At 40.3% G+C, this 202,861-nt stretch overlaps 5 protein-coding genes and 1 long non-coding RNA gene across 15 annotated transcripts; 3 read left to right on the top strand and 3 right to left on the bottom strand.

The window, feature by feature from the left end:
- Window positions 1–10,701: 10,701 nt before the first annotated feature.
- On the bottom strand, window positions 10,702–55,077 carry abcb7 (ATP-binding cassette, sub-family B (MDR/TAP), member 7). The gene is made up of 16 exons (XM_058063047.1): window positions 54,463–55,077; window positions 51,806–51,889; window positions 51,651–51,728; window positions 48,211–48,330; window positions 41,160–41,292; window positions 36,443–36,711; window positions 35,748–35,836; window positions 32,230–32,317; window positions 25,460–25,634; window positions 24,110–24,267; window positions 21,034–21,197; window positions 20,772–20,901; window positions 19,463–19,634; window positions 18,600–18,703; window positions 16,837–16,944; window positions 10,702–12,299 (listed from the first exon to the last, which is right to left on the bottom strand). Exons 1-16 carry the CDS (start codon window positions 54,610–54,612, stop codon window positions 12,081–12,083), a joined length of 2,241 nt encoding a protein of 746 aa, XP_057919030.1. The 5' UTR covers window positions 54,613–55,077; the 3' UTR covers window positions 10,702–12,080.
- uprt (uracil phosphoribosyltransferase (FUR1) homolog (S. cerevisiae)) lies at window positions 54,635–63,633 on the top strand. The gene is made up of 8 exons (XM_058063052.1): window positions 54,635–54,853; window positions 54,961–55,207; window positions 56,247–56,289; window positions 56,376–56,445; window positions 56,553–56,615; window positions 58,105–58,266; window positions 58,746–58,844; window positions 60,899–63,633. Exons 2-8 carry the CDS (start codon window positions 54,972–54,974, stop codon window positions 61,003–61,005), a joined length of 780 nt encoding a protein of 259 aa, XP_057919035.1. The 5' UTR covers window positions 54,635–54,853; window positions 54,961–54,971; the 3' UTR covers window positions 61,006–63,633.
- Window positions 63,634–65,629: 1,996 nt separating this feature from the next.
- Window positions 65,630–137,509, bottom strand: zdhhc15b (zinc finger DHHC-type palmitoyltransferase 15b). 3 transcript variants are annotated; one of them, XM_058063050.1, is made up of 12 exons: window positions 137,148–137,509; window positions 101,699–101,829; window positions 73,487–73,513; window positions 73,313–73,407; window positions 72,661–72,781; window positions 72,316–72,385; window positions 70,374–70,406; window positions 70,182–70,302; window positions 69,966–70,098; window positions 69,773–69,899; window positions 69,435–69,550; window positions 65,630–66,740 (listed from the first exon to the last, which is right to left on the bottom strand). In XM_058063050.1, exons 4-12 carry the CDS (start codon window positions 73,370–73,372, stop codon window positions 66,697–66,699), a joined length of 825 nt encoding a protein of 274 aa, XP_057919033.1. In that variant the 5' UTR covers window positions 73,373–73,407; window positions 73,487–73,513; window positions 101,699–101,829; window positions 137,148–137,509; the 3' UTR covers window positions 65,630–66,696. The 3 variants fall into 3 exon arrangements, with proteins under 3 accessions (XP_057919033.1, XP_057919032.1, XP_057919031.1); XM_058063049.1 differs by lacking the exon at window positions 137,148–137,509 and adding an exon at window positions 124,637–124,651; XM_058063048.1 differs by lacking the exons at window positions 101,699–101,829; window positions 137,148–137,509 and adding an exon at window positions 73,857–74,018.
- On the top strand, window positions 74,599–75,827 carry LOC131110204 (uncharacterized). Its single transcript, XR_009120859.1, has 2 exons — window positions 74,599–74,631; window positions 75,280–75,827. It is a non-coding gene; the product is annotated as an uncharacterized LOC131110204 (long non-coding RNA).
- Window positions 137,510–138,125: 616 nt separating the features above from the next.
- Window positions 138,126–151,337, top strand: fgf16 (fibroblast growth factor 16). 4 transcript variants are annotated; one of them, XM_058063842.1, is made up of 3 exons: window positions 138,126–138,804; window positions 141,452–141,555; window positions 150,107–151,337. In XM_058063842.1, exons 1-3 carry the CDS (start codon window positions 138,498–138,500, stop codon window positions 150,350–150,352), a joined length of 657 nt encoding a protein of 218 aa, XP_057919825.1. In that variant the 5' UTR covers window positions 138,126–138,497; the 3' UTR covers window positions 150,353–151,337. The 4 variants fall into 4 exon arrangements, 1 of the variants encoding a protein (XP_057919825.1); XR_009120919.1 differs by lacking the exons at window positions 138,126–138,804; window positions 141,452–141,555 and adding an exon at window positions 148,663–148,865 and having other exon boundaries at window positions 150,107–150,719; window positions 151,146–151,330; XR_009120917.1 differs by lacking the exons at window positions 138,126–138,804; window positions 141,452–141,555 and adding an exon at window positions 148,654–148,865.
- Window positions 151,338–154,861: 3,524 nt separating this feature from the next.
- Window positions 154,862–200,323, bottom strand: atrx (ATRX chromatin remodeler). 5 transcript variants are annotated; one of them, XM_058063181.1, is made up of 35 exons: window positions 200,111–200,323; window positions 199,034–199,095; window positions 198,097–198,146; window positions 197,869–197,984; window positions 197,695–197,775; window positions 196,717–196,826; window positions 196,552–196,619; window positions 195,634–196,472; window positions 194,557–195,510; window positions 194,414–194,483; window positions 191,498–191,634; window positions 191,246–191,416; window positions 191,062–191,179; window positions 190,897–190,996; window positions 190,422–190,595; window positions 188,543–188,684; window positions 187,029–187,138; window positions 185,938–186,084; window positions 185,676–185,853; window positions 185,344–185,481; window positions 185,097–185,272; window positions 184,905–185,022; window positions 179,921–180,051; window positions 179,661–179,755; window positions 179,398–179,537; window positions 177,385–177,538; window positions 177,131–177,231; window positions 176,132–176,240; window positions 175,866–176,043; window positions 174,154–174,345; window positions 163,933–164,082; window positions 162,361–162,471; window positions 159,154–159,249; window positions 158,917–159,045; window positions 154,862–156,296 (listed from the first exon to the last, which is right to left on the bottom strand). In XM_058063181.1, exons 2-35 carry the CDS (start codon window positions 199,088–199,090, stop codon window positions 156,078–156,080), a joined length of 5,859 nt encoding a protein of 1,952 aa, XP_057919164.1. In that variant the 5' UTR covers window positions 199,091–199,095; window positions 200,111–200,323; the 3' UTR covers window positions 154,862–156,077. The 5 variants fall into 5 exon arrangements, with proteins under 5 accessions (XP_057919164.1, XP_057919160.1, XP_057919162.1 ...); XM_058063177.1 differs by having other exon boundaries at window positions 194,557–196,472; XM_058063179.1 differs by having other exon boundaries at window positions 154,863–156,296; window positions 177,385–177,535; window positions 194,557–196,472.
- Window positions 200,324–202,861: the final 2,538 nt, after the last annotated feature.

Raw genomic sequence — 202,861 nt, 5'->3', positions numbered from 1 at the left:
CTGAAAAAGTTTGTATATTTTTCTGTTTTTAATAAATGCGTTTTTTTTTTGTTTTTTTTTGAAAACCTGATGCGGCCCAGCCTTGCCCAGACCCTAGCTCCAGTGGCCCCCAGGTAAATTGAGTTTGAGACCCCTGCTGTAGATTGTACTATTTGTACTAATATTAATCTCTGTAAGCGTAGCCATATTCTCCTTCTCTTATCCTTCCCAACATTCATTTCCAGTGGAGTCACGGCTGAGCTGGAGTCTACATTTGGTTAGAACTCAGAATCATATGAAAACTGTGAGGTTATATGTTGTTTACAAACGTACTTGGACCCAGGAGGTATTTGGGGGTAAAAACACCGAAAGATGGTAGTATTTTTGTTTACTTGTTATTTACCCACCGAGACATTTATGTCTTCATTTCACTCTACCTTAACACTTTCCTTTTTGTTGACACACCGCCAACAGAAAAGTATCGGGACACATAAAACGGTAACCGAAAAGGACAGAAGTGACGTTCCTCGGAGTAGTTTAGCACGACTACGTACATACGTAGTTTGATACGATGTAAAAATGTACGCTTGAACATGAGTTTTGTTTAAAGTGCTCGTAAAAGTTGGGAAAACAAATAACAAAATGAAAGTACTCAGTATTTTTGTCATAGTACTGTGCCCCACCCCGCTTTTACTCATGTTTTAACCGTGTATTAATGAATGAATGTTGTATTTTTATGTATCTTTTACTCCATTCCTCTGTAAAGTGTCTGAGTATTTTTAAAAGCGCTATACAAATAAAATGTACTATTATTATTATTATTATTATTATTATTGATAAATAAACAGCTATGAGCTTTATTATTATTATTATTATTACTATTATCATTTTAAGAGCCATAAAAAAAATCCCAGTAAATGGTGTTTTATTGAATAAGGTTCGCAGTAGCCCGACACAATTTGTTATCGTATCTAAAAGTATAAATACACTCAGCCCAGACATCTTCAGTTGCCATCATCCTTGCAAATGTGTTTTAATGCTCCAAGTAAGCAATTTATTATTCTAAACGATTGATTTCCTGTCTGGATGGAGACATGCGGAGCTGTAATGGCCTCCAATGACGCGCACACGCCGCCACATCACTATTTTCCGTGCACTTCATCTCTTTGACAAATATTAAATGAAATATAAAAAACATACACCGATGCCCCCTCTTGATTGAACTCGTTCCTTTGTCTATGCATGGATGTTAGCGTATGCAATTTATTTTTTATCGCCTATTTCTTATCTAGCATACTTTTGGAAAAGATGCAAAACATTTTCTTATTTGTAATATTTCTTCAAGACAATCTAAATTAACAGTGCAATTGAAATGGCTAAGCTAAAAGAACACATTCTAACAACATATTCCATAACTGGCACCATAAACTACAGGTAGAGATGCAAAACATATATGAAATATGTAATATTTCTTCAAGACAATCTAAAATAGCTGGATATTTGATAAAAATTAACAGTGCAATTGAAATGGCTAACTAAAAAAAATGCATTCTAACAACATATTTCATAACTGGCACCATAAACCGCAGGTAGAGTCCATGGAAAAGATGCAAAACATATATGAAATATGTAATATTTCTTCAAGACAATCTAAAATAGCTGCATATTTGATAGAAATTAACAGTGCAATTAAAATGGCTAAGCTAAAAAAAAAATGCATTCTAACAACATATTCCATAACTGGCACCATAAACCGCAGGTAGAGTCCATGGAAAAGATGCAAAACATGTATGAAATATGAAATATTTCTTCAAGACAAACCAAAAAAAACGGATATTTGATAGAAATTAACAGTACAATTAAAATGGCTAAGCTAAAAGAACGCATTCTAACAACATATTCCATAACTGGCACCATAAACCACAGATAGAGTCCATGGAAAAGATGCAAAACATATATGAAATATATGATATTTCTTCAAGACAAACCAGAAAAATGGATATTTGATAGAAATTAACAGTGCAATTGAAATGGCTAACTAAAAAAATGCATTCTAACAACATATTTCATAACTGGCACCATAAACCACAGATAGAGTCCATGGAAAAGATGCAAAACATATATGAAATATATGATATTTCTTCAAGACAAACCAGAAAAATGGATATTTGATAGAAATTAACAGTGCAATTAAAATGGCTAAGCTAAAAAAACGCATTCTAACAACATATTCCATAACTGGCACCATAAACCGCAGGTAGAGAGTCCATGCAAACTCCAGTTTATCAACTATTATAAATATGCAGAGCGTCCGTGGCTCCAAAATAAAGATTCCCGGAGTGGAAATAATGACACATTGTCTGTATTTCTGAGCAACAACATCACTAACAAGCTGTCCTAATGCTAACGCCCACACAGCTGTCTCACCACGTCACCCTACAGGCCCAAAAAATTCTTCTCACACCACTGCCAACTTTCAGACATTGTTCCACCTTAATTGTTCCTTACTATATAAATAGAATGATAGAAAAACTGCCAAATGAAACTGATAGCACTTTTTGTTGTTGTTCCAGTCAACACCAAGGCATTATGGGACGTGGTTCAGTCTATGTCATGGTATATGTAAAATATACAATATATATTTGATATTCAATACAGGATGCTGCTATGAAGCAAATGGGTGGAAATAAATGGCATAAATCTTGCAGTGCTGCTTTGTGTGAGTCCTCTTCCTGCTTGATAGACAAACAGTTTAATATGCATGCTTGTACACATGCCAATTATTTTTCACTGGTTGGGGGACCATTATGATTGAATTCTGCCTAGCAACAACAAGAAAAAAATCAATCCAAGGGCCCCATAATTGCCAGTATTTGTGTAATGGTAAGTCTGCCCTATACGTACTTCATGATATCCCAGTGGGACAAAAAGGAGCTCCAAACTAACAGCATTGGTTATTTGACATAAACAATATGTTGCTGTGCTCTGGGTTAAATTCCACTCTTGGCCATTTCTGTGTGGAGTTTGCATGTTCTCCCCGTGTATGCCTGTTTTTTTTGTCCGGGTACTCCAGTTTCTTCCCACATTCCAAAAACATGCTAGGTTAATTAGCGACTCCAAATTGTCCATAGGTATGAATGTGAGTGTGAATGGTTGTTTGTCTATATGTGCCCTGTGATTGGCTGGCCACCAGTCCAGGATTCCCAGTATTTGTCTAATGGTAAGTCTGCCCTATACGTACGCCATGATATCCCAGTGGGACAAAAAGGAGCTCCAAACTAACAGCATTGCTTATTTGTTTTAGAAACAATATGTCGCTGTGCTCTGGGTTCAATTCCACCCTCGGCCATCTCTGTGTGGAGTTTGCATGTTCTCCCCGTGCATGCGTGGGTTTTTGTCCGGGTACTCCGGTTTCCTCCCACATTCCAAAAACATGCTATGATGAAGTGGGCGGCACAGTCGAGTGGTTAGCATGCAGACCTCACAGTTTGCATGTTCTCCCCGTGCATGCGTGGGTTTTCTCCGGGTACTCCGGTTTCCTCCCACATTCCAAAAACATGCTAGGTTAATTGGCGACTCCAAATTGTCCATAGGTATGAATGTGAGTGTGAATGGTTGTTTGTCTATATGTGCCCTGTGATTGGCTGGCGACCAGTCCAGGGTGTACCCCACCTCTCGCCCGAAGACAGCTGGGATAGGTTCCAGCACCCCCCACGATCCTTGTGAGGAAAAGCGGTAGAAAATGAATGAATGAATGAATGTTGCTGTGCTAAAGAGTGACATTTGGAGTCCGAAGACGAGAAGAGAGGCTAGCTAGTGTGTAAACAAAGACGCAAGGAAAGATGATCAGCAATAGGTTTGGGTGATCGAACACGCTGGCATCAGTTGGTGTAAGCCTGTGTCAAGCTGTCAAACTGAGGCCATTGAAGTTTTACAGACTGGGTTTGATTCTCACGAGACAAAGTGTATGCAGGGTTTGTCGCCGCAGGGCCATCGGTTTTTGGAAGCGGCTTTAAAAAAACAAATTAATCAGCATATGCCAATCGCGTGTTTTTTTTCCTGTAAATCAGTGATGGCCAATCGATCGTATAGAGCTCTTTCTTTATATCGCGATCAGCAAATAACCCGCACTGCTCACAGGATCCTACAGGACCCCTCCCACGCACTACACCCCATGTTTGAGTGGGTCGTCCATCAGGTCGTAGACAAAGATGCCCACGCTGTAGAACACAAAGAAAGAGGGCTACCTTTGTCTCCACAGCAGCCCAGCTTCTGAACTTGGACCCCTCCCTGTCCACATTTTGCACAATTTCCATTTACTGTTTTACTGTCCTGTTTTACTTTTTTCTTTAATATTTAATGACTATTTATTCTTCTAGGTATGTGTGTGTTCAGTCGTGTCTGCTGTCTTCGTGTCCTTTAAATTGATAAGTATCAATAAATACATAATAATATAAATAATAATAATAATAATATAAAATATAAATAATAAATAAATAATAATAAATAATATAAAATAAAATATCAATTATATCAATAAAGTGTTTTGAATTTGAATTTAATAGAATTTAGTCCCTAATAATAAATAATAATATAAAATATAAATAATAAATAAATAATAATATAAAATAAAATATCAATAAATAATAATCTAAAATAAATATTAATAAATAATAATATAAAATCAAATATCAATAAATAATCAATAAATAAAGTGTTTTGAATTTGAATTTAATTGAATTTAGTACCTAATAATAAATAATAATATAAAATCAAATATCAATAAATAATAATATAAATCAAATATCAATAAATAATAAATAATATAAAATCAAATATCAATAAATAGTGTTTTGAATTTGAATTTAATTGAATTTAGTCCCTAATGATAAATAATAATATAAAATATAAATAATAATAAATAAATAATAATGTAAAATAAAATATCAATAAATAATAATGTAAAATAAAATATCAATAAATAATCAATAAATAAAGTGTTTTGAATTTGAATTTAATTGAATTTAGTACCTAATAATAAATAATATAAAATAAAATATCAATAAATAATAATATAAAACAAAATATCAATAAATAATAATAAATAATATAAAATATCAATAAATAAAGTGTTTTGAATTTGAATTTAATTGAATTTAGTCCCTAATAATAAATAATATAAAATATAAATAATAATAAATAAATAATAATATAAAATAACAAATCAATAAATAATAATATAAAATAAAATATAAATAAATAATAATAAATAATAATATAAAATAAAATATCAATAAATAAAGTGTTTTGAATTTGAATTTAATTGAATTTAGTCCCTAGTTTTGAACATTTGCATGAATTTGACTAGTTAGACTAGTTAAAACTAATGGTGTACTTACCATAAGCTGTGATGTATGAGAATTTTAGACATATTGTACTGAGCAGCCAGGACAGAGCTTTGCTGTTACTGCAGGGACATCACAAAAAAAGACAAAGAAAAAGCAAAAAAGGGGAGCACATGAGTAGAGGAGTGTAGCTTTGCTTGTATGGTAAAATTTTAGTTAGGCGAAAGGAAACTCGATGGCGACGGTGATGAAGCCAAATTGTGGTGTTAAGAAGTTGAGCATAAAATGCTAAGCTATGCCAACCTGACGATGATCGTGTCTGACAGTCGCTGTGAAACGTCCTATAAGTTATGTAGAAATACAGCACAACTGCTAAGTTGTGATTAAAAGACGCCTGGGCTTAAATAGAATCTGACACACAGTAGCGATGCTAATGATGTCATCGAGGCCCAAACCCCGGAGCTGCTCCGTAGACGGTGAATAATGGAGAGACTCCTGTGGGAAAAACCACAGCATCCGCTGTGATGTGATGATTCTTACGCGGTAGAGCTGCACGACATTGAGACTTCACGTGTGAATCATCACTTCTAGTGTAGCCTTTACGTAATCATTTTGAAAACAACACCCTCTCCTGTTAGTAAAGTCACATGGGAGTGGTGGGACTATTTTTAAGGCTGACATTAATCATTATTATTATTATTATTATTAATCAATGGAATCAATTACCATCCTTGATTGCCGAAACAGCAATAATTTACTTTTTTATTTTTATTTAGCTTTTTAACTTTAAATTGGGGGGCTGCACGGCGCACGAGTGGTTAGCACGCAGACCTCACAGCTAGGAGACCAGGGTTCAACTCCACCCTCGGCCATCTCTGTGTTTTCTCCAGGTACTCCGGTTTCCTCCCACATTCCAAAAACATGCTAGGTTAATTGGCGACTCCAAATTGTCCATAGGTATGAATGTGAGTGTGAATGGTTGTTTGTCTATATGTGCCCTGTGATTGGCTGGCCACCAGTCCAGGGTGTACTCTGCCTCTCGCTTGAAGACAGCTGGGATAGGCTCCAGCATACCAGCGACCCTCGTGAGGATAAGCGGTAGAAAATGAATGAATATGAATATTTACATGAACCAGCTCATATTTGACATGGAGGAACATTAAAGACACACAAGCAGAGGGAGAAAACACATTTTATTATCTACATAATCCTGTGTTGCACTCACTTTTAAGCTTAAGTTAACCGAACCGTGTTAGAGTTCACTCGCAAACGGACCATCTCTAACACACCGGAGCCAAATGCCTCATGTATGAGGATCCACTGTTCTTATTGTTATTCCTCTATAAAGAAAATGCGAGTGTGTCTATATGATCAAGTAGATTGAAATTTAAAGTAGACTGATATATCTTTAGATCAGGGGTCTCAAACTCAATTTACCTGGGGGCCACTGGAGCTCGGGTCTGGGTGAGACTGGGCCGCATCAGGTTTTCCCAAAAAAAACGCATTTATTAAAAACAAAAAAATTTACCAAACTTTGCTTTGGTTCCAATTTTCTACAATAAAAGCTCTGATAAAATATTCCACTGTTCTCAAATATCGTACTTTTTATTTTTCTACACAAAATAAGATGAAAAATAAATAAATCAAGAATAAAGAAAATCAATCAATCAATCAGTAATAAATAAATAAATATAATAATAATAATAATCATAATAAAACAGCAAATAATAAAAACTTAAGAAACCACATATAGTTGGTGGGTAGACAAATTATTTTTTTCAGATTAAAATGAACAAAGCATTATTAGAGCCCTGTAGACATGACAAAACACGACTATAGTCACATTTATACTCTTTTTATTTACAACATATTGCGCAACTGCAGGGTCTTGAGACACATGCTAACTCGCAAACTAGAGAGCTAGCAACCTAAACGGTAGCCTTCAAGTTATTTCCTTCAAACTTAAATAGCCAAAAACTTACCACTTCCACACGGATAGGGAGGATAACTCTTAACAGTTATTTAACCTTTAACATGAACATTAATCAAACGTAATAATTTTTTTGTGGGTACATGATACCATACAGCATCCATATCAAACTTGCGCGGGCCACACTAACATTAAACTTTCATATCAAGGCAGGGGCCTCAAACTAGTGCCGCGTGTTTGAGACCCCTGCTTTAGATGATGCCGTAAAGGCGTGACCTGCATCATCAACGATCCCGTCACTATCGCTACACCCGTATTTGACTTTAAGAGGCTCATCCCTGCATGTGCATCGGCGTGTGAATATTCATTCTCATCTGACCAGGAGCACCAATATCCTGCGTGCAGATTACGCACATAAATTTACACTCCCACACAAAAACGGTGGAAATAACTACATCTTCTGTGAGGCACTGATGCATATTTATCACGGCTGAGACGGCCTTGGCCACAGAGTAGTTGCACTGAAGAGGGGAGGGACGGGTGTGAGGAGTACAGGATCACCTCCACTTAGATGCAGAGAGAATAGTTTGGCAACAGGTGGCGGGCGGGGTCGCACATGTTTATCACCTCTAAATAGGTTTTTACGGGAGACGGGATGCAGCTCTTTGGGTATGTTTACACATCAAATCCATCCACGACTCATCACTCCGGACAACAGCGAGATGATTAGCGCTGTATTGACAGAAAGATGGGATCAAGGGTGGTGGATATCATCCCGTCTGCATTTGGAAATCTCTCCTCCGGCAGAAGGTCACGGTGATGAGGCCTTGTTATTTGGCCGTCTTGCAGAAAGCTGCATGCTAAACAGAGCTGGCTCCCTCATTACCTTCACACCGAACGCAGACAAAGAGCTCACAATGAGAAGCAAGGCTCCATTAAACAACAGGTCCTCCAACATAACCAGAAAGCCGGCGCCACCCCTAACAACGTCAATACCTCAGCGTGTCGTGTCCTTCAATGAATCAAACCAAAAAAAAAAAAAAAAACCTGAGTGGATCATAGTGAATAATTAGCCAGTAACCTTTTAGGGGCAGCCACTGTTGGGAGTCGCTAATGAAGTGTCTCATAATCTCTTCCTGGGTCGATTAGAAGGATGTCATTAACATCAGCTCATACGCTTGGACATCACACGCATAAAAGGAGAGCCATCCAGGCATCATCCAGTTGGATTCCTTTTAAAGGGAGAATCAAATCAAAGCGGACTTTCATCCGTCACACAACGTCCTCATCACGATCAGGTTGACATTTTACTTGAATGCGACTTTTTATTACTTTCAATTATTGAAGATCCACTGATACTTTGTCCACTAGACAATCCACATCAAGATTACAGCAGCCTCGCCTTTTGGTGCCAAACATCAGATCCAATCAATCAATAATTAATTTTAAATCACTTTTGGTGCATTTCACCATACAAACATTCATTTTCTACCGCTTTTCCTCACGAGGGTCGCTGGTATGCTGGAGCCTATCCCAGCTGTCTTCGGGCGAAAGGCGGGGTACCACCCTGGATTTGTCGCCGGCCAATCACAGGGCACATATAGACAAACAACCATTCACACTCACATTCATACCTAGGGACAATTTGGAGTCGCTAATTAACCTAGCATGTTTTTGGAATGTGGGAGGAAACCGGAATACCCGGAGAAAATCCACCCATGCACGGGGAGAACATGCAAACTCCACACAAAGATGGCCAAGGGTGGAATTTAACCCAGAGCACAGCGACATTCATTCATTTTCTACCGCTTTTTCCTCACGAGGGTCGCTGGTATGCTGGAGCCTATCCCAGCTGTCTTCGGGCGAGAGGCGGGGTACACCCTGGACTGGTGGCCAGCCAATCACAGGGCACATAGAGACAAACAACCATTCACACTCACATTCATACCTAGGGACAATTTGGAGTCGCTAATTAACCTAGCATGTTTTTGGAATGTGGGAGGAAACCGGAATACCCGGAGAAAACCCACGCATGAACAGGGAGAACATGCAAACTCCACACAGAGATGGCCGAGGGTGGAATTGAACCCAGAGCACAGCGACATATTGTTTCTAAAACAAATAAGCAATGATGTTAGTTTGGAGCTCCTTTTTGTCCCACTGGGATATCATGGGGTACATATAGGGCAGACTTACCATTAGACAAATACTGATTTTTTTGAACATGCAAACGCCACACAGAGATGGCCGAGGGTGGAATTGAACCCAGAGCACAGCGACATTCATTCATTTTCTACCGCTTTTTCCTCACAAGGGTCGCTGGTATGCTGGAGCCTATCCCAGCTGTCTTCGGGCGAGAGGCGGGGTACACCCTGGACTGGTGGCCAGCCAATCACAGGGCACATATAGACAAACAACCATTCACACTCACATTCATACCTATGGACAATTTGGAGTCGCTAATTAACCTAGCATGTTTTTTGGAATGTGGGAGGAAACCGGAATACCAGGAGAAAACCCACGCATGAACAGGGAGAACATACAAACTCCACACAGAGATGGCCGAGGGTGGAATTTAACCCAGAGCACAGCGACATATTGTTTTGAAAACAAATAAGCAATGTTGTTAGTTTGGAGCTCCTTTTTGTCCCACTGGGATATCATTGGGTACGCATAGGGCAGACTTACCATTAGAAAATTGATTAATTTTTTGATTTTTTGAACATGCAAACGCCACACAGAGATGGCAGAGGGTGGAATCGAACTTGGGTCTCCTAGCTGTGAGGCCTTCATCATAACCACTCGTCCACCGTGCAGCCCCATGCGGAAACGGAAACAAAATTCCACAATATCACTGGGTAGAAAGGATGTCATACATAAAAGTTGACATTCTCCTCCGACTTCCAATCAATATTTGCAATAAAAATGACTGTTGTCATTATTATTTTATTATTATTGCTCCTGGTGAAGGAAGCCAACAAGATAAATGCATAAAAACACACTTCAGGTTTAAGCCCCAAATATGCCTCACACACTTTAAAGCACATTTGAAATGATAAAAAGTGATGGGTACTCACCAATAATGAACGATAATGAATGATGATCGACGAACAGATGGAAGCCTTTAGCCTGGTCGTCCGGAGACCCGATTGCAGCCACTCTTCCAACTGTGTCCAGTTCCCATGAGAGTGGGATGGCACTGGGTCATCTATATAAGTCACACTGCTTACATGTTGTAAGTAAAAGCATTAAAATGTGTTACTATCAAAGCTATCAAGGCTACCGTAGCAACACACATGGTGCCACTTGGCGCTACCTGTTCGGTAGCAGTTGGCATTGTGACTTTGCTCCAAATTCCCACGTGGTACCCATAAAAAAAAAAATACAGGAAATGCATTTGCTTTGTAATCAAATATAAGCGTCAGCGAAAGGCTAATTATTCACCGTGGGGGTGAAAATCCAGACATGCAGGGCACCTTCATGTGCGCATTACCACAACATTATGGCCGGAAACATTAGAGAAATATAATGAACAGAAACACTCACACGGTATGTCCACTCATATGCATGGATTGCAGCACCGCAATTTTGTTATTTTCGATGCAACAAATAATATTGAAAGGCATATTTATTGGGTTAGCGGTGTGTTCGAATATTTAAATAGTTACCATTTTGTACAGTTGTTGCCACTTGCTGGACTGGAGGAGGAGGAACATATCTTAGAATAAGATTGCTAGCAAAACATCGATCACATCGATCAATTAGTTTCAGTAATAACTTGATCTATTCTACGGTATATAACATTTGACTTTTTATTCATAGTCACAATACAAACAAGGATTCAAACATATTGTGCATATCACTACACAGTCCTCTAAAAAGGAGGCCACACGTGTCACACATGACATACGTCACCTTCAGTGGCGCCTGATCACATGACGTAATTAGTAGTTACAATAACAGACAACTCTCATCACAATGGCTGCTTTCGAGGCCAAACGATACGATCAGAAAGCCGCTCCTTACTGTGGTGAAAACCATTCATGATTTATTAGACGTTTCTGCAGTGTTATTTTTACACCAAATCGTCAGTGACGTTGTTCCAAATTCACCCAAGTGGGGCTGTTGGAGGGGGGGGGGTTACGTGTCTGACTCCAGATAGTCACCTGAAGTCGTGTTATAAAAGCATAATAAGCCCAATTTATCATTTCAATCAAAGCTTCTGACATTTGAAGTGGAACTGTGCTCAAACACTGGGAATTCACCTCAGTGAGTCGACATTTGCAATACTAACTCATTAATATATACTCTTTTATTAAAAGTAAAATTAATTTAGTAAATAATCTTTAAAAAAAAGCTGTACAAAAGTGTATGAGAATGAAGGCATATGCACGTCATTACTCTCCTCTGTTTCCAGTGTGAAGAAGGATGTCAATAAACCCGATGTCCAAAGTGAAGACGGGGAAGGGAGAGCAACCATGTTGTCTAGCAGATGTCTAGCGTGCACGTATGTGATATACAAGGTCTCTTATTTTTGGCTTCAGCTGAGGAAACAGACATATAGAAGCTTTGGACGCCAGCCAGCGCTTAGCACACCCTGTATGTTCCAGCTCCTCCTCGACTGGCAGTAGACTTTAATTCAGATAAGAAGGGGGAAAAAACAGGAGGAGGAAACCTAGCCATGCCGGTGGGGGCTTGGCTGGCGTGGTTGAAGGGGGCGCATCCCCCACTTTCGTTCCCTCAAATACCTCACAGATCGAGGGGGACTCCAGCTTGGGCCATCTGTGTCTGGATGAAGACGAGATTTTTAGAGGTAGCGGCTCCTCTCAGCAGGAGCAGTTCCCACAGCCCTTCACGCTGTTGAGGATCTCCTCCTGTAGTTTCTTCCTTTCCTCCTCCTTCTGGGAGAGGCGCTCGGGCGGCGGCTGGGTCAAGTTCTTGCTGCTGTTCAGGATTTTACTGTTCTGGGTGTTCCACAGGTCGGCGTACAAGCTGCCCGGGGTGTTGAGGAGCATTTCGTGGTTGCCTCGCTCTTTCACTTTACCCTAAACAAAATGGAACCCACGTTTGCAGGAGGAAAAAAAAATGGCTGCATACACACATGATGATGCTGCAATGAACAGTCTTCATAATAAATCTCTTCATGACCACCAACACTGACCACACTCTCTCCCCCCTCTAGGATCCCTAACGCCTCCTGAACAACTGTTGCATTTCTCGCACAAAAACACTGACTCACAAACTACACACCACAAACACACATGCCTCCCACACAGTCCAACACAAACCAAGGAGGCGCCCCTCCCACCCCCACAACACAGTCCCCCCACGAGCATGCAGAGGTGTTGGTATTATCTTTAGTGCACCCGAGATGAGCGTGTGACCGCTGGTGCACTTTTTTTTTTTTTTTAATGAGCACCCCCCCCCCCCCCCCAGTAGTCCCTTGCCGACAACACCACCAAACGCCGTGGCGACAGCACACGCTAAATATGGCTCCTCGCCATGACCCTCTGATCTGCGCCATCTGACTCTGGAAAACACGGAAGCGCACATGCTAACTCGGCGCGGTTCAAAAGAGCCTCTTATTTCATCGCCGCTCCGCAGCGCTGATGGAAAAATGTCACTTGGCTGCCGATGTGTCGCACTTTTAAGGCCACGAGTGATTTTCAAGGACAACCTTTAACATACTGAAGCATTTTACTCCTCACCTGGGCTTTGTCTGTTATTACGTACCAGTCACAGCATGACCACGACACACACTTTAGGTGTGTGTGTTGGTAAGTGAGTGAGAGAGTAAACAATATACTGCCATTTCTAGACTGTAGAGAGTACCGTACAGGTACAAAAAAGATATGTACCACGTTGTAATAAGGTATATTTAGTACACAAACTTTTGATTAAATGAATGTTTTTTTTCCAAATAGTGCTATAGGTAATGTATATTCCTCCTGGGAACTAAAACCACTCAAGTCGTCTTCTTCAGCATCACAACTGAACATTTTTTTTTCATCACACACTTTGTCAGCCTCCCTCTTTCTGTCAATGTCACTCTCTGAGTCAAAATCTAGTACTCCTCTAATACATTTCTAAGTGATTACAGTTGGAAATAAATAGATACTTTAGGTGTGTGTGTGGGTGAGTGAGAGAGTAAACAATATACTGTCATTTCTAGACCGTACAGGTACAAAAAAGATCTAAATCCACAGGTGTCCACGTTGTAATAAGGTATATTTAGTACATAAACTTTTGATTAAATAAATGTTTTTTTTCCAAATAGTGCTATAGGTAATGTATATTCCTCCTGGGAACTAAAACCACTAAAGTAGTCTTCTTCTGCATCACAACTGAACATTTTTTTTTCATCACACACTTTGTCAGTCTCCCTCTTTCTGTCAATGTCACTCTCTGAGTCACTTCAGTCTGTAAGGAAATTAGCCATATAGCTTGAGGTATCTTCATCATCATGTAGTAGTTCCTGTTTTGAAACCTACTGGTGATAGCGTAGAGAAGCTTAAGATGTGTCTGCTGCATAAGACATAGCTTCCACTTCACTCGTCCATGTCACTACTGACTGATACTGCGCTCTAAGCATCCTGGGAAATGTAGTTTTTAGCCATAGTTTAGCCGCACCACTGCCCAAGCCGCACGGTTCAAAGCGTGGGGGAAATACTGTATATTAGAAATTTAAAAACAAAACCTAGTACTCCTCTAATACATTTCTAAGTGATTACAGTTGGAAATAAATAGCCTGCAATGTGGTTTAACAAACATATTGACATAAATATTCATAGCGAACTGTTGTCAAAGGTTTGGCCCCAACTTCTGGTTGCTGCATAAGACATAGCTTCCACTTCACTCGTTCACGTCACTACTGACTGATACGGCACTCTAAGCATCCTGGGGAATGTAGTTTTTAGCCATAATTTAGCCGCACCACTGTCCAAGCCGCAGGGTTCAAAGCGTGGGGAAAATATATTGGAAATTTCCGGATATTGTATCTTATTCTTTCTTTATCGGGCTGCAAAGAAGGTCTCGTCCATCCATATTTAAGTTGGGCAAACTGGCTGCAATGCATTTTCAACTGTTTCTTTGTTGACATATGCAGTTTTTTAACCAATGTTTGAGATGCTTATTGCTGTTGTAATTAAGGATCGACCGATATATCGGGCCGATATTTGCGTTTTTTCCTTGTATCGGTATCGGCCGATACACGCGTGGTTCGCCGATGTATTTTTCCACCGCATCATTTACAGTCAGGGCAGCTTTGTGTTGCCCCAGCGGCAGAGGACCCCGCAACACACGTAGTCGGGGTACCCCGCCCACACTGTTGAATCGCATCAAGAGCGCGTTTTCACAAGTAATAGAGTTAGCTTGCTTTTAACACTTTACGAAGCCCATCAGCGTCACGCTGCGGAAGAAAAGTCATCACATCGATGCTAGATCAATTTAAACTACGACGGAAATGTTTTGCACATGGTTGAATATTTATTCCTTTTAAAGTTGCTAATGCTGTTTAAATGTGTGTTTAAGAAAGCTGAATCCGACTGTGTTCAGTGTTTACATTTCAATAAATATTTGTTTAAACATGAGACATGGAATTTTTGTTATCATGGTCATTTTTTTTCATGTAAATTGTCTCGGGCTGATACTGGCACGCGGGGGCATGATACTGAGCCTGATACCAGACAAACCATGTGATGATCTTATTATCACATACTATTTAATCATGAGCTTATTATCACATAATATTTAATCATGAGCTTATTATCACCTACTATTTAATCAAAGTTTTCCGACTTGTATTTGCATTTTTAGTTTTTTGGATCATTTCAAGAGTGTCCTCCTCATTAATGGTGATAAAACGTTCCATTTCTAATATTCTGTTTGCTATTTTCCCTATTTGTCTTTCGCCGGGAGTGTCAACCGCTGACATGTTGACAGAGCACAGACGGCAGCAAAACAAACGCTGTGTGTTCACGCTCGTGCACTGTTCTCTGATTGGTTGTTTCACGATACCAGAGCAGCGCACTCTGAGTGGACAGCTACGGGGGCTGATACTGGACATGGTTAAACTCTATATTTTATCAGTATCACTGCCCTGGGCTTTGACATTATCATTTCGGCCTTTTCCCGTATCATTCATGGGCGGTTTCTAGGGTACAGGGCCAATTAATACTGTAGTATGTGATAATGCTGTTTATCACATTTGATAATGCTGTTTATCACATACTACAGTATTAATTGGCCCTGTGATAATGCTGTTTTTCAAATGTGATAATGCTGTTTATCACATACTACAGTATTAATTGGCCCTGTACCACAGAAACCGCCCATGAATGATACGGGAAAAGGCCGAAATGATACTGCCCAGGGGCAGTGATACTGATAAAATATGGAGTTTAACCATGTCAGTATCAGCCCCCATCGCTGTCCACTCAGAGCGCGCTGCTCTGGTATCGTGCCCGTGAAACAACCAATCAGAGAACAGCGTACGAGTGCTTAGTGCCTAGTGCTTCTCCAGTCACCAAAAAACCCAAACTTGATTAATGGAACTTTAATTGTCAGACATTGATAAGATAAGACTGTTGATAAAATATTATTGTTGAAATATTTTTGCGATTATTGTGTTTACACTGTTTAGATATAATACATGTAATAAACTGAACATTTTCTGGAAACAAAATGGTCTTTTTATTAAATAGTACGCGATAATAAGCTCATGATTAAATAGTATGTGATAATAGGATCATCACATGGTTTGTCTGGTATCAGGCCAGGTATCATGCCCCCAAGTGTCAGTATCAGCCCGAGACCGAAGGTCGAAAAAATATTCCTAGTGCTTCTCCAGTTACAAAAAAACCCCAAACTTGATTAATGGAACTATAATTGTCAGACATTGATAAGATAAGACTGTTGATAAAATATTATTGTTGAAATATTTTTGCTATTGTTACATTTTTGCTATTGAAATATTTTTGCTATTGCTACACTGTTTAGATATAATACATGTAATAAACTGAAAATTTTCGGGAAACAAAATGGTCTTTTGATTAAATAGTACGTGATAATAAGATCATCACATGGTTTGTCTGGTATCAGGCCCAGTATCATGCCCCCGCGTGGCAGTATCAGCCCGAGACCGAAGGGGCATGATACCTGGCCTGATACCAGACAAACCATGTGATAACCTATAAGTATCGGCCACAAATACCAAGCAAAATCGGCCATCGGCTAAGGGTGATGGAAAAAAAATCGGTATCGGAATCGGCCCCAAAAAAAACCATATCGGTCGATCCCTGGTTGTAATGCAAAATGTGCCAGCAGTGGACATAAATATATATCCGATGTGTCCCAGTGGAATGCAAGAAAGCACCAAAACAACATTTGCTGGCAGACATAAACAGAAGGTCATTTGAGTGCAAGCCAATCGTGCTAGATCACCTAATTGGACCGCTGATTAATACAGAGCATGTTTGACCTCGCATTGTAAACCCTCGTAAAGTTGGATTTGTTTGGTTTTGGCTTCTAGTGTGATGTGTTGATCGTAAAAGGAATAAAGCGAAAATTTAAAAAAAATTGTACCTCACTCAGCACTATAATCTCGTCTGCGTCAACGACAGTGGAAAGCCTGTGGGCGATGAATACCGACGTCCTTTCCTTCACCATCTCCTTCATCGAGCTCAGGATGTTCTAGAAACCCGCAAGAACAAACAACAGCATGATTTTTTTAAAGGCTTGCAGAGAACATCGACAAAAAAGTTGGCAATAATGGAGGACTTTCAGGTATCAGATGACTGACAGGATAAAAATGAAATTCAAGGTGTGGTTTGACAGACAATAGAAGTCAACATCCACCTTCATATGCCGCTCACTGCAATGTTTACATATGTTAATTTAGAAACACACATCAACAGGAAATCTTAATTAACGTCGTCTACGCTGCCGCTCTCTCTCTGTAGTTCAGGGACGGTGTGCTGAACTTTCTCATTAAATGTAACATTTACAAAGACAGGGGGGACTAAGGGGGGGGGTGGGCGTTAAGCTGAGCTGGAGCTTAACAGGCAGCAGGTGACAAGAGGGAAGTATGCGCAGTGGTGTGTGAATGAAAGGGGGTGCAAGTCAAAAGTACGACAGGATGGAGTGGAATCGCCGCACGACCCTTTAGGACAGGGGTCTCAAACTCAATTTACTTGGGGGCCACTGGAGCTAGGGTCTGGGCGAGAGTGGGCCGCATCAGGTTTTCCAAAAAAAAAAACAAAAAAAACGCATTTATTAAAAACAGAAAAATGAATAAACTTTGCTTTGGTTTCGATTTTCTACAAGAAAAGCTCTGATAAAAAATTCCACTGTTCTCAAATATCTTACTTTTTATTTTTCTACACAAAATAAGATGAAAAATAAATAAACAAATCAAGAATAAAGAAAATCACTCAGTAATAAATAAATAAATATAATAATAATAATAATAATAAAACGGCAAATAATAAAAACCTAAGAAACCACATATAGTTGGTGGTTAGACAAAAATTATTTTTTTCAGATTAAAATGAACAAAGCATTATTAGAGCCCTGTAGACATGACAAAACACGACTATTGTCACATTTATACTCTTTTGATTTACAACATATTGCGCAACTGCAGGGTCTTGAGACACATGCTAACTCGCAAACCAGAGAGCTAGCAACCTAAACGGTAGCCTTCAAGTTATTTCCTTTAAACTTAAAAACCCAAAAACTTACCACTTCCACACGGATAGGGAGGATAACTATAAGAGTTATTTAACCTTTAACATGAACATTAATCAAACGTAATAATTTTTTCTGGGTACATGATACCATACAGCATCCATATCAAACCTGCGCGGGCCGCACTAACATTAAACTTTCATATCAAGGCGGGGGCCTCAAACTATTGTCCTGCGGGCCACATTTGGCCCGCGGGCCGCGTGTTTGAGACCCCTGATTTACAACATGTTGCGCAACTGCAGGGTCTTGAGACACATGCTAACTTGCAAACTAGAGAGCTAGCGACCTAAACGGTAGCCTTCAAGTTATTTCCTTTAAACTTAAAAACCCCAAAACTTACCACTTCCACACGGATAGGGAGGATAACTATTAACAGTTATTTAACATGAACATTAATCAAACGTAATAATTTTTTCTGGGTACATGATACCATACAGCATCCATATCAAACTTGCGCGGGCCGCACTAACATTAAATTTTCATACCAAGGCAGGGGCCTCAAACTAGCGTCCTGCGTCCTACATTTGGCGTGTTTGAGACCCCTGCTTTAGCAGGTGACTGAGCGGGTGTTTTGTTCCGTTAAATGTGCGTGCCTGCACCTCTTCCGTGATGGAGTCCAGAGATGACGTGGCCTCGTCGTACAGGAGAATGGGCGGATTCTTCAGTATTGCACGGGCGATAGCGACACGCTGCTTCTCCCCGCCTGAAAGGAAACAATGGACAGTCACAAAACAAAGCCAAACAGACCTCTGCAGGATGGTATGAAATTAGGAGTGAAAGGTCCCTCTCCCTGCCCTCATCAGATAATCACCTCAAGTGGAGAGAAAACGCAGCACAGTAAGAATTCTGCATGACGGGCACAAGGGGACTTTTATTTAATTGTGAAGAAAAATCAGCAGGGGACTCAGTCTGACTCAGTCTTTGTTACATACAGGCTGTGTGTGGCCTTTTTAAACGCAAGCGGCTTTTAGCAGACATAAATCAGTGCCAGCAGGTTGAAGCCACCACTTTTACATGACAACAGCTCATTGTTAACTTGACGTACAAATATTAACCTAACAAATATGACGCACACGATAAGAACAAAGTTTTTGTTCCCTAATATTACACTTGCGGTGACTTGACTTCAACTTTGAATTGTGAGAAATATTGACAAATCCGTTGAGGACGGATTTATGGTATTTCTGATTTTCTTCTTCACCTTCTCATGTGCACTTTTAAAAACAAAATCTAGTACTCCTCTAATACATTTCTAAGTGATTACAGTTGGAAATAAATAGCCTGCAATGTGGTTTAACAAACATATTGACATAAATATTCATAGTGAACTGTTGTCAAAGGTTTGGCCCCAACTTCTGGTTGCCATATCCTTAGATATGCGTTTTTTTGTTTTTTTTAGCAAAGATGAAAATGTAATTAGATGTTTCTAAGGCGATGGTGCAGTTATCATACTGTAGCAAACCTGACAGCTTGAGGCCTCGCTCCCCAACTTGGGTGTCATAGCCATGTGGCATCCTGAGTATGGCGTCATGGATGCCTGCAAGACGAGCCACTTGGTAAACATCCTCCGGTGTAGCGTTGATGTTCCCATACTGCAGGTTGTAGAAAATGGTGTTGTGGAACAGAACGGCATCCTGACAACATAGGAGGGGGGTTATAATTTAAAAAAAAGGCTTCAGAGAATATTTTCATTGCTGCAGAGACGGGAACAGAGCGCCGTGGATACAAAGACAAAAGGTAGGAGGGAGAAAGAGTAGTATGCGATGACAAAAACACCGTACCATCTGTTCAGATTACCCTGCGAGCTCATTGCAGGGAAAAAGAAGAACTGGAATTCAGATTATTTCTCATGCTGTTGTTGATTACTAACGCTATTGCAGGGGTCTCAAACTCAATTTATTTGGGGGCCACTGGAGCTTGGGTCTGGGCGAGACTGGGCCCCATCAGGTTTTCCAAAAAAAAACCAAAACAAAAAACATGCATTTATTAAAAATGAATAAACTTTGCTTTGGTTCAGATTTTCTACAAGAAAAGCTCTGAAAAAACACTCCACTGTTCTCAAATATCTGACTTTTTATTTTTCTACACAAAATTAGATGAAAAATAAATAAACAAATCAAGAATAAAGAAAATCAATCAATCAGTAATAAATAAATAAATATAATAACAATAAAACAGCAAATAATAAAAACTTAAGAAACCACATATAGTTGGTGGGTAGACAAATTATTTTTTTTCAGATTAAAATGAACAAAGCATTATCTAATAATGCTACTAATAATATACTCTTTTTATTTACAACATATTGCGCAACTGCAGGGCCTTGAGACACATGCTAACTCGCAAACTAGAGAGCTAGCGACCTAAGCCTTCAAGTTATTTCCTTTAAACTTAAATAGCCAAAAACTTACCACTTCCACACGGATAGGGAGGATAACTATTAACAGTTATTTAACCTTTAACATGAACATGAACATGAATCAAACGTAATAATTTTTTCTGGGTACATGATACCATACAGCATCCATATCAAACTTGTGCGGGCCACACTAACATTAAACTTTCAAATCAAGGCGGGGGCCTCAAACTAGTGTCCTGCGGGTCACATTTGGCCCGCGGGCCGCGTGTTTGAGACCCTTGCGCTATTGTGTGAATAGTTAATACACGCAAAAGAATGTATATGTATGTATGTATATATATATATATATATATATATATATATATATATATATATATATATCTTGACTGTAATGTACTGGTGCATCACAGACCTGAGGCACGACCCCCAAAGCCTTCCGCAAGCTCTCAAGGCTGACATCTCGGATGTTCTGCCCCGCGATATAGATGTTCCCCCGCTGAGGCTCATAGAAGCGAAACAAGAGCCGCACAACAGTGCTCTTCCTGAAAGCAGAGACGGGACAAATCATCATCAGCACTGTGTGTGCCGCCAGACAACGTTGCACCCCCACTGATGACAGCGAGTGATAAGACTGTCAGCAGACAGTCTGTATTTCTGCTAAAAACCTGACCTACCCGGACCCGCTGCCACCGACGATGGCTACCTTCTTCCCAGCAGGCACCTCAAAGGTCACACCATTCAGGACTTTCTGGCCTTCCAAGTACTCAAAATATACATCTTCAAAGCGAATTGTGGCCTCCTGTGGCGTGATGGTTAAAGGCGGGGCCAGATCCTTCTCCTGAAGAAATACAATTGATCAAATTGACTGATGCAATGGAAAGAGACGGGAGACAAATAAAACCAGCAACCGTTACAAAAAGTCTGGCAAGATGCAACCCAAATCCAACACCTTGTACATTCAGATAATGATGAAGAAAAAAAAAAAAACACAGAAGAAAATTTTAGTAGTCCTTCAAAAGGAATCATCACTCCTCATGATGACTGGCAGATCAATACGCATGAAAATCTTCGGTACACAACAAGCTGAGGTCTCAGCATAGTGCTGAGATAAAGCCAAGGTCAGTAGCCAATAAAGCACTTTCCTTACACAAAGGCTGAAAGCCTGTTCAGTACAATTTAATAGCAACATAAGCTGTGTAGCCAAGGCAGAAAGTAGCATTCTCAGCCTAGACTTAACCTTCCTCTTGTGTTAGCTTTCTGGTATCATGTCTTATGTTAACGGGTCGGTTTTGACCCATGTATTAAATCAGCTATAAAATACACTAAAAACAATAACCATCAAATTTGCTTCTCATGTCTTGGTTACCTTCTTAGGCTTCCTCATACATGAAAATAATGGTTTTAATACTTTTGGTGTGGGCATGTAGGCTTTTTTTGTCACTATACCCCTCTATTTCAATTTCCAAAAATGGTCAAATGAACCTCAAAAGAATCATATTCATAAATTGAAGGTTCTTTTGTTACCTGGCTATTACTGAGGGCTATAGAACATATCTCTTAAATCAATTATTCATTCATTTTTTTACTGCTTTTTCCTCATGAGGGTCACGGGGGATGCTGGAGCCTATCCCAACTGTCTTCAGGCGAGAGGCAGGGTACACACCGGACTGGTCGCCAGGCAAACACAGGGCACATATAGACAAACAACCATTCACACTCACATTCATACCTATGGACAATTTGGAGTCGCCAATTAACCTAGCATGTTTTTGGAATGTGGGAGGAAACCGGAGTACCCGGAGAAAACCCATGCATGCACGGGGAGAACATGCAAACTCGAGGGTGGAATTGAAACCTGCTGTGAGGTCTCCGCACTAACCACTTGACCGCCGTGCCGCCCCTTAAATCAATTAATTTATTTATTTTCTCATTTTAGTATGAATCACTAAAGAAACATCTATGGTGTTGGGGTGAATTTTGACCCATATATATTAATGTGAAGAAAAGGTAGAAAAAGTGATTGTTTTCAGCAACAGAACTTTAGTATAAAGTGAAATGAAAAAGCAGAACAGGTCCAGATCTTGGTTCACTGTACTTCTTGCCATTCTTTCCATGATCCAAATTGTAAATGTGAAATCAGCCATCAGTCAAATGAGTGAATTCACCTCACATGTCTGGACCTTGTTTTTCTGCTGGTATACTGGAAAAGCGGTCAAAATGAGAATCCCCTGAAGCTTACATGATGAGAAGAGGAGCTGGTTGTCATTGTGTTGGCTAATTGTACACTTATGATTTCAGTTGGGGCTCAAAATATTGCTTTATAGTCATATTATTATAACCGGGTCCAAACCCACCCTAACAGTTGTAGAAATCCTCCCCCTGAGGACTCTAAGTGGGTTTCGAATAGAGGATAAGAGAATCTTAAAGAACCAAATTATAGAATGAGAACCAGATTATTTATTCCTGACAACAATACCTAATACAGACGTCTGGGCTTATCTGCAGTCCCTGTATGCCTACAAGTAAGCGGGTCTTATTACGGCGCAGCTGCAAAAAGCACCCTTCCTTTCCCTGCCCGGTCTTTTATACACTCAGGGCTGGAGTCCTGAGGCTGGAGTCCTGGACCAATCAGCTTTCGAGACTGCCCTTGCTATTTGTGAGACTATGTGTTTGCTTTTATGTTTAGCTAGCAAAATTGAGCAAATACCTTCACAATACAGTGGTCATAATTTCAACCAGACCATTTTAAAATGTAGTAATAATTGTTTTTTTGGTTTTATTTTGTTGAAATAGAGTTTCCTGACAAAGTCAAAAAGCCTTAATGCAATAAACAAATGTTATGTGATTATTTTTATGCATTAAAATGTAAAACGGGTCGGTGCCGACCCTAACACAAGAGGAGGGGCAGGACCGTGTTGGTATGGTGGCTAGATTGTGAAAACAAGAATGACGGCACAATCAACCTCTGCCAATTAATACAAATAACTCCCAGTCCATTAATACAATAATACAAAGAGATAAATTCACCCCTCCAAAATGGAGAAAAGCCCAAATCATTTATTTTGTGGTGGGGTAAATCATTTTAAGTACATAATGCAAATGTTTCAAAGAATGCGTAATGCGTTCAGTCAATAATGGCCTGCTGGGCTGCACCATTCCCTGGAGAATCACAATTGAGAGCAGTATTACTGATGAGTGAAAAATAACAAGTGACAATCATTTTGCAGCTGTAATTACAGGCCGGACACCACAATAGCATTCAGGCCATCAGGCAGCAGGCACACATTTGCACTTAAGTGGACTCCAGCACGAGCTGTACGGGCTTGTACGCTTGTTTTGTAAAAAATAACAGACAGCCTTTTACAAGGGGAGGGTCTGCTCTAGTCGAACCAAATCTTGACTGTTTCTTTTGCAAGCACAAAAAAAGGTTTTCAGTGTCCATACCTATTTCAAGGTCAAATTGAAGCGCTTTTGCAGAATTGTCTAAGAAGTGTCAAGATGACTGAAAATAGACACAGGAGTCACCCAGGAGTATCATTTACTTTATCACTTCAGAAGGCACCGTTTCACGGGTAATCGTTATGTTCCTCTTGTCCTTCAGAAATCATTATGTTGTATGTATGGTTGTGTATTCAGTGAGCTTTTTGTACAGGCGGAATACGCATCAGCACAACAACTGGGAGCACACAAAACATTCTCCAGAATGAACACCATAAAAATGAAGAATTGTACGACATTCTAACAAGTTACCTTGATCTTTGTGTCGATGCTGAGTAACGTGAAAAGCGTGTTCATGTCTATAAGAGCCTGCCGGGTCTCTCTGTACACGGTCCCCAGGAAGTTCAGAGGAAGGGAGAGCTGGAAGAGCAGGCCGTTCACCATCACCAGATCCCCCACCGTCATTGTACCTACAAAACAGTAGCAGTATATGTGATGCTTGTAATTTACCCTCTCAAAACAAATAACATTATCGGTTTTCGCTATTCATTAGTCCATACTACCCAAACATGTTAACACAAAAAACACTTAATATAGAACAATTGTAATTTTACATGCAGAGAACAATTCAACTGCATACAACCGGTATCAGTTTTAGAGCCCTCTGGACATAAAATAACACCCCCATAATCACTTTTACAGGCATATAAAAAATATATAATTCAAGAGAACAATTTTAATTTTACATGCAGAGAACAATTCAAAACCCATATACAGTAATCCCTCATTTATCACAATTAACTGGTTGCAAACCAGACAGTGAATGTTCCGAAATTGAATTTTTACACTGAATATTTTCCCAGTTACAACCTACAAAAAACTGCATACAACCTGTATCGGTTTTAACATGATTAGAGCCCTCTGGACATAAAATAACACCCCATAATCACTTTTACAGGCATATATAGAATATATAATTCAAGAGAACAATTTTAATTTTACATGCAGAGAACAATTCAAAACCCATATACAGTAATCCCTCATTTATCACAATTAACTGGTTGTAAACCAGACAGTGAATGTCCCGAAAGTGAATTTCCACTGAATATTTTCCCAGGTAGAAAAAACTGCACACAACCTCTATCGGTTTTAGCATGATTAGAGCCCTCTGGACATAAAATAACACCCCCATAATCAATTCTGCAGGCATATATAGAATATATATTTCAAGAGAACAATTGTAATTTTACATGCAGAGAACAATTCAAAACCCATATACAGTAATCCCTCATTTATCACAATTAACTTAACAATTAACACTTTTTTTCATAGGTTGGCTGTTCCTGCGACTTATACTGCAGTGCGACTTATAAATGAAAAAAAATGTTTATGTTACATAAACACTGGACATTGTTTATTTTTTGTGTATCTGAATAACTATTGTGTTAGCATATCTAACACCTATTCAGCCTGTTTTCTATTATTTTATTAATGTTAGAACTCGCCTTCCAAGAGGACGTAATGTCTGTTTTGGTCAAGTAGTTTGTAGAATAAATTACCCGCAAAAAATGCGACTTATACTCCGGTGCGACTTATAGTCCAGAAAATACGGTAATCTAAACAACGCAAACAAACCAAGACAACCAGTGTGTTTTTACCCACCTGCTGCAATGCCCTTGCTGGCCAGCAACATGATGCCGGTGAGACCCACACTGAAGATGGCGCTCTGGCCGAAGTTGAGCATTGCCAGCGTGGACGTGGTTTTTAACGACGATGACTCGTATGTTTTCAGGTAGCCATCATAACGTTCTGCTTCATACTTCTCATTGTTGAAATACTGAGACAGGAAACACAAAGAGATATGGAGATAAGACTGACCTGTAGACAGCCAAGGGATTTATTATGAAGCCAACGTGTAAGTTGAGGGAGAACTAGAGAGAAAAGAAAATGTGATTCTGGTACGAGGTTAAGGAACCACGGAGTGCGGTCAGGCATACGGACATTTTAGTGCAGCCCACATCAAGGCTGCGTTTGTTCTCAGTGACCGCTCTGAGTGTAGTCTGGATCTCTGTTGGCCTCCAAAGCACTTTTTCATGTCTGTATTTTCATCCTTACCACTGAAATGAAAATTAGGGAGGTAATAGAACTAAATCCGTAGAGTGCTGAAGACCAAGAGCTTTTAGAGAAGGGTAGAAAAAAAAAACAAAATCCACATTCCATCTTCAGATTGAGTAAGAAACACATATTCGGATATCAGGGCTCGACAATAACGATGTACCGATGGCCCGGGGAAAGTTAAAACAACATTCAGGCAAGTAAATCCAATCAGTGATATTCCCATCGGGCAAGTGCACTTTGGCATTCCATACTGCCAAGAGTTTTTTTTAAGCGGTTCTTGTTGGGTGTTGGTAAAACACAGACTGCGTAATTCCGGTGGTAATTTGCAAACCAATTCTTGCAAATCTTGAAATGGACCAATCAGAATCATTTATTTAGACCGCGGTTCGCAGTCCACAGTCCGCGTTTTTCTTGTTCGCGATCAACCAATCAGCGATGGTTTGACTAGGAAAACATCTATCATGGCGTCCCTGCCAACATGATCTAATTCTTCAACAACTTGTGAAGGAAAACACCAAAAAGTGATGAAACAGTGCCTCCTAAACAAGTATTTTATTAGCGGCAGCAAATCAAATGATGGCACAGGTGAGTGAATCACATTGCTGTGACAATTTGAAGTGGTCACAATGAAACACCACCGATTAGATCCAATACCAAGTGCTGATTTTGCACAAGCTACAAAATCTAGCGCTTCCATTTCTCTGTGTATTTTTCTCACCTTTGCTTCACAAATTATTGTTTGACCATTGAGCATTTTCTTTCTGGATTAAAAACACTTTACTAGTACACAAATGTGTCTATTCAATAATGTTTCATTGTGGTGCACAACTTATAAAAGGCAAAGTGCCTAGAAGTCTCTTGACAATCCAGATTTCCATGCAACGTCATGATCTATGTAGGAAAACAACCACAAGAAATGATAATCATTTCATCTTTATTTGAGATTCTCATGTGATGCCACAAAAATTAGATGATATCATTATGGCAAGTTCGGGCAAGTAGTTATCACCTTAAGGATTCCCCATGGGCAAGTCATTTTGGTTTTTAATGTAGAGCAGGGGTCTCAAACATGCGGCCCGCGGGCCAAATGTGACCCGCAGGACAATAGTTTGAGGCCCCTGCCTTGATATGAAAGTTTAATGTTAGTGCGGCCCACGCAAGTTTGATATGGATGCTGTATGGTATCATGTACCCAGAAAAAATTATTACGTTTGATTCATGTTCATGTTAAAGGTTAAATAACTGTTAATAGTTATCCTACCTATCCGTGTGGAAGTGGTAAGTTTTTGGCTATTTAAGTTAAAAGGAAATAACTTGAAGGCTACCGTTTAGGTCGCTAGCTCTCTAGTTTGCGAGTTAGCATGTGTCTCAAGACTCTGCAGTTGTGCAATATGTTGTAAATAAAAAGAGTATAAATGTGACTATAGTCGTGTTTTGTCATGTCTACAGGGCTTTAATAATGCTTTGTGAAAAAATCTGAAAAAAATAATTTGTCTACCCACCAACTATATGTGTCTATTCAATAATGTTTCATTGTGGTGCACAACTTATAAAAGGCAAAGTGCCTAGAAGTCTCTTGACAATCCAGATTTCCATGCAACGTCATGATCTATGTAGGAGAACAACCACAAGAAATGATAATCATTTCATCTTTATTTGAGATTCTCATGTGATGCCACAAAAATTAGATGATATCATTACGGCAGTCTTTTCATTTTACAAGTTCGGGCAAGTAGTTCTCACCTTAAGGATTCCCCATGGGCAAGTCATTTTTGTTTTTAATGTAGAGCCCTGGATATTCTTCATGTCAACCTCTGGATTTACATCTACGGCAGCTTAACGCCTACTAACGCTGATCCTTTCAAATGATGATCCAGCAGTACTAATTTCGACATACAGTACAGCTACCACTTCAATCTGTTAACAGCGCACTGCTTAAATGCGGCAAATAAAACTATAACCACAACAAGCTTCCTCCTCCAACCCCGGTGCCAATTACCCACGAACTAGCAAACATTGCTGTTTGTTTAGTTGCACTATTGTTTTTTCTGCTCTGCCAAAGTGGGCGATCTGCTAGCTACCAGCTGTGCAGCAACGTACGCACCATAGATTGGCATTCAGGGAAAAAAAGCAAGGCATACGAGTGAGGGGGTTGTATATAAAGAAGGGTATATAACACATGAACAACATGCAGAAGCAGCGCAAGAAAACCATGTTCAGGTTTCTCATCCGGCTCTTTGTGAAAGTGGAACGGATTTCTGAGTGGGCGGGGATCTAATTACATATGCACTCACAGCTCAGAGTGATGCTAAATTTGGTCACGTTGACATAGATGACACAAAATAACACGGAACAAAATGTAAGAGGGAAAGAGTACGCAAAGTAACAGCAAAGGAAATAACATGAATACCAAAAATATATCTGGAGCAATGAACAAAAAGCCTCTGGAGCCTGCTCACGTGGTATTTTGTTTGTGTGTGCGTGTACAATGATGGATGTGGGGAAGCAGAACAGAACAAGGCAAAGATACAGGGTATCCAACACAGAGAAAAGTTTAACGATATGAGAAATTATATGATTATGGAGCACTAAAACGATGACTAAATCAATACGTAGCTATTAAGATTTTTTTTTTTTTTAATTTTGCAATTTTTTCCACCCAGGGTTTTGGTCCCCATTTATTCAACATTTCATATAGCCCAGCCATCACCAAATGGCAGACCTCAGTTCCCGATACGGACCCAATGCTGTCCCTTTACAAACCCGTGACCAATTAAAGTGAATGGGAAATATAATAATAACATATAATCATGCTCAAGGACCAATCGCAGGGGCAGATTGCGGGTGGAATGATTCCGTTAATTACAGTTATGTGACGGCAAACACCGGTGAAATTGCATGTTTACTTGCCGAGAAGTGAATGAGAGAACAATGGCTTGCTTAAAAAGTCTGAAAAGTTGAAAAAAAAAACTTTTTCCACAATCCAGTACTAAAAATCGCTGGGTTTCATATGGAACTCTGGAATTGTACAGACTGAACTCAAAACTAAAAACCAGGGAAATGCACCAACATGGAGAGCAGTGGGCATACAAGCGTATTCAAGAGTCAAATTGCATGCTAAGTATGACAAAATCAGTTATGTCAGCAGGTCTGCACCCCCCCCCTCGAGGGACCCCATTATTTAAGAAGCACTGCTCAAAGGTAAACAGAAAGTGGAATTGTGTGACAAATTTGGCTATAACGGGTGGCATGGCGGTCGAGTGGTTAGCGCGCAGACCTCACAGCTAGGTGACCAGGGTTCAATTCCACCCTCGGCCATCTCTGTGTGGAGTTTGCATGTTCTCCCCGTGCATGCGTGGGTTTTCCCCGGGTACTCCGGTTTCCTCCCACATTCTAAAAACATGCTAGGTTAATTGGGAACTGGGTATGAATGTGAGTGTGAATGGTTGTTTGTCTATATGTGCCCTGTGATTGGCTGGCCACCAGTCCAGGGTGTACCCCGCCTCTCGCCCGAAGACAGCTGGGATAGGCTCCAGCACCCCCGCGACCCTCGTGAGGAAAAGCGGTAGAAAATGAATGAATGAATTTGACTATAACATCATTCTGCCAAGAAAATTATGTTGTATTGAAACAATAGCGTGATTTCATTTTCATATAAGCTAGTCTGTTTGATGCAATTTCAGACAGCAAAATGAGGTTCGGACCTTAGCAGTGAAAAAACTGCATAAACCGACCTTACTCAATTAGCTACTGTACCACAGAAAGTAAAAGCATTACTTTCAACAGCTAGCGAGGGAAGTGGTTTTCTTTTAAATTCATTAATGCATTTAAAAAGAAGGGGGCAAGGGTTTTGTAGGACTTTCACCATCAGTGTTGTTCTGCTCCCGCTGCGAGCCCAGCAGGGAGATGACAGGTTCTCAATAAATTATCCAGTTGAGCTCGACTTCAGAGCCTTTACTTTGCACTTAAGCGCTATAAAACTCAACATAAAGAAATAAAGCATGTCAATTATGCCTTACATAAGATAAAGAACTTTTCTCTGTGACATTCAAACATAAATGAAAGATATTCACACAAATGTAAAAGCTTGAGGCTAAATTACATTGAAAATCCCATATACGTGCCAGGAAATAGCATTAGTAATTTACATGGTGATTTCCAACACCACCAAATATGACAACCAATTAGATATTTTAATGTACATTCCAGCTAAACAGAGGATTAATAATTAGCATGGCATACTTTCCGGTAATCATTTTCTATGGCTGAACAAGAGACAATGTACATTAGCAAACTGCATGTGGCTGCAGGTACTTCCTGACTACAGCAATACCCCGAGGATAAACCGAGTATAAAGGCATACTTGCAAATGACTCATAATCTCATTTTTTTCATCTTTTTCCTGATTACGTAATATACAACATTTTAAGGACCTTAAACATAAACTGGCCACCTTAACATAAGGTGGCCAGAAATATTTCAGTATTGAACAAAGCAAAATTTGTTCTCAATCAGAAATCACTCCACACTCTTTATTGCTCTCTGGTTCTACCATATCTTACTTATTGTGTGGAAATATGGGCTAATAACTATAAAAGCAATCTTCACTCGCTAAATGTACTGCAAAAAAGGTCAGTAAGGATAATTCATAATGCCGCCTACAGAGAACATACTAACTCCTTATTTCTAAAATCACAAATACTTCAACTTGCTGATATAGTTCATCTTCAAACAGCTAAAATAATGCATAAGGCTAAAAATAACTGATTACCTAAAAATGTCATCCAATACTTCTCAACAAGAGAGGAGAAATATGATCTCAGGGAAGAACTACATTTGAAACACTTATATGCTAGGACTACGTTAAAAAGCCATAGCATTTCAGTATGCGGAATCAAACTATGGAATGGATTGAGTAAGGACCTCAAACAATGCACAACGATGAGCCAATTCAAGAAACAATACAAGCAGTTGATGTTTGCTAAATACAAGGATGAAGAGTCTTGAACCAGTCATGATGTGCTATATATATCACTATATTGACACTTACTATGGTACCCATTATGTTATTGTATGGTCATATCACCTTGTACTTCGGTACGAGGTACATTATTAAAAAAAAAAAAAAAACTTAAAATGCATTATGGAAAGCAGGAAGTGAACAAATGTAACGGTTACTGATTGTAAAAGTACCATATGGAGGGGTAGGATTTAATAAGCTTTTGGACATGTGGAACTGTGAACTGATTATGGGATGCACTCAATTGTAATCTGATGCATGTTCAAATGAAATAAAACCATTACCATTACCATAAATCCCATAATAAGTCATACATTTTTTTAAAAGGAATAGAGTAACCAATTTTGAATGTTACCATGTTAAGTCTATAAAAATGCACACACCCCTGTGATGCATTTGCACTATGTCACTGTTTTGAGCAAAATTAGTTCATAGAGTTGGAAATTGTTTGAAATTGTTGCAAGTCAGCTGATTTTTATTAATGTATTTGGTTAATCAGTTGATTGTATGCAGAAGGATGGCGCCAGCAACTTATGCAGTGGCTTGTACAAATACATTATTGAATATTAAGAGGTTCTCAATAGTATTTCAGTTGGGTAGGTAGCCTAGGTGGGGCATCCATCCATTTTCTATACCGCTTATCCTCATTAGAGTTGCAGGGGTTAAGCTGGAGCCTATCCGAGCTGACTTCAGGCGAGACGCTCATGCATGAGCATGATAGAAAATGAAAAAGTGATCATAATTTTGCCTTTTATCTTCCATGTGATCGTTTTAAATAATGAAAAAAAATCTTACACCAGAGGCTTTTAACAAAACATTTACAAGCTGTGTTTAGACACTGTTGGTGGAATATCATTATATGATCATTTTAATCACTGCCCAATTATATACAGAGATGATAATAGATGATATTGACTTGCTGGCCAGCACTCACTCAAGTCAATCAATATTTCTGCTTTAAGGCCAATTACAGGAAAAATGTGTGAAGAGACTCGAGTGATCTGGAGCAAACTACTCCTTGATGGCTTTGCATAGCAATTAGATAAGTGTGACCTGACCGTACCACTAAAACGCTTGCATGTGTTTATATTCAGTATAAGCAATGTTCCAGTCAAATGAAGTTAAACATACAATGGCTAATCACACCTACATAGTATAACAAAAAATCTGCTGTTCCCAAGTGAATAAAAGAAAAAAAATAAAGAAAGATGAAGGAAATGAGGAGCTGAAAATAGTCTTAAAAAAATAGTCTTAAAGTCCAGGTGTGTGCACGTATTCGTGTAAGAAATCTCACCTTAACGGTCTCGTAGTTAAGGAGCGAGTCAATGGCTGCGTTGCCTGCTTCGTTGTCTGCTTTGTTCATTTCTATGCGGAAACGGGTCCTGTGTGAAGAAACAAGCAACATGATCACTTCTGTCCACTGTCCCAACCAAATACACAGAAAAAAGGAAAGCAATAAGGAACCGTGGAAACCATAAGCTTAATTATTTGCTAAAAATATAATACTAAAGAAAAAACAGCCTACATCTCTTTACTCTTTGTTACAGGCGACAGAGCAAACTATTTGTAATTGTACATTATTTGGCCAAAATTCACACCAATTTGTATGCAGTATGTAATTGTGAAAAATACAGACATACATATCTGCTAAGACAGTGATTTTCAACCACTAGTGTACCTTGAGAAACCGTCAGGTGTGCCGTGAGGAATTATCCAATATCACTTTTTATAGTTAACATTGATTAATCATCATTTGCAAATATTATGTCAATATCCACGTATACATGGACCCAAATATTCCAATTGCATTTGGTTTATTTGCTCAAACGGAAAGAATTGAAGAGGGATGGAATATTCCTTTCCCCAATCCAATTCGGGTATCTTGTACCCGCTCAAACGGAAAGTTGTCAGGGTGTGTTCTTCTTTGTGGTGTTTTTCTTCTGTTGTTTATTGGCGGTTGGCAAGCAGCTTTCGTGTGCATTAGCGCCATCTGTGAAACAGAATCTAAACCCTTCTATACGCCATTCACAAGTGCAGTTTTATTAAAAAAGAAAATATATATCTATATAAAACATGTGTTTAACATGTTTAAACATGAGTTTAATTATAAAATATTAGCAAGATTGAATTTGATCTTTTCCTGTTTAAATTTATCCCGGGTGCGTTCTTTCTGCGCATGCTCAGATATGACGTAACACGCAGATCCAGACGTTCTTCAGTTTTAAAAATGGAGGCGAGCAATCGGCATTGGACTAAGCAAAGTTTGTTTTTGATTTAAACTAAATTTCAAGACTGGACAGATGAATAACTGGCAATACGGAGTTATTCCAACAAATGAAAGAAAAACTCGAGGAAGTCGGTATCACGTGATGTTGGTGTTTACGTTTTACTGGGCATGCCCTATTGACTATTTTGTTTGATTTTCACTGTGCATGTAGACAAGAGATTGGAATATTCCTTTCTATGGATACCATTGTTTTCCGAAAGGTCATTCGGAAAGAGAAAAACTGGTCATGTAGAAACGTGGCTACTGTGGAGTGTCTGTGGTGTAAAGACTGGCAGAGCAATGTAATATTGGTCCGTGTGGCAACACCTACCTTGTTCCTCCGATAGACTTATTGATGCACGTGTGAGGTCATGGTGACATTTTGTAACATTTTTGGTTAGTGGTGTGCCACAAGATTTTTTCAATGTAAAAAAAAACGTGCCGTGGCTCAAAAAAGGTTGAAAAACACTGTGCTAAGAGACCACCTCAAATTTGCCTGAATTCTTGCATCTTTCTTTGCATGTATGACAGACTTTCCATTCCAGTTGCCTACTGAATCACAATGCAAACACATGGTCACAAGCCATCAAACAAAGCAGAGTGTTCTTGTGCCAGGAATGGCATCAAGTCACCAAACAGCAGTGTGAAAGACTGGCGGAGCGAGAGCCAAGACGCATGAAAGCTGCGATTCAAAAAAATCAGTGTTAGTCCACCAAACATTGCTTTCAACTTTAAAATTTGATTTTTACATATTATAATAATGGCGGCATGGCGGACTAGTGGTTAGCGCGCATACGTCACAGCTAGGAGACCAGAGTTCAATTCCATCCTCGGCCATCTCTGTGTGGAGTTTGCATGTTCTCCCCGTGCATGCGTGGGTTTTCTCCGGGTACTCCGGTTTCCTCCCACATTCCAAAAGCATGCTAGGTTAATTAGCGACTCCAAATTGTCCATAGGTATGAATGTGAGTGTGAGTGGTTGTTTGTCTATATGTGCCCTGTGATTGGCTGGCGACCAGTCCAGGGTGTACCCCGCCTCTCGCCTGAAGACAGCACCCCCGCGACCCTCGTGAGGAAAAAGCGGTAGAAAATGAATGAATGAATGAATATTATAATAATAACATTAAAAACAAAAAATGCTTAGGTTTATGTAGCCAATATACGGTGAGCTACTAAAAAGCAACTTGCAAGGCACAAATGCCTGCCGGGTTGGACCCAAAAAGGGGGAGCACATCACCCCAATTCTGGCCTCCCTACATTGGTTGCCTGTTTGCTTTAGGATTGATTTTCAGATTTTATTGTTTGTTTTTAAGGCGTTGAATGGGCTGGCCCCCCAAATACATCTCGGACCTCATCCAAATTTACTCTCCAGCGCGGTCACTGAGGTCCGAGGGCCAGCTCCAACTTGTGGTGACTAAGACTAGACTTAAGACCAGGGGGGACCGAGCCTTTTCTGTGGTTGGCCCCCCCAGACTATGGAACTCTCTCACCGATCGTCACGAAACTTGGTGAATACGTCTATCATGACAGGACGCAGCAAAAAGTCTCAAGAACCCATATTGCAAAACCAACAGGAAGTCGGCCATTTTTGATGGCGTCGGCCATTTTCGGGCCAGAAGTAGGCGGCACAAGTACCTTCCGCACGGTCCGATTGTCGCAAAAAATTTTTTAATGGAGGTTTGGGGCGTCAGACGTTACGTGACCGCATACCCGCCTCCTGGTAAAAAATTGTAAGTCCCGTAACTCCCTTACGACTTATTCGATCACCCCTTTTTTTGTACGACGTGTCCGCGCGCGAGCGTACCCCTGACTTGCACGTACCCCCCGAGCGCGTCAGGGTGCTCGAGCCCGCTCATCACTGCTTGCAGTTTTAATTGTAATTGGTTTTATTTTTTTTATACTTTTATTGTTTTGTTTCTTGTTTTTAATATTTTAATATCTATTTTACTATTTTATTTCTTAAATGATCTTTTAGTTTTGGATTATTACTTTTTATTTTTACTAGTCTGTGCAGCACTTTGGAAACTTTAATATTATACTTATAAAATGTGCTATGGGCGACACGGCGGTCGGGTGGTTAGCGCGCAGACCTCACAGCTAGGAGACCAGGGTTCAATTCCACCCTCGGCCATCTCTGTGTGGAGTTTGCATGTTCTCCCCGTGCATGCGTGGGTTTTCTCCGGGTACTCCGGTTTCCTCCCACATTCCAAAAACATGCTAGGTTAATTGGCGACTCCAAATTGTCTATAGGTATGAATGTGAGTGTGAATGGTTGTTTGTCTATATGTGCCCTGTGATTGGCTGGCGACCAGTCCAGGGTGTACCCCGCCTCTCGCCCGAAGACAGCTGGGATAGGCTCCAGCACCCCCTGCGACCCTCGTGAGGAAAAAGCGGTAGAAAATGAATGAATGAATGAAAATGCGCTATATAAATAAAGTGGATTGGATTGGACACCTCTCCTGTAAACAGTATTAGATCTGTGTTAATTGAGAAAGAACATTAGCTATTTATATCAGCATATTGTAATACAGGTGTGCTCATTATTACCTCCACTGTGTCATAAGAATGGTGAAAAGGGTGTAAGTGGATAATGTACCCAAGGCCACCGCCGTGAATGCTCCACCACACTTGTAGAACTGCAGAGGATGACAAAAAAAAAAAAAAACAGGTAAAGGAAAATGCATTTGACGTACCGTGACTTAACAGCACTAAGAAAGAAAGCACGCTCCAACGCTGGGAGTCACAAGTGAGAGTGCACAGTTAGTGACCGTTCCGCTATGAAATGGAGTGTTACAAATGGAGGGGAAACTACAAGACCTAATCGTGCTAATGCTTTAGCTATTTGGGCAATGGAGTCTGTCCTCATTACAGCCAAGCTGACATTATGGTCCAGAGTGGAATAATAAGGCAAAGCTATAGATGAGCCTGAGTCTTTTTAGTGGTGCCAATATAGGGAGGCATACTCTACAGGAGAACATTAAGCCGCCACAAAAGCTTTGGGATTCATCATCGTTGCTAATGGGCTCCGGGTTGCCACCCAAAGAACACGGGGATTCATCTAATGAAAATGAGACAATATCCTGAAATTAATTTCCTGACAATCTGCTGCAAAGTGTGTCAAGGTGATGAAAGGTGCGTGCTACTGAAATATTAACAAGAACTCACAAAGCAAGAATATAAAGAGCTTTTTTTTCCTCTCCATGACAAACAACCATGAAGATAGATCTCAAAACAGAATTTACCAGAATGGCGCTAACGAGGCCCATCTCAAAGACAGTGGGACCCAGATTGAAGATGAGGGCACTGAGGACAAAGGAGATGCCTCGGGTGCCACGGTCGATGGCCTTGGACAATGCTCCTGTCTGGCGGCTGAGATGGAAGCCCAGATCCAGATTGTGCAAATGGAGGAAGACGTTCTTGGCGATGCGTCGGATGGAGCTCTGGGCCACCTTGCCAAATACCATGTTTCGAAGCTCATTGAAGAGGGCGGCACAGGCCCGCGAACATCCATCTGGGGTAGCAGAGGACACAGGCGGTTAAACACAGTGACTGTGAAAAGCGCCAGGAGGTTCAAACTGCAGGACTGAGTGTTATGAAAAGAAACTACACAGATTTACGATAAGGCGACAATTTTATTCAAGAGGAGACTGAGGGCGCCAAGAAAATAGACCAATGTAGAAATTTGGAGACTGGAGTATAATATTGCAGCAGGGACCCCGCTCCCCCTCCCCCATTAAGAACATAGCAAACACCCGCTGCGTATCAAGAGCCCGTCGGATCTATTCTGCCCCCCCACACCCCCCCAGCATGGACTGTTTTCTCGCCTGGCGCTGTAGAACAACCAGGTTTAGAGACAGCTACTTCCCCCTGGAAATCAGACTGCTCAATGCCAAATAAGCCCGTCTACCTGCCCACACGCACAACCAAAACTTTAAATTATTGTTCATTCATTCATTCATTCATTTTCTACCGCTTTTTCCTCACGAGGGTCGCGGGGGTTGCTGGAGCCTACCCCGGCGGGGTACACCCTGGACTGGAGGCCAGCCAATCACAGGGCACATATAGACAAACAACCATTCACACTCACATTCATACCTATGGACAATTTGGAGTGGCCAATTAACCTAGCATGTTTTTTGGAATGTGGGAGGAAACCGGAGTACCCGGAGAAAACCCACACAAGCACGGTGAGAACATGTAAACTCCACACAGAGATGCCCGAATGTGGAATTGAACTGGGGTCTCCTAGCTGTGAGACCACTCGTCCACCGTGCAGCCAACTAAAGAACTTTCATTCATTCATTTTCTACTGCTTATCCTCACGAGGGTCGTGGGGGGTGCTGGAGCCTATCCCAGCTGTCTTTAAGTGAGAGACACCCTGGACAGGTCACCAGCCAATCACAGGGCACATATAGACAAACAACCATTCACACTCACATTCATACCTATGGACAATTTGGAGTCGCCAATTAACCTAGCATGTTTTTGGAATGTGGGAGGAAACCGGAGTACCCGGAGAAAACCCACGCATGCACGGGGAGAACATGCAAATTCCACACAGGAATTGAACCCTGGTCTCCTAGCTGTGAGGTCTGAACACTAACCATTCGACCGCCGTGCCGTCCTAAATTATTGTTATTTATTCTAAATTATTTGTAGAAATTACTGTTTACGCTGTACATTGTTGTTCATATTTGATGTAATCTATTTATTCTCCACATTTATTATTTATTATTTATTATTTATTATTTATTATTTATTATTTATTATTTATTATTTATTATTTATTATTTATTATTTATTATTTATTATTTATTATTTATTATTACACAGGAGCCAGGCAATGACATTTCGTTGGCAATTTCACTGCTGTGTTATTGTGCAATGACAATAAAGAAAGTCTATATCCAACTCCAAAGTAGTGTTCATTTTTATCATTTCTGTCCTGGTATTCTCAAACATAACATCACATGGTATCAACATGGCACAGTTGGAACGCTGACTTGCATCGTCTGTGCCGTTACGTCCTTGCACTGTGGGTACTGTAACAAATTCAGAAGCTTCAGTAGGTCATTCCCACACACACACACACACACACACAGCAAAAAAAATAATAATAATAAATCACCATGACTGTCACAAATTAATATTAGTCTAGCACCTGGCCTTCTTGTGGCAATTTCACCGATTTGTGTGAACACAAAAGGTTGTCGTATGAGACCCGGAGTCGGGTAGTAATTGCTCAGTCTGCCGGTCTTCATGGAGCAGTAATGTGGCGTTAAATAGGAATGCTCATCAAATGAACAATGTGTCCACATCTGACAAGGTAGGATGAGCACTTGGGCACCTTTTCAGCCAAATTACACACCATGCCAAAGACACCGTCCCAGGGCATTTCAGAGAGGGTGCAAAAAAAAATAAAAAATTCCAATTCCATTCGTAGAGAGCATCCCGTGCATTTTTCCTTGTCATCCTAATTCATCCTGCCTGAAATCCTGCTCATGCGCTCCAATTATTCACCGAGCACTACGGAGAGAGATCTAAGTGGACTCATTAAAATAAGTGGCTACAGGGGGTATCCAAGCTGATCTCATTCTAACGCAGAGACACTTGCAGTAGGTGTCGGGTCGCTATTTATGCTTTTCATCAGCCCTGCAGGGGAAAAAAAAATAGTCTAATCAGGAGAGGACTTCAAGGTAGAGCTCTACCTCACTCACCTCTGACTCCTCTTTTATGCACAGGGTCTCCTTGGACAAAAGAAATGAGGTGTACAAACAGGGAGCGGGAGAAAGAAACAACCCTGGCCTCTGTCAGAAACCAGTTTCAAAAGACAGAACAAAATGTCACTGACACCGCTTTGGAACTATAGATGAAGAAATGTTTACCTTGACAGTATACGGTTGCTGCGGGGAAAATAAACACTTTCAATGCATACAATGCTGATCACAATTTTAAGAGTAGTTGAAAAATTACACCTAGTCTTCGGCAGCAAAATCTGGTTCTTGGGACATGGAATGTCAGACGGTGGAAGGAATACTTTGAGGTCCTTCCCAATCCCACCACTGACATACCTTCCATAGAGCAGTGATTTTTGTGCCGCGGCACACAAGTGTGCCGTGAGAAATCGTCAGGTGTGCCGTGAGGAATTATTAATTCATTCATTTTCTACCGCTTTTCCTCACGAGGGTCGCGGGGGTGCTGGAGCCTATCCCAGCTGTCTTCGGGCGAGAGGCAGGGTACACCCTGGACTGGTCGCCAGTCAATCACAGGGCACATATAGACAAACAACCATTCACACTCACATTCATACCTACTACATTCATACCCTTGGAGTTGCCAATTAACCCTTTTTGGAATGTGGGAGGAAACCAGAGTACCCGGAGAAAACCCACGCATGGGGAGAACATGCAAACTCCACACAGAGATGGCCGAGGGTGGAATTTAACCCTGGTCTCCTAGCTGTGAGGTCTGCGCGCTAACCACACAACCACCGTGCTGCCTGGTCACAGAACAGGAGTTCAGTGCCAGTTGAGGTGACTAAGGCATCTAGCCCAGATGCCTCCCTAGTGAGGTGTTCCGGGCATGCTCAGCCCGGGAAAAGGCTCTAGGACAGGGGTCTAAAACATGCGGCCCGCGGCCCAAATGTGGCCCGCAGGACACTAGTTTGAGGCCCCCGCCTTGATATGAAAGTTTAATGTTAGTGCGGCCCGCGCAAGTTTGATATGGATGCTGTATGGTATCATGTACCCAGAAAAAATTATTACGTTTGATTAATGTTCATGTTAAAGGTTAAATAACTGTTAATAGTTATCCTCCCTATCCGTGTGGAAGTGGTAAGTTTTTGGCCATTGAAGTTTAAAGGAAATAACTTGAAGGCTATCATTTAGGTCGCTAGCTCTCTAGTTTGCGAGTTAGCATGTGTCTCAAGACCCTGCAGTTGCGCAATATGTTGTAAATAAAAAGAGTATAAATGTGACTATAGTCGTGTTTTGTCATGTCTACAGGGCTCTAATAATGCTTTGTTCATTTTAATCTGAAAAAAATAATTTGTCTACCCACCAACTATATGTGGTTTCTTAAGTTTTGATTATTTGCCATTTTATTATTATTATTATTATTATTATATTTATTTATTACTGATTGATTGATTTTCTTTATTCTTGATTTGTTTATTTATTTTTCCATCTTATTTTGTGTAGAAAAATAAAAAGTAAGATATTTGAGAACAGTGGAATGTTTTATCAGAGCTTTTCTTTTAGAAAATTGGAACCAAAGCGAAGTTAAATTTTTTTGTTTTTAATTAATGTGTTTTTTTTGTTTTGTTTTTTTTTTTTGGAAAACCTGATGCGGCCCAGTCTCACCCAGACCCGAGCTCCAGTGGCCCCCCAAGTAAATTGAGTTTGAAACCCCTGCCCTAGGACACACAAGACATAGGAAACCTTGGAGAGTTTATGTCTCACAGCTGGCCTGGGAACACCTTGGTGTCCTCCCGGTGGAGCTGGAGGAGGTGGCCGGGAACCAGGAGGTCTTGACTGAGACTGCCGCCCCCGCGACCCGGACCCAGATAAGCAGAAGAGAATGGAATGGAACCTTTTTTTTTTTTGCCTTTGCCATCATGAGATCATGACAATGTGAATATGAAAATGACACTGAATCCACATTTACTGCTGTGGTCTTAAAAGATTTGATCTGCTGATAAGCAGCCTATTTCACTTTAATATACAACAGTGCAAAAATGAAAATAAAAAATGTTCAACTGGTGTTGAAATTTTGATCAGGAGTGTATGCGCGGGACTGAAAAGATGTTCTCAATTATAGAACATGTAATGTAAATAAAATGAGGAGAAAGCAGCACGGTATTGATGCGTGTCTAGAAAGGTCAGCCTGGAGATAATAGGCAGTCCCACAGTCCCCTCTGATGAGCACGGCACCTGCTAGTGAAACAAGTCTGAAACTCACAGCCAATCAGCACGGCCGTTGCCATGGTAGCCACAGTGCTTGGCGCATCGTTCAGGTTCAGCATGTGTCCCGACATCTGGTTAAGCTCGTCCACTGCATACTTAAACATGAAGGGCACCGTCACATTGGTGATCTGGGAAGGCAGAGGGAGGGAGGAGGAAAAAAGGAAATAGTTACAAAGAAAAACAACAACAACCTCAGTATAGTCTGGCAACAGGATTGTAGTCTTGGGTAGTGCATATTTCCTTGGTTGATTACCGAGGAAATGAATGATGAGTTTTTCTGTCAATGTTCTGAACTCCTGTTTCAATGGCAATGTTTTACTGAGCTGACGTCATGCTGTTCTACTTTAGTTGAGAATGCAGGGCTTGACAATAACAAAGTTAAAACAAAATTCAGGCAAGTAAATCCAATCAGTGATATTAGCAACAACGCTCCCTGACTTACACAAAATAAACACAGTTAGGACACTAATAATTTGCAAAGAGCTTTGCTGGCTTACAGCCACGCCCATTTAAGGAAGTCTGCCCCTCTGTGACATCACAGAAGGGGCAGTTTTACCACGCCTTTTGCAAACCTGGTTTAACACAAGAATACAACATTCTAACTACATTTATAGGTCAGAAAAGTGGGAAAAGCACAATAGGGTCCCTTTAACATTATTAGAGCCCCGTAGACATGAAATAACAACCCAATTGTCACATTTACACTCCTATTATTCTTTGATTACATCCCATTACGCAGGTTATGGGATCTCTGCAGGGACATAAATGATTGCATGACTTTCAAAATGATGGGGAAGTTTATAGAGTTCAGTAGTTGAATTGAAAACGTTTTACACAGGACGAAATAAGAATTTGTTGAATCATTTTGATGATTATAGCTCACATCCCCAATTCAGTATCTTTCTATCTCTAATTACAGGGCTCGACAATAACGATGTACCGATGGCCCAGGGCAAGTTAAAACAAAATAGTTATCCTCCCTATCCGTGTGGAAGTGGTAAGTTTTTGGCTATTTAAGTTTAAAGGAAATAACTTGAAGGCTACCGTTTAGGTCGCTAGCTCTCTAGTTTGTGAGTTAGCATGTGTCTCAAGACCCTGCAGTTGCGCAATATGTTGTAAATAAAAAAAGTATAAATGTGACTATAGTCGTGTTTTGTCATGTCTACAGGGCTCTAATAATTCTTTGTTAATTTTAATCTGCAAAAATTATTTGTCTACCCACCAACTATATGTGGTTTCTTGAGTTTTTATTATTTGCAGTTTTATTATTATTATATTTATTTATTACTGATTGATTGATTTTCTTTATTCTTGATTTGTTTATTTATTTTCCATCTTATTTTGTGCAGAAAAATAAAAATTAAGATATTTGAGAACAGTGGAATGTTTTATCAGAGCTTTTATTGTAGAAAATCGGAACCAAAGCACTGAAAAAGTTATATATACAGTATATTTTTCTGTTTTTAATAAATGCGGTTTGTTTGTTTTTTTGGAAAACCTGATACGGCCCAGCCTTGCCCAGACCCACCTCCAGTGGCCCCCAGGTAAATTGAGTTTGAGACCCCTGATGTAGAGCCCTGGAATGAATGAAAAGTTGGTTGCAGCCATGTGGTGCACTTTTTCCCGTAACTGATTCAAAATGAAATTCATCGAGTATCTATTTTAACAAAATCAAATTCTCAATAACCAATCTGCACATTGTCACTGTAGACCCAGACGAAGGACCCTCCCCCGGCCCCTCCACTCCAAGAAGTTAACTTTGTTTTATTTTCAAATATGTACATGTTGGCTGCCTGTGCTTGCATGTGGATTCTTTGTGACTTGTTCTGTGGCTGCTGCTGTGCTAATGGAAGCGAACTGGGTATTAGGGCTAATTAAAAGCACAGGGGCAGCTGTGAGAGTCAACATAGGCACTTTGCAACACATTAGGGCAGCCAGAGAACACAGGAGAAACGCAGCACAGCACTTTGCTTTCCATCTAATTTATTGGAATTTAGTCAAATGCTGCATGATATTCTGTCATTTTGCATCAGTAAAGGGAATTTATAGACCGATAGATACTTTATTGATTCATATTTCCTGCAGCTCTGCAAAAATGTCATAATTTAAAAAAACTCATACTAATTTCATGATGATGTTCCATGAAGTGCCAGATGTAGGTAAAATTGTCATAATGACAATCTGTAGCCGCCGATATGTTATTGTAGCTAAGTATTCCATTTATTGTTATTCAGCTAATTGGACACACACATAAATTATGGTTCCATTTAAAGTAGACAAACTGGAGGCACAGGAAGAGAACAATCAATAAAAGGTTGGATGGAACTTTGGCTGTGGCCTCTTTAACACACACACACACACGACACACACAAGAGGAAACCATGCTGAGGGGACAAATCTATTTGGCAGCTGTGACTAAGTGATTGTTTTACAGGATGTAAATTAGTAGACATCAGTAGAAAATACATCATGCACTCACAATTACTTTCATTTAGACTTGCACAGGTCCTTACACCCACAATTACTTTCATTTGGCATGGTTATGGAAATGTCTTTTGGTATGTTTGCTGTACAATTACAGGTACAGTCGTCTGTCACTACATCCTGGTTAGAGCATCGTACCCTCGGTTTTTCAGAAATTTGTTAATTAATCATTAATAATCACAGTTTCCTGGTTGGCGACAGCCTGGTAAGCAACTATCCATCCATGCATTTTCTATGCCGCTTATCCTCACTAGGGCTGCGGGGGTATGCTGGAGCCTATCCCAGCTGACTTCGGGCAAGAGGCGGGGTACACCCTGGACTGGTCGCCAGCCAATCACAGGACACATGTAGACAAACAACCATTCACACTCACATTCATACCTATGGACAATTTGGCCAATTCGCCAATTAACCTAGCATGTTTTTGGAAAATATATATATATTGATATGGATGCTGTATGGTATCATGTACCCCGAAAAAATTATTACGTTTGATTAATGTTCATGTTAAAGGTTAAATAACTGCTAATAGTTATCCTCATTATCCGTGTGGAAGTGGTAAGTTTTTGGCTATTTAAGTTTAAAGGAAATAACTTGAAGGCTACTGTTTCGGTCGCTAGCTCTCTAGTTTGCGAGTTAGCATGTGTCTCAAGACCCTGCAGTTGCGCAATATGTTGTAAATAAAAAGAGTATAAATGTGACTATAGTCACTCTACAGGGCTCTAATAATGCTTTGTTCATTTCAATCTGAAAAAAATAATTTGTCTACCCACCAACTATATGTGGTTTCTTAAGTTTTTATTATTTGCCGTTTTATTATTATATTTATTTATTTATTACTGATTGATTGATTTTCTTTATTCTTGATTTGTTTATTTATTTTTCATCTTATTTTGTGCAGAAAAATAAAAAGTAAGATATTTGAGAACAGTGGAATGTTTTATCAGAGCTTTTATTGTAGAAAATCAAAATCAAAGCAAAGTTTATTCATTTTTCTGTTTTTAATAAATGCGTTTTTTTGGTTTTTTTTTGAAAACCTGATGCGGCCCAGTCTCACCCAGACCCTAGCTCCAGTGGCCCTCAAGTAAATTGAGTTTGAGACCCCTGGTTTAGATTCTGTTCCCCAGATGGCGCTAATGCACATCAAAAGCTGCTTGCCAACCACCAATAAACGACAGAAGAAGACGACGACGACGAAGAACGCAACCTGACAACTTTCCGTTTGAACGGGTACAATTCGGATTGGCACTTTTCTTTCGGAATGAGGTGTATACAAAGGTTAAATTCTTTCCGTAGGGCAGCACGGCGGTCTAGTGGTTAGCGCGCAGACCTCACAGCTAGGAGACCAGGGTTCAATTCCACCCTCGGCCATCTCTGTGTGGAGTTTGCATGTTCTCCCCGTGCATGCGTGGGTTTTCTCCGGGTACTCCGGTTTCCTCCCACATTCCAAAAACATGCTAGGTTAATTGGCGACTCCAAATTGTCCATAGGTATGAATGTGAGTGTGAATGGTTGTTTGTCTATATGTGCCCTGTGATTGGCTGGCGACCAGTCCAGGGTGTATCCCGCCTCTCGCCCAAAGACAGCTGGGATAGGCTCCAGCACCCCCCGCGACCCTCGTGAGGAAAAAGCGGTAGAAAATGAATGAATGAATTCTTTCCGTTTGAGCAAATAAACCGAATGCAATTGGAATATTTGGGTCCATGTATACGTGGCTAATGTTTCTTCTTTCCACGGTACTTTGATGAATTGATTTGTAACATTTCTATATAAAAAATAAAATAAAAACAACAAACCCTCCATGAAAACGAAAGCAAAAATGAAACAACACATGATAGCAATAACTGCAATGCTGTATGAGCCACAATCAAAACACAAACATTTTTCCCAAAGTACAGTACTTTCAAAACCATACTGCAATTACAAGAAGAAATTACACTGCCGGAAACAAACCACGCAATTTCTGTGTATGTGTACACAGAAAAGACTGAAAAGACTTTCTGGGTACTTTCTGCTGCTGAGCTCTCCAAGAACCTGCCTGTCTAAGATAGCACTTTAGATCAAACCTTAGATTTGTAACGGCAAGGCTTTTATTTCTAAAAAGCAGCCTTTTACTGTAATGACCTGTGGTGAGGGATTTTAGACGACCGCTACACCTTTCAGCATCGTCTCCTTTACTGATTACAACCTTTCACCCGGACTTCAATATTACAAAATAGTCCAATCGCTCAGGAAGATCGCGCTTTGAGAGCGGGGAGATATTAAAAGTGTTCAACAGAGAGAAACGACGACTCTGTAACGGCTGCAATGAATTATTTCTAAAGCCAGAAATTAGTTCAGCTAGCCTCAAAAGAAGCATGGACTTTATAGAGTACATCCGTTTTATAACTGCAAATCCACATTTTGTAACTGTACACAAAACGCAAGGCCACTGCGGCGTGGAAGAATGCATCGAGATTTCAGTTTTGTTTATCGGTTTCCAATGCAGCGCGAGTCCCTGGGACTCACAAGTGGTGATTTGAGGGGGACACTAGGAAATTCAATGGAATTCTTCTCTCTATTTCTTATGTTCTTTTTCTTAAACAGGCAGGTTGAAGTCTTTCCATTGTGGTGCGGTATGATTACACTTAAGGGGTATACTCATTTGTGTTCAAAATGGATCTGAAATTAAATAAATTAAATGTGACAATGTTACAGATTCAATGGAAGAATGTACAAAAATGTTGAGGTCTAGGCTGATCAGTAGTACTGGAAGTAGAAAATACAGCTCCAACCGTCTGTCGACGAGCAATAGCGTTTATGTTTTTCTTTCTCCATCCGAGGAGAACAAAATGGGGACCATCCAAAGTATTTAGCATCACCGCTGTTGTGCTGAAGGAGCAGTAAAAAAGTTGCTATATATTGCTTCATGCTGCTGTTCTTGTCTTGATTATAAAGGACAAACATAACAAGCAGCATTTAGCTCTGTTAACTCTGCTGCACCATTAGCTATGAGCTAACTAGCTAGGTAAGTAAATACTGTGCATACAAACAGGCTGTTATCATTGGCTGGTCAGTGTTGGTCATTGGGTTCTATGTTGTTACCGCATGCTTGCCTGTCACTTGGAGTTGCATTACAAAATGGTACAGAATAAGCCGTTATGTGTTTATTTTATTTACATTTCAGGTTGGATTTTATTTTGACAACCTCAGTCAAGGACCTCAGCTGTGATGCATTCACGGTCTTACAGAAAATCAGATTTTTTTTTTTAATCTCGACAAAAAGTATATTATATATATATATATATATATATTAGGGTGCATCAAAAAACACAATTATTGAATTTTGATATGGCTGTGTACTAAAAGTGTTCCAATATATGTAGAAGCAACACATATAAAATATTTTTCCAATACATGATTATTTAGGGGTGCCACCATACATCTGTTTTTGTGGAATAAAGTGGTGAACAGTTCAATGGTCGCCATGGAGATTTGAGGTCAGCAAAAACTGCAGCTCAAGAACTCTGAGGTGATCTTTATGTGTTTTTTGGTATTTATACTCCTATGACATATTACTAGCAAATTTGTGGTTTTGTCTTTGTAATTTGAATGATTTGTAGTCATATTTATAGGTATTTAGTGCTCATTGCCTCTACTGTAGCTAACATTAGCTAGCTACAGTTTGCTAATGGCAGTTGGCTAATAGCTGAGCAAGCATAACATCAACAACAGTAATATAGAGTAGACAGTATTGCTTATGCCTCATATTTATTGAGAGTGGTACTGTAGTCCTACATAATCTGATATACACTTGTCCATTTATTATTTTAGGCACTGTGCAGCACAACCCACCAGCTCTCCTAAGATGCTGCCCTCTGGTCTTTGGTCTGGGCCCCCTTTGATAACCCTATAGAAAATGATGCTGTATAGAAGTTCATTGTATTCAACATTTCCAGGTCAATGTTTTGGCAATTAGACTAGAAATTGCACATTTTCCGAAATTTTACAAAAGTTTGTGTAAGGTGGCACCCCTAAATCTCAATGGATTTCCTCAAAACTTTGCAAAAGACATTTTTATGTTCATTAGAAAAAAATGGAATGCCAGCCAAATTGATATTATGAATTAAAAATTTCCCATTCAAATTTGATGCACCCTAATATATATATTTTATTTTCCCCAATCGGGCGAAGGAAGCCATAACAAAGAGGTTGAAGAGTTAGCTGTGGGTTGCCAAGTCCTGTCCCTCACACTCACCAATATTATAACGTTTAAGAAACACTATGACTTTCTACAGCCTGTGTAAGGCTAAGGAGTATTTAAAAGTATTTATTTACAGTAAACCAAAATTTAATGATTTTATTATTTTTCTTGATATCTTCTTAGTTAAATTTGTAAAAAAAAATTCAGTGCCTCACCAGCCATGAACGTCACAGGGTAATTTTTTGGGGGGGGTGGGGAGATACTGGATAGTGAATTTACTTCGTCCTTTCATATTTTTATTTGTGCGACTATCTGAATGTGAATATAAGTAGCCACAGTATAACATAAAGAACAACAATCGTCTTGAATAGGCTTGTACCTTGGCTGCTGCCAGCAGGCCCACAGAAATGGCAACACGGGCCCGTAGGTCAGGTCTGTCCTTTGGCCACACATAGGACAGCATGGCAGACAGGATCTTGGTGGAGTTCACCTCTTTCAGCTGTGCAGAACAAATAACAGGAATATTCTCTCATCAGTTTGAGAACAAACACATAACCTAACCCGTAATCAACATGTAATGCGCATGCATGAAAATGAATTAAAATTATGAATCCTAATATACAGTATTTTAATAAAAATTTTAAAAACGGATTATACTAATTGGGATCCCTAAGGGGGGGATTCAATTTGCACTCTGCTGTATAAATTTGTGTTGCATAAGTGCAGGGAGGCAGGAAAAAGAGAACGTCGTTTTAACTAACTATTGCTTTCTGGCTGCAGGAGTCGGGTAGAAAACCAAACACTCGAACAATAAGCTGCAACTCAAGAAATGATCTTATGTTACCTCCATTTTATCATATAGTGGTTCGTATATTAGTGATAAGGTGTTTTTGGGGGGGAGGTTTTTATTGGTACAAGTGCACATATACAATCATTTGTTAACATTTTTCCACAATTATTTATATTTATTTTATATTTATATAATTAGAGCATTAGAAATGTGTTTGCCAAAAAAATATGTTCCAAGTTTCTGTTCATGTTAAAAGCCAAAAATGGATTATTCATTCATTTTTCCACCACTTATCCTGACGAGGGTCACTGGGGTGCTGGAGCCTATCCCAGCTGTCTTCGGGCGAGAGGCGGGGTACACCCTGGACTGGTGGCCAGCCAATCACAGGGCACATATAGACAAACAACCATTCACACTCACATTCATACCTATGGACAATTTGGAGTCGCTAATTAACCTAGCATGTTTTTTGGAATGTGGGAGGAAGGTGGAGTACCCGGAGAATTGAACTCACGTCTCTCCTGCGTGCTAACCACTCGTCCGTCGTGCAGCCAACAATGGACTAATTCATAGAAAATATCTAATGTCCACGCAAGGTCCCTTGGGGGGGGGGGGTCTCAGAGAATCACCAGGCAGACATGGCAATCCGGCCTGACACTACAAGTCCCAGGAGACACCCGGGCTGTCATCCCAGCTGAGAGTGGGAGTCCACTGCTGCCAACATGTCTATTTACCAACACTCCAGCACACAGCTGCCACAGGGACTCTCTGCAGGCCAAAGTTGATGCAGTAATTCCTTTAATCCGTTCAATATGGAGGCTCCGTGGTACAGCCCTGCTGTATGGCAGCAAATTACACCGACCTTGTAGTCAACACCTGCCTTTGATCAAATTCAATTAAGTAATATTTAACAGTGTGAAGAGAGGATTAACATTTATACAGCAGTTGTAAAGTTGACCCGCACGGTGGCTTGGGTAATGGCTTTTTCAAGAGTGTAGAAATGTTGTCCAATATGAAAACAATTTCACCAAAATCTAGTCAATAAATTCCAGAATCATCATTTCTAAGGAAACATCCCAAATATCATATATCATCAACAAACACGCACCATACGTCCTATCAGTCAGACCAGTGATTCTTAACCATAGGGCCGCGGCCCAAACTTGGACCTCAAGCGCCACCTATAGGGCCGCAATAAAACATTGAGTTTTGCACCAGTGGGCCGTGAGGGCCGTGGGACTGCGTAGTACAGGGGTCTCAAACTCAATTTACTTGGGGGCCACTGGAGCTAGGGTCTGGGTGAGACTGGGCCGCATCAGGTTTTCCAAAAAAAAAAAAAAACGCATTTATTAAAAACAAAAAAAATTTAAAAACGTTGCTTTGGTTCCAATTTTCCAAGAAAAGCTCTGATAAAACATTCTACTGTTCTCAAATATCTTACTTTTTATTTTTCTACACAAAAGATGAAAAATATAAACAAATCAAGAATAAAGATAGTTGGTGGGTAGACAAATTATTTTTTTCAGATTAAAATGAACAAAGCATTATTAGAGCCCTGTAGACATGACAAAACACGACTATAGTCACATTTATACTCTTTTTATTTACAACATATTGCGCAACTGCGAACTCGCGAACTAGAGATCTAGCGACCTAAACGGTAGCCTTCAAGGTATTTCCTTTAAACTTAAATAGCCAAAAACTTACCACTTCCACACGGATAGGGAGGATAACTATTAACAGTTATTTAACCTTTAACATGAACATTAATCAAACATGATACCATACAGCATCCATATCAAACTTGCGCGGGCCGCACTAACATTAAACTTTCATATCAGTGCGGGGGCCTCAAACTAGTGCGCGTGTTTGAGACCCCTGGCGTAGTAGGTTATCAACTGAAGACACCAGAGATAGGCTAGCCGCTATGCTACTGTATGTTATCCATGAGACGCTTAGTAACAGTGCAGCTTCCGACCAGATGGTGGCGGTAATGTGTCAGTCAGTTCTTTAACAAGCTGACGGAAGATCAGAAGAAGACATTCAACTACACCAAGCAATGGAGAGGTTTTTAAAACGAAAAAAATTGAGGACAAAAGTGGTGCCAGTCCCCCCACAAAATTAGTACAATCCTGACTTCATCAAGTAAGGCTTTGTAAATGGAGGAAGCGAGACAGAGCCTTGTAAAGTGTTGCATTGTTTCTTGCTTAATTTGTTCCATTATTAGCAAAAGTAAATAATAAATAAATAAATAATAAATAAATAAATAATAAATAAATAATAAATAAATAATAAATAAATAATAAATAAATAATAAATAAATAATAAATAATAAATAATAAATAATAAATAATAAATAATAAATAATAAATAATAAATAATAAATAATAAATAATAAATAATAAATAATAAATAATAATCTTTGTGATGATCACATTTTAACATGTCATGTTATCATTTGCCTGCACGGCGGACGCGTTGTTGTTGTGCGCAAGTCACACAGCTAGGAGACCCGAGTTCAATTCCACCCTCACCCATCTCTGTGAAGTTTGCATGTTATCCCCGTGCATGCGTGGGTTTTCTCCTTCCAAAAACATGCTAGGTTAATTGGCGACTCCAAATTGTCCATAGGTATGAATGTGAGTGTGAATGGTTGTTTGTCTATATGTGCCCTGTGATTGGCTGGCCACCAGTCCCGGGTGTACCCTGCCTCTCACCCGAAGACAGGTGGGATAGGCTCCAGCACCCCCGCAACCCTCATGAGGATAAGTGGTAGAAAATGAATCACTGAAAACTTTATTCAGGTTTTAGCTTGTTAAACTGTGTGGATTTGATTTATTAGTGAAAACAAATTAATGAGATCAATTAAATATATACAGTGTTAATAATTAACGGGCCCCCGGGCCACTCTGCACTGAAAAAATCGGGCCTTGACGTCAAAAAGGTTAAGAACCCCTGAGTCAGATTGAATTATTTATATAAATTGATATTTATATATTTATATTATTTTTATAAAAGTGTGTTCTCACCACATTTTTGGGATCTGCGCTGAGCCCTGCTCCTGCATTGCCGTGCCAGCATGTTCGTTTGTCGGCAACCTGCAAATGCTGTGAAACATCTACAATTACAACGTGTGCAAATCAAGGCATGGAATCTTCTAGAAAAGCTTCAGATCTCAACTTACTTTTGCTGCCTCCAAAATGCGTCGATAGCTTTCACTTGTGTTTGTATTCCACGTGCTTGCTTGCGAGTGTGGAGGCGTATTCAGCTGAAAAACACGTTGCGTCAAAATCGTAAATGTACAACTCGCCGTTTCACTGCATCGCTCATTAACTTTAAGATTTCCTTTATAAATCACTGTTGGGACCAGCCATGTCAGTTAAATGCATCATATAGCAGAAGAACACAGTGATAGATGAGAAGTGAACTGAAGTTTATCGGATTTACATAAAGTGTGCAATAATTATTTTTTAAAAAGCAGGCAGGTGCATAAATTTGGGCAAATACATATAAATTTACATATAAAATGTTGAAGGAAATGGAAAAAAGAACATAGAAGGTTACTGCATTGAAGATGTGATTCTTGATGTGACAGCAAGACACCACCTTCTTGTTTTGACATGAGTTATTTCTTGAATTCTATAGTGTTTCTCACCTCAATACCACAAAATGGAGCCAAAGAAATTTTCCAGTGTGTGTTTACACTTTTGAGTGTCTGGAACGGATTAATTGGATTCATGTTATTTTCTATAGAAATGTTTGCTTTGGTTAGAGTTAGTTTTGGTTTGTGTCGGACCTTGTGGAACAGATAAATGCCGTTAACCAAGGCACCACTGTATCGATATTTTGATATGAGAATCGATTTTAGAGCTTGAAAAGTTGGTAAACGCATGCAAATACATATAAAACATTGAAGGAAATGGAAAAAAGAACATGGAACGTTACTTCATTTAAGATGTGATTCTTGATGTGACAGCAAGACACAACCTTCTTGTTTTCACATGAGTTATTTCTTGATTTCTATAGTGTTTCTCACCTCAATACTACAAAATGGAGACAAATAAATTTTCCAGTGTGTGTTTACACTTTTGGGTGTCTGGAACGGATTCATTGGATTCATGTTATTTTCTATAGAAATGTTTGCTTTGGTTAGAGTTAGTTTTGGTTAGTGTCGGACCTTGTGGAACAGATAAATGCTGTTAACCAAGGCATCACTGTATCAATATTTTGATATGAGTAAACGCATGCAAATGCATATAAAATGTTGAAGGAAATGGAAAAAAGAACATGGAAGGTTACTACATTGAAGATGTGACAGCAAGACACCACACAGACACCACCTTCTTGTTTTGACATGAGTTATTTCTTGGATTCTGTAGTGTTTCTCACCTCAATACCACAAAATGGAGCCAAATAAATTTTCCAGTGTCATGGATTAATGTTATTTTCTATAGAAATGTTTGCTTTGGTTAGAGTTACTTTTGGTTAGTGTCGGACCTTGTGGAACAGATACATGCTGTTAACCAAGACACAACTGTATCGATATTTTGATATGAGAATCAATTTTAGATAATCAATAATAAAGACGTATTATATAATCAAACAACGTATTTATACGTCTTTACAGAGGAGGCAAAAATAGGTGATGATATAACTCTCCACTACTAAAGCCATAAAAATGGCCACCACGCGGCAGAAGTCCATTTGAGAAGAGCTTGGCGGGGATCATGTTATCACACATGACAGGAAGGAGGGAAGCGAGACAGCGAGAAGGAGGGACATTTGAGTTGTCACAAAAGTGAAAAATATTTGTGTCAAAGTGAAATGTATACTTTTGCAAAAAGTTGTTTTTTTTCAGTTTTTTTTTGTTGGGAACTGATATTTTCTGGAAAGTTACCTATGTTCAACTGCTGATTCTAAAAACTAAAAATAAGGTAGAAACTTTCCTCAGATGAAAGACAGGAGTTGCAGCTTTCTTTTGGTAGGTTCCATGTTTCCATGTTTATATAGCCATAGAATACAATATTCTGTGTGCCTTGAAGGATCAGTCAAAATTGTCTAAAATGGGCGTTACTGAAGGGGATGGATTTTGAAAAATGGCTTGGATTAAATATGAGTTAATACCAGAAAGTTTTTTTTGACAAATGTTCTTTATGTGTGCAGCAATTCAGAAGTAAATCTTCAACATGGTGAGTCCTATTTTTTCCACATCTCTTTTGTGTCTATGCATTACAATACAAAAGCGCAAAAACAAAACTAAAAGTTAATGATTCTGGAGCTTCTTTTAGAAGTCCCATCATATCAAAACTTAACTGAAATAATCTTGTTTCACTTTTACTTGAGTGACTACAATAGAGTGGTCTGGTTGACCTTTGACTCTAAGCAGAAAGCAGAAAAACGTCAATGCACTGGGTGGGACAAACAAGTTTATCTAACGTTTACTGACCCTCTACGTGCCTCTTCAACACGTGATTGTGGCAGGCTACATGCTACATGTTACATGTTAGGTCCAAAAATACATACATAATATGTATGCTGAAAATCCTTTCGTCATACAACTGTTACATAATCATGAAACTAATGTATAGGTAGTGTCAACAATTATGTAAATATGAGGCTAGTTAAAATAAGTGACACACAGAAAGTCCTGTTAGCTTATCTATATGCACACAGACATTGCATGATTACGACAGAAAGCACATTTAACAGGAGGACATATTTAGAGTAGTTGATGAAATTTAAGCAGAAGAGTGAAGTTGAGAACTTTTATTCCCAGCTCTGTCCTTGTGTTATGACTGTCACCCTCCTAAAAAAAAGCACCGTGTCCTCTCTGTAACTTACCGGGTAAAAACTTTGTCGCGTATGCTTCGTCACGTTCTCGCCGTGGCTTTTACTCCAAATGTGATAAGAGCATGTCCTTTGAAGAAGAAGTGCCAGCTTTTGTCTTTGGAAATTAAATCCGCATTTTAGCGGCACCAACATAGGCGCCATGTTGAAAGTAAAGAGGAGGCGGGCTCGTGCGCACGCCGGCTACGTAATATCCGGTTCGGTCAACGCTACTGTCACCGTCAAAGCTAGCTAAACGAGCGTTAATGCTACACATCGTGATTTTAAGCCGAATTGGCTCTAGTTTGACATTTAAACGGTTCTGTGTGTAGGTTAAAGGTTTGTTTATGTTCCAGTTGGATTAAGTGGGGGACTGTTCTTTTAAAGACAGGAGTCACAGCTAAAGGTAAAACACGTTGCCTGGCTGCTCTTTGTTAAACGGCAGATTAACGTGTACGTGAAGTAGGTCGCCAGTTTGGCCACTTTGAAAAGAAAACTGCTGCCTACCACCAGTTATACTCAGGATGCCATGCCACAATCAACAAATGAACAGTGTCAACACCGGCCAAGAGCACCCCATGAAGCAGGTCCGCTTTGCTACCAACAGCAACAGCAATGTGGCTGCAGTGCTATCCACTCCTGAGCCAAGTGACGCTAACAGCAGCAGGCAGCCTGTAAACCAAGACCCACCGGGACCGCAACTCAAACTGCTTCCTCTCAATGACCAGATCCGAGAATTGCAGACAATTATTAGAGACAAGTGAGTCACTGTTTTGTTTTTGCATATCACAGTGCCCCCCTTCACATATATAGCCACTTAAAAAAAAAATCAAAAATATTTAGCAAAATGAAAACTCATTCTAAGCCCCACAAAAATTCTATTGTCTTTGTATTAAATAATTAGCTTATATAATAATTGTCCATACATAGACTATACTGCTTGTACCCCAAATGTGCTGGAAACTATGTAAGAAGGATTTGGGCTGGTCACCTGTCAATCAATCACAGGACACATAGACAAACAACCATTCACATTCATACCTATGGAGGCAGGGAATACAAACCTGCCAACATGTAAGAATTTGTTGTACTCGGCATGAAATTAGACTGCTATATATGATTGTATGCTTCACTGTGCTCTTATTTTGTTGCGTTTCACTGTACTTCAGTTGCAAGTACAGATAAATATATATTATCAATTAGTAAATAGTATTTCAAATAAGGGGGCACGAAATACAGTTTTACAATCAGTTGTAAAACGATCTGGCAGCTAGCCGTCCCCCTCATTGATGAGCTTTAAGACGCTTGTAGCACTCAAGACCGAGTGGATGTTTTGATCACAAAAATTGAACACAAATTGAGCACAAAATAACCCACCATGGAGCCAAAGAAAAGTTCCAAGTAGCAGAATGGATTGGGTTAGCGTCGGACGCCAATCAGGGTTTCACCGTACTGTAAAAATGTGCGGCTGTTAACCAAAAGTACCTCCAACTGTTGATGAAATACTTAAAAACATACATTTGAAAACGCAATACAGTGGTACGTCCCGGTTTTAATGATTCTTGTGCCGAAAAAAACATGTCGGTTGATATGGCAGCCATTTTGAGAGGTCGGGTCCGCCTACCCCACAAATCATTATCATAGGAAAGCCCAGGATGTTCTCTCCACGGCACTACAGGCTTTATTCTATGTGGTAGAATACTCCAAAGCATAACCTCAGAAGAAATACTCATTAGAATAATAAAAACACTGCATGTCAAATTGATAACCAATGGATGTGTATTGGTATGTTTTTAAAGGTCTACCAGCAGAGGGGATTTTGTGTTTTGCGCTGACCGACTGGTAGGATCATGCCACAATATCCAACATATTTTGTTTATATGCGTTTTTTTTTCAAAGTAAATTAACTTCCTTTGTTGTCCTCGCAGATCAGACTGGTCGTGGAAGAGGGCTTGAATCAGCTGCCCTACTCCGAGTGCACTGTGACCACACCCACAGGTCAGAATCTCTTCCCAAGAAATGACGTGAGCGGACGCAGACGGCAAATATCTTCTCAGATAAAGCCCATTGGATTGGGCCGCTCTTGTGCTATGTGTTGCTTTCAGGGTACAAGTACGAAGGAGTTAAGTTTGAGAGGGGCAACTGCGGCGTCAGCATCATGAGGAGCGGTAAGGCAAACAACATAACACAAATAAAGTGACTACGCCCCTTTTAAAATAGCAGCATGTTAAGTTGTGTGTGCATTTCATAATAATGGAATATATAAATATATTGGCCTGCAGCATATTTAGGAATAAAATGAAAGGAGGAGATTTAGGGCCACGTTAAAAAGAACACAAACACGCTACAAGCAGCATATTAGCCAGAATATACAGCATTATTTATTTTCCTGAAAAAGACGACACATCCGTCTAATCTAGGGTATAGTGATGTTTAGATGCAAGCCAACAGGTGGCGCCAAACATCTCCCCAGAGCTTTTCTTCCTGTCACTCGTACACACCATTGAGTCTCAATTTCAGTCAGTGAGGCAGAGTCAGGTAACATTGTAACATCAGCATTAGCTTTGCGCTTCAAAGTACTATCATGAAAATTTCATGAAAATATGCAAATATTAACTTCAGTGGCTACTTTTTGGATACACCCTGCAGTTACATAATGTATGTCCCATGTAGGGTTGAGGACCATGTGGTGTCCCCAGGGGCGTCACTAGGTTCTGAGGACAGGGGGGGCTTAGCCCCCTGGAGATCCACAGGATATGAATGAATGGAGTAGACATTTTTTAAAAATCCAAAAACTGTCCAGTGGACAGTGATCAATTATATAATAATCATTATTATATTATTAATTAGCCTATTATTACTATGATCATTATTATTCTTCTGATTAGTCGTAGTAGTAAGCTAGTATTAGCCTGCTTATTAGCCTGCTTTTGCCCTATTATATAAAATTTGTCATTGTTTTGTAAAAAAAAAAAATCAATAAAAAATATCAAATTTTTTAGGGTGCTTAAGAGCATTTTAGGGGGGCTGAGGCACCCTAAAATACGCCTAATGACGCCACTGGTTGTCCCATGTTTTTTACCACAGGGGAGGTCATGGAGCAGGGTCTGCGGGACTGCTGCCGCTCCATACGCATCGGCAAAATCCTCATCCTCAATTTGTCAGAGATTTTTTTGTAAAAAAAAAAAACCAAAAAAAAATCAATAAAAACTGACAAATTATTTAGGGGGTCTTAAGAACATTTTAGGGGCAAAAGGCCCCCTAAAATATCAGAATTGATATTTGATAATTGATAATATCAGAGATTTGTCAGAGATTTTTTTTTGTAAAAAACAAACAAAAAAATGAATAAAAAATATCAAATTATTTAGGGGGGCTTAAGAACATTTTAGGGGGTCCGAAGCCCCCTAAAATACGCCTAATGACGCCACTGGTTGTCCCATTTTTTCTGCCGCTCCATACTCATTGGCAAAATCCTCAACCTAATCCTCAATTTGTCAGAGATTTTTTTTGTAATTTTTTTTTTTTTGTGAAAAAAAAATAAATAAAAAATATAAAACAAAATTTAGGGGGGGGCTTAAGAACATTTTAGGGGGACTGAAGCCCACTAAAATACGCCTAATGACGCCACTGGTTGTCCCATGTTTTTTACCACAGGGGAGGCCATGGAGCAGGGTCTGCGGGACTGCTGCCGCTCTATACGCATCGGCAAAATCCTCATCCAAAGCGACGAGGAGACCCAGAAAGCCAAGGTCTACTACGCCAAGTTCCCTCCAGATATTTACAGAAGAAAAGTGCTGCTCATGTATCCCATTCTCAGTGAGTGTCAGAGCCCGGCACTTAAATCTTCCATTAGCAGCAGCACATACATGTTGTGAGATTAGCACTTGGGCACATATGCACAAACATTTTCATGCATGCAGTCATTCTCCATCGGATTGACCTTCACCGAGTCAAGATTTCCATGTCATTCAGGCACACTCGCGCTGTTCTGATAATTATAGCACTCAGAGGAAATTATACACTGCCTAGGAGATGGCCACCAAGCTGCAGAACAGCATAATGAGGGCCAGAAAAATGGCATGGTTACATTTCCCTACCCTTAGTGAGAAAAAAATATATGCTACCGAACAAGTCAGGTTGGAGGTTTATTTTAATGTAGCCTATTAAGTGTCCAGGTCACAACCGGGGACCTTTTTGGAGATGATAACATCAGTTATGCTGCTGCAGACACTAAACTATGATGTTTTTTTTTTATGTTTTGCATGATTTATTGATCCTATTCATTCCTTCTGTAGGTACAGGGAACACCGTGATTGAAGCGGTGAGGGTGCTGATTGAGCATGGAGTACAGCCCAGACATATTATCCTCCTCAGCCTCTTCTCCACACCTCACGGTACATCTGCACAGCTGCATGAGCTCATTTTCCATTTGCTTTGTGTTTACACAACAAATCAAACAAGTCTCCAATCTCGTCCTGCCCTTCGCCTCCCGATGCGGTGTTGCTTTTTATTCGACTGGTAACGACGTTGCGCGGCAGATGGGTAGTTCTATACGGCACGGATTGGAAATGATTCAAAAACGTGTCTCAGTTGTGTCGCTGAACATTTATTAGGTCAGTCTCCAAGCCACAAACAATCAAGATTCTTTTGGGATGTTCTGAGCTCCTGTTTCTATACCAGTGTCACTGAGCAATAATAATGGCTAGAGACAATTCTAGCCATTGGCTAATTCAACACTGCAACTGCCATGGAGGTGTCTGGGCCAGATGCCTGTCAGTCACTCCACAAGGTTCCTAACTATACCTTAGGATTTTTTTCTTAGAACAAGTAGTCCTAAAAAAAAAATAAAGGCGTACTCTCCTCCCTCTCAGTCGTCCCACAATGCAATGCAGACTTGATTTTGGATGGTGTCCAACTACTGACTTAATAAGAGACAAAAGGACACCAGGGAGAGGCCACTCCTGTTGGTATTGTTGTACACTTGAATCCACTCTTAGTTTTATCAACTGTCCAGGCAGACTTTTAATTGACGGGGGCCCTTATTAACAGTGCTTGGCATGTGTTTTTGTTAAATGGACTGCAAAACATATTCATGTTTTCATTAGTACACATCACATTTGACTTGCTTAAATGTGTCACAAATACACATATTATAATTATAATATTATAATAACACATATTGTACCCCTTTTCCACATGAAAAACATTTTAGCATCCCAGATGGACAGAATTCACTTGCTCCTGAGAGGGATTTTTTATTTTTGGACCAGTGACAAAGTATTTACTTGTCAGGTATTTCAATGTATTGCTCTCTGGTTGTACCCTATCTTACTTATTGTGTGGAAATATGGGGTAATAACTATAAAAGCAATCTTCACTCGCTAAATGTACTGCTAAAAAGGTCAGTAAGAATAATTCATAATGGTTTCCTTAGAATTTTTTCTTACGACAACTAGTCATATAAGAAAAATCCTAACTTCCATTAGGATTTTTTGGTTTCCTTAGGATTTTTTCTTTGGACAACTAGTCATATAAGAAAAATCCTAAAAAAAACAAAAAAAATCCTAATTTCCTTGGGATTTTTTGGTTTCCTTAGGATTTTTCTTATATGACTAGTTGTCCTAAGAAAAAATCCTAATTTCCATTAGGATTTTTTGGTTTCCTTAGGATTTTTCTTATATGAGTAGGTGTCCGAAGAAAAAATCATAAGGAAATTAGGATTTTTTTGGTTTCCTTGGGATTTTTTTTATATGGGTAGTTGACCTAAGAAAAAATCCTAAGGAAACCAAAAAATCCTAATTTCCTTAGGATTTTTTCTTAGGAAAAAATGAAAAAATGACTAGTTTTAGGATTTTTTCTTAGGAAAAAATCCTAAGGAAATTAGGATTTTTTGGTTTCCTTAGGATTTTTCTTATATGGGTAGTTGACCTAAGAAAAAATCCAAATTTCCTTAGGATTTTTCTTATATGACTAGTTGTTCTAGGAAGAAATCCTAAGGAAACCAAAAAATTATAATTTCCTTGGGATTTTTTCTTAGGACAACTAGTCATATAAGAAAAATCCTAAAGAAATTCACTTAGAAGAATCTTCTAAATATGAGTTCACATTCATATTAGCCAATATAGTAGATATAATAGGGAGAATAAGTTATTTTAAAGACATGAATAAAACAGGCGCTTGCATGTGTCGCAATTCATGTGTTCCCTGGAGGAGTTGAGTGATTGGCGGACAGGAAGTGATGTCAAGGGATTAGGTGTTGAGTTTTGGCTTTGCATGGGTGATGGTCGCAACAATAGCCTATGTTGTTTTTTCCATTTTCTATACCGCTTATCCTCATTATGGCCGAGGGGGTATGCTGGAGCCTATCCCAACATCCTGGTGGTTTACCAAGAATGAACGTGATGAGTGAATACTACAAATGAAAGTAACATACTTGCTTCTCTTTCAGGGGCCAAATCGATAATCAAGGAGTTCCCAGACATCACCATATTGGCAACAGAGGTTCACCCAGTGGCTCCAACACATTTTGGACAGAGGTATTTTGGGACCGACTGAAGGCAGGACAACCTGAGGAACATGATCTTGAACACGAATTGTTGTTTTGACTATATTTTTGTCTGCTTTAATTTAAAAAAAATTCTCATGTTCTTGTTGTGCCAAATACTCTCTCCAAAAAAAAGGAAACTATTTATTCTGTTGATTTGTATTTTTCTTCTGCTGTGAATGGAATCAAACGATATTGAGCCATATCAGGATCATTTTTATTTTAGCGCGTTACAAGTGAGGATTTATATCTGTTACCAGACAGAACACCAAATGGAAAGTATTGACTGACGCAGGGAAACGCCACAATCACATACATACAGTATGCCAAAGACCCTTTTCACCTGGACCACGTGTGGTGTTAGACACCCAGTTTTCTCATACATACATACATACATACATACATACATACATACATACATACATACATACACGCATGAGCAGAATCTACAGATACCGCCTGCAGCAGTTAAGTCTGTACAGCTGTACATTTTAGCAATAAATAAACAACATAAAAGAGTCATCATGTTTCTACATGCAGTCAATCCTCACCTTAGACGCGGACAACATAGATCATTAGAAATGACAGGAGTGTGTGTGTGTGTGTGTGTGTGTGTGTGTGTGTGTGTGTGTGTGATACGGTCCAGCAAGGTAGAAAAACACAATGAGGTCAAAAGTGTCAAAACCAGCCTGCATACAGGCTCATTGTCAACAAATGGATACAAAACATGGATACAAAACATCGTCACATTTTCACTCCGTGCTCTCTTTTGGAAAACATGTGAAACAACCGTTTCACTTGTCATGGATGCACATAAAAATATCACCACGATGCTCATTCTGACCTTTTCTTTTCAATGTTAAAAATCACTAGATGACCACACACGATCTACATTAATTATACAGTGCTATGAAAAAGTTTGGGCATCGTTGGTCATTTAAGATTTCCCTTTATAAATCACTGGTTGTTTGGGTCAGCAATTTCAGTTCAATATATCATATAGCAGACAAACACACCGATGGATGAGATGTGAAATTAGCTTTATAGGATATACAGAAAGTGTGCAATAATTATTTAAACAAAAGTAGGCAGGTGTATAAATTTGGGCACCCTTGTTTTATTGATTTGAATACCTTCAAACACTAATTACCCCACCCTTGACCTGCATACACCTGTGAAGCCAATCATGAATCAATTGCAAGTCTCCGAAGAGTAGCAGCATGGTAGCCTCAGAACAATGAAAACACAATGACCTGAAAGCAAAGATTGTTCAACATCATGGTCTAGGGGAAGGATACAAAACGCTAGACCAGAGATTTCAGCTGTCAGGTTCCACTCTGAGGAACATAGTAAGGAAATGGAAGACCACAGGCACAGTCCTAGTTAAGGCCCGGAGTGGTAGGACAAGAAAAATCTCATAAGTAGGGTGAAGAATGGTGAGGACGGTTGGGGTGCCCAAATGTGTATAAAAAAGATAGTCTGCCCCCCCGTTAATCAATGCAGCCCGCGAGTCAAAATGTTTGCCCACCCCTGATTTAGAGGCTGTTATTTCTGCAAAAGGAGGATCTACTAAAATTGATGTCATTTTTTGATTGGGGGTGCCCAAATTTGTATAAAATATATAGTCTTGCCCCCCCCCCGTTAATCAATGCAGCCCGTGAGTAAAAATGTTTGCCCACCCCTGATTTAGAGGCAGTTATTTGTGCAAAAGGAGGATCTACTAAAATTTATGTCAAGTTTTTGGTTGGGGTGCCCACATTTATATAAAATATATAGTCTGCCCCCCCCCCGTTAATCAATGCAGCCCGCGAGTCAAAATGTTTGCCCAACCCTGATTTAGAGGCTGTTATTTCTGCAAAAGGAGGATCTACTAAAATTGATGTAATTTTTTGGTTGGGGTGCCCAAATTTGTATAAAATATATAGCCAACCCCCCCCCGTTAATCAATGCAGATCGCGAGTCAAAATGTTTGCCCACCCCTGATTTAAAGGCTGTTATTTCTGCAAAAGGAGGATCTACTAAAATTGATGTCATTTTTTTGGTTGGGGTGCCCAAATTTATGCACCTGCCTACTTTCAAGTAATTATTGCACACTTTCGGTATTTCCTCTGAATTTCATTGTTTGTCTGCTGTGTGATATATTGAACTGAAATTGCTGATCCAAACAACCAATGATTTATAAAAGAAAATCTTAAATGATCAAGGGTGCTTGTATATGTCCAGGGGCGTTTATTTACCTGACCATAGAGTATAGCAGACTTTTCTTAAAAGTAGGAATATATTCATAAAAGCGGAGCAGGTTCACAAATTGTTGTGTGTAACAATGGGAATGGAACGTACACCTGCCTCATACCAGCAAACGTTTCTATGGTGTTGTGCTTGACTCTTGGTGGCTATCAATAATCAATAATGCAGTACCAGTGGAAGCTCCTCTTTGTCACTTTTAGGATTGAGTGGCAATGATGTAAACTCTGGTGTAAGTTCAAGTTTAAAGTTTGCACTTGCTGCACAACTTCTAAGACCATGCTGATATGTGTTTGTTTTTGCTGTGTTTTATTCATTACAGTCAGATTTGTTTCTCCAGGGTCCATTTGTCTAAAATAAATAAATAAATAAAGCCCCATTTTTGTACAAATCAAGACCTATAGCTTGCTGTGCTTCTTTGGGAAAGTAACGTCTGTTTCTTGTTGTTATTGTTGGAATCACTGTCGAGGTATATTTATGCAACTATGCTAGGCTGATCTGCTGTGGAAACTTAAGGTACTTAAAATTTAAGGTACTTAAACTACAGTGGAACCTCAATTTTCCATTTTTTAAACAAAACTTTTAGCATCTATTCTCGTACAATATTGCACATGAACATGTTGTATTTTATACTTTGGCACGTACAATCTTGTAGTATTAATCAAGATTTAGAATAGAATATTTTCAAAGTTAGAGCAATGAAAACCTGTTTAGAGCCCTGTACACATGAAATAACACCCCTATAGTCACCTTTATACTATTATTCTTTCTTTACAGTACATTACTAAACTGTAATACGCAGGCTATGGGATAACTGTGAGGACATAAGAGGCGGCGGCCACCGCTCATAGCATATAGAAAGCTACCATGCTAACTGGTAGCATCCAATTTATCTGTTCTAAACTCAAAGTGTTTCAGAGTGGGGACGAAGGACAAAGAAGCCAAAAATGTACCACTTCCACACGGAATGGGAGGATAACTTTTTTTCACTCTATTATGTCATAGCTAACGCTATGCAGTGTTAAGGTAATGTAATGTAAGGCAATGTCTCATCAGTGTAACACCGGAATAATACATACGACGGTTCTTAGAATTTATTTTGACTAATAATATAATCCTCATAATTATAATAATAATTCTCGGATCCTCAACTGCACAAACAAATCAGTCCCGTCATCTTATTAATACTCTGTCACCCATCTATGACATCATCAGCAGTCGACTCTGTAGTTAACACCACAAGTTTCTGCTTAATTGAATATGGCTGCAAAATAACCCACCATGGGGGCAAACAACATTGCCTGCACTTTGATGAAGAAGCTGAGAAACATGATGGAATTCAACAAATGACTTGTAGCATAGTACCAAGATGATGTCAGTATTGATCACCCCCCCCCGGTTGCTCGTCAGCCTTCAGTAAAGGTAACAGTAATGTTAAATGTCCATTTAGCCCTTCCGTTCATTACTTATATGTAATTTCCATTGTTTTGTATATATAAAACTATAATTATTCTCTATAAAATGTGCTTTGTATGAATATTTTGAGGTTTCGGGGATGGATTTACGTTGGTTTTCTATTGGGAAAAGTCAATCAGTTTTAGACAGACCCTTGAGAACAAATGAATAATGAAAAGAGAGGTACCACTGCACATGGTTGCATCACCTTTACCTGGGGAGTGAATACAAAGGGATTGCTACGAGTCAAACACCTGAAAGGAGTACTGGTAGTCAAGAGGGGTATGACGCACAGAATCTACAGTGATTCGCCAAAAATATACTGCAAACACATCGAATCAACAGGGTTACTGGGATGAATTTTCATCGGGTCGCTTACAGTACGTATGAAACCCAACCTGATGTCAGTTTTGTGCATCGCCATTTTTGGACAGTGTGTCATAAAGACGATAAAAAAAAAATACAAAATGGTAGAAGTTGTATTTCAAGTCAAGACGAGTCAAAATGTTTGCCCACCCCTGATTTAGAGGCTGTTGTTTCTGCAAAAGGAGGATCTACTAAGATTGATGTCATTTTTTGTTTGGGGTGCCCAAATTTGTATAAAATATATAGTCTGCCCCCCGCCCCCGTTAATCAATGCAGACAGCGAGTCAAAATGTTTGCCCACCCCTGATTTAGAGGCTGTTATTTCTGCAAAAGTAGGATCTACTAAAAATGATGTAATTTTTTTGGTTGGGGTGCCCAAATTTCTATAAAATATATAGTCCCCTCACCCACCCCCCCGTTAATCAATGCAGACCACCAGTCAAAATGTTTGCCCACCCCTGATTTAGAGGCTGTTATTTCTGCAAAAGGAGGATCCACTAAAATTGATGTCATTTTTTTTGGTTGGGGTGCCCAAATTTGTATAAATATATAGTCGCCCCCCGCCCCCCCCCCCCGTTATTCAATGCAGACCACGAGTCAAAATGTTTGCCCACCCCTGATTTAGTAGAGGCTGTTATTTCTGCAAAAGGAGGATCTACTAAAATTGATGTCATTTTTTGGTTGGGGTGCCCAAATTTGTATAAAATATATAGTCTGCCCCCACTAAAATTGATGTCATTTTTTTGGTTGGGGTGCCGAAATTTCTATAAAATATATGGTCTGCCTCCCCCCCTGTTAATCAATGCAGACCGTGAGTCAAAATGTTTGCCCACCCCTGATTTAGTAGAGGCTGTTTTTTCTGCAAAAGGAGGATCTACTAAAATTGATGTCATTTTTTTGGTTGGGGTGCCCAAATTTGTATAAAATGAGGATAAATAAAAATAAACAAAAGGAGGATCTACTAAAGATACTGTTTGTCACCATTTTTGAGCATAAAGCATTTATAGTATGATGATTGACATATTAATGTGATTCTTTTAATATGTAAATTGGATATAATATAGCTTTTGGTACCTTTTTCAGGAGACTGACCCATATATGTATTATGATATGATTCTTAATGTGACCTCTTATGCTTATTGTCATTATTTTTGAAAATGATTTCGATTCTTCCCCATTACCAGCCTGAAACAATGATTCATAATAAAGCTATGAAAGCATATGAAGGAGCATTGTGTCTCTATGAAATAAACAGCTAGTAGGAAATGTAGTAGAAAGCATGGTGCTGGACGCATACATTCAAAAACAACGTATATGTAAGGCGGAGGTTAAGTCGGGTAAATAAGACAAGACTTAGCGTGCAGTCAAAGCCACGAAGCATCATCCTGAAGCTAAGTGAGCCGTGAGGTGCAACGCAGGACACGTTGGAGCAACACTTGCCCCCAAAAGGATATGTACACAGGGTCCAAGGATCACCATGGTGGGATGACGGGACAAAGATGGCCGTCCACCATGGCTTTGTCTTTGGAAGAAGAAAAGACCATCCACACGTCATCCTTAGGTGTGGTCCATGTCAGAGTTGGAGGAGAACATCCCTCCTTCAAATGTGCACCAATGACGGTTCTCATATAAACGTTCTATCCTTCCATCTCTATGGTAACGGAGGGGTCTGGATCCTCAACTGAAATTGGAGAAAGAGAATATGAATCAGGTGGTCGAGTGGTTAGCGCGCAGACCTCACAGCTAGGAGACCAGGGTTCAATTCCACCCTCGGGCATCTCTGTGTGGAGTTTGCATGTTCTCCCGTGCATGCATGGGTACTCTGGTTTCCTCCCACATTCCAAAAAAAACATGCTAGGTTAATTAGCGACTCCAAATTGTCCATAGGTATGAATGTGAGTGTGAATAGTTGTTTGTCTATATGTGCCCTGTGATTGGCTGGCCACCAGTCCAGGGTGTACCCCGCCTCTCGCCCGAAGACAGCTGGGATAGGCTCCAGCACCCCCGCGACCCTTGTGAGGAAAAGCGGTAGAAAATGAATGAATGAATGAATATAAATCAGCCATTGGTTTTTGTTGGTTCACAAGTGTCCACCAGAGGGCAGTGTTGGTGAAAGGATGTTGCATGTCCACACAGCCAGACCAAATCATTGCAATTGATGCCATAGAAAGACATTACATTAGGAAATAACACTAAGGCTATGGGAAAAAATCATATTTAAAAGCAACAAAAATTATTTATAGTAGTACAGTTATTTCAAAATTGTTAACGCATGGGAGGACATCATGTGTCAGTGTCAACTCATGAGATCATGTCGTCATCATATCTGTGCTTCGGGGGTTGCCGAAAGGTCATCCGCAATTGTAGAGGTCACAATGATGACATATGAGCAAGTAAAACATGGTTTTACAAGCACCAAATGTATTCAATTAAACTATTTTAAAGAAATGTGATAGTTGCGGATGAACCTGGGGTTTGCTGGTGCTGCGTCAGGCTGATAGAGTTGATTTTTTAACCCTGACTACCACATGTGTTAAGGACTACTACCAGGCAGTGTCATTTTTTTGAGTTGATTTCATGGGTGTTCAGGGACCTGCACTGACACACCCCCGGAGTTGGTGAGTAACTGTTTTTTTTTTTTGTATTACCCGCCGTATGTGGCTCACAAAAGAAGCTCTTGTTGCATCCGGTTTTTGCTCAGTTTGTTGATAAAAACTACTTAGCGTTAGCTAACCACCTTTCTGTTCATCATTCACCGTTCCTGAAAATGTTTATTGATCTTCAGTCTGTGTCTGCTTGTCGAAAACGGTAAGGAAAGAAACAATTCCAAGTGGCGCCAACACGGTTATGCAAAAAAGCTTTATTTAAAAAAAAAAAAAAAATTCAAGTCAGGGTTAGATAGACTTTATCATACAATGTTTTTTATATTTCTGTCGCAAAAAATGACTGTGTTTAACTGTGTTTAACTGTGAAACAGCCGAGACAGGGGCGCTACGAGTGGTTAGCGGGTCATTATTTTTGAAAATTATTTATTCTTTAATAAATGAATAAAATAAAATATTTATTATCTATTATTTATTCTTCCCCGCTACCAGCCTAAAACAATGATTCATAATAAAGCTATGAAAGCATATGAAGGAGCGTTGTGTCTCTATGAAATAAACAGCTAGAAAATATGAAAAATCCACACAGAGATGGCCGAGGGTGGAATTGAACAGCTGACCATATTTTCATAGAGCATACAAAACCTGTTAGGGACCTTCTACATAGTTTTTTTTTTTAACGTTATTAGAGCTCTCCAGACAGAGAATAACACCCCTATAGTCACCTTTACACTCATATTAGCCAATATAGTAGATATTTTCAGAGAAAATAAGCCATTTAAGACATAAATAAGATTGATGCTGGTGTGTGTTTCAATAAATGTGTCTATACCAGGGGTCTCAAACTCAATTTACTTGGGGGCCACTGGAGCTAGGGTCTGGGTGAGACTAGGCCGCATCAGGTTTTCCAAAAAAAAAAAAAAAAGCATTTATTAAAAACAGAAAAATATACAAACTTTTTCAGTGCTTTGGTTCCGATTTTCGACAATAAAAGCTCTGATAAAACATTCCACTGTTCTCAAATATCTTAATTTTTATTTTTCTGCACAAAATAAGATGAAAAATAAATAAACAAATCAAGAATAAAGAAAATCAATCAATCAGTAATAAATAAATATAATAATAATAATAAAACGGCAAATAATAAAAACTTAAGAAACCACATATAGTTGGTGGGTAGACAAATTATTTTTTTCAGATTAAAATGAACAAAGCATTATTAGAGCCCTGTAGACATGACAAAACACGACTATAGTCACATTTATACTCTTTTTATTTACAACATATTGCGCAACTGCAGGGTCTTGAGACACATGCTAACTCTCAAACTTGAGAGCTAGCGACCTAAACGGTAGCCTTCAAGTTATTTCTTAAACTTAAATAGCCAAAAACTTACCACTTCCACACGACTAGGGAGGATAACTATTAACAGTTATTTAACCTTTAACATGAACATTAATCAAACGTAATAATTTTTTCTGGGTACATGATACCATACAGCATCCATATCAAACTTGCGCGGGCCGCACTAACATTAAACTTTCATATCAAGGCGGGGGCCTCAAACTAGTGTCCTGCGGGCCACATTTGGCCCGCGGGCCGCGTGTTTGAGACCCCTGGTCTATACTAAATATTGACACTATGTTGACTAGGAGGTGTGTTCACTTGTGTTGCCAGGTATTTACACATGGACATAATGTCAGTGGATGATTTTTGAATGACATTTGACATTTGAATGGTGTACTCTTTCGAAATGAGAACAAGTGACTCACCCCAGCTTCCTTCTTCTGAGACGTCATCTGACTCCTCCCACATCTCCTCGTTGGCTAGTAAGGGGTTCTGACACTCTCCTCGATTCCGCAACGGGAAGTAATGGCCGTTTCCTTGGCTGAAAAGATGACAGAAGCTTGTTTAAGAAGCCGTGGTACATGTCTCACAGGATCTTCATTGATTAGTCGGGATGTCGCAAGGTTTTTTTCAAGCGAGATTTCTCATTCGGAAAACATAAATAAATAAAATAAGTCAAAATTAATAAACACTGCTTTCTTGATTTGATTCATCTGGCATGTGAGTTCACATTCGGTGAATCATGTCTCCACATTCAACTCACCCCGTGAAAACAGGAAGGAACCATAATCTCCTGTCTTTTCCGAATACTTGCTGCAGATTTTTGCGTACTCCAACATTAAAGCCATTCCGGTCCGGTCCGTTGACAAAAACTGGTGCGGAGAAGGCCTCTGGAAAAGGCGAGTTGAATGTTACACACATTTTCAGCATTGCGTCGGATTCCTTTTATGACAAACCTAAAGTGGATCTGTTTTTGGCCACCAACCAACAGTGGTAACCAAAGAGGAACATGAGACTGACAAAGAACATGAGCGCCACGAACATGAGGAAAAGGACGTGGAACTTCGCAGGCCCGTTTGGCAAGTCTCCCTGGGAAAGACAAGAAAGAGGAGAAACTGTTACACCGGGATCGCATCCATGCCATCGGCGCTCATCTTTTAAATGACACTTACCACCCAGAATTTGATGAAATACTGAAAGACAGTGGCTGTGATGAAGATGCAGTAAAGCATGGAATAGGAGAGGAAGAGCAGGAAATACTTGTAGTTGGAAAACCCAACGCAGTTATTCACCCTGAAAGAACATCACCATATGAGCTCAAAAAGCATTTGTGTGGTAAATGAAAGGAAAAAAAAAAAACTTACCAAGGGCAATGGTGGTCCATTTTCAAAACACACCTTTAGAACAGAAAGGCTTATTATTACATCATAGAAAATATACTTTTGTTATGGTTTTGTTTGCTTCACCCACCCATGACATGACATGAGTCAACCTTTATTCTCCGTGGGAAATAGAAAAAAATGGACTCATCCATTCCAGGGTCAAATGCTGTCCATTCATTTTCTATTCTGCTTATTCCCATTAGGGTTGCAGGGGTATGCTGGAGCCTATCCCAGCTGGCCTTTCAGCGAGAAGCTGTGTACACCCTGGACTGGTCGCCAGCCAATCACAGGGCACATATAGACAAAGTGCCTCTGATGCAGACTCAAACACTGTTAGTGACTGTGAGTGTTTGCAGATCACTTCATTAACTGAAATAACAAGCTTCAGATTAATCGACGAAAGTTTGGGTTGGTCACCTGTCCAGACACACACAAACTAAAAAGCACGTTTAAAAACTTCAACGTAGGGTTAACAAGAAGAAACTGAGCAGTGCCCAAACCACCAATTAGATCAAGTGGAAGTGGTAAGTTTTTGGCTATTTAAGTTTAAAGGAAATAACTTGAAGGCTACCGTTTAGGTCGCTAGCTCTCTAGTTTGTGAGTTAGCATGTGTCTCAAGACCCTGCAGTTGCGCAAGTTCGGGCAAGTAGTTCTCACCTTAAGGATTCCCCATGCAGGGCTCTACATTAAAGGTGAGAACTACTTGCCCCATGTAAAATGAAAAGACTGCCATAATGATATCATCTAATTTTTGTGGCATCACATGAGAATCTCAAATAAAGATGAAATGATTATCATTTCTTGTGGTTGTTTTCCTACATAGGTCATGACGTTGCATGGAAATCTGGATTGTCAAGAGACTTCTAGGCACTTTGCCTTTTATAAGTTGTGCACCACAATGAAACATTATTGAATAGACACATTTGTGTACTAGTAAAGTGTTTTTAATCAAGAAAAAATGCTCAATGGTCAAACAATAATTTGTGAAGCAAAGATGAGAAAAATACACAGAGAAATGGAAGCGCTAGATTTTGTAGCTTGTGCAAAATCAGCACTTGGTATTGGATCTAATCGGTGGTGTTTCATTGTGGTGGTGTTTCATTGTCACAGCAATGTGATTCACTCACCTGTGCCATCATTTGATTTGCTGCCGCTAATAAAATACTTGTTTAGGAGGCACTGTTTCATCACTTTTTGGTGTTTTCCTTCAGAAGTTGTTGAAGAATTAGACCATGTTGGCAGGGACGCCATGATAGATGTTTTCCTAGTCAAACCATCGCTGATTGGTTGATCGCGAACAAGAACGGGTGTGGGTAAAACACGGACTGTGGACTGCAGACCGCAGTCTAAATAAACGATTCTGATTGGTCCATTTCAAGATTTGCAAGGATTGGTTTGCAAATTACCACCGGAATTACGCAGTCCGTGTTTTACCAACACCCAACAAGAACCGCTTTTTGCACTTGCCCGACTGGAATATCACTGATTGGATTTACTTGCCTGAATTTTGTTTTAACTTGCCCCGGGGCATTGGTACATCGTTATTGTCGAGCCCTGCCATGGGCAAGTAATTTTTGTTTTTAATATAGAGCCCTGAAATGATTTGAATATTGTGTTGTTTCAATATTGTAGCCTACGTCTGGGCTTCCTAAGCGTTTCAATTGCCTCTGAATGGAACTTGTGAAATAATTCAACTATTTTTGCACAATGATAAGACGTCTCGTATCACTTTGGGGTATATTTTATGTCAGTTTTCTAACTCTATGGTCTTGGAGGGTATTGGAGTTTAGATGTTCCGCTGTATTCTGCCCTGGGGTGTCGACAGGACATCACCTTCTAATGATGGCCACAGCTGATATACATACTGTACCCTTGCCATGGCCAATCTCTAATTGAACATACTGCGGAGGAAAGGAGGACTTACGTTTCACAGACTGAGCAGTGGTGACAGCGGTCAGGCTTCAGCACCTGGCAGCGGTCACAGAACCGGATAGCTATAAAGACACAAGAGGAAGAGCGGCTGAGTGCAGGACATTCGAGCTGAGCGAGCTTCACTTAACTTCCTGCTTAGCTATCATCACTAATGAAAGAGAGACATTGCCTGATAAGCTCATACTTGTTGCTTTACCAAGGGGATGGACTACGGCTTATGGACGTGCCTCAGTGGTGAGGATCTCATTACATATGCAGCTTACCCTGTCTTATCATGTCATAACAATATTAATGTACCGTTCTTTTGCTAGGGTGGATTCTTGGGGTACCAAATTACCTCCGGATTGAGCTCGGGTGTAGATGGGCAGTTTCTTAGCAATCTCCACCAGGATTTGTTTCTGTGCATCCGGCCTCTCCTCCATCTCGTATCTTTGCTTGTCGGAGTAAGACAGCTGAAACTAGACCCACAAATACATCAGTTAGCCTAGCCATAGCATATTGTGAAATCCTATTCTTACGACTGTACGCACAGAGCTAGTGTGCTCATACAATGGGGATTTTAATGTGATCCCGGGGTAACAGTGTTCTGGGTCACACAGGAAGGGACATCCCACAGGATTATGCGGGAATGTAACAAAAAAAAACGGATGTAGTCACAGCGCTGAGGAAATACACTTCGAGTTTCATAGAAAGTAGTGTTCAATATCCTGCTGTAAAGGATGATAATGCTCAATAACAAGTGGATCAGAGCTTGTTGGGTATCATGGAGACAGGGATCTGATCATTCCCCAGCCTGGTAATGTGATTATGCAAATTAGATGAGTGAATTTACTCCCATCACAAACTTTGGATCATCCTCATGACTTTTCTTATTGTACTCCTCTGGTTGGCTGCATCAGGGGGTGAAAATTATCCTATTTTTTTAAGCTAAAGTCCTTCAAATGTTATTGCCTAACCGTCTGCAGACGTTGTTTTGAAGACAAATGTACCTTCTTGCATGGGGACGCTGGAGGTGTAAAGATGGACTTCCAGTAGGTCCAGGAAAACATCCCAAAGCACACATGGAACACCAGCAAATAAGCCACTGCAAACACAGCCATTAGGATTAACACTGATATACCACGGACACCTTTATTTAAAATATAAACGTGTGAATAACTCACCTTTTTCCAAAGTGTTGGACAGTGTGACTACAAAAGAAAGAAGAATAAAGCATATTTAAACAAGTTGTACGCGTTTTATTTGATACATGTACAAGCTAACAACACTAGCAAGAACAAGCATAACAATGAGCACCGTTTATCCATGTAGACAAAAGCACTTTAACACAGTGCCGCTTTACAAAAGGTAAATAATTATCATAGAAAACTGAATTAAAAAACAAACACTTCCGCATACTTTGCTAGTTCCTGCTGTGTAATTTAAATGTGGTAACACTGCTGTGCGGCAAACTGCGGTACATGTCCACGGATGTAGCAGTGGGGAAACAAGGCTTCAAAAACCACGATAAACATACATATTTGAGATACTTACATAGACATAATTGAAACACGTAAGCGTAGTAGGACCATAACACAACAGAGGTGATAATAAGCACAGGTATCCAGGAGAAAACCCTTTGGCAGCATCTCAAGCCTCTGGAGAGCGCCATACTCCATCGAAACGAGGCGCTTCTCTGTGCTCGATTAGCCTCCCTGGGCTTCCTGTTAACAGCGTCATCGGTGGGCCGATTCGCCACACTCTTGATAGGGAAGCTCAGAATGTACATTTATACTCATGTACTTTCACTGAACAGTTGGGCATGCGCATTCAGTCGTTTAGAGAAGGGAAATGTTATAGTGCTGAAATTTCACACCATAGCAGTTATCCCTCATTTTTGGCAGGTGTGCAAAAGTTTAATAAATTTATTTTGCTTTTAATCAAGTACAATAATTTAGGACTCTCTTCTCCTCTGCTTTATTTTCCATACAAGTGAAGTGGTATTTGGGGTTTAAAAAAAACCCGCTTTTGCAATTTGGCAGACTCACCAGCAGAGGCCGCTGTCAGATTGTTACTTAAACTAAAGGCTCTAAAAATATATATATATCGGTTTAATATGGAAGCCCGTCTCCGCCACTGAAAAAAAGTCCTAATTATGTAATAAAAAGTAGAAATTGAGAAATAAGAAAATCGAAATTATGACATTAAAAAGTAAAAAAATAATGGCATAAAAAGTAATAATTATGAAATGAAAAGTCGTAATTATGAGATACAAACTGCGCATGTGCCACAGGTGCCGCCTTCTTCAAAAATGGCGACACAATTGTGGGTGGGTAGTCTTTTGTAAATGTTCGTCGTTTGTTACATGTGTAATTAGTTTTTCCGCGTCGCATTCTTGTTCAGAATGTTACCCACCTTGCTTACAATAACAATTTTATGACTCATAATTATGACTTTTTATCTCATAATTTCGACTTTCTTATCTTAAATACGTCAAAAGAAGACAGATGTATACAGTGCATATTGTACATCTGATAGCTTGATGCTATCTTGTCCACTTTTGACCAGTTGAAACCCACTAAAACTACATTTATGTCCAGGGTAGATTAAAAAAAGGAAACAGTAACATTCCCAGTTAGGTGGTGTGGGGCATTTTCCTAAAGGTGCATTGTGAAAAGGTAAAAAAAAAAAACTAAAGATATTTTTAAGTTTTGACAGGAAGTCATGTTTTGTGTTGCAAAGTGCATCAAAAGGACTTATGGCGGCCATTTATGACCACAAACACATCAATTTGATGAATAAAAAATAGAACATAGTGAGCAGCGAGTTAAACAGATAATTCATGATGACATAATAAGAGACTACACAAAAGCAAGAAGTCTTTTCGTTTGTGGGTGTGACGATCATATTAGTAATTTCCCTCCATATCCCCAAGAGAGATGCTAATTTGTCCCTGTACTCTTTCTGTTTTCTGAAGATTTATGGAATATCGTCATTGTCTGACGTGGTACTCCATGGTCCTCCTTTCATGTCGTCCTGGGAGCGCAAAGATCTTGGAGAGTGGAACCATCCAGGCTGTTTTATGTAATCCAGTCTCCCCCACCTTGTAATGAAAGAGACCTCTGGGATAGGGGTGTGAGGTGAGCTGCACCCAGTCCTGACCTCCCCTCCTGCATCACAATCTAGGCCTACTGTGACACCAACACACACACACACACACACACACCCTTTCCCCTTTCAACATATCATCTGTCACTGGCTCTTCCTTGCATGGCGCAACAAGGCCCCTCCACCCCATTCCGGCCGTCTGCATTGCACTTCAAGCGGCCGTGCCGAAGCAAGGTGGTGACAGCTTCTCTCTCAGTGGCGGCAGAGAGAGGCCATCCATCCATCCATCCATCCATCCATCCCCTGGCACGGCAGAAAACCCCTCCGCTACAAAGCCATTGTGTCTACCCAAACAGTAACAGCCTTTTCATCAAAACATTTGCCCCCAAGTTCAAATAAAACATATCAGCAAGTTGAGGCAGACTCCTCCTCTCAGATGAAACTGTGCGATGGAGGTGCATTCCATGCCACCTCTGTGGGAGTCTACATAAACACACGGTAAAAAAAAGGAGACAGAAGAGCCTGTATGGGCAGAGTTCACGCAAAAAAGACTGCACTTTACAACATACCACCATGTGGGATCAGTACTTCCAATAGAAGCGGCTCCAGCTGCAGCTCGTGGTCACGCCTTGAGGATGAAGTGGCACTTAAAGTGTGTATTTTATTTCATTTTATATTTTATGCAAGTTCCTCTGCAGCCATGAAGACAATCGTGAAGCTGCTAAGTGACAGGGATGCTTGTTTACAGCAACTCTATTTACGTGGGGGCTGCTGGATGTAGAATAACTCGTCAATATGGCATGGCTGACTTACGGTGTCATAAAAGAAATAACTATAATCATCACACAGCAGCTTACATTGAGATACCAAACACACAACTGCTACTACTAGTGGATAATAAGAAATAACTATGTTAACTCTAAACACGGAACTCCAGTAACTTTTCACAAAACAAGTGTCCCAAAGCATTCTGAATATATCATGTAGGACTACCCAACATGCCTTGCGGGCATTTGGAAATAAAATTTTTTAGTTGTTGTTTATCACCGACTTTGTAGTAGTACCTGTAGATGGAGGTATAGCAGAAGAGGGAAGGTTGGCGCCCCCTCCACCCAGTCACTGTTGTAGTGTCATGGGGCAAAACTGTGGCCCGGGGGCACACTCTGGCCAGTCGTTGATTTATGGGATGTGTTAACTTGCTGTGGATGAGTTGTTTTTGTTTCGTTGCACTGTGAGCAAGTATGTTGTTTGATGACCACCTATTTATGGACAGCCCATTTGACAAATGTGGTTTGCCCACCCCTGAGTTAAATCGAAATTCTATGACATATATGGAGGGTTTTCCTAAAAAGTAACTCAATGAGTAACTACCGTAATTTTGTCCACCTTATAGTACCAATTAAGAAAGAGGTCTGCACTCTATTGTGGGCTCTTCTAGTTGTTTTGTGCACTTGGAGACCATGGTAATGGTAATGGTAATGGTAATGGTAATGGTAATGGTAATGGTAATGGTAATGGTAATGGTAATGATAATGGTTTTATTTCACTTGAACATGCATCAGATTACAATTGAGTGCATCCCATAATCAGTTCACAGTTCCACATGTCCAAAAAGAGTAGGAAGAAGCGAAGCTTATTAAATCCTACCCCTCCATCTGGTACTTTTACAATCAGTAACTGTTACATTTGTTCACTTCCTGCTTTCCATAATACAGTTTAAGTTTTTTTTAAGTTTTTATTTTATTTTAATTTTTTTTAGTAATGTACCGAAGTACGAGGTGATATGACCATCCAATGACATAATGGGTACCATAGCAAGTGTCAATATAGTGATATATATAGCACATCATGACTGGTTCAAGACTCTTCATCCTTGTATTTAGCAAACATCAACTGCTTGTATTGTTTCTTGAATTGGCTCATCGTTGTGCATTGTTTGAGGTCCTTACTCAATCCATTCCATAGTTTGATTCCACATACTGAAATGCTATGGCTTTTTAACGTAGTCCTAGCATACAAGTGTTTCAAATGTAGTTCTTCCCTGAATTTGAAACACTTATATGCTAGGACTACGTTAAAAAGCCATAGCATTTCAGTACCTGTGTCTGTGTGTTTTGCAGCGCCACAAAATGCAGCATTTGATTGTGATAGGATTTCCATTCCATTCCGCGCGTGCTTCAGTGTCTGGACGAGGAATTCATCATGTCTGCATTTGTTTGAAGTCAATATGAAGCACATATTGGAAAGTCTGCATTCGTATTGACGTTGGTGCACATCCAGGCCATCAAAACGCTCTGGGTTGCCCACATGACTTCATTCAGACAAAAGGTGAGTGTGCGTGAACATCAGACATGAGCGCAGCACTAATTAGAGGGTCAGAGCAACATGACTTCAAAGAACACGTCATTTGAAATTGAAGAGAAAAGCACATCATGCGCTTTGCAATGATACATTAAAGGTAATGTGTTTGTCTGTAAACCTGCGGGTATTATTTTGTATTGTCATACTCAAAAAGAATAATGCACGCTATTTTATACCCCGTATGCTCAGAGGAGACACAAACATGTATATACAGCAATGAGCGGCATGCCTCGGAGCGAGAAAAGGCCCAATATTTCTGCACATATTCACACTTAACAGCAAAACAAACAATGACAGGGTGGAGGAGGAATTGTAGACACCTCATCCAGCATGTGTGAAAATAAATCTACGCAAGGGCGGAGACCTGTGTGTCTTCAATAATCACCGTAATTGACATGACCATGCCACGTGCAGGACAGTAATTACACTGTCTAATAATAAAGACGCTTTATTACGAGTCACGCACTCGCTTTGGAAAACACAGCTTTTCGTTTGATTTGGTGTCAATTGGTCTTAGGCCGCATTCATTGTTTTATTCTGCTTTGCATTCATACCAGTATTGGCTAAACAGTAAAGAACATATGCAAGGAAGGATTTGATTGGGCAGTTTTTGTGGCATATTATGTGACGAAACAGGCTGCACGGTGACCGAGTGGTTAGCACGCAGACCTCACAGCTAGCAGACCTGAGTTCAATCCCAATCCAAATAACCAATAACTAACAAGTAACAAGTTTATGTGCCCTTTACTATTTAAAAATAGATTCCCGCTAATGATATTGTTCTGGTTGTTTAGAGGCTCCACCACAGCTAGGAGACCTGAGTTCAATTCCACCCTCGGCAATCTCTGTGTGGAGTTTGCATGTTCTCCCTGTGCATGTGTGGGTTTTCTCCGGGTACTCCGGTTTCCTCCCACATTCCAAAAACATGCTAGGTTAATTAGCGACTCCAAATTGTCCATAGGTATGAATGTGAATTTCAATGGTTGTTTGTCTGTATGTGCCCTGTGATTGGCTGTACCCCGCCTCTCGCCCGAAGACAGCTGTGATAGGCTCCAGCGACCCTCGGGAGGATAAGCGGTGGAAAATGAATGAATGAATGTGACGTAACACAATTATTCCAAACCGAAGTGCCACCTGCTGGCTATTTTTATATTCAGCAATATTTACCAGCTTAGACTTGAACCGTCTAAAATATACTCTTAAAGACTGCCGTTGTCACACAAACAAAGGGAAGAGAGCAGACAGACAGCACTTCCAAAACATAATTTAATTTTATTATTTATCATTAATAGGGAAAAACAACCAATTAGCTAAAAATGTCATCCAATACTTCTCTACAAGAGAGGAGAAATATGATCTCAGGGAAGAACTACATTTGAAACACTTATATGCTAGGACTACGTTAAAAAGCCATAGCATTTCAGTATGTGGAATCAAACTATGGAATGGATTGAGTAAGGACCTCAAACAATGCACAACGATGAGCCAATTCAAGAAACAATACAAGCAGTTGATGTTTGCTAAATACAAGGATGAAGAGTCTTGAACCAGTCATGATGTGCTATATATATCACTATATTGACACTTGCTATGGTACCCATTATGTCATTGGATGCTCATATCATTAAATAAAAAAAAACCCTAAACTGTATTATGGAAAGCAGGAACTGAACAAATGTAACACTTACTGATTGTAAAAGTACCAGATGGAGTGGTAGGATTTAATAAGCTTTGCTTCTTCCTACTCCTTTTGGACATGTGGAACTGTGAACTGATTATGGGATGCACTCAATTGTAATCTGATGCATGTTCAAATGAAATAAAACCATTACCATTAATTATTTCTGCATGATTTTGTTCTCATTTTAACACTGGTCGGTGTCTTTGTTCCATGTAGTCTAACTGAAAACGCACCAGAAAAGACCAATTTCCATAGTTAGAGCCTAGAAAATCTGCTGACGACCTTCCAAATACGTTTTTAAACATTATTGGGCATGAAATAATACACTAAAAATGCCTAAAATAGTAGCCACAATTAGATCAAATACGAGACAGCTAGGTAAAACATGTAAACAAAGATGCAAGATAAGTCAAACGACGTTTGATAAGGGAGTGATTAAGCATGCTGGCATTGATTGGCATAGCCTACATGTGTCGAGCTGTCAAACTGAGTACACAAGATTTGGGATTCTAGTTGAGATTCTCGGGGCAATACGAGACGAGTGATGGCAAGCGGCTTTGAAAGGCATTTATCATGGAGAAATGAGCCAATATTGGTGAATTGGGTATGATGGGTCCTGCAGCCAAACACATTGTGAGCCATTGATGTGCTGTATACATTTCTCTGTATACAGTACACAGTATTATATACTGCAACTGGTAATGAATATTGACTTTTGATGTACCCTACACATATCAGATTCATGCATCTATCCTTATCTTCATAAGGGTCACTCACGGGTATGCTGGAGTCTACCCCAGTTGATGTTTTTTTTTCTTTTCAAAGATGGATGCTAATCCTCAATAGGGCTATAATGGCTTGGTTTTTCGTTCCCTTTGTCAATGCAAAAGTCTGAGTGACCATTTTTCCCATTTCTGCATGGAAAGGTTCTGGCGTTATCCTTGCAGAGGACATTCCTGAGCAGGTACTTAAGGGATGTTTCCATTTCTCCAATTTGATCCACAGGGCCAAAAAGTCAAGACTGTGACTGTGAGAGTGGAATAAATCGAACACAGTGAGGGATGGATGCGCCATCAGATGGAGATGTTGGAGCAAAGAGAGCCACACATGGGGGTGAATTAAGGTACAGTACAAAGACTGCTGATGGAACTCACTTGCAAAAAGTTTCTATTTTATTTTATCCAAAGCCCACTGACAAAGTTTTTCATGCCCGAGGTTAGCAAAACAAACAGGGTGAAGATGTTTTGTTTCATTTCTGGACCTTGTAAGGAACACATTTCATACCCCCAAGAACCCAACACTTACATGTTTGCAGTGTAAACTGAAAGACTAGTAAATACTAGAAACAACCATTCATTCATTTTCTACCATGTATCCTCACAAGGGTCACAGGGGGTGCTAGAGGCTATCCCAGGTGGGATACACCCTGGATTGGTGGCCAGCCAATCACAGGGCACATATAGACAAACAACCATTCACACTCATATTCATACCTATGGACAATTTGGAGTCGCCAATTAATCTAGCATGTTTTTGGAATGTGGGAGGAAACCGGAGTACCCGGAGAAAACCCACACATGCACAGGGAGAACATGCAAACTCCACACAGAGATTGCCGAGGGTGGAATTGAACCCTGGTCTCCTAGCTGTGTGGCCTACGCGCTAACAATTCGACCGCCGTGCAGCCGAAATCACAACAACTCTTACTGTCTAAATAATATGTGAACAGTAGAGCTGCAACAATTAATCAAATTGATGATTAACTGATTGTACAATTAATTTACAACTTTTTTTTTAGTACCAGACGAATCGTTTTTTGATTTAAAAATGCTTTGACTTCTGAAAATACTAATGGTGGTTCATATTGATTTTGTCCTTCTTGGGCCTACCCGATTAAGTCGCCAATTAACCTAGCATGTTTTTGGAATGTGGGAGGAAACCGGAGAAAACCCACGCATGCACGGGGAGAACATGCAAACTCCACACAGAAATTACCGAGGGTGGAATTGAACTCAGGTCTCCTAGCTGTGACCACTCGTCCGCCGTGCAGCCTCGAAACAACCAGAACAATATAATTAGCGGGAATCTATGTTTAAATAGTAAAGGGCACATAGACTTGTGAGTTATTGGTTATTGGGATTGAACTCGGGTCTCCTAACTGTGAGGTCTGCGCGCTAACCACTCGTCTACCGTGCAGCCTGTTTCGTCACATAACATGCCACAAAAACTGCCCAATCAAATCCTTCCTTGCATATGTTCTTTACTGTTTAGCCAATAATTGCCAAAACGTTGACCTGGAAATGTTGAGTACAATGAACTTCTAGACAGCATCATTTTCTATAGGGTTATCAAAGGGGGCCCAGACCAAAGACCAAGCTGCGACTGCTAGTCTGAAAGGAACTAGTCGTTAAAATAATAAATGGACAAGTGTATATCAGATTATGTAGGACTACAGTACCACTCTCAATAAATATGAGGCATCAGCAATACTGTCTACTCCAGGGGTGTCAAACTCAATTTACTTGGTGGCCACTGGAGCTAGGGTCTGGGTGAGACTGGGCCGCATCAGGTTTAAAAAAAAAAAAAAAACGCATTTATTAAAAACAATTTTTTTTTTTAAACTTCGCTTTGGTTCCAATTTTCTACAAGAAAAGCTGTGATAAAACATTCCACTGTTCTCAAATATCTTACTTTTCATTTTTCTACACAAAATAAGATGAAAAATAAATAAACAAATCACGAATAAAGAAAATCACTCAATCAGTAATAAATAAATAAATATCATACTAATAATAATAAAACGGCAAATAATAAAAACTTAAGAAACCACATATAGTTGGTGGGTAGACAAATTATTTTTTTCAGATTAAAATGAACAAAGCATTATTAGAGCCCTGTAGACATGACAAAACACGACTATAGTCACATTTATACTCTTTTTATTTACAACATATTGCACAACTGCAGGGTCTTGAGACACATGCTAACTCGCAAACTAGAGAGCTAGCGACCTAAACGGTAGCCTTCAAGTTATTTCCTTTAAACTTAAATAGCCAAAAACTTACCACTTCCACACGGATAGGGAGGATAACTATTAACAGTTATTTAACCTTTAACATGAACATTAATCAAACGTAATATTTTTTCTGGGTACATGATACCATACAGCATCCATATCAAACTTGCGCGGGCCGCACTAACATTAAACTTTCATATCAAGGCGGGGGCCTCAAACTAGTGCCCTGCGGGCCACATTTGGCCTGCGGGCCGCGTGTTTGAGACCCCTGGTGTACTCTATATTACTGCTGTTGATGTTATGCTTGCTCAGCTATTAGCTAACTGTCATTAGCAAACTGTAGCTAGCTAATGTTAGCTACAGTAGAGGCAATGAACACTAAATACCTATAAATATGACTACAAATCATTCAAATGACTACAAATCATTCAAATTACAAAGACAAAACCGCAAATTTGCTAGTAATATGTCATAGGAGTATAAATACCAACAAAAACATAAAGATCACCTCAAGAGTTCTTGAGCTGCAGTCTTTGCTGACCTCAAATCTCCATGGCGACCATTGAACTGTTCACCACTTTATTCCACAAAAACAGATAGTAAAACAGACAGTATTGGAAAAATATTGTGTTTTTTCTACATATATTGGAACACTTTTAGTACCCAGCCATATCAAAATTCAATAATTGTGTTTTTTTGATGCACCCTAGTGTGCGTAGGAATGTTTTTCATCAAAACTTGCTTTTATCAGCAGGGGGAAAAGCAAGTTTCATTGAAGGTCTTTCCGCTGATGTATTTTCAAAACTCCATCTTTTCCACTGGCAGTGTCATGTAAAGCCTGGCTCTCGCTTACTCTTACAGTCGTGCTGCTGTCAGGAGCCACTCGCCAGACCGACAGCTGCTCGGAAAAAGATTGTCGAGGCTTCAAAGAGAGCACGCGAGTCCCAGTGTGACAGTAAAAAAACCTTATCCAGTCGTTCACGCGAACACCTCTACTGACCTCGTTGGCTTAGCCGGGCCAGAGACGACAATAAATCTGACAAGTGGGTTTGCTTCATTAGCGCTGATGCAAGTGCAAATGTGTGTTAATGTACGTAAATCATTAACAAACAAAGTTTTTTCTTGGATAGTCATGTAAGATGAATATAATGAACTACTGCTGTATCAGCCTGCTTCTGGCTGAGGATTCATCGTGCAACAGCTCCATCTGTGCAAAAACCCCTAAAAAATTTTTTTAAACCTGCACATGAATGCCGAGAATCCGCAGACAAAGATACAAATTGTGTACATGACTGTGTTTCCGTATCCCCGGCAACAAATTCAACCTGTCCACATGTCATCAGGTGGCTGATAATGGACTTGTCTTGCAGTGATGATGTCACTACATCTGTACAATGGAGAACCCGCGCATTAAAATGTGAGAGAGAGCTCTGTGTTGAGTTAAGGATTATGGGGGAAATTAAAGTGCCAGTGTCACCTCCAAATAGCTCCTCCATCTTTTAAAGTCACATAAAAAAGTTCAATCTATACACTTGGGCATCAGTGGGAGCTTTGTTGCATTGTATTTTCCATTCATAGTCAAAAGCCAAGAAAAATAGAGCAAAACCAGCAGTGCTACATCAAAGTCAGGACTGTAAAGAGAGGTGAAAGGAAGAGAACGCTGCAGAAATATGGGGGGGGGGCTCATTTCATACAGGCTCCTGCATACGGAGTCCCGATCCCTCAGCCCAGCAGGGCTCTGAGCTCTGAGCTTGGACACCAGCCGAAACGTTTAGCCGTCACCGCCATACAACCCATCACACCTTTCCCTGCTGTCCTGCTTCAGGACATGAATGCAAAAAAAAAAACAATTCCCGTTTGAGCATGTCTTTTCTACATTTTCTTTGCCGTTGCAAGGTCTGGGGAGGTGCCGCAGCTTGAGAGAAATAAAGAAAAACATTTTAAAAACCTGCAAAAACAAAATCAATTGATACTATTAAACTCAAATATGGTCACAAAAAATGAAAAGCAGTTTTTCCAGGAGTAGAGGAGGCCCCGACTGTATATTCTCTAAGGCAGGGGTCTCAAACACATGGCCCGTGGGCCAAATGTGGCATGCAGGACACTAGTTTGAGGCCCCCGCCTTGATATTAAAGTTTAATGTTAGTGCGGCCCGCGCAAGTTTGATATGGATGCTGTATGGTATCATGTACCCAGAAAAAATTATTACGTTTGATTAATGTTCTTGTTAAAGGTTAAATAACTGTTATTAGTTATCCTCCCTATCTGTGTGGAAGTGGTAAGTTTTTGGCTATTTAAGTTTAAAGGAAATAACTTGGAGGCTACCGTTTAGGTCGCTAGCTCTCTAGTTTGCGAGTTAGCATGTGTCTCAAGACCCTGCAGTTGTGCAATATGTTGTAAATAAAAAGAGTATAAATGTGACTATAGTCGTGTTTTGTCATGTCTACAGGGCTCTAATAATGCTTTGTTCATTTTAATCTGAAAAAAATAATTTGTCTACCCACCAACTATGTGTTTTTTTAAGTTTTTATTATTTGCCGTTTTATTATTATTATTATATTTATTTATTACTGATTGATTGATTTTCTTTATTCTTGATTTGTTTGAGAACAGTGGAATGTTTTATCAGAGCTTTTATTGTAGAAAATCAAAACCAAAGCAAAGTTTATTCATTTTTCTGTTTTTAATAAATGCGTTTTTTTTTTTTTTGAAAACCTGAGCCCAGTCTCGCCCAGACCCAAGCTCCAGTGGACCCCAAGTAAATTGAGTTTGAGACCCCTGTCTAAGGGGAGGCTCCCTGTGCCACAGTGTTAAAAGGTCTATTCCAGGGAATGGCAACAATAAAACCAACTTTGTCATGCTTGTTCATTCATTCATTCATTCATTCATTTGTGTTCAGGACTATTATCTCAAAATATTGCACTTATATCCTGACAATATACCATCAACATTATTATTCTGCTTAGTGTGGAGCAGTAAAAGCTACTGCAGTACTTTGGGGATAAAATTTGCAAACTGGCTAGACACAGCGACTAACTTTCCGCTGTGTCTAATACGCTAGGTATGTGCTTTCTTGTGCCAAATTCCTTAAAACAATAACAAAAGGCAAGACTCTAAATTGCCCATAGGTGAGAATGTGTGAGTGACAGTTTGATGGCACCCCGTGTACATTTGGGACTTAGTTGATTGTGAAATAACATTCAACGACAATATTGTTGTCATTCATGCAAAAAAAAACATGGTCATATATGATGCAGTCATTTTTTGACCATGAAAATTTGACTTTTTAATTTGACCAAACATGAGAAAAATCTCACGTCCTTCACTTCTTCTTGAGACTTTTAATGGTGTCATGAAAGAAAAAAAAACAGGCTTCACTACACGTCTTAAAATAACGATGTGCCAATTCGCAAGTTTTGCCAGGTTGAATCAAGTCCCAAGTCATAGGCTTGAAATTAGCTCGAGTCAGTTTCGCGACTGAAATCCACACCAATCCACACCTCTGCCAATTAGCCGTCAGTTAGCTACAGATGTGGGAGTTGGAAGTTTATCATGTGGTTCTTCTGTATGACGCAGCTGCTAAAGTATGACTTTGATGTTAAAGTCCACAATAGCAAGGCCTCTATAATTTCCACATTGTGAACGGAATTGTAGAATTAGCCAATCAAAACCGAATCGACTGTTAAAAGGGAAATTATGCAAATGTTCCACTCTTTGAAATGATTTGTGGACATGATAACCCACTTTCTAGATCTTCCAGATTCTGCACCTATTTCCTTGGATTTCCAAAACAGCCATCCACGGCCCACCTCTGGGTGCGCCCACTCCGTTGTGATTGGTCAGCTCGTACGGCTAACAGCTTGTACCTGGGCATACCCATATAAGGAAGTGCCAGTGTTAGCCAAAACTCAGACAGCTATGCTAAACTTCTTTCAGGGCTCACTTCCAAATATCCAAACCTCACTATCTGAAACTTTGGCATTATTTAACTCAATAATAAATATATGTTGATATTTTAAACTCATGTCCTGTATATTTTGTAGCTACTTTTGAGTGTTAAGTTGTGGTGATTTCAGTGATCGAATGATGACGTTGTGAGCTTTTGACAAGCTTGTTGTGAGTTCCCGTATAGCTTGTGATTGGCTCCTGGTAAAGAAAAGCTAATGACTTTCAAGCCACGCAATATTTTTAACGATTGGTAGCAGTTCTGAAGTATAGGAGATGTCACAAGATTAAAACATGGTCATGAATTAGCTGCACTGCTTTGTAAGTCGCAGGGTTTAAAGTTCAAGAAAAAAGTGGCTTTTACACCTAAAATTACAGTAGTTGAAAAACAGTATAATCATACACCTTCATCAAGAGATTGGGATATCCTTTCACAATAGCGCTAAATCAAAGTGAAATCAAATTTGTACTTAAAACAGAACTTTTCAGTCCAGTGTTTGAAAGTTCGTTTGACCCCTGGAACCAATTAGTTGTATTTCCATTATTCATCCATTATTGGTGTTCAGAGGGACCACTGCATTTGCATTCTACTGCACTTGTCAAATCCTCATCTGGGGACCACGTGCCACACTATATAATTGGAAGGAAGGAAGGAAGGAAGGAAGGGAGGGAGGGAGGGAGGAAGGAAGGAAGGAAGGAAGGAAGGAAGGAAGGAAGGAAGGAAGGAAGAAAGGGAGGGAGGAAGGAAGAAAGGGAGGGAGGAAGGAAGGACGAGAGCAAGGAAGGAAGGAAGGAAGGAAGGGAGGAAGGAAAGAAGGAAAGAAGGAAAGAAGGAAAGAAGGAAAGAAGGAAAGAAGGAAAGAAGGAAAGAAGGAAGTATGGAAGGAAGGAAAGAAGGTAGGACAAGAGGAAGGAAGGAAGGAATGAAAGGAGGAAAGGAGAAAAGGAAGGGAAGGAAGGAAGGAAGGAAGGAAGGAAGGAAGGAAGGAAGGAAGGAAGGGAGGGAGGGAGGGAGGGAGGGAGGGAGGGAGGGAGGGAGGAAGGAAGGAAGGAAGAAAGGGAGGGAGGAAGGAAGAAAGGGAGGGAGGAAGGAAGGACGAGAGCAAGGAAGGAAGGAAGGGAGGAAGGGAGGAAGGAAAGAAGGAAAGAAGGAAAGAAGGAAAGAAGGAAAGAAGGAAAGAAGGAAAGAAGGAAAGAAGGAAAGAAGGAAAGAAGGTAGGACAAGAGGAAGGAAGGAAGGAATGAAAGGAGGAAAGGAGAAAAGGAAGGGAAGGAAGGAAGGAAGGAAGGAAGGAGGGAAAGAAGGAAGGAAGGAAGGGAGGGAGGAAAGAAGGAAGGAAGGAAGGAAAGTAGGGAAGAGGAAAGGAACGACGGAAGGAAGGAAAGAAGGGAAGAGGAAAGGAAGGACTGAAGGAAGGGAGGGAGGAAAGAAGGAAGGAAAGAAGGGAAGAGGGAAGGGAGGAAGGGAGGAAAGAAGGGAGGAGGGAAGAGGGAAGAGGGAAGAGGGAAGGGAGGAAGGAAGGAAGGAAGGAAAGAAGGAAAGAAGGGAAGAGGAAAGGAAGGAAGGAAAGAAGGGAAGAGGAAAGGAAGGACGGAAGGAAGGAAGGAAGGAAGGAAGGGAGGAAAGAAGGAAGGAAGGAAGGAAGGAAGGAAGGATGGAAGGAAGGAAGGAAGGAAGGAAGGAAGGAAGGAAGGAAGGAAGGAAGGAAGGAAGGACGGAAGGAAGGAAGGAAGGAAGGAAGGAAGGAAGGAAGAAAGGAAGGATGGATGGATGGATGGACGGCCTTTCTTTATTGTCATTGCACAATAACACATGAATCATGTCATGAAGGAAGGAAGGATGGATGGATGGAAGGAAGGAAGGAAGGAAGGATGGATGGATGGAAGGAAGGATGGACTTTCTTTATTGTCATTGCACAATAACACATGAATCCTGCCAAAAGTGGTAAAAATGCCCAGATGTGTTCCGGGTTCTGGGACATGACCTTTGCTTAGTTAGCACTTTCAGGATACGTTCCGTTGAGTCACCCGGTCCACAGTATGCATACACTTCGTGTTCAGAGTCCCATACAAGCTGGAGCCTATCCCAGCTGATTTAAGTTAGGGTACACTCTGGGCTGATCACCTGTTAACCACAGAACCGACACCCACTCCCACATGCCCACCTATGTGCAACATATTGTCCTCGACTCACCTACCATGCATGTTTTTGACCGCGCAAAAACCCACACAAGCACAGCAAGTACCCAGCGGACAATTTCAACCTGTAAAACTTCCCAAATCTCTTCTCTCACGTCTGCATGACCGTTCTTGCAAACTTGACGTGTTGAGAACCAGTCTGATGCCTGTCAATAACTAAGTAGTCCGGCATCTGATTGCCATTCCTAACATCTGCCCTCCAACTTGTCTTGGGATGATGCAAACCTTTCTTCATGCTTCGTATTTCTGGTTAAATTGACTGTGTCCCCATTAGGTTTGCACTTGCAGTCGCGTGTTGTACCATCTGTTTCAACACCGACACAAGCAGATGCGCTAGCGTCTTTTAGCTGTGACAAGAGGTGAACTCTGCTGCACACTGTGATGTGAACTCTGTTGTCTGGTCACGCCGAGGACAGCTGAGGTCACAGCAGTGGCCAGATCCTAATCCCCATCCCTGTGAAGCACTCACGCCTGCCTCTAATAGGAAACAGACATTAATAGCAGATTCCTGTCTGTGATTAATCATATTAATTCCATTTTCCAACGTGGTGTTATTCTTCGTCTCTCCGTCAGTTTTGCCATGGACAATTAGCCTGATTGTTTTGCATTGGCATCAAGCTCAGAGTTCAGCAAGTCCGAGAAGAAGAAGAAGAAGAGGGAAGAAGGAAGCTGATGCCTCCTGTCACAACCTTTTCAGCCAAACAGGAAATAGTCACTACACAAAATGTCACCAGAAACTGTGCATGTATTGTTACCGAATGCATGAATGCAAATGGTTGAGGACGTTAAAATGGAAATATTGTCATTTAATAAGGAAATGTCAGTCACAAAGTAGTGTGAATGTCATTGGTGATAAAGAATCACCGCGCATCGGAGCCAGGAAACGAGTGTACAGTGGGCCTAAATTACAGGCCCTGCACTGTATGTTTTCCGGCTTCCTCCCACATTTCCAAAACCATGCATGTATGATTAACAGCAGATTCTAAATTGTCCATAGGTGTGAATGTGAGTGTGAATTGTCCCTAATAGGACAAGATGTGGAGCAAATTAATAGTAGGACTATTAGTATTATTGACAGTGAGGACTTTGTTAAAGGGGACATATTATGCTCATTTTTGGCCCTTTGTATTGAGTTGTGGACTCCTATAGAGCAGCTACACACAATAACTAGCACACAAGGATGAAGAGTCTTGAACCAGTCATGATGTGCTATATATATCACTATATTGACACTTACTATGGTACCCATTATGTCATTGTATGGTCATATCACCTTGTACTTCGGTACGAGGTACATTATTAAAAAAAACGAAAAAAAAACTTAAACTGTATTATGGAAAGCAGGAGGTGAACAAATGTAACAGTTACTGATTGTAAAAGTACCAGATGGAGGGGTAGGATTTAATAAGCTTTGCTTCTTCCTACTCCTTTTGGACATGTGGAACTGTGAACTGATTATGGGATGCACTCAATTGTAATCTGATGCATGTTCAAATTAAATAAAACCATTACCATTACCATTACAAAGCTTTCTAGTCCTTCCAGGATCTGCACCTATTTAGCTGTATTTCTTTGGATTTTGTGGTTCCCGCAAAAACGGCCTATTTTAACGTATTCCACATAGCTTCTAGGTATGCCCACTCCCCTGTGATTGGTAATACTCCCAAGCACCCCTGAAGACTTCTGACTTCCGTATTTGTAGAGTACAGGCAAACTGCAGTCCGTATAAGGAAGTCCAGATTGCATTGATGTCAGTAGAACTACAACTTTGAAAAAAACGTTGTGTAGAGGCATCCAAATATATAACATACTGTATATAACAACTTATACCGCTATGTAACAAGTTAAACCGTGCCAAACAGTGGGTGTAAGATAACTAGTTAAACCAGGGGTGGGCATATTTGTATATTATATTATATTATTAGTATATTATTATATATTATTATTATATATTTTTGACTTGTGGGCCGCATTGATTTAACAAAATTGTCCAGGGAGCCAGAACATATATTTAACACACACACACACACACTATTTTATGCTTATCATTTTCCTTGAATTATTTGTCTAATTTTATAAAATTTTATAAAAATTAAATTTTTACTAAATAAGACATCCGACTTGCAAGTCATGTTGCCAGTTTGTATGTTAAAAGTTGAAATACTGTTGAAAAAAAGCAACTAGCGGGCCAGATTCAAGCGCTTGGTGGGCCGCATGTGGCCCCCGGGCCGTAGTTTGCCCATCTCTGAGTTAAACAGTAGCCTACCAGAAAAGCCATTCATCGCCGTCTTCCTCCTCCTGGAAACTAAAACCTTTGAAGTCGTCTTGTCAAGCACCACAATTGATCAGCCTCATAATTCCTTCATCACACATTTTGTCAGTCTCTCTTTTGCTCTTTGCAAAATAGCCTTTTCATTCAGTCCAGCCTTTCCAAACTGGGTAGTGATAGCAGATGGTTGGCGATCACAGTCGTCCCAACAGAAGCTGTAGTAATTCTTCACGTTATCAAATATACTTAAAATGTGTCATGGATTTCTTAATATGATATTACTGCTTTCTGAAGCTGTACTAAAGATCATGGAAAATGTAGTTCATTCATTCATTCCGCTTTTCCTCACGAGGGTCGCAGGGGGTACTGGAGCCTATCCCAGCTGTCTTCGGGTGAGAGGCAGGGTACACCCTGGACTGGTCGCCAGCCAATCACAGGGCACATATAGACAAACAACCATTCACACTCACATTCATACCTATGGACAATTTGGAGTCACCAGTTAACCTAGCATGTTTTTGGAATGTGGGAAGAAACCGGAGTACCCGGAAAATGTAGTTTTTAGCCATAAATTGGCCAAATCAGTGTACAAATCGCAGGGTTCAAAGCATGAAAAAATATAGCGACTTATACTGGAAATTACAGAGAGGGATGTCATTTTTGTTACTAATAAAACAATACAAACAAGACAGAGAAATGTCATACCGGAGGTACTTGCAGTACATCCACTTCCTGAAGGCGTGTGACTGATGTGTCACTGGAGAACCCAGCCTAGTTTTGTTTTTTGTTTTTTTTTTTCAGAAAATCACATGCATTCTTTGGATTTTTATGCTATGCTGAATGAATAAATTAATTTGACTACCAAGATGTAGGCTTATATACTCAAACTCACCAGGAGATGAACAGACTTTTACAACAAAGTATCACAACTTTTCCTGGAGAAGGAAAAGCTGCATGTATTTCATAAATACAAATCCAGATTACAATTGAATGCATCCCATAATCAGTTCACAGTTCCACATGTCCAAAAGGAGTAGGAAGAAGCAAAGCTTATTAAATCCTACCCCTCCATCTGGTACTTTTACAATCAGTAACTGTTACATTTGTTCACTTCCTGCTTTCCATAATACAGTTTAAGGTTTTTGGTTTTTTTTTTATAATGCACCTCGTACCAAAGTACGAGGTGATATGACCATCCAATAACATAATGGGTACCATAGTAAGTGTCAATATAGTGATATATATAGCACATCATGACTGGTTCAAGACTCTTCATCCTTGTATTTAGCAAACATCAACTGCTTGTATTGTTTCTTGAATTGGCTCATCGTTGTGCATTGTTTGAGGTCCTTACTCAATCCATTCCATAGTTTGATTCCACATACTGAAATGCTATGGTTTTTTAACGTAGTCCTAGCATATAAGTGTTTCAAATGTAGTTCTTCCCTGAGATCATATTTCTCCTCTCTTGTAGAGGAGTATTGGATGACATTTTTAGCTAATTGGTTATTTTTAGCCTTATGCATTATTTTAGCTGTTTGAAGATGAACTATATCAGCAAGTTGAAGTATTTGTGATTTTAGAAATAAGGAGTTAGTATGTTCTCTGTAGGCGGCATTATGAATTATCCTTACTGACCTTTTTTGCAGTACATTTAGCGAGTGAAGATTGCTTTTATAGTTATTAGCCCATATTTCCACACAATAAGTAAGATATGGTAGAACCAGAGAGCAATAAAGAGTGTGGAATGATTTCTGATTGAGAACAAATTTTAGTTTGATCAATACTGAAATATTTCTGTGTATTTGTAATATGAGGTTTCCTGCTCATATTTTCATCTATTGTGATCCCCAGTTTAGTTTTTTTTTTTTTTTTATAACTCGGTCTAAGAAGTATCTTAGTTTTTAACCAAAATGAATTATTATTAACCTTAGCAACCTGTATTAACATAAACAAAATCATCCATGAACCTCACCACACGTCACTGGTAACAAGTGTAAGTGTTGAGGTATGTGCAACGTGTGATTTACCAGAAACAGGAGCCGGTGGGTGGGGGGGGGGGGGGGGGGTTTGGGCGTTTTGCATACCCGTCGTACGACGAAATGTGTGCGTCATCACGGTACCGTGGTTCTAAACACAAAAACTGAACAATCAAGTGTTTGTTGAACTCTATCAGCCCAAACATGCAAATAAGACTTTATCGATTGGACAATGACATTCCCGTCCACTCTATCTCCGCAGGGTGCCCCACCCTAACTCAATCCAGATGACCTCCATCATCATGTCATACTTGGAGGGGAAACCGGTCTTACATGACAGGAGTGGGTGGGAATTTCTATACTTCTGATAAAAATGGGAAGAGTAGGAAAAACATTTCTAAGGGGACACGGTGTTAAAGAGAAGGCATGAGGGCTTTTTCCACAGCTGTTTTGCACATTGGGCCCGAGTCAAGCAGCACGGCTGCTAATGGAGTGATAGGCAGAATGGAGACCTGCTCCTCTGAGAGCCATTTTATGCTTCTCAGGGTGTTGAAGAAGTGCATTAGCAGGACCGCACACACACACAGTTGCAGTTCATTTCTCACACAAACACAGAGACTCCGTCGAAGCTCATAAAGTCACAATACAACAATAATTCTCCTTTTAGTTCCACCATTACTCCAAATGTCTGGACCGACCGTGCATTTTAAAACTGGCGGGAGTTTTTTCTACGAAAATTGTCCAACGATGACAATGACGAGAACAGTAAAAGGCTGTAAATAGCTGACGGGAACGACTAACGACGCCTGCCAAGGAGGTTATGTGTTTTATCGCCATTTGTTTGTTATCCTTCCAAAGAACAAATGAGGCAATGTGTGGCTTTGTCTGTTTGTCTACAGCGACAACACCACAAAAACTGACAGCTACGATAAATACGATTTTGTTTCCTATTTTATATAATTAGATATAGATATTAGATATTAGAATACAATGCCTTTATTGTCACTATACACATGTACAATGAGATTGAGAGCAGCTCCTTTTCATGCAAACATGGAATAAAAAAGATAAATAACAGTATAGACAAAATATATTTTATCTATACTGTTATTTATCTATTTTTATCTATAGGTAAAAATAGATCAGAATTATGATGATATTTTATTTCTAATTATTCATCTTTTAATTATAAAATAGGTAAAACATAGATATATAATTAGAATTATGGTGATATTTTATTTCTAATTATTTATTTAGTTTTACCTATTTTAAATAACAGTATAGATAAAATAGGTAAAAATAGATTATTAGAATTATGGCAATATTATTTATCTATTTTTACCTCTAGGTAAAAATAAATTAATAATTTGAATTATGATATTATATTTCTAATTATTTATCTTTTAATTATAAAATATATTAAATCTATTAAAAAAATAGATGATTAGAATTGTGGTGATATTATTTATCTATTTTTACCTATTTTATCAAAATAACAAATTTCCCATTTTAAATAGCAGTATCGATAAAATAGATAAATAATTAGAAATAAAATTTTAAATAACAGTATAGATAAAATAAGTAGAAATAGATAAATAATTAAAATCATGGTGATATTTTATTTCTAATTATTTATCGATTTTTACCTATTTTAAATAACAGTATAGATAAAATTGGAAAAAATAGATGATTAGAATTGTGGTGATACTACCATACCATATTGCTTCAAATTAATCTGCTACTAGAAAACTCACCCAATTTTTACGTATTTTAGCAAAATAACAAATTACCTATTTTAAACAACAGTATAAATAAAATGGGTAAAAATAGATAAATAATTATAAATAAAAATTTAAATAACAGTATAGATAAAATAAGTAAAAATAGATAAATAATTAAAATCGTGGTGATATTTTATTTCTAATTATTTATCTATTTTAGAATTATGGTGACATTTTATTTCTAATTAGTCTGATGAGTCTAATTACCAATTTTACACTCCAGATTAAAATTTTAACACCAACAGAAAAATTGCAAGAATTTACATTTTGCACTGTTGGTTGTAAATCTGAGCTTCAAAGAAACGGGAGTGACGCCAGGCTCACACGAACTACGATACAGCTCTGGCCCAGAACCCAGATTGCTGCAAAGTGCCACTCACATTGACTTACGGTAGAAGCCACAGCGAGCACCTCTTCGGCTGTGGAAACCCACAGCTGGACCAGAGAGTCCTCCGCCATTTGTGGCGTCCGGAAAAGAAAAATTTCACCCCAAAACGGATTCTTTCCGTTGTGCCGTACGGCTGCTGTGGAGTGGATTCAATGTTATTTTCTGTCAGGTATTCACGCCGATATGATATCTTGATGGCAAAGGCAAAAAACGTGTGGTCGAATTGTTGAGCGGCATAAGCAAGGCGCCATCGTTGCTGAGGTTGGACGCAATAAGACTTCTTCAAAGATTGTGACGGTTATGGAACAAAAACGCCAAGCGGTAGACTCTCTCCACTTCCTGTATGTTACACATCCATCACATTTCAGCAATTTGACTTTACTGTTAGGATCCTAGGGTCCAATACCCTCCCAAAAACATCATCATGGAATATTAGCATGCAAGAAAAGTCATTACATCAAAGTTCATTTGCATGCGTGCGCTTCACGTGCACCGACTGCTTTCCTCGCCGTACATGAGAGTGATGAGGAATGTTTCTGCTGTTTGCTGCACGCCACAGGAATGAATATTTCCCTTCCCCGAGGCCAAGCCTTATTTCAGTGCGTATACCATCATGATTGCTTCGCATTTACACTCAACGGCCAAACACATGACCAAAACACATCCAAGTGATGTCATATGATGTCAGTTTGTCAGCAGCAAAGGTGGACAGAAAAATGAGAAGAGCAGTGAGATGGAAAGCTTAATCAACATCAAATAAAAGGGGACCTGGTACTGGCCCTCGGGGGCCCGCAACACTTTTGACATGTACTCCAGTACTTTTGGCAGGAATTAATTTTGAAGACTTTCTATGTCTCATGCTTGCAGTCCAACCGTGTTTAATTACTCAAAATCTTTATTTTCTCCTGAGTCTACTCTAAAAATAACTTTCACCTGAGAATCTAAAACTGTTTATAGGCTGCTTTGAACTTTAAAGTAGAGAATTTTACAACTAAGCTTTCCCAAAAGCGCTGGAAACCTCATATTAAACCTCAAACCTCATATTACAAATATACAACATAAGGTGGCCAGAAATATTTCAGTATTGAACAAAGCAAAATTTGTTCTCAATCAGAAATCACTCCACACTCTTTATTGCTCTCTGGTTCTACCATATCTTACTTATTGTGTGGAAATATGGGCTAATAACTATAAAAGCAATCTTCACTCACTAAATGTAGTGCAAAAAAGGTGAGTAAGGATAATTCATAATGCCGCCTACAGAGAACATACTAACTCCTTATTTCTAAAATCACAAATACTTAAACTTAATCTTCAAACAGCTAAAATAATGCATAAGGCTAAAAATAACCAATTAGCTAAAAATGTCATCCAATACTAGAGAGGAGAAATATGATCTCAGGGAAGAAGTACATTTGAAACACTTATATGCTAGGACTACGTTAAAAAGCCATAGCATTTCAGTATGTGGAATCAAACTATGGAATGGATTGAGTAAGGACCTCAAACAATGCACAACGATGAGCCAATTCAAGAAACAATACAAGCAGTTGATGTTTGCTAAATACAAGGATGAAGAGTCTTGAACCAGTCATGATGTGCTATATATATCACTATATTGACACTTACTATGGTACCCATTATGTCATTGGATGCTCATATCACCTTGTACTTCGGTATGTGACAAAAAATGTAAAGATTAAAAAAAAAATAAAAAATAAAAAAAAATGTAAAATTATTACATAAGTTTTTTTACAAATTTAAAAACCTTAAACTGTATTATGGAAAGCAGGAAGTGAACAAATGTAACAGTTACTGATTGTAAAAGTACCAGATGGAGGGGTAGGATTTAATAAGCTTTGCTTCTTCCTACTCCTTTTGGACATGTGGAACTGTGAACTGATTATGGGATGCACTCAATTGTAATCTGATGCATGTTCAAATGAAATAAAACCATTACCATTACCAAAATCTCAAAACATTCATTTTTTCCACTTTCAGCAGTCACAAAACTGAGTTCATCCATTCAGATACAGTTTGATTTGTTTTGACACTGGATGCACTTCCTGACCAAACCCAGGCTGGAAATCCAAATCGAAAATCAGGGGCGTGGTATCATTCATTCATTCATTTTCTACTGGAGCCTATCCCAGCTGTCTTCGGGCGAGAGGCGGGGTACACCCTGGACTGGTGGCCAGCCAATCACAGGGCACATACAGACAAACAACCATTCACACTCACATTCATACCTATGGACATTCTGATAATTATCGGCCCAATATCGGTTGATATTGGTATCAGATTGTTGCAAACTGCTGTAAAAAAATGCTGTATACAACACATATGTGTTTATTCCACCACATGACATATGTCATGTTACACATATCGGTATCAGAAATTAAGAGTTGGACAATATCCGCATATTGGTTTTCCGACATACTATCTACTTTAAAACCATTGTGATGATGAACCGGTGGAGGATCACAAGGTGTATCATAACATCCAGCAGCTAAAGCAGTGATGTCATCATGGAAGAGTGCAAGAGGATTCCAGTAGCAACCTGTGGAGCGCTGGTACATTCCATGCCCAAGAGGATTAAGGCAGTGCTAAATAACAATGACGCTCACACTAAATATTGACACTTTGGTCACAATTTGGACACGTGCACTGTGAGGTTGCCAGCTATTTAGACAATAGTGGCTGTGTGTTGAGTAATTTATATACTGTACAGTAGGGTGCATCAAATTTGAATGGGAAATTTTAAATTCATAACATCAATTTGGCTGGCATTCCATTTTTTTCTAATGAACATAAAAATGTCTTTTGCAAAGTTTTGAGGAAATCCATTGAGATTTAGGGATGCCACCTCACACATACTCTTTGTAAAATTTCGGAAAATGTGCAATTTTAATATACTATCTATAAATATACTATAAATTACTATACTAGTAATATAAAATAGAAGTGTATTGTAAGTGTATATGTAAGAAACAATAATGTAACATAGTATGCATGTCTGAAATAAATTAAGAAAGAAAGAAAATATCAGTTCTCAACAAAAAAAGGGAGAAAAACAGCTTTTTTTTCAAGCATAACTTTCACTTTGACACAAATGTAGCCATATATATTTAGCTAAAATATATAAACAAGTGGGCGGCACGGCGGTCGAGTGGTTAGTGCGCAAACCTCACTGCTAGGAGACCAGGGTTCAATTCCACCCTCGGCCATCTCTGTGTGGAGTTTGCATGTTCTCCCCGTGCATGCGTGGGTTTTCTCCGGGTACTCCGGTTTCCTCCCACATTCCAAAAACATGCTAGGTTAATTGGCGACTCCAAATTGTCCATAGGTATGAATGTGAGTGTGAATGGTTGTTTGTCTATATGTGCCCTGTGATTGGCTGGCGACCAGTCCAGGGTGTGCCCGGCCTTTCACCCGAAGACAGCTGGGATTGGCTCCAGCACCCCCGAAACCTCAGTGAGGAAAAAGCGGTAGAAAATGAATGAATGAATATAAACAACTGTGCCACAACAACAAAAAAATGGTTGTTTTACATGAAAATGAACTATTTACAACTTTCACATATGGAACGGAATTGTGTGTGATTGTATTAAAATTTCTCAGTGCTACAAGACTCTGTGCCTTTTGACGTGCCTTCAGACATTTTTTCTGGCTTAAAACTGCACCAAAAGTGCTCTCTTCTATTGTGGAGTTACATCATCAACCTAAGAAAAGCTCTGATCACCTACAGGTGAGCTTGGGTATGTCATCCTCCTTCTTGACAGTTACATTTATTTAGCAGAGTACAAAATATCTGGATTGATCACGATACAGGTTTCATTTGACTGTATAGTACCTGCAAGAGCCCTTAACCCTTAGATGCATGAGTGACTGGACCCTACACTCTTCCATAAGTGGGTCAAATATTACAAAGATATTTCAAGAAAACGACCTGACTGGGTCATTTTTGACCCACTTATGGAAGGTTGGGGTAGTAACACAAAAACTAAAATTTCTTAAAATGTATAAAAGGTAAGTTAAAAATTTGAATGGCATGATATCAAAAACATGTTTTTTGAGGAATACCTGGAATATGAAATTATGGAAAATTTTCATTACGAAGATATTTCAAGAAAACAACCTGACCGGGTCATTTTTGACCCACTTATGGAAGGTTGGGGTAGTAACACAAAAACTAAAATTTCTTAAAATGTATAAAAGTTAAGTTAAAAATGTGAATGGCATGATATCAAAAACATGTTTTTGAGGAATATCTGGAATATGAAATGATAAAAAAATTTAATTACGAAGATATTTCAAGAAAACAACCTGACCGGGTCATTTTTGACCCACTTATGCATCTAAGGGTTAAGGTGAATGAATGTTCTGAACAATAAACAGCCTTTTACAGTCATTGAAAATACTACTAGAGCAATGGCCTGGCAACTAAACAGTTCATAAAGTACTTAGTAAAAGCAAAAATAACATAGTCAGGGTCAGAAGATTCCCTTCCAATTCTCCTGTATAGAAAACCAAGGCTCCATTAGTTCACACCTTGTAGTGCAATGAAACACACTCATGCTCACTTTACAGGTTTTGGCCACAATGTCTCACCAGTCCATACTGACCAGTAAAAAACCAAAGAGCTCAGTGGAAAAATCAAAGCAGTCGGCTCGTGTGTGGAATCGTACATCAGAACGGGAGAGACAAAATCTCACCAAAGTGTTCGGAGAAATGAATCCATGGAAAAGACACATAATCCTCATTACAAAGGGGCTTGGCGATGCCTTTTATGACACATGTGGGCGCTTGAACAATTATATATTTGCTAATCTCATCAACTAGCTTGCAGGCAGCATTCTGGAAGCTTTAACCTTTGCAGCTCACATGGAATCTCTCGATCCAAACAGGAAAATGTCACGATTGAGTGCCTCCCAGTGTTCCCGTGTAAGGCGGAATACACTTCAACATGTTAACAGATACCACATTGTTTGCCTGTTTTGTGTTGACTCACACATTTCACTGCACTTATTAATGGAGGATTATTACTTCCGCTGCTATGGCTACGAAATATTTGAACCACCTCTTATAATGAGGATGACATATCAATGGTAGTTATATTTACATTGGTGGCTACCCAACAATGAAGAATGTATACAGATTGGAGGGATGGAAAGGAGAAGTATGTTCTCATGAGATTTTAATGCAATTTCATGCAAAAATGCAATTTTATTTTTTTAGTACCTCATCTGGGTGTTCTCAATGCGGAAAACCATCGGTTCTACTCCCTTGGGCAACCATAAATGTATTTATCTCTAAGGGAGAGTCCAGTCACCCTCATATAGAAAACTCATTTCGAGTTTTCGAAAGCCTTCCCTCACTTGTGAACCTTAAGACCAGGGGTCTCAAACTCAATTTACCTGGGGGCCACTGGAGCTAGGGTCTGGGCAAGGCTGGGCCGCATCAGGTTTTCCAAAAAAAAACAAAAAAAACGCATTTATTAAAAACAGAAAAATATACAAACTTGTTCAGTGCTTTGGTTTAAGAAACCACATATAATTGGTGGGTCGACAAATTATTTTTTTCAGATTAAAATGAACAAAGCATTATTAGAGCCCTGTAGACATGACAAAACACGACTATAGTCACATTTATACTTTTTTTATTTACAACATATTGCGCAACTGCAGGGTCTTGAGACACATGCTAACTCGCAAACTAGAGAGCTAGCGACCTAAACGGAAGCCTTCAAGTTATTTCCTTTAAACTTAAATAGCCAAAAACTTACCACTTCCACACGGATAGGGAGGATAACTATTAACAGTTATTTAACCTTTAACATGAACATTAATCAAACATAATAATTTTTTTCTGGGTACATGATACCATACAGCATCCATATCAAACTTGCGCAGGCCGCACTAACATTAAACTTTCATATCAAGGCGGGGGCCTCAAACTAGGCCGCGTGTTTGAGACCCCTGCTTATGCCCCTCAGGTACTTATATATAAAAACGATATAGGTAAGGCAAGTTTATTTATAGAGCACCATTCGTACACAAGGCAATTCATAGTGCTTTACAGAAAAGAAGGGTAAAATCACTAAAAACATAGAATCATCCTAAAAATCACATCAAAATGACATAAATCGTTACGTAAAACGGCAAGGTTGAGGATTATCGTGCTTTGTGCTGAAAGTGGAAAGAATGAATGTTTTTGAGACTTTTGGGAAAGCTTAGTTGCAAAATTCTCTACTTTAAAGTTCCTGATTTTGGCAGCATAAAACTTTCATGTTTAGTCCTGACTATGTGCACCGCTTCTCACAGCCTGGGATGGTTTATGCATCTCTAACATGTCAGAGATGTACTTTGACGCTTATACACAAGCTGAGCTGTTTTAAAGTATATTCTCTGAGCTACAGGAAGCCACTGCAGAGACTTGAGTACTGGACTAATATGGTCATATTTTCTGCTTCTAGTCGGGACTCGAGCAGCAGTATTTTGGCTGCACTGCAGCTGTTTTACAGCTCGTTTAGTGAGCCCAGTGAGAAGTCTGTTACAGTAGTCTAGCCCGCTGGAGACAAAGGCGTGGATTAGTCTCTCTAAATCTGTCTTAGACACTACTCCCTTGATTGTGGCAATGTTTTTAAAGTGGCTGTTATTTATTACTTACTTTGTTTTTGGTGCCATTCCGACCCTTTGAGCAAGTGCGCAGCATTGGATGTTCATCTTGTGACGTTTGTGGTTTGCCGCTTGCTCCATTGTTTACACTCGGGAGCAGCTGTTAGCTTTGAGCAACACAGCCTGCGGAGATACAAAAGAAGAGAGGCTGCATAAAGGAAGTGACCAGCAAAAAAGACAGTATAAAGGTTGTGTCACGGTTCGGCTTCATTGCTTTACGGTTCGACCCCAGGATGCAGAGAGCAGGACCAAATGCAGGTAAAATAATATTTATTCTTGCTATAATAGCAGCAGAAGAAAAGGCAACTGAACTTGCTGACGGACAAACAACAATAATCCCACAAAGGGGAGATGCACACACCTGAACTAAATACAAACACAAATTAGGGACAGGTGTGGGTGATTAAGGCAACCAAGGACGACAGGGCAAAACAGGAAGTTAAATACAAAATAAGAGTACAAAACGGACACCAAAACCTAGGCCGGAAACTCAAACATAAACTGTCACGTGCGAACCCACACAGGGCGTGACAGTACACCCCCCTCAAGGACGGATCCCAGATGTCCGAAACAGTTCAGAGGGAAGGGTGGTGGGGGGACCGGAGGTGGGTCGCCGACGGGACCCTTCAGGGGGCCGGCCGGGGCGGCCAGCAAGACCCCTCCACGTGATGGAGGGAATGGTTAGGTCGGTAAACACCCTCCGGGGGGCGCCCTCGACCAAGCGCAAGGTAGGCGTCCTCAGGGGGGCGCCCTGGGTGCGACGGCGAAGAAGCAGGCGTCCGGCCCTGACGCGGAGACGGCGAAGAAGCAGGCGTCCGGCCCTGACGCGGAGACGGCGAAGAAGCAGGCGTCCGGCCCTGACGCGGAGACGGCGAAGAAGCAGGCGTCCGGCCCTGACGCGGAGACGGCGAAGAAGCAGGCGTCCGGCCTTGACGCGGAGACGGCGAAGCAGCAGGCGTCCAAGCCAGAGCCTCATCATCTGCTCCAGCAAGCCCTGCTCCTCGTCTTGCAGGTGGAGTGGGCAGTGCCTCCTCACTCCCCCTGCAGGTGGCGCCATCCCCCCTCTCCATAGGCGGGCTGGGCTGTGCTTCCAGCATAGCCCAGCAGGTGGTACTAGCCCCCCCTCTCGAAGGCGGATCCCAGACGCCGTCATCCGAGGGAGCCGAAACCAGGGTAGGGAGGAGGGAGGCTAGGAGGAGGGTCACTGGCTTCTCCAGGTCAGCGGTCCCGGCCACAGCCACTTGTTTGGGCTTGAAGCTGCGCGGCTTGGGCACGGGCGGGATCAGGGACGCCGCGCAGCTTGGCATGGGAGCCGGGTCTTGAGAACCCCTCGGGCTGCGCGGCTTGGGCACAGGCGGAATCCGGGACACCACGCAGCCTGGCACGGGAGCCGGGTCTTGGGAACCCCAGGGGCTGCGCGGCTTGGGCACTGGAGGAATCTGTGAGGCCACGCAGCTTGGCACGGGAGCCGGGTCTTGGAAACACCTGGGGCTGCGTGGCTTTGGCACTGGAGGAAGCCGGAGCGCCTCGCCACTTGGCGCGGGAGCCGTCGAGGAATGCACGACGGGCTGGGACTCGGCAACAGCGAGAGGGTTGCGCTGTGCCGTGGTGTGACATGGCGAGGCGGAAGAGGGCGGCCACACCTCTTGGCGACGTGCCGTGCGTCGGCGACGCCGCCGCGTCGGAGGGTGTGCAGCGGGTACTGGGAACACCGACGCCATGGGCACTAGGGTGCCGTCCGGCCCCCACACCATGGTATCCAGTTCCTCCGGCGTGTACCTTGCACATTCCTGCTCCATCGCCTCGAAGAACTGCCGGGTCCATTCGTCGAGCTCCGCGGGATCGTCATCGGGTTCGTCGAAGCCGGCAGGGCATGAGAGCGGGTGCACCTCGACTTGGCGTGGAGGGGAAGGCGAACTAGGCGTCGCTCTGTGGCGCCGCGGCTTGCGTCGGCGTCGCGGAGGATTTGGAGCGTCATCGAAGGGTCCGGGATACAACCACGCCGTAGCGACGAACGTGTCGTCCGGACCGCACACCAAGTCCTCCATCTCCCATAGCGGTATCGCCATTTCCTCGTCCTCCATGGCCTTCAAACGCTGCCAGGTCCAAAAATCGCTCTCCGCGAGGTCGTCGTCACTTGGTGGGATTATTCTGTCACGGTTCGGCTTCATTGCTTTACGGTTCGACCCCAGGATGCAGAGAGCAGGACCAAATGCAGGTAAAATAATATTTATTCTTGCTATAATAGCAGCAGAAGAAAAGGCAACTGAACTTGCTGACGGACAAACAACAATAATCCCACAAAGGGGAGATGCACACACCTGAACTAAATACAAACACAAATTAGGGACAGGTGTGGGTGATTAAGGCAACCAAGGACGACAGGGCAAAACAGGAAGTTAAATACAAAATAAGAGTACAAAACGGACACCAAAACCTAGGCCGGAAACTCAAACATAAACTGTCACGTGCGAACCCACACAGGGCGTGACAGGTTGCTGTATAAACCATGTTTACCACCTGTCGTTATGGGGAATGTGAGATGGAAGAGCTAACGGTGCTAACCCGGCTGCTGAGAGTTGAACATCAGATTTAACCTTTTCTATATTTATGTAAAGTTTTCCACTTTTCTGACCTATAAATGTAGTTAGAATGTTGTATTCTCGTGTTAAACGATGCCAAAGTTTTAGATGATGAGGTTTGCGCATTTGGAAGTGAGCCCTGAAACACATTTGGGATTGCTCAAAACGCTCGGTTTCAAAAGGCGTGGTAAAACTGCCCCTTTGTGATGTCACATGGGGCGGACTTCCTTATATGGGCGTGTCTCCCCCAAGCTCTGCTCCTCTGTTTACTTGCTAGCTACGTAGTATTTATACGATGCCACCATCTGGCACAAGTAGTTGGAGTTCTTGAGTCAGTGTCCTAACTGTGTTTATTTTGTGTAAGTCAAAAGCGTTTACATACAGAGCACACGGAAATGCAGCGGAATAGGTGCAGATTCTGGAAGAACTAGAAAGCTTTCTGTGCTGGTTATTGTGTGTAGCTGCTCTGTAGGAGTCCACAACTCAATGCATACTATTTTATTTCAGCGGCTATTGTTCTATAAGATTGATTACATTTTAATAAAACTTTGCAAGCATATATTTAGCTTTGTCTTTTGTTTAAACTCACAAAATATCGGGATATAAATCGTATAATCGATATTCAACCTAAATATATTGGGATATGAGTTTTGGTCCATCTATCCATATATAATGCAACTCGGAGTGAGTCGTATGTCTTTTAGTTCTTTCTTTTATTTTAATTGGTTTTATTTTTTTATACTTTTATTGCTTTGCTTCTTGTTTTTAATATTATAATATCTATTTTACTATTTTATTTCTTAAATGATCTTTTAGTTTTGGATTAAATTCAATTTGTACCTTTATTTATTGTATTTTATTTTTACTTTTTATTTTACTTGTCTGTACAGCACTTTGGAAACTCTGTTTATAAAATGGGCTATATAAATAAAGTGGATTGGATATATATATATATATATATATATGTATATATATATATATATGTATATATATATATATATATATATATATATATATATATATATATATATATATATATATATATATATATATATATATATATATATATATATATATATATATATATACATATATATACATATATACACACACACATATATATATATATATATAAACTTGGCTGATAAGTATGTAATCTGGTTCATAATTCACATTACTGTATTAGAACAGTATTGTATTGTCCAACATTTTATTATTTTGTTTATTAAACAAGTCAAATATTATGATTGCCCTGCCTTGGTGGAGGTCTCAACTGTTTTGGAGAGCATCCGTCTGGAGCATAGTCCAACTGCAGTGAAGCTCATATTGCATATCTCATTTTGAACGTCTTATATTGCTTTTTGTGCTCAGCACAGGTGCACTACCTTAAAGCAAGTAGTCCATGTGAGGTTTTACTTTACAACTCCGTGTCATTCTAGTCTGAGAGAACTGGGCTTCTTCTGTGATCTCACACAGGCTTCCACCATCGGGAACCTCCAGCTCGCTTATCCAAATGGCAGTCAAGCTTAAAAAATACAGAACCCCTGGGAGGCTTTGGCATGCGCAGACAAACCCTGCTTAGCGACAACACGTCCCCACCAACTCCATCTTGACACTTTCATGCATGATTCTTTTTGCCAGTGAGAATTTCCGCTATTGTTTCCTCCTAATCCTGCTCCACCCCTTGTTATGTTTTTCTGTTTCTCATTTCGTATTTCTATGGTGACAGTGTACTTCCTGGGAATAATAGAGGCTAGGGGATTAGCAGGCGAGAAGGCGGATGGCGGAGTTTCTCATAAATAGGTAAGAAAATACTCACGGCTGATGAATGGCATCAGCAGATGTGTGACAAGAGCTCAGACTCGAACAGGAGCCTTTTATGGGCACTAGAAAGTCCAAGGCAGAAGAAACAGAAAGTGTTGTGTTTGCTGTGTAATCGTGAGGATTTAAAAAATGCACACATAAGTCATTTTTGACCCACTTATGGAAGGTTGGGGTAGTAACACAAAAACTAAAATTTCTTAAAATGTATAAAAGTTAAGTTAAAAATGTGAATGGCATGATATCAAAACCATGTTTTTTGAGGAATACCTGGAATATGAAATGATAACAATTTTTAATTACGAAGATATTTCAAGAAAACAACCTAACCGGGTCATTTTTGACCCACTTATGGAAGGTTGGGGTAGTAACACAAAAACTAAAATTTCTTAAAATGTATAAAAGGTAAGTTAAAAATTTGAATGACATGATATCAAAAACAGGTTTTTAGGAAATACCTGGAATATGAAATGATAACATTTTTTAATTACAAAGATATTTCAAGAAAACAACCTGACCGGGTCATTTTTGACCCACTTATGGAAGGTTGGGGTAGTAACACAAAAACTACAATTTCTTAAAATGTATAAAAGTTAAGTTAAAAATGTGAGAGGCATGATATCAAAAACATATTTTTTGAGGAATACCTGGAATATGAAATGATGAAAAATTTTCATTACGAAGATATTTGAAGAAAACAACCTGACCGGGTCATTTTTGACCCACTTATGGAAGGTTGGGGTAGTAACACAAAAGCTAAAATTTCTTAAAATGTATAAAAGATAAGTTAAAAATTTGAATGCCATGATATCAAAAACAGGTTTTTAGGAATACCTGGAATATGAAATGATAACAATTTTTAATTATGAAGATATTTAAAGAATCAAGAACCTGACCGGGTCATTTTTGACCCACTTATGCATCTAAGGGTTAAGGTGAATGAATGTTCTGAACAATAAACAGCCTTTTACAGTCATTGAAAATACTACGAGAGCGATGGCCTGGCAACTAAACAGTTCATAAAGTACTTAGTAAAAGCAAAAAAAATCATAGTCAGGGTCAGAAGATTCCCTTCCAATTCTCCTGTATAGAAAACTTTTTGCAGGCAATGGCATCATCAGATTCCAAGTGCAGCCTTAGCAAGGTCCCATGATGACAGCATTCCACATTGCATGGGAACCACACACACACACACACACACACAGACCACAAAAACCTTGGAGTCAAAACACATCAAAGTACACACAGACAGACACGGGGCAGTAAAGGAGGAGGCCCAACACAAACAAGCTGGCTTATTTGGAAGAAGATGTCGGGGCATTCTTGTGGGCATGTTGAGCAGGAGATGGATTTTGTCAAGTGGTTACATCAAGAGGAAACGCAGACCACGATGGCGGTGAAATCCAGGCCTTAGTGTTTCTTAGAGTGCGTTTGTGTTTCAAGTGTGAAACACCCAGTGGCTGCTCCTCAGCTCCATGTTTGCCCGACCGCGGTAACCACAGGTGAGCCGCAGTTAAGTCACTAAAGCCAATTAAAATGTTATGAAGTGGAGTTCCCTTATTTATTTCTTTATTCCCAGCTGGCAGGGACCAGGAAGAGAGTTAGAGTAAGTGCAGGCCTGGCGGGTGGGAGTCAAGCCTCCCAACAAAAGTGGAGGTCCCTGGAGGCTTAGCGGGGAAAAGCATACCTCCACATTTTTTGACCATTTGTGCTTAGGTCCACGTAACATCTACATCTTGGCACACTTGGCTAACTTAGGTTTGGTGCCTTCAGGATCAGTAGTGCAGGCTGATGTTACTTCAACACTATTACATTATTTTCCCTCCTCTCATCGGTCGATCAAAAAATAGGATGGCTTTAGTCTAGGAATAATCAGTATATTATTTCATTTACATTTTGTATGTTTTTGTCATGCTTTTAGATAAGATGGCAAGAAATATTTCAGTATTGAAAAAAGCAAAATTTGTTCTCAATCAGAAATCACTCCACACTCTTTATTGCTCTCTGGTTCTACCATATCTTACTTATTGTGTGGAAATATGGGCTAATAACTATAAAAGCAATCGTCACTCGCTAAATGTACTGCAAAAAAGGTCAGTAAGGATAATTCATAATGCCGCCTACAGAGAACATACTAACTCCTTATTTCTAAAATCACAAATACTTCAACTTGCTGATATAGTTCATCTTCAAACAGCTAAAATAATGCATAAGGCTAAAAATAACCAATTAGCTAAAAATGTCATCCAATACTTCTCTACAAGAGAGGAGAAATATGATCTCAGGGAAGAACTACATTTGAAACACTTATATGCTAGGACTACGTTAAAAAGCCATAGCATTTCAGTATGTGGAATCAAACTATGGAATGGATTGAGTAAGGACCTCAAACAATGCACAACGATGAGCCAATTCAAGAAACAATACAAGCAGTTGATGTTTGCTAAATACAAGGATGAAGAGTCTTGAACCAGTCATGATGTGCTATATATATCACTATATTGACACTTACTATGGTACCCATTATGTCATTGGATGGTCATATCACCTTGTACTTCGGTACGAGGTACATTATTAAAAAAAACAAACAAACCTTAAACTGTATTATGGAAAGCAGGAAGTGAACAAATGTAACAGTTACTGATTGTAAAAGTACCAGATGGAGGGGTAGGATTTAATAAGCTGTGCTTCTTCCTACTCCTTTTGGACATGTGGAACTGTGAACTGATTATGGGATGCACTCAATTGTAATCTGATGCATGTTCAAATGAAATAAAACCATTACCATTAGATACATATTGAATCTGAACTGCTCCAGATTATGTTGTAGTGTAGAGTTTTGGAGTTGTCTGATGCTTGTTACATGTGTCCGTACATGTATTGCTTCTTGTATATTATTGATGGTTTGTATAATTGTGATGTTCTAGTGGTCTACCACTGATGCTGCGCCTAAAAACAGTTGGAATGACCACATGTGGGTATGCACTTAATGGCAATGTTATGCAAATGAACAGCACAGATGACACTGCTGGTACTTCTTTCAAAACTAAAAAACAAAGCCTACTGACTACCATGAAGGAGAAACAATGTGTTCTGCATAGCCGACATACAGTACATTGAACACGTCACCTGCCCCGTCACACTACTACAGCCGACCAGCACCTACAGGAGGAGGGGATCGCCTCTCTTATAAAAACATCCTGCAAGTGCAGCTGAACACACATTCTCACACACTCCGCAGCCCTCAGCACCACATACTGGACCAAGAGGCAAACACCCCGTGTAACACACTTCTTTAGGCCCCCGTCGCCACCACCTCCTCCTCCCCAAGGGAACCACAAGCATGCTTTTCCCAGGCTCCGCTCATATTCTGTGTCGCAGGTGTTTAAGTGCAGAAACAGCAGCGGCGCTTTGGAAAACACTCCCGCTTGCCAGTCTCAGGCGTGAGGGAACACGCTCGATATTGCCTTGACAACATGTTTATTTTTTTGGCTGTTATGCCTCCACACAATGTAGCCCCCTTCCCCTCCACTGGTCTGCTGTTGCCGCTTCTGCTGCTGTGTGAGTCCATGCACTACATCAGTGGTCTCAAACACGCGGCCCGCGGGCCAAATGTGGCCCGCAGGACACTAGTTTGAGGCCTAACCGCCTTGATATGAAAGCTTAATGTTAGTGCGGCCCGCGCAAGTTTGATATGGATGCTGTATGGTATCACGTACCCAGAAAAAATTATTACGTTTGATTAATGTTCATGTTAAAGGTTAAATAACTGTTAATAGTTATCCTCCCTATCCGTGTGGAAGTGGTAAGTTTTTGGCTATTTAAGTTTCAAGGAAATAACTTGAAGGCTACCGTTTAGGGCAGGGGTGCTCACACTTTTTCAGCATGCGAGCTACTTTTAAAATGACCGAGTCAAAATGATCTACCCACTACAAAAATGCAAAACATCTATTTATTTTCAAATGTATTGATGATTATTTGTACGTACAATGTATGTTGATGTACCTTACATAACCAAATGAGCCAATATTGCAAAACACACATAATTAACAGTTAACATTTTTTGTAATTACCTCCACATTACTCCACATTTCCCTTCTTTGGTACTGCGATGGTAGAATGGCATATGAGGCAAACGCACTTCAAAAAAGACATTGTGAAAAAAAAGTCCACCTCCCATTCCGTATGGAAGTGATATGTTTTTGCCTTTTTACTTGGTCCAGTTTTTGCCTTTTTACTTGGTCCAGCTCCTTCACTCATTTTAGTGACCATAAACTTTAGCGAGGGCTTAAAATCTCGCAATTCGCCGACTAGCTTAGCACTTTGCATCGTTGTTTACGCATGAGCGGTGACCTAAAGGTCAAAATGTAGTTGTCATCTGAATGGCTGCCCTGTATATCAATCAAGTGACGGCATTGATGCGAGGATGATATTTTTTTAATGTCACGCCGCGATCGACCAGCGATCGACTAGTACCACCTCCGCGATCGACCGGTAGATCGCGATCGACTTAATGAGCACCCCTGGTTTAGGGCGCTAGCTCTCTAGTTTGCGAGTTAGCATGTGTCTCAGGACCCTACAGTTGCGCAATATGTTGTAAATAAAAAGAGTATAAATGTGACTTTAGTCGTTTTGTCATGTCTACAGGGCTCTAATAATGCTTTGTTCATTTTAATCTGAAAAATATCATTTGTCTACCCACCAACTATATGTGGTTTCTTAAGTTTTTATTATTTGCATTTTTATTATTATTATTATATTTATTTATTACTGATTGATTGATTTTCTTTATTTTTGATTTTTCATCTTATTTTGCGCAGAAAAATAAAAAGTAAGATATTTGAGAACAGTGGAATGTTTTATCAGAGCTTTTATTGTAGAAAATCGGAACCAAAGCGAAGTTTTTTAAAAAAAAAAATGTTTTTAATAAATGCCTGATGCGGCCCAGTCTCACGTAGACCCGAGCTCCAGTGGCCTCCAAGTAAATTGAGTTTGAACCCCCTGATCTAAACCCTTCTATACTTTATTCACAAGTGCAGTTTCATTAAAAAAGAAAATATATATCTATATAAAACATGTCCTGAGTTTAATTATAAAATATTAGCAAGATTGAATTTGAATTTTATTTATGTATTACTGATTGATTGATTTTCTTTATTTTTTATCTTACTTTGTGTAGAAAAATAAAAAGTAAGATATTTGAGAGCAGTGGGATGTTTTATCAGAGCTTTTCTTGTAGAAAATCGGAACCAAAGCTAAGTTTATTCATTTTTCTGTTTTTAATAAATGCGTTTTGTTTTTGTTTTTTTGGAAAACATGATGCGGCCCAGCCTCGCCCAGACCCTAGCTCCAGTGGCCCCCAGGTAAAAATTGAGTTTGAGACCCCCTGCACTACATCAACACCCCGCACATGACAAGGCATCACCTGAAGTGATACTCAAGCCCTGATGTCATCCACCTGGACTCACTCTGCAGCACCCACGCTGCTTCTGACGCCTGCTTGGAACAGGCCGTGCACGTGTGTGTGTTTGTGTGTGTACAAGTACAGGAAAGCCTTCTTACTTTGTGGTTTGTAATACTTGTCTGTATATAGTGTCTGCAGGCTAGCAGTGTGTACATCTATGTGTGTGATTGCAGCACAACAGCTGGGATTACAACTGAATCTTTCTTATCAAGAAACAGCACACACATGGTACACTGCTTCAGGGGATACAAGTAATCACCCCTGAGGAATGTTTTCCTGTCTTACCCATCATCACAGGGGGACGTGTGTGTGTGTGTGTGATTGCGCTTGTAGAATACCTGTGTACTGGGACGACAAGGATATCATGTCAAGTCTTTGCAGGTTGAGAAGACAAAGTAAACATTTACAGCATGTATGAAGAGCAGGACCATGAGGGAAAAAGTACTTGATCCATGTTAACTGTATGTAAAAAATAACATGTGTTAATTTACAAGACATACCAGAATAAACAAAAAATAACATACATAATCATACCTTGCTTAAAAAAATTCTCACTGTTTCATGGTTGACTATGATCTATTATTAGTTATAAAATATTGAAAGACAATTTAGTTTAACCTCACACCTAGGAGACCAGGGTTCAATCCCACCCTCGACCATCTCTGTGCGGACTTTGCATGTTCTCCCTGTGCATGTGTGGGTTAATTAGCGACTCCAAATTGTCCATAGGTATGAATGTGAGTGTGAATGGTTGTTTGTCTATATGTGCCCTGTGATTGGCTGGCCACCAGTCCAGGGTGTACCCCGCCTCTCGCCTGAAGACAGCTGGGATAGGCTCCAGCACCCCCACGACCCTCGTGAGGAAAAGCGGTAGAAAATGAATGAATGAATTTAGTTTAATAAGTGACATTAAACTACTGAAAAAGGTTGCTGAGCCATCAGAGCCAAGCTTGAGATCTAATGAAAAAAGGTTATCCTCGCATTACATGTGGAAGTGGTAAGTTGTAGGTATAATTGTACTTCTGTAAATTCAATAAGGGCCTTAATTGGAGCATTTACAATAAAAACAACTTGGATTTTATATACAGTATGTCTAGTATATGCACCTACTTTTTTCCTGATCTTCCGCATACTGATTTTGTCTGAAGCCTTTCCTGATGAATACCAATGATGCTTACTAGTGGAGATTTGAACCCAGGGCTTTTGTTCCACAGTACAGAATGCTAACTACTACCCCACAGTGGCTCCACTGTATATATGATTTTAAATATGTACAGTATATATAATGTAGGTTGCACGGCGGTCGTGTGGTTAGCGCACAGACCTCACAGCTAGGAGACCAGGGTTCAATTCCACTCTCAGCCATCTCTGTGTGGAGTTTGCATGTTCTCCCCGTGCATGCGTGGATTTTTTCCGGTTTCCTTCCACATTCCAAAAACATGCTAGGTTAATTAGCGACTCCAAATTGTCCATAGGTATGAATGTGAGTGTGAATGGTTGTTTGTCTATATGTGCCCTGTGATTGGCTGGCCACCAGTCCAGGGTGTACCCCGGCTCTCGCTTGAAGACAGCTGGGATAGGCTCCAGCACCCCCGCGACCCTCATAGTGGGATATACAGTAATGTATTTAAAAGATAATTCCATAGCAAAAGATGGATCTGTTTTCATGTCCAACCTTGTTATGATCCTCCCTACAAATTGGTTCAATTGGATCATGGATTCAACTGTCATCAAACTTGTATCATGGAAGCCTGGAGGGGAGAAAAGAAACACAGACGCGGCGCCTAACAGCCAGAGAAACAAGCAGGATTCAAACAAAGAGTATTTGTGTGCCGATAAAGATATCGCTGATGAAAACCACTTGGCATTCAAGGAAAAGTCAGAACAAATCCTGATGGATTGTAAAAGTGTCTAAAGGAGGAGGTGCTTTGGGAGGAATTTTAAAAAAAGGAATCATGTCGTCCAAAAACAGCTGACGTACGCCAGGAAATACCACAAGTTGTCCGTGGAGCTGAGAGCTTTCGTGTCTCATCTGCTCTGCATGTCCACTGCTGGGACATAGGACAAGGAGGCTGCCTATCACCACTGATGAGAGCTTTATTGCTTAAAGATGAGCTCCTGTGGAACAAATCTTAACAGTTCTTTGCCGTTTCTATTTCATACAGAGTGGTAATGGTAATGGTTTAATTTCATTTCAACATGCATCAGATTACAATTGAGTGCATCCCATAATCAGTTCACAGTTCCACATGTCCAAAAGGAGTAGGAAGAAGCAAAGCTTATTAAATCCTACCCCTCCATCTGGTACTTTTACAATCAGTAACTGTTACATTTGTTCACTTCCTGCTTTCCTAATGTAGTTTAAGTTTTTTTTCATTCATTCATTCATTCATTCATTTTCTACCGCTTTTCCTCACAAGGGTCGTGGGGGTGCTGGAGCCTATCCCAGCTGTCTTCGGGCGAGAGGCGGGGTACACCCTGTGACTGGCCAGCCAATCACAGGGCACATATAGACAAACAACCATTCACACTCACATTCATACCTATGGACAATTTGGAGCCGCCAATTAACCTAGCATGTTTTTGGAATGTGGGAGGAAACCAGAGTACCCGGAGAAAACCCACGCATGCACGGGGAGAACATGCAAACTCCACACAGAGATGGCCGAGGGTGGAATTGAACCCTGGTCTCCTAGCTGTGAGGTCTGCACGCTAAACACTCGCCCGCCGTGCCGCTCGATATTAGATTCATGCATTCATTTTCTACCGCTTTTCCTCACGAGGGTCGCAGGGGTGCTGGAGCCTATCCAAGCTGTCTTCAGGCGAGAGGCGGGGTACACCGTGGACTGGTGGCCAGCCAATCACAGGGCACATATAGACAAACAACCATTCAACCATTTGGCTGGCGACCAGTCCAGGGTGTACCCCGCCTCTCGCCTGAAGACAGCTGGGATAGGTTCCAGCACCCCCGCGACCCTCATGAGGAAAAAGCGGTAGAAAATGAATGAATGAATGAAGATCATCTATTATCATAGTTCATAGATCATAGTTAATTAAATTAAAAAGGACCTATTGTGATTTTTCCACTTTTCTGACCTATAAATGTAGTTAGAATGTTGTATTCTCATGTTAAACGATGCCAACGTTTCAGATAATGAGGTTTGCGAATTTGGAAGTGAGCCCTGAAAAAAGTTTGGGATGGCTCAAAATGCTACGTTTCAAAAGGCGTGGTAAAACTGTCTCTTTGTGATGTCACAGAGGGGCGGACTTCCTTATATGGGCGTGTTTGTAACCAGATAAGCTGTCTCCCTTCCTCCATGCTCTGCTGCTCTGTTTACAAAACAAGATCAGGCAGAAGTTATTGTATTTGGTGATTCCCAGCATGAGAAAAATAATTTCCTATGGAGAAAAAAAATAGCTCGGAGAACGAAGAGACATGTGGCACTCATATTTTTCCTCTACAGCCTCCGCAAGAGTCTCCATAAATAAGTTCCATTTTATATCGCAACTCCTGTCTGATCTTCTGAGGTTTCTCATCTTGAGAAAACAAACAGTGGCATTCTTTCCAGTGGAGTCTGTTATACTGTATATGCAGGAGCGTAGTTGTTTTCCTGCTTCTCCACCATCCCAATCAATTCCTGATGGAATTACTACATTATTCCATGGAAACTGCCTAACATGAGCAGGTGTTTGAGACTCTGGAGCTGACTGCCAGACGGAGCGGACTGTTCGCACTAATGTAAAGCGACAGGGCCTCTGGAGGGAGGTGGAGGAAGAAAGAAAAGAGGCTCATTCTGCTTTCCAGGACGGCTCGATGACTTATCAGGTTAATCAGAGGTTAAACGCTACACGCTTTGCTCACGTTCATTGATTCTCCACTTGACAAGCGGAGCTGTTATTAATTTAATGACATAATTCAACATATACCCCCACGACCCTTGTGAGGATAAGCGCTAGAAAATGAATGAATGAATTCAACATATTGACCCACCAATATGTATTCTAAAAAGGGGAAACTTTAATATTTTTTTCCATTTGAAGCTGATTTAATTGTATGATTCCCGTTCTGTTCTGGTAATGGTAATGGTTTTATTTCATTTGAACATGCATCAGATTACAATTGAGTGCATCCCATAATCAGTTCACAGTTCCACATGTCCAAAAGGAGTAGGAAGAAGCAAAGCTTATTAAATCCTACCCCTCCATCTGGTACTTTTACAATCAGTAACTGTTACATTTGTTCACTTCCTGCTTTCCATAATACAGTTTAGGGTTTTTTTGTTTTTTTTTTATAAATAATGCACCTCGTACTGAAGTACAAGGTGATATGACCATCCAATGACATAATGGGTACCATAGTAAGTGTCAATATAGTGATATATATAGCACATCATGACTGGTTCAAGACTCTTCATCCTTGTATTTAGCAAACATCAACTGCTTGTATTGTTTCTTGAATTGGCTCATCGTTGTGCATTGTTTGAGGTCCTTACTCAATCCATTCCATAGTTTGATTCCACATACTGAAATGCTATGGCTTTTTAACGTAGTCCTAGCATATAAGTGTTTCAAATGTAGTTCTTCCCTGAGATCATATTTCTCCTCTCTTGTAGAGAAGTATTGGATGACATTTTTAGGTAATTGGTTATTTTTAGCTTTATGCATTATTTTAGCTGTTTGAAGATTAACTATATCAGCAAGTTGAAGTATTTGTGATTTTAGAAATAAGGAGTTAGTATGTTCTCTGTAGGCGGCATTATGAATTATCCTTACTGACCTTTTTTGCAGTACATTTAGCGAGTGAAGATTGCTTTTATAGTTATTAGCCCATATTTCCACACAATAAGTAAGATATGGTAGAACCAGAGAGCAATAAAGACACCGCTAGGAGACCATGGTTCAATTCCACCCTCGGCCATCTCTGTTCGGAGTTTGCATGTTCTCCTCGTGCATGCATGGGTTTTCCTCCCACATTCCAAAAACATGCTAGGTTAATTCATGACTCCAAATTGTCCATAGGTATGAATGTGAGTGTGAATGGTTGTTTGTCTATATGTGCCCTGTGATTGGCTGGCGACCAGTCCAGGGTGTACCCTGGCTCTCACCCAAAGACAGCTGGGATAGGCTCCAGCACCTAACCCCCCCCCCCGCGACGGTAGAAAATGAATGAATGAATGAATGAACATATAGCACACATACCAAGGCAAACTTGAAACTTGTGGCGTAAAATTTTGGACTTAAACCAAAAAACACGCTAACCAGGGCGGACGCTAAACAAGGTTTTCACGGTGAATGTTAATTATATATCCCACATTATCTGCTTATTAGATGCAGAAGCGGCGAATGCCAAAGTATCGTGTTGTTTGATGTGACAGATGCAGCAGGAGTTGGAAAAGCAGGGAGACGCTCCATAAATCCAAAGAGGAATAATGTTCACAGGCAAGCAAGATGTCATCAGCCTGAGCATCTACGAGGCTTTCAATCAAAAGCAGCAACCAGAATGAATCTGACTCACATCTGTTTCTGTTGCCATGAAAGTGCTCACAAGAGAGAAACACAACTCAAAGGTGGTTCTAATTAAAGCGCTATAGATAACCTATTATTTATTGGACGCCCGCCATTTGCTAGAGTCCCGCTGGTGTCAGTGCAGCTTTGTCATGAAAGCAGATATCGACCCTGTGCATCAACACAGTCTTCAGCCAATAAGCGGTCACGCTGACAGAATGACACGTAAACGGCGAGGAGGGCGCACGCAAGGCCCCCGACCTCTACTCCCCGGGCTGAACCGTTTGACAGAGACCAAGTGAACGGTTGCCATGGCAGCCTGGGACAGCGAGAGCAGCACATCTGTTAGGCTCATGATGACAGGGTCTCACCGCCTCTTCTGTCGGTCGGACACAGGAGCAAAAGTCCCAGACGACATTCACACTTCGCCCCCTCAGTCTGTGAAAAGATGACAGAACTGTTGCAGTTTTTGTCATCATTTTCATTTTCCAGGCTTGTGAAAGCTTGGATGCCAGGTGCATCCATGTGATGAAGAAGTTGTGTAGGCATTTACACGCCTTAAGGCAGGGGTCTCAAACATGTGGCCCGCAGGACACTAGTTTGAGGCCCCAGCCTTGATATGAAAGTTTAATGTTAGTGCGCAAGTTTGATATGGATGCTGTATGGTATCATGTACCCAGAAAAAATTATTACGTTTGATTAATGTCCATGTTAAAGGTTAAATAACTGTTAATAGTTATCCTCCCTATCCGTGTGGAAGTGGTAAGTTTTGGGCTATTTAAGTTTAAAGGAAATAACTTGAAGGCTACCGTTTAGGTCGCTAGCTCTCTAGTTTGCGAGTTAGCATGTGTCTCAAGACCCTGCAGTTGCGCAATATGTTGTAAATCAGGGGTCTTAAACACGCGGCCCGTGGCCCAAATGTGGCCCGCAGGACACTAGTTTGAGGCCCCCGCCTTGATATGAAAGTTTAATGTTAGTGCGCAAGTTTGACATGGATGCTGTATGGTATCATGTACCCAGAAAAAATTATTACGTTTGATTAATGTTCATGTTAAAGGTTAAATAACTGTTAATAGTTATCCTCCCTATCCGTGTGGAAGTGGTAAGTTTTTGGCTATTTAAGTTTAAATGAAATAACTTGCCGCTTAGGTTGCTAGCTCTCTCGTTTGCGAGTTAGCATGTGTCTCAAGACCCTGCAGTTGCACAATATGTTGTAAATAAAAAGAGTATAAATGTGACTATAGTCGTGTTTTGTCATGTCTACAGGACTCTAATAATGCTTTGTTCATTTTAATCTGAAAAAATAATTTGTCTACTCACCAACTATTTGTGGCTTCTTAAGTTTTTATTATTTGCCGTTTTATTATTATTATTATATTTATTTATTTACTATTACTGATTGATTTTCTTTATTCTTAATTTGTTTATTTATTTTTCATCTTATTTAAGATATTTGAGAACAATGGAATGTTTTATCAGAGCTTTTCTTGTAGAAAATCGGAACCAAAGCAAAGTTTATTCATTTTTCTGTTTTTTTGGGGGGGAAAACCTGATGCGGCCCAGCCTCGCCCAGACCCTAGCTCCAGTGGCCCCCAGGTAAAAATTGAGTTTGAGTCCCCCTGCACTACATCAACACCCCGCACATGACAAGGCATCACCTGAAGTGATACTCAAGCCCTGATGTCATCCATTTTCATGTAGAAAATTTGAACCAAAGCGAAAAATAAAATTTATTTTTTCGTTTTTTGTTTTTTTTTGGAAAACCTGATGTGGTCCAGTCTCACCTACACCCGAGCTCCAGTGGCCCCCAAGTAAATTGAGTTTGAGACCCCTGCTCTAGGGTCATCATTCATATAGTGGAACGTCCACAATCCAAGGCAACCAGTAGTGTGGGGAATATTCTCCAATGTCACACAACATCCTAGTAGTGTATCGTGACATTCTATTCTAAACAGTAGAAATATGATGACAACCATAGAATTGCAAATGGCCACATGTTAGAGTCACGGGTGAGCTGGAGCCAATCCCAGCTGATTTTGTGGTGAGAGGCAAGGTACACCCTGGACTGGATAGCAGCCAATCAGAAGGTACATATAGACAAACCATTCACACCTATGGACATTTATCCAGTTATTTTAACATGCATGTTTTTGGGATGGGAATAACAGCTCCTCTATGCTGGAAGTACCCATAGCTTGCAAGGACACAACAAAACAATACAGCCGATTTCATTTTATGTATGAGTGGCACATAACATCAATAATGTGTCACATTTTGTTTGAGTCTGGATAATATAATGGACTGAGGAATTGCTTTGGCCTGCTACATAATAATTGAATAAAACATATATATATTTAAATCAGGCGGCACGGCGATCGAGTGGTTAGCGCGCAGACCTCACAGCTAGGAGACCAGGGTTCAATTCCACCCTCGGCCATCTCTGTGTGGAGTTTGCATGTTCTCCCTGTGCATGTGTGGGCTTTCTCTGGGTACTCCGGTTTCCTCCCACATTCCAAAAACATGCTAGGTTAATTAGCGACTCCAAATTGTCCATAGGTATGAATGTGAGTGTGAATGGTTGTTTGTCTATATGTGTCCTGTGATTGGCTGGCAACCAGTCCAGGGTGTACCCCGGCTCTCGCCCAAAGACAGCTGGGATAGGCTCCAGCACCCCCCCCCCCCCCCCGCGACCCTTGTGAGATAAAAGCGGCAGAAATGAATGAATGAATGAATGAATGAATATATTTAAATCTGTTAAAAACGTCCAATGTTTTCATTCTCCTTCCCAACTTTTAGTTGATTTTTCTTAGTGATCATTGGTGCTGGAGTGGGATTCCAGCGTGATCCAGGGAGAGCTTGCAGATCCATGTTGCATCAGGTTGTTTTGAGTCTCTGGTGGGCTAACAGAAAGAGACTTTCGTGTGCTCCATATGATATTACAGTAACATTCACAGAGAGAGAGAAGGGCGATGTGGCGTGGAACACAGTCAGAAAAAATATGGAGAATGTACAGATGTTTTCTTGTCGGAGTATTTTGCAAGGTAGCAGTGAAAAAGGAAATATTGCCAAGAGGCACAATGTACATAATGAAGTGGGCAAAAGACAGAGCCATGGGGTACACCCATGGAAAACTTTTGAGTTGAATACATAAAGATAGTCTTTTCATCTTTGCTCCCCCCCCCCCCCCCCCATAATCTCCACCATGTATCATTTATCAATGTTGAATAATTAAGCACTTATAGTTGGAGCATTGAGATGAAGCAGTATGAGAAAATGACAATATTTTAACTTTGATTTGAGTATAAATATTGCTGGTTTGCATTGCAAGACAAGTTCAGCAGCCACCTTTCTCTGTAATTCTTTTGGTTGTTTCTTGAACTTTATGATGGACTAGCTTCGTAATAACTTCTTCCCTATTTGAACGATTTCCACATGCATGTATGAGACACACACACAACAACAACAAAAAGTGATATCATGTGTGGCCCAACAATGGGACAAAAGTGGAAGAATGGCGGTGTATCTGGTGTTGAGGTAGAGTTGGGTGTCTTTCCCGTAGCAGTGAAAGTTTATATTAAAAGATAAGAAAAATATTGCCAAGAAGCACAATGTAGATAATGAAGTGGGCAAAGGACAGAGCCCTGGGGTACATCCATGGAAACCTTTTGAGTTGAATAAATAAAGATAGTCTTTTCATCTTTGCTTACATGCCCCCCCCCCCATAATCTCCACTATGTATTAATTATCAATGTTGAATAATTAGGCACTTATAGTTGGAGCATTGAGATGAAGCAGTATGAGAAAATGACAATATTTTAACTTTGGTTTGAGTATAAATATTGCTGGTTTGCATTGCAAGACAAGTTCAGCAGCCACCTTTCTCCGCAATTCTTTTGGTTGTCTCTTGAACTTTATGATGGACTAGTTTAGTAATAAATTCTTCAAAATCCCTATTTGAACGATTTCCACATGCATGTATGCGACACCCAAGTGACATCACGTGCGATGTTGAGGTAGAGTTGGGTGTCTTTCCCGTAGCAGTGACAATTTATTAAGGATAAAGAAAATATTGCCAAGAAGCACAATGTAGATAATGAAGTGGGCAAAAGACAGAGCCCTGGGGTACACCCATGGGAAAATTTTCAGTTGAATCAATAAAGATAGTTGGATAGTGTTTTCATTTTTGCTCACATGTCCCCCCCCCCCCCCCCCCCATAATCTCCTCCATGTATCCTCAGATAAGGAAATGAAAATTTGTACTTGATTGCGATTAATCCTTTGGCACAGTAACAAAGCCTCCACTCAGAGCGTGCGATCCCAAAGAGCCTCATCAAATTACTGCCACTATTCATACGAGACTTCCAGACTGTGCCGTTCCACCTTTCCTCAATCATTTTCAAGCTTTACTCATTTTAGTTGTCCTCTTGTTGATCGCGAGATTGAAGTTCAAGAGTTGGGACATTTCAAGAGACAAAGCCAGATTAAAATCCTTGACACAAGTACTTTTAACACTGTCCTCCACGGATCAAACCAATTGTCAGAAATAGTTGCAGAAATATACATGCTGTATATTCAAATGAGCCTTTCAAGATTAGCTGTTGTGTTTATCTGTTTATATCCATCCAACTAAAGAGTCTGGCCTTCAAATGGCGATGACGCCCAACTGCTGCACCCCAGAGTAGAAACACAATAAAGCTGTGTTGTTGTCCAGACACAATCAATGAAATTACTGCATATGTCCCTTCTCATTAAAAGTAAGTGTGTGTTGTATGTGTGTCTAACAGCCACTAACCTACACACTCATCCCTGTTTGGCTTCTCTCCTTGAGGCCAAATCGATGTTAATGAACAACAAAAAAAGTGTTTACGACATGCAAACATTCTTAATTGTCACACATCTGCAGTTTATTCGACACAAACCAAAAAAAAAACTGAAAAGCTTAGCATTTTAGCAGGAATTGTTTCGTGTTTGCATCAAGCTTGAATACATTTTGACACATCACACCTAACTAAAGCTGAGGTACAAAGTGTTTTTGGTGTGACGGACTAACCACTTAGGTAGGCTGGGTAGTGCAACAAAACAACACAGATGTGAGTAATTCATTGTAATTCATTCAATGTTTGTCTGGCCTCTTGTTGCTAAGCAGAATTCCTATTCTGCACAGCAGCCATTCAAGGACAAAAACAGTTATGCACTAAGAAATCTACTATTATTCATTCATTCTTTGCTGAATTGCAACAATTCTGCAAAGTTGAGTGTCCTAAATCCTTAAGGAATTGTAAAGGAATTTCTGTACACTACTTAAAGGAAACATGCTACGTAATGAAGATAACAAACAGTTGGGAATACATGAACATAGCTTAAGTTTGAAATGCATCTGACGATGGTTAGGCCAGCAGAGAAGGCCTTGCTGGTCCTGACTGCACAGCACTGGTCAATTATTGAATGATTAGCATCAATCAGTGGTGCTGTGTTCATGATTGATGTCATATTTCATCCAACATGCGCCCAAAAAGGCGGGACTTTAACAGATAGTCACAACAAAGCAGAAGAAGAATATATATACTGTTTTATTGTAAATTGCCAGCTTTGCACTTTTTGTCGCTATTGGTAAAATGGTATTGTTAGTTTTCAACAGGTATAATATTATTGAAAATTATATCAGTGATGCCATTCATGACTATAAAAATACATGATGGTACCACCGCTTTTTGTTCTGGAGGAAGTACAGACGAAATCATTAGAAAGGTCAAAGAAGAAATGGTCACACTAAAAAGATGGTTTGATGATAATAGATTGTCCTTGAACCTAAGTAAAACTAAAATCATGCTGTTTGGTAGCAGAAAGGAAACCAGCAAATACAAATGGACGGTGTGGACATTGAAAGGGTGAACGAAAATAAATTCCTGGGTATCACAATAGATGAAAAAATATGAGCTGGAAACCTCATATTACAAATATACAACTATTTACAAATATACAAATATTTACAAATATACAAATATTTCAGTATTGAACAAAGCAAAATTTGTTCTCAATCAGAAATCACTCCACACTCTTTATTGCTCTCTGGTTCTACCATATCTTACTTATTGTGTGGAAATATGGGCTAATAACTATAAAAGCAATCTTCACTCGCTAAATGTACTGCAAAAAAGGCCAGTAAGGATAATTCATAATGCCGCCTACAGAGAACATACTAACTCCTTATTTCTAAAATCACAAATACTTCAACTTGCTGATATAGTTCATCTTCAAACAGCTAAAATAATGCATAAGGCTAAAAATAACCAATTACCTAAAAATGTCATCCAATACTTCTCTACAAGAGAGGAGAAATATGATCTCAGGGAAGAAGTACATTTGAAACACTTATATGCTAGGACTACGTTAAAAAGCCATAGCATTTCAGTATGTGAAAAAAACCCTAAACTGTATTATGGAAAGCAGGAAGTGAACAAATGTAACATGCAAACTCCACACAGAGATGGCCGAGGGTGGAATTGAACCTTGGTCTCCTAGGTGTGAGGTCTGCGCGCTAACCACTCGTCCACCGTGCCGCCCATTTCAACATTTACTCAACAAAAATAAATAAATAACGCCAATAATAAGTGACAAAAAAAAATAAAAAAAAAACCTGAACTGTATTATGGAAAGCAGGAAGTGAACAAATGTAACAGTTACTGATTGTAAAAGTACCAAATGGAGGTGTAGGATTTAATAAGCTTTGCTTCTTCCTACTCCTTTTGGACATGTGGAACTGTGAACTGATTATGTGATGCATTCAATTGTAATCTGATGCATGTTCAAATGATATAAAACCATTACCATTACCATTACATGAGCTAATGTCTTATATTATATTGAAGATGAATGGATTTTTGGTGCATCAGTATGATACTTCCATGCATTCTGTATTAAAAAAGAGCGCCGCTTTTTAGATCCGATTCATGCAGACTTAACGCTGAATGAATGCTAAATTGTGTGTTTCTGCTCGACTTCCAACACGCCACTCATGTCCATTTCCTTATGCTCGGAGCCGTCTTGGACGAAGACTGGTTTCAGCACTACACTTACTTTATCATGTGCAACCTAACCAAGTGAAAACAAGATGGCATGTATCTGAACACCTCCATGGATCAAGTCCTCCTATGCAAGCTGAACAACAGGTGTCTTTGTGCACATGAAGCTACAGCAGGCTGCAGAGAGCAGCCGCTTGCTTTGGGTTTCACTCTTTGAAAGTGATACGGCCGAGCTGCTTTTCTCAGGCCCTGCCTCAAATCTGCTGTTGACGGACAGACCACCCAACTCCGAGCTCTTATTGGCGCGCGGCGTAGAACAGGCCACCTCCTGTCATGCTCCTCTGGGAAGGAAACGGATGGAGCGCACTGTCAGGGTCTCTCTCACAAGTGAATGGGGAGATTAATCAAACAAGAGCATCGGAGTGGAGGAGACGGCTGGGATGCGTGTAGCACTTAAACCCACCCTTGATATGAGGACGGCGGTGCTTGAAAAAAAGTGACAGCTGGATCGGACCATTTTCTTTTCGCTGACTTACGTGACTTGTCGTTCACATCAAAATAAAGGTTTCATCTGGTGCAATAGCTGAAGATTCACACCCCTGTGCTCCTTTCCAGAAGGAGTCCTCGCCCTAAAGTATGCAATAACAAGTCAGGAGGTGAGAAAAAGGACACTAAACAGACTTCACTCACGTCTCATGTGACATATGAATTACTCTCATAAAAAGTCTCTCAGCTTTGGAAATAAGTATGCAAAATGTCTCACCCGGACACTACTCTAAGTTTGAGATCCCTGCATCATTTTAACCTTCCTCTTGTGTTAGCTTTCTGGTATCATCTCTTATGTCAGGGGTCTCAAACACGCGGCCCGTGGGCCAAATGTGGCCCGCAGGACACTAGTTTGAGGCCCCCGCCTTGATATGAAAGTTTAATGTTAGTGCGGCCCGCGCAAGTCTGATATGGATGCTGTATGGTATCATGTACCCAGAAAAAATTATTACGTTTGATTAATGTTCATGTTAAAGGTTAAATAACTGTTAATAGTTATCCTCCCTATCCGTGTGGAAGTGGTAAGTTTTTGGCTATTTAAGTTTAAAGGAAATAACTTGAAGGCTACCGTTTAGGTCGCTAGCTCTCTAGTTTGCGAGTTAGCATGTGTCTCAAGACCCTGCAGTTGCGCAATATGTTGTAAATAAAAAGAGTATAAATGTGACTATAGTCGTGTTTTGTCATGTCTACAGGGCTCTAATAATGCTTTGTTCATTTTAATCTGAAAAAAATAATTTGTCTACCCACCAACTATATGTGGTTTCTTAACTTTTTATTATTTGCCGTTTTATTATTAGTAGTATATTTTCTTTATTCTTGATTTGTTTATTTATTTTTCATCTTATTTTGTGCAGAAAAATAAGAATTAAGATATTTGAGAACAGTGGAATGTTTTATCAGAGCTTTTATTGTAGAAAATCGGAACCAAAGCACTGAAAAAGTTTGTATATTTGTATATTGTAGCACATATCTCTTAAATCAATTAGTTTGATTTATTTTCTCATTTTAGTATTAATCACTAAAGAAACATCTATGGTGTTGGGGTGAATTTTGACCCATATATATTAATGTCAAGAAAAGGTGGAAAAAGTTATTGTCTTCAGCAACAGAACTTTAGTATAGTGAAATCTTTTTCAACTGAATACTTATAACTGAAAACGTTTTGCCTTCAGTGTTTGCCATAAACTTTATAGTCATATTATTATAACCGGGTCGAAACCGACCCCAACAATACAGTGGTCATAATTTCAACCAGACCATTTTAAAATTTAATAAAAATATTTTTTTTGGTTTTCTTTTGTTGAGTTTCCTGACGAAGTCAAAAGGCCTTGATGCAATAAACATTGTATTTGCTAAATACAAGGATGAAGAGTCTTGAACCAGTCATGATGTGCTATATATATCACTATATTGACACTTACTATGGTACCCATTATGTCATTGGATGGTCATATCACCTTGTACTTCGTTTTGAGGTGCATTATTAAAAAAAAAAACAACCTTAAACTGTATTATGGAAAGCAGGGAGTGAACAAATGTAACAGTTACTGATTGTAAAAGTATCAGATGGAGGGGTAGGATTTAATAAGCTTTGCTTCTTCCTACTCCTTTTGGACATGTGGAACTGTGAACTGATTATGTGATGCACTCAATTGTAATCTGATGCATGTTCAAATTAAGCAACATTTTAGCATTGTTAACCGTCATAGAAGTGTAAATAGAAGTTAACCATTAAGAAAACATGTTCTGTACAGTCCTACTTTATAGTGATTGAGGGGGGGGGGTGTATAACTACACAAGTCTAAATTCCCAACATATGTTGCCCCCTTGTTGGAGGAGATGCAAGATGCTGATAATTTCTTTCATGGGCCTACAAGGGAGCCGCTCCCCAATTAGAAGGAGGCCCCGCGTGTCTGTCCAATCAACACAAATGAGGAGTGGATCAAAGTGCTCAGGCAACAAACAACACATTGTTTGCTTAAAGTGCTTCATTCAAGTTTATGGTGACAAAAATGCCGAAGATAAAACACCTCTCTGAAGTCATCCACATAAAGTGAAACACATATTTGGGGTGAAATTAGCCCCGACATTTTTCATTTCATTTCATTAATTTCTCTTCCCACATTTTTTTTGTCAAAACGCTTACTTCATGCTCCGCTTTGCTCATTACTCAAACACATCTGGCTGACAGGTGCTGCGTCTATTACACGTTGACTAATTTCATTCCAGCAAAGAGGCGCAAATGGACAGAGGAGCGCGGCAGAACGTCCTCTATCTTCTATCTGCCATGACATCAGGCCTCAGAGAGCTCGGTATATAGACGTGCGCTGCTGCGAGGACGTCGCTCGCTTCCATCGGCATGCTGTCAGTTCCCTTTTCAAAAACACTGATTACTCCATTTCCAAAGAACTAATCTCTGTAAACAATCTCTGTTTTCATTATCTTTGAAACTGATTAGTCCTATGAATATAAGTTTCCAGCACTGGACTGACAAAGACGTCTTGCCATATTGATGCCAGCTGTGCTGCTGCTGCGTGACCTTACAAGAGAAATAAAGCTGTGATGCAAAAACACTGAAGATGGACGTGCGTGTGTCTGGGTGTGTGTGCGCTCGGGCGGGGCAACGTGACTGAGGAATGCTAGAAAATATGACACATAATGGACAGAAAAACACAATTACTCCCAAATTGTGGAACCTTATAAAATATACACATCACCGGCCACAACATTAGGTACACATGCACGATCTTATACAACAGCAGCTGTGCAGGCAATTTTGCATTTGCAAGATAAATACCCGAAAATAATGGAAAACAAATAAACATCAGCAAATTTATAAAGTCGCATACGATATTGGTATTGAAAATTCTATGGTGTGTGACATCACAAGTGGGTGTTGGTTTTTCTTTGGCTTTTTTTGCCAGTCCTCTTGTTCCTCACTTCCTGTTTGCATGCTCTTATTTTGTATTCACTTCCTATTTTGCTCTCCTCTGTCTACAGAGAGATGTTTTCCCTTTTTTGGCTTTATTATGGGCTTGCTCAGTAATGCAAGCCCATAGACAGCTGCAGCAGTCTACGGGGCTTGCATTACTGAGCAAGCCCACATTGTTATTCCTTGTGATGTTTAGCTATTGTTATATCTTAATCTTCCGTAATGCGGCCAAAACCGCAAGAATGACCCCCACACATGTTACACTGCCAGAAACCTGACGCTCAGGACTACAGCGGTATTTATTTTTTGGAACGTTTTGTGTAACCATGGCGACGCTATTCACCAAAACGTTCAAAAATGGGCCACTAGATTAGGTACACCTGTTCTATTTTTAGAACAGCCACATTCCAGGGAAAACGAGAATTTACAGACCTTCTCAACTCTCTCTGTGGCTAAACGCTAATTGCTATCATGTTAGCATTTAAGCTAATTTACTCATGTCTAAAGGCAAATACACACATGGCATGATGTAGGGAGGTTAAAGGACAACCTTGGCACTTTCTAAACTTGAGGCCCTCTTGCTAAGTGCTAGCATGGTAGCCGTTAGCATGTTAGCATTTAACCAAATTTACTCACGTCTACAGGCAAATACACACATGGCATGATGTAGGGATGTTATAGGACGACCTTGGCACTTTCTAAACTTGAGGCTCTCTTGCTAGGTGCTAGCATGATGACTGTTAGCGTGCTAGCATTTTAGCCAATTTACTCATGTCTAAAGGCAAATACACTCATGGCATGATGTGGGGACACTATGGGCCTGCCCCAAACTTTTCGAGACCTGAGGCTGTCTTGCTAGGTGCTAACATGGTAGCCGTTAGCATTTAAGCTAATTCACTAATGTCTAAAGGCAAATAGACACATGGCATGATGTGGGAACACTATGGGACTGCATCAACCTTTTCAGTACTTGAGGTTGTCTTGCTAGGTGCTAGCACGGTAGCCCTTGGCACACCGGGCCCGAGGTTCACAGCACAGGTGGCAAGCCCATCAAAATTTCCGTGGGAATTTTCTAGTTTTCATATAATGCTGTGGTCATTCACTATTAAAGTGAATGAGTGTTTTATTGTCCGCAGGGCTTGTCATTAACTGTGGTCAAGTTGGTTTTACACATGTATGACAGTGAAAAGTTCAAAAGTTTGCCAGTAATGTTGATAAAGTTTTCATGACGGGAACTGCGGCGATTTTGAGTTACGGCGGTGGTTTGTTTCCCACAATTGCTCATCTTTGGTGTGAGACAGCCAAACATACAGCGTACAGCCAGCTTTAGAAGTTCCGCGAAGATGATTTAACATGCTTGCGGTTTTGCATGATTTTACAGTTGGATGTTATAGTCAAAACTTGGAAGAACCCGGAATCTAACAAATTATCCCCATCAAGATTCAAACCATGTCTCCATCTACCTCAGCATCCTTTGTGCTTGTTGGAATTAATTTATTGTTGGACGTTGTTAGCAACCAAAGTTTGCCATCTGCTTTCAAACACGTCCAATATGTTTAGAATATTTTGGCCCTCACTGCAGATTCTGCCAGTGGAGATATTGGGCTCTAATTTCGTGGCGCAGCGCAAGGTGGCGCAAGGTGGTGGAGCGTGGTGAAGCCCACGCAGTGGCAATTTGGTCCAGTGCACCACTGCGCGCAGCCAATTTGGTCATTTTGTAGAAAGCTTGCCAGCTCCGACTTTGTCTATTCTTGGCGCAGGTGAAGCGCAGCCTGGTAAACTGGCTGACAGTGCAGACACGTCACCAAAACCTCACATGTAGATTTTCCAGAGTGTTGCGTACATTTCAGTTAAATGAAATGAGCCAACACGAACAGCGTACTTTGTGGAAACAGAGAAAGAAACTAATAATTAACAACAACTAAAAACATACACCACTGACAATGTGCATGGTGGCCTCTGATGCGCAGTCCAGTCTGGCGCATTTACAGGCAATGAGAGGCGTTCATTTGATTGGTTAAAATGACACTCGGATGTGTTAAACCCTCTCATGCTTTCTCTCCTCCCTCTTTGCCACTTGCGCTGGTGGGAGCGATGGAGGCGTGGGTGCGCGGCGCTGCCCCAGAGTGCGCTGCTCCAGACTGTGCTGCTCACAAAATTTGCAAACTGCGCTGGCACAATGCGCGAGAGGCGGGGTACTGGTCGCCAGTGTCGATACCTATGGACAATTTGGAGTCGCCAATTAACCTAGCATGTTTTTGGAATGTGGGAGGAGAAAAGCCATGCACGCACAGGGAAAACATGCAAACTTCATATAGAGATGCCCATGCAGAGAATCAAACCCACATCTTCCCGATCTCCTGACTGCGTGACCTACATGCTCACCACTTGTCCAACTCCCCGATCCTTTCGTCGATTATCTCAATCATACAGACAAAAGAGTTCAGCAGGTAAGAACATCAGCAATGCTCTGTGCTTTTCTCTAAGGGGGGAAAAATGACTAAAAATAAATTGTGGGGTAAAGGTTTGCGTCAGCACTAAGATATTCTGGGATCTGGACCGCCTGGCCTTTTTCATCCCGCTGTAAGCGAACCTGCATCAGTACTTCAGCTGTCCTCTCAGCTAAACAAATTAGTGGCTTTGATTGATCAAAGTTTATACGTGAGCGGGTATTTCATTTCAAACAGCGAGGGGGGAAAAGAGGGGGCATGCAAATATGTGAGACACAGGCAGAGCAAGCAGCTGGATTGCCATGTAAATAGCTGTGCAGATAGGTAGGCCTGGGCTGAGTGCCAAGGCCTCTCTACAAAGCTCCGCCAACATCTGTTGGAGGCTGGATCCCTGCACTGGGTTGTAGTGAGGATAATAGTCTACGCTCAGGCAAGATCATGATCACGCATCAACATCACACTGTTCTTTGGTAGGGCGTGCAACACAAGTTGAAGTCACTTTTCACGTTCCTACACCATGTGCCGAAGATATATCGATATATAAAATCGATAGTACCGATACCAAAGTTTTTATCAGTCAATTTGCATTTAAAAATAATGGAAATTTACGGATTTCTTGGTAAAATCAACACCCGACTGCCTACTGTTGTACAACCGTTTTATTTTACTGGTGTTTTTATTTTGAAAGACCAGCAACAGGATGTGTTGACGAGCAAATCGGAAGATGTGCTTGCTAAAATGCGGGAAACTATTAAAACAGGAAGTTGACAGGAAAGAGTAGTATCCTGGGTATACTATGAAGTTTCATACCTGATTGAGCATCTTTCTTTGAGAATATCTATATGTCATGTATGCTAGCATGTTGTCCAATGCATTTGGACCACAACCCACAAGGGGGCGCCACAAATGTCAACAAAACGTTGATCTCCAGTACGTGTAGAAATGATCCATCTGAGCATTCATTTATTTTCTACCACTGAAGTCATGTAAGAAATACTTTTCAGGACAGGGACATCAAAGTGTAGCCCGGGGGCCATTTGCGGTCAAATTAAAACAATTTTAATGAGTATTGTTTTAATTCAATATCAAAGTGGCATCCTGCATCCTTTTATTTATAAGTATGTTGAATACAGTATGGCTGCACGGTGGACAAGTGGTTAGCGTGCAGACCTCACAGCTAGGAGACCTGAATTCAATTCCACCCGTCAGTTTGCATGTTCTCCCTGTGCATGCATGGGTTTTCTCCGGGTACTCCGGTTTCCTCCCACATTCCAAAAACATGCTAGGTTAATTGGTAATTTGGTAATTTTGCCATGGTTGTTTGTCTATATGTGCCCTGTGATTGGCTGGCGACCAGTCCGGGGTGTACCCCGCCTCTCGCTCGAAGACAGCTGGGATAGGCTCCAGCACCCCTGCGACCCTCTATTGAGGATAAGCGGTCGAAAATGAATGAATGAATGAATATCATTAGTATCATATGCAAGTATATTTTGATGTATAATGTAGTTTTTTCAAAGTGCAAAGTAGTAATAGATAAATACAAATGCTGGAAAGTAGTGATAGATAAATACACATGCTGGTCTGATGAAGTATTCCAGATTTTCTTTTTATCAATTTGAAATATTCATTATATATTCAGTCAGAGCTTTTCTTCTTGTCACTCACGGGAAAAAAGCATCAATCAGTATGATGCATCCATTCGTACAGTTTTCCGAAAACAGGGGTGTGGTCTTATATTTGTGTCAGTATAGTAGTTATACTACATTCATTCATTTTCTACCGCTTATCCTCACGAGGGGTGCGGGGGTGCTGGAGCCTATCCCAGCTGTCTTCGGACGAGAGGCGGGGTACACCCTGGACTGGTGGCCAGCCAATCACAGGGCACATATAGACAAACAACCATTCACACTCACATTCATACCTATGGATAATTTGGAGTCGGTAATTAACCTAGCATGTTTTTGGAATGTGGGAGGACACCGGAGTACCTGGAAAAAACTGTATGGCCTGCGCGCTAACCACTCGTCCACCGTGCAGCCTCCATCTCAGCAAACATTTGTAAAATTGTTGACTGCCGACCGTGAAAAGGGTTTTTCATCCTTCTAGGTTATCATCGTGTGAGTCTAGGGGTGATAACGGAAAAGAAGTAAGAATTAAGTTCCAATAATTTACAGCTAAACCAAAATGTTTGAATGTCGTATTAAAATGTTCCCACTGGGCAACAAAAAAAAAAAGGAGTGAGACATCAGACAACTTTTTTTCTTCTCCTCCCAAGCACATATGTAAGTCATTTGTACAGCAAATGTTGGTTTTAGACCGTGTTCCTTGCATACAAGGGGCTTCTCAAAACCTTGGGGGGGGGGGGGGGGGGGTCCCATTCATTAGTGCAGGGCAGCAAAGCAAACTCATTAATTACCGCTATCTTTACATGGAGGGGCCATGAAATGTTAAACCATAACTTAAATTTGCATGCATCTGCCTGTCTTCCCGTTCCCTTACAAAACAGCCACCCACCCGATCACCCCCCCCAACACTCCTCCACCCTGCCCAGGCGCACACGGCGCCCTTGAACAAGGCCGAGGGACCACCTGCATGAAAGTGGAGACCCTCTCTGTTATGTCTCTGGTTGGGAATGAAATAACACGGAATCCAGCTCTGCAAATAACTCACAGTGAAGATCATTTTCCACATGCTGCTTGACAAAAGGTAAAACAAGAACAGATGATAGCGCAACGCTCTTCCCTCGCTGGGAGTGTCAGCCTCTTCGCTGCAACTTGACTTGGCCTCATGTATTTGTGACCTCCCCACCCCCACCCCCACCCCCAGCCTTAAACTGGTCTTACTAAGCATACAGTACTACATCAAATCCACAATTTCTTGGTGCAGAAAGTACCCGATTCCAGCGTCTCCCACGTCTTACTTGTTTTCGTAGCCACTTGTTGCTAGGCAGAATTTGTAGAACACAATCATTTGTGCCCCATAAAGTAATTGTGCTGGTGCGCCGCCCATCTAGCAGATTGCTGTGGCTCAAGCACGGATGCCATTGTCGCCTGCTGCATTGATGTTTCACTCATTGTTTTATTACCATACCAAATTTACAAGTAGGCGCCAGATAGCAGTAAAACACATTCTCAAATTACTGTGGAACCTCGGTCAGTGTCAGGAATCCCTCCCAGAAAGTCCAAGAAATAATACATCCAATGAATCCTTTCCAGACACCCAAAATGTTAACACGACATGACACACTTGTTTACATGGAACAATGGATGTGGTAATGGTTTTACATTAACTCACTAATTAAACATTTGAAATACACATAAAATATTCAGGTAAACACTTTTACCTTGATTGAAGACAAAGACAGTGGTGACTGACTAACAGTGTACAATAAGGTACACAAAATGACAGTAGTTCATGAGGAACAAACCTAACTAACCCTAACCACTACTCATTAGTTCCTCAGTAACTACTCTAAACCGATGTGCCTTTGTCATTAGTTCATTGGTAACTACTCGAAATGGATGTGCCTTAGTCATTAGTTCCTCAGTAACTACTCTAAATGGATGTACCTTAGTCATTAGTTCCTCTGTAACTACTCTAAATGGATGTACCTTAGTCATTAGTTCCTCAGTAACTACTCTAAATGGATGTACCTTAGTCATTAGTTCCTCAGTAACTACTCTAAATGGATGTACCTTAGTCATTAGTTCCTCAATAGCTACTCTCAATGGATGTGCCTTAGTCATGAGTTCCTCAGTAACTACTCTAAATGGATGTGCCTTTGACATTAGTTCCTCAATAGCTACTCTAAATGGATGTGCCTTAGTCATTAGTTCCTCACTAACTACTCTAAATTGATGTGCCTTAGTCATTAGTTCCTTGGTAACTACTCTAAATTGATGTGTCTTAGTCATTAGTTATCAATAACTGCTCTAAACAGATGCACCCTAGTCATTAGTTCATCAATAACCACTTTAAATGGATGTGGCTTAGTCATTAGTTCATCAGTAACTACTCTAAATTGATGAGCCTTAGTCATTAGATAATCTGTAACTACTGTAAATGGACGTACCTTAGTCATTAGTTCCGCAGTAACTACTCAAAGTCGATGTATCTTTGTCATTAGTTCACCAATAACTACTCTAAATTGAGGTGTCATAGTCATTAGTTCCTTGGTAACTACTCTAAATTTATGTTAATGTAAATGGACGTACCTTAGTCATTAGTTCCGCAGTAACTACTCAAAAGTCGATGTATCTTTGTCATTAGTTCACCAGTAACTACTCTAAATTGATGTGTCATAGTCATTAGTTCCTTGGTAACTACTCTAAATTGATGTTGATGTAAATGGACGTACCTTAGTCATTAGTTCCACAGTAACTACTCAAAGTCGATGTATCTTTGTCATTAGTTCATCAGTAACTACTCTAATTTGATGTGTCATAGTCCTTAGTTCCTTGGTAACTACTGTAAATTGATGTCATTTCATCAATAACTACTCAAAACATACGTGCTTTTGTCATTAGTTTGTAAGTAACCACTCGATGTGGATATCCTTTTGTCATTAGTTCACCAGTAACTACTCTAAATCAATGTGATGTAGTCATTAGTTCATCGGTAACTACTCTAAATTGTTGTGCCTTAGTAATTCAGGCCGCACTGTGGATGAGTGGTTAGCAAGTAGGCCACACAGTAAGGAGATCGGGAAGAACTGGGTGTGATTTCTTAAATAAAAACCTGAAGAAATGTATCAAACTGACCAAGAAAATGCAATGACACAATTAATAGCATGTTACATTACACAGTCTTCCATTTTATGATATATTATATATTTATATATAGTTAAACTAATGAAATCTTGTATTTACGTAACAGCATTCGGATTGACGTGCTGCTTTTCCTCACTTTGTAGTCTTTAAAAGTACCGCCCAGACTTGAAAGAAACATCTCAACGCCCTTCAAGAACATCAAGAACATGAACAAGCAGGTTTTCCCCCAAAAATGTCAAAACAGTCCTCCAGCATACAGCCGGGCTCCATAATTGAGTAGAACATATATCTATATGTAAAACATATCCCATTTATTTGGCTTAGCGGACCTTTGCTGACCCCCCACAAGAGGACACGTACAGATTCTGTCTAATCCAAACAAATAGGTGAGGCACTTGTTAGCCTCCAATCCAGGTTGCTGAGTGTATGCTTCATTTTCAATTGGGACGTGTGTGTGTGTGTGTGTGTGTGTGTGTGTGTGTGTGTGTGTGCATATACATACATATATACATAGATATAGGTGTGCGTGCGCTCTTGGGAGAGCGACTTCAAAGCTGCAGACTTGAGGTCATTATCTTCATTTCTATATCCTCGGCAGGTTTGCGGCATATGGGAACATTTTGCATAGTGTGTATGTGTGTGTACGTGTGTGTGTGTGTGTGTGTGTGTGCAGCAATAAATCTGCCTTGTCAACTATAAAATACAGTTGATCAGCAACAGATGGAGCTCAATAGCTACCAAAAAAAAAAGAAATTTACATTTTTACACTAACATTTGATTTAAGTTCAGCCTACAGGAGACAGACAGTGCAGGAAAGGAAAGTCCAATTGGGTGCATGATGGTGGTGGTAGTGTCATGGTCTGGGGGCGCATGAGTGCTGCCAAGACTTTTGGGGACATACTGTTACATTGTCCTTTTATAAACTGGTCGGCACGGCCATTTTCTAAAATGATAACAAGCCCAAACATATCTCTGGAGTGTGTGTTAACATTTAATTAAATACAATTGGGGCACAGGGTTCTGCTGCCCCACACGGCAGAAAAAGTACAGGTCAGGCGGTCGGTCGGATGGATGGACGTCCATAAAAAAAAAAAACTGGTCTAATGTAACATATGGGCGGCAGTGACCAGGTGGTCCAGAAACCTGATGGTTCTATCCTTGCTGTCCCAGTCACTGTTGTGTGCCCCCCGGGCAGCTGTGACTACAGATGTAGTTTACCACTACCAGTGTGTGTGTGTGTAACTGAGGAGTGAATGAATGATAGCTTCACGTTATTGTGAAGCACTTTAGGTGCCTTGAAAAGCTCTATAAAAATCCAATTTATTATTATTATTATGTGTTCAGCTTCTGCAGTTATTGATGTATTCATGCAGCCTGCTGTCACTGATATCTCAAGAACAGTGGACTAATTAAAACACTGAGGGAGTTTGTTTTCAGTTCACACAAGCAAAGTCTTTGCTAAACAGCTGTGTTTTCTTTTTCTTTTTTTTTTTTTTTTTTGGCCCGTGCTTCCACATGTTGGGACATGTTGCCGCACCGTGCACAGAAGAGATACAAAATCCCCATGTGATCGTAAATCACACTTACCATGTATTCCTGTTATAGTGCATGTTATTCTATCTGTGCAGGGTGACACATGTATTGGTATAGCTAATACTGCTTCCATAATAATCTTAAAGTGTGGTTAAAAGGGATCCCCCCCCCCCAGTATAACATGCAAAAAGAGCCAATATAAAATCTGTATAAAAATGACAATTTCTTAGCAGATATGACAGTTTGATATTTTAGCATTGGTGGAAAATATTATGAAAATATTATGGTTTCATTCTGGTGTGCAGTGTTCGCTCGTATATTTAAAAATGTTTTAATGCTGCAAAACCCCTCACCGTAGACCAGGGGTCTCAAACTCGCGGGCCGCATTTGGCCCGCAAGACGCTAGTTTGAGGCCCCCACCTTGATACCAAAGTTTAATGTTGAAATGACAGCTTAAAGCTGTGTGTACACCGGACACAACTAACATGATTTTGCCCCGCCCATACTGTTACCCTACCCTGTTACCCCACCCTGTTTTGCTTTGGATTAGCAATGAAGCTAAAGGCTTATGACGCTGGGTACAAATAAATGCAGGAAATGATTTGGAATAAAACGGAAAATACACGTCAAGATAAAGCATCTCATCAAACATGTTAAAGTTATGACGCTGCTCCCAGATGGAACTGAGTACGATGCTAAATTGAGTTTGAGACCCCTGCCGTAGACATTATACAATTTTCTCACACAATCATTAACATGTTCTGACATTTCTCTCTTGTTTAAAAACTCAGAAAAGTGAAATTATTAAGTGACTCACGTGTATTTACTCCTCCTCGTTCCCTCTTCTGTAGTGTTTTTGGATCCTTGTTAAAACTGCTACAGTAGTCCTGTTGCGGCCCGCTTAGAACCCAAGATTCATTTATTCTGTACAGCCGCATATTACTTCTGAATTCCTTCAACGTGTCCAAAAGTCCAAACTTTTGTGCTTCCTTCTCTGACTTTTGGGGACAGAACATTGTAGGTTTTGTCCGGGATACTTTTACAAACATACAAAGAGCAAGCTAGCTTGCTAGCTTGTACTCTACACAAGGAGACGGAGATTGATTGACAATCGTCTACAGCCAATCGGGACGCAGAAGACAATGGGCGGTGCAGACAAACGTGCCACAATGGAATTCTTCTTAAAGGGCCAGGCTCCTGCCTGTTTAGCCATTCTTATGTTGTCAAAATAAAAATTCGAAAAAAAGCACTAAAATTGCACACACACATAAACAAACACGTGAAGCAGCAATAGCAGTTGACCGCGATAGTAGGAGGGAACATATGTTCATTTATGTAACTCAATTAACCACATTTGGTTATCGTACAAATGACTGCAGGTGTAGGTGTACCTAATGAAGTGACTAATGTTAATGTAAACAAACAATGATGGAGTATCCAATCGAGTTTAAATGAGATGAAATGAAAGTTTAATCATCAGAATGAAGTTGAGGAAACTTGCTGAGCGGCTTCTACCCCTCCCTCGTTTTACCAGTAGTAGTGCAAGTGGTTAAAGCTGCCGCAGTGTTGCTGCCGCACATTGCAAACGTTGTGCAAAGGGGCGAGGAAGCACCTGCTTCCAAAGAGAACGAGGAGGAGGAGGAGGAGGAGTAGGAGTAGGAGGAGGAGAAGAAGAAGAAGGAGGAGGAGAGAAAGCTTGCATGAGAAGCTCCAGTTGTTGGCACTGACACTTGCGCACAAGCTTGGATTGCACTGAGAAATATGCACAAGTTATTTTCATCATCTTGTTGGGAAATCGGGAGGTGTGACCCCCTCCAAAAAAAACCGCAGACTGCATTAAATGATGGATTGTCTTTTTTTTTAACAAGGCTTTGAAACCGCTTCAGCTACACTTTCACTCCTCTCGGTGAAGACTTGGAAGCTCTCGGGAGGAACTTGTAGACATCCCGGCAAGTTAAAAGTTGCACCAAAAGGTCCACGCACGAAGTGAGGTGCGCGTAAAGAAGAGGATGCCAGCCAGGCGTGGCCAAAGTGAGGAGAATGCGTGTGGAGGATGTATATAATGGAGTCTTTTCCTTCTCATTAGCAGACATATCAAACGGATGACCCCAGCACTGAGAGGACTTTATTTCATCTTTTTCTTGCTTTTGAGATAACAACACTTTCAATGCCGTCGCTTAATTTGACAGCCGTGCACACAATGGCGGAGGTGGGGACTTTTATAGGAGCACTCGATTTGGATTTACAAAGTTTTCCTGCCTTTGGGAATGCGCCCCTGCAGCCGGAGTCTCCGCTGGGCTTGAATGAGCGCCTGGGTCAGATAGAAGGGAGACTCCAGCGGGGGTCGCCCACAGATTTTGGCCACCTCAAAGGCATCCTGAGGCGGCGGCAGCTGTACTGCAGGACCGGCTTCCAGCTGGAGATATTCCCCAATGGGACGGTGCATGGGACCAGGCAGGACCACAGCAGGTTTGGTGCGTATTTAACGCCATTTATTTAGGAAATCATACACGCAAACTTTAAGTTTTGGGGAAGGGGGGGTTGGACTAAAGGCTCCAAAAACCCTATAAGAGAGTAAACTACATTTAGTAGTATTCACACTAACAGCATTTACTGTCTGTTTGGGGATTTTTAAAGTCAAGTAACAAATACTTTTCAGGACAGGGACATCAAAGTGTAGCCCGGGGGCCATTTGCGGTCAAATTAAAAAAATTTAATGAGTATTGTTTTAATTCAATATCAAAGTGTCATCCTGCATCCTTTTATTTATAAATATGTTGAATACAGTATGGCTGCACGGCAGACGAGTGGTTAGCGCGCAGACCTCACAGCTAGGAGACCTGAGTTCAATTCCATCCGTCAGTTTGCATGTTCTCCCCGTTTTCTCCGGGTACTCCGGTTTCCTTCCATATTCCAAAAACAAGCTAGGCTAATTGGTAATTTGGAGTCGCCATGGTTGTTTGTCTATATGTGCCCTGTGATTGGCTGGCGACCAGTCCGGGGTGTACCCCGCCTCTCGCTCGAAGACAGCTGGGATAGGTTCCAGCGCCCCGCGCTGGAGCCTAGCACCCCCTGAGGTGGCCAGCCAAATCACAGGGCACATATAGACAAACAACCATTCACACTCACATTCATACCTATGGACAATTTGGAGTCGCCAATTAACCTAGCATGTTTTTGGAATGTGGGAGGAAACCGGAGTACCACGGGTAGAACATGCAAACTCCACACAGAGATGGCCGAGGGTGGAATTGAACCCTGGTCTCCTAGCTGCAAGGTAACGCTAACCACTCGACCACCGTGCCGCTTATTTATACTACATATTATACAATATGTTGTACGTAGTATTGCCTGCCTCCATTCATGCCAGTTATGTTTACTGGTGCAGCAACACAATGTAATGGCGTCCCAATAACATGAATATCCAATCGGTGTCACTCCAATCGTGCGTCACCATCATCGGCCGCAGGTGTCGCCACAAACAAGCATGTAGCCCGCAGGTGCGAGAGCCCAAGCAGAACGGCTTCCAGGCTCATCTTCCAAAAAACCGTCGCAAAGGATGGGTGGTCCCGGTGTTTGTCTCTGGCTGGACTGAACGTTCAGACATGGCTCTGATTAAAAAGGCCCACTGTCAGGGTTTGGCATCCCGCGTTAGCTCAGGGGAAGATGGGGCCCAGGTGGACGCATGCCGTCCTCCGCCAGCTGGATCCTCTCTGACTACTAACCTCTGCATCGCAGCATCCTGGCTTTTTAATTTGACCGCTTGTTTCCCGCCCTTTGAAGTGCATTTAAGCTGCGCTGGAACTTCCTGTGAGTCAGCACGCAGCGCAGCTTCCTCATAAAGGTCACTGCTAACTAGTTGGCGCTTTATTTTGACATGGGAAAAATCCGCCGGGGAAGAGGCCACTGCGTAGGTTACATAGAGTCATAGAGTTCTTAATAAATATTATCTGGACATATGTTTTTTCTGTTCTGTCACTTGTTGCTAGGCAGATTTCATAACTCCCCAATGGGCCGTTCACTTATTCATTCATTCATTTTCTATCGCTTATCCTCACGAGGGTCAGGGGTGCAGCCTATCCCAGCTGTCTTCGGGCGAGAGGCGGGGTATACACCCTGGACTGGTGGCCAGCCAATCACAGGGCACATATAGACAAACAACCATTCACACTCACATTCATACCTATGGACAATTTGGAGTCGCCAATTAACCTAGCATGTTTTTGGAATGTGGGAGGAAACCGGAGTACCCGGAGAAAACCCACGCATGCACGGGGAGAACATGCAAACTCCACACAGAGATGGCCGAGAGTGGAATTGAACCCTGGTCTCCTAGCTGTGAAGTCTGCGCGCTAACCACTCGACCACCGTGTCGCCTAAACAATCATTACTTTTGGAATATTAGGACTCAAATCTACTTCAAATATAATTGCATTGGATCCGTTCACATTTGCGGATATTTCGTTCTAAAATTTGTCTCAAAGAAAAAAAACTAAACATCTCATTCATTGTATGTAATAATTCATAAATACATGATAAAACAGGTAAACTGTACAGCATACATGTACAACTATTTTAAAAAGCTAACCATTTTTATTTATATGATTATGTCATTATATGCTTAAATGATGTTTTTTACTCAAGTCCTTGAACGTACCATAGTTGTTCATTCATTCATTTATTCCTTTTCGTGAGGGGTGCTGGAGTCTATCCCAGCTGTCTTACACCCTGGACTGGTGGTCAGCCAATCACAGGGCACATATAGACAAACAACCATTCACACTCACATTCATACCTATGGACAATTTGGAGTCGCTAATTAACCTAGCATGTTTTTGGAATGTGGGAGGAAATCGGAATACCCGGAGAAAACCCACACATGCACGGGGAGAACATGCAAACTCCACACAGAGATGGCCGAGAGTGGAATTGAACTTGGGTCTCCTATCTGTCTCCTGCGTGCTAACCACTCGACCACCGTGCTGCCCCCAATGGGCCATTGAAGGGAAATATGTCAGTCAATTGACACACACTGACAAATGCCTCTTATTTTATATGAAAAATTAAATTATTATAAATGAATAAGAATACTTGGATGCTTATTTGTGGGTGTCCGTGTAGGAATCCTGGAGTTCATCAGCCTGGCAGTCGGTCTGGTCAGCATCAGAGGCGTGGACGCCGGACTCTACCTCGGCATGAACGAGAAAGGAGAGCTCTATGGGTCGGTGAGTCAGAACCCTCCTTGGTTTACTCACAACAACCGTGCTAGCAGAACATTTCCTGCAAAATAGACAATCTTTGAGGAGGGTTTTTGCATTGGGTCCTGAAAACCGCCAATGCTCTACTGTCAAATAGAGGATCTTTGACTAGAATTTTTGCAGTAGATACATACTGTATAGCAGTAGAGCGCTCCTGCCACATATAGAGGATCTTTGACTAGTGGTTTTTTTCCTCTCTTGTCAAATAGAGGATCTTCAACAACTGTTTTTGCACTAGTGCACTCCTGTCTGACTGTATATAGGATCTTTGACTTGCTTTTTTGCCAGTAGATCATTGAAACAGAAGAGCACTTCTGTCATATATAGAGGATCTTTGACTAGAATTTTTGCAGTAGATACATACTGTATAGCAGAAGAGCGCTCCTGCCACATATAGAGGATCTTTGACTAGTGTTTTTTTCCCTCTCTTGTCAAATAGAGGATCTTCGACAACTGTTTTTGTCGAAGTGCACTCCTGTCTGACTGTATACAGGGTTTCTTTGACTTGCTTTTTTGCCAGTAGATCATTGAAACAGTGCACAAACATCATATAGAAGATCTCGTAGCTCTTTAAAGCAGAGGAGTGCTCTTATCATATATAGAGGATCTTTGATTAGTGTTTTTGTGGTAGACTACTAAAGGCACCAAAGCATTCCGGTAGAATATGGTAGATCATTAAAATAAAAGGGTGCTCCTGTTATATATAGAGGATCTTTGACTTGTGTTTTTGCGGCAGATCACTAAAACAGCCGCAGCAGTCTTGTCAAATAGAAGATCTTGGACAAGTGTTTTTGCAGGATATCATTAAAACGGAAGAGTGCTCCTGTCACATAGAGGATCTTTGATTAGTACTTTCTAAGTGTACTTAAAACCTCAAGCGCACCTTTGCATTGCATTTAAAAACAACCATACCACTCCTGTCAAATAGAAGATCTTTGACTGCCATTTTTGCAGGAGATGATTAAAATGGAGGAGTGTTCATGTCATATGTAGAGGATCTTTGATTAGTGTTTTTGTGGTAGATTATTAAATGCACCAAAGCATTCCTGTAGAATGTGGTAGATCATTAAAATAAAAGGGTGCTCCTGTTACATATAGAGCAGGGGTCGGGAACCTTTTTGGCTAAGAGAGCCATGAAGGCCAGATATTTTAAAATGTGTATCTGTGAGAGCCATATACATTTTTTAAACATTGAGTGCAATAAAATGTGTGCATTTGTATGTAAGACCAACAGTTTTAGATATAATGGGCTTTAATTACGTAGACCAGGCACACTACCCCACGCCAATGGGGTGTGGCCAGCACACTTTCGTGAACAGCGCAGTGTCCAATAATAAATCAAATACTTGCTGCCATTAATGCAACTTCTGCTGCTGCATGGTTTTGAACCGTATTCAGTACACGTATTTCATTCTTTTGGCCATCTTCATCAAAAGGCTTGGTTCTGCAGCTTTAGCTAGGTGACTATTTGACTAAAGGAGGAAAGTTTATGTTTTTTTTGACATCTCAATGACCGAGGTAGACTACCGCATTACCCAGTAATAATCAAGTTTTGGTGTTTGACCTGGAAAATATTATCAAGAAAGATGGATATAGTCGGCCATATTGCAGTAGAAAATAGATGGACGAATTAAAATGCATAAGAAAGTTTTGATTTTTAATATTATTTTTAACAGTGATTTCTGTGATGTTTACTTTAAAATGTTAGCAAACATACATTTTTATTGTGCTAAATGCTTGAGAGCCAGATACAGTCATCAAAAGAGCCCTACCTGGCTCCCGAGCCATAGGTTCCCTACCTCTGATATAGAGGATCTTTGATTAGTACTTTTTAAAGTGTACTTAAAACCTCAAGCGCACCCCTGCATTGCATTTAAAAACAACCACAGCACTCCTGTCAAATAGAAGATCTTTGACTCTAATTTTTGCAGGAGATGATTAAAATGGAGGAGTGTTCATGTCATATATAGAGGATCTTTGACTAGTGTTTTTGCAGTATCTTAAAACCGACAGTGCACTCCTGTCATGTAGAGGATCTTTGATTACTGTCCAGCACTCGGTCGTACAGAAATACATTTTTTGATAGAATGGCCATTTTCTTTCTGTCGCCGCTCAGTTAAAACCCCCAGAAAGAGTTTCTGGTAACATACACAACAATCACGTGGAATTGAACGTGTTATCAAGGCTTGTTGATGGGAAAGTGCAGTGAGACAAAACAATTATGTTCCTTTTTAAAAAAAAGTCTCACACGCTCCATCTCATATCTGTGCCTCTTCCTGCCGTCTCATATCTAACGTACGTCGACTCTGAAAAGCAGATCGACATGAGGTGCTAACAGTAGACAAGAGAAAATGTTGTCAATCAAAGTTTATCTTTTTAGAAGTGACCTTCGGAGGTGAACTTGATGGCCTTTACGGTTAAATATGGCAGCAAGCAGTTTGTTTACTTGTCAAGAATCCCCTCTTTGTCATGCCTGCTGAGTTGTTTTATCTCAAGAGAGAGGAAAGAGATGCAGACAAAGAAGTGGTGGGGGGGGGGGGGGGGTATGTGAGGGTTATGTGTATCAGGTGTCCTACAGCATTACCTGGGGGCCTCTCAAGGCCCACTGCACCCCCCCCATCTCATCCTGAGTATTTCAAACAGAGGCCACCTTTTTCTACCTTTAAGCACGCCCATTGTGTTGAGAGTGCAGATATTATTACGGCCGTGCTATCAGAGTCTGGCATCCTGGTGCTTTGACCCCAGGTAGGAAATGAGGGAGGAGGGGGGGGGCACACCTGACCAATATAGTCTGAATGGTCAGGTGGAGTATATACTCCAACACGGGGGTGCCTAAACTTTTTCCACCAAGTGCCACAAACAGATCAGCTGATGATTGGTATGGCATTTGGGGGTGAAGACTCGGCAGGGTTTGGTGAGTTTGAGGCTCGAGATGTGATGATCCGCCAGGCAGCCCGCTAAAGATCCGGTCCCAACCTGTTGTACTACAGAACAGAGCCGTCCGAACGCATGGCTGACTGGTCTTGGTCTTCTTTCTGGATCTTTGACTAGTTCAAATAGAGGATCTTTGAGTAGAATTTTTGCAGCAGATACATACTGTATAACAGAAGAGTGCTCCTGACACATATAGAGGATCTTTGACTATTTTTTTTCTCTCTTGTCAAATAGAGGATCTTCGACAACTGTTTTTGCACTAGTGCACTCCTGTCTGACTGTATATAGGATCTTTGACTTGCTTTTTTGCGAGTAGATCATTGAAACACAAGTGTGTTTCTGTCACATATAGAGGATCTTTGACTAGAATTTTTGCAGTAGATACATACTGTATAACAGAAGAGCGCTCCTGCCACATATAGAGGATCTTTGACTAGTGTTTTTTTTTCTCTCTTGTCAAATACAGGATCTTCGACAACTGTTTTTGCACTAGTGCACTCCTGTATGACTGTATACAGGATCTTTGACTTGCTTTTTTGCCAGTAGATCATTGAAACACAAGAGCGCTTCTGTCACATATAGAGGATCTTTGACTAGAATTTTTGCAGTAGATACATACTGTATAGCAGAAGAGCGCTCCTACCACATATAGAGGATCTTTGACTAGTTCAAATAGAGGATAGAGGTGCCAACCTGTTGTACTTGCGAGTGGGGGCAAAATGTGGATTTTGGGCGTATGGAGACACTATGTAGCACTTTTAGTGCAGGAGGAACTTTTGTTGTATGCGAGGATGCGTCGGACTCCGGATGACGTGTGACATGCCTGCCCTCTCCAACCACCTCTGACTCCGTGGTTGGTGCACATCAGTCAAGCCGATGTACTCCTCTCCGGGTACAGAAGAGCAAGTTCAGAAGGCAGGGATTGCGGCTGGAGGGGCCCAGCCGAGGCCCAGCATTAGGGCTAACCCTAACCCGAGACTAGACAAGACATTTAGGAACATTTCTTAACTGATCTAAAATTACTGACACACAATAACCCGCACAGAAAGCTTTCTAGATCTTCCAGAATCTGCACCTATTCAGCTGTATTTGCATTGATTTCCAAAACCTAACCTTTAACTCTAATTAACCGTAACCTTGTACTTTATCCACTCCGGTTTCTTCCCACATTCCAAAAATATATCAAAATGTAGGCTGCACGGAGGACGAGTGGTTAGCGCACAGACCTCACAGCTAGGAGACGAGGGTTCAATTCCACTCTCACTGTGTGGAGTTTGCATGTTCTCCCCGTGCATGCATGGGTTTTCTCCGGGTACTCCGGTTTCCTCCCACATTCCAAAAACATGCTAGGTTAATTACCGACTCCAAATTGTCCATAGGTATGAATGTGAGTGTGAATGGTTGTTTGTCTATATGTGTCCTGTGATTGGCTGGCGACCAGTCCAGGGTGTACCGAAGACAGCTGGGATAGGCTCCAGCACTTCCGCAACCTTTGTGAGGGTAAGCGGTAGAAAATGACTAAATGTACTTTATCCACTTTACATATATACACGGCAACTCTGCAATGGTTTTTCCCATAAACTTGAATGTAATATTACATGATTGTATAAACAGGCAATATGGACGCATATTAAGTCAGTTTGGCATAATGGGGAAACATTACCCCTCCGGTTAAAAGCATCATTAAAGGCATTGTGTTGAATGTCAAAGGGTCTACTGTGCTGCCCGAAGCAGGAAGAAAGGCTCTTCTACCTCCACCAGACCTTGACGAGCTGATAAGTTAGTGTCTAATAGGACGCCGGTGCAGTCATGTGCCCTCAGGGTGGTGTTTACACACAACAGCACCGCACAGCCAATCATCTCAACTGCTCCTTCACAGTCGCTTAGCTTGACGTGCAAAAAGGGTAGAGAGTGGCCAATCAACCAATCCCAGCAGCAGGAGGAAACAGACGATCCGATGCTCCCCCGCCCCCCCGCTTTTGCAGGGGTTCTGCCTCTGTTACAGGATTGGTACAGAACATGGCTGACTGGTCTTGGTCTTCTTTCTGGATCTTTGACTACTTCAAATAGAGGATCTTTGACTAGAATTTTTGCAGTAGATACATACTGTGTAACAGAAGAGCGCTCCTGCCACATATAGAGGATCTTTGACTAGTGTTTTTTCCCCTCTCTTGTCAAATAGAGGATCTTCGACAACTGTTTTTGCACTTTTTTGCCGGTTGATCATTGAAACAGAAAAGCAGTTCTGTCACATATAGAGGATCTTTGACTAGAATTTTTGTAGTAGATACATACTATATAGCAGAAGAGCGCTCCTGCCACATATAGAGGATCTTTGGCTAGTTCAAATAGAGTATCTTTGACTACAATTTTTGCAGTAGATACATACTGTATAACAGAAGAGCGCTCCTGCCACATATAGAGGATCTTTGACTAGTGTTTTTTCCCCTCTCTTGTCAAATAGAGGATCTTCGACAACTGTTTTTGCACTAGTGCACTCCTGTCTGACTGTATATAGGATCTTTGACTTGCTTTTTTGCCAGTAGATCATTGAAACACAAGAGCGCTTCTGTCACATATAGAGGATCTTTGACTAGAATTATTGCAGTAGATACATACTGTATAGCAGAAGAGCGCTCCTGCCACATATAGAGGATCTTTGACTAGAATTTCTGCAGTAGATACATACTGTATAACAGAAGAGCGCTCCTGCCACATATAGAGGATCTTTGACTAGTGTATTTTTTTCCCTCTCTTGTCAAATAGAGAATCTTTTCTTTTGCACTAGTGCACTCCTGTCTGACTGTATATAGGATCTTTGACTTGCTTTTTTGCCGGTAGATCATTGAAACAGAAGAGCACTTCTGTCACATATAGAGGATCTTTATATATATATAGAGGATCTTTGTTACGGGATTGGTACAGAACAGAGCCGTCCGAACGCATGGCTGACTGGTATTGGTGTTCTTATCGCTGTCACACACGCTCTCACCTGCTGAACCTGCAGCCATCGCTCACGCTGCGCTGTCAGGGTAGCTTTTAGAGACGCTTGCTCTCTGTGTGTGTGTGATTGCACGCCAGTTAAGCGTTCATGTCGCATTACGGGGAGGGAAATGATCTCCCCCGCCTCACACACACAATGAGAGTTCAACAGGTCTACGGAGCGAGTGAGGAATGCAAAGTGAAAAGTCACCCTTAATGACTAGCCCTCCTCTTGTCATAATGAGCCCCTGCCTAAATGAGTTTCTGCTGGTCCGTTTCAGCCTCCATGTTGCTTAATGACGCCACAGTCACTTGCTACACTTGCTTGAATCAGTTTTGTGGACTCCAGTCAAAATATTGATGACTTTGGACTTGACTCGGACTTAAGTCTGATGACTTGAAAATATTTTTTTCGGTGAATGTGTTGAGTAAAATGTGATTTTCGGTGGAGGAGAGTACACTACATTGTCCTCGCATATTAAACATGGATACTGTATTGGCAAACGTTGATATACTGCATTACCCACAGGGCTTAGCAACCAATTTGGCCATTTTGTCCGAACACATCTGCAGTCTTTAGAGAGTTTTGGGGTATTTGGGACTCAAAAGTGGAAGCACGTGTTTTGTGTTCTCACTGTTGACAGGTCTACTCCACCCCAAGTCAGCTTCTGAGCTTCAATGCCGTGGGGTTGGAGCTCTAAACCGTTTTTTTTAGCCTTGATTAAAAAAAAGGAGTTATGTTTATATTTCATTGCTTGTCTATTGTTACTTTTATTAAAATAATGACGTGGATTAGCTTATAATTATTTGAGTAAATGTTAAGTAATTGATAAGCCTACTGTATTGATATGTTGTTACATATCCACACCAGAAGAGGGTGCTACTCACAAACCACACCGAGTCATGTTGACAGAATAAATCATTCATTGGCTGTTCAATTGTGCTCATTTAAAACAGTGAGATGGGAGAATTCTAAATTAACAAACCTATAATCAATTACTCTAAAAGTTAATTTAGATGTTTTACGCTCTTTTTTTGTCTCTGCCTTTGACAGCATAACATGCAAATAATATGCAAATTAGATTATGACGTCGTCCAGAGACGTCTAGCGACTTCTAGGACAGCCAATAGCAACCTTTCTTACTGAAAAGTTGGCAACAGTGCACCGTATGCGTTACTGAGCTACAAGCTAGTAAGGGAGTGGTGCATTCCCTGCTTTTCTACACAAGAAACCAACAAAACAGTTACCGTCACCGTTGTTATTGTTATTTAATTTTTATGGGAAACTATTTAAACAGGAGGATGATGGAGTAAAAGTGCAGGATATATGAGTTTCCTGTGAAAAACCAGAGGGTTGACAGGTAAAAGGAACTTATAAGTGTCTGATTGTGCTAAGAGGACAGCTAACTGTGTTAAATGTTACTTAGAAAACACCTTTTCCTGGTGTTTTAACGCAGTGTTTCACAACATTTATTGTGTTAGGATACATATTTTACATGAGAAAAATCTTACAGCACACCGTCAAACAAAAATGTAAAATATGAATGGCGACAGGTTATTGATGTACCTTCTGCCAATTAGTGGAATTGTTCTGCCTTTCACTATACGTCGCTGACATAGTGTCATATATTAAACATTATTTGTAGTAAATGAATCAAAATTTTTGGACGAATTTAGTGATCTTGGGTGATTTCCTGCTGCGTATATTAATTCAATTAATGTAATGTTAATGGCACACGATTGACACCTACAGGGCTAAACGGGAACAGCAATGGTCCTAATGTACTGGCGTACAAGAGTAGTCCGATCTTTGGCTTCGAATTGCGGCGTGATCCTGAATCGACAAAGCTTCTAAAGTCATACACGACAGTTTTAAAGAGTGTAAATGTGTATTTTTAATCACAAAACGTTCGCATCCTTACCTTGTTAACTACACGGCAACCGGAACGGCAAATCACCTTATATCGCTCGTACGTGACGTCATCAGTGGCCGACTCAAAAATGCTAACAGACCGTTTTTAGCATAAAACAATTATAGTTTACGGTAAATGTATATAAATTAGAACTGAAACAAGATAAATGAAGATTTAAGGTTACTTTGTCGAATAAGTTGCACGATATCATGAGTTATTTCTTGACTTCAGTTGCGTTTGACTACATTTGGGTTATTGAGGTGAGAAAGTGTCATGGCAAAACAGGGCGGCGGTGTTGAAGGTAAAAAGTTAGCTTAAATGTTAATTTGTCCCTTTCATTCATCATTTGTGTGTATTTTTATATACTTTATGTTGTTTTTGTTGATGTACAACTATAAAAAGGTGTTGTGTGTTCACATTTTGGGCTTTTTGGAATGTATTAATGGGATTTACATGATTTATTCTTCTGTTAGCATCTGTTTCAGTTAGAGTTGGACTTTCTGGAATAAGCTAATGATGCTAACCAAGGTTCCACTGAATCAGATAGTGGTGATACAGCATTTTGGCTTCGAAAAAACACTTAAAGTATAGTAGTAATACTAGTGTAGTGCAAAGAAGACACAAAGACATGCATATTACAGCATGTGTGATTTTTGACGTGGTATAAACATGTTGTGTCCTCCTTGCAGAGGAAGCTGACCGCAGAGTGTGTGTTCAGGGAGCAGTTTGAGGAGAACTGGTACAACACGTACGCCTCCACCCAATACAAGCACAACGACACGGGACGCTTCTACTACGTGGCCTTGAACAAAGACGGCTCTCCCAGGGAGGGCAACAGGACTAAAAAACACCAAAAACTCACCCACTTCTTACCCCGGCCGGTGGAGATCGAGAAGATCCCTCAGGCGTACAGGGACCTCTTCCAGTACAGGTGACCAGAGTGTGGATGGATTTCCAAGAAGAGACGGCCACGGGGGAGGGTTATTTGCTCCAAAACTGTTTACCTTCAACGCCCCTCTCCGCTGAGGTCACCGCCTCGGCTCGCTACCAAGCACTGATATAAACATTTCTGCATGTTCCTGGATGTTGCTTCATTGCATCTGCAGTGAACTCGACCACTGAGGACGCTGGAAACTGGTGCCACCTTTTCATGAAATAACCACTTTTTTTTTTCCTAGAAGCACTAAAAAAGCGGATGATTGCCTTTTTGAGACCGCTGAAGACATTGACAGACACACAGTTAATGGAGGAGGAGGAGGAGGCACATTCCCACATGGACTTAGAAGGCGAGGCAGGAGTCAGGTACTGGAAATGTCCTTACATGTAAAAAAAAAACAAAAACATGAATGTGGGATTGATCCGAGAGCACTTAACTGCACATCCCATCTTCCTAGAAATCACATTCATGGCTTTTAAAATAAGATTTTAAGAGACAGTGAACGCCACAGCACTTCTCTACCTGTGCTTGTAAAGAAGACGCCACTGACGTGTGATGTTCAGGTGTCAGGAAAACTTATTGGAAACAAAAAAAAACAACACAGCAAGCAGCTGAGGGAGTACACATGGGCGATCCTATTTATGAGATGTACAATATATTTATTTTCTACATATAAAGTATAAATAGAAATCTATATATTTATTTATTGCAAAGACTTTATTTTGTAATGAACTTGAAAATTATTTGGACCGTAGATTCTACTGAAATTACATCATTCGACCGTTTTTTAGACCAAAGCGGCATTGGCACCGCTGTCGCTGGTGCTCAGGTTCTAATGAAGAAGAGCAATTGACAGCAATGGAATTGACCTGCGATGCGACAACGTGCAGCGGGAGTATTTGTGCTTGGATCCAAATTTCATGTACCGATTAAAAAACACATGTAGAACCCATGTGTCAGTTTGTAATTTTTTTTTTTGTCAGAATGGGGGGCGGCACGGTGGTCGAGTGGTGAGCGTGCAGACCTCACAGATAGGAGACCAGGGTTCAATTCCACCCTCGGCCATCTCTGTGTGGAGTTTGTATGTTCTCCCCGTGCATGCGTGGGTTTTCTCCCACATTCCAAAAACATGCTAGGTTAATTGTGCCCTGTGATTGGCTGGCCACCAGTCCAGGGTGTACCCCACCTCTCGCCCGAAGACAGCTGGGATAGGCTCCAGCACCCGCGACCCTTGTCAGGAAAAAGCATTAGAAAATGAATGAATGAATGAATGACATTCTAAAAATACAATTAAACCAGAAATAAAACAACATAAAAGGGGGGAAAAAAAGCAGTGATTTTAGGAGATTTTTTAATGTAATACCGCTGGCCGGCTGTACGGAGACCAAGTGGTTAGCACGCAGACCTCACAGCTAGGAGACCTAAGTTCAATTCCACCCTCCAATTCCAAAAACATGCTAGGTTAATTGGTGACTCCAAATTGTCCATAGGTATGAATGTGAGTGTGAATGGTTGTTTGTCTATATGTGCCCTGTGATTGGCTGGCCACCAGTCCAGGGTGAACCCCGCCTCTCGACCGAAGACAGCTGGGATAGGCTCCAGCACCCCCGTGACCCTTGTGAGGAAAAGCGGTCGAAAATGAATGAATGAATGAAATATTTCACCTGTTGCTGTGAAATGCTGCATGACATTCAACTATGACATGACCTACGACCCCAGGTGTGTCCCAGGGGGGTGTTTGCTTTCTGATTGGCCCTCAGCACATTCTAAAAATACAATTAAACCAGAAATAAAACAACATAAAACGGGGAAAAAAAGCAGTGATTTTAGGAGATTTTTTTTCATGTAATACTATTGACCGGCTGCACGGAGGGCGAGTGGTTAGCACGCAGACCTCACAGCTAGGAGACCTAAGTTCAATTCCACCCTCAAATCATCTCTGTGTGGAGTTTGCATGTTCTCCCCGTGCATGCGTGGGTTTTCTCCGGGTCCTCCGGTTTCCTCCCACATTCCAAAAACATGCTAGGTTAATTGGCAACTCCAAATTGTCCATAGGTATGAATGTGAGTGTGAATGGTTGTTTGTCTATATGTGCCCTGTGATTGGCTGGCCACCAGTCCAGGGTGTAGAAGACAGCTGGGATAGGCTCCAGCACCCTTGTGAGGATAAGCGGTAGAAAATGATCAAATGAATACTGCTGGCCTTTTTGATTATTGTGATTAATACAACACTGGCATGTAAACAGGAGTTCAGAACATGAGTCAAATGTGTTCTAACAACATACAGTGTTTCTTGGTGTGGATTTTTCCTCCTTAAAAGCTGACATTGGGTTGATTTTCTAGGATGATATTATATATATTATATTTTCTAGATGATATATATTATAGGATTCTTTGCAATTTCTAGTTTGGGTAAGACTAAATATTGTGTGAGAATTTAGTTTCCCAGAATAAAACTTGGATCCACCGCCATGAAGGTTCCAGGGAGTAACGTAACGTACGCAGCCCTCGCTTGCTAAGTCGGCATCATCCACCGTACTAAATCAGATTCCTCATGCAACTGGATCCCAGCTCCTAATTGGCTTTACACATGAGTGTGGATTTAGCTAGTGATCGTCTGCTGGGGTGCAGAGGGGGAGTACGGGGGGTACAGACTCAACTATAGTGTTGTCTGCACTCAGGGGCGGCGGGGAGGGGGTGGGGGGGTCTACAATGGACAGAAACAGCTGCCGGCTGATGTGCCGGCAAACCTGGACGGTGGACGGGATCAACATTTCGACATCTGCAACGGTTGGAATGGTCCTCCACTCCACTGGCAGCACATATCTGGGAGCAGTGAGAACGAGATCCCACCCCCGGTGTGGGGGTGGGGGGGTTGGATGGAAAAGTCAAAGACGTGGAGGGAAAAACCCTGGCAGACAGAGGGAGAGAAAGAAGGGGGGGAAATAGATGAAAGAAACAAAAGGAGGGACGGAAAGACGTCCCCTTGGATGCAAAATGGATGTATCCCAAAAGCTAATTTAAAACAAAAAAAAATCCGTCATCACAGCTTTATTAAAATCCAGGCTTCTCTACACGTCTTAAAATAAAGCCCTGCCATCTATCCATTTGAGCTGGTATTTTAATCATTTCTACGAGTCATTCATTCATAACAACAGAATCTGCACAGGAGCACCAAACATGAAACACAGCAAGGTTTATTCTCTGATGCCCTCCGTGAAGCCATCATTCCGAGTAACCTCAGAGAAACACTAGCATCAAGGATACCCAAACTAAGAAGAATGGCGTGGCTACACGTTACCATACACATGTGTCAATGGAGGCACCGAACACTGCAAGGTTTTTCCAGCAGGTGATTTAATTGATGACATCTTTCCCTCAAATTGAAGGAGGTGTTGATCATGAGAATCACATGCCGAAAGAAGACCTGCGGTGTCTTTTTGCTCTCCACAACACGAGTTCAACACCCAGGCGCTTTTTTTAAACATTTTATTTCCATTTTTAGGGATTTTGAACTGTGGTTTTAAACTTTTGATCATCCCAGTTGACTTTGCAATAAACTGCTTATTACATTTTTTTTTTTGACATTTTAGGACATTTCAAGTGGATGGGATAATTCATAATATTCAATAAAATAATTTTTATATTATACTGCACTGTTACATTTTTCAATTCAATGGAAAAAAAAATAATTAATATGCACTTTCAGTGCTGTTAAATGAAAAATAAAATATATATTTTATCTAAATGTATTTTATATTATATATAAAATATAAAATAAAACTAAATTAAATTCTCACTCTGGGCAATTCATATTTAGTTGTTCAACTTCATTTATAATGACACTGCCATTAAATTAAAATAAAATCTAAATATATAAATATAATATATATATTATTCAAATGTATTATATACTTTTATAATATATAAAAATATATGATTTTATATATAATATATAAAATAATTAAATCTAAAATAAAACAAAATTCTCACTCAGCAATTCATTTAGTTGTTCAATCTTATTTATAATGACTGTCACTGCCATTAAATTAAAATAAAATCTAAATATATATAAATATATATATTATTCAAATGTATTTATATACTTTTATAATATATAAAAATATATGATTTCAGATATAATATATATAAAATAATTAAATATAAAATAAAAAATTAAATTCTCACTTTAGGTAAGTTTATGTAGTAGGTAACTACTTTAGGTAGTTGTTCAACTGGCTTTTCAATTAATGGATAAAACAATTCTCTATTCATATGAATTTCGTCACTGCTGTTAAAAAATAAATATAAAATTAAGAATTCTAAATCATCATTCTAGGTTATTCATATGAGCTGGCTTTTTATGCGATTTAAAAATTGCCACAAAAAAATAAAATAAAATCTGTATCAGATCTTGCCATTGATCTATTCATTTAACAGTTCATTTTTTTAATAAAACAGCACAAGTTATATTTTACTTTTTTATTATGGAAAGAGAAAAAAAAGAAGCCCATTTCAAGAAGGAGCGTACATGAACAATAAAAAGTCAAAGACAAGGAGTTGTTCATCCTTTTGGTCACTTTATTAAATGTTATATTAAATACTTAACAAGATAGTAGCAGATTAAATTGGTGGCAAATTGTGGTGTATTTGCTAACGTAATAACATTCTGAAGAGGGCGAAAACTACACTTGTATGAAATACACCTTTGTGCAAACACGTGAGCCAATGGAGAGACGACAGGCTTCTCCGATTGGAGGACTTTAAAAGCAGAGAAGAACAACCACCACGTTGTCCTAACGACCCGCCGGGTGAAACCGAGGTGTCACAAAGCAGACGATACAAGCCAACCGGGGGGGTTTGAAAACACACACACCTCCGAACTCCATTTGTGCCCCCCCTTGTGGGGTCAGCTGGACCGGTTTGTGCTTTGTGAGACCCAGTCACCGACACACCCACCCACTGAGGGGGGGGGTATGGGACCGACACAAGTGGAACATAAAACAATGAACAGGACACACAGTGCTATGCTAGACATCACAGTAACAGTGAGAATGACGTTACAAAAAAAACAAAACAAAAAAAAAAGGTCACATGGACCAGCAGGCAGATTTGAACAACAAGCATTGCAATACCAGCCATGTTTTAATATGAACAATTCGACGCCTAATAAAAAACAAATGTCACCTTTTAGCAAACTTTTATACTGTAAGGCCATCACTCATATTTTCATATTTTTTTTTAATTTTTTTTGCCGTTTTTTCTACTTATTCCCCAAAGATGCCACATTTAGCACCTGATTGGTGGAGTTAATCTACTGGCGGGAAAGATCATTTGTGTCGCCAACCACACTGGTCCCACTTGGGTTAAGTAGGGTTTTAAAAGTGTATAAAAATTGATGAAACCCTCTTTTAAGGGGGGTGGGGGGGACAACGCAACACCGGAAAGCGTTGCTTTTGCTAAAACAATTTAAATACATGAAAAATGAAGATATAGAAGTTGAATAACATTAAGGCCGTATATACATTTCTATTTACGTCGAGTTTCCCCGATAGACTCCTTTCAAACAGTACTTTTTACATGGAGTTGCACCGGCTGCCAGTGGACGAAGGACTTAAGTGGAGATTCCACTTTGTGGTCTCGTGCTGCATCGGTTATGCAGAAGCGAGGTTCCGCTCGTTTCGTTTGCTGGGAACGCCTTGGCGGGTGGAGCGGCGGTGTCACCTACAGACCCTTAGAGGGTCCGGGATTCTTGCCCATGGCAGCGGGGTTGACTCCGTGAAGCTGCTGGTAGAGACCCAGCAGGTCCATTTGGTTGAGCCTGCTGCCTCCCAGCATGCCGTTCTGCAGCGCCATGTTGAGGAGGTTGGTCTGGTTGGCCATGGCCAGCTGCTGCTCGTGGACCTTCCTGTTGTTGATCACCTTCTGGACGTACATCATCAGCTGGGATCGGAGAAATGACACGGAGGTCACTGTTTGTTACTCATTGTTTTCATTTTCCTGATTTTTTTTCCAGATGTTAAATGTCTAAAAATCTAATTCCATAATTTCCACATCGGAACCTCGTTCTTCATTTCGATAGCGTTTCTCACCTTCCCGAACTAAGAAGAATGGCGCGGCTACACGTTACCATACACGTGTCAATGGAGGCACCAAACACTGCAAGGTTTTCTCCAGCAGGTTTTTGGACATTTCAAGTGGATGGAATAATTCATCATATTCATTCAATAAAATATTTTTTATATTATACTGCACTGTTACATTTTTCAATTCAATGGAGAAAAAAAATCTCTATTATATGCACTTTGTCACTGCTGTTGAATTAAAAATAAAATATAAATATATTTTATTTAAATGTATTTATTTTACATAATATATAAAAAAACATATTGTTATATATATATACACAACAATATATAAGAGTGAGAATTTAATTTAGTTATATATATATATATATATATATATATATATAATAAAACAAAATTAAATTCTTACTCTCGGCAATTCATATTTAGTTGTTCAACTTTATAATGACTGTCATTAAATTAAAATAAAATCTAAATATAAAAAACATATTGTAATATATATATATATATATATATATATACACACAAAATATAAAAATAAATAAATAAATAAATGCATATATATATATATATATATATTATATAATAAATAAATATAAAATAAAACTAAATTATATTCTCACTCTTGGCAATTCATATTTAGTTGTTCAACTTTATTTATAATGACTGTCACTGTCATTAAATTAAAATAAAATCTAAATATAAAAAAACATTGTTTTATATATATATATATATATATATATATATATATATATATATATATATATACACACACACACACAAAATATAAAAATAAATAAATAAATATAAAAATAAATAATGCATATATATATATAATAAATAAATATAAAATAAAACTACATTAAATTCTCACTCTTGGTAATTCATATTTAGTTTGTTCAAATTTATTTATGACTGTCACTGCCATTAAATAAAAATAAAATCGAAATATATATAAACATAATATATATATTATTCAAATGTATTTATATACTTTCCAGATTTTTTTCCAGACCTGGAAATGTCTAAAAATCCAATTCCATAATTTCCACATAGGAACCCCGTTCTTCATTTCAATAGCGTTTCTCACCTTCTTCATCAAGGTTCTGGCACTTAACTGTTTTTGCAGCTGTATAACACATATTCCTCTGACACTCTGAAATACGCAGTGTTCTTGAATGCCTCATCAGTCCACATTGCTCATTAACAGGAAGGAAGGACGGAAGAAGACAGATAGCAAGTCGTTCATTGTTCTCTGTAATAAACATGATTAAAGGACACCCTAGCTAAAATCTGTCTGTAGTGTCCCAACTCTACAAGAACCACTGGCCACTATTCGTCATATAGAGTGAGTCACTCAATTTTGAAGACTAGATTGTTCGGGGCATCTTTTAATCACAAGACACGGAGACAACTATCGTTAAAACCTGAATCCTACGAAAACCTGGGCGTACAAAAACCAGGACTACATGAAGTATTTATGGGACTACAAATGTATTCTTCATAAACATTTTTTGGGGGAAGCTTGTTTATCTTAAAAGGGAACCTTGTGCATTGTGCTCATTTCCGGCCCTTTGTATTAAGATTGTGGACTCCAATAGAGCCGCTACTCACAATAACCCGCACGGAAAGCTTTCTAGATCTTCCAGAATCTGCACCTATTCCAACTGGATTTCCAAAACTGTCTGAATTTATTCCTCCCACAGCTCGCATACTCTGCTGTAATTGGTCCCACTCAGCCTGTGCCCATTGTATTAGATTGTGGACTCCAATAGAGCTGCTACTCACAATAACCCGCACAGAAAGCTTTCTACATCTTCCAGAATCTGCACCTATTTGAGCTGGATTTCCAAAACTGTTTGTTTGAATTTATTCGTCCCACAGCCCGCACACTCTGCTGTAATTGGTCCCACTCAGCCTGTGCCCTTTGTATTAAGATTGTGGACTCCAATAGAGCTGCTACTCACAATAACCCGCATAGAATTTTTTTGGGGGAAGCTTGTTTATCTTAAAAGGGAACCTATTGTGCTCATTTTCGGCCCTTTGTATTACATTGTGGACTCCAATAGAGCAGCTACTCACATTAACCCGCACAGAAAGCTTTCTAGATCTTCCAGAATCTGCACCTATTCCAGCTGGAATTCCAAAACTGTTTGTTTGAATTTATTTGTCCCACAGCCCGCACACTCTGCTGTAATTGGTCCCACTCAGCCTGTACAGCTTGGATCCAGGCACACCCATATAAGGACATCCTCACCACTGTGATGTCACAGTGAGCCAGTGTTAGAAAAAACTTGCCAAACTTCTTCCAGGGCTCACTTCCAAACACTCAAACCTCATTATGTGAAACTTCGGCGTGGTTTAACGCAATCCTACAACATTTATAAGTCGGAAAAATGGGAAAAACATCATAGGTCCGTTTTTATGTAACTTGACACACAAAAGTGACAAACAGAAGAGAAGCTGGAAAGTCTTACCGACTGCTGCATGGTGAGAGTTTCTCTGTAAACAGCTTCTCTGCGTTTCACCTCCATCTCCACGGTGGCCATTCGTCCCAGAGCCAAGGACTGGACCTGACTCTCAGTAAGAGCTGGGTTCTCATTCCACTGCGGGAGAGGATATTCACAGGTTAGTCAAACATCTACTACTTTTATGAATTTCTTAAATGATAAAATATAGACGTTGTGTGAAGGTCAAAATGAAGCTGCACTTACTATTAGGCTGATGGTATCTTCCAGTGAGTCCCGTTGTAAATTCTTCAATGCATGTGTTGCTTCGATGACCTTCTGCCGCCCTTGGTTGATAAGATCCTGTCCACAAGTGAAGACGGAGGAACAGTTGAAACAACCGCTTTATCTCATCTGCATCACCAGCAATGGAGCCACCACCAGCGACGGGACCGACCGCTTCAGGCATTTGCACCGAGGACTTTGTTGCATACTTCGAATTGTGTGAATAACTTGGATCCAAACGATTAATGTCATCAAGCATTGTTTATAGCGACAAAACCACGACGGATTATTGAGATCTGAAGTGCTTATGAGCTCATTCGGTTGTGACGACCAACAAGATTTACTGTACCGTATCATCCAGTCTCAGCACTTCCTGTCATTTAGTATCGAACAAAGCAAAATTTGTTTTCAATCAGAAATCACTCCACACTCTTTATTGCTCTCTGGTTCTACCATATCTTACTTATTGTGTGGAAATATGGGCTAATAACTATAAAAGCAATCTTCACTCGCTAAATGTACTGCAAAAAAGGTCAGTAAGGATAATTCATAATGCCGCCTACAGAGAACATACTAACTCCTTATTTCTAAAATCACAAATACTTCAACTTGCTGATATAGTTCATCTTCAAACAGCTAAAAAAATGCATAAGGCTAAAAACAACCAATTACCTAAAAATGTCATCCAATACTTCTCTACAAGAGAGGAGAAATATGATCTCAGGGAAGAACTACATTTGAAACACTTATATGCTAGGACTACGTTAAAAAGCCATAGCATTTCAGTATGTGGAATCAAACTATGGAATGGATTGAGTAAGGACCTCAAACAATGCACAACGATGAGCCAATTCAAGAAACAATACAAGCAGTTGATGTTTGCTAAATCAAAAGCTTGGTGTGCCGCATGTGGCCCCCGGGTCGAAGTTTGCCCACCCCTGGTTTAGATTCTGTTCCCCAGATGGCGGTAATACACACCGAAAGCTGCTTGCCAACCGCTAATAAACAACAGAAGAAGAACGCACTCCGACAACTTTCCGTTTGAGCGGGTACAAGATACCTCAATCGGATTGGGGAAAGGAATATTCCACCCTTGTGAATCCGATTATATGTTCATTCGGATTGGCACTTTTCTTTGGGAATGAGGTGTATACAAAAGGTTAAATTATTTCCTTTTGAGCAAATAAACCGAATGCAATTGGAATATTTGGGTCCATGTATACGTGGCTAATGACGTATTTAAAGGTTTTCTTCAATACCACAACCCAATCCCAAAGATATATTTGTTGTTTTTATTACGCGGGAGGCAAAAGAAGGTGTTGATGCAACTGCACAATAGAAGAGATCATGTTTAGTGTAGTTTCAAGCCTCATTTTGTTATTGGCATATTGTAGAAATAAAATAAATGTGAAAAATCCCACATTCCAAAAACATGCTAGGTTAATTAGCGACTCCAAATTATCCATAGGTATGAATGTGAGTGTGAATGGTTGTTTGTCTATATGTGCCCTGTCATTGGCTAGCGATCAGTCCAGGGTGTACCCTGCCTCTCTCCCGAAAACAGCTGGGATAGGCTCCAGCACCCTCTGCGACCCTCATGAGGAAAAAGCGGTAGAAAATGAATGAATGAATAATGCCAAAAAAAAAGCACAATGTAAACCAATGACCAATGGGTAGAAAAAGGTTTGGACAAATTACTGTAGATCAGGGGTCTCAAACACGTGGCCCGCAGGACACTAGCTGGAGGCCCCCGCCTTGATATGAAAGTTTAATGTTAGTGCGGCCCACGCAAGTTTGATATGGATGCTGTATGGTATCATGTACCCAGAAAAAATTATTATGTTTGATTAATGTTCATGTTAAAGGTTAAATAACTGTTAATAGTTATCCTCCCTATCAGTGTGGAAGTGGTACGTTTTTGGCTATTTAAGTTTAAAGGAAATAACTTGAAGGCTACCGTTTAGGTCGCTAGCTCTCTAGTTTGCGAGTTAGCATGTGTCTCAAGACCCTGCAGTTGCGCAATATGTTGGAAATAAAAAGAGTATAAATGTGACTATAGTCGTGTTTTGTCATGTCTACAGGGCTCTAATAATGCTTTGTTCATTTTAATCTGAAAAAAATAATTTGTCTACCCACCAACTATATGTGGTTTCTTAAGTTTTTATTATTTGCCGTTTTATTATTATTATTATTTTTATTTATTACTGATTGATTTTCTTTATTCTTGATTTGTTTATTTATTTTTCATCTTATTTTGTGCAGAAAAATAAACATTAAGATATTTGAGAACAGTGGAATGTTTTATCAGAGCTTTTATTGTAGAAAATCGGAACCAAAGCACTGAAAAAATTTGTATATTTTTCTGTTTTTAATAAATGCGTTTTTTTTTTTTTTTGAAAACCTGATGCGGCCCAGCCTTGCCCAGACCCTCGCTCCAGTGGCCCCCAGGTAAATTGAGTTTGAGACCCCTGCTGTAGATTGTTTGAATGCTTTCATTGATTTCTACTACGACAGGTGGCTGTTATTAATAACTGCCAAGAGTTGACGCCATTAGACTCATTTCTTTCTGTCAAAAAAAAATTGTACCCCTAGGTTAGGACCCCTTAGTCTCAAGGCTCAACTTTCCTTACATCTTGTAACCAAATCCAACACAGTTTCCATGGAAACCACCAAATCATTAAACTGTTTTGATTAGACCGACGTGTTGCAGGGACGACAAGAAACCTCACATGGGTGGACCTCCAATGTGCCAAAGAGTTAAGTTTAAGGAGGTGTTTGGAAAGAGACGTGAAAACGTTGAAAGCGATATTGCGTGTTACGGTACGGCTGAGCAACATGGCGTCATCAGTGAGTGAACTTTATTTGTATATCACACTATGATTAGAATAATTGAAACCAGCCTAAATATTTTACCCATCTGCTCCCCTCGCCGATCATACCGCTACTTTTGTCAGATGGGCCAGCACGTATAAATATCCGCCGCCCCAGACAAGACGCATTACGATGTGACGGGCGGGGCGGGGGGGTTCCGCGGGGGCCGAGCTGGGACTGCCGGCTACATGACTGTTGTCACAATTAGCAGCGGGGACTGAGGAATGTGGTGTGACATGCCATGGGGGGGGGGGGGGGGGGGGGGGGTGAAATGAGGAGGAGGTGGAAAGCGAGGGGCATGTGGAGCTCATTACTTACCTCCAGCTGCTGGTTGGTCATGGTGGCCAAAGCCGCCATGTTGTAGTGGGAGAAAATGGAGGCGCCCATTTGGGGGTATGATGCCTGATAGTTGGTCCTCATAGTCAGACCCTGAGAAGAGAGCAAAGATCCCACAACATTTTTTAATCAGATGCATGATCAAAGACGCTGTGGCATTGCAATCGTTTATTTCGTTGCCTCAGACTTGGTCAGAAAACCTGACAACGCAAATGTGTGTGTGTGTGTGTGTGTGTGTGTGCATGTGTGAGTGATCTGAGGCATACAAGCCAGCAGGATGCCGATGTCTGTGTGTAATTGAAACTCTGCTGCAGATGGTTTACTTGTGCCCTGTAATCTGGCCATCCGGGGTGTGTGTGTGGGTGGGGGCGGGGTTCTACGGACCTGGCCAGAGACAGGTGTGCAAGCCTAAACAGTACAAAACCAAAACCACACACACATACAGTATGTGCATGCTTGCTACAGTAAACCTCGGATATATCGGAAATTCGCTCACAACGGACAGATAAAAAATAACCGATTTTTCTGTAATGCATTTCCAATAAAAATTAATTGCATATATCGGATTTTATAATAACGGATTTTGCCTATTTCGGACAAAATCTCCAGTCCCGTTCCAATGCATTTCCATTAAATTTCCCTCGGATGGCCGCATCGTGGCGCTCCGATTCGCCGAATCGTGACAGGCCGCTATACGACGTCATTTGCAGCGTTTGCAGCATTGCCTGCGCGTCCAGGTACATTGGAAACATAGTCAAGGAAGTGCCTTTTTATAACGGATAAAATCCGATTTACGCCTATACCGGATATAAATCCGATATATGCGTAAAACGGACATTTTCCGGTATACGCATATAACGGATTTCACTTATATCGGACAAAACCAGTGGGAACAATTGAATCCGATATATCCGAGGTTTACTGTATTAGCAAGCGACTAGCTTTGAAAACAGAACATTTACATTCTGTGGCAACATATACAAAATCCAGGAAGCCATTTTGACCTATTCAGATCATGCTCAGACAAAATGTGTAAAAAAAATTTTTTTTTTTAAATACCGGACTTTAGCACCACTGTTTCCCCTGTGAGTAGAAACCCCTGTGTTTTCCTGACAGGCCGACAAGCTCAGGGAAAAGCCGCTTACGGCACACACAGGGGGCAGAGGAGGGAGAGTGTGTTGGAAAAATAATCATTAGGGTGAATTAGAATCTAGGATTACGCGAGGGGAGAGGAGACCGACTCCTGCTCGCTTGCACGATCAACCCCTCACACACGTCTCCCAAATAAACACACTAATTGCCCTTTGATTCGACCTACAAAAAAAAAAAAAAAAACAGCACAGGAGGGAATAGGGGAGAAGGTGCAAAGGGCGGCCACAGAAGAATAATGCGAACACGAGACAGACCGGGCGTTAAGGGTTTGATCACATACAGCTGAACATGAGATGCTGTGAAAATGCACTAAATTCCTTGTAATTGATGTATAACAATGTATTAGATATAATACTCCAATGGGAGTATTATATACTTAAATATGCGCTGCCATGTGCTTACCTTCTTCTCCGCTTCGTACTCAGCCCAGGCCGCTTTGCGATCCTCCTCGCTCAGGGCCTCCTCCTCCTTGTGGTCCAACAGGGAGTCGTGTTCATGATAGCACATAATCTGGTCCTTGTGGCTCTGCAGAAGTTCAGCCAGGAAGGGATCCTACAGCAACCGGGGTGTCAAAAAAAGATGCAAAGTGTCACAGGAGGATTTCGCTTATGGTTATATTTCATTTGAACATGCATCAGATTACAACTGAGTGCATCCCATAATCAGTTCACAGTTCCACATGTCCAAAAGGAGTAGGAAGAAGCAAAGCTTATTAAATCCTACCCCTCCATCTGGTACTTTTACAATCAGTAACTGTTACATTTGTTCACTTCCTGCTTTCCTAATATAGTTGAAGTTTTTAAAATGTTTTAAATACAATTTTTTTTACAATTTTTTAATTTTGTCATTTTTTTTAAATTTTTATTTTATTTTTTACATTTTTTTTTACATTTTTTGTCACGTACCGAAGTACGAGGTGATATGACCATACAATGACATAATGGGTACCATAGTAAGTGTCAATATAGTGATATATATAGCACATCATGACGAGAAGTATTAGATGGCATTTTTAGGTAATTGGCTATTTTTAGCCTTATGCATTATTTTAGCTGTTTGAAGATGAACTATATCAGCAAGTTTAAGTATTTGTGATTTTAGAAATAAGGAGTTAGTATGTTCTCTGTAAGCGGCATTATGAATTATCCTTACTGACCTTTTTTGCAGTACATTTAGCAAGTGAAGATTGCTTTTATAGTTATTAGCCCATATTTCCACACAATAAGTAAGATATGGTAGAATCAGAGAGCAATAAAGAGTGTGGAGTGATTTCTGATTGAGAACAAATGTTTTTCCCGTGAGTGACAAGAAGAAAAGCCTTGATTGAATATATAATGGATATTTCATATTGATTTTAAAACAATCTGGAATACTTCATCAGACCAGCATGTGTATTTATCTATCACTACTTTCCAGCATGTGTATTCATCTATTACTACTTTGCACTTTGAAAAAACTACATTATACATCAAAATATACATGCATATGATACTAATGATATTCATTCATTCATTTTCTACCGCTAATCCTCACGAGGGTCGCGGCGGTGCTGGAGCCTATCCCAATAATTGCAGACTCCAAATTGTCCATAGGTATGAATGTGAGTGTGAATGGTTGTTTGTCTATATGTGCCCTGTGATTGGCTGGCGACCAGTCCAGGGTGTACCCTGCCTCTCGTCCAAGACAGCTGGGTTAGGCTCCAGCACCCCCCGTGAGGAAAAAGCGGTAGAAAATGAATGAATGAATTATAAATGACATTTTCTAGAAATGTGCTCATCGCAGTCGGGTCTGGAACCAATTAATCACGCTTTAACTCATGTTTTAACTGTGTATAAACAAATGAATGTTGTATTTTAACGTATCTTTTACTCTGTTTACTTGTTTTTATTCAACTCCATTTTTCTGTAAAGTGTCTTTGAGTATTTTGAAAAACGCTATACAAATAAAATGTATTACTATTATTATTATTAAATGAGGAATTATTGTCCAACATCACAACCATTCCAATAGAGTATATCTTCTCAAGGGACAATAATATAGAAATTAAATTTGGATATAGTTTAGAGTAGTTCGTGTAGAACTTGTAAAGCGGTATAGATTTACTATCCATTTTCCAATATCCTAGTATCGTGGTCTGGGGCTGCGGTTCACAGAGCATGATCGCACTTCGAAAACTGAGCCACAGTGCTTTTTTAAAAATGGCTGCTGAAATGTGAGCAATGTACTGTAATCACTTTTTGTGAGACACTGTATGCTTCGAAAATCATGACGCAAATCATGGCAACACAGTGAGGCTACTAGTTTTTGACTGAAGCCGTTTCGGGAGGACGAAAACCTCCTGCCGCATGTTATGCAGAAGTAAACATAGCAGTCTTTATTGTTAAAAAAAAGAACTCCAGTTTCTATGACAACACTGTTATTTAGGACAATACCTGACTAAAATCAAACACGCAGGGCCTGACTCTTCTCAAACGTGGTTTAAATTACTCATGCAGCAGAGGCTTTGATTTTCTTTGTTCTGGCTTAGCTTTACATTAAAGCAGGGGTCTCAAACCAAATGTGGCCCGCAGGACACTAGACTGAGGCCCCCGCCTTGATATGAAAGTTTAATGTTAGTGCGGCCCGCGCAAGTTTGATATGGATGCTGTATGGTATCATGTACCCAGAAAAAATTATTACGTTTGATTAATGTTCATGTTAAAGGTTAAATAACTGTTAATAGTTATCCTCCCTATCCGTGTGGAAGTGGTACGTTTTTGGCTTTTTTAAGTTTAAAGGAAATAACTTGGAGGCTACCGTTTAGGTCGCTAGCTCTCTAGTTTGCGAGTTAGCATGTGTCTCAAGACCCTGCAGTTGCGCAATATGTTGGAAATAAAAAGAGTATAAATGTGACTATAGTCGTGTTTTGTCATGTCTACAGGGCTCTAATAATGCTTTGTTCATTTTAATCTGAAAAAATAATTTGTGTACCCACCAACTATATGTGGTTTCTTAAGTTATTATTTGCCGTTTTATTATTATTATTATTATTATTATATTTATTACTGATTGATTGATTTTCTTTATTCTTGATTTTTTATTTTTCATCTTATTTTGTGCAGAAAAATAAAAATTAAGATATTTGAGAACAGTGGAATGTTTTATCAGCGCTTTTATTGTAGAAAATTGGAACCAAAGCACTGAAAAAGTTCGTATATTTTTCTGTTTTTAATAAATGCGTTTTGTTTTTTTAAACCTGACGTGGCCCAGTCTCACCCAGACCCTAGCTCCAGTGGCCCCCAAGTAAATTGAGTTTGAGACCCCTGCATTAAAGTATGAGCTAGCAACGTGGAGACGTCATACCGCTGTTGCATCATTTACGTGTGCACAAGCCAGTTCGCAGAGGGGATCCACTCTGCTCCTTTACCCACACGCCTCCCCCACCTCCCCCCGCCTCCACCGCCCCCCAACAGTATCAATCTACCGCTGAACTCTGACAGCGAGTGTGAAGTTGCAAAGCAAATTAATCATAGATGTCACCAGCGCGAAGCAGCGTGCAAGATAAAGCAGACACACAGTAGGATGAAAGGAGACAGTGATTGCAAATCTGTACAGAATAAGAGAGAAAATAAACAGTGGGCCAGACACAGTGAAACTGGATCTCTCCTGTAAGACAAGCAGACGACTTTGTATACACACACAATTCACATGGGAAGAACGACTCGGGCCCACCAACCTGGGCTCAGGATACGCCTTATTGTGGAATACTTCAACGAGTTGCACTTTAACGTTTTCCAGCTAAATGGTCGCCAGCGCTGGAGGTCAAATGACAGTACTGATGCTCCCATGGAGCAAAGTGCATGCTGGGATACACTTGGAATTCCCAACAGCAAAGGCTCTAGGGGTGGTCCGGTCCGTCTACCATTTTTCGGTGACCCGGCACTAATGATTGTCTGTAACCTGAAGCGGCCTACTGGCATCCTGATGGACCTGCATGGTAAAGCCTATCGCTTTACTGCAGGGGAGCAGGGAAAGCAAGAGCCACTGGGTGGGCAGATGCTTGAAGAGAAATACGTCATGTAAATGAATCCACTCAGTGAGCATATGGCAAGGAAGCATTAGAAAGTGCATGTTATGGACTAAGATTCCAAGGTTTGTGGGAAAAAAATAAAATCAATAACACAAGAGTCTGTGCCGATTCTTGAAATCAATAAAATATAACTTTTTTTTAAAGCCAATACCAATTACTTCCTGCTTTAAAAGCTTGCTGACCCATTTTTTTTTTTTAAATATGGACAGGACAGGACGACTGCGCAATCAAGGAGGGAGAGGAAGGAGAGAGGGGAGGGGGCGCGGGAGAAAAAAAAAAGACAATTTCCAAATTAAACAGGGAGTAGAGTCTGGGACTGTTAGAAAACCTAAGCATACATAGTATATAGTATACCTAGTATACATAGTATACCTAAGTATACATAGATACTTGAGGCTCTTGAATTAAATCATTCATTCATTTTCTACCGCTTTTCCTCACAAGGGTTGCAGGGGGTGTTGGAGCCTATCCCAGCTGTCTTCGGGAGAGAGGCGGGATACACCCTGGACTGGTGGCCAGCCAATCACAGGGCACATATAACAACCATTCACACTCACATTCACAATTCACAATTTGGAGTCACCAATTAACCTAGCATGTTTTTAGCATGAAAATGAATGAATGAATGAGTTCAGAATAGTTATAACAATAGTTGAGGATGGGATAATTGTACATTAATTGAAATCGAGGGTGGATTTTCCTGCCCTACACCAAACCACAGAAGAAGAAAGAACATCTGCATAGGTCCGTTGTCTTCTGGCTTCTGAGGTTTATCTACACTTACGACTAAGGGGCCATCCATAATTTTCAACATTTTCACGAGCGTACAAACCGTACGAGGGAGGGAGGGGGTTAAGACATCAACGTACACTTTTTTGAAAACCAGAAAATGTCGATGTCTGTATGTTCGAACCGCGGGACGCAGTCAAATTTTAGTAGACTGGTCCCCTGTCGTCGTATGCTAGCGCGAGAGCGTACCAGTCCACGCGATACTCCACGTAGCTCTGCGTGCTTCGCATTCCAACACAACAATCAGACAATGGCCGACCCCGGTGATTCCGATTACCTATTTTCGTTCATCAAAAAGAGAATTACTGCCATTCATCGCTCACCGAGCAATGCATACGAACAATACATCAATGTTTACTGCTTTGTGCGTTCGGAAAGAAAGCGGAAGGACGCTGTACCGGCTGGCCAGGCGGCTTGGAAAGGTTCCAAATCGAAGGACTCGAGCAGGGCGGATTTGCTCAAAAGAGTACTCTTTGTACTCTTGTGAAAATGTTGAAAATTATGGATGGCCCCTAAGTGGAACTACCTCTAGACGTCATTTTGGGGAGTAAGACACCAAAATATCATGAGAATGTAGACTGTAGTGATGTGTGGATGAGAGGCTGAAACGATAAAATATTTTGCCGTTGTGACTTGAGAATGTTGCTGTGTGGATAGCCCCTTATTTGTAATACAGTACCTAAACACAGCCAGTCAAAACTCCCTCACCCGCAGCTGCATTCAAGTTACACACACACCCAAAAGGCACCACACACACTAAACAAGTTTCTCTACAGAAACACACTTAAATTTGGGAGCTGTGCCTGACATGATGAAGCCAAGACAGCACTTCGGACCATGTTGACTTTACACCATCTATGGCAGTCGGCCAATTAATCAGATATATATTAATATAAAAATAATACCCACAGACACTACAAATACAAAACAGATTACAATTGAATGCATCCCATAATCAGTTCACAGTTCCACATGTCCAAAAGGAGTAGGAAGAAGCAAAGCTTATTAAATCCTACCCCTCCATCTGGTACTTTTACAATCAGTAACTGTTACATGTGTTCACTTCCTGCTTTCCATAATACAGTTTAAGGTTGTTTTTTTTAAATGTTATTTTATGAATTTATTATTTAAATATAGTTTTTATTTATGTATTCATTTATTTATTGTTTTGGCCACGTACCGAAGTACGAGGTGATATGTACACATATACATATATACACACATACATATATATATATACATATATATATATACACACATACATATATATACATACATATATATATATACACACATACATATATATACATATATATATATATACACACATACATATATATACATATATATATATACACACATACATATATATACACACATACATATATATACACACATATATATATATATATACACACACATATATATATATATATACACACACATATATATATACATATATACACACACATATATATATACACACACATATATATATATACACACACATATATATATACACACATATATATATACACACACATATATATATACACACATATATATATACACACATATATATATACACATATATATATATACACATATATATATATATACACATATATATATATACACATATATATACACATATATATATACACACATATATATATATACACACATATATATATATACACACATATATATATATATACACATACACACACATACATATACATACACACACATATACACATACATATATACACACACATATATACACACACACATATATCAATATACACACACACACACACACGTACATATATATATGTAAATGTTAGAAACGCTGCCCAATTACTATGAGAAATAGATCAAGGAACAATGCATAAACCTTGGAGTGAAAAAATGTAATTTATGAAAGCTTGGCTCTATCATGTCGCCATGGGAGTTTTCTGCACACCAATTTGACCTTGGAAGAAAATAGCATGACATTTTTTTTGTTATGGCTGTGGCGCTTCAATGTTTAAGACAGCTGGGCGTACAACTGTCTGCAGTTTTGGATAGCTTTTGGTTATCTGGTGTTGCATTTCACTTTTTCACATTGGAAACAATTGAGAGATCACAACCTAAAAATGAAAGACCCCTAACTAAGATTGATGATGGAAATGCTTCAGTATGAAATCTGCAGACATTTGGACGGGTTACTGCTGGCTTTCCTGCAGAGACTATGTGGACTAAGTAGAGGTTGCACAGTTAGCTACCTGGAGTCATCAAAGTTCAATCTGGATGAAAAATGAAACAAACCGCACCAGAAATGTCTAGGATTGGAACCGTATATTCGGTGCTTTATGCATGCTTAAACCAGAGGACTCAAACTCAATTTACTTGGGGGCCACTGGAGCTAGGGTCTGGGCAAGACTGGGCCGCATCAGGTTTTCAAAAAAAAAAAAAAAAATTATTAAAAACAGAAAAATGAATAAACTTTGCTTTGTTTCCGATTTTCTACAAGAAAAGCTCTGATAAAACATTCCACTGTTCTCAAATATCTTAATTTTTATTTTTCTACACAAAATAAGATGAAAAATAAATAAACAAATCAAGAATAAAGAAAATCAATCAGTAATAAATAAAAATAATAATAATAAAACAGCAAATAATAAAAACTTAAGAAACCACATTGTTGGTGGGTAGACAAATTATTTTTTTTCAGATTAAAATTAACAAAGCATTATTAGAGCCCTGTAGACATGACAAAACACGACTATAGTCACATTTATACTCTTTTTATTTACAACATATTGCGCAACTGCAGGGTCTTGAGACACATGCTAACTCGCAAACTAGAGAGCTAGAGCTTTATCACATTAATGATAAATAATACACTATGCTGAGAGCCCTAACGGATGCATTTAGCAATAAAGGTCAAAATTATTTCCTACCACTAACGAGTCGAGCGTGTGGATTATGGCGCTAGTTTGTTCCCGTCTATACTTAAATTCCAACGCGGCCTCCCTACGGCCTTTCCAGTATTCGTGCCTGGGCCTAATGACCACGGCTGCCGTCACCCGCTGAGAGCACAAACCGTAATGTAGGCACACAGACTGCAACTTTGACCAGCACTTGACACAGTGAAGGAAACCTGCAGAGCTCTACAAAAAAAAAGCCATGCGGGCGGCCCCGGCCCCGCTCTGCAAGTGCATGCATGCTCTGTGGAAGAGCGTGATGAACAGGAAATAGGTTGCGTCTGGAAGGCTGGGTGGGAAGTCGAAACCTCATGTCTGGGATGCAAGACCTTCTTTGTCATTAAGGGGAAGTGCGCCTGTCTCTTTTGTCTCCAATTAGTTTCTCTGAAGAGCAAGGAGACATCTTTAAGAGAGGGGTTTAAATAATGACCCTTCATCAGGCGGGGGGGGGGGCAGAGGGTGGATAAGAAAAACAACTTTACTGGGCTCGCTTTGAACATTTAGAGGTAGAGAGGTGAGTCAGCATAACAGATGGCTGCAAAGATCATGGGGACAATATGGTGGAGCTCCATAATGGATGGGGGATGTCTGCAGAGATTGAACTAAAGCCATAAGGCCAGATAAGCAAGGTGCATTAATAAAACCGATACCACTCAGCACCACTGGACTCTTGCAATGTGAAGCAAAGAAATCACCAAACAATCCAATATCCTATGACTTTAGCTATTCCTTGTCTGTGCAAAAGGCAGTTGGCTCAAAGTAGGAGAATGATTCTGACTCATCTTCACATGAATCCAGACAGAGAATTCCTTCCATTATACTGCAGCTCTGCTGCCATCATCATCATCAACATCATAGTCAACCCCCTGTACAAAACAGGCAGCCTGTCAATGAGTTCAGACTCCTTTCATACTAAAACAAATGCTGGAAGCTCACTAAAAGTCATATATATACGTCTCGGACATGTACATCTGTACAATCCATAACGTTCAAAAGTGGACAGCAATGTGAGTGGATTCAGAGCTGCTACCTGAACTTAATACCCATGGAGGGCATGGTGGTGTTTTACATCATATAAATAGACAACACATGGCCAGGTGTGAAGGTTTGAGTAAACAGCATTTGTTTTATGCACAGTTTATAGCAGGGGTCTCAAACACGCGGGCCGCGGACCAAATGTGGCCCGCAGGACACTAGTTTGAGGCCCCCGCCTTGATATGAAAGTTTAATGTTAGTGCGGCCCGCGCAAACAAGTTTCCAATACATGATTATTTAGGGGTGCCACCATACATCTGTTTTTGTGGAATAAAATGGTGAACAGTTCAATGGTCGCCATGGAGATTTGAGGTCAGCAAAGACTGCAGCTCAAGAACTCTGAGGTGTTTTTGTTGGTATTTATACTCCTATAACATATGACAAATTTGTGGTTTTGTCTTTGTAATTTGAATGATTTGTAGTCATATTTATAGGTATTTAGTGCTCGTTGCCTCTACTGTAGCTAACATTAGCTAGCTACAGTTTGCTAATGACAGTTAGCTAATAGCTGAGCAAGCATAACATCAACAACAGTAATATAGAGTAGACCAGGGGTCTCAAACACGCGGCGCCCGCAGGACACTATTTTGAGGCCCCCGCCCTGATATGAAAGTTTAATGTTAGTGCGGCCCACACAAGTTTGATATGGATGCTGTATGGTATCATGTACCCAGAAAAAATTATTACGTTTGATTAATGTTCATGTTAAAGGTTAAATAACTTAATAGTTATCCTCCCTATCCGCGTGGAAGTGGTAAGTTTTTGGCTATTTAAGTTTAAAGGAAATAACTTGAAGGCTACCGTTTAGGTCGCTAGCTCTCTAGTTTGCGAGTCAGCATGTGTCACAAGACCCTGCAGTTGCGCAAAAAAAATAATTTGTCTACCCACCAACTATATGTGGTTTCTTAAGTTTTTATTTTCCGTTTTATTATTATTATTATATTTATTACTGATTGATTTTCTTTATTCTTGATTTGTTTATTTATTTTTCATCTTATTTTGTGCAGAAAAATAAAATGTAAGATATGTGAGAACAGTGGAATGTTTTATCAGAGCTTTTCTTGTAGAAAATCGTAACCAAAGCAGAGTTTATTCATTTTTCTGTTTTTAATAAATGCGTTTTTTTTTGTTTTGTTTTTTTTTGGAAAACCTGATGCGGCCCAGCCTCGCCCAGACCCTAGCTCCAGTGGCCCCCAGGTAAATTGAGTTTGAGACCCCTGGTTTATAGTGTTCTGCAAAGATAGGTCGGTCAAACCAAAACCAAGAGCTGCTTAACACGACAACACAAGTGAAACAAATTCTGGGACTGAAAAAAAAAAAAAAAAGTAGAGGCAAGTGGAGAACTTGAGAGATCAACAACTGAGTAAATGACTGCGAGGAATGAGGGGAAAAAAGTGCAGGTTTATAGGAGAATTGCAAAGAGGAGACTATTTGGTAAATAGCAGTAAACAGATGCGTGCAGCTGCATGAGGTTGGATGGCCCATGTAAGTGCTGTGTGTTCTCATTAAACCCCAGGGGGCCCAAATAACAACAATGTAAAAGTGGGTGGAAAAAAAACAATTCACATAAGAACTTTGATTCAAGTCTTTGCAAAAAGGTCAGAAAAATCTTAACTAAGTATGTCGTGAGCTTCACAGAAACAATGATGCAACCACCAGCAATGAATACGAAGACTACACTGTGGAACCCAATCACACTTTCATGCTGTATTATACATATAATATATAATGCTCAAGTAATATCTTGTGTGTGGGGGTTACCTTGGGGAGCATCGGCGTGGCTTTCTTGCTCTTCTTCTCTGAGGGATCGTCCAGCATATCCGGTTCAAAGGTATAGAGCTCTGCCAGCTCATTCATGGTAAAGTGCCTTTCAATCTGCTGCTGGTCCACCACACGGAATGACAGAGACTGTTTGGTCACCTGCCGGTCATAAATCTTCTCTTCCATTGTGCCCTGACAAGAATAAGAAGAAACGGGAAAAAAGGAATATGAGTAACCCAAGAAGTAATAGGACTGTGATATTACTATTCTACTATACTGTTCTCTTATTTTATTCCTGCAATGAGCAAAGTTCTACAGATGGCTGCAGCGCCACACTTTGGACACCCATGCGTGTTTTCCCATGAAGATGAGGTGGCGTCAAAGAAAGGATGAGTGCATATGTACGTCTCTGTCAGGCTCCATTGTGGATGTTTTAGAGCTTCAAATTGTTGCCTGCTTGTATTCTATTACTTTTAATGCTTGGATCTTCTGTGCTATAGAGCAGAGTTGGAGGTCAAGAGAACCAGAGTATAGAGCAAAGGGTGCACTAGGCACCAGCTCTGAACAGACTCGGTGTTGCCATTATTCATTTTGGTAGTGATTACGGTTGCAGACAAATCCGTTCATTTATGCGTTTTGATCTGATAAATATTAAGTAACTTTGTAAAGAATGTACAATAACTACAGCTTCTGCTTGGATATTAACATGCGCAGCATCCACAAAGCACTCGCTGAACACCAAGGTAGGCGCTTCATAAACGGTTCCAATTCATAATGCCGCCTACAGAGAACATACTAACTCCTTATTTCGAAAATCACAAATACTTAAACTTGCAATGCATAAGGCTAAAAACAACCAATTAGCTAAAAATGTCATCCAATACTTCTCTACAAGAGAGGAGAAATATGATCTCAGGGAAGAACTACATTTGAATCACTTATATGCTAGGACTACGTTAAAAAGCCATAGCATTTCAGTATGTGGAATCAAACTATGGAATGGATTGAGTAAGGACCTCAAACAATGCACAACGATGAGCCAATTCAAGAAACAATACAAGCAGTTGATGTTTGCTAAATACAAGGATGAAGAGTCTTGAACCAGTCATGATGTGCTATATATATCACTATATTGACACTTACTATGGTACCCATTATGTCATTGGATGGTCATATCACCTCATACTTCGGTACAAGGTACATTATTAAAAAAACAAACAAAAAAACCTTAAACTGTATTTTGGAAAGCAGGAAGTGAACAAATGTAACAGTTACTGATTGTAAAAGTACCAGATGGAGGGGTAGGATTTAATAAGCTTTGCTTCTTCCTACTCCTTTTGGACATGTGGAACTGTGAACTGATTATGTGATGCACTCAATTGTAATCTGATGCATGTTCAAATGAAATAAAACCATTACCATTACCAATAATTATAGTAGCAACGCCATAGTTAACAGTAAGATTGGATTCTGACGACCCTATTTTCTCCAAATGAAAAATCTTGTCACGTTTTAATCTGGTGACACCCCTAATAATAAAAAATCAGACATAATATAGACTCACATATTAGCATTTGGAGAGTTTTCTTTTTTGTTTTTTTTCCCCGATCACAGAACAGCGATTTATTAATCTTCATTTATAAACGGTGATATAGTGACGCCGCAAAATTTGAACGTAACTATGGACGACAAAAAGAAACTGACAAAATCACCTGTGCCAAGAACCTGTAGACAAAGACTGTCTTCAGCTGGCCGAAGCGATACACCCTGAATATACTCTGGATGTCATATGAAGGATTCCAGGAGGCGTCAAAGATGATGACCCTGTTGGCCGCCACCAGGTTGATGCCAAGGGAGCCGGCTCGTGTTGAAATGAGGAACAAACGACCCCTGGAATAGATTCAACAGCGGCAAAGAATTGTAGATTAGACTATATTAAATATTGGATGAGTATCAGCAACTTGAATGAGTGAATCACCTTGTGTTGCTGGAGTCATTAAACTCCTCTGCCCACTTCTTCCTGGTGGTGGCGTTGGTTGAGCCATCCAGACGATAGTAGTCAATATTCCTGAACCACTTGCCTTCACCTTCGGAGACAAAAAGAGAGTTGAGAAACCTGCTAAAGAGCAGAAGGGCCTTCAACAACTCAACCGTTTCTTGTCAAGGAGGACCTGGTTCGGGTATCAGCAGATCGGTAGTTACGGAGGCCCGCTGAATGTAACCTTCAATATGGCCACCCCTTCGCTAGCCTTCATAAGCAACAGTTCAGTATGTTTCCAATTACAGCACTGTGATCTTTTCATTACAAATTACAAACCCTTGAGCAAACATTTTTGGTGGAATAAAAAGTCAAGGTCTAATCATTTTCAAAATGAAAGTAAAAACATCTGCTGAAGTTTAGCTAGGAACATGACCTTACACCAGTGGCAGTGTGTATGCGTGTGCACACTTAAGGCCAATAAGGACACAAGTCGCACCAAAAAAAAACAACATATTGCAAGTGCAGTGGTTTCAGGGAAGCCTGCATCTCTGCATGGATAATACGACCCAGAAAGATAATGTTAGCATTTTTGGTCTCCGACACAGTCGGTTCAAAGACTGTGGTGTCAAACTCATTCATTTTCTACTGCTTTTTACATGAATTGCACCCCTAAAACATGACAACAAAATGAAAGCTGGTTATAACAAAAACCTGACAAAAAAAAAAACTCGACTGCCGTGCCGCCAAACTATAAAAATGAATTTCAGGACAGACAACAAAGCTCAATAAATCTCCATAAATCAGTAGCTGGCTTACATTAATACAATGATGCTTGGTTAGTTTAGCAAAGAGCAGCATTACAAAGCATTACATTCAACGGGAAGCTGATCACAGGCAAATATAGAATCATTGAGTGACATCATTATTGACAGCCGCACAGAAGAGCCATCTTCCTGAATAAAAAGACAACATGTGGGACCAAAGCACAAAGCCCACCTTTGTATGGCGAGACCTTGTCCTCATCTGCAGCTCTGCAAGCCAGCTCCAGGAAATCCTCTATCAGGTCCAGAGAGATAAGAGACTGACTGAACACCAACCTGTAAGGGGGGGGGGGGGGGGGGCACAAAGATTCCTTGGTGTCACTTTACTTTTCAAACGCTATCCAATTCCACTTACAAACCCAGCTACACACAAACAGCACATTCCAGAGATGCGTGCAGATATCCCCTGAGAGCGTCGACGACACTTACACTTTATCTTCCACTTCCTCTGCCATGCGGAGGATCTCGAAGAGGATCATAATTTTCCCGGAGTGCTCCAAGATTTCGGCGTCAGCCTCGGTGACAAACTCCTTGTGCCAGTCGGCGGTGGGGCTCCCTGGTGCCGAGCCAGAGGACTGAGCTTCTTTGCAAAACAGACACACAAATTAGCCTTAAACCTGTACACATTAGTCACACATTAACATAACTAATATATTTTTTATAACTGACGTTGTTTACATGTACAATAGGGTGCATCAAAAAACACAGTTATTGAGTTTTAATATGGCTGTGTACTAAAAGTGTTCCAATATATGTAGAAGCAACACATACAAAATATTTTTCCAATACATGATTATTTAGGGGTGCCACCATACATCTGTTTTTGTGGAATAAAGTGGTGAACAGTTCAATGGTCGCCATGGAGATTTGAGGGCAGCAAAGACTGCAGCTCAAGAACTCTGAGGTGATCTTTGTTTTTTTTTGGTATTTATACTCCTATGACATATTACTAGCAAATTTGTGGTTTTGTCTTTTGTAATTTGAATGATTTGTAGTCATATTTATAGGTATTTAGTGCTCATTGCCTCTACTGTAGCTAACATTAGCTGGCTACAGTTTGCTAATGACAGTTAGCTCAGGGGTCTCAAACAAACGGACACTAGTTTGAGGCCCCTGCCTTGATATGAAAGTTTAATGTTAGTGCGGCCCGCGCAAGTTTGATATGGATGCTGTATGGTATCATGTACCCAGAAAAAATTATTACGTTTGGTTAATGTTAAAGGTTAAATAACTGTTAATAGTTAACCTCCCTATCCGTGTGGAAGTGGTAAGTTTTTGGCTATTTAAGTTTAAAGGAAATAACTTGAAGGCTACCGTTTAGGTCGCTAGCTCTCTAGTTTGAGAGTTAGCATGTGTCTCAAGACCCTGCAGTTGCGCAATATGTTGTAAATAAAAAGAGTATAAATGTGACTATAGTCGTGTTTTGTCATGTCTACAGGGCTCTAATAATGCTTTGTTCATTTTAATCTGAAAAAAATCATTTGTCTACCCACCAACTATATGTGGTTTCTTAAGTTGTTATTATTTGCCGTTTTATTATTATTATTATATTTATTTATTACTGATTGATTGATTTTCTTTATTCTTGTTTTGTTTATTTATTTTTCATCTTATTTTGTGCAGAAAAATAAAAATTTAGATATTTGAGAACAGTGGAATGTTTTATCAAAGCTTTTCTTGTAAAAAAATTGGAACCAAAGCGACGTTTTTAATTTTTTTTTTTTTAATAAATGCGTTTTTTTGTTGTTTTTTTGGAAAACCTGATGCGGCCCAGTCTCGCCCAGACCCTAGCTCCAGTGGCCACCAAGTAAATTGAGTTTGAGACCCCTGGAGTAGACAGTATTGCTGATGCCTCATATTTATCGAGAGTGGTACTGTAGTCCTACATAATCTGATATACACTTGTCCATTTATTATTTTAACGACTAGTTCCTTTCAGACTAGCAGTCGCAGCTTGGTCTTTGGTCTGGGCCCCCTTTGATAACCCTATAGAAAATGATGCTGTCTAGAAGTTCATTGTACTCAACATTTCCAGGTCAACGTTTTGGCAATTAGACTAGAAATTGCATTTTCTGAAATTTTACATAACTTTGTGTGTGAGGTGGCTCCCCTAAATCTCAATGGATTTCCTCAAAAGACATTTTTATGTTCATTAAAAAAAAATGGAATGCCAGCCAAATTGATATTATGAATTTAAAATTTCCCATTCAAATTTGATGCACCCTAATATGTGCAAGTTTCTTATTGTTTTATTCAATTATTAAACACAATATGCATAGCCTTCATCTTCTACGTGGTTATTGGGCCTACAGGCTGTAAAATCCACATCTGGTACAATGTGACCACTCCATGTTCATCATCACATTTTGTCCACATTCGGTTGTCAGGCTCAATTACTTTCAGTTTGAACATGCAAAGCTTTTCTGGAGGCTCCAAACTTACGCTCCTCTACAACCTCGGCCCTGTTTCGCCCCTCTCCATTCCTGCCCCGAGAGCTGGTGTTCCACTCCTTGATGACTTCCACATCATCGCTATCAGAGTCATCAGATCCCTTCTTTCTTCCCTTGCCTTTCTTCTTTTTCCTATTAAGGAGGGACAGTGGAGGACACGAGGTCAGCGGGAGTAGCAGATGGAAGAAAAAAGGGGGGGGGGGTTCAATGTGTCTCTCGCTTTATAAATATCAAACGCAGAAGTGGAATCTTTACTTTTTTTGCTTTTCATCCTCTGAGCTCAGACTCATGGAGGATTCGTCAGTTTCTGAAGCGATGAATTCTTCCATGCTGTCCTCGTCAAAGAAACCCTGCAAGAAAAATCAGGCCCTAATGTGTGGTCTCACAGGTGGACCAAATACTGGAGCAGAATAAATGCTTATGTGCCGTTTATTTTCCTCCTGTTTGGGTTTTCCACTTGCACTTCTGTATTCTACGTTATCACAAAGTGTTACATCTTGTCTTCCCATTCCTACCCTGTTTTCTTTACTGATGTAATCCAGCTGAAGGCACCAAGGATGGGTCCAGATCCTGCTGAGCATCTGGAAATCCTGGAAGAGTTTGGTCCCTGCGCGGCCCCGGCTCCCCTCCAAAGCCTTCCCCACACCTGCAACACGAGAAAGAGATTCCTGAATTTATTTTACCTATGCATGTGTGTGTGCGTCTATCACAAGACGACACAGGAGGCAGGGTCTGCAAGAACGAGACAAGATTTCAGTACTATTTTTAAGAAAAGTAAAATAAAAAAAAAATATTACAGTTATGGCAATACATTGCAATCTACAAATTTAATTTCTGGGCAACACGGCGGTCGAGTGGTTAGCGCACAGACCTCACAGCTAGGAGACCAGGGTTCGATTCCACCCTTGGCCATTTCTGTGTGGAGTTTGCATGTTCTCCCCGTGCATGCGTGGGTTTTCTCCGGGTACTCCGGTTTCCTCCCACATGCCAAAAACATGCTAGGTTAATTGGCGACTCCAAATTGTCCATAGGTATGAATGTGAGTGTGAATGGTTGTTTGTCTATATGTGCCCTGTGATTGGCTGGCCACCAGTCCAGGGTGTACCTTGCCTCTCGCCAGCTGGGATAGGCTCCAGCACCCCCGAAAAAGCGGTAGAAAATTAATGAATGAATGTAAATGAATGCACGGTGGACGAGTGGCTAGCATGTTGGCCAAAACCGTCAGGAGATCCGAAAGACCTGGGTTCGAATATCCTCTTGGGAATCTGTGTGGATTTTGCATATTTTCTCCGGGTACTCCGGTTTCCTCCGACATTCCAAAAACATGCTAGGTTAATTGGCGACTCCAAATTGTCCATAGGTATGAATGTGAGTGTGAATGGTTGTTTGTCTATATGTGCCCTGTGATTGGCTGGCCTCCAGTCCAGGGTGTACCCCGCCTCTCGCCCAAAGACAGCTGGGATAGGCTCCAGCACCCCTGTGACCTTCATGAGGAAAAAGCGGTAGAAAATGAATGAAATTTAATTTCTACTACGTTGTAATCCTCTGCACTATGCGGGTATGCTGCCAATGAAAGGGCTCACTCTGTTCATACTGTTGTTCTATGGAACAAACCAAGTGCTGCCTGTTTGGAGGCGAGAGATGAGGAAAACAGACATGGACATGGATACTGTGGCAATAGATCAAGGACAGAAAAATTATTGAGTTCATTTTCATTTATTGTGTAATTAAGTATTGTATTATTGCCCCAGGCCTAGTGTCCAGGAGTCTTTTTTGTGAACGAGAACTCTTCAGGCCACGTTTTAATATTATATATAATGACAAATATTATATAATAACGTTTTAATCTTACAAGATCCTTTATATCTCTATACATATGCACATACACCAACAGGAAGAGCCATCGAAATATGATATTCCTTTCTTTAGACCAGGGCTCACCAAGTGCCAGCAACCTTCAGGGCAGGCACAGCTTGAGAAAAATGAAGAAAAACATTTTCCAAACCCGCTAAGCTCACTTCAGTTATTTCCAAATCAAAATAAATCCAGTTTTAGTGCCAATGATGGGAGAGAAAACTATGTTTGGGTTTATTTTTTATTTTTTTAGGGTTGGGCAATATATTTTATGTACCGGTATAGATTCTTCCAATGATATAAAAATGACATGACAGGTAGAAATGTTGCTGGTCTTAGCCGTACATATACATTCTCCACATATGGAACGGTGTTTTAAAATAAGAGTGCCGTTTGCCCCATGTCTGCGTAAACAAGACAAGACTGTCCTAAAAAATATCTTTCGTATGCAGTTGGAATTGCATGGGTGACCACATATTCCTTCATCACAAGCACAGGCATCACAGTTTGTTGAAGATTTAGAAGCAATATGTGCAGAGGCTGACATCCCATTCGAAAAGTTAGCCACTTTCTTACCAATAAATAAATGTGCCTGACAATTTGAGACAAGTGTATTTCATTATATGGATTAAGCTTTGTAGCTTTTTATGAAAGACTTCGCTGAATTTAAATTTCAATGCAAGTGTGGTGGCAGCAACATGTTAAGAGTTAGAGAAGACTTTTTGAAAGCAGAACTAAGGTACTATATCTGACTTATTGTGTGGAAATATGGGGTAATAACTATAAAAGCAATCTTCACTCGCTAAATGTACTGCAAAAAATGTCAGTAAGGATAATTCATAATGCCGCCTACAGAGAACATACTAACTCCTTATTTCTAAAATCACAAATACTTCAACTTGCTGATATAGTTCATCTTCAAACAGATAAAATAATGCATAAGGCTAAAAATAACCAATTACCTAAAAATGTCATCTAATACTTGTCTACAAGAGAGGAGAAATATGATCTCAGGGAAGAACTACATTTGAAACACTTATATGCTAGGACTATGTTAAAAAGCCATAGCATTTCAGTATGTGGAATCAAACTATGGAATGGATTGAGTAAGGACCTCAAACAATGCACAACGATGAGCCAATTCAAGAAACAATACAAGCAGTTGATGTTTGCTAAATACAAGGATGAAGAGTCTTGAACCAGTCATGATGTGCTATATACTATATCACTATATTGACACTTGCTATGGTACCCATTATGTCATTGGATGGTCATATCATTATTAAAAAAATTAAAAAAATAAAAAATTTTTAAAAATTTAAAAAACAAACTATATTAGGAAAGCAGGAAGTGAACAAATGTAACAGTTACTGATTGTAAAAGTACCAGATGGAGGGTTAGGATTTAATAAGCTTTGCTCCTTTTGGACATGTGGAACTGTGAACTGATTATGTGATGCATTCAATTGTAATCTGATGCATGTTCAAATTAAATAAAACTATTACCATTACCAAGGTAGGAAACGTTCACCACTTCCAGACTGCCTGGTGGTCTTGGGGGTAAACACATTGCAGAGTCACAACATCAGCACTGTACTGGCTAATGAACCAAAGCCCATAGCAACAAAACCGCCCACCGTATCAGTCGTCTTTGTATATACACCGACCCGCTTGCATTTGTTTTCATTTCTTGTACTCTGTAACTCTGGTACCCCCGAACCACCTACACGTCATCCACTCCCTTCACCCGCCCCCACCTCTGTCCCCCGCTTCTCCCAGAGCTCTTCATTAGGGAGACGTGGGAAACTGTGCTTAAACCCTGCCTACGGCATTTTGCCAGCTGCCACTCTTACACTTACACACACACACACACTTACAGTGCCACATTCTGAGAGGAAAGTCCACTAAACGACTTAACAAAGCGGAACAGAAAAGTGAGAGAGCAGAAAAGGCAGTGTAAAAAAAAAAAAAAAGTCAGAGTAAATGTCATCCAGTTAAAGGCGCACTATAAAAAAAAAAAGAGAAACAAAACTTGTAAAAGGATTCGGGCTTGTCGAAGGTTATGCATGTTACCAGTGCAATAGTTCTCCATCCAAGTCCATCGTAGCAGCCCCTAGAGCAGTGTTTTTCAACCGGTTTTGAGCCACGGCACGTTTTTTTACTTTGGAAAAATCTTGTGACACACCACTCACCAAAAATGTTACAAAATGTCACCACGACCTCACATGTCTATCGGAGGAACAAGGTAGGTGTTGCCACACGGACCAATATTACATTGCTCTGCCAGTCTTTACACCACAGACACTCCACAGTAGCCACGTTTACATGACGACTTTTTCTCTTTCCGAATGACCTTTCGGGAAACAATGGTATCCATAGAAAGGAATATTCCAATCTCTTGTCTACATGCGCCGTGAAAATCATGCATGTGTGGTAAAACGTAAACATCAACACGACTATAGTCACATTTATACTCCTTTTATTTACAACATATTGCGCAACTGCAGGGTCTTGAGACACATGCTAACTCGCAAACTAGAGAGCTAGCGACCTAAACGGTAGCCTTCAAGTTATTTCCTTTAAACTTAAATAGCCAAAAACGTACCACTTCCACACTGATAGGGAGGATAACTATTAACAGTTATTTAACCTTTAACATGAACATTAATCAAACGTAATAATTTTTTCTGGGTACATGATACCATACAGCATCCATATCAAACTTGAGCAGGCCATTGTGTAAAAGCTAGCACAGCAATATCCCATCTACAATGGATTTTGTGTAAAAACCATACATAATGTATTGCCAGATTTGGCATGGAAATGGTGCGGGGCTCTACATTAAAAACAAAAATGACTTGCCCATGGGGAATCCTTAAGGTGAGAACTACTTGCCCCATGTAAAATGAAAAGACTGCCACAATGATATCATCTAATTTTTGTGGCATCACATGAGAATCTCAAATAAAGATGAAATGATTATCATTTCTTGTGGTTGTTTTCCTACATAGATCATGACGTTGCATGGAAATCTGGATTGTCAAGAGACTTCTAGGCACTTTGCCTTGATAAATAAAAGTACATTCATGATTGAATAAACATTGTGCTTATTAAATAATAAATGACAACACAAGTTATTGGGTGATTCAATGTGATTCACTCACCTGTGCCATCATTTGATTTGCTGCCGCTAATAAAATACTTGTTTAGGAGGCACTGTTTCATCACTTTTTGCTGTTTTCCTTCAGAAGTTGTTGAAGAATTAGACCATGTTGGCAGGGACGCCATGATAGATGTTTTCCTAGTCAATCGCGAGTGAGTAAAATGCGGACTGTGGACTACGGACCGTGATCTAAATAAACGATTCTGATTGGTCCATTTCAAGATTTTCAAGGATTGGATTGCAAATTACCACAGGAATTACGCCATCCGTGTTTTACCAACACCCAACAAGAACCGCTTTTAAAAAAACCCTTGGCAGTATGGCATGCCAAAGTGCACTTGCCCGACGGGAATATCACTGATTGGATTTACTTGCCCCAATTTTGTTTTAACTTGCCCCGGGCCATCGGTACATCGTTATTGTCGAGCCCTGTGGTGGGATCTCAGTGTAAAATGCGGGAAAATAAAAGGTTTCCAGTCTCACCAGTGAAGTGCTCCAGGTAGTATTTGTAGAGTTTACACTGGATTGGAGTAACTCTGATGGACAACACGTACTCATGCTTGGGGGGCAGGAACTTGGTGAGCGCAGTGTAATCTTTCCTCTGAAAAAGCAGAAAAAAAAATGGAAAAATCGGTGTGATAACCAAAAACAGAGCAGGGAGGCCAAGATTGTTACCTGAACACATCCGGCCAACATCTCGTACAGGATGTGAGCCCTCTTCTTCATGATACGGACATCTTGCATTGTGGAGTCGGCACACTGCCCGTTCTGAATGGGATTGATGAAGCGATTGCGGAACTCTTTAACTGACCCGAGCAGGTTCTCCTTGATGAAGTTCACCATGCAGTGGTCTGGATAGAAGGACAAGGGGGTCAGGAGATCTTTGCTTTGAATAGACCGATCCTACACTAGGGATGCTTACATTCAATAAGGTTATTCTGAAGAGGCGTTCCAGTTAGCACAACTCTCCTCCTCGTCCTGATGGAGTTCATGGCTTTGGACACAGCTGACGCCTCATTCTTCAGGATGTGACCTTCGTCACAGATCACCAAGTCCGGACCTAGAGGAGTGGAAAAAAACATGAAAATCTGTAAGTATAAATTGTGACGAGATGCTATTCCAGTCTCAACTAGTTCAGCTGCAGTCAACCAGATTAGAAATTAGTAGTCCGGGCTTCCATACTGACAATGGACGAATGAAACCCCCCTCCAAAAAATGTATGCAGTGTGAGTTATTTTAAAACCACAACCATACCTGGATCAACCAGAGTCTTCTGGAATGTTTCCTTCAGCTTCTTGCTCTTGATGTTCCTGCCCTGTGTCAGGTTTCGGTACATCTCGTAGCCAATAATTAAAATACCGCCCATATCTTGCCATTGCTGGAGGGCGACCGCTCGCTCCTGCGGCCTCTTTACTGTGGCCAGCTCCGTCACCTGTTTAATACACCCACGGATCAATGGGTAATCCTCCAAAAAGCAAAAGATTGCAGATGAACAGCTGCCAAAGCAAGTGATTACCTCTAAACACTCATCGTCTTTCATTCCCTCCTGCCATTTCTCAAACTCGTTGACCCAATTAAGGACTGTGTTTAGGGGACAAACCACCAGGGCAGTTGAAAAGTTGAGCTTCTCACAAAGGAGCAGAGTATGAAGGAATGTCACCACCTACAGGGGAAAAAGAAAATTGCAGTTAGAGTTGATTGAATTGGGATGGTGCTGTATTATCAGCCTGTACCGCATGTTCTTTATTATCACAACATATGATCTGTAGGCATAACAAATCAGCTGTAATTACCTACACCAGGGGTCTCAAACACACGGCCCGCGGGTCAATTGTGGCTCGCAGGACACTAGTTTGAGGCCCCCGCCTTGATATGAAAGTTTAATGTTAGTGCGGCCCGCGCAAGTTTGATATGGATGCTGTATGGTATCATGTACCCAGAAAAAATTATTACGTTTGATTCATGTTCATGTTAAAGGTTAAATAACTTAATAGTTATCCTCCCTATCCGTGTGGAAGTGGTAAGTTTTTGGCTATTTAAGTTTAAAGGAAATAACTTGAAGGCTACCGTTTAGGTCGCTAGCTCTCTAGTTTGAGAGTTAGCATGTGTCTCAAGACCCTGCAGTTGCGCAATATGTTGTAAATAAAAAGAGTATAAATGTGACTATAGTCGTGTTTTGTCATGTCTACAGGGCTCTAATAATGCTTTGTTAATTTTAATCTGAAAAAAATTATTTGTCTACCCACCAACTATATGTGGTTTCTTAAGTTATTATTATTATTATTATTATATTTATTTATTACTGTGATTGATTTTCTTTATTCTTGATTTGTTTATTTATTTTTCATCTTATTTTGTGCAGAAAAATAAAAATTAAGATATTTGAGAACAGTGGAATGTTTTATCAGAGCTTTTATTGTAGAAAATCGGAACAAAAGCACTGAAAAAGTTTGTATATTTTTCTGTTTTTAATAAATGCGGGGTTTTTTTTTGGAAAACCTGATGCGGCCCAGCACTGCCCAGACCCTAGCTCCAGTGGCCCCCAGGTAAATTGAGTTTGAGACCCCTGACCTACACTGTATGGGAGAACGTAAACATTCCACTCACCTGCAGTGTTTTTCCTAGACCCATACAGTGTGCAAGGATGCAGCCAGACCCGTGAGACTTCTCGATCTTCTTCACAGACTCACAGCAGCAGTCCCACATGAATTGCACCCCTAAAACATGACAACAAAATGAAAGCTGGTTATAGCAAAAACCTGACAGTATATTCTAGGGATGGAATTCTCAAATGGTCTCAAACTGGGACACACATTTTTTTTTCCCCAATGGTCATTAAGTCGCAACTTTTTTATACTTCCAAGTCAAACCAAGCATATATATTTGTTTTTTTTAATAACTTGTCATCTTTTGAATGATAAAAACACATAATTACGTGTCCGAAGTTCATTAATTCATTCATTTTCTACCGCTTTTTCCCCACGAGGGTCGCGGGGGTGCTGGAGCCTATCCCAGCTGTCCTTGGGCGAGAGGCGGGGTACACCCTGGACTGGTGGCCAGCCAAACACAGGGCACATATAGACAAACAACCATTCACACTCACATTCATACCTATGAACAATTTGGAGTCGCCAATTAACCTCGCATATTTTTGGAATGTGGGAGGAAACCGGAGTACCCGGAGAAAACCCACGCATGCACGGGGAGAACATGCAAACTCCACACAAAGATGGCAGAGGGTGGAATTGAACCCTGGTCTCCTAGCTGTGAGGGCTGCGCTAACCACTAGACTACTGTGCCGCCTGTCCGAAGTTCATTTTAGAATTCATAAGTATTGCTAAATTTACTCCAAAATAATCGCCGACACATTTTTGGGTCTCAACCCACCAGTTGAGAACCCCTGTTCTAGGAAATCAGAGACTGACACTTTAGATGTACTCTCTATTAAACAGTCGTTGAAATTTACTATGCAGTCCATTTATCCAACTGCACCCCCTGTTGGTTGCTACTGAGTAGTGACAATCATTATACAATAGCAGACACCAACTTCATTCATACAAATGAGTGAATGAGGAATACAAGAGTCGTATTTATTTGTGTACCCAACAATCGTCTTAACCATCAACAGACCAAATAAGACTAGTTCGGTGTCTACATCTTTCCAAGCATGGGCATTGGAGCTAGCAGAGGATTTATAAACGGAAAATGAATATACTATATCAGTGATTCCCAAAGTGTGGGGCGCGGGCCCCCTGGTGGGCCGTGGTGGTACTGCAGGTGGGCCATGAGAGGTCATTAAAAATATGATTCATTTTCGCAAATATTATTTTTAAAAATCATTTTTATTGTAAAATATGACGACCCAGTTAATTGGTTCATATAATAATAATTATTATTATACATTTTATAAAAATATAACAATAATAATAATTAAAGTGCTCTGAGAACACAGCATTTCGTCTATGTACTGTTTATAGGACAAAGGTGGGCCGCAGACATTTTTTTAGATTTTAAGGTGGGCCCCGACTTGGTAAAGTTTGGGAACCCCTGTACTATATATTTTTCCCTTGACTAAATCCAAAAATGTAGTAACATTGACAACACATCCATGCAGGCCTTACCGTCAACCTGGTGAGGTTTGAGCTTGGTGACAAGGTTTCTGTGGACCTGCACCAGTGGCTCCTTGGTCTCTTCGTTTTCATCCAGAACCAGCTTGGTAGTGATGGGACAGACCACCTGAGACGACTCCTCTACCACTATTGTCTGAACACAAACAATTGGAAATGACAGTGTTATTTGTTACAATAAAATAAACATATGAATAAAAAGAATCACATACCATTTGTTTATTGCATCAAGGCTTTTTGACTTTGTCAGGAAACTCTATTTCAACAAAATAAAACCAATTTTTTTTTTTTAAATGGTCTGGTTGAAATTATGACCACTGTATTGTTAGGGTGGGTTTGGACCCGGTTATAATAATATGACTATAAAGCAATATTTTGAGCCACAACTGAAATCATAAGTGTACAATTAGCCAACACAATGACAACCAGCTCCTCTTCTCATCATGTAAGCTTCAGGGGATTCTCATTTTGACCGCTTTTCCAGTATACCAGCAGAAAAACAAGGTCCAGACATGTGAGGTGAATTCACTCATTTGACTGATGGCTGATTTCACATTTACAATTTGGATCATGGAAAGAATGGCAAGAAGTACAGTGAACCAAGATCTGGACCTGTTCTGCTTTTTCATTTCACTTTATACTAAAGTTCTGTTGCTGAAAACAATCACTTTTTCTACCTTTTCTTCACATTAATATATATGGGTCAAAATTCACCCCAACACCATAGATGTTTCTTTAGTGATTCATACTAAAATGAGAAAATAGATTAATTAATTGATTTAAGGGGCGGCACGGCGGACGAGTGGTTAGCACGCAGACCTCATAGCTAGGAGACCAGGGTTCAATTCCACCCTCGGCCATCTCTGTGTGGAGTTTGCATGTTCTCCCCGTGCATGCGTGGGTTTTCTCCGGGTACTCCGGTTTCCTCCCACATTCCAAAAACATGCTAGGTTAATTGGCGACTCCAAATTGAATGTGAGTGTGAATGGTTGTTTGTCTATATGTGCCCTGTGATTGGCTGGCCACCAGTCCAGGGTGTACCCCGCCTCTCGCCCAAAGACAGCTGGGATAGGCTCTAGCACCCCCCGCGACCCTCGTGAGGAAAAAGTGGTAGAAAATTAGTGAATGAATGAATGATTTAAGGGGCGGCACAGAGTTCGAGTGGTTAGCGCGCAGACCTCACAGCTAGGAGATCAGGGTTCAATTCCACCCTCAGCCATCTCTGTGTGGAGTTTGCATGTTCTCCCTGTGCATGCGTGGGTTTTCTCCGGGTACTTCGGTTTCCTCCCACATTCCAAAAACATGCTAGGTTAATTGGCGACTCCAAATTGTCCATAGGTATGAATGTGAGGGTGAATGGTTGTTTGTCTATATGTGCCCTGTGATTGGCTGGCGACCAGTCCAGGGTGTACCCCGCCTCTCGCCCGAAGACAGCTGGGATAGGCTCCAGCACCCCCGCGACCCTCGTGAGGAAAAAGCGGTAGAAAATGAATGAATGAATAATTGATTTAAGAGATATGTTCTATAGCCCTCAGTAATAGCCAGGTAACAAAAGAACCTTCAATTTATTAATATGATTCTTTTGAGGTTCATTTGACCATTTTTGGAAATTGAAATGGAGGGGGATAGTGACAAAAAAAGGCCTCCATGCCCACACCAAAAGTATTAAAATCAATATTTTCATGTATGAGGAAGCCTAAGAAGGTAACCAAGACATGAGAAGCAAATTTGATGGTTATTGTTTTTAGTGTATTTTATAGCTGATTTAATACATGGGTCAAAACCGACCCGTTAACATAAGACATGATACCAGAAAGCTAACACAAGAGGAAGGTTATTAAATACATTTCCAAACACCCTTTCATATTTGTACCTCTCTGAGTTTCTTCCTCAGTTCCTCTCTTTCTGCTATGCGCTTCCTCCTCTCCTCCTCTTCTTTGAGGGCGTCTCGTGTCTCTGTCCGCAGTTTGTCATCCTTCAGGATTTTGCGGATCTTTTTGCGGCCTTTGCGTTCCTCTCCATCTGGGTCGTCATCATCCTCTCCACTCTGTGAAAACGAACATTAAGTTTAGCTCTCAGATCTTCAGTCCTCCGAGGCAAAAAAAAACCCCAACCAAAAGAGCTAGCTTTGATCAGTAGTTTACTAGCTCCATGATTAAGGTGCACCTTGAGTAACACACTCCAGGGGTAAGTTCAAAATACATTTTAGGTGTCATGCATGACTGGACTAGGTACGGTTATCCAAGTCCATTTCAACCACCTTGGAATTAAAAAAAAAAAAAAAAAACATTCTGGACTCTACAGGAGGACCACAACTAGGTCATATATATTTTTTATATTTGAAATACCTTCTCATTGCTGGAGGAATCCTGTACTTTGATCCTGCGCCTCTTCTTTTTCTGCTGCTTTGAACCCTTCTGCTTCTCGTCGTCCTTCTTTTTCGCAGATCTACAGCATCTCACACAATTAGAGTCCACCGTTCATCATCGGTATCGATTGTGAACTCATCTCACCTGGTCTTTCGACGCTTCCCGTCATTGTCAGATTCACTGAGTTCCTCGCTTATCTCTGATTTGGCACTAGAAGACGACTTCTTGAAGTCAGAATCAGCGGAGTCGTCGCTGTCCACTGCTAGACAGGAGACAAAGTTGTCACCTACGGGGTTCTCAATTCGGGCCAAGTAACCCGAGTGTGTACCTTTCTTCTTTTCTTTCTTTTTCTTGCCCCCCTTGCTAGGCTTCCCTTCACTGGCTTCTTTGTCATCACCCGACTCGGCTTCACTGAGCGTCAGCTTGTGACGAAGCAACTTGTGGCGACGGCCATGCTTCTTTACCTCCACATCAGAGCCTGAGTCTTGGGAATCCTCATCTGTTGAACAAGACCAAAACAAATACTAAACATAATATCTATGGTTTAATTTTAAAAAAATGACGTTTGTATTCATGCTACCTTCTTGGTCATCATTTTTGTTTTTAACTTTTTTGGATAATTTCTCTTTGACTTCCTCTACTTCATTTTCAGAAGAGCTTTCTGCTCCAGAAGAAAGGTTGGACTTAATCTGGGCCAGAAGCATTTTCTTTGCGATTCTGAAAGACAGGAAATAGAGGGGGAAAAAACGAGAAAATTAATTAACAGTTCTGACATTCAATTTTACATATGAAAAAAATCCCAAGGACGATAACATAAAGATTCCCCCAAAATATATGTTATCAGCTGATGTGAATACAGTAATCCCTCTTTTATTGTGGTTAATTGGTTCCAGACCCAATCGACTATGGCCTATTATCAGTACAGAAAATATCAGAAGACAAGTTATAGGTCAGGGGTCTCAAACTCATTTTACTTGGGGGCCACTGGAGCTAGGGTCTGGGTGAGACTGGGCCACATCAGGTTTCCCAAAAAAAACATTTATTAAAAACATTTACAACATATTGTGCAACTGCAGGGTCCTGAGACACATGCTAACTCGCAAACTAGAGAGCTAGCGACCTAAACAGTAGCCTTCAAGTTATTTCCTTTAAACTTAAATAGCCAAAAACTTGCCACTTCCACACGGATAGGGAGGATAACTATTAACAGTTATTTAACCTTTAACATGAACATTAATCAAACGTAATAATTTTTTCTGGGTACATGATACCATACAGCATCCATATCAAACTTGCGCGGGCCGCACTAACATTAAACTTTCATATTAAGGCGGGGGCCTCAAACTAGTGTCCTGCGGGCCACATTTGGCCCACGGGCCGCGTGTTTGAGACCCCTGTTATAGGTAGTATTCCAGTCACTACACATCTGTATTGTTCCAGTGAGGAGACATTACCTTCACATTGTGTGTGCGACATGACAGTGAAAGTTTTACTTAAGTTTAAAACAAATACTTTAGAAGCCAACGAGTTAGCTTGTTATCATGCCATACTTAAAGCCATGGCCGCCTCTTGTCTCTGCAGTGATCCCTTAGACTACCAGTGATTCTTAACCATAGGGCTGCCGCCCAAACTTGGGCCTCAAGTGCCACCTATAGGGCCGCAAAAAACTTTTGAGTTTTGCACCAGTGGGCCGTGAGGGCCGTGGGACTGCGTAGTAGGTTATCAACTGAAGACACCAGCGATAGGCTAGCCGCTATGCTACTGTATGTTATCCATGAGAAGCTCAGTAACAGTGCGGCTTCCGACCAGATGGTGGCGGGAATGTGTCTTTTTTTAAAATACTACATTTTTACATGAGTACAATTCTGACTTCATCAAGTACGGCTTTATAAATGGAGGAAGCGACGCAGAGCCGCAAGCCCAGTGCGTGGAGTTTGGTGTGACGCTATCTAACGAAGCAAAGGCACAGCGGACGAGTGGTTCGCGCGCAGACCTCACAGCTAGGAGACCAGGGTTCAATTCCATTCTCGGCCATCTCTGTGTGGAGTTTGCATGTTCTCCCCATGCCTGCGTGGGTTTTCTCCGGGTACTCCGGTTTCCTCCCACGTTCCAAAAACATGCTAGGTTAATTGGCGACTCCAAATTGTCCATAGGTATGAAAGTGAATGGTTGTTTGTCTATATGTGCCCTGTGATTGGCTGGCGACCAGTCCAGGGTGTACCCCGCCCCTCGCCCGAAGACAGCTGGGATAGGCTCCAGCAACCCCCGCGACCCTCGTGAGGAAAAGCGGTAGAAAATGAATGAATGAATGTTATTATTCATTCAACTTTATTCAGGTTTTATCTTGTTAAACTGTGAAAACAAATGAATGAGATCAATTAAATCTATACAGTGTTAATATTTAACTGTCCCCGGGCCCCTCTGCACTGGAAAAAAAAAATCAGGCCTCAACGTCAAAAAGGTTAAGAACCCCTGCCGTAGACTGAGCATTAACAATAGGAATAATAGGAATGTAAATGTGACTATAGGGGTGTTATTTCATGTCAACGGGGCTCTAATAATGGTAAAATATGCATTTAGAAAGTCATAAACAGGCTTTCTACTACAAAAATATTCAATTTATTAAACATTGAACATGGGCGGCACGGCGTTCGAGTTAGTGGTTAGTGCGCAGGCCTCACAGCTAGGAGACACGGGTTCAATTCCACCCTCGGCCATCTCTGTGTGGAGTTTGCATGTTCTCCCGGTGCATGTGTGGGTTTCCTCCCACATTCCAAAAACATGCTAGGTTAATTGGCGACTCCAAATTATTCATAGGTATGAATGTGAGTGTGAATGGTTGTTTGTCTATATGTGCCCTGTGATTGGCTGGCCACCAGTCCAGGGTGTACCCCGCCTCTCGCCCAAAGACAGCTGGGATAGGCTCCAGCACACCCGCGACCCTTGTGAGGAAAAAGCGGTCGAAAATTGAACATTATTTTGTGGAAATTCACTTATCGCATTAAACCCTGTTAAACGAGGGATGACCATTTCTCCTATTTTAAACACTAAATGGGGCTGCACGGCGGTCGAGTGGTTAGCGCGCAGGCCTCACAGCTAGGAGAACCGAGTTCAATCAATTTGTGGAGTTTGCATGTTCTCCCCGTGCATGCGTGGGTTTTCTCCGGGTACTCCGGTTTTCTCCGACATTCCAAAAACATGCTAGGTTAATTGGCGACTCCAAATTGTCCATAGGTATGAATGTGAGTGTTAATGGTTGTTTGTCTATATGTGCCCTGTGATTGGCTGGCGACCAGTCCAGGGTGTACCTTGTGACCCTCGTGAGGATAAGCGGTAGAAAATGAATGAATGAATAAACACTAAATGACATTGTGGTATACATTATTGCATACATTTCCAATAATGCAGCTTGAATTCAGTGAGTATTAGTCAATACTGATTAAATGAGGATTATGAGCTCATTATGAGCATGTCGAGTAGTGTTGGATGCTGGTACCTGTTCTCAGGATCGTCATCGTAATCTTCCTCCATCTGAGAGGTTTCCTCTTTGCCAGGCATTTCATCTCCTTGACAACAACGTAGACATTTCAAAGTCATTTTAAAGTCAAGACTTCTTTTTTGATAAAAAAAAAACTTTACCTGATGACTGATGGAAGTTTCCACCGCCTTCCAGCACACGGTCCTCCACCAGAGGTTTGATCTTCTGCTGATCGCTGTCCTCGCCAGAGTCGCCATCGGCTTGCTGCTCTTCATCCTCGTCTTCGCTCGAGGACAACGGCAGCATGGAAGTCTGTTTGGAGCTCCTTCCTTTACGTTTCTTCTCGTAAGATCTTTTCCCGGCGGCGGCCTTTTTCTCGGGTTTGTCTTCATCCTTTGCTTTGTCTCGTTTTGTCACACGGCTCGATCGTCTCTTTGCTGTGCTCACTTGGTCTTGATCGGAGTCGGAAGTGTCTGACGATGTCGGTTTTTTCTTCTTGGGAAGCTTCTTGCTTTTACTTTCCGCGTCCGAATCGGAGGCTTCGGGCTTCCTCTTGCGTTTGGATGCTCTGTCGGCACGCGTTTTCGAATTGGAGCTTTCCTTCTCCTCGTCGCTGCTCTCGCATTCCGCCACCTTTTCCAGCAGAACTTCAGGAACCTCATCCGAGTCAGAGTCTTCCGTCTTACTTGGCGACAAAGTTTTGCTCTGCTTCTTGTCATTTTTCTTGGACGACTCCGACTCACCCTTACTTTCTTTATCGGACTCCCGCTCTTCCTCGGAGGAGTCTTCTTGACTGGAATTTTCAGCCTGCTTCCTCAACGGAGTGGTCTTCACTCTGCTGGAGGGCCGTCCGGGTGGCGGGCTGGCGGGTTCGTCTTCTGCATCAGAAACTCCATCTTCCTTGTCTTGTGCTTGGTTTTTGGTCCGAATTGTCGTCACAACCGGCACTGGGGTCAGTTTCACGATGAGGTTCTTCACCTTCGGTTGAGAGCGACGGGAACGCGCCGAGCTTCCGTTTGCTTTCGCATCGTTGTCTGCGGCCGAAGCGGGATCGGTCTGCGGCAGCAGCGTGGGGTCTGCGAGGCTCTCCACCATCTGAAAAAGCTCCTCAGGAACTGAAGGAGGGACGGACATAATGTCATGATCGAGGGGAATTTCTTCATCTTCGGTTTTCAATGTATTTTTGGCCGTGTCGTCAGTTTGACTGTTTTTGTCGACTGGTATATCTTGTTGCATACCTTCCTGCTTGTTATGCACCGTGCCAGATTGTTCCTCCTTCTGGTGCATCGCATCACGTCCCTGCTGCGGCTTCTTGTGGTGCTTCTCACTGGGCTCCACCACTGGCTCCTCACTCGGATCTTCTTGTTGCATGTCATTCGACTCCTCAGCTGCATCCACCTCGTCCTCCTGCTCATTTTCCTCCTCGGCCACAACAGGTTGCGGCGTGGCATTCGTGCTTTTTCTCACTTGTTGCTGCCCTTTCTCACCATTCTGTAACTCCATATTTTTGAACTCGGGCTCCAAAGCCTCCTCCAAAGCACTGTGGGCTTTTTTCAAATCGGCAAGTACCGCCTTGAATGCTTTCAAATGCCTGTACCGGACAGACTTATCATCATGCTCCGCAGCCGCCTGCTGGACAAACTGGATGAATGTATTATTCAAACCAGTTGTGGTTTCAACCAGTTTTTTTGTTTTCTTGAAAAGTTCTTTGGGTATCTGCAGTTTTTTGTAAGAGAACGTTAGAGTCCCTGAGTCTGCGGAATTTTCCTTCCCGTTAACAACCGCTTTGTGCACTTTGACCGCACTGCTCTTGTTGTGCGTCTTGTTCTCCCGTTCTTCGCCTTTGCTGGTTTTGCGGTGCTTAGTTTTCTCGTGGTCGATCTTTGCCATGACGCTCTGGCACTTAGAGTGCAGGTCCTGAAGGGGTTCGGACTTGCACACGTAGCAGTGCCACTTGGAGTTCTCATCGGTGATGGACGACAACTCTCTTCTGCCCAGGTTTCGCAGGATGCATTTCTTGCAGAAAGCGTTACTGCAGTAGTCGCAGCAGATAAGCTTGCCACCCTCTGCACACCACCTGGGGAGGAATTCATGCAAAAAGAGTCAGACTTCTGGAGATTTATCGAAATGTAAAGCTAAATGGATTTTTTTCTTACCTGCACTGCTCATCCATTCCATCAGAGTCTCTACTGATGTCATCACTGGTGTAATATTTGTAGCATGCCTAGAGGAAAGGCCATGAGACGATTATAAGAACGGTGGTGTAATAGACATAAAAAAAATGTATACAAAAGAATGGAAAAAATGTGCAAAGCTTGTACCTTGCAAATAAGAACTTTAAGGGCAGGATGCTCATATACAGAGCTGCGCTGAAACTGGTTGACTTGCTTTCCACAGGCTGTGCAGCTGACCTTCCTTTGCAGGGTATCATCTGTAACAGCACAATCTGACGTGACCTTCTTTTCTCGGGAACATCCTTTGGTTCACAGCATTCACAGAGGAACCGCTAAAGTCAAAACTAATCTGCTCCAGAAGGCTGATTTATTCAAATTTAAAACTTTATTCCCATATTGGAAATAATGGAAACAAAGAAAAATCAGTTAAAGGGTGAAATGACGCAATATAATACTTGTATTTAATTGTATTAACACAAACACATTCATTCATTCATTTTCTATTGCTTATCCTCACAAGGGTCGTGGGGGTGCTGGAGCCTATCCCAGCTGTCTGCGGGCGAGAGGCGGGGTACACCCTGGATCACAGGGCACATATAGACAAACAAACATTCACACTCACATTCATGCCTATGGACAATTTGGAGTCGCCGATTAACCTATCTGCGAGGTCTACGCGCTAACCACTCGACCGCCGTGCAGCCTCATTGGTGATTAATTAGTTTGAAAACTGATATTCATTCATTCATTTTCTACTGCTTTTTCCTCACGAGGGTCGCGGGATGTGCAGGAGCCTATCCCAGCTGTCTTTGGGCGAAAGGCGGGGTACACCCTGGACTGGTGGCCAGCCAATCACAGGGCACATATAGACAAACAACCATTCACACTCACATTCATACCTATGGACAATTTGGAGTCGCCAATTAACCTAGCATGTTTTTGGAATGTGGGAGGAAACCGGAGTACCCGGAGAAAACCCACGCATGCATGGGGAGAACATGCAAACTCCACACAGAGCTGGCCGGGGGTGGGATTGAACCCGTGTCTCCTAGCTGTGAGGTCTGGGCGCTATCCACTCAAACACATGTAGCCCACAAACAAACAATTCCATTAAAAAAAAATCACCTGTTTGTTTCTGTTTGTAATCCACTCTGAACTTCACAGTTCCTTTATTTTCACTCCCTGCAGGCCTCAACACTAGAGTACCTTGATACAGGATCATAATCAAACAACACAACAACATCAGTTTTGAATGCAGCAACAAAATTTGGATTATAGATTTAATTAAAAAAAAACAACCTTTGGATGCAGTGCCTGCATTACTGTCTGAAGGACTGTCAGAAGCATCCCCTTCATTGTCACTGTCATCTGAGGTGTCATTCAGTCCAGTGTGCTTAGCTACAGTAGTGGACGTCCTAGAATATGGAAGCAGAGTAGTAGAAGTACGTGTCAACAGGAGTGTGTCGGGTAATAATAAACAAAATAATAATAAATGTGAGTGCCAAGTGTAGAAAAAGTGTTTCTCACCTCTTATTACGAGTAGAGGAGGTATTTGTTGTCTGTGCTGAGCTACTTGGCTGCAAGGACACAGAACCACAGACACAGGTAAGCACCATTTTCTGATTTGGTAATAGTAATGGTTTAATTTCATTTGAACATGCATCAGATTACAATTGAGTGCATCACATAATCAGTTCACAGTTCCACATGTCCAAAAGGAGTAGGAAGAAGCAAAGCTTATTAAATCCTACCCCTCCATCTGGTACTTTTACAATCAGTAACTGTTACATTTGTTCACTTCCTGCTTTCCTAATATGGTTTAAGGGTTTTTTTTTTAATACTGTACCTTGTACCGAAGTACACGGTGATATGACCATCCAATGACATAATGGGTACCATAGTAAGTGTCAATATAGTGATATATATAGCACATCATGACTGGTTCAAGACTCTTCATCCTTGTATTTAGCAAACATCAACTGCTTGTATTGTTTCTTGAATTGGCTCATCGTTGTGCATTGTTTGAGGTCCTTACTCAATCCATTCCATAGTTTGATTCCACATACTGAAATGCTATGGCTTTTTAACGTAGTCCTAGCATAGAAGTGTTTCAAATGTAGTTCCTCCCTGAGATCATATTTCTCCTCTCTTGTAGAGAAGTATTGGATGACATTTTTAGGTAATTGGTTATTTTTAGCCTTATGCATTATTTTAGCTGTTTGAAGATGAACTATATCAGCAATTTTAAGTATTTGTGATTTTAGAAATAAGGAGTTAGTATGTTCTCTGTAGGCGACATTATGAATTATCCTTACTTACATTTAGCGAGTGAAAATTGCTTTTATAATTATTACCCTATATTTTCACACAATAAGTCAGATATGGTAGAACCAGAGAGCAATAAAGAGTGTGGAGTGATTAAAAAAATAATAATAATAATAATAATAAAAAAAGCTAAACCTACCTCCTCTGCATTTTCTGCCATTTGGTCTTGGTTGGTTTCAGGAACAGGCAGACTCATTTTACCTGAAGAAAGAGTCAGACATGAAAAAATGGTTGATTCTGCAAATGGTACATCTTTGAAGAGGCAGGGAGTGGACACCTCTCAATCACAAGAGAATATCCATCACTTCACACTCATGTAACAGAACAATAGAGAGTCTTTGAGGACATGCAAACTCCACTCAGAGATGCTCCAATTAGGTTATTATGATTTGCATTGGAGAAAGTACAAACAAACCTCACTTGTGATGCTCTGCTTATTTAAGACGTTACTACACTAGAACATGTCAAGAGTGAATGACATTTGGGGGGGTGGTTCTACAATTCGCAGTGGTTGCCACCATGTTTATATGGTGGTCACAGTCATAAAAATACAATGCATCAGTTTGCTTTTCATAATTATAACATGTTAATCAACTCAACATGGCTCCAATCCATCAACATGTCCTACTAGCACAGAGAAGGTAAAAAGAAAACCGTGTCAATAGAGAGGAGGCGAATCCATGTGAGTCTTTATTCTCATTTCCGCCTTTGCATGTTTTGAAAACAAACCATCTCTTGTCTGCAATGCTAAGTTGACACTAGCTAGCAGGCTCCACAGTCACTGTCCTGCAAGCAGGGCCACATATTCCCTCCATCCCATGTTTCCCTGGCAACCTTGCAACCCCCCAGTCGTGCATGCCAGGTCCGATGCATGGGCATGCACTGAAGAAAATGCATGCTCGAGGCCTTCTACCAGTCTCACGATGCCATGGTAGAAACCGGGGGGTGGGGGGGAACCACTGACTGCCGCTAGCTGCGGCTGCTGTCATAGCTTAAGCATTTACGACACCAAACATAAAGCGTTTATTCCGCAAATGTGGTTTAAATGTATCTCAGTCACAATCCCAATTATTCCATGACACACACATGGAGCTCAGAAGGCGCATTCCAAAGAAGTCGAACATTGCCGGCTGCGTAGCTAGTTAGCCTAGCTTGCTAAATACTAACAAGCTAACACTAATCAACGTGTAAACACATTTGAAGCAGTCCCACTTACTTGGTGTTTGCGGTCGTCATTTCTCGAAACACAAAGACGAGGGTTGTTCTCGGCGAGGGCGATCCAGCTCTGTCTGCCGAAGCGATGTTCGACGGCGAGGAAAAGCGAGAGAAGTCTCAGAATAAGCGTAACAACTCCAGTCAACGGAGACAAAGCAGAGAGACCATCTTGCCGGATGGCGGTGGACGCGCTAAAATGGCGCATGGAGCCCAAATCCTGCGCGCCCTCCTATTGGCTGACATCCTCGGATGCCCTCGTGCTCGGAGTGGTTTACATTTAGGTAAACTAAGTAAGTTAGAAAAGATACTTTGAAATGCATTGTACGTACCTTCATAAGTACTTTTAATATATACATTACTACTAAACGTGATGACTACCTTAAAAATACCCCTGTGTCCTGAGTAGGACCAGATTTTGTCTCGTAGAACAGTTCAAGTTATTTTGTTGCTATGACTACCAAATGAGACTAATGTACTTTCTTGTTAAATACAGTAGCATTTTTGCTACTGCAGTTATAAAGAATACCTGAAGGTGTCACTGTTTCTCAGTGGCGCGACAACAACATGAGGCACACCCGCAACATCCATTCGAATGAGATCCATGGTGTCGGAAAAGCTTTTTTTTTACAAATATAATTTGATATAATTCGATTTAACAATGTTTGTATGATTATTGTGGCGTGTGCAGTGCTGTACAAGTACACTACATCGCAATGGGAGCTGTTTTTTATGAGGCCTAAATGTTCCACTGTCAAATAAAACTCAAATATTAAGTTTTATTTGGAAATGTTGTGTTTTATAATGTGTTTTGTCTTCATATTTTACCTTTTTCAGTTATTTTTTGTTCAATTTGAAAACATAATGGCTGTGTTTTGGCTCAATTTGTTTCCATCATTTGGAAAGGCAGCCCCACAGTAAGATGTGGATTTCTGAACATTTCCAACATCCTTAAGGTAAACACTTTAAAAGAAAAAGTACGCACGTTTGAATCAAATCCTATCTTCTTCAAGCATTTTGAATACTTAACACGTCTTTGACACAGTTTTTCAAAGGATGATGTAACCAAAAAGCAAAGTTTGTTTTGTCATTTTCCTTTACCTCATGTGTGGAAAGTTGTATTACTCAAAACGTGCACTTGCTGAACGATCTGTTTTTAACACCATTTTATCAACATGTCTAATCTGGTGTGAGGTGTCGGTGAATAGGATATGAAGCCTAATCATACTAACATTTAAAAAATAAACCTTAACCTTCCTCTTGTGTTAGCTTTCTGGTATCATGTCTTATGTTAACGGGTCGGTTTTGACCCATGTATTAAATCAGCTATAAAATACACTAAAAACAATAACCATCAAATTTGCTTCTCATATTTTGGTTACCTTCTTAGGCTTCCTCATACATGAAAATATTGGTTTTAATACTTTTGGTGTGGGCATGGAGGCCTTTTTTTGTCACTATACCCCTCCATTTCAATTTCCAAAAATGGTTAAATGAACCTCAAAAGAATCATATTAATAAATTGAAGGTTCTTTTGTTACCTGGCTATTACTGAGGGCTATAGAACATATCTCTTAAATCAATTATTCATTCATTTTCTACCAAATATCACCTATAGCCTGATGAAATGGATATTTTTCATTTTTATTCTATTTATGTGGTCATTTTCCCACTTGTATTGTATTAATACCTTGTCATATAGTGTTATATATGGAAATATAGCCTGATGAAATGAATATATATTTTTTTAAATTCTATTTATGTGTTCATTTTCACACTTGTATTATTATTATTACCTTATACCGTTTTTATATCTTCTGGATATTTTTCATATTTATTCTACTAGTATGTGTTCATTTTCCCACTTGTATTGTATTAATACCTTGTCATATAATGTTATATATGGAAATATAGCCTGATGAAATGGATATTTTTCTTTTTTTCCCCTATTTATTCTACTACTGTGTTCATTTTCACACGTGTATTGTATTAATACCTTGTCATATAGTGTTATATATGGAAATATAGCCTGATGAAATGGATATTTTTCATTTTTATTCTATTTATTCTACTAGTATGTGTTCATTTTCTCACTTGTATTGTATTAATACCTTGTCATATAGTGTTATATATGGAAATATAGCTTGATGAAATGGATATTTTTCATTTTTATTCTATTTATTCTACTAGTATGTGTTCATTTTCTCACTTGTATTGTATTAATACCTTGTCATATAGTGTTATATATGGAAATATAGCCTGATGAAATGGATATTTTTTATTTTTCTTCTATTTATTCTACTATTATGTGTTGCTTTTCACACTTGTATTGTATTAATACCTTGTCATATAGTGTTATGTATGGAAATACAGCTTGATGAAATGAATATATATATTTTTAATCCTATTTATGTGTTCATTTTCACACTTGTATTATTATTATTACCTTATATCGTGTTTTTATATCTTCTGTACCTTGGGTGTCATGAAAGGCGCTTTGAAATAAAATGTATTATATTATTAGAAATATAGCTTGATGAAATGGATATTTTTTATTTTTCTTCTATTTATGTGTTCATTTTCCCACTTGTATTGTATTAATACCTTGTCATATAGTGTTATATATGGAAATATAGCCTGATGAAATTGATATTTTCCATTTTTATTCTATGTATTCTACTAGTACGTGTTGCTTTTCACACTTGTAGTATTAATACCTTGTCATATAGTGTTATATGTATATGGAAATATAGCC

Source organism: Doryrhamphus excisus, chromosome 23, assembly GCF_030265055.1.
Source record: "Doryrhamphus excisus isolate RoL2022-K1 chromosome 23, RoL_Dexc_1.0, whole genome shotgun sequence".
Classification (NCBI taxonomy): Eukaryota; Metazoa; Chordata; class Actinopteri; order Syngnathiformes; family Syngnathidae; genus Doryrhamphus; species Doryrhamphus excisus.
This window is presented reverse-complemented; position numbering and strand designations above follow the sequence as displayed.

Bases quoted from the DNA above. Each gene is read 5' to 3' on its own strand.
- zdhhc15b (XM_058063048.1), bottom strand. From the start codon at position 73,974: ATGGCGCTCTCCAGAGGCTTGAGATGCTGCCAAAGGGTTTTCTCCTGG. The intron at 72,782-73,312 runs GTACATTTGTCT...TTGTGGGTCTAG, and splicing joins CAGCGTCCCCATGCAAGAAG to TTTCAGCTGTCTTACTCCGA. The intron at 72,386-72,660 runs GTAATTTGGTAC...GTGTCTTTATAG, and splicing joins CACCCGAGCTCAATCCGGAG to CTATCCGGTTCTGTGACCGC.
- abcb7 (XM_058063047.1), bottom strand. From the start codon at position 54,612: ATGGCGCCTATGTTGGTGCCGCTAAAATGCGGATTTAATTTCCAAAGA. The intron at 48,331-51,650 runs GTGAGAACACAC...TGTTCTGCACAG, and splicing joins GCGCAGATCCCAAAAATGTG to CTGAAAGAGGTGAACTCCAC. The intron at 19,635-20,771 runs GTCTGTGATGCA...CTATGTTGTCAG, and splicing joins CTTTGGGGGTCGTGCCTCAG to GATGCCGTTCTGTTCCACAA.
- fgf16 (XM_058063842.1), top strand. From the start codon at position 138,498: ATGCCGTCGCTTAATTTGACAGCCGTGCACACAATGGCGGAGGTGGGG. The intron at 138,805-141,451 runs GTGCGTATTTAA...GTGTCCGTGTAG, and splicing joins GCAGGACCACAGCAGGTTTG to GAATCCTGGAGTTCATCAGC. The intron at 141,556-150,106 runs GTGAGTCAGAAC...TCCTCCTTGCAG, and splicing joins AAGGAGAGCTCTATGGGTCG to AGGAAGCTGACCGCAGAGTG.
- uprt (XM_058063052.1), top strand. From the start codon at position 54,972: ATGCCATGCCACAATCAACAAATGAACAGTGTCAACACCGGCCAAGAG. The intron at 56,616-58,104 runs GTAAGGCAAACA...TTTTTACCACAG, and splicing joins CGTCAGCATCATGAGGAGCG to GGGAGGCCATGGAGCAGGGT. The intron at 58,845-60,898 runs GTACATCTGCAC...CTTCTCTTTCAG, and splicing joins CCTCTTCTCCACACCTCACG to GGGCCAAATCGATAATCAAG.
- atrx (XM_058063177.1), bottom strand. From the start codon at position 199,090: ATGAGTCTGCCTGTTCCTGAAACCAACCAAGACCAAATGGCAGAAAAT. The intron at 191,180-191,245 runs GTACACACTCGG...TCTCCTGTCTAG, and splicing joins AAAGAAAGAAAAGAAGAAAG to CAGTGGACAGCGACGACTCC. The intron at 187,139-188,542 runs GTAAGGCCTGCA...GTCATGTTTTAG, and splicing joins CAAACCTCACCAGGTTGACG to GGGTGCAATTCATGTGGGAC.